A 233,290-nucleotide genomic window follows, 5' to 3' on the forward strand; every position below is an offset into this window, starting at 1 on the left:
ATACGATGAATGGTGGCTTGGTGTGATGCGTCCTGATTTGGGGCCGGTTGAACTTCCGAAGATGACGAAAGAGCAGATCGATAGTATTCTTCCTCAACCGGTCGTGGATTGGAAGATAGAGGTCAACCCAGATGACCACGCAACCCTTCGATTTGTCGTTCCAGATACGGATCTATATCTCATGAGTCCAACGGTCGTTGGAGGGAACTTTTCCATTGTGTCGAATCAGACTCGGAACGAGTGGCCATTCAGGATTTCGCCCATTTGTTGTGAGGGTCCTGCACCATGGCCTTTCCTTCGTGATGACCGTGAGCTACTTTCTTCTCTTCGCTACCTCGGGCCGTTTCTAATATCAGGTGTTTCGAAACTAGCGTTGGATTATTCCATTGAGTTTCAGAGGACATCTTTGGAACGACCATTTTCTGCTTCCCCATCGAGGACTGCCTGCTATCGCTTGGAACGAGCTTTAAACAAAGTACAACGTGATTTGGCGACTTTGGCGACTGAGAGGTTGAGGGAGTCCGACGGTACCAAAATGAGCAGGCTGCCTATTGAGTGGGTTGACGCAAATTTGCCTGCCTGCTCGAATCTCTGTGATCACCCAACCATTTGTTTGGATACTGGAGATTGTCAATGTGTCTTGTCGAGTTGCCTTCCCAGGGAACGACGTCTTGTGCCCGTTGTCTCTGATCCAGCTTCCATCTCCTTCCCTCCTTCCGGGCCGGAAGAAACGACTCTAGGTGATATGGTCAAACGCTCATCGTGGCGGAACGTCCTTCGTCCTCAGGCCGCCAGTTTTGTTGCTGCCAACGTCCCCCTCCCTCGTGTCCACGTCGCCCCTCTTCCAGAAGGAGACCGTATATGGAATGAAGAACATCACATCGATAGACTCCAGACTTCCAACTGTTGGTCTGCGGACTCACAACTCGAAAAGGCTCTCAGGGTGATGGGAGTTGAAGCAGGGGTCGATGCTGAGATGACTTATGTTCCACATTATCAGACACGGAACGATGGGATCGACCAGAGGTATCAGCACGCGCTGAACACCGTGGATGGATTCGATGCATCCAAAGTCATTATTCCTTTTACACATGATTGGGGCCCATGCATGCATTGGGAGTGGTGCGTAGAACGGACTCCTCGTTCTCGATTTATTCGTGTCCTAATGAGATTTGCTTTTTCTGGGAAAAACAACAGGTCGGTTTGGGGAATGCGAAAAAACGTTCCAGATCTCAGTCCTGTGCTCAGGTCGACGACCCCTTGGAGCGTTATGGGTGATTTAAACACTCCCTGTTATTGGCCGCAGCAGCATGTCGTGTATGATTTATCTGCAATTAATTTTGTATTTGACTAAACACTGATTTTCCACCCTACTTCCTTTTTTTTTTCAAACTCAGCATACCGCCTCGAACTTGCGGGTCTCCGAAACTCCTCGCGGAGTTTTCAGACATTGCCAATGTTCGTCCTGCGCGTGATCGTCGAGTCCTTGCGACGTTCGCCGGCACCAACTGGGGAACGGGCTACGTTAATCGTATGAGGCTGGGGTGCGGGCGCGAGGGTTGGAAATCGGGAGAGACGGAGAAAAGGCTACACCCTAATGGTCCAAAATTGAGAAGTATTTTTGGGAGCACGGGGAATTATGGTTATATGGGCATTCTTAACGATACGATCTTCTGTGCGCAGCCTGCGGGAACCACTGGTGAGCCCCCCCCCCCCCCTTCTTGCGACCATAATCCCCTCTATCGTTTATTGTTTCTGGGGATCGATATGCTAACCAGGGGCCTTAATTATTGGACAGGTTGGGCCACACGCTTAGTGGACTCCGTATACGCAGGATGCATACCAGTCCTTGTGGGCCAAAAGTCGCACTACCCTTTCTTTGACATGATCGACTGGGGGAAGATTTCTGTACGAATCGGCCCCTCTGAACTGGATCGACTAGAAGATATCCTTCTATCCCGATACACCCTAGAAGACATCGAACGCTTGCAGGTGAACATCATGCTCGTCCGTGATGCGTTCCTTTATCCGCTGGATGACGTGAGCGATGACATGGTGAAGAGGTTGATGATTGAAAATAGAGGACCACTTTGGTTCGCTCTTCAATCGACGCGGCTGAGAATGCTGACGCTGTTTCCGACGGAGGCATAGGTAGCTTGCATGGGATATTTATCGATCGAGCTCTGCTCGAAGCCTGTTCTGTGGATCGGAGGGGGGACGTTCCTCACGAAAATGACACGATAGTGATATCCTTGTGCTAAATCTTAGTTGAACTGGGTGATGTGCTCATTGATTGGTTAATTGGTGGTTGAGACATGGAGCCTGTATATATATTCGATAGAGATGTGCACTATATCATACACACCGGGGCCAAGGGGCCAAGAGATATCAGAGTTTATTCTTCTGGAGGAAATTGTCCCCAAGGCATCCACCCGCGTCAATGGTCAGGGCCATGAATGCTACCGACATTGCATGGAGACGGCCTGACACCGCTATCAGCCGCGATCGATGGCCCCTGGATTGGAGCCACCCTACGATGTCACCAAGGACCTTGCGTAACTGCAACGGCGAAGGGTTTTTTGTTCCTGGTTTTGCTACTTGCATTATGGAGGAAAATCTCTTGGACGAACTTCGGAAACGGGACAGTTAACTTACACCAGTCAGAATGCGTACGACGCGACCGTAAAGTCGTTAAACTAGAAAACAGTGAAGTGCGACGGAAACAAAAGAAAATATTAACAACAAGGAAACCTATGAAATACATATATACACATCCCAGACCGGCAATGTCGACCAGGGGGGCAAAGCTCAGGCGGTACCAGGGCGGGCGTCGCGCCGACCTCGAGCCCTGGACCGTCGACCAAGAGCGCCCAATTGCCAAGCACGGCCTAGGCAATTGGGTCAAAACGGGTAGTTCCGCGAGAACTAGGACAGTTCCTTAGAACATCCACACAGCCTACGAACCGTAGACTCGGTGTCCCAAAAAAGAAAAAAAAAAGACTCGCAGAGCCATGGAGGTAAAGACCTCGCTACTTGATTTGAGAACCCCCCTGACGAGGGCGCAGCCCGAACAGATATCCGCGTCCCACACCCTTCCGAGCCCCGCTAACACCGGAAGACGACCAAATGACCGAGCCCCTGAGAAGGAAAACCCCTGTCATCTCCATGAAAGGTGCCCCGTTTATTATCAACACTGATAACACGACAAAAGCCCCCCTCGCCTTCACGTCCACCAGTGATGAACAAGAGAGCGGGAACGAGACGGAATCAAACGACTCCGACATACCCCAGCCAAGCCCCCTCCATAAAAAGGGTCGCACCAAAGGGGACAGGAAAATACTCTTGATCAACGAGAATGAGTCCAGGAAACATGCAAGGTCCCCCACAGCTGCAAAGATCCAAGGCCCCGCGAAGGCCCCCCCTCGCCTTATCCCGCTAAAAATAGCAGAAACCGCCTCCTCGGCGACCCTATTTCCCCCTGCTCCCCCCCTAGACATCTTTAACCCGGGCCTAAGTGGCCAAGTGACTACCCTAAGGAACATCCATCCTACGGAATACCCCCCAACCCGAAGCCCGGTAACAGATGGCGACCTGTCCCCAATTATCACTGATGACCCGGCCTATGCACCTATAAACGCCGAAAAACCCAATGACGGCAAAAGGGACCTTGACTGGATGCCTCTTGGGGCCTCCCTAGAGAACTTCTATGCCCACGGCCTCTGCCCTTCCCGCCTCCTCAAAGGGGCTAACCCCCATCGGGCCCTAGCCTGGCTGAAAAAACCAAATGCCATTCTAGCCATGCCCCTAGACGCTGCCCACAGCGAAGAGAATGCAAGCGACTTCCAAACTAATATGGAAGACTTCCTTGAAAGAGCCTTCCCCACCCAAGTCGGAGAAGTAAGTGTCATCCCCCCAATCCCCATCGACATAAAATGCGGCGGTAGTGTCAGGGACAGCTCCAAAAGCGGCGAGGTCCCGGCGTGCGGGACTTGGTGGGACGGATAGCGGCTATGCGTAGCGGTGATCCCATCGCGGGGTGAGCGTCCCCGACCACTTAGTCTGAAGTGGAAATGTGAGTCATCATTAAAAGGGAAGGCTACACTACTTGCCTGAAGTGGAAATGTGAGAAGAAGGCTACTTCTTCAGTTCCCACTCCAGCTGTTATTATATACATGCGGGAATGATCACGTGGGGTGCGCCATGTCACCCTTGCACACAGCCACGGCTCTCCGGGTGCTTCCGCAGAAGATCCCAAGAGGGCCCGCTGTGGGTGCAAGGCGAGTGCGGCAGTGGTGGCGGCGGTATAGGGATGTAAGATACAGGAGGGGGGATGGGCATGTGCGCCGGTGATACATCGAGCAGCAGGAAAGGTGGTCCATGTAAGAGAAAGAGAGAAAGAAAGAAAAGAGGAAAGGAGAACAGGGGAAAGGAAGAGGGAGAGGAGGGAGAGGCGGTGCGGAGCGGGAAGCGGAGCGGGGATCGGGCAGGGCGTGTCAGGGCATGCCCTGACAGGTAGCATCCAGTATGCCCAGCCATGGGGCTATCTAATCGACGGTCTCAACCCCCAATACCGCGACCTTCTAGTGCGCAAACACCTCTGGATATGCCCAACCTTTGGGTTCATCGCGATCGACACCATATTCAGACCTTCATCATTCACTGCCTCAATCATTGGAATGGGGAAAAGACTCAAAGACACGAACAATATCAAAGAAGCGATCCAACAAACAATTAAAGATCCGCTTAGAAGATTTGTGCCATTTCTAATTGGTTCAAGCCTAATGTCAGAGACCAGACTCGAGACGAGGAGATGTCTCCGTAACGGAGGGCTTTGGCCTCAGCGACTTCTGCCAAGAGCGCTGTGCCTAGTGACACGTCCGTGCCCTAACTTACTGACTGGCAATTAGAACCTAGGGGGGTAACTCTAGTTGATTTTTCTACTGGGGCGTAACCTATGTACAAGTGGGATATATATATGGTTACAGCGGAGACGGTTCCGCAATTGGCGGAGCTGAACGGAGCGGAGCTAACGGGGTTTAACCATTAGCCGACTGAATATTACCGACGAGTCGGTTTGCGGGGTTAGCGGAAAGGCAGGCGATAACCCAGAAACGGAAAGGAGGGATAAGCCCGAAGGTGGACTCTGCAGGGCAGGCGAGTGTATTGCCCAGCGGAGGCGGGGGTGCGCTAGCGGACGTCGGAGCTGTCTGGAAGTCTTCGGGGCTCCGTACTTAGGGAGGCATAGGTAATAAATTGAAATGAGGGGGTGGTGACCATCGAGGGGTACCGAGAGGATTGCGGAATAACGGGGGCTCCGAGGTTAGTGAGGGAGGAGCGGAGTTGGAACGGAGGGATCGGAAGGACCGGAAGTCGATGGCCGGGAATGGATATGACACCTAACTACTGAGCAAATCGACGACATCGCAGATAGCATCAGAATCATTCCACGAGGATATGGCTCAAATGGGAAAGAACCCGAGGGTGATCCTGAAGAAAAAAGAAACCCAACCTCCAACAAATCCGTGACCATGTGGGAGCTCCACATAGACCCCCGTTCAGGGCCCTCAAGGAGGCCCATGAAACCCTGCACAACAAGTGGATCCAGATCTTCAGTCACACTACATTCACGAGCGACAAAACCCAGGCAGGACACTCCTTCTCCAGACCAAGGTCCTGCCACACCTGTAAAGCCATGGACCACTTCTTCCACATGTGCCCCATTCATTCCCACCTGGCCTGGAAGCAACGCTATCCGAAACAACAGGGTGACCCTGAGGACGGTGATCCCTTTCCAAGCTCAAGCAGGGGCGTGAACCGACCTTTCCTCCCCTCATACCCATCCTACCATCGTGGAAGGGGTCGAGGACAACCTTGCCAATATGGCCCACGCTTCCTGAAATACGATCCACCTAAGCTCAACTTTGACTAGGCACGGCGCCTAAACCCCACCCCAATCAAGGAGAGCCAGGTAACCAAAAAGTGAATGGAGAGCCCCTGCAGTAAAATACAATAAAATGAATAAATAAACATTTTTCATGAAAGCGCAGCCACATATGCCCCACTGTAAAAAGCTACACCCCCTGCCCTCGTCTGTATAATCGCCAAACTGTGATGGGTAGAACAACACAAACCCGTGAAGAGAAGCAAGGCTACAAAAGCCTTGCAACCTGATTAGGTCTAAAAACGACCAGAAACAAACAAACAATCACCATCAAACAATGAAATCCAACAGGTTGGCAACCTGCACTGCGAAAAACACTGTAGGAACGCCAAAACCCAACCCCACCAACCGCTATAGTCACCACACCCACCCGCTGTACATATACTCGATAGTTACACCATGACCCAACTTGAAATCCCACTAGCATGCCCAAATTTACTGGACCATTAGGTGACAGGAAAGCGTGCTAGCCGCCCCCCCCCCCCCAACTGATCCCTGATTGGCCGGCAACCAAAGGGGATGACCTAAAAACCGCCAATGAACACTCTAAATGCATCAAAAGAAGAAACAAAAAGGATACCCAACATCCTGGTCACAGCTCTACTGGTAAATGGCCTCTGTCCCCAGAGGATGGACAGCTTACCCCATTTTATGGACTCCCAATGATGGGGACAGTTGATCGGAAAATGGACTCGTGAAACCAACCACTCCGCTTGAGAGGTGGTAATGGACCCCCACCGAACACACCTAACCTAAGAATCGGATCCCTTAACATAAAAGGGGCAAACAGTCCCTCAACAAAACACAAGTGGTCAGAAATCCTAAGGAAAACGAAACAAGAGAAATATGGCATCTTATGCCTCTCGGAAACCCACACAGACCAACTACAACAGTCCTACCTGGACAGCACATTTGGCGCTGAATGGAACATCTCCCACTCCTATAACCCAGACCACACCCACTCTGGGGGAGTTGCGATTGTAATAAACAAAAACATAATTAGAAAAAACTACACACCACGATGCATCATACCCGGCCAGGCCCTCCTCATGGAGACAGAATGGCCAACAAACAATACATTGAGAATCCTGACAGTATACGCTCCCGGTATAGGCTCAAGCAATAACAACACCCAATTCTGGACAGACCTAAAAGAAAAATTAAACGGCACCCCAATCGACATCATGCTCGGTGACCTAAACATGGTTGAAGAGGCCTCTGACAGACTCCCCCCCCACGCAGACCCCGAAACAGCTGTAACAGCCCTTTGAAACCTCACTACCTGCAAAGGCCTCTCAGATGGATGGAGAACAACACACCCGGCCCCTGAAAAAAACTTCACCTACGGACACGCAACAGGCACGTCCCTATCTAGGATAGACAGAATATACGCCTCAGACGAAATAAGAGACAAAGCTCTTACCTGGGAAATACTGAACCCGGACCTCGCGACGGCCGACCACCAGCTGGTATCAGTTGTACTACACGACAACCAGGCCCCAAAAATTGGCAGAGGCCGATGGGCAATCCCCCTATACCTTACCAATGACCAAAACTTCCTACAGGAAGTCGAAGCCATCGGCAATGAAGCCCTCAACGAGATAGTGAGAAACAACAACGCACAAAGCACCTTCCAGGACTTCGTATCAGCGGTAAGACTCCTTGCCAGAAAAATAGCTAAAATAAAATCCAGGAAACTCAACTCTGAACTAAGACGCCTCACTCAGAGATGCGACAAAGCAATGAAAAGACTAGCCACCGCTGACGAGACTCTAGCAAACATCATGCAGATCCAAATTCAGAATCTGACCAAAAGAATAAATGATATTGAGAAATCCAAACAGGCAAAAACTAAAGGCCGCTCCGGAGCCAACAAGAAACTGCTAAGCAAAACCACCAATAAGTATTGGTGCAGCTGGGGAAAAGAAAAGAAACCCCGCAACACCATATCCGAACTAAGAAAACCGGGTTCCAATCCCCCATCCTACACCTCAGTAACCGAGGAGATGTCAGCTATAGCAGCCAAACACTACAACAGTGTCCAATACCGCGACCCCCAGATGAGCGAGAATCCCACACAACGATCTTTCTCAATAAAATCTGCAACCAAATCCCACCTGAAACTTCTGCAGACCTAGCCTCCTGTTAGAACGGGGCTGATACAGATGACTCCGGAGTGGAATTGGAGACTTAGCGTGGAGGGACCTTGGCCTCAGCGACTCAAGCGGAGCGCTGTGCCATTGCTGTTTGTCCATTTGGTCCTTAATTTCACAGTAGGTGAGCAGGAAGTCTCTAGGGGGCATTTCAGGTCAATTTCGGACTGAACCAAAACGAGTATGTACAAGTGCCGATATATATATAATGGAGGGGGCAAGAGCACAAGGAAAACAAAGGGAAACCGAATCGGAATGAAGATGTCCGAACGGGAACAAAGGGAAGAAGGAGCGGAGCGGTACCGAAGGTCATAAGGCAGGACCTGTGATACGTCCGAAAGGAGGTAGGGAGGGCAAGGCCCAGAGGGGCAGGAGGATGAGGAGAAGTGGGGATGATGACTAACTGGCTAGAATGGGAAGAAGCAGTAGTCCAAATAGGGATGAGGGGTAAACGTGAGAGATACATTACAAGCGGCGAAAGTGCCGAAGGCGATCCGCGAAGCTCGGGGGTTGCAGAGCTTATGGAGGTTATGGAGGCAGGGTTGAAAGTCCGAGGGATATTGGCAATGGTGTTTACGTAGTATGAGGTCACCAATGCAATGGACTAAGACCGAGGTGGAGTCAAAGTCCGAGGTAGGGACTATGATGGAGGCTTGGAGCAAAGGTACGAGCGGTGTCCGAGTACGAAGTACGGGACAGCGGTGGAAGGTCGTAACTTGGCGGAAGGGTGGTGGAGGAGTACCAGAGGGAGGAGAGAGGGGAAAGGTAAGGGGGAAGGAGTGGCGGAAAGGAGGGTTGTCAGGTCCGAAGGTGAGTATTGGAGCGGATGGGGAAAGCGTAGGAGGATGACGGGAGGGTGGAGGTGTTGTGAAGGGGGAGCGGAGTAGGAGGAGGAGGAGTAGTAGGAGGGTGGCGAGAGGGGCGGTGTTCGGTCCGAGGTGAGTATCGGAGCGGACGGAGATAGGGTCGGAGAGGTAAGGAGGAGTAGAGGTGGCGTGGGGGGGTAAGAAGGAGGTGTGTTGCCAGGACCGAAGGTGAGTATCGGAACGGCAGCGGTAGGTTATGACTCCAGAGGTGAAGAGGGTGGAGGTCCGGAAGTCGGGTCGGGGTCGGGTATGCATGGATATGACACCTCCTCCCTGAACCAAGGTGATATTGCCAAAGCCCTGAACCAATCACCAAACAGGAAGGCCCCAGGCCTCAACGGCATCCCCACAGAACTATATAAGAAATTAGACATAAGATGGCAAAAAAGAAAAGAAAAGAACCAAGGCCTACACATCGTCGGCCTCCTAACCCTCCTTGCAAATGATATTGAGAAGAGTGGAACCACGTGCGCCCAAATATCTGAAGGCTGGCTCTGTCCCCTGTATATAAAAAAAGACAAAAGGGAAATTGAAAACTACAGACCAGTGACCATACTCAATGCAGAGTACAAAATCATAACAACGGCCCTAATGAACAAACTCTCCCCCATCGCCCCCCTCCTAGTCCACAAGTGCCAAGCTGCCTTCATCAAAGGCCAAAGTATCTTCAACCAAATCAACCTCGTAAACCGCATGACAGACCTATGCAAGCTTATAGGACAAGACAGTGCCATTATCACCCTCGATCAAGAGAAGGCATATGACCGCATCCACCATGACTACCTCTGGGAAGTCATGAAAAGGATGAACATACCTAATGCCTACATATCGATGGTCAAAAGCCTATACGCAAATGCCAGAACCAGAGTCATCTTAAACGGTGTAATAAGCCAAGACTTCTCCATAACAAGAGGGGTCCGCCAAGGTGACCCCCTATCATGCTTACTATTCAACATCGCCATAGAACCCTTGTCTATCGCGCTAAGAGAATCCCAAGCCCTTTGCGGTCTTGAAATCAAAACCCCATCTTTCTCCCAGAGAGTAATCGTATCCCTGTTCGCCGACGACACAGCTGTCTTCCTCTCCAAGGACGACGACTTGACTGACCTCTTCTCAATCCTCGACAGCTGGTGCACAGCATCTGGAGCGAAGTTCAACCATGAAAAGACAGTTGTCCTCCCAGTGGGAACACCTGAACACAGAGAAAGAACTTACAATGAGAGAAGCATAAACCCCCACTCAAATGAAAAACTAGATGACTCAGTCACAATCCTGAAAGACGGACAAACCATGAGATACCTAGGGGCCCAATGTGGTAACAGACCCAACCACAAAGACCCCTGGCCCACCATTATGACTAATATAGAAAAATCCCTCACCCAATGGAACAAGTCCTACCCCTCCATAGAAGGTCGCCACCTGATCATCCAGATGACTATCGGGGGAATGACGCAGTTTCACTCCCGCACCCAAGGCATGCCCAGAGAATACAAAAACCGCCTCAACAGGAGAATTCGCAAATTTATATGGAACTCAGACAGCCCCCCCCCCCAATTAGCATGGACCGACTAAACAGCCCAAGAATCCAAGGCAGGAAGAACGTCTTAAACATCCAAGACAGGAACAAAGCAATCCGACTCACCAAACTTCAAAGGATCCTCGACAGATCCCCAAACAGACCCCCAGCCTCCGACGCTGCGGAAGCTATTTGTCAGGGACTCGTCCGGGGTCGAGGGGGTCCGGGTATAGCGTCCGGGACCGAGAGCCTGGCGGGGGGCGGATCGGGCGTGCGTACTGACAGGCCCGATGTGGGACAGCGGTCCCTGGCCACTTAGACTGAAGTGGAAAGTTGTTATTATTATTAAAGGAGAAATATTGTACTACTTACCTGAAGTGGAAAGTTGAGAAGAAGGCTACTTCTTCAGTTCCCACTTCAGGTTCGTTTATATACATGCGGCTTGGATCACATGACGGGTGCCACGTCACCCTCGCACACAGCCGTAACCACCCAGGTGTCTCCGTGGGAGATCCCGAGGGTATCCGGTGCAGGCGCGCATGCTGGGCACAGCGGGAAGTCGCCCGAGGTGCCCGGGCCGGGTACATGGTGGGCGCGCTGCAGATGGGTCAGTTGTACATTGATACAGAGAAAGTCGTCCGTGTAGAATAAAGAGAGAATAAAGGAGAAGTAAGATAAGGAGAAACTGAGGAGGGGAGGATGAGGGGGAAGAAGGGAAAGGGGGAGGAGGTAAGGAGGGGTGGACCGGCGGGGTACCGGGTCAGGTTGGGCCAGGTGGAGCCGGGTCAGGTGGGTGTGCCCTGACATCACCCCCCCCTTAAGCCGCTTCGCCTCGAAGCAGCCAGGTGGTTCTCCCTTTCTCTCCCTGGGGCTTGGGGGTGTGTCCTGTGAAATTCTTCGATTCGGTCGGGGGCATGGGTTAGGTGGTCCCGCTGGAGCCATTGGTTTTCAGAGTTCGGCCAGCCAGTGAACTTTACCAGATACCAGAGTTTCCGGCGTAGCCACTTAGAGTTCAGTATCTTCTCGACCTCATACTCTTCCTCTCCTTCTACCAGTTCCGGGCCTGGGCGTGGGTCAGCGGGTCTTTCTGCGATACCGTCCGGGAGGTGTGGCCTGACGTTCGTCACGGACACAACTGGGTGGATTCCCTTCTGTCGGGCGGTGAGCTGGAGCTTAACGGCGGCCGGGGAGATGACTTGGGTGATCTTAAAGGGGCCAAGCCACTTGTGGTCCAGTTTCTTAGTCGGACGGTCGGTCGTGTAGTTGTAGGCATTGAGCCAGACTTGGTCACCCTCTCGATACTTAGGGGCCGGGTCACGGTCCCGGTCGTAATATCGTGCCATCTCGTCCGCTGCGTGCTCTAGGGCTGCCTTTGCCTCCTCTTGCATTTTCATCATCCTTGACGAGAATGCATCGGCGGCTTCCACCTCGGATGTGTGCGTGGGTTCTGTCCCCATCCTGGGGTGTTGGCCGGTGTCGAGTTCAAAGGGGGTTCGGTGAGTGGAGGAGTGAACGCGGTTGTTGTAGGAGAATTCTGCTAGCGGGAGCCAGTCCGCCCAGTCGTCTTGGCGGTGGTTGACGAACACCCGGAGGTAGGCCTCGATCTCTTGGTTGACCCGCTCCGTCTGTCCATCCGTCTGGGGGTGGTAGGGCGTTGAAGGGGTCAGCTTGACACCTAGGAGGTCTGCCAGCTCCTTCGAGAAGCGGGAGACAAAGGCGCTCCCTCTATCGCTGAGGATCTCTTCCGGGAGCCCATGGTGTCTCCAGACATGCTCCAAGAAGAGTCGTGCGATACCCTCCGAGTCCACAGTCGTCACGGTGGGGACTGCGTGGATGCGTTTGGACAGCCGGTCTACTACGACCAGGATGGCATTATATCCTCTGGACTCTGGGAGCTCCCCTATCATGTCCACTGAGATGACCTGCCAACGATGGGTGGGGATCTTATTCGGGGTAAGTTTCCCAACCTTTCGTGAGGGGAAGGGTTTGACGCGATTGCAGGTGTCGCATCCGCGTACATATCGTCCGACATACTCAGCCATCCGGGGCCACCAGTAGTCACGGGAGACGAGTTCCAGGGTTTTCCATCGCCCTGGGTGCCCCGTCGCCTGTGAGTTGTGGTGTAGCCGTACCAGATCATGGCGGAGCTGGGGATCTTTTGGGACATACACCCTTCCCCGGTACAGGATCAGGTCACCCTGCTTCTCCCATTCGTCCGACCTTAACGTCCCTTCACCCAGTTCTCGCATGGCCTTCACTACCTTCTCATCATGGTCCCTTGCCTCACGTATCCTTCCCAGAATACCCGCCTCTTCACCTTCTACCGAAACTGCCTCTGTCGCGCGGGCTTCAAACCAGGCGGGTTGGAGAAGAGTTAGCCCCTCGTTGTCGTCTCTCCCCTTCGGGTGGTCAGCACGACGGGAGAGTGCGTCCGGCTTCCCCATGAGCTTCCCAGGACGGTGGACGAGGGTGAAGTGGAAGCAGGAGAGGAAGAGGGTCCATCTGGCTTGGCGTCGATTCAGCCTTTGGGCCGTCCGGAAATAGCTCAGGTTGCGGTGATCGGTGTAGATCTCAACCCTCTCTTCAACGCCTTCTAGGAAGTGCCGCCACTCTTCAAGGGCTCGGACGATCGCCAGCATTTCCTTGTCGTACACTTCGTAGTTGCGTTCTACGTCCGTGAAGCTTTTGGACATGAACGCTACCGGGTGAAACTCCCCATCCGACTGGAGCTGGGAGAGGACTGCACCGGTTGCGAAGTTCGAAGCGTCGCATTCGAGCTTGAAGCGGCCGGAGTCTGAAGGGAAGGAGAGGACGGGTGCAGTAGTGACGGCTTCTTTAAGGGCTAGGAAGGCACCGTCCTCATCCGGGCCCCAATTCCAGGCTTGGGTTTTCCGGGTCAGCTTGTGGAGGGGGCGTGCTTTCTCTGAGAAGTCCTTGATGAACCGGCGATAGAAGTTCACGAACCCTAGGAAGGACTGCACCTCCTTCACTTTGGTTGGGGCCGGCCAGTCAAGAACTCCACGGACTTTCACAGGATCCATCGCCACGTTGCCCTCCGAGATGACGAGGCCCAAGTACTCAATCCGTGTCCGCTCAAATTTACATTTTTCGGGCTTCAGGAAGAGCTTCCTCCTTCGCAGCGTCTCCAGGACCTCCCGTACTACCCTCCGGTGTTCCTCTAGGGTCGCGGTGAAGATGAGGATGTCGTCCATGTAGCAAATGACGACTTCCCGGTCGATGAAATCCCGAAGGATGTCGTTCATCATGGTCTGGAAGGTCGCGGGGGAGTTGCACAGGCCGAAAAACATCACCATGGGTTCAAATAACCCCCGGTTGGTCGCGAACGCTGCCTTCCACTCGTCCCCATCTTTGATCCGGACGTTGTTGAACCCCCAATGTAGGTCCAGGGCCGAAAAGTACTTGGCGTTGCGAAGGCGGGCGAGAACGTCTGAGATGAGGGGGAGCAGGTACGAGTTCTTGACCGTGATTTCGTTCAGTTTCCGATAGTCTTGGACTAAGCGCAACGACCCATCCTTCTTCTTGACGAAGAAGACTGGCGCCCCCATCGGGGATTTGGACGGGCGTATACGCCCGTTCTGCAGGTTTTCCCATAAGAACTCGTCCAGTTCTTTCTGCTTGGGTCGCTGTAGGCGGGATAATCGCCCACGCACAGACTCGGCTCGGATATCCGATTCTACGATTAGGAAACGACCTTCATTCACGCGACAACTCGGTACAAGTTTGGTATCTAAAAATAGTCCTAATTCCTACGATCCCGTCGATACCAAGAACGTCCCAATCGGTGGAGATTTGACGGAGTTCCGTGTTGGAGAAGTTAGGCACAGCAGGTCACGGGCATGTGCGGGTGTGGGAATCTCAAGCGGCAACCCAGAATTCCAGCCTCACTCGTTCCCACGGCGTCTAATAAATTGGTAAAAATGCTTATCAGCTGTGTGAGAGTTATCTCCGGCTTCATTTCCAATTTCGGCTCTTAATTCCATAAATCCGCTGAGAAATCGCTTATTTCCTTATATTTTCATATTTTGCCATCATTTCAGATATTGATTGATATTCTTTTATTGTTACTGTTACCCTTTTTTTATTATTTCGCCTAATAAGGTATGCAGGTGCCATATGGTACCAATATTTCCCATCTATTATTCTAAAAATAATTGTTCCTTATATCCTGTACATACCGGATTCTGGAATAGAAGTTCTCCCCTCCCCCAAAATTCTCTAAGGTGCTAGGACGCGCTAGAGAGGGTGTGAGTGTGTGGAATTCCAACAGTAGGAATAAGGGCAGTGATCTAGCTCACAACGAGTGAGTAGTGGACACTGAGCCCGGACCTTGCGGAATCCCGGAGAACTCACCACGCGGAGTTAAGGATCGAGTCAAGTGAAGTTTAGAGAGAAAGTAGAGAGTTTAGGAGAGTTTGGCCCCACGAGCTTAGTCGGCGTAGAGAGCCGCTAGCCCTCTTTCATCGCGAGAGAGGGAAGGTCTTTCCTCTGGGTAGCTTCGCGTCTGGCACCAGGTCTATGGCGTGGTCCCAGGGCTTCCAGGGGGGTAGCTGGTCAAAGGCTTCCTTAGAGAACACGTCCCGGAAGTCCTGGTAGTGCTCTGGTACCAACATCTCGAAGGGCACGGGCTCTGCCCCCGGGTCGTGGGCCTCCTGGGCCATCCGCTGGGATGGCGTCGTGGTTGCTCTCAGGTCATGTCCCCACCCCGGGGGGAGGATCGCAGCATAGATCCCGTCCCCGGGCTCTACCGTGAGGTCTTGGTCGTCTCCCACTCGCGACCCCCTGCAGGAGGATGGGCAGCGGGACATGACGACCTTCTGTCGTGCCCAGTCCACCTCTGGGTTGTGATGCAGCAACCACGAGTGCCCTATGATGAGGGATTGGCGTCCCAGGTTTGCAACTGCAAAGCGGGCCCGTTCTGTATGTCGTCCGAACGTCAGGAGGGCTTCTAGTTCTTCCGTTATGGCCCCATTCTCGTTCGGGGTGCCATCGACATTGCGGACAGGTATGGGCTGTGGGAGCGGGGTGGTCTCGAGCCTGTGCTTCCGGACGAACTCAGGGCTCACGAAGTTCCCGGTGGCCCCTGAATCCAGGAGGGCTGACACTGATACGGGGGCGAGAGAGGTCAGGGCGGTCAACGTCACCGTGAGGTTGAGTGACCTGGGGGATTGTTTGGAAAGGACGTAAATGGCGGGTGGAGACACCGCTACTTCGGGTGTTAGCTCTGGGTGTCTCTCACTTCTGTGGGTAGAGGATGCGCTTTTCCTCTTTTTCTTTGCGATAACTCGATGGAATTTCTGCAGTGGCTTTGACTCGCGCACGTTGCGGTATTTACACGGGTTATCTTCTACAGGCGGCCGGGGCGCATCCCTCACCGGTCGCCTTCCTGAAAATCCTCTTCCTGGGGGTCTGGCCCCGTCTCTCCCTCTTCTGCCTCTGGTCCCTCACCCAATTGCCTCTTCAGCCCTTCCATCAACGCTCGTAGGTCCTCTGGATGCAGGCGTCGGACTCGGTGGACCTTAGGGTGCGGGCACTCTCGTGTGACATGGCCTGGGGCGTTGCAATTGTAGCACAACCCCTTCCGTCTTTGGTCAGTCCTTGATCGGTCGTGGTCCATTGGCTGTGGACCTGTTCCTGGCGTGGGACGGGTTGCGGGCGTTGGGGGTGCGGGTGCGGGCGTAGGTCGCGAGGTGGTGGGTGTGGGCCGCGCGTAGGGGGGGGTGGTGGCTAGAGGGGGTCTGGTTGGTGGGAGTGGGGGTCTAGGTGGGGGTGCTCGTGGCTGGGTGGCCTGGAAACGTCGCCACTGGTTGTCGAGGAGGGTGGCCTCGCGTTTCCATTCAGCCCAGGTGGTGGGCATGGGGCGGAGACGGTAAATGCTCTCGCGGAGCCAGGTGTTGATCGCTTGCTCAAAGCGGTCGACCAGCCCTACGTCACCCAGTCTTGAGGCAGGCCCTGATATCTCGAACTCCTGGATGACCTTGTCCACGGAGTCGCTCCCCTGTCGGATGGCCGCCAGCTTCTGCTGGGCGGTGGCTTCCCGATTTGGGTCCTGGAACATGTCGTCGAGTTCCGTGTTGAACTCGTCCATGGTGAGTGCCAGGGACCCTGCCGTCAACAGCGAGATCGTGCGTTGCATTGCCCATGCTCCTGCCGGCCCTCCCTTCATGTAGGACAACACGAAGAGAATCTGGGAGAGGGCGGTGGGGAACTCGGACGCGCGGACGTGGAAGTAGATTCCACATTCGGCTTTGAAACGGTCCAGGTCCTCACTGGCTCCCGAGAAGGGCGTGGGGGGGCGACCTTAGGTGGCTTGGGTCTGGGGGCAGGTGTGGGAGCGGGTGCGGGGATAGGCGCGGGTGCAGGCGCAGGAGCAGGTGGGGGGTGGTTAAGGACTTGGTTTTCCACAATAGCCTGCAGTTCCTGGAACCGGGCTAGGAGGTCATCGTACTGTTCTTCCGTCACCATGGCAGGAGAGGCAGGGGAGGCGGGGGAGATGAAGTTGAAGCCTTCTTCTGCTGTCAGGGACTCGTCCGGGGTCGAGGGGGTCCGGGTATAGCGTCCGGGACCGAGAGCCTGGCGGGGGGCGGATCGGGCGTGCGTACTGACAGGCCCGATGTGGGACAGCGGTCCCTGGCCACTTAGACTGAAGTGGAAAGTTGTTATTATTATTAAAGGAGAAATATTGTACTACTTACCTGAAGTGGAAAGTTGAGAAGAAGGCTACTTCTTCGGTTCCCACTTCAGGTTCGTTTATATACATGCGGCTTGGATCACATGACGGGTGCCACGTCACCCTCGCACACAGCCGTAACCACCCGGGTGTCTCCGTGGGAGATCCCGAGGGTATCCGGTGCAGGCGCGCGTGCTGGGCACAGCGGGAAGTCGCCCAAGGTGCCCAGGCCGGGTACATGGTGGGCGCACTGCAGATGGGTCAGTTGTACATTGATACAGAGAAAGTCGTCCGTGTAGAATAAAGAGAGAATAAAGGAGAAGTAAGATAAGGAGAAACTGAGGAGGGGAGGATGAGGGGGAAGAAGGGAAAGGGGGAGGAGGTAAGGAGGGGTGGACCGGCGGGGTACCGGGTCAGGTTGGGCCAGGTGGAGCCGGGTCAGGCGGGTGTGCCCTGACACTATTCTAATGGCCACCCTCCCCATAAAACTGCAACCCAGCGACCCCAGATACCCCTACATCCTCGATGTATTCACACAACAGCCCTTCCTCAAAACACGCATCCACCACAGGAAGATCCCGGCCGAACTGCGTGACACTCTGAACACAGGTGCTAAATATAATCTGAGACTGGACCATCCCACTATCGACCTTGAAACCAAACTTAACCTCCCGGCCTGGAAGAAAACATAACCATAAGCGACCGCTCAATAATAGCATCCTGCCTAAGAAAAACTCACAACTGCTCCAGAGTTGGGGACCTCCTGCTTCAAACGGACACCCAAGAAAACCACACCCACGACCCCAGAAAGAGGCGATGCCCATGTCTTCCTTGCTCGACCTACAGACAGAATGGCTGCAGAAACCCAGAAGCATGCTACCAAACCACAACAAAAATAATCATGAGCCTTACCCCCCACTATAACCCTCATAGCGACACGCACATCATTCCCCCACCAACCAACACCTCCCAAAAACTCGCAAGACTGCATGCCATCGGCGACCCAAAGAACATCAGAATCTTCGACCCGACACCACGTCACTGCCGGCCACTCCACCATTACTTCAGAATCTTCGGGAAAACCCCCCAACTCCCTGACCCCCTGGTTCCCCAAAGCCATCCCCCCCTGAACATTGTTGCCTACACGGACAGGTCATGCTCACAAAATGGCAACACCAACGCTACGGCAGGATTCGGCATCTGGTTCGACCCCGAAAACCCGCTAAACACCAGTAAGAAAGTCCACCCCCTCCACCCACAAACGAACAACATCGCCGAGATGTTGGCGATCCACCATGCTGCCACATCCACCATGGCCAACTATAACCTTCACATCAAATCCGACTCGAGGTGGTGCATCGACACACTCTGCCTGAACCTAAACTCCCTCAAAGACCTAGACTACATACACGCCAAACACCAATACGTCACTAAACTGACAGTAAGCGCCCTGAGAAACAGAACTCACCCAACATCCTTCGAATGGCTCAAGGGCCATGCAGGCATCCAAGGAAACAAAGAAGCGGATTCCCTCGCTGCCCACGGCGCTCAAGCAGCCCCGGACCCAGGCCCCCCCGTAACCCCACATACCCAGCGGTGCCCACCTAGTCTCCCTAACACAATCCACTGCATCAAAGCTGATTCGCAGAACAAAGCTAGCAAAAATGTCCGAACACAGAGACCGAGCGGCCAGGAATATCACCCTTATACAATCGACCCTCGAAAGCATGGGGAATGGCACCCCCACGCAAGACAGAATCTGGAAAAGCCTAAATGGCAACTGCAGGGACACATCCCTGGAGATCAGAAACTTCCTATGGAAACTCACCCACAAATGCCTCAAGATAGGCAACTACTGGAAGAGAATCCCGAGATTTGAACACCGTGGGGAATGCGATCATTGCCAACAGACAGAATCAATAGACCACATACTCTTTGAGTGCCCACTGAATCACGGCGAGAGAATATGGGCTATGGCCAAGGCGATATGTGATCGAAGAATGATTGCCTGGCCTCCTAACCTCAACGTCGCGCATGTGATGGCTGCCCCGATCACAAAGATAAAGACAATGACCAGCCGATCAATGAAAGGGGCGATGAGACTATTCAGAATCATAATACTCGAGTGCGCGTGGCAAGTTTGGAAAGCCAGATGCCGCAGAGTGATGAACCCCGATCGGCCACATACCACACTGAGAGAAGTCACCAACGCACTCAAAGCCGGCCTTAACGAAAAACTCCAGCAGGATGTAGCGTCAACGTGCCAAAAGAGATATGGCTGCAAAGCGCTTCCGACGAAACTCGTGCTACACACATGGAGTGGTAACCTGCAGGATGAAGAGATGCTCCCGGACAACTGGCTGAATAGCAGTGGGGTTTTAGTGGGTATACCGGACCCCCCGTGACCAGGGCCAGGAGTCCCACACTCACATGCGTAATAGCATTTCCTCACAGTGGCAACTCCGGACCAAACCTATCCTCTCCCCAACGGGTTTCTCAAATTCCCGACACAAGCCCCAAATACAGTGACGTATCGCGAAAGCTACTGGGGTTCCACCAAAAAAAAAAAAGAATGCGTACGATGGGCGTACGACTGTAGCTGACTAGGTAACTACATCGATCGGTTCAAATCGCGATCTGAGCCCAAAGCTAGGCAAGAACCACTCAGGCTCTGGGAGATCGCTATTGGGGTGGGCTCCTGAATGGCCGGGCGCAGATTCAGTCAGTCATGCATGGGTCCGGTCGTATATTTGTCTCGCACTAAACATGTACAAACAATGTATATAGAATAACGTGGGAATTTGGGGAAAGGGATTTGAACTCCTTTCTTCCCCATCGTTGAAGAATAATAGCTTAATCCTTTGACGAACTGAGGAACTAGGAGAAGGGGCTGGCACCTAAACCAACCCCTTACACAGACGCGGAAGCAGAGGCTTACGCATGGGCAGGATACTAGCCTCTGCATATCAGAATAGAGCGGGAGGTCTGAGTCTTAGGTCGCTTCCTGGAACTCGTAATAGCAGGATAAACTACACTCGGTTTAATCTTTTGGTCTCAGATGAGCTGCGGACATTTCTTAGAACCGATTTTTTGGGCTTTACCTCGGAGCTTCTGACTGCCCATATGCCGAAACCCGAACTGGCCCAGGGTCCGAAAACATGAAAACACATGTTTATTTGAGACAAAACACTCCCAACTCAGGACTACTTGATACCAGTGGCACCTATTGTTGGGGAACGACCAACGCCCTTGTCCAGTGGTTAATGTAAGCCTGAGCGCTTCTGTTGTTGTTTTTGTTGCGCTGATCGATGAGCTCAACCAAGCTAGGTAGGCGACAGGATACGGACCCGAATCATCTCAAGGAAAGTGCAATATTACAACGATACAGTGTCCAATTTCTAGTTACAATGTGGTGCCCGGTTTATTCTCCTGTCTCACTCCCCTAAGAACAGACTGTTGCCCTTTGTGTCACTTGTTGCTGTTATTGTTGCTTTGTGAGTGGCGTCGCTAAGGGAGCCTGTTTGCCCATTTGCTCTGTGCCAGATATCCAGTATATAAGTATGTAGGGCTGAGCGCGATATCTAATGACAATGTGATATCGCGCTCAGATTGTGTTCAGAATGTCGGGCTGCGATGCTGCGATTTATAACAGACTCGATCGATCCTCCAACATGCTTCCTCGCCTCTTCTTTCATTTTACCATTAGCCAATGTCCTACACCGCCGAGGTTGGTTGATGGTTTTGGAGCGTTTCGCTATATAGTTAAATTGATATCACCCTCCAATTCACACACCATGGCTCCGGGATTAGCCGTGGCGGCCAAGGGTGAAGCGCATTGGATTTACTATTTCTGGGATGACAGTGTCGTTCCAGACCAGCGATATTGGTGACCCAGGGCCCTATCCAGCCTTCGTCGATGCTCGTGGTCCAGCGGGCGTCGGTGATGTCCAAAATGTTGCCAAAGCCATCGCGGAGGCGAAACGGATCGTGGTTGTCTGTGGTGTGTGATGACTTAGCCTCCCTTTGCGGATCCTCGGCTAAACCTAACACCATTAGGTGCAGGAGTCTCCGTAGCTGCTGGAATTCCCGACTTTCGATCCTCCGAAGGTTTGTTTCGTACTCTGAAGGCGGGTAATCCCAAGGAGCTTTTGACCTCGGGGAAAGACTTGTTTGACGCCAGCGTCTTTAATGTATGGCCATTTCAATCATGCTCCAGCACCTGGAATGTTAATCGTCCATGTTTAGACCCCACAAACTACCTCTCTTTTCTACAAGATGATCGCTGAATTGTCGAGTATGTCGTCTACCGCCCACCCTACCGCCTTTCACGAATTCGTCAAGTTACTTGACGATCGGGGACAGTTACTGCGCCTATATACACAGAATATTGATAATATTGAAGAAAAAGTCGGTCTGTCTTGTGGCGTTCCCCACTGGGAGACACAGAAACGTAGTCACTCTTCGCCCACCAAAACACCCAAGAAACAACCACCTCCCGCAACCTCTCCTTTCGTATCGCCGACACCTTCTGTTCAATCTGAAAATCTTTCAGACTCTGGGACCGCAACTAATGAGTCTCCGACACCTACTCCAACCCCCGCCCCCGCCGAGCCCCAGTGTGTTATTCCACCCCGATGCATACCCCTTCACGGTACCTTAAAGTATCTCACATGCCGCCGGTGCTCCCACCATATGCCATTACAAGAGCACGTTGGCATACTTCGTCAAGGTGCCTCCATAGCGTGTCCTCAATGCGCTGCACTTAACTCAGTTCGGCGCATGGTTGGGAAGCGCGACCGCGGCGTTGGCACTATGCGTCCATCTGTCGTTTTGTATGGGGAAGTTCATCAGGATGGAGAAGGCGTAGGTGAATGTGTGCGGAGGGACCTGCTGGGCTTAGGCGATGTTATGGCCACCTCTTTCCACAAACAAGGGTCTGAAGAGGCGCAAAAGCCAATGAAGAGTTCAACTCCTAGAGCCAAAAGTTCTGCGAAACCTGACTTACTGATTGTTGCGGGCTCGAGTTTGAAAGTTCCAGGCACAAGGCGGATTGTTCGTGAATTTGCAAAGGCCGTCCAGGCGAATCGCTCTTCTTCAAGGCAATCTGATAAGTTCTCTGCGCACTCTCCCAGAAACTCCCCCTCTTCGCGATCTTCGCATCCGCGCACTGTAAGAGCTGGGAACAAGGATCCTGACCAGCACCCTGCCACAATTTACCTCAACCTTGACTTCCCCCTTCCTTCTCGGGAATGGGATGGCGTATTCGACGTATGGTTGCAAGGCGACGTTCAGTCTGTTATTCCACACTTTGTGGAAGCATTGCATCAGAAGGACGCGGAGAAAGTAACGGGTTCGTCTCGAAAACGCAGGAAGGCCCCAGACATTGGGACCCCAACGAAGAAACGGCGACCGGATGTGAAGGACATCACCCATACCCCTCAGAAGTTCCCATCATTGAAGGCCAAGAAGGCGCCTGACACAGTGAAACAAGAAATACAGAGATTTCCTCGTAAAAAGCATCCTCCCTCTCCCATTCGGGTGAAATCGACGTCTCCAAGCCCGTCTCGACGGCTGCTTTCTCCCACATCGAAGCGACTACGCTCATATTCAGCATCTAAGATGAACCGTAGGGAACATTCGTCAGATCCTATTTCTGATGTTCCTTCCATCAGAAGGCATCATCACTGGCAACCCCAAAAACAACCTCAAGGGTTGATCTACTCTCCCCATCCCCGTCCTCCGTTGCTGCCGAATATCAGGCATAAACTTATACCCGAAGTGGTTGTTTCTCGGCCGCCAGTTTGGCGCCCATGGCTGAGCCCTCCACATTCGAGTCGGAGAGAACACTCCCCGGTTGAATCCATGCTATCTTCTATCACAACACTTTCACCTCGCGAGACGATCACGCCTCCTATATCGCCGGCGCCACTCACGCCGCCATCGTCTGTTGGCCCCCCATCACGGCCACATTATTCAAACGATGTGCTAGATGAAATTGAAGCACTTGCTTCCCCTTCCCCTACTGAACCGATCATACCCGATCCTCCAAGTTCGATGCCGCATCCCCTTAGCTGATTGCGCCAGAACACTGGAAACACCTTTCACGATCGCATCCAGTCCTGCCCGAGCCACCTGTCCACAAGTGGTCAATGCGAAGACAACCCGACTATGGCATTCAAGCTGCTTTTTGTGTCTCGGTTTGCAACATCAGGACTTCACAATTGATAGCAGCACTTTGAACTTTTACAAACATTTCTTCCCACCTAACTTATTTGCTCTCTTATCTCATTTTTAGTATAATTTTTCTCTGTATTTGCGGACCGGATTGCGAAATTTAGACTCGCCGATATCCCCAGTCATGCGGATCCGGCCATTAAGATCGATACTTCAGTAAGGAAAGCTATGGCCCAGTGCGCTTCATTGGAATACGGTGTAATTCTAGTGTAGGGCTTCGGTGGAGATACAGACTTCCGGATTGTGTTTTCTTCAATCCTTTTTTCCCTGAAAAAATGGTGTGGGTTGCAGGGTCTCAGAGTAGGTGAAATATAGAAAATAACATACTGTGATGAGTTTGGTTAGCCCATAGCCGGTCCCCAGTATCCCGAGGGACCAGATGGCGAGGTACGTGTCTGAATGAAGCGGAGCGTTGAATTGACAATCTATAGCTATCGGAAGACTCAGAAACTGACTGAAGTAGAGGCCACCACGAGCTCCACGTAGCCATATTGGCTTTGGAGACGTCTATGGATCAAAAGGTAATGAGTGTGATGTGCCTTGAAGGTGGGAATCTTGGGTGCAGATGATGAAACAGACTTGGTAGGCGCGCTGGTGCTGTGGAACTCGGTTAGGAACTAGAAGGAAGTCGGAATGAGCGACATTTGGGGTGCATGAAAGCAACAGTGGACACACTATCAAAAATGCCCATCGTCGCTACACTGGGTGGTTGAAAGGCCACTTTCCGGGTTCGGCGTTAGGGCTAACTCCGTTCACACCCGAGCCGGCGCTTCAGGATGGCTGAACGCGTTCGAGTTGAGTTCTCTATTGATGAATCTGATCAACCTATTGATCGGTGGTATAGGGAGTCGTAATACATCGCCCCATCATTTACGGAAATTCTGCATATCCGCTCACAACTGCTGAGCGGAATCCCAGCATCCCATCGGACCACACTCACCGCTGGACTGTCGCTGTTAGAAGTCCAGTGACCACGAATGAGAAAAGTGACATTGTCGGAGGCGCCGATGACTTGGGCTATTTCATCAAGCGGGTGACCTTCAGGCTGCATGAAACCTACCCACAGCCAAACCGAAGTGAGTAAGCTGTGCCACTGCGTCTGAATGTTTCCAAATCACCCCGGTACAGACATAGACAAGTCACCGTTTGAGGTTACGGAGACAGGGTTGAGTCCTTTGAACCTTACTGGCGTCAAGGCTTGACGACAGATGACAGGTGGGGAGAATTTGACATCAGTATACGAATACTGTTTATCTCCGAATCGGGCGAGAAGACCCTCACTTTGCAACATCACCTCAAGCTTCATCCATGGGTAGTGCCAGATCTTGCTGCCCATCCAGGACAGGACCCGGCCCTCATTATCCCACCAGTGACTCAACCACCACCTGAACCTGTCCATTCCTGGCAGTATGACGAGATTGTGTTTACAGATCCCCTTAAGCCTTTCCTCGACATACTGATGGCTCATCCACCGACGCAGTGGCCCAAGATGAAAAGGCGTGCCATACCCCCGAATCCAGCACATCCAGACTCACTTGCGCCACCTGCTCAGAGAGGAGCACCAGAATTTACTCAAGTCATCGAAAGAGATGAAGCTGAACGATTGGATGCAGCAAAAAGAAAACTAGTGGAAGAAGCTGAGAGATTACGAGCGGCCTTGATTGAGAAAGAGAAGGAACTGGCACGGCTTCGCAAAGAGGTGGAGGCGTAGGCATCCCCAGCGCCGTGAATTATGTTAGTGCATGTCTTCAAATCCTTGGGATCGTTTAGCTATAGCTTTTACATCATGAATACATGAACGTTAACATAAATCAGCAAGCAAGCTTGGTCGTAACGATTACTATAGCCACGCCGCCCAACCAACGTACATGCTCCCCTGGATAGCATGGGAAATAAGCATAACTTTGATTTAGGACTCTGGGTGGGGCTTACCAAGTTCAATGGGCTTGTGGCCTCCTTAATCAACCGTTCAACTTGGTTCGGAGTTGAAATAGCTGAGCTACGTGCTGTGTTTTCCGTTCTGAATGTATGCGTGCCACTAAGCCTTTCCTGAATCGGGCCAAGGGCACGCTGAACCAGTTCTGAAAGTTTAGGGACATGAGGATTGGGGTCGCCCCTTCGTCGACGAAGACGTTCCTGGCATCCGACAGCGTCAGTAAACATGGGATCAGGATGATTCATCGAGATGCTGACCTCACGCTTCCGCTCTGTCTCCCACTCAGAGATCGGATCATGAGTGAATGCTTCAAGAACGCTCATTAATGAGTCTTTGTTATCTCTGAGAAGTTGCATTGTTACTTCGCATGCCCTCCGGTACGCCCCTGCGTTCAGTAGAGCGGTCAAGTCTCCATTTGAAACTTTTAATGCGTAACTGACCTTCAACACCAGTGACCCCCAAACCGTCAACCAAGTTTTGCGTTAGCCGGAAAGGCACAACTTCCGGTATATCGAGATATTGCCCCTGTATTCAATATGAATGTTAGCTCCGACCGAGGAAGCTTTCAGACACACCTTATCAAAAATGCAATTAAAGTCAACATGAACTGTATCTCCGGTGACTGAATCAAACAGAATATTTTCGCCATGGCGGTCTCCCAACCTGGACGCAATGTGGTCAGCGGCCAATCGTCAATCAGCAGCCCCGCTCACCCCAGAATGAACCCAACCATGGACATCACTCCAAGAGTTCTACCATAATTTAGGCGACAGGCCAACCACGTCGAGGGTTCAGGAAATGTAGCAATGAACCACTCATGAAAGACGGGGGGAAATCTATTTGGCAATCCCATCACTGGAGGAAATGAAACTGCGACCTATTTGCTCACTGGGGCAGAATCTCCTCAACAAGAAACTTCATGCGTCCAGGTTTGTCCATGACTGATTTGTCCGTGCCTGATCTGTCCCTTTTCAGCTTTTCATATTCCTCCCATATCCATTTCGGCTATTTTCCTCAATCAGCTAGAGATTCACTTAATAGCATGAATATCACTCGCCATAAGCTGGATGCCACGAGCTTCATAGAGTTCTTTAAGGATATGGCGGAAACCCTTGGTATTGTTTACCCATTCGATCAATCCGCATTCCTCATTGAGAGGAATCACACCATACGTCCTGATGTCTGATAGAGCAGGTAAATAGCAGGCCTACACTTATTCTCCTAAAACTTACGTAGCTGCCTCTTTCTGGACTCGGAATTAATCTTCAACATCTTGTTGATCATTGAGTTGAAATCCATCAAGCGAGCGTCCTTCCTCATATCGTCTTTCGGTTTCCCCAGGAGATTGTAACGAATACCATCACTTCCCATGACTGTAAACTTCTTTGGCCGGATTAATGAGGACATTAACGTCACTTCATCGTTGAATTCTAAAACGGCGATGAGTATTGATGACGTCGGAGGCAGAATTTGAGTGCATACGATGGAAAGCCGGAAGATTGAGAGGGAAAGGTTTATGGATATCTTTAGATTGCCCTGCGGATGGGACGGTCACCGTCAAGGAATTTTGGAGAGGTATAATCAAGGAACATGGTGTCATTTTGGGAAGCAGAGGAGCAAACGTTTTCAAATCCACCACCATCTCTTCGCCTTGTCTGCAATTCTTCGCGTCTTTGTCGCACATGGTCAAGAACTCCTGAGTCATCAGCAGCCACTCGTTAACCAAGATCGAAGTTTGATCGTTGCGTGCACTGCGAGACTAATCAAACCGTCAAGGGTGATGACCATCAGTGTCAATGGCCGCAAACCTTAACCCGGTCAATGATAGCTCTTCCTCGCTGCCTTCGCTCTTGCCTCTGAGAGTGGACGACAACAGTGAAAAGCCAAAGGGCCTGTTGAGGATAGGTACAAAGTACGTGCGACACCAAGGATGCGAGAATAGAGTATACGACCGTATTTGGATGGCCTATCCGTGAGATTATCTGTGGGAATGCAGTGAACCACTGCGTCGACGCTCAGCTCGACTGGGAAAGGCATCCATCCAGGCTCTAAATACCTGATAGGGAGGCAAACTACCAATGGCATCCTCAACTGACTTATTTAATTTTGATTGGGACTCGTGAAGAATTGATTCATCCTTTCCCATGCTGCAAATCATTCCATCATTGGTAGAACAAAGTTGAGATGAAGTGGCAGCGCACGGTTTTATCCTTGCATTCACAATCTCGACTAGTTCCGAATCAGCCCCACTGTCAAGCCATATCGTCAAGAGCCTCGGCATAGCCTGGTAGACGAATTTAGACCCAAACTTCAATGCTTTTATGTAATATTTGCAGGCCTGATGACGAGCCCTGCTTCCTCTGAATCGGAATCCGTGAATGCCGCGCTACATAACATCCCAAGGCAACACCCACCGGATTCTTGGGTCACTGGATACTCTAAAAAGTTCGTCCTGGTAGGCCCCCAAATAAAAGTAAGGACTCTCCCATCTTCAGGATGGATAATCAAAATTCGTCAAAAACAGCGCATTCTTGTGAGGACTTACTCGGAAACTACTTCGGCAGCTTCAGTATATTTGCTCAGGAGATCATTTGAATCCGAGCGTCGGGTCTCATGCGTCCAGCGTGCACGAAGGAGAAGTGCCTGATCCCATGTAGAAGCGCAATACACCGCCAGAATATCAAAAGACTCACCTTAGCCTTCAACATTTGTTCTTCCGCGTCCAACCTGTCCTCGGAAAGATCCATTTTAGTGTCAACTTGGGAATCTCTGAGAGCACTGTTCAGCTCATGCAAAGCCCTGAGAGCGTCTCCCTCGGTGTAGATGAGTTTACAACTCTGAATGAAGCTGTATGGAGTGCCCAATTGACGTGCCTGGAGAATTGAAGTGTATGCAGTTTGGAAGTGGCCAGCTTTGCGAGCGATCTTGGAACTTGCAAGCCATGCTTGGCCAAGGTCGGATTTGAACGAATCAGTCAGGTCGGGTCTAGCTGCAGATTTAACTAGGCTTAGATTGATACAGAAATACGTCTCACCTAAGCCCTAAGGCAATACGTCGCATGCTTAGAATCGGCTCCCGAGTTTTAAATGTTGGCAGTGTTTGCTCCAACCTGCTCCTGAGAGAAGATTTTGTGCGCTGCAGGGAAGCTAACGTCCCTTGATCCCCTAATCGGCGTCGAGAAATGGTGGTTTGCGTGTTGTGGATCATCTCCAACTCGTGCACGACATGAAGATTTATAACAGCGTCATACGTGCGACGATATGAATACTTCCCCGAGGAAGTGATCGAAGCACCCAAGACGCACCTTGCCTGTTGGAATGCGTCCATGATCTGACGCTCGTCGTGGCCGCGGAGGGACAACAGCAGTCGTGCAATAACCAACTCGGGTAGATCGCTTTTTGTGCGCTGAACAATTTCATTTACAGTATCCCAGTCACCAGTCATCCAAGCACTTTCGGCATGATAACCAGCAAGCTTCTGTTCCCACTCAGGGGATCTGGTAAGTATCCCTCTTATATGAGTCCTTAGGGTGTCTAGAAACTCATCAGTCGAGAATACGGAGATACAGCTCCTGATAACCGATACGAACCGTAATGTCCGAGATTACGCAAACATTTCAACAGTCCGATGTGGAGATCAACATCGTCTGGGGATTGCTGGAGCCGTACCTCCCAACAACTTTGCGCGGATGTCCATCTGCCAGTACTTTCGTGCTCTCGAATCTCATGTTCGAGGGAGGGAGATAGAATTTTTGTGGAAACACCCTCCATGCCGTCAGGTTCATCGAGGTGCGCGTAGATCAGATGTAATCGCTCCAAGTAAGATTGGAGTTGATCATTTTTCGTCCCCACTGCGGAACGGGATTGTATGACTTGTTCTATGGTCATAAGAGCTCTGGCATATGATTTGCAGTTGAGAGCCGCTGTTGCCAAGAGCTCTTGGTCGAGACTGCTAATCATCGACTCTACAGCCATCACTTGCATCTCAAGATCGCTACTACCGGAATTTCGTGAGCGCCTCTCTTTCTCGGTGATATGTCGCCGTGCAACACGAATCCACGTGCACATATGGTCCAGAAGATGGAAAACAGTCTGCCGCAAGTAAGTCATTGTCTTCAGTGGGAGATTGTGTGGCGGCGTTACCTGAGCACTCAGCACTCGATGATCAACCACTGAACCATCTTGATGAGTAGCTTGATCCTCTAGAACCGTGACGATTTCAGACCGGATCGCCAGTTTGTCGTCATCGTTTCCTGACATGAGAATATTCAGAACAAGGTGCGGGATGAGAAACCGCGCCACTTGGACATCTTGACTGCGAATGGCTAAACGACAGCTGTTGAAAATTGTCCCAGCGTCCTTTCCTGATGTCTTTCCCACCATGTCGGTCACCCAGATTTGCAGCCACTCGCGGTAGGACATTGTGGTCCGATATATGGGGTAGACAACTCTGGGGAATTCGGAAGCTTCGTGGGAGAATTTCCCTTCAAGCAAGGGCGTAATGGTATCAAGCAAATGGACGGGAAGGGTCTTCCACCGTGCACGCGTTTTAACTTGGACTGACTTCTCGTTTTTAATGAGAGCAGATGTGAATTCACAAAATTTGAGAAGCTCCTGGATTGCAAAAGCCAAGTGACTCTGGTATCGGAGGTCACTTGTTGAACGGAAGGCGTCCACGAGAAGGTGCTGTATGAGATAGAGGGCGAAGGTTTTGGCCTCCTCCCCCTCATCAAAGTTGTTGAGAACGATCATTGGTGGAGATTCCGTTGGTGTTTCGAAACGGAAAGGGTCCAGTGCACCAAGCAAACCAATACATTCAAATGCCACCAGACGCAACTCGTCAAATACATCACCATCCCTAGAGGCGAGGTTGAAAAGAACCTTGATGATGGTCGATATTGCTGAATCAAAATGATCCCCAGATGCAAGATGACGGATGAGCATATCGTTATCAGTGAGGTATTGTTTAAGCTCGACGAGAGATAGGCTCGAGATAGTGATGTTCTCACTTAGGCAGCGCTCCAAGAAATTATCCAGCTTGGAAGTAGCATCGCGACCGCTTGTCATTTGCTCTAGACGAGTGGCACAGTCCCTCAATTCTGCGATGTCAGAGAGTGAAACAACGTTGTTGAGGTGGGATTTGACATTTTCTGCATTCTCGACAAGGAGGTATTCGAGAGTTTCGCGTGCGATCCTCTTGCAGAGAGGAGAAAAATGATCCCAGTTCGTGACAAATGATGCTGCCGTTGGTCCAATATACGGACCAATATCACGAAGGGCAAGCTGAGTCATGAAAAATTTCCAGGTGGACAAACAAGCCTCAGTGAGCCCAGGAATGAGCAGATTTGTGTGTATTGCTGCCATGATCTCAAGAAGGTGTTAGGAATGATGCAGTTTCAACGACCATCCCACGTACTTGCGGGGCAATCGCGGTGACTGGGCTGCCGATCATTCCGATCAGCGTCCCAAGACTGCGAATGACCATGGCCTTATAGGCAGGAGTCTTTTTGCCTTGCATTTCTTGAAGGACTTCATTGATGTACGTCATAATTGCAAGTAGGTGTGGCTGCAGGAAGTCTCTAAGAGCATGTGGATCCGTAGATTGAGCGGTAATCCGCGGATCCGACAAGGCCCTCTGCACCTTTCTGAGAGCTTCGGAAGCCTGGTGCAATCGGGGGAGTGTGAGTGGTATTGAATGGCCGAGCCGCTGTAACTAACCAATGCATCATTATTTGACTCATTGCTACCCAACAAAATCACCAGCTCTGCTAATAGTTCCGCGATGCTGCTGCTGACCAACGATCGGGGGTCTACAGAGTCAGCTCGAGCCCCCGCTGCCTCCTTGACTACGCTAGTCATGAAAAGAAGCGCCTGGTCCGTACTAGCAGGATCAGGGAGCAAGAACACGGCCTTCAATATCACGGATGTCTTATCTATTAGGAGTGCTGCAGCGGGACGACCAACGTGCTGGGATAGTGCTCTAATTTCATCCTTGGAACATGTTGCCACGAGTGAGGGCAATGAGTAGGAGAGCGTGAAAGCAAGAAGCTCGGAAGGCTCCCGAGCAAGAAACCTCCCCAGCTCCCTCAGAAGTGCAGGCTTGGTGCAAATGTTCGCGGTTACATATTTGATTATGTCGGGAAAGAAAGGAGACAAGAAAGTGTAGGAAGACTTATTCTGTGCTTGGGCCAAGTCACGGAGCTGATCCTTTCGTCAGAACCGAAAGGGTCACTGTAATCAATGATAACGAACCTCAATGTAAGCCAACCCCCTCAGGAGACTGTTTCTTTGATCCCAGTGACCGATTAAGAGCAGAATGACTCGACCAAGCATGCTATTCTCAGAAACACTGATAGCCATCTCTCGTGAGGAAAGCTGATCACCTGGCAACTACAAGCTCACCGCCCAATTTTCCCCAGAGTTGTGGTAGTAGTCTCTACGATCCGTGGGTCTTTCGCTTGCATTAAAGTCGTCATTAGGTCTATGAGCGCCCCGGTGGGATCAGGCCCCCCTGAAGTCCCAGAACAAGCCTCTACATAAGCAGCACAGGCCCGACTGTTTCATGGATTTGACTTAGACATATCCTCAAGCACAGGCGGCACGCTTACCCAGCTTCCATCCTTACTGCCCGGTCGGAGTGTTCCATCCCACGCCTAACAAGTTCAGATATTCGTGAAAAAGGCACATCCGATAATACGCCGTAACGGATGCCAAAGATCAGGATTTTATAGGCTCTCCTCCTGATGTCATGAGTAATTTCTTCTGATGGACCGTCGACAAGGCGTGTGGTGGCTAAGAAAAAAGCGCAAAGTAGCTTCGGGACCCGGAATCTGTGGTAGGCGGTGTGGGGAGAGACATAGTTGCAGTCCTCGTCCATAGTGCAGTCGATCGATGTTGGGTAAGAAGCGAACATTTCTGCCACACGTTCCATCGACTGGGCCAATTCACTACGTGCCTGGACGGAGGTATTCTGTAGAGGCCTTGACTCAAGATCCAATTTAGTGCTCGGGGGTCGATCAAAGGGGGAAAGCTTGTTCCCACCTCGAGAGAACGTCATAAACTTCATTAAGCAGCCAACGTGTACGATTAGGGGTGTCTAGATCGCTATCGGGATATGGCTTTATAGGCAACAGATCCCGCAACTCCGCTTCCAAATCAGCGACCCATACTTGTGACTCTTGGCGCTTTCGCTTCCCCAAGTTTGGTGCAAACGATGGAAGGCCTTGCTGCTCCAACAGACCAGACAACCGATTTACCAGCTGCTCGTATTGAGAAGTTCGAGGAAGAATACGTTCTTCCAATATCGCCCTGACAGAAAGCAAGCTCGAAGTTGCCTGGGCAGACTTGGAGACGTACTCTAGAAGAAGTGCCTGGAGAAGGTTGTTCAGAGCAAGACTGTCATATCACAGCTGGAACGTACTCGCAGAGAGTCGCCACACGATTCTTTCCATTCTTCATCTCTCAGTATTTCAGCCACTCGCGATACATAGATAGCAGGGACTGGTGGCAGATCAGAATCTGCAAGCGATCGCAAGAGCAATTCGTCCACTGGAGACGAGTTCTCCGAAGGTCCAATCTGAGCCCGTGCCCATATTGAACGGTGAATGATATGAGAGAATGGCTCGCAAGGACTGAAGAGCTCTGCTCTGATCACAGAAATACTCTCAAAGAGTCTACATAAAGTGATCCATGTTTGAGGTGCGGCATGAGATCCTACGTCCAACAATCCATTATGACATATCGTGCAAAGCCGAACCCAAGCAGACTCAGAAATATAGCGGAACAAGTCGATGGATGACGGCAAACATCGTATAGGCATCGAATACGTCATACAGACAATTTTTATCACGGCGGTAGATAAATCTTCGGCTTCCGCTTGTGAACCAATGGTTAGGGATACGGGAGGATTCTGGGCAGCGAAGGCTTCAGATGGTCCAAGAGCACATCTACGAGGATACTCACACCATCCCCTGAGACATCTGCCGTGTCTCCGGTCACCACTGGAGGCTCAGGTTCAACCTTGAAAGGGAACGTCTTGTTTGTTATATCAGAGACGGCTGGAAGTGGTAATAAGTAGATAAACATCTGATCTATGCAAATAGTAATGCTACTTTTATGGATCGTGATTAACTGTAAAATAGCTTGTCGGAACGTAAGCCATGGTGGAGGGACACGCCCAGCCCTATCATCGAATTGCATATCGGTTCCAAGAGTGCAAAGGATTGTGACAGCACAGCCTAACGCTCTGTTGCCAAGATATGCAGGGGATATGCCATTCGTGGGGACTTCGTGTTTACGATTCCAGACGTTCATAATTCCAATGAAGACGAGAAGGTCAAAAATCCATCTCGCTCCATTGCTTGATTCTGTGTCAAAGATCCCTTGGAGACGAACAAGTCCCCTCTCGAGGACGTCAAGAAGAATTTCTGAGAACTCGCTCAACTCCTTATCCCATATATCAGTTACCGGGAAGCGCCCAAGGAATTGAGGGATCATGAGTTTCATCAAATTCACAAATTTTGATGTATCTTCTCCTGGCCGCACAAGGACAGGCGGATCCGATTGGAACCTTTCGGTAGCCAGGTAGCGACGGAGAAAGACGTGCAAGTCATCCATAGATTGGCTTAGGACACCCTCCATTTTATGCTACCGACAAAGGGTGCCTTAGCACGTCCAATGACAGAAAGAGCAAGGCACCTGATTTTAAGGCCCAACTCAAATACACGTCAACAAAACCGAACATCCATATCAACGCCATGGATGTGCGTGATTCATTGTTAAGAGCCATGGATGGGGTGAAGAGGCTATCTCGTATCGCATTGTATAATTATTGACGCGTACTGTAGCTGTTTAGTTCGGAAACATGCACTCAATATCAAGCTCTGTCAACAATCGAGCGGCTCATGGCTCAGGAGTGCATTTCCAGTAAGCCATGCGCCGAGGGCTTCTGGAGAATCCAGGACCTTCCGGAGTGTAACGGTATGTTCTATGCCACTAACGCCGAAACTCTTTCCGACGATGGCCATACAGTTGCAGTCCGGTTATCTTTGCATCTCGTATACACAATGCCCATTCTTCGTCAAGCTCTGCAGTCGTACACTGGGTCGTGTCCGTGTTAAACGGAGCTTTCATTCTATTTAATTTCTGAAATGATTTCTTCGTTAGCTCTAGAAGAAGCCATCAGTGGTCTCTGCCAAATTCTTACAATTCTTCAGGGTGTGGCGCTCAACCATCCGTCAAGTAAGAAATATTTACAAAGAAGAATATACATTGGAGTAAATCGGCTTCAACTCTTGCACCAAACCTGGCTGACTAGCTTGTAGACTGTGATTGAGCTATTATCTGTTGCTCGCCATATATCTCTACACCACGATGCGGAAGTTCAGCCGAACGCATCAGGAAGTGCCTCCACTTCGTCGATGTCTGCCGCTCAGGAGAAGGGGAATCATACTAATCGCCAACCCTTACGATTTCCGCATTTTGCTTCGTCAATCTTGGATACTTTGCTATGCATCTTGGTCGATTCTCCACCTGCTCTGCGGTGCTTCGAAGAGTGCAATGGCCTGGAGTCTGTCGTTAAAACGCTCAAACGTGCTGGAACTGACCGTGAACTCAGGTAAGATGTTTCGCTTCATTGCATTGATATCAATTTCACAGCTTCCAAGAGTCAAATGCCTAGAATTTTTATATTTCTATCTACTTCCCGAAAACGGTCACTCTCAGCAATTGCCACAAGAAGTGGGCCCTTCCATTCCAACTCCCTCATCCCCATCGAAAAGATGTGCCCCGGCCGACATTCCCTTGCCCCCTTCGCCAGCGAAGCCCTCGTCCCATATCACTTTCGATCGCAGTTTCCCGTCAACACCGTCAACTCCATCCACGAGGGTTACAAGACTAGACACTCCTTCTACTAACAAATCTTCTGTACGCCTTGAATCGACGAAACAAAGTCACCCAAACCTTGCGATTCTCCGCCGAGACCTGGATTTTGTCCCGCTTAGTCCTAAGAAGAGGCAAATTTCTGCACTAGGCATCGGGACTCCAAAATCTGCTGGCCTGAGCAGGCTACGACCATCTCCTGAACCAAGCGACGCCGAAAGGAGCCCCACAAAGTCATCCTTTTCCCAGGTTCGTAAAAGCAGCCCGCTTGCACGGAACGAGACAATGTTCTCATCGCCGAAGATAACCAATAACTTGGATGATGGGATACCCCACAGCGCTACCACTCCTCCCCCCTCATCGCCGACCAAGAGTAAAGGGCCTCCCATCAGACACACTGAAGCGTCAAAAGGAAGCTTAATACGCTCCACCGAAGAGAAGAAACTGCTTCTATCAACGTGGCTAGGAAATGTAGACGCCCTGGTAGAAGGGGTCCAACGCGCAGGGGTATGGGGTTTAGATTAATATTCCCTACTTTCTAGCACTACATTATCCCACCAACAACCCTGTCCACTCTGATTCCCTAATGAAACGTGTCAATGTCCATTGTTCCATTGCTACTAAAGATACATGATTGTGGTGGGATATGCATGTGCAAGCAGGTAACACACGTCGAAGTACTATACCCCTCCAAAAGCGATGTACTTCACTTCCTGGTATTCTTCGATCCCATGCGGCCCGCCTTCTCGGCCCAATCCGGATTCCTACGAACGGATTGTCAGCTCGCACACTACACACTCCAGACTGGACCTACTTTCACGCCGCCAAACGGAATGACGGCACTTGAGATGAGACCGGTATTCGTCCCAATCATTCCACATTCGAGAGCCTCCGCCACTCTCCAAACCCTACCGACATCCCTCGAGTATAAGTACCCAGCGAGCCCATACGGCGTCTCATTCGCAAGCTTAATAACCTCCTCTTCGGTATTGAACTTGATGATACCCGCAAGCGGTCCAAACGTCTCCTCACGAGCCAGCAACGCATCGTTAGGCACGTCCGCGAGCAGAGTCGGAGCAAAGAAATTGCCCTCGAGACGTTTCCCCCCCACGAGGACCTGGGCTCCTTTGGCGACAGCATCCTCAACGTGGTCTTCGACCTTTTGTACAGCTCTTTCGTGGATAAGCGGCCCATGTGTCCTGCATGACGATGGTGTTTATTACGATCACCAGAACAGTCATCAATGAAGTGGTGGAACCCACGTGGCCTTGTCCAAACCATTTCCAACCTGTGTAAATACCCATTAGTTGTCATAAACGTATCAGAATGGGGCGATATGGAATTCGAACTTTGAACTTGTCGACTTTCTCTGCAAGTTTGCTTGCAAACTCATCGTATACCCCAGATTGGACGTAAAGTCTATTGGCGCAGACACAGGTTTGGCCCGATTGTCTGAACTTCGACGCCAAGGCACCCTCCACAGCCGCATCCACATCACCGTCGTCGAAAACGATAAATGGCGCGTTTCCACCGGCTTCAATTGAAACTCTGTATTTAACGCAAGCGATTAACGCTTCACTGGATGTGGGGGACCCGAATATATAGCACCCACTTCTTCAACGTGGAAGCAGCTTGAGCGGCAATAAGTTTTCCAATACGTGTTGAGCCAGTGAATGAGACCTTCTTGACGATAGGGTTTTCGCACATCTCCTTTCCAACTTCTTGGATATTCTTCTCTGTTGTGACAACATTAATCACGCCCTCAGGGATCCCAGCACGATTCGCGAGCTGATTGGGAAAGAAATATGAATCAACTCCGCTGAAAATCAGGTCCGATAGACCTACTTCTGCCAGGGCTATTGCCGAGAATGGCGTTTCGGCTGGGGGCTAAGCGAACAGAAATCTTCATCAGGAATCTGGTCAGGACTCCGTCCAAGTGTCATGCACCTTTATGACAACGGTGCATCCGGCCGCGAGAGCAGGGCCAATTTTGCGAGTAATCATAGCCGAGGCTACAATTTGGATGTATCATGATCATCAGCGACAGCCAAAGAACGGACAAGGCATCCAACTTACGGAAATTCCATGGTGTTAGGATAGAACTGAAATCAAAAGTTAGCTCGGCTTGTTCTCAAGCATATTCCGGCAATGTTCACCAAACACCTGATTTGAAAAAAAATCGAACGAGTCCATTTCATTTCCGGGAGATTCTCTCAGGCTCCATATGTACTCACCGACTGGTTGCCTTATGGTCACATTCCTCCAAGCTGGAAAAGGGGAAGGTATCACCTCTTTGGGAAGAAAACCCATTAATGCCTGGACGTGGTTATTGTCAAGGATTATATTTACCCCCATATGAACGAACACCCTCCTCAGCTAGAATACCTTGAGTTCCAAGGCAAAATGATCACATCAACGATCTTTCACATACCAAACCACTTGAAAAAGGAGCAAGATGAGTGTCAGAAAGCCGTACAAGGAAGAATAACTTGTGCCTCTATGAATGACGCGCTATAAGCGTTTTCTGCCTGTTAATACATAAGGTTGGTCCAACAAGGGGGTTGACAAACTCGTACCTTCGACTCGGCCAAAGTCTTCCCATTCTCCATCGTCTGTGCCGCCGTCATTAAATTGAATAACCCACAGACTTGCACGGCCTACCATTATTCGACTTAGGTCATCATGGTGCGTCATCATCAACGCGTAAAGCTGTTTCAAAACATCATGTCGATACTGTAGGAAGCTCTCTTATCAATAGGACTGAAACTCATTACAACAATTAATAACTCTTCACCTTGGCGGTCGTTCGGCTCCAACTCTTGAAAGCGGCCTGGGCAGCCTCGATTGCTTCCTTCGTCTCAGCAACTCCCATCTCAGGTACAGTTCCCAAACTCTGGCGAGTCGCAGGATCTTGGAATGGATTTTGTTAAATCTCATTGGAAATGCCGGGGTCTGGAATAAGAGAGAACTTACTGTGTACATCGACCACACGTCCATCTTTGGCATCAACCCATTTCCCACCAATCAATCCTTTATTTCGAACCAACGACGAGTCAACAAGACCCCACTGTCAGTTCAAGATATGTACCACCGACATTAAGCATTTAAAGTTAAATCATGTGAATATTTCTGATGTCACCGATTCCGTGAAGCTCAATGCTCACATCGCCAGCTTTGGAACTTGCAAATCGGACAACTTCATGAGGTGTTATCGAAGAGATAATTCTCATGGAAGTTCCCTTCCCTTGAAGCATTGCGCTGCGCGTGCGCAATGCGAGGATTGTCGCCATCAATTTGTTCGATAAATCGAATTTACTTTTGGGGAGGGCAAAGAACTTGATCATGTGCAAATTTTCTCACGTCGACGCGGATGGTACGACCCGACAAGAGCATTCGTTGGGGCAGTACATACTTGTGTTGAGTAAGATTGTAGCAGTTAAGAATCATCACAAGGCCCAGGCCCCTCTGGAAATCGAAAAACCGGTAGCCCACATCGTACACTCCAAGACCCAAGCGGTCGGTTTTAACACGGACAAAAACAATAGATAGTTAATGTCTGAAACGAAGCTAATGTAAGGGCAGTATCATAAATGCGGAGTTTAGATCTATGGTGAGTTCATGCAAGGTAGTAACGGTATGCGAGGATAGCGCCAAAGAGAGCAAGTGGGAAGAGGTAGAAAACTGGGCTGTGGCGTGTGGTGCCAGTTAGTTGATTGACAAATCTTTATGCGAATCGGGCTTACCTTCCACCCGAAGTGTCGCCTCCCTCCCCACGGTGAATGTAGGAGGACTTTATCTGGAAAGCGGAGTATGAGACAGAGACAAAGGGAGGACATAGAGTGGGAAAATCACTCACTGAGGGGCCGTCGAAGTCACCAATATACAGAGTCTTCAACAAGTCGCGGGCCTCATCCGAGTGTCCAACATCCTCAAACGCCTCTGTGGCGTCCTTGCCTATGGATATACCACATTTATGAGGAACGGAGAAGAAAACGACCACATGGAACTCACCAGCTTCGGAGAGGATGACCTCGTCACCGCCAGGATGCTGTGACGTACAAAACATGAGAACGCTTGTCAAAGAGCGCCAGTCCGCAGAGGCAACACACCTCGTCCAAAAACTTGGTGGCATCATATACTAATGGAACGCCGTTGAGCACAACATACACTGGGCTGTGAACTGGGCTGCTACAAACCTTTGCCACTGATGAGGACGTAGAGACTGTCACGCTGGCTGTTTTGCTTGAGAGTCTCGAGGTTGATGGTCTTGATGGGTGCCTCGGCCATTGTTAGCGATATTGCGGAAGAGGTGAAAGCAAGAGGGAAAGTTGGGTGAAGGTGAAGGCTGTTTATGCTTTGGGGAATTACTTTTGTTGGGTTGGATTAAGCCACCCTGGGAAAATTACCCTTATTTTCATCCGACAGTGTTCAATTTGGGATGTGTTCCGGTATGAGACACAGAGCACGTCTACCCTCTCGTCGTATGTTGCCACATAGGGTATCTACGGACTGCGGATCTCCCCGTTATTGTCTATGGAAGGGTGCAACGTCTCTCGCGTTTGGCTTCTCTTGGGAGTCAACGATTCCGGGCTTGGGCTGCCGGATCGGTGACGGACAACCTTGATGGAGGACCCGCACTGCATTAATGATCCGGCCTTTGGACACGATGGGGCCTATAACTTTTTTCCCATCAATTTGACTTGTGCAGGAGCACGACTCAACAGGGTGATCGGTAACTCAGCCCACAAACAGTGCAAAGCGTGAATCAGTACTATGAATGTGTGATTGGCATCTATGCACACATTTTCACCTGCTTTGCATTAGCTAAGTTTACAGCCGGCTCATACATCTTCTGTTTCGAGAGCGGACCTTCGTCAGTGCATGGGCAGGCCACTGGTCCTTCGTACGTCCTACTCATGTCCGCCAGGTGATGATACTTCTCGTTCTTCAAACGACCCCATCTATTTTAGCTGAATAATGGCTTGATCATCATGCAATCACCTCCGAAACATTCAATGATATGCCGCGCGCCAACCGTGGTTTTGCATTGATACACCAATTCATTTGTACGTGTATGCGGGTGCATCTTCGCGACTCCATTCCTAACAGTAAGACTGGATCAAAGGAGCACGTTTATTGTCAAAGTCATTACTATCAGCATGAATGATACATGATATCATCCATCTGTCAGTAAACCGTCCAACTCCCGAGTGCAGGAGAGAGATAGGCACACGCCTGGCTTCAGCCTGAAGTTGTGATGTGCCACTGACCCTGCATAGCATCCATTCTGATGTCGAGCGCCGTCGCAGCTGAGGGGACAGCGGCCCAAGCAATGTTCCAAATCCCCGCCTCCAAACCTAATCGTGATGGGTGCGGGCGGAGCATAATTTGCCGTTAACAAGTAGGCGGATGCCACGGCGATATCTCTAGTAAGAGGACAGAGAAAGATCCATGATGACTTGGCCCTTCACACCTCGCCCGAGCAGTCTCCTAAATGATGTCCAGTATTATACCTCGTCTATGGTTTATTTCCAGTCAAATCCAAATCCAACGCGTTGGAACATACTTATCACGCGTGTTATATTTCTTTGGCCAAAGCGAACTCCTGTTCGACATTTCCGTGCTTTGGCTTTTAGGACGGAGACGAGGTCCCAGATGGAGCGAAGACTGTAACTTCGAGTGTATCTTCCGTCCCGAATGGAAAAGCAGTTGTCCTTCTTGACACGGGGACTGCGTATGTGTACGCACCATCAGATTTGGTGATGGCTATGTATGGAAATGTGCAAGGTGCCACGTACGACAGCAGTGCTGGTTCGTCAGCTATTACTCCCTGTCTGCCATTCCAGAGCTGAAATGTCATGGCATGATCTGTGGGTCATTGGGTCGTACCTTGTGATCAACAGGTTTACTTCGGATTCTGGATTGGGTTGGTTTCCTTCTTTCCTGCATTGGATATTTTCGACCCGTAGTGGTCGTCCGATCGATTTGCATCCCTGGACCTTGTTGTTCCCGTACTCGGCAACAAGAACAGGTGTATTGGATCATTTGTTCCACAGAGCTTGGGTGATAGTGGACAGTATGATATTGTTACTGGCGATGTCTTCCTCCGAAATGTCTATGCGGTGTGAGTAAAATCTCTTCGAACAAATAACAGCTGTCCGACCAGCTCATACATTGGTGGCTCGGTTTTGGTGATTACACGGATTCGTCGAAGCTCACAATGGGGGATCCATACGTGAAGGTGAACAGTCTGCCATTGTGTTATTCCTAATGTTGAATTGTCCCCATTACTGCAGCGTTTGCCAACCGCCAACATCTCCCAGGCCATCCTTGAGTTTCAAAATCAGCGAGGTGGCTCATCGACACTCAAGGTACCCTCTAATCCCGGCACGGGATCTAGCTCTCCGACACCTTCTCCTACATCCACCATCCCCCGGATGACCTTTCCCGCAAAGTGAATCATATCGAATCGTACGGACCAGCTCTATTAGCCGTGCTAGCCGTTAATGCTGTCATTATGGTTGTGGTTGTCATCGTCGGCATTATGTACCTTCGACGGAGCTGTGGGAGAGACCGGGCGACAGGGGATACTCCGGAGATGGGCCGCAGCCGAAATCTGGTCTCCTCCAGAATCCCTTTTCATCTATGGGCTTCCGTGGTCTTTCAAGCGAACGAAGAAACGGGGTCGCAATGGACCAGCCAATAATACGATCTCGACAATGGGGCTCCCGCCCAATGGAAACAACACCGAGGAATTCCGTTCGAATAATCCTGGGATTTCCGATTGTCCGGTTTCGTTGCAAAATTCCGATGCAGCGTATAGAGGCGCTCCTCTGTCGAAACGTATCGCATGTCCACCGTGAGTTCCGGCTTGAGGAATCCCAGCATCAGTGCGAACTTCCTGCCTCCTGCCTCGCTCATGACGCCTGGTATGGATACAGAGACTCCAATGCCAGGAGGAGATGATCACCAGGTTCAGCAACTGAGGGGTAAGGAAGACCACGCTTCCTGGCGTTGCCCCTTCACAAGTAAACGATACATGCCTGTAACTTATAGCTTTCTTCTGTGGATCGCCAGCATGGTCGACGCAGTAAATTCGGTATCTTTTTCCAGCCGGTGTAGAAGCGATCTTACTCACTAGGATGCCGTACGTTAGCTCATCCCTTCCTGTCCGTATTGAATTCTATAACCTGCCTATCTCCGCCTCAACGAACAAGTTCGCACCTGCGTTACGCTGCCCTCGCCGACCTCGAACATCATAATGCAGAGCATTCGAAAAGGCCGTCCAAGACTGGATCAAGTCTAAAGTGGCGAACAGAGGAGTGTGATGAGTGAGCACGAAACTCTGAATTTGTCGCGCGTTTAGTCATCTTGGTTCCTCTGTTCGCCACTCAGCGGTCTGCACCCTTTGAGTTTAGGATGGACGATCCTGACCTGTCTCTCGCCCCGACAGCTGAGAAATGCATAATAATATTGTCTCCTTTACGATGTGCACCGCGCCCGCCCCGTGCCCATAGTTGTTACTTCGCGAACGTGGTAACACCGTTTGGCACACAGGAGGTGCATGAGGGAGCACGGTCGCACGTACAGAAGAAGTATGAGAACCATTGCACACAAGCCACTTGTAGGTTTCCGTGCTGTACGTATTCTATAAATAATTTGTTGCTTGACGCGGATTCCAATCGCCACGAAACACGGAAGCTTGAACATCGACTGGATCTTCACCTTGCCACGGGACCACGCGAGACTTGTTAGCCAGAATTCGGCGGATGGAAACTCCGATGACACGCTGACCATGCTCGGGTGGGCGCAATGTTGCTACGTGCCAGTGGCCGGTGGAAATGGGGGCTCGAGAGCTGGGAAACACGACGCACAGGAACAAGCAAGTTCATAATGAAGACGATGGAGCATGTGCCCGAACATATTGAACGAAACTTGTAAAGTGACGGAGAATCGCGAGTTGACCCTCTGTTGGGGTCGTGGAGGTAGATTGATCGATGGTTTCACAATGCTGTCTGCGTCGGCGCGTAGCAGCATATCTTGAGGTGCGTACCAAGCGAAAAAGCTAAACCCTTTTTTATACGAGTTGACCACTCACTACGAAGGGAACGATGATGTTGAGGACGTTCGGAGACCTTACGAGCTTAGGCACTATGGAAGCCAATGTCGCAGACGAAGAAAAAAGTATTCTTTTATTGAAGTACAAGCGTGGATGTAGTGTTATGTGAGTGAATGAGTGAAAGAAAGGATCCTCCAGGAATCGCCGGCAATCTCCTCCCAATCTCGATGATGACACAACCTCGGATCATATACGCTAGGGTATGGCGCTGCCTGGCACCGAGCGGGAGGAGGCCATTCCGAATGGGACATCAGCTTGAAGCATCGGTGTCCCTAGCGTATTTTGGTTTGCCCCTGCAAAAGCAACACCACAGCGTTATACCTTCAGTCAATCAGCTAGCCTGGAGCCACTGCTTACAAAGGTGAGTTGATCACCGCACGATCAACCGTTGCCTAGTGGAACAGTTAGCATGGCCAATGTCGCGGTCCGACCTTGCTAGTGAAAACTTACCTCCTGCGCCTCTCATCCCAGGCGCGCCTCCTAATTCCCTGGCAAATCAAGCATACCCTGGCATGGAAGTACTGCCACTATATTATTGGTCAGTAAACGACATATGGAAGATGAAAGTGAAAGATTACTCACGCGGTATTCATTGATCATGCCCACCGGCATGTTTGGGAATAGTGCCTCGATGGGCGCTTCGACAACGGTTTTTAGAGCCCAATCGGGCTCTAAAACGTGTTCATGGCCGCCACATAGGGCAAGCCATGCAGGATAATGGAACCCAGGTGGAGGCACCTGGGGTTCATTATCCGGTGTGTGGGCATCCTGGCTGTGGAACCGATGAGTCATGAGATTGGATGCAGAGGCGAAGTCCTCAAATACCTGGATGCCCGTGGGCCATGTTGCCCTCCTGGCGACATTCTATTGATTAGATATGAATGGCATCCGATTCGAATATCGCAACATATCGTCAGTTCCTTGAGGCGGGCATACTATGGTTGTAATAAATGATAAACTCTCACAGTGTGTTTTATCGAGGGGCGGACGGTAGTAGTGATGTTTAACGTTGGGTTTGATGCCTTTGGCTGGCGAAGGGGAGTACGCGTGTTCAGAACAAGGCGAACTGGGGAATGGTTGATCAGATCCTACGAACGTATGGCACAACGGAAGTGAGATCAGGTGTGCTCACAAAAAACGAAGTTCCAATCGCCTCGTCAGCTGAAGTGTTTCCTAGATGCCCTAGCAGTTGGGAATGAAGAGAGTTGGGAAGGGAGAAGGGGGTGTTGGGCACAACGGATGCAGATCCTTGAACTGTTGAATAACTTTTTATATGGATTTGCAGGCAATAAATTGCCATAGAAATGACGACGCCTCCCTGATGGTCCCTATTTCTTTCTAGAACTAGCCCGTATCCGTCCGCAAAACTCGCATATCTTCGTCTCGAACTACCTGAGTCTCAGATCGAATCTTCCCCCTGGGTCAAGCGGAAGCGCCAGTGTATATTTTCGTCGAATTGTTCCTTCAGAGCAAGAAGTGGGATACATGCCCGTGCCTCAAATTGTGGTGAGTACATAATTACACAGGACATAGGGCAGTGATCAATTTTTCCACGCAATGACAGGAAGACCAAATCAATCAAGAAAATGCTTCCGCCTCAATATTTGATCTCTGGCCAAAGTCCGTCCCAGATCAGCTGGTCCGACAGGACTACAGGGTTCAGCAACTGAGGGCTGAGTCGGAAAACTACGCCTACGCGCGTAGCCCCCCTGCAACAAGTGTGCGGTGTGTGCCCGTAGTTTCTCCATGAGCATTCGCCCTTTTTCGCTCAAGTTGGGCCCGACACTCGCCTTCGTCGACTCGTTATGCTGCGCCTCAATCGAATGAGAATGAGTCCTCGATTTTTATTTCGTCCCTCCGTTGGAGTCGTTTGAAACTAGAGACGCGGCCGTGCTTAGAGTTGGATCCAAGGGAGCGGGACAGGGCCAGAGCTGCGGTATAAACGTTGAGCCTGGGAGATCGGGAATTTGTTCTATTATGTATTGGGGGAAAACGGCTAATTGGTTTCCTCTGCGGATCACCAACACGCCTCAACACACGTTCCACTTACATAAATTTGGTGCCTTAAAATAATTCCTCCAACTGATTTAGAAGCGATCGTGCTCATTCATCTGGATGTCGCTGACGCTGGTGTCATTGACACCTACTCTCAAAGGACACCTTCAGCTCGTTGGCCCATATGTATCTGCGTTGGATCCTATACTCGCTCACGCTTGGATCAAGTCTGGAACGGCGGGCCATAGGCAGTCAGGAGGCAGGTCAATTCTTATTGCCGGTGTCCCGTAGAGCGCAACCGGGAGGATTTGGGGAGTTGAGGCAAAGGTCACCACTGGGAAAAGTCCCTGAACGTGCATGGTCTGTGCACAGCCCTTCCCCTTTGGGTACGCAATTTTGATCCGTCCTGCACTCCGGATGATGGGCCGCAGCCGAAATCTGGTCTCCTCCAGAATCCCTTTTCATCTATGGGTTTCCGCGGTCTTTCAAGGGCAGGCGAGCGAACGAAGAAACGGGGTCGCAATGGACCAGCCAACAATACGATCTCGACGATGGAGCTCGCGCCTAATGGAGACAACACTGAAGAATTCCGTTCAAGTAATCTTGGGTTTTCGTATCGTCCCGTTTCGCTGCAAAATTCCGATGCAGCGTACAGAGGTGCTCCTCTGTCAGAAACGTATCGCATGTCCATTGTGGGTTCCGGCTTGAGGAATCCCAGCATCAGCGCGAACCTCCTGCCTCCGCCCACGACGCCTGGTATGGATACAGAGACTCCAATGCCAGGGGGAGGCGAGGACGGGTTGTGCGGCAACCCAGCACGATACAAGCATTCTACGTTTTCTTTCAGAACGGAGGCATACAGAGATTCAGCGGTGCTTTAGTTGATTTGACCATTTGGCACTTCCGAGTCATGTTAGGGCCGCCAGTTTCTATTGTCATATTTTGGGTGGTGTGTTTGTGTTTATGTTTCTGTGTACAGTATGACATCCAGCACAAGTTTAATCAATGCTTTGCCTCTGATAGAGGGTTCTCGAACCCTAAGACAGACTTTTATTTGTTGTGGTATGCATTGCGTTTCTTGGAAATATAGGCGCACGCTGTGGCCAGCTCACGTTTGAGTCTTGCTGCGTCCATAATATCCTTCTCTTTCCGTTTTGGATTACTCGCTGCCAAAGTCAGTACTGTGCGCGCGCATTCATAGCGCTTGACCATTATTTGGGCCTTACGACTTCTCAGTTCACGGGCGCGGTTTTTTTTTGACGCTTCCCCAAACAGCTGTCTCCTCCAGGATCAACCGGCTTGGACAGTTTCGTCTCGGGCTGTTTGTGTCTTCAAATCATCTACACACTGGTCGAGCAGAAGCACAGTGTGTATTTTTTCTTGAAGGTGTGCAGTAGAATTCGCGTTCAGTTTCCAGTACGTGGCCAGGATATCGATCATTCTCCAAAACCGATCTAAACAAGAAAATGCTGTCGCCTCACAGCCTCTTGTTGGCTGATTCAGACCTTGCGAGGCTTCTGTTGAAGCCCGTCCCAGATCCAGCTAGTTTGACGGGTTCACCGGACTCAGCAACTGAGGAGCGAGAAAGACCACGCTTCTGCGCGTAGTCCCGACAAGTGAACGATACTGTGCATCAGCATGGTCGACGTAGTTAAGTTCGGTATTTTTAAAATAGTCATTCCACCTGATGCAGAAGCGATCTCACTCACTCGGATGTCGATGTGGTGGGCGGCACTGAACTCCCTCGGTACCCAGGCAGGACCCACTACATAGATAGGTCAGCTCATCCCTTCCTATCCCCATTGGATTCTATACCTGCCTATCTCCGCCTCAACGAACAAGCTAGCGACCTCGAACATCATAATGCAGAGCATTCGAAAAGGCCGTTCAAGATTGGATTAAGTCTAGAGTGGCGAAGTGCATAATTGTTATTGCGGCCATCCCGAGGAATCTGACTAGGAAATTTTGAGGGTGATGAGTGAACAGGAGGCGAATGCTTACTCCTAGTACTACGAAACTCTGAATTCGTCGCGCATTGAGTTATCTTGGTTCCTCTGTTCGCCACCCAGCGGTCTGCACCCTTCAAGTTTAGGATGGACAATCCTGACCTGTCTCTCGCCCCCGCGGCTGAGAAATGCATAATCATGTTGTCCCCTTTACGATGTGCACTGCGCCGGCTCCGCGCACATAGTTGTTACGTCGCAGATGTGGTAACGCCATCGTTTGGCACACAGGAGGTGCATGAGGGAGTATGATCGCACGTACAAATCATTTGTTGCTTGTGGGATGGATACGCGGATTTCGATCGCTGCAAAACACGCAAGCTTGAACATCGACCGGATCTTCACCCTGCCACGGGACCACGAGAGACATATTAGCCAGAATTCGGCGCCTGGACAGTGGAGCATCGGGTTGCGAAGCATTGAATGGAAAACTGCCTTGGAAACTCGCTGACCATGGAATAAGTTGCTCGGGTGGGCGCAATGTTGCTACGTGCCGGTGGCCGGCGGAAATGGGGGGTCGAGAGCTGGGAAACACGACACACAGGAACAGGCAAGTTCATAATGAAGACGATGGAACATTGTGCCCGAACGGAACTTGTGAAGTGACGGAGAATCGCGAGTTGGCCCTCTGTTGGAGTTGTGGAGGTAGATTGATCGATGGTTACGGTGGTTTCAATGTCGGACAATGCTGTCTGCGTCGGCGCGTAGCAGCATATCTTGAGGACACTTGAGCTACGTACCAGCTAAACCCTTTTTCACACGAGTTGACCACTCACTACGAAGGGAACGATGATGTTGAGGACGTTCAGAAACCTTACGAGCTTGGGCACTATGGAAGCCAATGTCGCAGACGAAGAAAAAAGTATTCCATTGAAGTACAAACGTGGATGTAGTGTTATGCGAGTGAATGTGGATTTTGAGTGAAAAAAAGGATCCTCCAGGAAAAGGTCTCAGAATCGCCGGCAATCTCCTCCCAATCTCGATGATGATACAACCTCGGATCGAATACGCTGGGGTATGGCGCTGCCTTGTGGCACCGAGCGGGAGGAGGCCATTCCGAATGGGGCACCAGCTTGAAGCGTCGGCGTCCCTGTTGTGTTTTGGTTTACTCCTGCAAAAGCAACACGACAACGTTATGCTTTCAGTCAATCAGCTAGCCTGGAGAATTCCACTACTTACAAAGGCGAGTTGATCACCGCACGATCAACCGTTGCCTAGTGGAACAGTTAGCCTGGCCAATGTCGCGCTCCGACCTTGCTAGTGAAGACTTACCTCCTGCGCCTCTCAACCCGGGCGCGCCTCCTGATTTCCTGGCAAATCAGGCAAACCCTGGCATGGAAGTACTGCCACTATATTATTGGTCAGTCGACGTATGGAAGATGAAAGTGAAATATTACTCACGCGGTACTCGTTGATCATGCCGACCGGCATGTTTGGGAAGAGCGCCTCGATGGGCGCTTCGACAACAGTTTTTAGAGCCCAATCGGGCTCTAAAACGTGTTCATGGCCGCCACACAGGGCAAGCCATGCGGGATAATGAAACCCAGGTGGAGGCACCTGGGGTTCATCATCCGTTGTGTGGGCATCCTGGCTGTGGAACCAATGAGTCATGAGATTGGATGCAGAAGCGAAGTCCTCAAATACCTGGATGCCCGGGCGCCATGTTGCCCTCCTGGCGACATTCTGTTGATCGATCTGATTCGAATATTGCGACATATCGTCAGTTCCTTGAGACGAGTATACTATGGTTGTATTGAAAGATCAACACTCACAGTGTGTTTAGTGTCCAGGAACGGATGGTAGTAGCGATGTTGAGCGTCGAGTGTGATGGCCTTTGGCTGGCGAAGGGGAGTATGCGTGTTCAGACTGGGGAATGGTCGATCAGATCCTACGAACGTATGGCACAACGGAAGTGAGATCAGGCTTGCTCACAAAAACGAGATCCCAATCGCCTCGTCAGCTGAAGTGTTTCCTAGATGCCCTAGTAGTTAGGAATGAAGAGAGTTGGGGAGGGAGAAGGGGGTGTTGGGTACAACGGATGCAGATCCTTGAACTGGTGAACAACTTTTTATATGGATTTGCAGGCAATAAATTGCTATAGGTCCTTACATAAATGACGACGCCTCCCTGATGAGCCCTATTCTAGAACTAGCTTGTATCCATCCGCAAAACTCGCATATCTTCGTCTCGAACTACCTGAGTCTCAGATCGAATCTTCTCTGGTCAAGCGGAAGCGCCAGTGTATATTTCCGTCGAATTTTTCCTTCAGAGTAAGAAGCGGGATATGTACATACCCGTGCCTCAAATATAGTACATAAGAGATTACACAGGACATAGGGCAATGATCAATTTTTCCACGCAATGACAGGAAGACCAAATCAATCAGGAAGATGCTTCCACCTCAATATTCGATCTCTGGTCAAAGTCCGTCCAAGATCAGCTGGTCCAACAGGACTACAGCAACTGAGGACTGAGTCGGGAAACTACGCCCCTGCGTGTTGCCCCTGTAACAAGTGTGCCATGTGCGCCCGTAGTTTCTCCATGAACATTCGCCCTTTTCCGTTTAAGTTGGACCTGATACTCGCCTTCGCCGACTCGTTATGTTGCGCCTCAATCGAATGAGTCCTCTCGATTTTTATTTCGTCCCTCCATTGGAGTCGTTTGAAGCTAGAGACGCGACCGCACTTAGAGGTGGATCCAAGGGAGTGGGACTAGGCCAGAGCTGTGGTATGAACGTGTCCACCCGTTGAGCCTGGAAGATCGGAAATTCGTTCCATCACAGGGGAGATACGGCTAATTAAGTCGTATTGCTTTCCTCCGCGGAATCACCAACACGCCTCAACACACGTTCCACTTACATAAATCTGGTGCCTTAAAATAATTCCTCCAACTGATTTAGAAGCGATCGTACTCATTCATCTGAAGCTGGTGTCATTGACATCTACTCTCAAAAGGACACCTTCAGCCCGTTGGCCCATATCTGCGTTGGAACCTATACTCGCTCAAGCTTGGATCAAGTCTGGAACGGCGGACCATAGACAGTCAGGAGGTAGGATTCTTATTGCCACTGTCCCGAAGAGCGGAACCGGGATGATTTCGGGAGTTGAGGCAAAGGTCACCATTGGAAAAAGTCCCTGAACGTGCATTCGGTCATCGTGATCATCGTGTGCCTAGTGGTCCGTACACAGCTCTTCCCCCTTTGAGTACGCAATTTTGATCCGTCCTTCGTTTTGATGGCTTTGACACCCTTTACGGCAGTCACTGGGCAGTCTGTCACGTCGTATAAGTGGTAACACCATCATTTGACCCACAGGAAATGCGTGAGGCATGGTGGAAAGATGGGACCGAGAACTGGGAAATGCGACGCACAGCAACCCATAGTGAAGATTGTGTTTGGACAAAGTTGTGAGTCACCTGCCGTGTTCGTCATATGTAATGAATTGCCATCGGCCCGGCAATAAACTTTGACATGATCTAGATGTAGCACCTGTATCAATGTGCAGATCATTACTTTGATCAACAATATTGGCTAGATGGCAGTACGTATGTGTAAATTCTTCGCTGCAGGGGTCAAGTGAAGGGATTATTTTGGAGTCAGACAATTTGCCGAATCAAGAGAGGCTCCAGGTAGTCATTGACGGTTGAATACTCAAGCGTAAGTCAACGAGTCTTCCGCGCTATTCGTGTAGCTATCAGATGCAAATCAGGGACAAGTATGGGTGGCAATGGAGTACTGTGTCTCTAGTAACCGTAGCCTGTAGTTTCATTTAGGATGTCTGAAGTTGAGCTCGGGATAAACTTTGGGTATGATGACATGGACGACGTCCGGCGTGCAACAGATTCTCCATCTCGGCTTTCCACTTGGCCACAGCAAACTTTGACGTATACCGTAGCGCGCTCAATGTCTGTCAGACTCCCGCTCAATGGGGACTCCAGGAAGTGCATGAAGTCTTGCAGTCCAAAACAATCAGGAGCACACGGAATGTCCCAGGTGGATTGGAGAAGGAAGAGAGGAGGGAAAGCGTGAACTCTTCTAAATGCGGAGCACTTGGAAAACTGCGCTGGGGACATCGGAGAAAATCAAACCACTCCCACGTTCTAGCTATTGGTTTGAATGTGTTGGGACACAGATTAGGAGCATTGTAAAATTGGAAGCGCTTTCTGCATCATCCACATGTAGTAGTCCTTGGGCGTCAACCAGTATTACCGTTCAATCGCTCTCTGATTGAATTCAGAGTGTTCGCCAGATAACCCCTTGAACGACCCGCCAATGGCCGGCCCTTCCAAACAATTCGTTCGATGGTTGTGTGAACGGGAGTCCCATACGACCTAAGCGATTCGTAGAGGGAGTGAAAGGACATTTGATTCCATGGTATAAGCTGCGGGCGGTAGGGTGGCGCCAACTCCAGGCGTCGAGGGAAAACTGCGCCAAAGCGACGCGTTTTTGGATGTAATCCAGTACAAGCCCATGGGGAAAGTCTGAGTAATCATGCTGTACGAGACAAAATACAGGACAATCTCGTGGGTGTCGAAACGTCCAAAGACCCGTTAAATAGAAAAATCTGACTTGGGTCCTCACGACTTCTTTATTTGCCACCACGTCACCGATTTTTGACGCTTCGATTGCCGAACAAGCTCCTTGATCCCAAATGCATGAAGGCCCTCGTTCCAACTGTTCCCGCCGAGGTTCTGCCTAAGGGGTTTCTCCTGAGATGGCTCATCACCGATCTGGATGGGAAGATGCACGACCTGGTACCTAGTGACTGTAGCGCGTGTTTCTATTTATTATTGCACCAGGTTGTCTGAATTCGGGCTCGGGATAGATTTCGGTGGGGATAATGATGTTTGTCCCAAGACGACGTCCGACTCGCAACACAGTTTTCATCTCAACTTTCCACTTGGTCATCGCACTCCTCGAGGTATGCTGTAGTTCGATAAGCGTCAGATTTCGACTCGATGGAGAGTTCAGGAAGCGCAAGAACTCGTATGGCCCAAAATAACTCCGCCAAATCAGAGTACGAACTATGCGGAGTGTTTCAGGCGGGCTTAAGAGTGAAGAGAGCGGAATTGGACTGAGGAGCGAGAGCTCTTCTAAATGTGGGGAGCTTTGGAAAAGTGCACCGGGGAGTTCGGAAAAATCATGCCACTCCCATGTACCGGTGATATGGAACGGCTTTGAGCGGGACGGAACACATGTGATAATAAGCGTTTTGAGGTTGGAAAATGCTTTTGTCACTCGTATCATCCACAGGAAGTCCTTGGGCGTCAACAAGTATGGTCTTTCCGCCTCTAAGACACGTAAACGAGAAGTGGTGTTTCCATCTTCGTCGAGATATTCCGTGCTTTTGAGGAGTTCAAGCAAATGAGGCAATTTGGAGTCTGACGCCTTTTTAAGACGAAGTTCTGAAAGTCGCGGAAGGCCAGGAAGGCGAGAGACGGGAGTGAAAGGCCGGCTGTCTCTGTACACAGAAGTGATTGGATCCCAGTCATAAATAATCAAGGATTCTAATGTCCGAGAAAAGTGCCGGAGAGCACAGCGCAACCCGTGTGAATAACCCCCAACCGTCCACGTAAAATGCTTCACGGAAGATGAAGGAACGATGACAGTTTCAAAGTTGTCATTGAACTGAGCGAGTTCGGCAAAGGCATCATCATGCCAGCCAAAACTCTCCAAACTTGTCAGGTGCGAACATGATGCTAAAATTTCGTTTAACAGCGTAGCCCTCTGATTAAACCGAGCAAGCTGATCAGGAACCCTGCCTATGAGAGATGGTCGGTCCTTCAAATGACGTGTTCGGGAGTCGAGAATAATGGTTCGAACGAGGTTCCCATGAGACTTGAGGGATTCGCGTAGTAAATATACGGACGCTTCGGTGCAGATAAATATTGTTATTTCACGATAGAGACCACGCATCCCAGGGTCGACCCAATTACGGGAGACGAGAACGAGGGATGCGAAAGTGGCACGTTCCTGTATGTACCTCGTCACAAATTTCGGGGAAGAAGATGAGTAGCCATCATCACCAGGATATAAGTGACGCGGGATAAGGTATTGGACAACTTCGTATATGATATCTGGAGGAAGAGTGTTCCAAGACCTAGATGCACGCCTTGGATCCTCACGGGCGCGATGTTCCGGTGGCAGTTCCTGGACCAGAAGTGTCCCCACTAACGCTGACTTGCAAGCCAGAAGAAAGGAGATGCATGCAAACAACAGGTTTTGGATTGGGACGACAACGAAGCTAATGATTAGAAATTGGTCACATGATCGCGCAATACCTTCTGTCGGTACTACGTTTAAACGCTGACCCGGATAATTATGTACATGTTACGTGCCCCTAATTGGAATGGCGCTTCTTGCGTATTGGCATGAACACGCTTGGGAGGGGAAAGGGAGCGATCAACTTAGTTTCCTTTTTTGTATTCGACAAATTCAGTTTGCATTGTCGAATCCTGAAACTGGTTCTTTTTGTTGATCTGGAAATTGGGTTCAGAGTTGAAGGGAATGTCTAATATATCATTCAGCGCGACAGTAAGGATAGATATTAAAATTCAGGCACCAAGAAGTTACGAAATAATGTTAGTTCTACTACTTTTAGCACTCACATTAGCCCCAAAAGCGTTGAGCCAGGCGTTGAACAGGATGCGAGTTTTAGTTATATTTGCATCCGGAGAGTGACGACTTGTGGGAGTCGCCCCCCTTAGGGTTTCGTAAGTACCTGTACAAGATGAGGGGGGGAAACGCCAAGTCGACGAGGGATTCGCATAAGTGGGGGGAATCACTGACAGACGGAGCCAGAGCGGAAGATATAGGATCTGACGACCAAGGTCATTAAGCTTCCGATGCTATATGTTGGAGGACGCTGTCGAGTATCAATGATGAACTCGTTAGTTGTTAGCTCACTAGTTTCTTATTGCTTAGTACTCTCATTTCTGGCTGTCTTTGACTGCACTGCTCAACTCGAATCTTCGACTTCGTCTTCCAAGGGCCTACTAGGGTGGCTCTGTAACATCAATATACATATGGACGATATTCGTTGAGCAACGAATGACTTGAAGTCTGTCTGTCACGCTGCTATCAACGAACCAGATTCATCTTACACAAAGACTTTCCAGTTTGAAAGTCCTAACTGCTTCACTCTTTTATCGTATTCTATTGGAATGTTTCATACTGCGGGTGGTGCGTACGCGTTGGACTTCTTTCGTTTCGGATAGAGCTCCAAGTCATCAATGGATGTAAGCAGGGGGAGATTATTCTCCGTTGCACTGAACTGAGATAAAGCTGAGAGTCCCTCGTGCTTAAGATCTTTTAATGGGATGCCGTGATGTGCGACGCGTCTTGATGGCGACCTGAATGGCGCTTGGCGATACCTACACCGCGTCTCATAAGCCCGTCTTTCCCAAACGATGCCAAACTTCTGCGAATCCAGGTACCATATTTCTATATTTCTCATGAATACTTGGGCGAGTATTCCTAGACCTATCCGTCTCGTAACGTGTCTCTGTCGCATATACAGTTGCAGCTGTGAAGTGCTAGGTACGGAAGGTCACTTGGAATCAGAGGTGACTCTGGTTGTTTCTGTCAAACATCAGCGTGGTTTGTGTCCTTAGTATTCGCAAACGAGGCCGAAGGCCTCATTGGTACTAATATGTGTTCTTTGGTGTTCTCTCTCAGGATTCCGACTTGAGATGAAGCAATGTTAGTATGTCTTGCTTCAAAACTGGGCGATTTTTTTTTTCAGATTTCGGTCTTATGTCAGCGTGGTATCCAGCGCACAAAAAGATGGGGAAGCGCTCACGAAGCATTGCGTCTAGTGATGACGATGTTACAGCATTTCGAACGTCGCTATGTACAACTATCACAATTCCCGATTCAATACTCTGTGAATTGGAAGACAGTCAAGGAGAGAAATTATGGGCATGCATTTGGGGCACTAAACGACTTTGCTGATATCGATGACCACCGGAGCTCTGAGCTTGCCCTGGAGCAGAAATCGGGTTCCATCCTTGCTGGCCCGAGGAAGGTAAAATGGAAGAGATGTCCCCCAATCCCAGAACACATGATCACCATACCAGGGTCTGGAGGGATGTTTGCCTTCAAAGACTAGGCTGAATATATTTTCAAAGACTGGGCTGTACTTGGGGTGGACACTGAGTTCGAATTCTCCATCAAACGAGACCTGTGCACACAAGTTACCGAGGCCGCCAGTGATAATTAATGGGGCCTCCCCTAGCACTGGGGAAAAGAGCGCAGCGAGCTTTTCACTTGTGAGGTCTGCGTTTGGCGAGAGGTTATAAAAGGGGCACTTCAGCCAGGATTCATCCGCGCTATGGCTGGGATCTGGCTTGGAACTTTGTACATGAGTCGCAAGCTCTTCTGGAATCGAATGAACGACATGGTCACCAAGTACAGGCGTAGGAACGAGATATGGGAGAGGAGGTACATGGCCAGAATTGAAAATCCAAAAGTTGAAATCTTGCACGCGATATTGAGCAATCACCTCATATGTGTCCATTGACCAGACGAAAGCGCAGTTCATGTCGAAAGCACCTGCATATCGGTCTCCAGGAGAGAATCCAGCTGTGTGACGTGGAGGAGAGGATAAATAGTAATGAGGATCGGAAGGAGATGGAGGATCGGAAAGAGACGGAAAATCGAAAGGAGATGGAGAATTGGAAGGAGACGGAGGATTGAAAGGAGATGGAGAATCGGAAGGAGACAGAGGATCAGAAGGAGATAGAGGATCGGAAAGAGACGAAGAATCGGAAGGAGATGGAGAATTGGAAGGAGACAGAGGACCGGAAGGAGATGGAGGATCAGAAGGAGACGGAGGAGACGGAGGATCGGAAGGAGATGGAGGATCAGAAGGAGACAGAGGATCAGAAGGAGACAGAGGATCAGAAGGAGACAGAGGATTGGAGGGAGGTGGATCGGAAGGAGCAGGAGGAGATGCAAGAAGCTGGGTGGATGGCTCTCCTGAAAAACATAAGAGTGCCACGTTTCCGTACCAATTCTCATCTTGATTTCGAGGGACTCGCATGATACAACATCCGTTGCTTGACAATGCAGTTATAGCAGGGTGATGACTTGTAGGAAGAGCCCCAAGTGGCACAAAATGCGTGCCATGACTCAGAAAGGAGATATTTCCATCAGTGTCCTCGGTGGCAATCTGAACATTACCACCACCGATAAATTCTATCCAAACTGGGGGCTTGGGGGGATTGCATTGGAAGCGAGAGATTGTACGTTGATGGTCAATGTCCGCAACTTCAATAATTCCGCTTCCAAAACCAAGGGCGACATGAGAACCATCTTGAGATATCGCCGCACAGGTCACAACCCCGTTGCGAACATCGGGTTCAGCGAACTCGGCTTCATGATTAGTCAGCTTTGCTTCCATGGCCTCTTTAGCCTTACATGCATCCTCGCTCAATGGAATGAAGCCACCGGAGAACTCGCCAGATACGCTGAAGATTCGAACAGGATCGGAGAGATTCCCATACACTTGATGGAGACGTGATGACGATGGGGTGAATGGAAGGAAAGATCGATAAAGATCCCAAGGATCAGGATTAACACCAAGCCACTCAATAGATCCGTAAGCTTCGTTCAGCAGCTTGATTGATTTATGATTCTATAAAGCATCAAGTGATGTTATATCACTCAAATATATGAAATATAATCGAGGTTGAACTCACGGCGAATCCACCCAAATCACCCCATCTTTTCCAGACCCTCTCGTGTCCATCCCACTCACCCTTCGAAGCGATCAAGAACGAGAATAAATTTTCCATCAGGAGTTGTTCAAACTCTCTTTGCAATTCATTAGACTCTTCAGAAAAGAGTAGTGCAGGATTCAAGTGGGAAAACAACCGCTCGAATGAATACACGACGTAGTCAGGTTGCCCTTGCATCGAAAAATTATCCCACTTCTTTTTATCTCCCAAAGGGAATTCAGTGGGCAACCCAATTTCGTTCCTTTGAATGGCATTATTCACAAATCGAAGGAGTGGTAATCCGGGGAGGTATCCTTTCGGATCATCGATAAAGAAAGCCTTGTCTTCGTCATCACCGATGGGCGCTCCAGTGATAAATTCCTTCGCTGTTGCATGATAAAATTTGACCGTTGCATTGTTTGAAGGGACATCAATTATCGAGCTGATGGGATTCAGTATCGCATGGATTTTACCCTCGGCAATTCCTAAAAGATGTGACATGCTGTGAATACCGAGCGGTACTCGTGCAGCAACGACCATTCCAACTACTTGGCGATAATTATTCTCTATATATGGATCCACTCTCGAGAGATGGGGCCTGAAGGCTCGTCGCAGAATTCGCAAGTACTCCTTGCTGAGGTCCATAGATGTATATGGGAGTTTGAGAAAGTATTCAAACTCAGATTCAAGATCGGAGCCACTTCGAGTCCGAAACTGAACTTCGCGTATTCGGATCGAGGCCATAACAGGCAAACCACGGCAGGCTGAAGCAAATGCATCGAGATCGTCCGTTGATGGTTCCCACTGAGATTCTCTCATGCAATCCTTGAGCCCATCCTCTACCATCTGTCGGATTGTGTCGAATGTCTCGTCTGAGTCAACCTCATCCACATTATCACACGGGATGAGACAGCCCCGATCTCCCCAAACGGAAATAACTTGACGTTCAGGACGACAACTGACCAGTATGGAAAAAGCTGAAGGCAGCTCGTCGAGAAGACGTATGAGGCCCATCAGAGACATGAGTGCCTCTGAGCCTCCACATTCGTCCAAACCATCCAAGACGATGGTGAAGCGTCCCTTGCTTGCAGAAAATATGCCCTTGCGACTATTCATCGGTTCGAGGATCAAAGTCTGCATTTGTTTCTCCAGAGGGAGGCTTGTAACTAGCTCCGAATCTGGCTGCCGAAGGCGTTTGATGAGCGAGACCTTGAAGTCATTATTAAATATCGCAAGTTGACGCGCGAGGGTAGAAGGAAACTTCTCCAGAGAATCGAGGCCCGTTCCCTTTTGGTTTTTGTCCCAAAAGAAAGAGGCTGCAAGCATGCCTTCCTTTTTGAGCGTAGATGCGACGCTCATAGATATCGCCGTCTTCCCAGTGCCAGGGGACCCACGTAGCCAGACAAATCGGTTCTCGGCTGCTTTCAGATGATTGAGAAGAGATTTTTGTATGTTGACGCGTGTGCTTGGAAGGCACTCCGACTTGCTCTTCACGTAGGTGTGCTCAGCTGGGACCCACGGAAGTCGCTCAAGCTTCGCTAAAAGATGTAGCACTGATAAAAGAGCCCTGTGGAAGGAGCAAAATAACATACATTCCACCGATGCTTCAATGGTGCGAAGAAGCGTTAAAATAGTTGCCTGCGTCTATGGTATACGCACATCAGTCAGTTAAACCGAGCACTCAGGGACCTAATGGAAACGAACCGAAAACGAGTTAAGGGCTTCATTTATACACATCTTCACACCACTTATCCTGTTGGCGATTTCGGCTGCTAAGAACACTTTTGTTGCAAGATTCCGGGTTTTGAGCAACTCGATCTCATTTATCTGCCCCTTAAGGGCCCTGTCAATGGAGATCTTGAACCGGGTGAGAAGCGATGGGGGGTTAGGTGGACGTACGATTGAAACCCATTAATAAACTGAATCACTTCTGGGGGAATTTGGTCCGTCGACAGCTCGAGCGGCTGCAAAATGGTGGTATAAGCCTTTCGAATGTGATCACCCAATCCTTCGAGTTCATCGTCGTTTCCGCCAACAGTCTGCATGAATCATGGGGCGAAAATTACATACCATCGTCGATCACTGGGAAGATAAACTAACCTCGTAAACCTGGAGCCACGTCAGAAGTAAATTCGGGATTGCATCAAGATTCGCAATCGGGGCGAATTTAAGAGCGTCGGCTGCATTTTGTAGAACCAGCCTTGTAGCGCCGATGATTACTTTTTTTCGATCACTCCCTGAGTTGGCCGATGGCATGGTCGTGGGTTCCGATACGAAAGGTATGATGACATCCTCACGCTCCAATTGTGCATAGATGTTCAGCCGATTGTCAGGCGTGGCATGCGTCCCAGACGATTCACGAGGATTATTAACATGGGCGGTAGGGGTGCGGGGAGATGGAGGTGGCACCGCATCATCCCCGGATGGCTGAAGGAATGGAGTAGTTGGCCTGGATGGCCCAAGAGGTTCAGCAGTGCTAGGCTTGCTGCGGACAGGATTCAATTTTTGGAGGATCCTCATTAGAAATGCTGGTTTCTTGCGATCACTGCGATCACCAGAAGGAACAATCTGAGCAGCCACTTCGGGCTCAGGATAAGAACCTGCCGGCACTCCGAGCTGATCGCGGCGGTAGTTGTCGTGATCAGGCGATATTTGGGCATCAGTGACACGGACCTGCGGAACATGGGACTCCGAATGGGCCTGTGGGTGAGGTGGCTGCGGAGACGGGCCACGAGCAGGACGGATTCCTTTGTTGCGTCGGGAGAACATATTTAACGTGATATTTGTAGAAATTGCGCTGGCGTGATAACAGGAAAGGCTGCCTACGTGGAAGGGTGAACAGAGGACAATCGCCGTATGCACATGATGTATATGAAATTGCTCCTAGAAGGAAGTTGGACACCGAGGCTTCAATCAATTAGTTGCACAGAACCCAATAAAGCAAGTACTGTCAAGCTTACTTTGTTTGGGAATAGCAATGTTGCAACGTCCGAAACCTGTTCACTTGACATCCGTAGCTTGCGCTCTTCAAAAATCCCCGGAGGAAAAGGCGCAGTTGAGCGGAAAACGCGAAGTGTTGTTTTTATCTCCGGAGGTTAATGCATAGTATCAGGGGATGAGGGTGTAATGGTTACCTGTACCTTGGCTGAGACATCTTAGAGGCAGCCCAAAGTCGAGGTTAAATAGCACCTACCTACATGAACCCGCTCCCGTTGCCCAGTAAATTAGTGTGGTTGGCCTCTGGTGGCATCGTCGAGGCGAGCGGAAGTAAAATAGCTATGACATACAAGCCATGTGCTTGAGCGGACATGTGCACCCACCAGGCGCGCCTGCATCCTGATACCCAATTCTCAATGCGCTTCTTTCGGACTGAGTACAGAAAAATACCGCAGGGAAGCAAACTCATCCGATAGCTGAGGTGCCGAGATACCCAGATTCGAAGCACCTGCAAGAATCTTGTTCTTACATGCCAGGGTAATTGATAACCAGGGTCGGGAGAAAAGCATTCTCGTAAACGATTGAGGTTCTAGGTGAGGAGCAAACAAAAGTGTCACGGTCAGGGCCCTTCTACCCGGAGGCAATGGTTGCAAGACCGCAGAAACGTATGGTTCCTGAGCGAGGTGCACGCATAATCATCTTGATTGATAGTTGCGTCTCAAGGTATTGTCGTGTCGGCGAAGTTACAGTAATGTTGTGGTCAATTTAAGCTTGCGTGGGAGAGTACGACGTTCTAATGTAGATAAAATATAAAAACGCCTCAGAAAAGACATAACTTGCTTTGGTCGCCCTACACACCATTCCAATCGCGAAGCCATGGAAATGATTCCCTATGGCCCTAAAAACGTTGCAAAGTGGGGCCCGCAGCTTGGAATCCGTTGGTCGCATGTCCTCAACGTTAACAGCCAGCATCACGGAATGGCTGTCGACGGAGTTCAGAAACCAGTAGTCACCTAACACCTATTGTTCAAGCTGAAGCTGTGGGTGAGGTGGCGCACATATTAGAGCTGGGGTATTATCAGTGGTTCAAATATGAAGAGCGGCACCTTCTCATTCTCCGACCGTGCCGAAATCAATGGTAACGCTACCGGTCGCGATTGCGTTGACCTTGCAGAACCACATAGGCTCAATTCCTACCCCGCTAGGGATGCGTCCCGGTATGCAGCGGCTCGCCACGCTATTGTCGGAGTTGGTCGAAGTGCTGTTGGACTGTTGTTGGGCCCAGTGACTGCGAGGGTACTTCTCTCAGTTCTCTGCATTCTGTCGCACGTAAGAATCCTCCCGAGGCGATAACTGGGTGTTTGTTCATCATTGTCATGAGCTAGCACGCCACTCATGTCCAAGTCCCTGCCAAGAGAGTGTTCATTCATTGGAGTCGATGGGTGGCGTAAGCAATGACCACAGATTCTACCCGATCCCGAGAGCGCCAACGTTCTTTCTGCCTTGTCGAGCTTCCACTTTCGGACATCATGTGTCGCTGCACCGTACCATGCCAGTGCCATGAGAGCCTCTCATTCCGCTTGGTAAGAATATTTCTCGATTTTCAGCAAGCAATTATCAGGCTCAAACCTGGGCTGGGTTGACTAATGTTTGACGCCCTTTGTTCATGCTGATCCGGGATGTTCGGTGGCCAGAACCTTCTTAATGTCATTAGGGGGGCCAGAATGACGGCCAGGCATGTCTCAGTAACCTCTGATGGGCCCCTAATATAACGAGTGATTGTTTGCTTGCAGCCCGCTCGCCACAACTAGAATTACGGGATGAGATGATGACGAATCGGGATAAGAGATTAACAGGGGGTCAGAGAGGTCTGTCTGTGAGTAATAATTGCTTTTTCTCGGGTCTTGAAATCTGACTACGCTGTAGGACAACCCTGTTGTGCCAAAGAGCTTCAAACCATGAGTGTCTGGCCCTGCTAAACAAGCCGGATCCGACGACCTGAATCTTCCTCTTCCTCTTCATCGTTATCCCTGAGTGCGCTATGGACATATTCGTCAATGGTACGAGCTTGAATAGGTAAAGCCTCAAGTCCGTTCAAGGAAAACAGTGGGTTGCCATCGGCGGACGCCTTATACCGCACATACGAGGCTTCCCGATTTGAAAGCCCTGACAGCTTCACAGTTTTATTATCTTTCAATGGGATGTATCGCACGGTGGGTGGCACGCCACGCGGAGCCGGTTGGACTTCCTTCCGATGAAGCTCGAAGTCATCAATGGATTTAAATAATTAAGGGAACATTATCCTTCAGTGCACTGGACTGAGATAAAGCTGAGAGTGCCTCGTATTTGAGATCTTATAGGATTGACACAAGGGATGCCGTGAAATGAACTGATTTGCGACGCGTCTTGATGGTGGCACTTTGGTGACACCTGTACTGAGCCTTGTAAGCCCGTTGCTCCTGAACGATGTCATGTTTCGATCATTACACGTATTATGCCTCTATTATGACTCAAGGATGAACGGATGAACGATGCGAAATTTGGACGCTGAACCCAGTTATTCCCGCTACTCCGTAGCGGGTCCTACGTTTTTTTCTCCACAACTCAATTGTCCTATGCACAGGGTCCTGTATGACCCTGCCCAATGCATAAATGTTCACGCCTTCTCTCCATTCTCCAAACCCATTGATGAATCCTATCAGATCCTATCTCTACCCAGCCTTGTGGGCCAAAGTGTAACTCCCTGGATGCTTCGTCAAAGGCAGCAATAATATTTCGCCAGTGTTTAACACACTTTCGACAGGGTTGGTGTGGGCGAGATTCAACGTACAGCTGTAACACATTTAGTCTTTTACTTTTGAGTGCTTGCGCCGCAGAGCATTGTATTCGCGGTCATAGGGCTCTGAAAGCACCGCATCCTGTTTGATCTGCGGAGTTAAGTGGAGTACCCCTTGGTTAGTGCTATTGTAGGGGACTAGATGGGAGCTCTGGGTATTGTGGTTCTCTTTTCTTCCTTTCCATATTATTATCTTCACCAATACCCCTCCACTTACAGTCCCGAGAGGGGCACAGTGGGTCGGGCACGCCACAATCTTGGTGCATTTTTAACCGTGATTCAAATGTCTTTATGGTCACTAGCCCATGAAACAGTTGAGTCTATTTCGTTCGCCGGTGAGTGCATATGGTGCCTCTTTGTGGCATGCAAAGTCATCTTCCGACCTGCCCCTTATACTTGAGTGTCTCATCCTTTACAGTCCATCAGAACGACGCCTCAGGCACCAGCGCCATCCATTGTATCCTGTTCACGAACCATTAATACGGCACATGTACAGCCAAATCCCTTCAGCTGCAGATTGAATTAGTACGGAGCATGTGCATGATGCAGGTAACGCTGTTTGCTATCCCAAAATTACATGGGCATTATCGCACCATACGCCAGTTTCCAAATCCTCTCCAGTGGGTCGCAATTGAGCGTGTCCACAGTTCGCGGTGCGATTGTGGAGCGAGAAATGTGAAAAAAAAAAAGCTTGAGGAATGAGAAACTCAGGCGGGGTCTCAACGTTGGTGGTGAACAAGCAAGAGAGTAGCAGGATCTGCCGCTTCAGGCGGCGTTCCCCAGTTATAGTTTCTAATAGCACCGTGAGAGCTGTATGACCAGGCCATCCTCTTGTCCCTACTGGCTTAACTGTTGTGAAAATACTGCAGTGAGGTTGCGGGCGCAGACTTAGGGCGGGAGCATTCACAGGAAGACCACGCGCTCAACCACTGGCCATACTTTGGTCATCGCCTGTCCATTCGTGTGCTGCACACTGAACGTCAGATAGGCACGAGGATTCGGTTCCAACATCAGGCTGCAGTGCTGTGAACAAGCTATAAAGTTTTGAAGTTTCGATTTAGCGAGGCACTCAAGACATCTCCTCCGCAGTAAGCTTTCGTGTTGGCGCTCCGTGAGCCCCGGTCGGAGGGGTTGCAGTCATCAGCCCCCGGGCTACAAAAGCGCCCACATTCAGTTCAATCAGCTCGTTCACGTGCCCCACGGACATTTCCTCTCTGATCCGCCCAGGGCGCTTGACTCCTCGTGTAGGCTTAACAGGCGTGCATAAGGTGTCGCTTCATGGCCTCAAAGCTCACCTTTGATGACATATTTCAAGACGATGTCGTGTCAGCCATACCAACAATAGCCCAGACACAGCCGACACACCGCGTTGCCACACCTTTGACAAATCTTCTGTCTTCACGCAACCTGTTTTCTCGCCCCCGGGATTCATCTTATATTTTCCCTACTACATTATTGGGGGCCGTCGTGGTCCTCGCTATTTATTGGGCTGTATCTTTCACAATTTCAATACGTCAAAAGCTTCGAAGGGAGGCGAATGAGCTGTAAGTATTTCCCCCCTTCTTTAAGGTCGGTCCCGTCCTCACTTTTCCTGCCGTCTAGGGCTCAGAGGCGTCGTCATGGGATTCCTGATGGCGATAAACGACCGTTTGCTGAGGCTTATTCTGACGCTGTGGCCAGGAGGCGAAAACCACTCGCGCGTCCCAGGTCACGTACCGAGTTATCCGTGTTGAACGCGCCGCGTATGTCAAGGCCCAATGTGATATACAGCGCTTATGAGGATGATTCCATTGATCTGAGGTATCCTGGCTCAGAGTTTGACGGTATGTCCCCGGCTCATTTTTCTATTATGACTCACTGACGCATCGCGGTCAGCAATGCAAACTCAGGCTCACATCGCACCTTCAAAACCATCTCTCAGGAAGGAACCGTCAAACCCAAAACTTGTTGGGGCTTTCCCTTCCGAGACCTCGATGTATGTGTGCCTCATTGTTGACATGTCAACGTGCACAACGTACCCCTTGTTTCACTTTCAGATCGGATTCGATATCCCGGGGTGTGGCGAGTCGTGGACTTGCGTCTGATGTTCGTTTCAGAATACAGCAGCCGTCCAGTTTGAATGGCAGAGCGTCCAGTAAGCTGATCGACACATCCAACACAGTGAAGACGGCAGGACGCAAACGTCTTTTCATGGACCCTCGTGATGCCTCCGAGCACAATAACGTTGCCATTGCTGAGCCTTCCGCTGATGATTACTCACTTCCGAAGCGAGCACGAAAGAACGCGTGGTTCACCGAAGAGAATGCTGAAGTGCAGCATTCTAGGAATGAGAAGCGCCTCGCCTCTGCTGCGGACGATGAGATGTTGGAGCAGACCCGTGTCAAGGCTGGGGGGAAGCGTGTGAAGCCGGCTGACGATGAAGCTCAACCGAACAGTTTCCTTGCCGTTACCGTGCAAAAGGCCAATACAAAGCAGAAGAGTGGTCCAAACGTAACGTTTGCCCCTATGCCCAATCTGGCCCGCAAAAGTCGGATCGGTCGCAGACTGAACAGTGTCAACCTTCCCAAGCCGAAAGGGATTCAGGACGAGAATGTTTCTGGTCAGCAACCACCGTCTCCCGCCCTCCCCGTGGCCGGGTACAAGCGGGAGCGTGAGCGCCTCGAGTCGGATTCAGGATCAGAGACTGGACGAACTAGCGATGCTCCGCCTGCTCGCAAGCGTGGTCGGGAACGTGCTGAGAAGCCACAGCTATCGAAGTTGAGGGAGTCGATATCCTTGGATGAAAATGAAACGAAGAATGACCAGTCTGTGCCGGATGAGAATGTGGTAGTGGATCCTTTGTGTGGCGGGAGGCGACCTGGAGAAGAATGGGAGTCCGGTGGGCTGAAGTTCAAAGTTGGTGTTGACGGGCGCCGTTTGCGGAAGGAGGCCGTGGTTGAGAAGCGGCCCAAATACCAAATGGTGCGTCTTTAAGCTGGTGTCGCGTACTGTTTCTCACTTTCCAATGTAGCCCTTGGATTCCCAACATCGCGACAAGGCGGAAACCATTAATGTATGGGTGGATAATTGGTTCACTGAGGAAGAGTATCTCGAAGCTAAGGCGAAAGGCATCTTTGCTTGGCAGCAGGAAGAAAAGAAGGCTGTCGAAGCCGAGTCAGCTGCATCATCAGCTTCCTCGACGCGTCGTCCCTTGGTAAGTTTCTTAGGGTTTCCATCACAGAAGGCGGCTGATAAGGTGGTGAAGAGCGGCCGATCGTCATCAACATTCTGGGATGCGCCCGATAGCACGACGCCGCCGAAAGTCATGCCTCTCACCGATCTGGATTTCAATCCTTTCTTCAATAACCGCCAGCGGACCGTGAGCCGTCTTGCACCGGCCCCTCAGAGGCCCCGGACCTCTGTGGGGTCTGCGGGCACTATTCCTCAACGAGCGCCTTCGACGCGTTGGCAAAAGCAAGCTAACGAGCAGGAAGCGCTCAGACAGCTGCGTGAGGCTCGTAAGGACGCCGAGGAAAGGAAGCGCGCTAGTGAAACTCCAGCTGCCTCTGTTGCTACGCCTGCCCCCGCTCCCGCCGTTGTTCTTACTGCCCCGGCTTCAATGCCTCCGCCTTCTACCTTTATTCCCACTCCTTCGCCTTTTGCGCCTGTCTCTCCTGCTGCTCCCGCGCCTACCCCTACTACCGCTTCGACGCCGCTTGTCCCGGCTAAGCCTGCCACTGCCTCTCCTTTCCTTCCGACACCCCTTGTGTCGAATCCCGCGGAAAAGCTTGCGGCGGGAGAGAAAGCGAAAGAAGAACCGAAGAAAGCAGATGAACTGAAGGACGGCAATGGCAAGAAGCCTGAGGCCTCCTTCCCGGCCTTCAAGTTGCCTACTACCCCTGCATTCCTTCCTCCCAGCACTACAGCGTCATCAACAGGCACCAAGCCCCTATTTGGATTTACTCCGAGGTCAGAGTTTACAAATGAAACGAAGGAAAGTAATCAGCCTGTTGTTAATAACACCCAAACGACGCCGACTTCCGTACCCCAGACTGGTATGTTTGGTTTGGCTCATGTTTCTGGCGTTCAATTGATATTACGATTTCTTGTGATAGGTTTTAAGTTTGGTGTGACTCCAGTCGCATCATCTGCAGTGCTTTCGAGCTCGTCATTATTCTCAGCACCAAAAGTCACTGAGCCATCTAAGGAAACATTACCCAATCCCTTCAAATTTGCTGCGCCTACCAACCCTCCCGACACTCCCAAACCTGCATTCTCTGTCCCATCAAGCACAGCACCAGCAACTTTCACATCTGCTGCCAACGAATCATCCAAACCATCTCCCTTCCCATCATCCTCTTCCGCCACCGATTCTGGTGCCAAGAGTTTATTCGATCGCCTGGGACCCGCCAAAAGTACGGCGGCTTCCGCATTCACCCCGCCGGTGCTACCCCAACGTCCAAACATTTTTGGATCGCTTCCTAACTCTCCTGCACCTAACTCCTTCGCAGCGGTGACGACGAACCAGACGCCCAGTGGTGATCAGACCAAGGACGAAGCTAAACCTTCCACGGGCTTTTCGTTTAAAGGCGCAGCGGCTACTGCCGCCGCCAATAATGCGCCGGGTGACAACAAGCCTGTTCCGCCGGCACCGTTCCACCGCAACGACGCCAACCCATTTGGCACTCCTGTGGTCGTCCCGTTTGGTGGCGGCTCAGCTAATGGAACTAACGCGAATAAGACATGGACGCAACCTGATTTGTCGCAAGGCCAGTCACGGACCAAGGACAGCACTGGTGGCACACCATCTCAATCGTTCAAGTTTGGTGTTGGTGATACTGGTACCCAACCGACGGGCTCGACTGGGCCATCGAATCCATTCCAATCTGGACCTGGCGAGCTCAGTTCAACACCATTTAAATTTGGGCAAACAAGTACTCAACCAGCAACGACACTTGCTCAGCCGAGTGCGTTCTCCTTGGGCACGACTGGCGCGACTTCTGTTTTTGGCGTTCCTTCAGATGCCGCAAATCCGTTCAGCCAACAACCCCCGCCGTCGCCATCTCAGTCCGAAAATCCCGCATCGCCTGGCTGGACGTCTCCCATGCCCCCCCGTTTCGTACCGGGCGTGGCCTCACCTCGCCCGCCCGGTGCTGTCCTTCCACCCATTAACAGATCACGCTCTCGCAGCAGCCGCCCACCACAGCGTACGGGCGGCCGCTAAATAGATCATCGTTTTTCTTTGATCGTTTTGTCATTGTGTTTTCTGATAGTTCAGTGTTAATCCTTTTTCTTGTGTCATTGTACTAGTGGTGTGGCCTCTGACGCAGGCGCCGTGGAAATTTCTCATTTTGTTTGTTCACTCGCATTCACACTCAATTTTGAACGGACCAATCAATACACGAAGCCAAGACTCTTGGTTTTTCTTTCATCAACGTTACATCACACTTGAGAATTGGACACTAGAATTCACACTGCAATTGCTTTTTAGAACTACATGGTGTCAAAGCGATAACAAACATTGCATTAGCGAAATGAGCCTAAGACAGTGCAACCAGTGCAAATAGGTTCAGGAGACACACAAACACCCTCAAAAACGTCCCAGGTACCAAAAGGCTAAACTAAACAGATAAATTTTACCCATTCAGTCGGTGGGCCATTGCATCATCATCCTCATCCGCGTCGATTGCAGCGCAAAGTACAACGGCCCTCTATCATCGAGCATCCTCTTCTGAGCATACTCAGGGCTAACATCATCCAAAGGATATACAAACGCATCTCGTACAAGCATTATGTTTGCTTGCAACCGCTCGATGTCTTCAAGCGTGTACCGCGACAACAGGAAGTTCTCGAGATCGGGAAGGTCGGAGGATTCGACGGTCACCGAAATCTTGCTCCAGTCGATCAGATCGAAGAATGGATAATGTGAGGATCGTCCAATGAGGACGGGTATACAACCCGCATATATCGAATCTACGAGACGAGGGGACCAACCTGAACGCAAATGCCAATAGGCATGAGTCCCATATTCAAGAGTTGACAAAAAAAGAAGAAAAATCGTTACCATTGGTACCAGCGGGCTGTGGACAGAAGATCGTATCGTTCAGCAGGCTGATATAGTCGTAGTCCCCAGTGCCACGGTATATAGCCTTCAGCAAAGGACCATTGGGATGTAGTTTCTCCTTTGGCTCGCCAGAGGACCACCCATGGCGAGTGCATTCCACTCTCTGCCTACTGAGGACACCCGTGCCCCATGAGGAGCCAGAAAAGGTAGCAAGGACGCGTCTGTCACGGGCGGGGCGAACATCTGAGATATTCGGATAAGCCTCAAGGAGTCGCTTAGACAAACAGGTCCGAGGTGGGATCCTAATTACGTTTCAAAACAAACCCTGTCAGCATGCCTTTCGAGCACAGAAACAACGGTAAGAAACACACACTATGTCTTGATGGGGCCTGTAACATGGTGAGTTTAGGTCGGCCATCACGCTCCACGCTGTCGTGGACCTGATAATTGGAGACAACCTTGGTCCATGTTTCCGTCGGATGTCCCAAATATCCCTTAAATCAAAGAATCACTTCTATCAGCACACACCCTCCGTCGACAAACGACCCAGCCCAAAAACACGTACCATTCAAAGGTCAAGCACACACCCCAATCAAACGTGAACGGAATGATAACCTTGGATGCATCGAAGCCCTGGACCGTCTTCCAAGTGTGCTCGTACGTTCCCTCGATGCGATTTCCGCTCTAGATGTAACGTTAACTGGTATATCCTAACACCCAAAGAGAAAAGGAAAAGGACACTCACATCCCACCTCCCCTCATAATGCGGTATGAACACCATCTCAGTACTATTCTCCTCTCCTTTCGCCATAACCCCTTCACCCTCACCAACACCAAAATCAGGGGTCGGCGGCGGAACGCCCATCCTCTTCACACCCCTCTCCAACTGAGCATCAGCACTCAAACAGTGCTTCTCTCTCAATGCTCCAATATCATACTTCCTCCCCGCCTGATCTCTCCAACTCTTCACCCATTCTTCATCTTCGTCCGACAAAGGAGCGACGTATATTCGAGGAAAGGAGATGTTGAATCCAACGAACCGAGAAGCTTGTGCTCGAAGCACATTTCGCCATGAGGAACGCTTCACGGCCTCTACGAGTGGCGATTCAGAGTTCTTGGATTCAAAAGGCGATAGTGATGGTGGAGGGTAGGACAAAACTGGGAGGTTAGCAAAGGACCAAAAAGGGAAACGTTGGGAGGCAGGACATGTCGATAACACACATTGGCAATCTCCCGTATCTATACAGATCGTGGGATGATCGCATGCATTGGAACACGCTGGTAAGTTTGCATTAGACCAATCTGTTGGGTGCGGGCTGAGTTTGTTAGTATGAGTTGTTCTCCGTCGTAGGCTGGAGAGCGTGGCGAGATCCTGAGCGGCCTTCAGCTTGGCACGTCGAAGACGGTTACAAAGGGCTTTAGCGGGGGAAGCAAGGAATGGACGTTTGATCGAGTTTTTTTGGTACTCGATTGTATAGTCAATAGCTATACGTGTCCGCAACGCATGCGCCCAAAATGTATCAATTTACCAAATCACTGAGACCGGAAATAAAACGCTGTGAAACTTACGATTATCATGAAAGAAAGGCCACGGAGCTGGTGCGGGACAACAGCTTGGCGAGATCTTCATAGGCCAAACCTCCTCTTCTCCCCTGTTGTTCCCCTCCACACCTCTTCCTCTTCCTCCCCTTTCCTCTTTCTTCTCCGCCAGCGTAAAATTTTTCCCAACAAACGTAGGGCCCATCAAGAAGAGATTCGTCCCCGGAACGGCAAGCCGAACTGTCCCTTGCTCCGGGTTCGCCTCCAATTCCCAATCTACGAATGCAACCCCAACCCCAACACCTTTTCCCAATTCCTTCTCGCTTATCCTCTGAAGCGTCACAGGACCTGCTTTAAACCCTAACTCTGGCTTTTCCGTGCCAAGAAACACCCATTCGCCATTGTCCCAAGCTTTGATCCGAATAAGTACCCTTTCTCCCTTTCCATGACTGCCAGCACCATCACGAGGACGAACGTGATCCTTCCCTCGTTCCTCAGGAAGCGGTCGCAAGTCCTTGACAGGTTGGGAACCCGAACGAACGAAGATATCCGTGTGAAGTGTGGGAGGAGGCATGGTCGTCCCCGTCGTCCATTGATCTCTTTCCCCACTTTTAGGCGGGAAGAGAGCAGCGAATTCGCCTTGGATGTTCACATTCACATGAACCGTACACCTATCCAATTTGTTCAGATTCTCATCTGAGCTTTCTTTGATAGAAGGGGAAGCCTTTCCACACGTCGATCCTAGTTTCGCCGACAGGTAATGTTCCGTTTGCTGGAGGAAAGCTCGCACGAATCGTTCCAGACCTTCTTCGACGTTGACCTGAGGCTCATAACCCAGGATTTTTTGGGCTTTTTCGGCACTTCCCCGATAGGTGCTTGGGAATCGATCGTCGCCTGGAATGTACTGGATAGGTGATTTGGATCGTGCGAGTTTCACGAGGGTAGAAACAATTGTGGAGACGGGGGCGGAGAAACCTGAGACGAGGCTAAATGCATCGAAGTAGGTGCGTGGAGCGTGCCCGGACAGAGAAGAGGTTAGGTGTTTGATGGCGAGGAGGAATCCGTCGACGCAGTCGTCAATATGAAGTAGGTCAAACTAAAGAGGAAAAGGTATCAAAAATGGGTGACAAAGTCGGGAGGAAAAAAAAAGGACATACGTGTTGCTCGCCCCCCGAAATCTGTATAAGCTGATGTGATAACGCCTGCATGGCGATAGAAGGCAGAAACCTCTCCACATGATCATAGATACTTCCATACACAACCGACAACCTCAACGCGACAGCATGTATCGACCCGCCGCCCTTCTGCTTTTTGACTTCCTCCAAATGCGCCTGCACGGCCTTCTCAGAAGCCAACTTGCTCGCTCCATACGCATTCACAGGTTTCTTTTCCGTATCCTCCTCGAATGGTACATTCTCCCTTCCCGGAGGCATGTCTCCGTATACTGCTATCGAAGAAGCGAGTACGAACCATCTGCGTCCGTTGTCCTTTGCGTTTAAATTGGATAATGCCTCCAACGCAAGTTTCGTTCCTCGTTCATTTATGTCCCAGCAGTCAGCTTCGTTCTCGAGGCACAGCAGCACGCGGGAGACGCCACCAAGGTGAACGATGCCGACGATATCAGGCGTGAGGATGTCGGATAGGAGCGTGGTATTGCGAAAGTCACCCTTGACGACTTTGAGAAGGGAACGGGAGGAGGGCGTGAGTGAAGGGAGAAGTTCCTTTGGACGCCAAGCAGCATCGAGAAGGGTGACGGGAGTTGAAGCGGACAGAAGACGTCGAACGATGTGTTTCCCTGCACAGCACCCATGAACGATAGCGTTAGATTGGAGGGGTGAAAATGTGAGTTTGTGAAAGAACCAAATTGACCAAAGAGCAACGGGTAAGTTGACCAGACTCACCGATGTTCCCGCCTCCCCCAGTGACGAGTACATGTCCGGCGGAGACCCTGTCAGTGACCCGACCCATATCAAGTGGGGCGTGTCCATTCGAAGTAAGCGACGGAGATGCTACTGGTTCCGTCTTTTCAATTGTCGATGTTGTCGAGAGGAACTGTAGATAGTAAAAGGTTCAGGGGGACAACGTTCGTGTCAAGTGGAGTGGAAAGAACGAACAGCGAAGGATAAAAACTGGTAGGTCGCAAGGAACACGAGGGCAAACAGGGCGAAACGCCATGGATGGATGTGGCGAGTTATGGATGGGAGTGATAGTTGACTACTGTTCTGCCCAAAGGACGCCATGCTTTAGGAAGTTGAGTTGTGTGCCAGCACGCGAACAAACGAAGATCCACTCCAGACAAGGTAGGACATGTCACTAGTCCAGTCAGCTAGAATTTATATGTGTTGAACAATTTGGTTTCCCGCAGGACACGCAGATCTCGCGACTTCTAGATAAGGCACTGTGTTATTAACCAATTGGCCAAACATCACCCATTGTGTGGGTTAATGCTTGCTGAGGCACGCCGGTTTAGTAGAGGCTGGGATCCTGCCTAGCGCGCAGGTGCCTACATATCTATAATCTATATCTATATCTATATATCTATATTCCATATATATCTATAATGAACTAGGCTCGAATATATACCTGATCGGTTCCGACCAGGATCGTGCACACGGCCCAAAATGGGCTGGCAGGAAATGCGATTGTAGAGCAAACAACACCAGAATATAACAGCCAAGGATGAGCCGCGCACCAATACAAAAGTAGAATACAGGTGTTCCAGGACAACGAAGCGGGAAGGTGATATGATGGGCAGAGCCGGTAGAGTGCACAGGCGAGATGGGACAAACGAAACTGCGAACCAGAAAGTTACAGGCAAAGTATTTGGGGATGAAAACGAACTGACGAAGATCGATCAGAAGAAGAGCGAGAGCTCAAGCGGAACCACAGGGGAACACTGGTAGCCGTGCGTAAGTTACAAGCCCTGCTGCGCAAGGGAAACTTACCAGCTATCACTGAGCGCGAGCAAGCAGGTGGGAGAAGAGAGCAGAACTCCCCTTGCAGAAGCTACTTAAACCTCCGCCATGTTGGAGGCAGTTGGTCACTGTGGCAGTGCTGAACGAAATGGACCCGCTCCGAGTTGCAGGTGTCAGTCCCGCGAAATAGGATAGACGTAGGCAGGACTCCAGCCTCTGATAGACGAATAAATTTGGCCAACTCACTGCAGGTACCCCACCTGATCCACTGTCTTAGATAGGTATTCGCCCTTTGGATGCACGCACTCTCGCACCAGTGCACTGGAGTGACAACTACGCAAACGGGGGCAACCTAAAAATGGACATCTAAAAACTGGCACCGCTTGGACTTGCAAGGCCAAATCACATTGAAAACGAGGCACAGCCGCATCCCTTGGCTTTGAGAACTTTATTGTGTCGGGTTTGCTTCGGAAACCTCCGGAACCGGCCCCGACCTCGGGGTCTTTGACGAGAAGATGAAAGCGTGGTTTTTCACACTCACTGCCGTACTCGCTTCATGACAGGACTTTGCCCAGAATATTGCTGCTCACTTTCCTCACGTTTTGTAAATTTTTCATGGGGTTTTGTCGCGGGTTAGTGCATGAAATCCACACCATTATTGAGGGGGTGAATGACTGTATATGTAACAAACACACAAGTTGATTATATAAGACGAAAATGAAGGGCTGGCGAGTTTATCGCTCAGTCCCGTTGTAGGTGAACTAAGATATATTGGAAAATAACTGGTGGACGCCGCCTGGCGCGGCAAGTACCCGCTACTCATTCCGCCTTGATTTTGATCATTAATCTCAGATATCACGCCGTGTAGCTATGTACATACTTCCGAACTACATTTGATTCAAAAGAAAACACTGGGGTGCCATCTATTTCATTCGAAGGTTGATCAGAGGCAAGCACCCACATTCTTGGCTTGGACACACACCGTGAACACAGGCGTCCCGATCTGAAAGTGTGCGAAATGGAACGTAATACACATCGCTGCATTGGGCATCTGGTTGAGCAGGAAATACTATGACGCGACCCTTGAGGGCTCTTTGAGCAGTAGGAAGTGTGGATGAGGAGGTGGGTCCTGCAGTGTGTGTGAGACGTGGGGACCCATTGTCTTGCAGATGTATGATCCATGTTTTGGCACGCCGTCGAGCAATCAGTGCTTCTTCAAGTTCACGGAATTGGGAATGGGGCCGAAGTAAAGATCATTGATGTTGCTTGAGAGATCGATGACAGACGTTGCAAATGCGGATCACGAGGGATTGGGTATGGGAGGCAACACCTGCCAGACATAACATGATATGTTGCAGCAGAGGATAATCGAGAAAAGGGCGAGGAGCGTGCAAGGGATAGTCACCATGGAGTAAGTGGTAATCGTAATTGTTCAAGTCTACAGGTTGAGGAAGCATCTGGTTGAATAATTTGGACTCAGCACACACCGCACAAATGAATCTGGCGAGACGATGTGAAGATAGAAGGGAGTAAAATGTTTCACTGAGTTCGTCTTGGACATAGAAGAGAGCTTTTCCGGCCAACGAGCAGCACATTGAAGGCACCATTCTTGTGAAGGATCCATGTCAGAAGGGAGAAAAGACGGAAACTGTTCGGCGATGAAACGAAGCAAACAGTGACAAATAGATTGCATATCTGCACGCGAATCGATGGGCAAGTGAAGGTGAGCGATAAAACGACGGAGACAGCCCCAACGAACATCAGCCCGTGTGAGTTGAGTTAAAAAGTTGGCTAGATGGTTTGCGCGTTCTGACCGAATGTCAGTGGTCGACATCGAGAACGAGAAGGCTGTTCAGAGTGTGAGATACGACCAAAATCACAGTGAGAGTCGGTGACAATGTGGTCAAATACAATGGAGCGTAATTGGACACGATTGAGAATATTTGGAATGTGATGATGGACATGGTGGAAAGAGCCACTAAGTCTTGATGATTAATTTGATCCAGATGACGAAGAACGGTGAATGCATCAGGAAATGCAGTGGGGATTTGTTGAAAGCATTGAATAATGCCATGGGATACCCACTTACGGATTCATTGGCATATTGAACACCTAGTGCAGCACCAACCAAGGTTTGGTGTTGAAGGGAGAAAGATCGGGAGAGAAGGAAATCATGAAGTCGTTGGAGATGATCATCAATCGGCGGAAGCTGGTTAGATTCTTCAACACATCCAACAAATGGAGAGTTGTAACAGTGAGCATGCAGAATATGATGCATTAAGATGCATTAAATGTAATCGCGTGTCATTGGTCGTTAACAATGTGAAATATAAACCATGAAGCTATGTGTAATGAGTGATGGTGAGTGGATCGAGGTCCAACGCACCATTCAAAAATGAGTACATCCACAAATCTGCATGTATGGTTTAAAGAGTGGATCAGAAGAGATGCACAGAGACTCACTGAAATCAGAGGAAGTGGTGATGCAAGGTGGATGGTCTTATGGCGTGAGTTGCATTGTAGCGGAGTGAGCCGAAATCCTATTGTCGTATGGTCAGAATGGGAAAAAAGGACCCTAGGTTACAGAGGACCCTGTGCACAGAGTGGGGCCTAAATTTGCAGGACCCGCTACGGAGTAGCGGGAATAAATCACGTAGCAAGTTTATTGCTGGTGAACAAATGCTTAGTACATGGTGCGAGACAAGAAAACTACCAATTCCCCTCAGTCCCATTGGACACGAACTGAGGGAAAGTTAGGTTGTCCAAAAATTAGGTTATTATAGTCAGGCGCCATGAATGCGCACTGACTTTGGCACCGATGTCACCAAGAAAGGTAATAGGCGAACATCTAAGATGCCCATAATACTAAGAATTCTAACAGATTACATTAACAAACTGAGCCTCAGCCACTAGAACCAGTGCAAATAGGCTCAAGAGACACGCAAGCACCCTCGAAAAACATCCCAGATTACCAAAAAGATAAGACAAACTAGATAAACCTTCAGATACCCCATTATGTAATTCATGGCCGATCCACCACGTCGTCGGCGGGCCATTGCATCATCATCCTCATCCGGGTCGATTGCAGCGCAAAGTACAACGGGCCTCTATCATCGAGCATCCTCTTCTGAGCGTACTCAGGCCTAACATCGTCCAAAGGGTACACAAACGCATCTCGTACAAGCATCATGTTCGCTTGCAGCCGTTCGATATCCTCGAGTGTATACCGCGACAGGAGGACGTTCTCAAGATCGGGAAGGTCGGAGGATTCGACGGTCACCGAAATCTTGCTCCAATCGATCATATCGAAGAATGGATAATGTGAGGATCGTCCAATGATGACGGGTACGCAACCCGCATATATCGAATCTACGAGACGAGTTGACCAACCTAGTGAAACGTAAAATACCAATGAGCACGAGTCCCGTATTCCAAGAGTTTATATGAAATCATTACCAGTGGTACCAGCAGGCTGTGGACAGAAGATCGTATCGTTCAGCAAGTTGATATAGTCGTAACTCCCAGTGTCATGGTATATAGCCTTCAGCAGAGGACCGTTGAGATGTAGTTTCCGCTTTGACTCGCCAGAGGACCACCCATGGCGGGGGCATTCCACTCTCTGCCTACTGAGGAAACCCGTACCCCATAAGGAGCCAGAAAAGGCAACGAGGACGCGTCTGTCGCGGGCGGGTCGAACATCTGAGATATCCGGATAAGCCTCAAGGAGTCGCTTAGACAAACAGGTCCGAGGTGGGATCCTAATTATGTTTCGAAACAAACCGAGTGTCAGCATGCCTTTCGAGCACAGAATCAACGATAAGAGACGCACACTATGTCTTGATGGGGTCTGTAACATGGTGAGTTTAGATCGGCCATCACGCTCCACGCCGTCGTGGACCTGAGGATTGGAGACAACCTTGGTCCATGTTTCCGTCGGAGTTTCCAAACATTCCTTGAATCAAAGAATCATTTCCATCAGCACAACACCCTTCCTAGACAAACAACCAAAGAAATGCATTACCATTCAAAGGTCAAGCACAGACCCCAATCAAATGTGAACGGAATGATGACCTTGGATGCATCGAAGCCCCGGACCGTCTTCCAAGTGTGCTCGTACGTTCCCTGGATCCGTTTCCCGCTCTAGACGAAAGGTCATTATGAGTAAAACTGCACTATCCCAACGCCAAAGGAAGAAAAGAGAAGAGGAAAAGGACACTCACATTCCATCTTCCCTCATAATGCGGTACGAACACTATCTCAGCACCATTCTCCTCTCCTTTCACCTTCTTAACTCCTTCACCCTCACCAACACCAAAATCAGGGATCGGCGGCGGAACGCCCATCCTCTTCACACCCCTCTCCAACTGAGCATCAGCACTCAAACAATGCTTCTCTCTCAATGCTCCAATATCGTACATCCTACCCTCCTGATCTTTCCAATTCTTCACCCATTCTTCATCATCGTTCGACAAAGGAGCGACGTATATTCGAGGAAAGGAGATGTTGAATCCGACGAATCGAGAAGCTTGCGCTCGAAGGACGTTCCGCCATGAAGAACGCTTCACAGCCTCTACGAGTGGCGATTCAGCGGATTTCGATTCAGTCTTTAATTCAGAAGGCGATAGTGATGGCGGAGGGTAGGACAAAACTGGAAGATTAGCAAAGGACCAAAAGGGGAAACGTTGGGATGCAGGACATGTCGACAGCACACATTGACAATCTCCCGTATCTACGCAGATTGTAGGGTGATCGCATGCATTGGAACATGCTGGCAAGTTTGCATTAGACCAATCTATTGGGTGCGAGCTGAGTTTGTTGATGTGAGTTTTTTTGCGTTGAAGGCTGGAGAGCGTGGCGAGATCTTGAGTAACCTTCATCTTGGCACGCCGAAGACGGTTACAAAGGGCTTTAGCCGGGGAAGCTAGGAATGGACGGTCGAGAGAGGTTTTTTGGTACTCGATCGTATAGTCGATAGCTATACGCGTCCGCAACGCGTGTGTATCAGTTCATCAGATCACTGAGACAGGCAAATAAAACGCTGTGAAACTTACGATTATCATGAAAGAAAGGCCACGGAGCCGGTGCGGGACAACAGCTTGGCGAGATCTTCATAGGCCAAACCTCCTCTTCTCCCCTGTTGTTCACCTCCACACCTCTTCCCCTTCCTCCCCCTTCATCCTTCTTCTCCGCCAACGTAAAATTCTTCCCAAGAAACGTAGGGCCCTTCAAGAAGAGATTCGTCCCCGGAACGGCAAGTCGAACTGTCCCTTGCTCCGGGTTCGCCTCCAATTCCCAATCTGCGAATGCAACCCCAACCCCAACCCCAACCCCTTTTCCCAATTCTTTCTCGCTTATCCTCTGAAGCGTCACAGAGCCTGCTTTAAACCCTGACTCTGGCTTTTTCGTGCCAAGAAACACCCATTCGCCATTGTCCCAAGCTTTGATCCGAATAAGCACCCTTTCTCCCTTGCTGTGATGGTCAGCACCACCATAAGGACGAACGTGATCCTCCCCTCGTTCCTCAGGAGGCGGTCGCAAGTCCTTGACAGGTTGGGGATCCGAACGAACGATGATATCCGTGTGAAGCGTGGGAGGAGGCATGGTCGTACCCGTCGTCCATTGATCGCTTTCCCCACTTTTTGGCGGGAAGAGACCAGCGAATTCACGTTGGATGTCCACACTCACATGAACCGTACATCCATCCAATTTGTTCAGATTCTCATCTGAACTTTCTTCGATAGAAGGGGATGCCTTTCCACACGTCGATCCTATCTTTGCCGAAAGGTAATGTTCCGTTTGTTGAAGAAAAGCTCGCACGAATCGTTCCAGACCTTCTTCGACGTTGACCTGAGGCTCATAACCCAGGATTCTTTGTGCCTTTTCGGCACTTCCCCGATAGGTGTTTGGGAAACGATTGTCACCTGGGATGTACTGGATAGGCGATTTGGATCGTGCGAGTTTTACGAGTGTGGAAACGAGTGTGGAGACGGGGGCGGAGAAACCTGAGGCGAGGTTAAACGCGTTGAAGTAGGTGCGTGGAGCGTGCCCGGATAGAGATGAAGTTAGGTATTTGACAGCGAGGAGGAATCCGTCGACGCAGTCGTCAATATGAAGTAGGTCAAACTAAAGAGGAAAAGGTATCAAAAATGGGTGACAAAGTCGGAAGGGAACAAAAAAAGGACATACGTGTTGCTCGCCCCCCGAAATCTGTATAAGCTGATGTGATAATGCCTGCGTAGCGATAGAAGGCAGCAACCTCTCCACATGATCATATATACTTCCATACACATTCGACAACCTCAATGCAATAGCATGTATCGACCCGCCGCGCTTCTGCTTTTTGATTTGCTCTAGATGTGCTTCCACAGCCTTCTCAGAAGCCAACTTGCTCGCTCCATACGCATTCACAGGTTTCTTTTCCGTATCCTCCTTGAATGGTATATTTTCCTTTCCCGGAGGCATATCTCCGTATACTTCCCTCGAAGAAGCGAGTACGAACCATCTGCGTCCATTGTCCCTTGCATTCAAATTGGATAATGCCTCCAACGTAAGTTTCGTTCCTCGTTCATTGATATCCCAGCAGTCAGCTTCGTTCTCGAGGCACAGCAGCACGCGGGAAACGGCGCCAAGGTGCACGATGCCGACGATATCAGGTGTGAGGATGTCGGATAGGAGCGTTGTATTGCGGATGTCACCCTTGACGACTTTGAGAAGGGAACGGGAGGAGGATGTGAGTGAAGGGAGGAGTTCGTCTGGACGCCAAGTAGCGTCGAGAAGGGTGACAGGAGTTGAAGCGGACAGAAGACGCCGAACGATGTGTTTCCCTGCATAGCACCATGAACGACAGCATGGGGGGAGTTAAAATGTTGAATTTTATGAAAAGAAGCAAAATTAATGGAAGACTAGTCAATAGACTCACCGATGTTCCCGCCTCCGCCAGTGACCAGGACATGTCCAGCGGCGACCCTGTCGGTGACCCGACCCATATCAAATGGGGTGCGTCCATTCGATGGAGATAGTGCTGGTTCGGTCTCTTCAATTGTTGATCTTGTCGAGAGGGACTATGAAAAAAAAGAGTTTAGGCGACAAACATTCGTGTCAAGTTGGTGGGGGAAAGAACGGACAGCGAAGGATAAAAACTGGTAGGTTGCAAGGAATACGAAGGCAAGCAGCACGAAACGCCATTGAGGGATGTGGCGAATGATGGACGGGAGAGATAGTCGCCTGCTGCTGTCCTGCCAAAAGGACAACATGCTTTAGGAAGTTGGGTGACCTGAATCTGTGCCGACACGCAAACAGAGGAGGAGAGACTGAGTGCGAGAAACGGGGGGAGACAGGACTCTAGACAAAGGATGCCAGGAGTATGTAAAAGCAGCAACGTGGGAGGACCATGCTCAACTGGGGAAGAGGATTTGTATTGAACGATTTCAGTTGGTTGATTCGGCAAGTGGGGAAACGGTGAATTCGCGATTTGCGCGGATGGAGATGGGGGTTCTGTGTTTTAACCAATTAACCCAACTCATCACCCGCCAGCGTAACCTCAGCGAGCAAACAACTCGAACACGCAGGTGACCCAGCCTCTCGTTACGTCGGCTGGTTCTGACACCGCAACTCATGCAATTCAATTTGGCAGCCGTTCCTTGATCGGCCCGAAATGGGCCATGAGGCTGAGAGCAACCATCCACAAACTGGAGAGTGAACCATCGACGCAAATTATTCGTGCCATCGCTCCGAATTACACCTGAGGGGACAATCGTTGAGCTTCACGTACGTAAGCTCGCGCCTGACCCAACAATATTCCTGAGCGCAACTGACGTAATCAACGTTAATGAAATACGCGCCCTTGGCAGGAACATTGCTCTTCCCCTTAAATCCCCAAGGTTTCGCCAAAACCTGCGGGAAGTCACAATTCGACAGAAAGCGCAGCTTTGTTGATAGGGCTGGAATAACAACCTTCGGGCCGACCACGTGGTTCATCAATCAATCTTGTGGATGAATGGCTCAAGTGATATGTGAGGGACCTTAACGTCGGCAGAGGCCGGCGATTGAGTTCAGGTGGTTAAGGGACTCACGAAATCTTAGGGTAATCGAAAGTCGCTGAACCAAAGTCGAACTCGATATTACACTAGGGGTGTAAGTACAAGATCTCTGCTTTTCCTATCTACTAAGGTTCTAGCTTATATACGGTTCTCTACGCTTATGTAAGCTTATCGCTTACAGTCGCCCTCCTGCGACGTTGGCGACTCGCATCTACGAATTAGGGATTAGTCGTTAGAAGCCGTATATAATACTAAAGACAAAGGGAACAATAAAAATAAATTCAGAACCTGCACTTACGACGAAGTCTAGTCGTTCTTTGGAGCTGAAGAGCTCGCCTCAGCCGCTCCTTCGGTGGTGTCGACCGAGTGTTCCGTCTGTAGCGTTGCCATTGAGAGGTCATTCATATGGCCGATAGTGCTCGAAAGTGAAGGGGATGCCGGCGTTACAAAGTTTGGGGGGGCAACCGATGGCACATATTCCGCGTTCACAAAGAGATTGTTGGGGTCGATTGGCGCGTTGTCTGTGTTTGCGAATGGGTAGGGAGTCGGGGTTGGAGTTGGGGTTCCACCACTAGGTCCCGCGTTGTCGGTGTGTCGTTCAGTAGGCCTCGTCCCAACATTACGGTATTTGTTTCGTCCGCGAACACCGCGTCTGGTGTAAGGACCTCCGCGGTGGGGAGGCACCCGCTCTCGGCCGTGGTAGGGAGATGTGGGAGGGGGCGGTGGACGCGTGAACCTGCTAGGGGAACCGATGACCGTGCCAGAATTCAAGATGGCTTGCGCTTCTAGATAGGGAGCATGGAGCGCATGAGACTCAATTGCGTTCAGAATCACGTCCGTGAGGTTGTTAGCCTCCACCCATTCCGTCCAAAAGTTCGGTTCGGGGCCAGTAATCGTGCCACCAGACTCTATCATAGCAAGATGGCGGCATACTGCTGCATAGTCCTTTGATTCCATGCCGGGCACTATCGTGAATCTGGGTTTTACTTTTGCAGTGAATCCTCTCCTAGGCGGGATGATGGTGTGCGAGTGTGGATTGAACATCGTGGCGTGTCCGTGGTCAGGGAGGGTGGATTTGGGGGGGTTGGTCGAGCTACAAGCGAGACCTATCGATATTGCCGCAATGGATAGTCCTTTTATATGTTCAGTTACGTCTGATATTGGGGTAGTTTCCTGTCGCAATTTCGTAATGTTGCTTACCCCTAAGACATCTAAGTAATCATTCAAAGGCGCCTTTCCGCGCAGTAGGCTCCAAGGCTCCCAACTTGTGGAACCATTTGACCATTGAACGAAGAATTTCGCGTGTTTTCCTTGACCGTCATGCTTTATAACGCGTCGTAGTAATGTGTCGTCCGAGGCGCCGATTCCTATATACTCATCGACTTTTCGGTTGGGGAATAGAATATCATCGTTAGGAATGTGTGGTCGTAGCAGCTTAGAGTGAAATACGGGGTGTATACCTCGTTTTCTGAGTTCGTCGGGTAGCTCAAGCTCAAAGCTTGTGTTCGGCGAAGCTTCTCTAGATATCCGCATTGGGCCAATGTATTTCATCGATAATTTTCTCGATTTTCCCTTCCCTAAGTTCAAGTTTTCCGTTGACAAGTAAACCATGTCATTGACTTTGAACGGTGTTTGCTTACGATGTTTGTTAGCTATCACTGTTTGATTACTTCGTGCATCAATGAGAGCATCGTGCGCGTCCAGAGTCATTGCCGTGATTTTGCGCGCTACGGCCCGAACACCTGGATAAGGGGACTCTCGCGAGATGAGGATCGGGTTTGGTTGCCGTATTCCATTCAATTCGAAAGGTGTATATCCTGTGCTATCCGATGTTGACATGTTTATTGCCAGTTCTATGACCGGGAGTTTGGACGCCCAATCCTTTTGATGACCTGATATTGCTTGTCTCAACATTTGAGACAGGGTCCGGTGAGCGCGTTCCGTGGCGCCGTCCGTTTCTGGGTGGTATGCACTGGACAATCGTAGTTCCACACCTATCAGCTTGTGTAGCTCAGTCCAAAATGTCGACGTGAATAGGCTGTCTCTGTCGCTTACAATGCGTAGGGGAAGGCCGTGTAATTTGTAAATGGTATCGAAAAATACTTCGGCCATATCCCGGGCTGTATAGGTCTGCAGCGTTGGTACTAGGTGAACCATGCCGCTAAAATGATCAATGATTGTACAGATCATATCAAATGCGCCATGTCGGGTTTTCGAGAGTGGCAACGGGCCTAGGAAATCAATTCCCACAGATTCCCAAGGTTGTGATGGGATCGGTAAGGTTTTCAGGAGGCCGAATGGTGCCGTTGTACGAGATTTTGTCGTTGCGCAAACTGGGCAAGACAGACAGAATTTACGTGCATCCCGCAAAATGTTTTTCCACCAGACATGACGACGAAGGTAGATCGTCGTTTTCTCAGGACCTAAGTGAGCTAGAATGGAATGTGCATGAGAGATGACAATCTCACGTAGCGATCGCGCACCATATGATACGTTCGGTATGCAGAGTACAGTGAATTGACCATTATTCATGAATATCAGCATCTTTCCTTCCGCGTCCTTGGCGACTGAGAAATTAGGGAAATATAGTGGGTTGTCGATAATCCTCGCGAAGAACGGGTCTGAATAGTACTTATCGGTAATAAAATCCGGTAGCACAAGGCCTGGCTCGGAGTCTGATACCAATGTTATGAGTCCTGGAGGTGTCTCAGCGTACTCGGACTGCAATTCCGAATGGACTTGGTTTGAGGTAGAACCCGTTGCTTGGGTATCCTCATCTGTGGTGCTTTTTCGCATGTGGGCGGGTATTTTGATTTTGATTTTCAAAGCCTCCTGGGGTTGCTCTTCTAAGGCTTCTTGTGTGACGGGTGATGGTTCTGGTTCGTCATCCTGAGAGCCTAGGGTCGCGGGTTTCTTTCCGGTTCTCTTCTTCCTAGGTGGTTTGGGTGGACGAATACGCAACCTGCGTGGTTCGGAGACTGCAGGGCCTGTGATTAGTGTGGCTGTGTACACTCTATCCGTCGTTGTTCCAGCATCATTGTCCTCCATAGTCTCTGACACGAATTCAGAGGGGGCACGTAATGTCCCCAGTGACTCATCACTGTATATTCGTGATAGGGAATCTGAGAATGAATTTTGTTCACCGGGTAGATAGTTGATTGAAAAGTCAAAATCACTCAATGCATCCAGCCAGCGAGCTTGACGCTGCGATAAATTCCGTTGTGATTTCAGGAATTCCAACGGCTTGTGATCTGTGAACAGTCTGAACTTACAGCCTAACAATTGGTCGCGAAAGCGCTTTAGTGACTCAATAATAGCCAATAATTCTCGCTCATGGACAGGGTAATTTTGTTGCGTCGGAGTGAACTTCCCGGACCAGAAACACGCAATCTGGGCTGTTTCCAGGTTGTCCCCTTGACTTAAGACACCACCTGCTCCTGTTAATGAGGCGTCTGTAACTAGGTTGATTGCCGGAGCATTTTCTGAGTAGTCCAGAGGTTTTCTATGGTGATCACGGAAATTCTGGACAATTTCCTTAATTTGCTCGAATGCCCGTTGATGGGTCTCATCCCATTTCCAAACTTTCTTGGCACTAGTTAATGGTGTCAGTACACCCATGGGGATCCTAATTCCTTTGCAGTTGGGTGCTAGGTATCCTACCGCTCCCAAGAACCCGTGTAGGAGCGATGCGTTCGTGGGGATTTTCCAATTCTGTACGCAATTTACTTTGTTTGGGTCCATTTTGATGCCGTTCCTGTCAATCACATGACCTAAGATTTTTAGTTCGTCGGCAAAGAATTGTAATTTATCTGGTGTTGACAAGTAGAATTTCTCTTTTTCCAGTAACCGGAAAACTGTTCGGCAATGTCCGATGTGTTCACTGATTGAATTGGAATAGATTATTATGTCATCCAGATACGGGTCTACCCATTTCCCTATGTATGGGCCAAACATGTGACACATGGTCATCTGCCATGTTGCGGCAGCGTTCTTGTCTCCTTGGCACATGACCCGACTCTTCATCACACCGTCCGGAGTGATTATTAAATTCTTTACCTCGTCCGCGGGGTCAACTCTCATTTGTTCATAGGCATCTCGTCCATCTACTATAGACACAAATTTATGCCGAGCTACTCTATCTAGTATAGCTCTTATGTCTGGGAGTGGAGATGACATCGGGACCGTGTTTTCATTAATCTCGCGCTTGTCTATCACTGTGCGGATGCGGACTTCCCCGTTGGGTCCTGGTTTTTTCTTGAGTACCAGTAATGGCATTCCGTTTGTTCCGTTGTAGTAGACCCATCGGCCTGATTTCAACATGACATCGCGCTTTTTCTCCCATAATGCGCGCAGTGGTTCCGGGCACATTGCCCGTCTGAATCTGTAAATCTTGTTTTCATCCTTTAGTGGGATTCTGTGATTAATATCACGTAAAGGTGGTAGGGGTGTTTCATCGAAAGGCTTACATAGGTGGGCTGCTTCCTCTCTAAGCATCTGCCTCAGTTTCTCTAAGTCGCGGTCAATCAGCACGGAAGTCACGGATGGTATCACCACCGAGTCTTCCTTCCTAAGGGGTAGTGGATTTGCGGATCCGATCCGTAGTCGCGGTGGGTTAAGTCCAAGTAGCACGGAATGTTGGTATAGGAAAGGGGTACCTAAAATGACATCGTAGTCATGAATGTTCATCACATCAAACCGCTTTGTACAGTTAATGTCTTCGTATTTGAACGAAACCGATGCCTCCAGTTGGACGTTGACCCTTGAGCCTGTAACTGCCAGTTGAACGGGGAGGATGGTTGATAGTTTTGTCGTTGGGATTTTGAGTTGGTCTACGCATGTAGTGGAAATGAAATCAGCCAGTGAACCAGAGTCTATGAGGGTTCGGCAAATATGACCGTTAACTTGTGCTTTAATCACCATTCCCTTCGGTAGGATGCGTGTAACATCTTTGGGAGTGGCAGTTGTGCGCTCAAGACCGTCAGTTAGTTTTGCACCCTCCTTTCGGAGTTTGTCCCCTCTAGATTTAGCAGCATTAGCTTCAATATAATCCACTTTGCTCATCATCGATAAGCTTATTGCATAGATGTTTCCTGAGCAATCTCCCTCTATCAAACTTTCTAGTTCGTTTATGTTCACAGAGCGCGCGCTCACGCTCGGGGTCTCTTTAGTTACTGGGCAGTCCTTCGCTAAGTGTCCTGATTGTTTACAGTTGAAGCATAGGCCCTTGGCCCTTAGCTCATCACTTTCTTCTTTCGATAGTTTCGTTCTTGAGGATCTGCTCCTGCGCCCTCCAGACCTTTTGTCACCGTCTTTTTCTTTTTTCTCTTCACCCTGCCTAGCGGGCTTGTTATCTTTTTCGGATTTCTTGTTTTCTTTCTCAGGTGGGCGCTTGTCCTTTCCATGTTCACCTTGTCGGTTCTGGTTTCTTTTGCGATTCTCTTCATACCTGACCATTTTCTTGGCTCTTTCGGCATTCATGGCGATCGCTTTTAAATCATCTATGTTCCCAGTGTCAGGACTAAATCCATAATCTAATAATTTGATGCGATAGTATTGATCCAGTCCGTTGAACACCCGTTGCACAAATTGCCTATCCGTGATGTCGCTTATTCTGTTTCTGATGCGGTCCATTTCCCTGACATATTCCTGAACCGAGGAATCACGTTGCATCCAACGTTCGAAACGATCTCGTTGAATTTGTCGGAATTCTGGTGGGAAACATTCATCAAACAGTGCTTTGACGGCTGATTTGAGAGTCCAATCTCGCGGAGTCAGAGCGATAGTTGATACGAACCATGTTGCGGCCTTGCCACACAACATGTGTTGGAGGTGTTTGACCTCATCTCGTCTGTGTACTTTGTTTAGTTCAAAATAAGTTCTTACTCCTGCCAGCCAAACTTCGAACTTATCGTAGTTGGCTTCACCGTTATACGGGTCTGGTCCTTTGACCTTGACATGCGGGCTTCGGTGTTTATCCTTCTTCAGTAGGGCCAGGAGGAGGCTGGACTCGTTCCTTAGGCTTAGTCTGTTCAACTTGCCTAGTTTTAGAAGGTCCGAGTCGTTGGAGTGTATCGTACTAGTTCTTATTGATGGGTTCGATGACGAAGAACTTCCGTCGCTGCTGTCATCGGAAGGGTCTGACAGGGTCAATTGTTTGGCTAGGAAAGAGGAAGGGGGAACAAATGTTGAAGCTCTAGGTACTTTCAACGTCGTATAGTTTTGAACGTCCGCTTCGGTCTTGGACTTCCCTTCGGACTTGTCCCTTCTAGGTGTCATCGATTTACGTTTAAGGGCCTTGTGTTTGGCCAGTCTGTGAGACGCTAGTCCGTTGACGATAGTCTCGGAGTCAGCATGTTTCTCAAATAGTTTACGGACTTGAGTGGATAACTCATCTGAGTCCTTGTTGTCGTCGTAGTCATTGATGCCCATTGATTGTACGGGTGGTGGGGTGGGCGAACGTATCTCACGTCCTTTTCCTTTCTCTGTTGATGTGGACGCGCGAGGTGTTTGTGTTTCCGTGGCTGAGTATAGTCGAGCGCTTCCAGCGTCAGAACGGGTATCAGTCCATAGATCTGGCGTTCGCGGTTCAGGTTCGTATTTGATTACCTGTTCTCTAAAGCGAAGTATCTTGTTAAGAGCCTCATCGGGCATCGCGAGTACGTCCGATAGTGAGAGTGTTTTCGCGTTGAGTTGGGCAAAGGGATCGAAAGAGGGTGGACTCTGGGGAACGGGTGGTTCTGGTTCGCCACGGTACCTTGTATGTAGATTGGAGTCACTCACAATGGACATATTTTCTTCTCCGCTCGAGGTATCGCTAGCTTCAGTGCTGCGAGCATCTTTCGCGAGACGGAGGTCCTCCATATAGTAACGAGAGGACGTTACAGGGCTTGTACCTGTAACCGCTATTCCCGCGCTCTCCATGGGGCTGGTCCCCAGAGCAGCCGGATCTACGCGTCGTTTCTCTACGGGGCTGGTCCCCGGAGCTGCTAATACCGCGCTCTCGACAGGGTTGGTTCCTGGAGCTGCTGGGTATGCGCTCTGATTCTCTACAGGGTTGTACCCCGGAGCCGCTGGTGCTGCGCTCTCCACGGGACTAATTCCCGGAGCTGCTAGCCCCGCGCTTTTCAAAGTTGGAAAGCTACTCACCAGATATGTCTCATATCCTTCGTTCTTGTTAGCTTGTCCTACGTCTAGATCGAGTCCTTTTGTCGTAACTAGATCGTCCTGTTCACTAGGTATCTTGAGAGACAGCTCGGTATTCTCTACCGACAGGCTCCCATCGTGCACAATAGGTTGGTTAGTAACCGGTTCTGGCGCCAAAGCGTCTACTGAGGTTGATCGGCCACGTCGGCTCACCAGTGGGACGTAGCCTCGACCACTCCTCAGGTTCATCATCGCGTTGCAACTAAAGTCGTGAGAGGTGGGTAAAGCTTAAGGTGGCCGGCCTTAAGCTCGGGATTCGGAAGTGAGGGTTAGATCGGTTTAGATCGGTGTAGATCGAGAGTGTGTAGGTAGCGAAAAAATGTGAGGGACCTTAACGTCGGCAGAGGCCGGCGATTGAGTTCAGGTGGTTAAGGGACTCACGAAATCTTAGGGTAATCGAAAGTCGCTGAACCAAAGTCGAACTCGATATTACACTAGGGGTGTAAGTACAAGATCTCTGCTTTTCCTATCTACTAAGGTTCTAGCTTATATACGGTTCTCTACGCTTATGTAAGCTTATCGCTTACATGATATTTGACGGAAGCACCAAATCCATTGGCCATTCACTGACACTGCTCTGAAACCAATGTCAACTGTCCAAGCGCCAGATTTACTCGTATATGGATGCTATTCAAAGCTAGCTACTCTCTTGTCAAACGAACGTCCTACTTGGATCTTCAAGGACAATGTTGGATAGCTGGTTATATCATATATGTGAATGCGCAGTACCGTGCCTTCTAGACTCCAAGCTAGTGTAGCATTCATACTAGCTCTACTCTCGAATCAATTTCTGTCCCTTGCTTGTAGTGCATGCATTGGCATAAGCTTTGCTTGGAGCCCCAGTACCTGCCCTTTACCGGTGCCTCTGCCACTGATCACTGAAGAATGACCTCGGCACCAGAAAAGGTTTGAGTTGATCCTTACCGGCTCGACAATCTGTTTTTTTTTTCTTGGCCCAAGTCCCCTTGGACTCTGTTCAAGTTTTCCACAACACATCTATCCCATCTGGCCATTAGGTTGCGGGTCTAAAACACGTCGAAGGGATCGATGTGTGCGTCACGGAGCGGCTCACCAAGCAAGTCCTCGCCTGCGGATTACAACCCCCATTGAACGAATTCGCTCCTCAACCTCCATATAATTCAACTGCCGACATCCACAAGGACACAAACAAGACATAGATGGGAAAGAGACGTGAGGCGATATAATATGGTTCAAGTCGCTATATTCTCGCGATACACGCTCCCAGTCGGTCTGAAATACGTACGATCGACGGGGGAGTGATTATTATTCCATCTTGTGTATGTAATGTAGCTACATGTGATAAAGTGCGGCTTGGGATATACAAATGAAATGTGGCGTCGCGATATAATCCCGATACGACAATAATGAATGAATGTAGGGTTGGCCGCAAAGCTAGTACGCGGCCTCTCTCCCTGGTGGCACTTACTAATATTGGAATAATGCTAAGCGATATGTCGCTAGTATACATGAGTCAGGTATCAGGACACAAGACAAGGGAATTAACAAACTACTTCACTTCAGTTCCGTAGTTAATAGGTGAACTGGGGAAAGACATAAAAGTGAATTTTATAAGCAAGGCGCTTTGAATAACACACGAGCATGGTAGTAAGTTTACCAAGAAAGGTAATATGACGACGCAGGCTAAGTCGGGTGATATCCTACACTTACTCCCAAAGCCGCGCACCCCTTGCTAAGAGCTAAATTAACTACAAAGAGGTAGAAGTGCCCTAACACAGAAATCTTAAACGAGCGCGGTAGAGACTGTGGCAGCGCGCGGAATATTACGTAAGCAGCTCCTGCCCAATATGCGAACAAGCGCCCCAGCACGCCCAAACGCGCCAAGGCCCTCATCTTCCTTATCCCTAAGACCCCCTTCTCGCTCTTCCCAACGACCCACATCCAGTCTTTCCGTTCGCCTGGCAAAAGCAAAGCATGCACCACGTCTCGTAAACTTCTCCCAACAACTCGTCTCCGTCGTGATCGGAATTCGCTCCTCCAATAATAATAATAATAACCCTCAATTCGACGTCAAAGTCGACGAAACCCTCAAAGCGCTCGATAACACGCGTAACTATGGACCCTCTCAAGATCGTGCTGAAATAGAACGAAGAATTCATGGGTGGGTTTTTTGCGATCTCACCAATCATTTCCTCGGAATTCGTAATAAAGTTGTCAGTGTTTGCAAAGTTTGGCCCGGAAAGCTAGGACTAAATTGAAAGATACATGGGCTGATGCACTGGAGCACTGTTATGATTCTTTGTGTACTCATCTCAAGGCCAACAAAGATAGCAGTACTAGTGATGTCGTAAATGTGAGCGGGAAAATGAACACGACCCCGATCTGTCCCCCCCTCACGTCCAGTATTTCCGTCAGGAAAGTAATATACCCGAAATGCTTCAGTTCTTTGTGAGTCCTCTTCCAATCATCTTAATAGTTGTGCTGATTGAATCGATCGATGCCCATAGCTTGCTTTATCCGACCCAGTTGATGGATCCTCGGAAGACTTCGCGGAGGATTACATGGAAAGGCTGAATGCCGACGTTCCAACCTCAGATCAACGGCTTTACGAAAAAATTATGATGGAAGAGCCCTTCGAGGGACAGCACTGGGAAGGTGCATATGGTTTACCCATTGGGTGGACAGTTGAAGGGTATGAAACAATGGTGCCATCTAGTCCATCCGATTCCTCTCTTGATGATTGGGACATCGATGCGAGGCGCTTTCGGCGTGACAAGTCTAACTCGCCTTCATCCTTGACGCCTCCGCCTGCCCTCCTCCCCTTGACCGCCAACGATGGTTTCCAGCAGAAAGATGAGGAAGAAAACCAATTGGCGATGCTGGATGCGAGAGTGAAAGTGGGAGCTCTGGTTCGGAGGCAATATTGGAAGGAAGGTGCAAACCTAACAGAGGCTAGGACTTTTGACCTTGGCATTCCATCAACTCTGGGTAAGCGCAGATCCCACACCCTGTAACTCTTTAATGCCTAATTAATTTCACTAGGTCCTGCCATCAATCGCATGGCCGATAAACATAACTTTCACACACAAAAATACATTCTCGAAGTCCAAGCCGTACGAGAAATGCTTTTTTTGCTACAAGGCAATGCGACGATCTTCTTTGACGTCGACGTCGAAGCTTCCGAAGGGTCAATGTTCCCTCGTATGCAAGTACGTCTCCCCCCCTTTTTTTTTCTTTCCGATTTCTCACTCAACCCGAATCTTGTTTAGCTTGCTCGTTATACACCAGGCCTCAGGCACATATCTCCCTCCGCTTTCCACTCAATGCTAGACGTTTTCAAATCACGATCCCAATCATTACACCTCTTGCGAAACTTTTCCAGGGCAATCTATTCATCAAGTCGCTCTTCCGAACCTGCAAGTCGTCAAGCAAGTCGCACGCTGGAAGCCTTCAGTGCAGCCGTCGAAGATTACGTTCTGCAGTTTGACCGATGGTGTGCGAACAAGGAAGAATCCATTTGCAAATCGGCGGTCGGGATTGCTGTCGCCGTCGTCCCTGTGATTGCCAGTCTCCTTAATCTTGAGCGAGAGACCCGGTTGCAATTGGGGGACACTGTGGATTGTCTAACGAAGATCATCAACGATCTCCACGCTCAACGTCCATCGTCTTCCAGTACTCCATCAAGCCCAAGCCCATTCGACTTCTCTTCCATACACCCTACCCTTCTCACCAAGCTGATCCTGGACTCTTTGCTCCTCGCATCCCGTCGCAAATGGGCGGACGGCGATGAAAAGTGCTCAACACAACTGATGGAGATATTCGTTCGAACCGCCGAACCCCTTTGGAGAAGCGTCGGTGTATGGCTTAAGAGGGGTGCGGATATCAAGGATTATTATGTTGTTGTTGTTTCGGACCATGTGAACATTGATGCTTCGAACCGTAAGGATTTCCCTATCCATCGACAAGACGTGCCTATAGCAACAGCCGCCTTCTGGTCGGAAGGGTATACACTGTGCGGCTCCGCGTCTGTTGGAGTTGCTGGTTCGTTCATCAAAGACGAGACAGTAGTGCCATTGTTCCTCGCCAACATTGCCTCGGAGCTCGTAGCGGCCGGGAAATCCGTAGGTCTTTTGAGGTCCCTGAACGTTTCCGAATTCTTTTCAGATGAGAACACAGGGTATGAATGGCTTCGAAACTGGCCTACTTTGAAGGATATCATTCGATCCGACGTTTCTTCTCCATTATTAACGATACCGGGCAATTCTACATCCTTTTCTCTCCCCGACATGATCCCGAATGAGGAGGGCTTCTTAGGAGGAGGAGATGTTGATCGGTCTTCCACGTCGATCGATTCGCCTCACGATGCCGATCCTCAACTCGCTTCTGTGGACTCTTTGGCATCTCTCGTTCACGAACGCTTGCTTCCTTGGTGCCAGTTGGCACAGGCCAGATTCACTCGAGAAATTATCGATCAATGTGGTCTATGGACCCATATGCGTAGCATCGGTGACCTCTTCCTCGGTCAGAAGGGAGACGCTATGACTCTCTTTTGCGATGTTCTCTCCGAGAAGGTCTGTCTGACTAGTACTTTTTTTTATCATGGTTTGTCTTATTATACGACGGCATCGTTAAACAACGTCTTTTTTTTTTTTTTTACACTCTTACTAGATCCGTCAAGATGCCATGTGGACGGATTATCATTTCCTCAATTCTACCTTCCGTCAAGTTGCCCTTTCTACTCCTAACACATGGATCGATCCCGACTCCATACGATTTTCATACCGGGGGGCCAAACGCAAGGCAAAGTTTGAGTCGATTCGTCAGCTTGAAGGGCTTTCGGTAGAATATCAAGTGCGTTTTTACTACCGACCACAGCATTGATGGGAATCTAACAACTAGTCCGCACCCCCCATCCCCCACCATCACCACCACCAAGATGCCCTTCCCCCTAACGTACATGTTAGGTCCTGCTGAAAATGAAATCTACTCGTCTATACTCGTCATCTTGCTGCAGTTGAAGTTTGCTCGCTCTGCTGTCGAAAGGATACATATCAAAGGAGTGGATAAGATGGGTTTGACACGATCCCATCCTAATCTAATGAAGCTATTTTATTCACTTCGCGCTAGATTCGTATGGCTCATAGCGTAAGTCCTCGCTTTCCCTATAATACATACAGTGTATTCAATCAATATTTTCGGAGACAGCACGATCACGACCCATTTTATCACCAATGTACGATTTCTCGTGGGGCGCTTATTACTACGCCCGATTGGGAGGACTGACGCTAGTTGCAGGTCATCCATTCTGAACTGCTTCGGTTCAACAAGGAAATGAAGTTGGCAAGGTCGTTTGACCGGATAATCGAGATTCACAGTCACCAGTCAGTTCCGTTCCTCCAATAAATATGCTCGGGTGTTTTCTTTTTTTTTTTTGCTCGCCTTCTCAAATTAGTTCGTTCCTCCAGCCTTTCTCGCTTGCAAAGTGCGAGTTTCTTGACTGCAGAGGTAAGCAAAGCAAATGGCTTGCATTCTCCAGTCTTGGTTAGTTTCACTCATCCCAATCCCAATCCCGTTTTTCGAATTCGACAAGACCTCTTCTGTACATAAAGGGCTCATTTCAATCCTGGACCTCGCTCTTCATTTCACCGACCTTCAGAGAGCGTTTCTCGGTGAACACAGCTCTGTATCTTCTCTTTCGCGTCACACGATACGTTTCTCGAGTCGGAAGAAGAGACGCCTCAATCGTCGACAGAAGCAGCTTCGACGGGATGTCGTTTCGTTCGCAGATGATGCTGGAGTTCCGTTAACTTCGGATTCGGAGGACTCGGAAGCTGAGGAGCGCGAAGAAGCGGAGATACTACGCGAGCTGGAAGGTTTTGCGGCGGATGAGGATGAGGATGAGGACTATCATGTCGGCGGCGGCGGCGGCGGTGGGGAGGCACCAGTTGGAATGACTTCTCGAACTATGGACGATATCACGCTGCAGACCAGCATGGCTGTCTCCGTCGGCCCTGCCGAGGGAAACATAGATTTCGAGGAACGCGTGACGAAGATGGACAGGGAAATCGATGTTCTGGTCAGATATCTGTCCAGGCGAGTTGAGGAGCTCTCTAACGGTGATTTGGAAGAAGCGGAGAGCTTTGCAAAATTGGCGTTTATTCTTGATGACTGGGATTTGTAGTTTATAATTACTCCTATTTCTTACAAGAGATATCGGACCAAGTGAGATATCACCATGAATGACCTTACACCGACAGGCTGAGTTGTTCCAACATAAAGTTATCATGCTCCATTCGCATAATCCCACCACGGACTATGCCTGGGGCCCACACGATGTCCCAACAATCATTTAAAGTAGTGGGATAGCAAGCTTCACCATGCTTGCCTGCCCAATCAAAGTCCACTAGCATTGCACAAACTTTGGCTTGGTCTGTTTTGTCTTGACAAATCATAATGTTCGGTCCCTTCGAGTCACCAAATACAATGTCCTTTTGATGCAATGCTTGGATAGCATTTCTCACATCCTCGATGAGGGGGGGGGGTGGAAGTGGACGCTCAGTGTACATTGAAAGTGCATTATGCCCCTCAAGAAGATCCATTATGACCATGATGATGCCAGCACCAACTGGCCCACAATGGTGAAGGGTGGGTGCATAGTTGATCTTTGCCAGAGACTTGTGGGCATCTTGACAATAGCTATCAATGACTTGACCAAAAGCGGTGTGTTGTCTTGCTGGCAAGTAGCTATGAAGATTGCACATCTGTTGCTCAGGGAGTAGTCATATTGTAATGTTTTGCCAACTGAACCAAACTCAGTGGGGCAGGGAAAAGTTGTGTGGTAAGAAGACGAGTGGATGTCCACTCAAGGCCCTTGTAGTATTTCTTGGGCTTGCCCAGGCATCCTTCCGAGACATGGAAAATCTTCACCACTTGCCCCACCTGAGTGGCATCGGAATGTCTTCCACCAAGCCACAGGAAATCAGTTAATGGCTCTATGATGGGCCTCTCAACAAACATGACACCCAGAACCATCAAATGTGGTCCAGCCATGCTGATGATGAAGACTGGACAGCAAGAGAGCTGTGAGGCCCCAGCCCATGTGTATATTCTGCCCACAACATCAATTGATGTTGTGTTGTCTGATAACTATGTCGTGATGCTAATTTAGCATCGCAGAAGCTTCTCTATTTATTTGTGTTGAGAATGTTGATGAGCGACACTTGATCTCAGAGCTGGACTATGAGTAGGACTAAAGGTAATATACATATGAGTTACAATGATAAAGCAATAAGGGAATGTAGTAACTGACCTCAGTCTCAGCCAATATGTGTGAAGAACTGAGGGAAAAGGAAATGAATTCAAATGAACGAATATATCCATGGCCTGGCATGGATTAGTCCGAAATAATATAAAAGAGGTCTTGTGACTAAGTAGTCACATGGTGGATTCTGGGTGAGTGGCTCTCCCAGAATGTTCCCACACTAACGCAGGAATGTGGCTGTTCAGGTTAGCTCTGTTGGAGTGCCCTCATAGCACACGGTTCCTCCAACAGAGAATGTATTCAAATGTATATAAACCCTCGGGGTAGCTGTAAAAGGTGGACCAGCCTTTACTTCTACCCTGTCAATATACAGCACCTAAAAGCATATACCTAGACAGACCAGCGAGGCCTAAGGCGAATGGGGGAACGGAACATACCGTCCCCAAACAAGTAAGACACCCTTTGCTTTTTTACACTATATTTCCTTTCCATTCTTGGCACCGTGTTACTGGCACCGAAACTCCATTTGGCAATGCACACATTGTTGGCCCCTGACAACGCATGACTTCAATCAAGTTCTCATGCAAACTTGTTGAACGACACATCCTCCTGATGTCAAAACACACTAGGAGCACTTCTAATGCTCCCGCCAACATGGCCGGTCCCTCCACTGGCTGTAGGGTGGAAGATGACACCACCTCAAGTGATAGTGGTGATCTGGACCTGCAAGGGCCCAGCGATGCATCTCAGACATGTCGGATCTATCTGAGTGTAAGGACTTACAATGTGTACCCACACATTGTCTGTCCTTTCCATACTTCACATCAAGTGCGACTGCAGTCGCACTTCAGTAACATAAACAACTTGTATAATACTAAGCCACATTACATCATGTAAATACACATATATAAGATGCATGGGTAGGAGGAAAGGCTCCTCAGCCTTTACTCCCCCATTAACAATATAGCTCATTAAAGCATATTTGTGTGATGGACTGGGAGTGTGAGGCGCTTATAACCACGCACTTACACTTTTTTACGCTTGGTAAGTTAATCCAGCTAACCCTACACTTGTTCCCAATTCAATCAACGTTGCAAAGCACATTGATCTAATCTGCACCCAGACCCTCTTCCCTGATGAGTTCTCGAGGGGCAGTTGGATCATCTTCTTATTGAAAGAAGACAAAGACTGTGCAGAAATCTGTGCGAGAACTTGATCCCGTTGTAGACGTTGGTGAGGCCGATGCCACACCAATTGACCCTGATCCGATCAGGAGCCCTAACGCGCCTCCAGATGAGCTAGACTCGTCGGGAGTGGTGGCTGATACAGAAGCCCCAACCGTGATCGCTGCCAATTTGGACCCTGTGCCGATTGACACAGAGACTCAGTCAGCAGTGAGAGGCACAGGCTCTTCAGCACCTGTGCCCCTACTTCCAACCATGAGTGGTGAGCCGACAGGGACTAATAATCCCCCTGTTGACAAAGCAACAATGAAGGGAGACCTACCACTCTCTGTTGTTGCACCACGAGAAGATGTGTCATGGAGGGAATTCATCCAGACGTTTGTGAGTTTCGAAAAAGGGCTCGACAGTTGATTCAACACCATTCTGGAAAGGTTAGACATGCTCGAGGGATGTCAGGAGCTTCACCCTGAAGAAGCCCCCTGACCCATCAAACCTGATGAATTGGAAGAGACTCCGAAGGTTCCTGAAGGACCTCCGGAGCCTGCATCAACTGTGCCCAGACGAACCCTAGATCCAACTAGGGCGTCTAAACAGACGCTGCGTGACCAAGGGACTTTGCCCATGGTTACGATGACTTGGAATCTGCATGACGACAACGGCCTACCCGAGTTTGTCCATGTCCCAGGTTCAGGGGATCCTGGAATATGGATGGCCACTATATACCCCACCCAGAAAGTGAGGAATCTGCCTCGTCACCGGCATGGATACCTTCCCATTTGAAAGAGAAATGGGTGAACAAGGATTGTAACGAACCTGATCACTTTCTCAAGCCACGGAATCAACCTCCTGATGATGAGGCCAACAGGAGTGAGGGTCTACAGAAGACCATCACTGAAATGTTGGGGCAGGTGGTCATGACAGTTGTGGAACAACTGAACATGTCTTGATTAAACTCTCAAGAACCACCTGTGGTTTTTGTTAGTTCATCAGATTCTGAAAATGCAGATGTTGAGGCAGGATTGCCTTGTATATCTTGTCATGGAACCAGTTCGGCCATTGTGGTCAACCGGCAAGGTGAAATCAAGAGGAAGCAAAGACACCTCTTTGCTACTCCTGCACTGAGTGAAGCATCCAAGGAATATAGGATGCAAGTGGATGATGATGCAGCATATGTCTATATGCCGGAGGCCATGCTTGAGAACTGCAGAGTAGGTTAAAGACCCACAGGCGGTTCAGGGCGCAAGTGCCTCCTGGTGGTGGCGACAGCGATGCGGCCACCTTCTTTGGCCTCAATCAGCCTAGTAAACAACACGAATGAGAGCAGGAGCTGAGACGAGAAGTCTTGACTCCCCAGCCTACCATTTGTCGTATGCCAGGTCCTCAGGTTGAGGCCCCAATAAACCTAATTTCTCCCGTGAAAAGAGAGTTCAGCAACAATCTGAACCCTCTTCAGGCGACAAGCTCAATTGTTCTGAGGATGGCGAGTGCTGCCAACCCAAATGATGGGTTCATCGAAACTACTCTTAGGTCCTATTCTAGGGACCCTAACAGTATGACCCCTGGAGATCCAGAGGGTTTCATGGGTGATCTTGTAAGAAGGGTATCGAACCTTGTAAAGGCTCATATCCTAACACCTCTCCCAGCTGACATAAAACCAGAGTTACTGAAGAAGAACTCTGTGCCATTCCCCACCACTTTGTGGTCTGGGGAAAACAATCTCGAAAAATTTGAGAACTGGTTGGTGGAGCTTACTTCCTGGATATCAGGAAATGGGTGGAAAGGCACAAGCTATAACGAGCTTCATATAGACGCTCTAGCTCATGCCTTAGATGGTGACCCCAAACAAATCGTGCTTCATGATATGAAGCAAGGTTTTGAGGAGGGGTTGACCCCTACCTTCATTCAGCTGTTAAACAAGCTGATGTTAACATATGTGAAGAGATTGGCAGCACTAAGAAAGCACAAGTGGCAACAAAACCTTCAGTGGCTTTGTTGTCAAGAACCCAGACTGAGGTGCCTACCCAGGCACCTCCAAATAATAACCGGTATGCTTTGAATACCGGATCTTCCAGTTATCAATGTTGTCCCTCGACGGATGCAAAGGGTAACCCACTTTGCTACAAATGTGGCAAAGTCGGTTATTCATTCCAATGCCCAAATCACCCACCTAGAGCCAAACTTTTCGCTCTGGGGATTGATGAAGGTGCGGACAACAACACTGCAGCAACAGAAGCTGGGGTGGAAGAAGAAGAGCCATCTGGGGAGTCCCCAGATGACCCAGCAGCTGCTATTGACAAAGGGGATGACTGCCTTGTCAATGATCCACATGAACACCCTGATCCTCAGGATGAGTTAGAAAGTGAGCCTGAAGGTGAGGTTGCCTTTGGGCATGTGGGTCTATGAGGGATGACATTCGTGGACCCATCCAAGGACAATTACGCCCTAAAACTCGCTTCGGCTCAGAGAGTGGAGAAACTCCTGAGCGAAGAAGAAATCTATGCTGAACTGGTCGACAAACCCGTTCGTCGATTCAAGACTGAGGGCCAGTTACCCCCTTGCAAGCAGGAAACCGAAATGGTTCCTGCTAAAATTTCAAAGAAAAACCTGCCCATGTTTGATGCGAAGTTTAGACTATCGTGAGAGGCGGGTAAATACCCTATGGATCGGAGTGCAGACTTGCACTGCACTCTGACTGGTCTCGTTGAAATCAACGGGACCAGAGCATTCACCCTGTTTGAGAGTGGAGCAGAGATGGATGCACTGTCCCCTGACTTTGTCAGGGCGTGCCACATCCCTCTGCTGGAGCTACCAAACCCTTTGGTACTTCAAATGGGTACCAAAGGGAGTTGTTCCTGCATTTACTACGGAACGAATGTTGACCTGAAGATATTAGGTCAGAATAAGAAGCACTATTTCGATGTTGTAAACATCAAAAGGTACGACGCTATATTAGGCACTCTGTGGTTGAACACGAATAAGGTGATGCTTGACTTTGGCAAGCATGTCATCCACGTCCACGGAGGCCAACTCCCTTCATTTGATGTTCCAACAGAATGTTCCTTTATCTTGACTGGGCACCAGGCCTGCCGACACAATTCAAGCCTAGTTAAGAAGGCTTCACCCTCAAATAATCAGGCATTGCAAGCAGGAATCTGCTATGGTCTCCAGGAAATGGAAGGTAGCACTCCAACTCACTCCCCAAAAGCTAGGGAAGAAAGAGAAAGGGGGCTGAAAGGGGTATTGCGGTAAGAACAGGTCCATATAATCAATGGGAGGGGAGGGATTTCGGGGAAATATATAGCTCTGGAAACTCTTGCTTATCTTCTTTCTGTGGTGGATTTTCCTAAAGGTCACGATAGCCCTTTACCAATTGTGTGGCCACTCACAGCACCCAAGTACACGGACTTCAAAAGTAGTGGGAGGGGGGAAAATCTCTGGTCTGTTTCAATTGCTATGTACATATACCCATACAGCAAACATACAATCTGTGAAAAGAGTCCGAAATATATGGGTTTGGCTGCCATTGGCTTAGAATAAAATTCCAAACAACAAAGGAAATTGAAAAGAAAAACACAAACTTCCTCATACCACTCCAAACACTGCGTCAAACCTCCATCCCTTTATCCCACTCGACTCTCCTCATCCATAGCTTTCTATCGATACCGATTTTGTGAAATCTGGTGGAGATTTGACTGAGAACAGGAATTCTCAGAAACGGAATATATATCTTGATTATCTGTGCACAGGGAAACTTGGGCCAAATAATTCCAAGACTCCTCCAATGTCCTCTTTAGCATTTGTATCATTTAACTAGCCCATATTCTCCTGGAATTTCACTGAGACTAGCTCGCACGTGAGCATCCACATAGTTCATATTGTCCTGTGACTCCTGTCACGCCTGTCAGGGCACACCTGCCTGACCTGGTTCCACCCGGGCCCACCTGGGCCCACCTCACCCACTCCCCGCTACCCATCCTCCCTCCATCCTCCATCCTCCCTCTTCCCATCAGCAAAAGTCCATTATGCTCTGGAGCATCAAGAGTGGCTGGAGCATGTGGGAGACAAAACAGCAGATTGGGCACTCCTGGAGCCAATAGTGTTCTCCTGGGAGGGGGTTCAGGAGCAGCTGGGAGTGGTGAGGAGTATGTAATGTGCCAGGAACAGTGGGAGGAAAATTTTGGTCTCTAAAAAGTTGAAAAAAAAATTTAGGGAAAAATCAAAAAAAAATTCAGGAACTATAGTGCCTTTAAAGTGCTTTCAGGACATATAATTATTTGCAAAATTGAGGAAGAAATGATGGAGAAAAATGGAAAATACTTTCAGAGACCTGAGAAATAATGAGAACTGAATTGATGGGAAAGTCTGAAAATTGAATAGGAAAGTGAGGGGAAGCCTTGTAAGCATTGTTATTTTCTGCTGTTCTGATTTTTCCTGATTGTTCTTGGTCTCACTCCCAGCTGCTCCTAGACCCTCCCAGGAGCTTCCAGGAGTATTGAGGAGCAGCTGGGAATGAGACCAAGAAGAATTGGGAAAAATCAGAACAGCAGAAAATAACAATGCTACAAGGCTTCCCCTCACTTTCCTATTCAATTTTCAGACTTTCCCATCAATTCAGTTCTCATTATTTCTCGGGTCTCCGAAAGTATTTTCCATTTTTCTCCATCATTTCTTCCTCGATTTTGCAAATAATTATATATCCTGAAAGCACTTCAAAGGCACTACAGTTCCTGAATTTTTTTGATTTTTTCCCTAATTATTTTTTTCAACTTTTTAGAAGTCCCTATTTTTCAAATTTTCCTCATTTCCCTCTATATCCCCCCCTCATTCTCCCCCTCATTCTCCCCTCATTCTCCCCCTCATTTCCCCCTCATTTCCCCCTCATTTCCCCCTCATTTCCCCCTCATTTCCCCCTCATTTCCCCCCCTCATTCTCCCTCATTTCCCCCTCCCCCATATTCTGCCAGCCCGAAAGTGATTAAGTTGCCAGATTAATCATATATCAGGCCATAAATTTTGATTGTGTATTGGTGAGTCTCAGTGTCCTTGATATATAGTATAGTGTTTGATCTAAATGTTAAGCAGTGTCTTGTTGTGTTAGTCTTGTGGTAGGAGGTATTCATGGGGGATCTTCCCTCTTTTTTTCCTTTTCATTTTCAAATGCTCCAGGAGCTCCCAGAAGCTTCTCACCCCTATATACTTTGAAGCATTTAAATTGTATTTACTGGATATGTTTGTGCACAAAGCAATGCTCCAGGCCCTCCTGGGAGTGCCCTGGAGTACCTAGCCAACTCCAGAGGAAATGGGCTGTTCCTGGACTGGCCAATCTCCTCCTGATTCTCCCAGTGCTCTCGATACTCCGGAGCACTCAGGAGCATAACAATTTTTTGCTGATGGCCACTACCCTCACCTGGTGCCCCCACCCTCCTTCCTCCCTTCCTTCCTCCCTCCTCTCTCCTTCTTTCTTTCCCTTCTTCTTTCTTCTTTCCTTTCTTCCTTCTTCTACTACACAGATGACTTTCCTTGCATTGATGTACCATTAGCCCAGCTGCGCAACACACCTGGACCCGGTGTCAGGGTTCAGCACCCTGCCTTAGGGTGCCCCGGACTCCCCACCTACTTTACCCCCTTTTATTCTTTGACTGTTGCCTTGTTGTTGCCTTTGTGTGTTGTGTACACGCGTGCGCTGAAGGAGCGGAGCTGGATCACCTTATGTAACCAGTTTCCTACGTCCAATAACGATATTAGAGTTTGTGCTGATTTGCGTACTGACCGTGTTTTGGTTGCCAAATATATGATTGTTCACTGTCTAAACAACAATAAACACCCCCCAACGATCTCACCTGATGTATAGATCGTCTACGGATAAAATTCTATATTGACTTTACTATGATTTCTAGTCAATATTACACCTATATTTACCACTTTTCAGTAGGATGTGATTTTCCTGATAATTTACTGAAGGAAAACTGCTAATAAAATAATTCCGCAATAAATGTTACTCAATACAGGAGTGACCAAACTGCTCTTTCTATCGCTTAGAGTGCGTGCTAGTTATCTAGCAGGTTCAGGATCGCTCACTTTTCTCCTGTGGTGTGATAACCAAGTATTGCTGAGAGATTATTCAATTAAGAAGTCCCTCCACCAAATTCTCACTAATTCTCACTATGACACTTTTGTTCAGCTGTGTCTAACTGACCCTAACTCACGCTTAGAGTGACGTGTTAGTTTTATATTAGCTAACAACTAATATTTGCTTTTATCTTTTGGAGCAAACGAACCAACCACTGGTGAGGAGAATTAAACTTTTATTTCTACCTGAGGTTTGAGAGGGGGCAGAAGCGGTGGCCTTTTATGCTTTTCAGAGGCCTCTCTACTCCCACGCCTCGCACTAGTTACATGTGCTACATTTGTATTATAGATAGTTCTAGAATGATATAGGGGGTTGGGCTGTGTAAGCTTAATAATGGACTTAGGACATGACTCAGCAATAAGTAATTCATTTCTTTGTCTTTTGGGCCGATCTCAGCGGGATCTTGTAGCGCTGAAGCTATGCTCTACACCGCCTTAATTACGAACGGTTATCTTTAGAAATGACTCGGCTATAAAGGAACTTTCTAGACTGTTCTCTAATTGACCCCTTTTTGTGAAGCCACATCATTACTAATGTTCTAGAGCCTTCCCAATTAATTAACTGATCCGCGGACTTCTGAATCACTTCATGCTTATGATCCGAGATCCAGATCATCAATCATTCCTTTGTTCCGATTTATTTGGGCTTAAAATCAAAAAGTTTTGATGAATCATGGGAAAATATACAAGATCCGTTTTTTTAGCATTTTCTCCTCTTCTGATGCGATCAAAAACTGTCCGCCCGCGCCGGGGAATACTCTATCATATGGTATTCGGTCCGCCAGACTTCCGGGCGCCAATATATTTCCCTTGAGTCACATTACCTTTTGTAAGAATTAGCAAATAAATATATATGAATTATAAGGTGTTTCACCGTTTGAGCGATATCTCCGTCAGTTTTGAAGCTTTTAGAATGAAACAAAACCGTGGATAAAGTTAAGAAACAGTCCTTCCAGATGGTAAAAAGATTACAGTCAAAAGTTTACTGGTTCCCGAGATATTTACATTTCTTTCCCAATGTTCCTTCTTATTCTGCCGTCTATGTGCTATTTTCTTGTTGTAGGGATATATTCTTTGAATATTACACCTATGTCAAGTTCTAGGCATGATTGTAGTAGATTAAATCTCATACTACATGGGTGTAGATATTTTATAATGATCTTCTAATGTCTGTCCAGTCTCATAAAGATCATGAGATCTGTTAAACGTCTGAACTTGTCACCTGTTCGTTGACTATTCTGATAGATCATTGTTTTATTCTTTGAATATTATTTCTCCTACAGCGCACGGGATAGCGTGGGAACTTTCTGAGCGAGCAGCTTGCCCAGAATGTTCCCATGGGTCACAGCCACAGTTCTGGGCGAGCAACTCGCCAGAACGTTCCCACGCTTACTGGGCACTGCCACCTGGATGTTCCCTCCGGGTCACACTACACAACTCTAGGAGCTGTATAGTTGTGGGCATGTGACCCATTCCTTTATATAGCAACCATGCGGGGAGATGAGACCTTTACCCTTCTTCTCATCTCATGCCCTGCATAGGCAAGTGTATATATTATCTTTCCTTTTACTATACATCTCATGCCCTGCATAGTGTGAGGACAGGTTAGATGGGGGCTGAGGTCAGGGAGCCTCCGAGTCCGAGGCCGGGCCCTGACACCTGGACACACTGGGCAATGCCCTACACACCAGATGCTCCTGGGATCTCTTATGGAGATACCCAGGCAGATATGGCTGTGCATGTAGATGACATGTGTGAGGCCCCGGCCCATGTCTATATTCCGCCCACAACATCAGTTGATGTTGTGTTGTGTAATAATTATGTCGCGACGCTAATTTAGCGTCGCAGAAGCTTCTCTATTTATTTGTGCCGAGAATGTATAAGATTGTATATAAACCCTCGGGGTAGCTGTAAAAGGCGGATTAGCCTTTACTTCTACCCCATCAATATACAGCCAAATCAAGCGTATACTTAGACGGACTACTGAGGCCTGAGGCGAACGGGGGAACAGAACGTTACTGTCCCCAAACTAGTAAGATAACCTTTCACTTTTTTACGCTCTTATTCTCTTTCCATTCTCGGCACCGCATTACCGGTGCCGAAACCCCATTTGGCAACACGCGCGTCATCGGCCCCTGACAACGTGCGACTTCGATCAAGTTCTCACGCGAACTTGTTGAACGACTCGACACCTCTTCTGGATGTCGTGGAGATACAACACCAGGAGCACATCCAACGCTCCCGCCAACACGGCCGGCCCCTCCACTAGCTGTAGGGCGGAAGATGACACCACCTCAAGTGATGGTGGCAATCTGGGCCTGCAAGGGCCCAGGGATGCGTCTCAGACACGTCCCACCTATATGAGAGACGTTGACGAAGTCACAACGTCTGAAGCCCTTGCAGTGGAGACTCTCGCGGCATTCGTCCCAATGCACGCGTCGCGTCCTCCATCCCCAACCCACTCCCTCACGTCTGAAACGGCACGAGTACTAAGAAATCGCGTCGACCAAGTCGACGACGACATTGCCGACTTGAGAGGCGATGTCCGTAACATGAATACCCAAATCTCTGGGAATAGCGATAACATCGCTCGTCTAGATCGTAACATCATTAAGGTGGAGGAAAGACTTAATGAGAAACTAAACGAAATTCTCCTTGTGCTCTCTCAACGCGACGAGCCAAAGCCACCCGCAGCAACGGTGGATAACCCATCTGCAAACCCTCCAGTGAACCCAACAATGGGTGGAGACCCCATCGTCGTCTCTGACCAGACGAAAAAAACCGCTGTTGAGGCGCAAGCGCCCCAAGAGGTCCCTGTAGTCCCCGTTAACCAAACGGGTCAACCAATCACTAAACCCGCTGTGGAGGCGCAAGCGCCCCAGGAGGTCCCTGTAGTCCCCGTTAATCCAATGGGTCAACCAATCAGTGGGGTCCCCATACCTGGAGGGATCCCCACTGTCTCTGCCGTCGTCACAGAGGCGACAAGTTCACGCACGTCCGTCGAGGTACAAGAATCTGACGGACGTTTTGTTCCCATCTTTAGTGGAACTAAGCCACCTACCCCGTCGATGGCGCCAGTAACCACTGACGCCAAGGGAAAGGGTAGGGAGATCGACCCAGGACAACTGGCTGGATCATCGACTACAGGGGAGAGTGGAACTTCTCCATTCCATCTCAGACCAGGCTTCGTGCCCACGCCGTTCATTCTGTCGTCCCAACCCACGAACGGTGGGGTGAAAATACCACGCATTGACGCTACTCAAACGCGTAATTTCCCTCCCGACCACGGGAGAAAGAAAGCAGTGCCGATGAAGGCCACTGTGGAGACGATACAAGAGGAAGACGGTGACGTGGAAGCCACCAGTGTTCCGTACGATTATTACGCACGGAAAAAACACCCGATCTACATCCAGGATCGTGTAGATGACATTGGCAGACAGCCTGCCAAGGTCAGACCTATCTTCGCTAAGCGTAGTCTCAGCGAATCTACTTTTGACTTTAACGCCCGTCTGGATGCAGACGCAGCATTCGTATACAATGTGGGTCGTTGTCAGGGACTCGTCCGGGGTCGAGGGGGTCCGGGTATAGCGTCCGGGACCGAGAGCCTGGCGGGGGGCAGATCGGGCGTGCGTACTGACAGGCCCGATGTGGGACAGTGGTCCCTGGCCACTTAGACTGAAGTGGAAAGTTGTTATTATTATTAAAGGAGAAATATTGTACTACTTACCTGAAGTGGAAAGTTGAGAAGAAGGCTACTTCTTCGGTTCCCACTTCAGGTTCGTTTATATACATGCGGCTTGGATCACATGACGGATGCCACGTCACCCTCGCACACAGCCGTAACCACCTGGGTGTCTCCGTGGGAGATCCCGAGGGTATCCGGTGCAGGCGCGCGTGCTGGGCACAGCGGGAAGTCGCCCGAGGTGCCCGGGCCGGGTACATGGTGGGCGCGCTGCAGATGGGTCAGTTGTACATTGATACAGAGAAAGTCGTCCATGCAGAATAAAGAGAGAATAAAGGAGAAGTAAGATAAGGAGAAACTGAGGAGGGGAGGATGAGGGGGAAGAAGGGAAAGGGGGAGGAGGTAAGGAAGGGTGGACCGGTGGGGTACCGGGTCAGGTTGGGCCAGGTGGAGCCGGGTCAGGCGGGTGTGCCCTGACAGTCGTGGGGCAAACGGTGAAGACCCTGAAAGACTGTCCCACGGCACAGCACTCAGACGAGTGCTGGATAACTACCACCGATTCTCACAACCGCCTGCGGCTCCAGAAGGGGGCAAGAGGCGTGTAGACCAAGTTAGGTCTAACTCGGGAAGAAGGCCCCACCGTCCGAGTGGCGATGGTGATGACGAGGATGGTGGCGAGGGTGGCTCGTCCTGGCCCAACCCACCATTTCTTGACCCATTTGGCACCGAAGCAAAATGGGAGCCTTCATCCAATTTTCCAAACCGCTCGTCTGTACGACCCGGTTTGTTTGACTCAACCATGCGTTCATACGCAGCACCTGCGGCACAATGTGAGGCCCCGGCCCATGTCTATATTCCGCCCACAACATCAGTTGATGTTGTGTTGTGTAATAATTATGTCGCGACGCTAATTTAGCGTCGCAGAAGCTTCTCTATTTATTTGTGCCGAGAATGTATAAGATTGTATATAAACCCTCGGGGTAGCTGTAAAAGGCAGATTAGCCTTTACTTCTACCCCGTCAATATACAGCCAAATCAAGCGTATACTTAGACGGATTACTGAGGCCTGAGGCGAACGGGGGAACGGAACATTACCGTCCCCAAACTAGTAAGACAACCTTTCACTTTTTTACGCTATTATTCTCTTTCCATTCTCGGCACCGCGTTACCGGCGCCGAAACCCCATTTGGCAACGCGCGCGTCGTCGGCCCCTGACAACGCGCGACTTCGATCAAGTTCTCACGCGAACTTGTTGAACAACTCGACACCTCTTCTGGATGTCGTGGAGATACAACACCAGGAGCACGTCCAACGCTCCCGCCAACACGGCCGGCCCCTCCACTAGCCGTAGGGCGGAAGACGACACCACCTCAAGTGATGGTGGCGATCTGGGCCTGCAAGGGCCCAGGGACGCGTCTCAGACGCGTCCCACCTATATGAGAGACGTTGACGAAGTCACAACGTCTGAAGCCCTCGCAGCGGAGACTCTCGCGGCATTCGTCCCAATGCACGCGTCGCGTCCTCCATCCCCAACCCACTCCCTCACGTCTGAAACGGCGCGAGTACTAAGAAATCGCGTCGACCAAGTCGACGACAACATCGCCGACTTGAGAGGCGATGTCCGTAACATGAATACCCAGATCTCTGGGAATAGCGACAACATCGCTCGTCTAGATCGTAACATCATTAAGGTGGAGGAAAGACTTAATGAGAAACTTAACGAAATTCTCCTCGCGCTCTCTCGACGCGACGAGCCAAAGCCACCCGCAGCAACGGTGGATAACCCATCTGCAAACCCTCCAGTGAACCCAACAACGGGTGGAAACCCCATCGTCGTCTCTGACCAGACGAAAAAAACCGCTGTTGAGGCGCAAGCGCCCCAAGAGGTCCCTGTAGTCCCCGTTAATCAAACGGGTCAACAAATCACTAAACCCGCTGTGGAGGCGCAAGCGCCCCAGGAGGTCCCTGTAGTTCCCGTTAATCCAACGGGTCAACCAATCAGTGGGGTCCCCATACCTGGAGGGATCCCCACTGTCTCTGCCGTCGTCACAGAGGCGACAAGTTCACGCGCGTCTGTCGAGGTACAGGAATCTGACGGACGTTTTGTTCCTATCTTTAGTGGAACTAAGCCACCTACCCCGTCGATGGCGCCAGTAACCACTGACGCCAAAGGAAAGGGTAGGGAGATCGACCCAGGACAACTGGCTGGATCATCGATTACAGGGGAGAGTGGAACTTCTCCATTCCATTTCAGGCCAGGCTTTGTGCCCGCGCCGTTCATTCTGTCGTCCCAACCCACGAACAGTGGGGTGAAGATACCAAGCGTTGACGCTACTCAAACGCGTAATTTCCCTCCCGACCACGGGAGAAAGAAAGCAGTGCCGATGAAGGCCACTGTGGAGACGATACAAGAGGAAGACGGTGACGCGGAAGCCACCAGTGTTCCGTACGATTACTACGCACGAAAAAAACGCCCGATCTACGTCCAGGATCGTGTAGATGACATTGGCGGACAGCCCGCCAAGGTCAGACCTATCTTCGCTAAGCGTAGTCTCAGCGAATCTACTTTTGACTTTAACGCCCGTCTGGATGCAGACGCAGCATTCGTATACAACGTGGGTCGTGGGGCAAACGGTGAAGACCCCGAAAGACTGTCCCACGGCACAGCACTCAGACGAGTGCTGGATAACTACCACCGATTCTCACAACCGCCTGCGGCTCCAGAAGGGGGCAAGAGGCGTGTAGACCAAGTTAGGTCTAACTCGGGGAGAAGGCCCCGCCGTCCGAGTGGCGATGGTGATGACGAGGATGGTGGCGAGGGTGGCTCGTCCTGGCCCAACCCACCATTTCCTGACCTATTTGGCACCGAAGCAAAACGGGAGCCTTCATCCAACTTTCCAAACCGCTCGTCTGTACGACCCGGTTTGTTTGACTCAACCATGCGTTCATACGCAGCACCGGCAGCACGAGTAGTGCCTGATCCATCTGAGTTCATGACTCAGCTTCTTGAATCTGCACGCCGAAGTGTGGAGGTCCGAATCCTGCAGCCACTGCCTGCAGATGTACGCCCAGAACTGCTCAAGAAGATGCAGGGACTGACTCCGACCATCAAATGGTCTGGAGAGAATAACTCGAAGATATTCCACAACTGGCTGCACTCCTGGCTAGCCTATATGTCGTCGTGTGGGTGGAAGGGTGAAGCTTACAACGAGTTTCACGTCCACACTTTGACAACCGCCGTTGAAGGCGAGGCACAAGACCTCCTGATGCACTATATACGCATTGGAGTGCAGAACAGGGTAACCCCCCCATTCTGGGATCTACTAGAGATCCTTATCTGCACCTTCATCAAGAAGTCTGCAGCAGTAGCATCCACGAAAGCGTTCAAAACGCTTTCATACGATTCCGCGAAGGGAATCAAACACTTCTATAACCAGCTGTATCGTGCAGCTGGGGAGATGATCACGCCTCCTGACCAGGCAACGTTCAATGAACGTTTCCTGAACGCCATCCCTGGCGAAATGCGTCGGGAGATGGTTATGCGCCACGACATTTCCGTGGACTACACAACGAAAGACGAGTTGTGGACCGCCGTGCTCCGCTTGGACCACGCGTACGATTCAATTAAGGCGATCTCTGCGTATCGTAACGACTTGCAAGCGCCAGCCGCGTCAAAAACGACGCAAAAACAAGCCAACGCCGCAGCAGCACCCAAAAAAGCTGCTGATTCTTCGTCCGCCAAGAAAGTGTACAAAAACACATTCGGGGGAAACACGTCAGCTCTGAAGAGCGGACAACGCCCAACCTTCCGTGCGAGCTATTCGCCGGCTCCAAAAACAGAGAAATCGACGTCGTCTACAGCGACGAAATCGACGCCATCCTTGGATAAGGATGGGAAACCGCGTTGTTTTAAATGCGGGAAAATAGGCTATCAACGTGATTGCCCAAATCACGACAAGCCCAAACCGCGCATGTACAACATAGCGGTCGAGTCTGACGAACGAGACCTACAGGACTCGGAGCCTGTAGAAGAACCGGAAGGTGTTGAAGATCCTGCAGAGGTGCAGGACTATATGGCCGACGATGAGGCGTTCGACGATAAACTCGTGGACGACCCATACGATCCCAACCTCCTCGCTGAGGCGGAGGAGGAGTACGTAGAAGTGGACGCCGACATGTTCGTCGGTGCTATGACGTTCGTGGATCCCACGGACGAAAACTTCTCCATTAAATTAGCGTCTGCTCGGCAAGCAGACAAACTGCCATCTGATGAGCAGATAGTAGCTGAGCTTGTCGACGACGCGGTAAAGACCTACAAAAGGGACGGTGTTATACCGGTCCCAAAATCTTCATCGGGGAAACCGTCAACGCAAAGTGTGACGAGTTCTTCAGTGCCTAACAAGCTTCTGAAGAAAATCCCGCCAATATTCGACGCGAAGTTTAGAATCTCACGAGAGGCGGGTAAATACCCTGAAAACCGCAGCGCCGACTTAAGGCGGACGCTCACCGGCGAGGTTAACATCGCCGGGGTAAATGCCTTTGTCCTATTTGATAGTGGCGCTGAAACAGACGCCCTATCTCCAGATTTTGTCCGAGCAGTTCACATTCCACTGCTCGAGTTGCCAAACCCCTTGGTTCTCCAGATGGGGACCAAAAACAGTCGTTCGTGCATAATGTACAGCACGAATACTCCCGTAACCATTCACGGGGTTACGTCTACTCACTATTTTGACGTCGTCAACATTGACCGCTACGACGCCATTCTCGGAGCTCCGTGGCTGAATGCCAACGGAGCGTGCCTCAATTTCGAAACTCACACCGTCCACATAAAGACGGGCGACATCAAAACGTTTGATGTCCTGACGGAACGGGGTAAAACCTCAGTGGGGGCTGCTGCACGCGGTCGCCCCAAACTTCCCCGTGCACCGAGATCCGAACTGTCATCTAAACAGACGGCATGACGCAGTACGGCGAAGGCTGGAAACCCTTCGCCACGCATCCTTGCCATCTCCGCTCAAAAAGACGCAGATACCTCCCAGTGGCCCAATCACTGGCCAAGCCCGAGGTCGAAAGATCTCAGGCTTCCCGACTGTTCCCATTTGGAAGGTCTGCCAATGACAGACCCTGAATTCGTGCCACTCAGGAATTGGTGGCGTGAACGTTTCAAAGACGTCATGGCGCCAGCCCCTGAAGTACTACCTCCGTTCAGGGAGGTTAACCACCGGATCAACTTGATTGATCCGAATAAAAAATATATAGAAAGAAGGGCTACGTGCCCTCAAGCTCTCGAACTGCAGCTTCGAGAAAAGATCGCTCGTTATGAGCGAGCCCAATGGTGGGAACGCAACGGCGGCTCCACTTCTTTGTCTTGCAAAGAAGGACAGTTCTTTACGGACTGTAATCGATGCGAGAAATCGCAACGCGAACTCCATTCTCGACGTCACGCCCATGCCTGACATGCGTTTCATCATGGATAGTATGGCTCGGGTAACTTATCGATCAAAGATCGATATGACAGACGCGTACGAACAGATTCGTATCGAACTGGACTGCGTACAATACACGGGGATGAGTACCCCGTACGGTACTTTCATATCGAACATGCTGCAACAAGGGGACTGTAACGGCCCTTCCACGTTCCAGCGCGTTTTGACTTGGATCCTAAGGGACCAAATCGGTCGAGCCGTCCACATATGGTTCGATGACATCTTCACTGGAACTACGTCAGTGAAGCAACACAACGAGAAATTCTTGTGGATATATACTCGTCTAAGGGACGAGAAGCTCTATGTAAGCCCAAGAAAATTTGAGCCATTCGCCCCTGTACTCGACATACTGGGGTGTAAAGTGGACTCAAACGGAATCCACGCAGATTCCGACAAACTAGAGAAAATAAGGAACTGGCGAACGCCAGAGAACCACACCGAGGTTCTGCGATTCCTAGGGCTCATTGAGTACCTAGCGAAATTCCTACCCAACGTCAGTGCATACACTGGACCGTTGCAATCCATATGCACCAGCCATATGCCGTTCCGCTGGAGCGCCCTACACGAAAAATGTTTCGCGCAGATCAAAATAATCGCGTGCAAGACGCCGATTCTAAAGCCCATAATCTGGGATATACCGGATTCAGAAGACCAAAACAAGTACCGTGTCTGGGTGATCACCGACGCCTGCCCCGCTGGCGTCGGGGCCGTGCTCGCACAGGGTGCAGAATGGCAAACCTCTAACCCTGCTGCGTTTATGTCGAAGAAGTTCACCCCGACTCAACGGGCGTATTTCGCCTATGAGCTAGAAGCTCTAGGCGTTCTGGAAGCGCTCACCAAATGGCTGGACGAGCTGACTGGTGGGCGGAAATTCACTGTGGTCACTGACCACAAGGCGCTTACTTACTTCAAAGAGAAGAATCACACTGCGCCGCGTCACATTCGTTGGCAGAATTTCTTTCACGGTTTCAATTGTGACATCGTGTATGTACAAGGCCACACAAACAAAGTGGCTGACGCCCTGTCGCGATACTATGAGTCCTCGTCAGACGAGGATGTCCACTACGACGATTACGTATCCGCAGACATACGAATTGATAAAGAGGGCGACGATCTGCCCTTGGCGCGTGCTGAGGAAGCATGGGAATTACTACACCTGCACAGGTTGAGACTGCAGTGCATACGGCTGGGCGCGTCCCACTCTATCGGAGACGCTCAAGAGCCACGAGATCTCGAGGCATCCGTGCTCGATCCCCCTGACGATCGTCAAGGGAGGAGGGAGCTTTCCCTCGAAGATGTACTGCCGCCATTGGCAGAGCTACGTCCTCATGTAGAGGACAAAGCTTTCATCGCAAGTGTGAAAGACGGTTACTCCAAACACAATGCTTGGAGAGGGATCCTGGCAAAACCTGGGGATTTCCCTAGGTTCTCGATCGTCGATGGCCTAATTTTCCGTCTGAATGATTCAGGCGAGCCACGACTTGTCCTCCCTGAATCTATTCATAAAGGGGAGAGGATAACGGGCATCGCGATCGAGCACGCACACCGCATCCTTGGTCACCTCGGCGCCAAGAAGACGCTCGAGTACATACGCAAACACTACTGGTGGTCTTCGATGTCAAAAGACATCGAGAAATTCTGCACGTCCTGCGGGACGTGCCAGACGACCAAGAAAAGCAAACTCAGATATCCGGGACTGCTTCACCAGCTCCCGGTCCCTGAGAAACCTTGGGAGTCAATCGCCATGGATTTCGTCGGACCATTCCCGACGAGCCTGAGTTATAACTACCTCTGGGTAGTTCTGTGCCGACTAACGTGCCAGGTTCACCTAGTGCCTGTGACGACCCAGGTCAAGACTATTGAACTGGCGCATCTGTTCCTGCAACATGTCGTGCGCTTGCACGGCATGCCAACATCCATCGTGTCAGACCGTGACACGAAGTTTACGTCTCAATTTTGGACTGAGTTACACCGACTCATGGGTGTTAAACTCAAGTTAACTACCGCATTCCATCCTCAAGGGGATGGCCAAGCAGAACGAGCGATCCAGACGGTGGTCCAGATCCTTCGGTCATTCGTCCGACCCGATCAGCGAGATTGGGCCGTGCATATACCTATGGTAGAATTCGCATTGAACTCAAGTGCGAACAAATCAACGGGATTCGCCCCGTTTGAGTTGGTATACGGATACCTCCCACAAATGACCGTGTCTCTGCCGTCATCCGAATTGCCGGGGGTGAAATCCTTTGCCCAGTGGGCCCTGGACAACATCCAGGCCGCTCACGACGCTATTATTAAGAGTCGTGTAGAACAGGCTATCCAGGCGAACTGACATCGGCGCCCTGATTCCCCAAAACTGAAGAAAGGGGACTACGCATATCTTTCAACGAAAGATCTGAACCTCCCCAAGGGGAGGGCGCATAAGTTGTTGCCAACTTATATTGGCCCCTACGAAATACTGGAGGTATTTGAGGACTCATCAAACTACGTCCTCAGGCTTCCCCCAGTGTTGACGCAAAGAAATATCTTTGCGAAGTTCCACGTCTCACGGCTCGCACCTCATGAGCCGAATGATTCTGTGCTGTTCCCTGGGCGCGCCGTAGAAGTGTTTTACGACTTTGGCGACGACCCAGAACGGGAATACCAGGTTAAGGAAATCGTCGACCATCGATGGGACGACGATAAGTCTTTATGGTTCCGTGTCCGATGGGGACTTGGTGACCTTACTTGGGAACCCTTGGCCAACGTAAACGATCTAATTGCGTTGGATGACTACCTAACAGTACAAGGGGTAGAGAACGTCGAGGAACTGAACCGTCAACGACGGGATCAGACGCCGGACAATAGATCCAGCGGACCATCACGACCACGGCGTGAACGTCGCCTACCGGTCCGATACCAGCGGATATCAATGCCTTATCACGGCCAACTATGGCGTTGAAGCCATGAGTTGCCTAAACTGGCAAGTCCGGGAATATCCGAATAATATCGGATAAATGCGACGAAAGCGGGATCAATTCCTGCTTCCTACCATCAAATTTGAAATCGCTCAAATGAACGCGACTGAATCCCCCTCGCTGATTCCTCCCTCGACCTTTCCCCCATCAAGGAGGCCCTCGTAGACTCCAGTCCAAACTCCCCACCTGTAAGTCCCATCACGGATGCTGCCATGTCGTCAATGGACGACAACTCCACAGTCGCTCAGACTGTCACCCCTGGAACGCCCAGCACGGGCGTTTTAACCCCAAAACAGGACCATTTGGTCCTGCCCACTCGCGTAAGCGCGAGTGAGAAATACCCCCACCTGCCGCGTTCCACGCAGACAGGGCTCGATCAACTCGAAATGATTACAGAAGTCGTGTGGGCCCGTATCGAGAAGAAACTCGAGAAACGCAAAGAGACTACGTTCGAAGACGAACGTAGGAGTGATGAGCTCGATGAGCTCAGGAACAAGTATGAGATGCTGCAGAACGAGGCCGACGACCTGCGTTCTGAAAACGACCGTCTTCATCGACGGGTCGAATCCCTCCGAAAGGCCAACGATGAACTCAACGAGGACGTCTTTAGAGTCGCGCGCACGGCGAGGGGACGCCCTGCGTCTCCCAAACCTGCCCCGATCACATCTTCTGCTCCCTCGTCGTCACGGCCCACTGTTCCCCAAACCATCGTTATCCCCGGGGTTGGCCCGGTGGATCCTGCGTCGGCCAAGTCTGCGCCGTCGAAGAAAACCACCTCTTCCAAGAGATGGGCCCCCACGTCCGACGATGACGAGATGGAAGGCGAATGGGTCGTCGACCCTGATGCCCCGTTCGAAGAATTCGTCGCGAACCGTCCACCCGGCTACCATTACTACGAGTACTACGATGCCAAACTCACTGAAGTGCATGGCGAACCCCTACCCCCACCGACATATTGTCGATCGGTGGCCCTTCCTACCCGCTTCTACGACATCGACCATGTCGATAGAATCGAATTCCCAGACGCGGCTGCGCTCGTCCGCGACAAAGAACCTAAGTGGTTCGAGTTGGTTCGTAACTACATACACACCGAAGAGGGTGTGAGGTTCTATGCTACAATGTACCATCTTGCCTGGTCGTTCAAGACGGGCAAGCCCTCGCAAGAGGACGTCGACACCTGTACCGATTGGTACAGGGTGGCTACGAACAACCGCGCCTCACGAATGCGTATGTCGTGCGACGACATTGAGACGGAGGCGAAAAGACTTCCCGACCAGTACCCCCCGGCTCGTATTGCATGGATGTACATCCTCGCGTGTCGATGGATAAAACCAATGACTGACGACGCTCGTGAGCGTCGTAAAATTCAACGCCAGGAACGAGCACTTATGTACTCGAACCCTCCCCCAACGTCGTACTCAAACCCGCCTATGATGTACGCGAGCCCACACCCTGTGGCGTATTCAAACGCCCCACCTCCGCCGCAATACCCCCCTCCGACGTATGCACACTCGTCGGTGTACGAATCCGCCCACGCACCACCAGTGCGAGGGCGTGCGCCCTCTTCTCATGGACGTGGCCATCCCGCGCACCATGTCCATTATTCGCACCGTCGTCAAGACGAGGATTCGTCCATGAACGACGCTGATGTCGAGACTCGTCACTACGACGACAACTATCTGAGTGACGATGTCGCCGTCGATGCGGCTAGGTCCACGACGACTCGTAGGACCACGTCGAATCGCCCATCCGGCTCTGGCCCGTCCAGGTCAGCGCCGCGTAAACGAATGAGGAACTGACCCCCCCTCATCCATACCTTCGTCAACGACAAGGCCGTCGTTGATCAATAATCTCTTACCTTCGTCAACGACAATGCTGTCGTTGATTGTCTATTCTGTACCCTTCGTCCTTCGTCAACGCAATCGTCGTTGATTATTCATTTTCTCGTCGGCGACAACTCTGCCGTCGACGACCTACACTATCAACATCGTCACGGTGGACGATGGTATTTAATAAACTCACAACGACGAGAAAGTCGTTCCATCGTCGACAACACTGTCGTCAAGATCTGGGTGCATATGTTCCAGGAGAAACTCTAAGTGGGCTTCGCCTACAAAATACTATTATAGCCTCCTGCAATGAGTGTGCCCCCGTTTGCATACATTCTTCGTATGTAGAACGTAAAAAAAAATTGAATTGATTTCTTTAAAAATGCTTGCTTTCCCCTGGTGTATATATGCTAGTACCCTGTCTGCGATCTAGTATCGCAAGGGAGGAGGATGTGAGGCCCCGGCCCATGTCTATATTCCGCCCACAACATCAGTTGATGTTGTGTTGTGTAATAATTATGTCGCGACGCTAATTTAGCGTCGCGGAAGCTTCTCTATTTATTTGTGCCGAGAATGTATAAGATTGTATATAAACCCTCGGGGTAGCTGTAAAAGGCAGATTAGCCTTTACTTCTACCCCGTCAATATACAGCCAAATCAAGCGTATACTTAGACGGATTACTGAGGCCTGAGGCGAACGGGGGAACGGAACATTACCGTCCCCAAACTAGTAAGACAACCTTTCACTCGCTGACTCAAGCACTTCAACCTCAAGCAGCGGAACAAATTATATTACATGCTTGTTGACAGGGATTACATATTATTCGACTTTATAAACCCTTTGTTGGCAGACCAATCCATATCTTCACCCCCATGTGCACTGTCCTAAGGAAGCGTGTCCGTAAGAGACAGGAATCCGAGACCAAAAAATGCCTCAATAGCATACCTCCGTTACCTCCTTGGCAGGCTGCGTGATGTGCTCCTCCTGGATTGAGGAAAGGGAGGATGAGCGTCTACTACTGATCTTGCTACTGACCTCAGCATTCCTCCTCTGGCTGGCTGTAGCAGAATGGCTTGGCTCTTGCGAGCCCTTTTCAACTCGACGGGGGCGCTCTTTAACCTGGCGCACCATGAAATCCGCCTTACGATTGTCAAGGATAAATTGGAGGATCAAACGTTGAAATGCCTCGCTAACATATTGTGGTGCATTTCGCGTTTCAGAGTCCTCCAGCCAATATCTGTCAATGACAAGAATCTCGGCGAGCCTGACAAGCAAAGGCCGCAGTGGTTTGTAGTAGAGGGTGTGGATGTCGGTCCCAGTGCCCTCGTCCGGCTCTCCGGGCCCGCTGGCCAGGTCACGAATCAGTCTATCCCAACGATCTCCTGTTAAAAGCGACCAGGTGGAGTGAGCAATGAATTCATCTGGCTCCCCTTTGGGTTGCACAGTCACCGTCCAGTAAAGGAGTAACCACCAGATAGACTCCGTGTCGTGATCAAGTTCATGCCTCCATTCACGATTGTTACAATCACCCGGGTGGTTGATGAGCATTCTAGGTGGTGTGGATGGGAATTTAGCAACACGGTCCGGGTGGGCCAAAGTATAGGGTTCAGGACTATGAGGTACTGCAGCGAGAATCGAGGGAATGTGAAGTGGCACTGGTTTCCTCAGTTGAAGGGCACAGGCCATGAAGACAGGGGTGCCCTGATAATGCAAATGAAATAGGTTACAAAGAGAAGATAAGACACAACTGACCGTTCGTTCAGTTCGCTTGTGCTCAAGACTCTGTTTTCTTGTAAGATGTTCACCATGGTTGAAATCAATGAGCAGTGCCGATGTTTCGCAGGGATCACAGCTAGGTTCAGTCTTGCATCAGTGACCACCCCATTGCCCCATACTGCAACATACCTCTCATTGAGGAGATACTTAATGAAGCAAAGGGATGAGCCTGTGGCAGTGACTGTAACCGCCTGGCTTGCTCCACCAAAGTTGGCATGTGGAGTACTACAGGCAATTGTCGTCGGGGGTGACTTATCATCAATATAAAGAACACTCCCTTTGCTAATGTCGCGATGTAGGATTTGGGATTCGAAACGTAAATTCCGCAACACTGCAGACATGTGAATATATGGAAGAAAGCCAATAAGACCAAAATACCTTCCATGACATCATATGCGGTCTCCAACATCTGCCGCAGAGTAGGGATGCTCATGAAAGGTTTCCCAAATTGCCGCAGTCCCGTGAAATACTTTCTTCTGGTGTCACCAAGGGGCAGAGGAAGGTCAAATACATGATGGTACACCATTTCAACCACGCCAGGCATTTTCCCTATGATGGAGAGGATCGTGTGTTCATCGAATCTGGTCCCAACTCGGTCTTTAAGCACCGTTAAGAGTTTTCCCTGAACCAAGACTTCAGAGTCTGGGCTTGAGAGGACATGCGTGTGGGTCTGAAAGGGATTGCTGGCATAGATGGGAGTGAAGTTGGGGCACGTTATTGTCTCCCCTGGCTTATCCCCAGGGAGGCACACAGTATATGGAACAAAATTGTCCACTGCAGGGCACTTCGTATACCTTGCATCCGCAAAATGATCTGGCTTGTAAAGACGATAGATATGTTAGAATTCTTGGTATTATGGTGTTCGCTATGACCAACTCACGTTTGGTGATGTTGAGTCGTGTGGCGTTTAGATTTACACCTATTGCCTTTCTTGGTGGCGTCCGTGCCAAAGTCAGTGCGCATTCATAGCGCCTGACTATAAAACCCCAATTTTTGGACAACCCAACCTTCCCTCAGTTCACGTACAACTGGACTGAGGTATGTTGGTTATATCATGTTTTAAATCATGTACTAAACATTAGTCCACCAGCGATAAACTCGCTAGGTGATTACTTTTTAATCTATTCTAGTTCACGTACAACGGGACTGAGCGATAAACTCGCTAGTCCAACATTTCGTCTTATAAGATAATGCTGTACATCAGATGGGGAAGAAGTTTGTCGTCCCACTCGAGTTCGAAACTGCGTATGCCATAACCCCCAATTCCAAAAAGAAACAAGACATTCTTTTTGGAGGCGAGTAATCCTTGCATGATGGCATGATGTCACCTGATGTCCGAGTCACAAAAGTATAAAAATCTTTTCCAGGCTTATCTTCACACGATATGTGATTCAACCGCGGTTCCAAGGCTGCGAGGCTCGTCACGCACAAGATGACTCGTTCGATAGTTGTTCATCTACACTTACGAGCGGGCTAAAGTCTGAGTATTCTAATCCCTCTTGATCGGCTCGAGAGGAGTCCAACGATAACTTCGTTGAGCGACGTACCAGAAAAGCCACTCCATCTTCCCCCGTCTAGTTGAAAGACAGCCCAGAGATACTCTGCGAGTTTTTCCCTTCAGAGTGGAGGGAATGGGATAGTGGTAGAGTGTTGAAAATCGTCGCAGGGATCGAACCGTCCTTTCTACCCTTTTTTTTCCATTGTGGTCATCACGACCTGGAAAAAAGGGGGCGGTCACTTTGGTGCAATTCGCAGCGCAGTGGAAAGATGCTCGTGTCATCCGATGCGAGCTTACCACCGAACTCGATTCAGATTACTCTGGGACCGCGGTTGACAACTTCATCGATCACACACGAGATATGTGTTGTTCGTCATAATTTTTCCAACCCCCCTTTGGGGAATCTGAGTCTGTCTATGATGGGAGTATTCTCTGACCTCCGATCTCCTTTGATCTCTTTGTGCAGAGCAATACCCTTAACTCCGTCGGATCCAGTGCGTAGATGTCATGCCGGTGACTCAGTGGCTTCCGATGTGTAGAGTTTACACACTATTCTATTATATCCGGCTTATGTGCATGATAGTCGGACACCTGTACGTTAATCACTTCAATCCTTTATTCTGGTTTTATTGGTGGAACAAACATTTCATGTGTCGGCCTCTCTCCAGATACTCTCATAAACTCCCAATCTAGGTTTCAGCCAATTCGTCACTGCATATCTGCGAATGTTCTCACCATAAAGCCCAAGAACCGCAGAACGTTGACAACAACAAACTGGGTAATTCATCCATGAATGTCCGACAGATCCATAACCAAAGGCACCAGAAAGGGCGAACCCAACATATCCCTGTTCCAGAATCCGACATGCCTCGCGAGCCTTCCCAACTCATTCCCTGCAAAGGCTGAGGGGTGTGTTACACCAATCACGGTTGAAGTGGGTTGTGCACCATCTTATTGACCATGGTCTCAACCTCCGCCCATGCTTTTTGACATTCGAGGGCATAAAGCAGGGGCGATCGTGAAACCCGATCCGCCTACCACCTGATGTGTCCAGTAGAAAAATGTCAGTAATGACCAGCGATGACGTCTCAGGGAAGCCGGGTAGGTTACTTCTAATGACCACGTTACATCAGTTTTCCAGCGAATGGATGGGATCGGTGAGGACAGAGATGAAATCCAGAAGATAGACGCAGCACAGAGTTGAATCGTCGAAGCCAGGAGGCCAAAATGTTCAGCAAAACCCGTTCGAGCAGTTCCTTTATCGAGAGTGCGTATGATAAACCAAGTTTCTTCCTCTCCTGTTTTCTCGTGTCCTTGTCTTTGCTTGAAAATCCCCCAGAGCCTTTTTGTATAGCACCTCGTGTCCAGAATTAAGCGACTCGACAAACATGAGAAATGCACCGACTTCGAAGGATGTGCCTCCTATGAATGCCCACGCTGCTGCTAGGACTTGATGCTTAGGACCTGCATGAAGCAGAGGAACAGACAGAAAAAGCCTTTTATAATCTATTTCGGTGCCATGTGAGAGTACAACATATATAGACACGCTGTTCGCCGCCACGCAAACCACACGGCAACCCAAAATGAGATATCCTAAGCCATGCGAGGTTTCAAATGTGAACGTAGATGACGTGTCTTTAAAGCTGCATTTCTCCGCGAATCCTTTCACTAGTTGTGGCCTTCTCAGCATCAGTGGTAGGCTTTGCTGTGTATAGATGTTTCCTTGAAGCATGGCCACCTTGAGTCCCAGCCTCGTGTCTCCAACGTGGGTAGGTGCATATTCAGTACGGAGAAGCGGTATGGTTAGACCAAGGGAGGGCGGCATATTCGTCGCACCGTCTTTCGAAATCCCCGGGGAAGATAAGACGACCATGGTAAGTGCTAGGGCCGTCAGGAACCACATATTGTAAGTGCCCTTCGATGCATAATAACGTTCCAGGTCCGCTTTTGCGGTGCGCCGAATTCCCATTCACCCAGAATCGCGGAGTAGCCATTGTGAACGCGTTATGATGACCGGACATGGCGCACTGTGACCCCGAAGACATCCAGCAATGCTCAGTGATAGGACTTCCGGAAACCCGAGTTTTCTATTGAGTTGATTTTCGGGATGCTCGGATGTGTGTGGGAGCAATACCGGCCTTCAGCCTGAGCTCTGTTGAATCCAGGTGTTAACACTACGTTTTGGTTCTATATACTAATCAGGGACACCAGCTGATGATATCTCTGGTTAATACTTACCTTATATTACTTATCTGGCTCAATTGTACCCCGATAGGCAGTTGCCCATCGAGTTCTAGCCAGGCAGGATTCTAGCCTCTACGATGTATACATATAGCAAATTCGAGTAAATTTTATTAGTTGGACATGAACTTCATGTATTAGCTTCTCTCCATATGCTCTCCCAAAGCTGGCACAAACTCCCGATCTGTATTTCAGCGAATTCGTCATCAGGCATATGCAAATATTTCTCTGAATCTTACCATGAAAGCCCAGGAGCCCCAGAACGTTGACAGAATAGATTGGTAATTCATCCACGAATTCCCAACAGACCCGTAGCCAAAGGCTCCGCAAAGGGTGAACCCAACAGATCCTAGAAGGTTCCAAAATCCGACGTGCCTAAGTGAGAGTTCGTTACACAAATACCTATTGATCGAACTTAAGGTAGGCCACGCACCATCCTAATGATGATGGATTCGGTTTCCACCATGCCTTTTGACACTCGAGGGAAAAAAGCACAGATGCGATCGTGAAACCCGTCCCACCTATCACTTGAGGCGTCCAGTAGAAAACATCAGTAATAGCTACTGATGACGTCCCAGGGAAGCCGGGTATCACTCCAGGTAGGCCTGTTCTAACGACCATATCACATCAGACTTCCGGGGAATAAATTAGATCAGTAAGGACAAACAGAGTTGAGATCCAGAAGATGGATGCGGAACATAGTTGAATGGTCGAGCCCAGGAAACCAATATCGCGAAATGGTGCAAGCCCACTTTTTCAATTGTGCCTACGTTGAGTAAAAATTCGAGCGGTACCATCTAGAGAGTACATACAATAAACGAAGTTTCCCCCTCTCTTGTTTTCTCGTGCCTCCATCTTCGTTCAAAATGCTCCTAAGTGCTTTCTTGTACAGCTCTTCATGTCCAGAGTTAAGCGACTCGATGAACATGAGAAATGCGCCGACTTCGAAGAATGTGCCTCCCACGAACCCCCATGCCGCTGCTTGGACTCCTTGGCTGGAACTTTCGTAGAGTAAAGGGATAAACAGTAAAAACCCGTTTATGATCTATATTGATGATACCGCCAGGCAAGAGGGGGTACGATATAAGTGAGTGAATGTGGATACAATGCGCAGCGAGTGCTCACCCATGCTGCAGACCCACACACAAACCACACTGCAACCCAAAATGAGATATCCCAAGCCAGACGGGGTTTCAACAGGGAATGTGGATGACATGTCCTTAGCCGTAATTCTCCGCGTATCTTAAATTCACTAGTGGTGGCTTTCTCGGCATCAGTGGACGGCTTATCGAGATGAACCTTGGCGAGTTTTACTGTATATAAATGTTTCCTTGAAGCACGAGAGTGCCACTGAGTCCCTTGAGCCGTGGTGTGATCATCTTCAAGGTAGGTAGGGTGCATGAGCTTGAACGGTGCATGCTTAATACGGAGATGTGTGGTTGGTTTTGTAAGTCCAAGTGAAGCGTCGGCGCTTGGAGAGGGCGTTGAGTCGTCCACCGGGGATGTTGAGCTGGCCATCATCCGTGAAGCCCCCAGGTACCCGATGTGACGACGCTTATGTACCTTTATGTAAGCAGCACCACGTTGGCCATTAATTAAGATCGTTGTATTAGTTCCCTTTCTCGTGTTCTCGGCCATTGGAACAGCGGAGAATATTGTTACGCAGTAGACCCGAGAATCATTGCCTAGCGACGAACAGAGGAGTTGGGACTGGCCAAGGATGGAAATCTTGAACCCAGCATCTCGACCGACCGGGACGCATGATGTCGTGGAGAAGCTACATATTGGCAACTCCGCGATCCGGGAATTGGTCCGCGCCCTATACATTCGACGGTGTTCAGATGCCTGCGTAACCTCACAAGTGTGGGAATGCACCAGAGAAGGCCAGAGATGTTTTGAACTCTAAGCCTAAACGTCCCTCATGAAGAATTTGGGGCTGTGGATCCGATCAGCATATGATTTGGTTTGTCGCTGTATGTATTACACCGAGTCCGTTTAATGTACTCAGCTGCTCCATGCCCCTTGCTTCTCGGTGCATGTGTTCTTCATCAATTCCTTAATCATCTGCTTATAATAACCATTTATATACGGCTGGAACTAACTATGGCGGTTTCCGCAAGGGCTCGTAGGACAACATCCAGCTCTGATCCCCTGGTGCGAAGCGATTGAATTGTGTCAACTTTGCCGGCCAAAAAACAAACCGTCACATGAGTGATAACAAAGGAGGTTGACAAAATGGCTGATGGGATGTTGACGAGGGTGTAAAAAAAACTTGTAGGGTGCCAGAAAAGACAGGGCGGAAATGAACCATGGCCACTTCACAGCGCCATTGATCGGGATCGATGGCAGGCTTAACGATGAGAAAGTTCGAGTCCCAGACCTTCCTAACGATCCCGAGGGAGGGACAACAATGATCCCGGATGGGTTGCACGTTACTGGTGTAAACCTACCATACGATGGTGCCTCTAACTAAGTCAAGCCTCGTACCAAAGCCATTCCCTAAGTTCCATGAGAGAGGCAGGATCCCTAGCAGATGTGAAGCGATCGCCGCGTTAGTCCAGCCACCAGCTACAAAAAGCCAGATTAATGGGGGAGAGTCAACGCATGAAGATCTCGCCTCCTAGCCATCGCTCAAGTCGACGCGCGGGCTGCTTGGACAAAAAAAAAAGACACGAAGCCATCCCTCAGTGATTGGTCTTGTGGCACATGGAGGAATTTCCAGATCGGATGATGCTCCACCGGCAAGAAGAATGGGACATTGAGTATGGCTGTGGGGAGGTGGGTTGTCACCCGGGAGACGGAAAAGCATGCAGCCCACCTACTCTAGTCGGGGCTGGAATCCCGCCGAGGCCGCATGAGAAAGTGCAAAGGAATGGGCAGCAGCACGTAGGATCCTAGGAAGCAGCCTAGAAACGAATAACCTGTCATGGTAGACACACACAAAATCCCTGGAACCGAAACTCAGGCGTCGCAGCCTCACGGCAGATCGCTAAGTCACGTATAAATTTCTCACAATAGGGATGCAGATAGTTGACGATGAGGTAAACCACAATCCCTCCTGGCCAGGTTTGTGTCATGGTGTCGACGTTCCCTTGCGTGCGTGCTGGTTGTAGAAATCACCACGCAATGATTCTTTCTAGCACGAGCTTTTTGTTGACTTCTATCCCTCAGTTTTCATTTCCGAGGGTTCTATCAACTAGAGTGCGTGCTTCGCATCGCTGCTACCTGCACAGCATTCGATCCAAGCGTCATTATACGAATCTAGTTACATAACACGCTATGATACAGGAGATGAAGGGGGTTGCAAAGTGAGTGACATGCGACATACAAGATTTGTCTACTAATAGTACGTAAAGAATATAAAAGTCACTGGGTGAAACCCAGAATGGAAATTGAACACGTCAGCACAAGTGGCAGAAATAGCGTAATTTCACCAGGACGAACACTGCTGTGCAGCGCTTACGGAGTTGTCTTGCGCGGCACGTGCCCCGCACAAGTATTTCAATTTCTGCATGAATGCATGTCGGCGTCTTCTATCTCTGTTGTCACCGTACTGGAGGATCTGCAGCCGCAATGCCGTACGGCCCAGAAGCCTATCGACAGCCTCTATCAGAACGGAGTACAGACACTTGCCAACACCGCACCGCACTAGTTACAAGGGATGCATTTCGAAACTTGAGAAATGGCGCCGGCGAAACGACCGAAATTGTCGCTTTCAAATCTCGCCAAAATCAGACTCTTTCAGCGTTTCAGCCTTCCCATGAAGGGACTAATTGTTGGACACATTTTTTAAAATTCGCCATTCAGCCGCTATATTCCACTATAGAGGCTGGGGTCCTGCCTAATTCAGCCGTTCCGAGTTATCATGCACATCCACTGTTCAGTGTGACGATAACCACGCCCTATCTCCTACGTTCCCCTGGCATGACCGACTTGGTTTGAAGAGTACTCATTGATTAATCTAAGGCTTGTGTTGCATGCATTTTCACAGCAAAAGAAGTTTGACGGCTGAGCTCACAATTCAATTCAAGCCAAAACAGGTAAATGATTGGTTGACATTTGGGAGGAACGAGATGTAATTCAGAAGTCTCGACATATGTCACCATGCTGCAACACCCACCTCTGCCGCCTGGCGTCGGCCTTCCTCGCGGCGTCCTGTATCTCCAACGAATGGAGGCCCGTCGCACGCGGAGTTGATCGAACCTCAATCGGTGGAGGTCCGCAGAAGTTTAAACAGGCTCAGCCCAACAACTCCCCTGGTGTGAGACCAACACTGGTTCCTGGGTCGGCGCTTCATGGTCACCGGTCCCGAGTCCCGGAACAGCTCAATGGCAGCACATGAGTGATCATTGATGAACAAGTTTCAACATCACAGTTCATATTGGACTGTGCGGCTCAGGTGCGCTCTGAAACGTAGTAAGGTGTCTAATTGTTTTCTGTATTGGGAACATGCTGCGGTCCTGAGCCACAGTTTACCATGATGATGCCTTCTCTATCCATTCATTTTAGACTCGATAGCAGCAGTTTCTTGAATAACCTTTAGCCGCGCTTCAACAGTTTCTGCAGAGATGGACGCCTCCAACGGGCATCTACCTCCACCAGCTAGAAGGATGGCCTTTCTTGAAACGTTTTAAGTCGGCATTTTAAGCCTCCAATATTATGTTGAAGGTACAATTAGTATCACAATGACTGCTTGTTTCACTTCCCATGGCAAGGTTTGAATATTTTTGGTTCGTCGATAAATGCCGCCCGCGACGAATGTTCCCTTCAAGCCCTCAAGCACCAATGGCTGCCTCGGCCTCGAAGGTCTCTAGAAAACGCCAGGACTTGCTCGAATCAGGACTTGCATGCCTGGTGTGTCGCCAGGGGAAGACTGTGAGGCACCAGGTCTGCATGATTGCACACCCGAATCTGACCACATCCTTTATAATATTAGAAATGCGATGGCGTAAGGCCAACGTGTGGACGATGTCTTAGGCTTGGGAAGTCATGCGGGTATGCGAGAACTCCCAGTGACAGGGTTAAACAGCTAGAAGAAGCGGTAGAGAGCTTGGAGAGCAAGGTAGCCGCACTGAGATCTACCCCGACTTCGCCTATCCACGACACGGGCGGTACTGGAACCTCTGAAAGCCCACGGGCTTCTCGGCTAGCCACTCTACCTCAGCTCGAGAGTGTGCAGGAGCTCTATACCGCCAAGGCACTCCATGTCCCCGAGACCATACCAGTATTCCCTTCGTCATTTCTTTCCTCTGATGTAGCCTTCGTATCTGCAGAAGACCAGCCGTTTTCTCATTCAGAAGAGCCTTACCCAAAAGTTATTGCTCGTGTCGCGATAGAACGCGCTCTGGAGAATTGGGATATGCAGACAGAAATGCCTAACCAACTCAAAGATTATCTGTATGTGTGCCTCGTCCAGGTCGCATTTCCCCTTTGGGTCTGACTGCATTAAATGTTAAGTCTTCGTATCTTCTTGGCTCATCGTTTCCAATTCCATTCTGGTCCACTTATTGCAAGGCTGCTCCAAGGCCCCCCTTTTTTTCCTACCAATGGCGGCACCCTTCACCCCTGCCTTATGAATTCAATGTACCTTCTTGCTTGCTATGTTGGCGGGGGCTCTATGTCTTCATTTGAACCCGTCTTTGTGACTCGGACGCGCGCGGATCTGGATGCATCATTGGCTTTCGTTGATCGTCTTGTGGACTTCCTTCTCGCTTCGACTCTGCTAGGAGTCTACTTTACTCGCACTCGTCGGTATCCCGAAGCTTACACGACTTTATCTGGCGCCATTCGATTCGCTATCGCTTGTGGACTGCAACCATTGACTGCTGCTCAGCATCAAGGTAGTAGCGCAGGCTTGCTGCCTCTCCCTAGAAATGATCTCGAGATGATTGAACAAAGGCGCATCTGGTCTGCATTGAATGTGGCGGATCGCATACTCACAAGAGAATCAGGACTGCCCAGTTCATTGCCTGAGGATGTGGGTGGCCCGATTCTAAAAGGGATCGTTGTAATCTGACGCCGGCTAATTTCACCTAGGCGCTTTCTGAAGTCTATAGATCTGCATGTGGTATCAGCTTCCAGAATCTCCCCATCACTGCCTTGGGAATCTCTAACCCTGATTGGATCCGTCACTTGGCCTCGCCCAATGCGCCCCCCAATCCTGGCATATTCGACGTCAGTAGAGAAATCGATCATGTTTGTCTCAGAGCCAGGATAGAATTGCTTTTTGAAGGCATACGACTCTTCCGTGCGCGCAATAGGGGTATGTTTACACTGAAACGTCTTGTGCACTCTGACTCACCACCGATTAGGAGACGTTGAGTCTAGCTCGGGGTCCTCTAGCATTCCATTCTGGCAAACATTCAACTTCCTCGAGGCATCTCTCTTTGAATGTCAAAAAACAATGCCCTCATTGAACAGTACCTTTAGCATCGGAAATGACGAGTACAGCGAACTTGAATTTGGCCACCTGGTACCTCAAACTCAGTATCCTGATGGAGAAACGGTCTTTACCAGCAGACCCAACCCAGCCCTTTTTTCGGCGGAGGTAATGATGTATGCGGCCGTGATTATCTTGCAAAATGCTCTACTCGAATCCCCTTACGTCGTAGAGGTATCTGGAGAGGGAATCGTCACTGAGGCACGCCGAAAGGCTGTCCAAGCGGCGAAAGGGATGGCCGCTTTACTCAAACCTCTGTCCACGAGTATGGCGGTCCGGAGACAAACGGGGGCTGCCTACTCCCCTATGTCCACGGTCTACAGGGATATCTCGCTCTTGGTGGGTATTCCCCAAACATCTTAGTATTTCATCATCTTTACGCCAACCTTTCCAGCCCCATATCTTGGACGCCTCTGCCGTGATGGCGCACGAGATCGAAATATCCCCCGCCTCGGACACCAACGAAGTCGAGCTTGACAGGCTGATAGAGAATTTTGACATCTTCCAGACACTGGTGACTGCATTGCGGGATCTAGCAGCATCAGGTCCCTCCATGTCAATGGGTGAGTCGTGTAACGTCTTCTTTCTGCGGATGCTTATGCTTATGAACCCACCGACAGACAATGAAGTGCAAACGCTCATTGGGATTCTCGCTGATCGCATTCGGGCATTCTCGGATTTGTAGCCACCTGTCAGCAGGGAGCAAGTTGAGCCACATCTCGTGTAGTGTATCCTTAGGTAGGATTTCACCCTATGAAGTCTCATTGTGTGTCATCCCTGGTGAACACTACTACGAAAGCAGCATGGAGTAATGCAGTTCCGGTGACGTCACGACATGCAGTGCGAATTCCCGCTTTTGTGAATCGTGTATATTGAATTGGTTTTGACGTTTTGATGTGTACATTGGGGTGTATGGTACAACATTGAAGGTCTAGGTTTATCATACAATGCTCGTCCGTACTTCGAGTCCGTTTGGTTTCAGATAAAATGGAGGTACTTGTTCAGAACAAAAAACGCACAGCGTCCAAAATTATCAGATATCAGGATAAGTTAGAATCATTCATCACTGTGGTACTCCTTTCTTGTCAATACGGCGGTTGATACCGCCGACCAGGATTTTAATAATGTCGCGCGTTGATAGCTGCCCGTTCTTGGGTGAATATGGGGTGGTATCAACCATGTCCTATCAATTCCGTAAATGGTCAGTTCGAGGAAGAAAGATGAGCGCTCGATGAGAATACCACATACTCGAATATGATGAGTGGTAGTGAGCTCGTCATCCAATTCTTGTAGGAAGCGTGTCGCAGAGCGATCGGACCCAATCTGGACGAATTGGATTCCAACTTGCGACAGAGGGAAGTTTCGAGCATCAAGACGCCTAGCGGCGCTAACAATAACTGACTCAGGGTCATCCGCTGCAGGGGAGATCAGCAAGAGGTTTCACCCTTAGGGCTGAGTGAACACGTACTGGCAGCTCCATCTGTCAAGACAATGAAGTTCACGGGTTTGATCGCTTCTAAGTTATGACCTTCTTTCCCTTCAGAAAGAAGTCTCCGGTCCTCATCGTGAGCCCTCTCGATTTGCGCAAGGTACGAAAGCAAGAGTTTCTCGAGCTTTTGTCCGATAGGAGTGATTCCCCTTGGTTTTACCGTGTCGAAGAGTCGATGCACTTCTCTCGCACCTCGAACATTTTTCCCGACCTTCTTGGAGTTGAGGAAATGAATATCAACCCCATCGGTATCGTATCGGGATGCGATTTCGAAAAGCCCGGAAAGTGCCTCCTTCGCCATATTCCAGCGATCCTCGCTATGTGGATTCAGAGGATCCTTTGCCATCTATTCCAAGGTTAATATTTTAGGCGGAACAACCCCAGGATTACTCACTGATGTTGAATCATCGATAATGAGGATCGTGTCAAAAGTGCTTAACATCTCAAGTAAATCTTCTTCTGTGGACCTCCTCTTTGGAAATGTATTAAGTGAAGAATTTTCCCGCATGGGTGATCCGGCAGTGATAAAAGTAGATTCAGAAATAAAGCCACCGGCGCCGCCACCTGGCGGAGAAACTATGTCTGGCATCGGGAAAGAAATGGTGGGAACCAGTCCCGGACCTGAGAGTGGGTGCTCCGGAACACGCCTCGACCGGGATCGCGCAGGGTGTGTTAGAGTAGGGGGTGCTCCAGATGCCGTGGGTGCGGATGCATATACATCCCCGAGGATCGCTCCTGGTCTTGGGACTGAGTGCTCTGGAGCACGCCCAGCCGATCGCGATCGTGCCACATATGTTGGACTAAGTAACGAATCAGACGCAGTGGATGTGGACCCTGGTATGTTCCCCAGGCTTCTTGATCTTCCTAGGCTGGCCTGCGAATCACCCGCATTGACCGCTAACAGAGAGTCGGGGTTCGAAAGAATAGGTTGCTCGGCGTATGGAGGTGGGGGGAACTTCTTGTAAGCTTCTGGGTCCGGCTGTGCTACTCCGCTGTGGATGGAAAGCTGTCGTTGCCGATGGGATAAAGTTGAACTTGAATGGCCCATTCTGCTAAGGCGAGATCAGTGCGGGAAGTGGGTAATGGGGTTCGAACGGGATTTATAGTTGTCTAATTTACCTTTCGGCCCAGTAGAGGGGATAATCTTACTAAAGAGTTTGGTGGAGCTTTGCTGACTTAAAGCTCCAAGTCGCGTCTTGTTGGAGGATTCTATAGATAGCTTCGGCTGTACCATCCTAAATTGGCAATTCCGGAACAAGGTTAGACGCGCTGGAGTTGACGCGCGGCAAAGCATGCCCGGAAGTCGGAGACGGGCTATACAGCACTAATTAATATATCATATGAGCACAGTGATATTATTACACTCCAGCGCGCCATTGCAAACTTGGGAACGTGTCCTTTGCAGCTAACACTATCATCTGCTTCTCATGGCTGATGTACCCACGAACGTAGCCACGGTAGATCATGTTCGCCACTATGCACTCTGCCTCCTCGGCGAGAACGTCCGATGGCCCTACGAGGCGCAGCGCTTTATGAACAGTTGAAACAGGGAGGCGGGTCGGTTTTGAGCTCGCGCGCCACCTAGAAGCAAGGAGTCAGGAGTTCACAAACGCGAACCGAGTCAGAGAGACTATTATAGGTAGGTTTCCTCGGTGGTAACCTAGACACTCACACTTTTCTCAAAAAACTTCTCATGCAAACCTCCCTCGCTTTCTCTACACAGAGGTATACCTTTTCATCCACCAAACGCCGCTCGGCCCAAAGCAATGCGTTGTCGTACTGCTTCACATCGCCTGTTCTGATGGCGTTAATAAAGGGCGTATACAGTTGTTGCAGCTGAGGAAATTGGGAAAGGAGATAGGTCGAGGGGAATGTCCCTCGCAACAGGCGTACAGGGACGAGGTATCTCAGGATCAATCTAGGGGATCATCGTGAAAGCGGCTGCTGATTCAGATGAGCGCCACATCTTACTCTATGTTGCGCTTTGCAGCATAATGACAAAGATCCAGTGCTGCACTAAGATCGTTATGAGCCTTAACCCAAATGGTTGGTAAAGCGGCGCCTTTTGCAGCGAGGAGTTACATGAGACGCACTTGGGCATATTCTTCATTTAAGAATTTGAGCAGGCCAAATAGGTAACGGCAAGTAACCTGTGAAGGCCGCGAAACAGCTGACTTTTCAGCGTCTATATGAGCAATTAAGGATATCTACTTGCCTGGTCACTTTTTGGGTACTCGGAAAGAGACGGTAATTCTTGTACTTCCAGGGATCTGAGGATGTTTTTGCTCAGAGCTGTCTTTTGGACCTGAACGGGGGCATCATTCCAATGCGACTCAAAACCTCGAAAAACCCTGCCTTGAAATAGCATTTTAGAACATGGCCAACTGCTTGGTATGTCCCCCATTTCCTTGACTCTGGCAGCTTGTTCGCCCTTTCGAGGAAATCAACCATGAGGCATCCACAAGATCTGATCATGATGGCACCCACCGGTCTAGCAAACACGTCGTGAAAGCTTTGTTGCATATTCTCGCTGCATCTTCCAAAGCGTCGGATTTCTTGTTGTCACCGGTGGACAACTGATGTGCAAGGGATGCAAGCTGCCGGAGGTCCAATATCACTGTCCGTAACGCTGGAAGAACCCATCGCGCCTCCTTTTGGGCGTAATCAATGAATCTTCTAAGATTTCAGCATATTAGGACATGATTGACTTAAGTAGAAAGTAATTTACGATGCCAGCACAGCCTGGTTTCGATATGCTTCTTCGTACCGATCACCAAGAAAGTTGGTGATGACTAAGATGAGAGCAATAGATATCGCATCCCACGGGGACTTAATAGTTTTCTCATAGATTAACAATGCTTTTGGCTGGGGTCGTAATCGTAAACGAGAATTCACATGCAGTAGCGCAAACGCACGCTAGTATCACCAATATTATACACGAGTTTTCGGCCTTCCAAATTCTCGTCGCGGTATGTGATCATTTTCCCGAGCGTTGTTCCATCTTTGCTCGCGATCGGCAGGGCTAGCGCGGAGATGAATGTTTGCATCGCCATTGCGGCAGCGGATCAAGTATTCCCGCGCCTTGGTATAGACGACAAATCGTAATAATAGACGGTGGTGGCAACAGGCGACACAGGCCGTGAGAGAAATAGAAAGCGCTGGGCGGTGCAAAGCTGAAAGCACCTGCTTTCATTGAATTAGGTCGTGGGAAGCACTGCAACCGCACAGCCATTCAGGAAGAAAGTCAACATGATCGGCGTCGCTATCATAGTGATCAGTGATACAGCCGCGAAAGACTCTTTGTTGGACTCATCTGGCCCAACCATAGAGAAAGTCTTATCCGAGAGCATTTCATCTCGATTCGAAGTGCTCGAAAAACGCATCGTCCCTGATGATGCCGAAGCTATACGTAGCGCGATCCGTTCATTGACCGGTGGTACGATACAGTTTATCGTGACGAGTGGCGGTACAGGATTGGGCACAAGGGACCGGACTCCGGAGGCAGGAATGTATCGATACATATCCCCCAACCTGTGGTTGCCATCTGAATTGCTTCAACAGTCTCGCCCTTGATCGATCGGCATGCTCCTGGATTAATTCACCTGATGATGAAAGCCTCTCTTGAGCGTACACCTCTTGCAGCCCTGTCTCGACCAGTAGCGGGGACCATTGGAAATGCTTTGATCGTTACTCTTCCAGGCAGCCCGAAAGCGGTTAAAGAGAATCTCACTGCTTTGCTGGAGGGGGGAGTGCTTTCTCACGCTATTGATTTGATCGGCGGGGGGGTGGGAATGACGTCCATACTCGGCTTGGACTGCCTGATCGGGGCGCCGCCAGTGGAAAGGCCTCATCGACAACTCCAGGTCATACTCACCCTCATCATGACCATTCGCATGCCCATGTGCATTCTCACACTCACCCTCACCACGCGCCAACTCCGAAATCTCATGATCCATCTCTTGGTGGTAGGCAAACAATCTCACGAGTAGAACAACAACAACAGACTTTGACCCTCTGTAGCACACGCACGCCACAGACACTCTCCATATCCGATGATTGAGCTAAAAGATGCCTTGGAAATTGTAGAGAAGTACTGTCGGCCGCTTCGTGCTGTCTCCATCATGCCCGTGAGTACACCAGCATCCTGACCTTATCAACGGTCCAGAATCTCCTGCGTCACAGGTCAATCAAAACCTGCGAGGATCGGTACTTGCAGAAGACGTGTACGCATCTGTTCAGCTCCCCTCACATCCATCGACAAATGTCGACGGTTATGCGGTAAAATGTGACTACGAAAAAATACTTTTCACATCATCGGTCGCTGACGCCCCAACTAACAGCGACATATGCTCCGGGTGTTTATCACGTTTTGACGCCTCAATCCTTCCACACAAGAAAAGGTATTCCGTTGCCAGATGGATCAATATACCGCATCAACACTGGATCGCCGCTTCCGAATGGTGCTGATGCCGTAATAATGGTGGAGGACACGGAACTCGTTACAATAACTGGGCCTGCATCGCAGCGAGTGGAAGGTTCATTGTCGTCCCAGACAGAGAGTGGAGAGGAAGAGACCGTGAGATTGCTAGTTGGGACAGAACCTGGAGAAAACGTACGACAACCTGGATCAGACGTAAAGAAGGGTTCCCTCGTTCTTGAAAAGGGGACTGTCATTCAAGCCGTTGGAGGTGAGGTAGGAGCGCTGACATTCATAGGGAAGAAGCAGGTATGCAATACCCCACCATATACCTCACAGCTGCCACGAACCATATGGACAACTCATGGGCTTATTACGGTAGGTGCCTGTCTACAAAAAACCTGTGGTGGCCATCATGAGTACAGGGAATGAACTTGTGGACTTGCATAATACGAGAAACTTCCCTAGCGAAGAACATGGGAAAGATGGCTGGCAGGGGATCTTCGACACAAACCGTCCTAGCCTTCAAGCCGCGCTGGAAGGATTTGGATATCAAGTGGTGGACTTGGGTATTGTCGCGGATGAGTATGTATTTTCTAGCCCCAGTCCGGGCCAGCTGTCTTATACAGGACTTAGTGAAGAAAGCCATGTCTCAACGATTAAACGGGGGCTCCAGGAAGCTGACTTGCTGTTAACTACAGGCGGAACTTCCATGGGAACTTCTGACCTGCTCAAGCCAGTAATCGAAAGACAACTTGGCGGGATTGTACATTTTGGCAGACTGAACCTCAAACCAGGGAAACCTACGACATTCGCTACTGTCAATTCGAAGCCCCTTTTTGCTCTTCCTGGAAACCCAGCTTCTGCAATTGTAATGTTCCATATTTTTGTGCTTCCCGCTTTAAGGATGCTAGGCGGTTGGCCCATTTCCAGGTGTTTTCTTCCCAGGATTCGTGTGAAGGTAAGTCTGTATATCCTTGTGGTTTATTTCTACTCATCCTGAGCACTCTTTTTTCAGATTTCCGACGAGCTGTACGTGGACACTAGACCAGAGTTTCACCGTGTCTATGTGCGAGCGTCAGGGGACGGCCTTGTGGCTTCTTCGACTGGAGGGCAGCGCTCCAGTCGGATTGCCAGTCTGGCTGGGGCGAACGGGTTGGTCATTCTCCCAGGAAGAGCAAAGGATAGCAAGAACGATCGCTTGCACGCTGGATCTATGATCGAGGTTGTTATGATTGGGGAAATGGGGGCTGCGGAGTAAACTCATTCCATGAATCCCTCGTCTGCGTGTGTCCGTAATGTTGAATTTGAGGTATTTGGATCAAGTCTCAGAAGTGCGGTTCGGTGATCACTTGTGTTGGGTGCCGTAAGGGAAAGTGAGCCTCCGATCCACTGAAAGGCAACCCCAAGAGTACTTTTGCATAGCTACGTGCCACCAGGCCGAGAACGGGGATAGCTCAGCATCATAAGCTTGCTTTAAATTCGATACCACTCAATTTGGCCACGTCGGCTGATGAGCTTAGCCCTGTCATTGATAAGTTTGCTTCCAAAGGCACGTTTGGTGTGCACGCAGGAAAAAGACTCGTCGAAGATGACTTGCAGTTGACGCCCAACAAGTCATATATTGTAGAAATAACTGATCTACTGAGACTCCTTCCATATACATTGCAAGAACCCAAACGATGAGAGTCAGATACTGTCAGTCCGTTGAACGAATGCAGCACGGTTAAGTATGGGCACGTCACCCCTAGGCTCGGGTGCCTGAGTACCATTCCCGTTGGGGCATGTTAGGAAATATCCCACCGCCGCACTGACACCAAAGACTGATCAGTGAGTCCAGAAAGGTCATCGAACACCACCGTTAGCAGCGCCTCTGCGTGCGGTACATTTATTAGTCGGGTTGCAGGGATATGTGGGAGCCAGAGCTGTTCAATGCTCCTGCCGGGTGAAAAAGTCGTGTACGAACTTCGCATTAGGATGAAATATCAGAGACAACGTTCGAGAGCTGCGCATTCCTTTTCGAGCGCGATAAGCTCCTTCTCAAGTAGTTCTCGTTGTTTAATTAGCATCTTGGCCTTTCGTGCATCATTACGTGCTTCGATTGACACTTCCGGCTCTTTATTTTGCAAGGATTCGACCTGTTCCATATATATATGCATCAGTGGATAGTTCCATCTAGGAAGCAAGTAGATTCACCTTCATCTTGAGCGCTTTCTCCTTCCTTTCCATCAACTTGATAGACTTTTCGGCGAGGCCAAGAAGCTCAGTAACCTGGGACTCAATGTCTTCATATTGCTGCGCCGCATAAGCTTTAACGCGTTTCTCGGGGACCAGTGTAAACACCTGTAGGTCGACTCTGAATTCCGACCATTCAACGCAAATCAGTATCCTAACCCTATTGTTTTGCAAGACCCTCGATAGTCGCAAAAGCTCTTGAGTCTCTGCTTCAAAAGATTCCAAACCGTCTAAAAGCTGAGCAACTTAACTGATTAGCTTGTCGGGGCCGTACGGAAACAACCCACAATCTCGTGGCATGCTCCCGCCGCGAGGACACACGACTCCGCGGCCGTGACGTCCTGAGCGACGGAAACATTTCCGATGTTCAAATACGCCGATGGACGCGCCTGTAGTGAACTCCGTTTCTCCATTCGTGGACCTGTACTTGTTATTGACTGTTGTTTCCGATACGATCGCCGGTTGCCCCCGAAGCTGAATTGAATAACGGTATCTTCTATATGAGCTTAGGCAGGAGCCTCTACGACTTCGTAATATTAGATAGACGCCGCGCTTGTGTTTTAGCGTGACTCCTCCACACTTAGGGTTCGCTCCCTTTGGGAGTCCTTCACCGCCTTAGTACACCTCAGCGTTGCGCCTTTGCTCGTTTCAAGCTCACCCACCTCTGCCCCTTTCTCCAACTCTTTGTTCTTATCTTTCCCAATCACTTTGTATAGCTTTCCTCCATTTTTGTGTCTCTACCGTTTCGCTTCCTTGTCGCTTTCTGTACTCTCGCTACATAATTGGTCGGCGAAGAGAGGTAGTGGAAATGGCCTCAAGGCAATTGAGTCGACAACGACATCGAACGACACGTAAATATACAGAGTGCTAGTAAACGAAAAACACGCAACCATATGACAGCGCGACGATACAGCGGTACCTAAGGCCACAAGGTAGTAACACGACAAAGTGCAACACACGGATGGGAGAACTGTGCACGACTGGGGCCATTGTACTGGGGGCTCACAGTCTAGAAGAAATTCACATCCCCTTTACAGTAACCAACGTGTTTGGTCTTGTCCCGATCAGGCTCTACTCTATAATACATTTTCTCGGGACCTCCGCCATGGCCAGCCCCAACTCCTGTTTTTCCATAACTTCTGGCCCAAGATTTTCGCACCTACTCGGTCCCGATCTTTGCCCAGCTTCACTACCTGAATAACTGGAATCACCGCCTAATCAGGCTGTAGGGCATACTGCTTCTACAGATTATAGAGGCGATGAGTACACTATATACACGAGATTGTACATATGGCTGACAGGTGGCTACAAATCCGATAATGCGCGAATGTTGTCAGCGAGAATCCCAATGAGTGTTTTCACTTCATTGTCTGTTGGTAGTTGATGAGCATCTACAGGAGGATGACGTTACACGACTCACCCATTGACATTGATGGATCGGATGCTCCTAAATCCCGCAATGCGGTTACCAGAGTCTGGAAGATGTCAAGGTTCCCCATTAACCTGCCAAACTCGACTTCATTGGCATGTGGGGGGCGGGTCTTTGGATCTCATGCGCCATCACGACAGAGGCGTCCAAGACATGGGGCTGGAAGGCTTGGCGTAAAGATAATGGGTGTTGAGATCTTTGTAGAATACCCACCAAGAGCGAGAGGTCCCTGTAGACCGTAGACATAGGAAAGTAGACGGCCTCCGTTTGTCCCCGGATTGCCATGTTCGCGGACGGAGATATTACAGACTTGAGCAAGGCGGCCATCCCGTCCGCCGCCTGTACCGCCTTTCGGCGTGCCTCAGTTATTGCCTCTCCGGATATGTCTGCGACATAAGGAGACTCGAGCAAAGCATTTTGCAAGCTAATCACTGCCGCGTACATCACCACTTTCGCCGAAAAAAGCGCTGGGTTGGGTCTGCTGGTAACAATTATCTCTCCGTCGGGATTCCGAGTTCGAGGAATTGAGAGACCAAATCCAAGTGCACTGTACTCGCCAGTCCCGAGGTCAAGGGTATTAATCAATGATGACATGGTTTTTTGACATTCAAAGAGAGATGCCTCGAGAAAGTTGAATGTTTGCCAGAATGGAACCTTAGAGCATCCCACCGATTTGGGTTCAGCGTTTCCTAGAAGGCGGTGGTGAGTCAGGGTGAGCGGGTGGCTTCAGTGGAGACATACCCATATTGTGCGCACGGAAGAGTCGTATGCCTTCAAAAAGCAATTCCATCTTGGCTCTGAGACAGACATGGTCGATTTCTCTGCTGACATCGAATATGCCAGGATTGAGAAATGCGTTGGGTGCAGCTTGGTGATGGACCCATTCGGAAGTAGAGGCTTCCAAGGGGCCATTGATGGGGAAATCTTGAAAAGTGGATCTGTAGATTTCGGCAAGCCCCTATGTGCAAATGGCTAGCATCAGATTACAACGACCCCTTTTGGAATTCGGCCACTCACGTCCTCTGGCAATGAGCTGGGTAGTCCTGATTCTCTGGCGAGAATGCGATCTGCCGCGTTCAATGCGAACCAGGCGTGCCTCCGTTCAATCATCTCGAGATAGTCTCTGGGAGGAGGCAGCGAGCCTGCGCTACCTTGATGCTGAGCAGCAGTCAATGGTTGCAACCCGCAAGCGATAGCCAATCGAATGGCGCCAGATAAGGTCGTGTAGGCTTCGGGATACCTACGAGTGCGAGTAAAGTAGATTCCAAGCAGAGTCGAAGCGACAAGGAAGTCCACAAGACGATCAACGAAAGCCGGTGGAGTCTCCAGATCCGCGCGCGTCCGAGCTACAAAAAAAGATTCATAGGAAGACATAGAGCTCCCACTAACATGGCAAGCAAGAAGGTACATTGAATTCGTAAGGGAGGGGTGAAGGGCCCTGTCATGGGTAGAAGAACGTGTGCCTTCGAGCAGCCTTGCAACAAGCGGCCCAGAATGGAATTGAAAACGATGGGCCAGGAAGATGCGAAGACTTGATATTTAGTGCAGTCAGACCCAGAAGGAAAGTGCGACGTAAACGAGGCATACATACAGATAGTCTTTGAGTTGGTGTGGCATTTCTGTCCGAATGTCCCAGTTTGCTAGAGCGCGTTCTACCGCGACTCGAGCAATAACTTTTGGGTAAGCCTCTCCTGGGTGAGGAAATGGTTGCTCTTCTGCGGATGCGAAGGCAATATTGGAGAAAAGAGTTGATATAGGGAAAATGGGTATGGTCTCGGGGACGTGGAATGCCTCGGCGTTATAGAGCTCCTGCACCATCTCCAGCCGAGGCAAAATGGCCAGCCGAGGGATCCGTGAGCTTGCGTAGGCTTCAGTGCCCTTCTCATCCTGAATAGGTGGGGCTGGGTTAGATCTGAGTGCAGCTATCTCACTCTCCAAGTTCTGTATCTTTTCTTCTAGCTTTTTAACTCTGGACCTCGGGGTTCCCGCATACTCGCATGGCCTCCCAAGTCTAAGGCATCGTCCACACGTCGGCCTTACGCCATCGCATTTCTAGTGTGTGGTCAGAGTTGGGTGTGCAATCAAGAAGACCTCGTGCCTCACAGTTTTCTTCTGGCGGCACACTAGGCATGCAAGTCCTGGCTCAAGCAAGTCCTGACGTGTTCCAGGGATCTTCGGGGGCGAGGCAGCCATTGGTGCTTGAGGGGTTGAAGGGGATATTCGTGGGTCGCATTTATCGACGAGCCAACAATATACAAACATTACCATGGGAAATGGAATGAGCAGTCACATCCATGCCGTAAACATTTGGAGGCTCAATATCAACTTAGAACCGTTGTTGAGCATGAAACCTCAGGCAAAACCCTTGAACTGTGTACGTGCGGGAATTTGGAAGAAGGACAGTTAGGTGTGCTCGCGAGCAAGGAGCGGCCAGATGAGTCGGAGGGGTCAAAATAAAGGGCGGGGATCATCAACTTTGGGAACGGGATGATTGTGCCTCCAAGAAAAGCCATCCTTCGTGCCATCTCAAGATTCAAAGCGCACTTCTCTTCACTAGCGAGGTGCGGTGTCGGCGAGTGTCTGTACTCCGTTCTGGTAGAGGTTGTCGATAGGCTAGTACGGCGACAACAAAGAGAAATGCCAGGGCGATTTGATGGTCAATTCATAGAAAATCCGAATGCCATATCCAAATATCGCACCTGATCTTGCCCTATAGCGTGTGGCTGACGTTGCGGATTAGCGTTAAATTGCATTGAAACACGCGGTCTCACTGCATCCTACGGAAAGCCAAGGTAGCAAACCATTTCTTTCCCTTTGGGATTAATATAATGACCTATTATCTAGTCTAATCCGTTTATGTCATCTTCAAATTGACATGTCGGAAAATCGCGGAATCGATCAACTTGATGTTTAAAACGCCAAAATTTGGCTTTTAAACGTGAGGTTTAGCGTTCAAACGATGTGATAAATTGTTTATGGGGTTTTTTGGTATAATTGAATGCGTTTTTATACCCCTGAAACGCTCTGAATACGTTTTTAATAATTGGATAGTTGTTGCAGAAAACGCCATGAAACGTTTCCCAGGTGTTTAAACGATATACGGGATTTTCCGACTAATATTAATGCTGTGCGAGCACGTGCCATATGGATGAGCACAGTGAGAAATAGGAGTCAAGCTTCGGTATCGACGGCGGATAGTCAAATGGGGAATGATACCGGCGTCTTGATCACGTCAATACCGTGTTGGAAATAATCGCGACCAGAATTACGTGGTGATTTCCACCAGCTGCAACCAGGGGTACACGCAAGGGATCGCCGACACCTTGATATGAACCTGGCAGTTCATTCTTTGGAGAGGTCCGTGAGGCTTGCGCCATCTGCATGCTCATCATGATCATGAAATTTATGCATGACTTAGCGATCTGCTGTGAGGCTGCGACATCTATATTCCCCCAAGCTTTCGTTCCCGAGTTCCGTGTAGGGCTTTATTGGTGTTTCCCATTCGCTTCTATTTTCCAGCGTTGCACAAGCTGCTGCCCATTCCTCCCCTTCGGCGTCGGGCCGCTCCCGTCCCGGAATATCCACCTCCCTGCCTCGTTTCTGCTGCTGGGACGTCATTCAAAGCTACCCGTGCATCATTTGTGGCGTACCGCTCAATGTGCGAATCGCCTCCATATGCTGCAAGACTACCTTCTTGCGTTTGTGTCTTTTTGGCTGCTTGTCTTCGCCCGTGCCCACCTAACGCCCTCGAAACCAGGAGGCAGGGCGAGATCTTCATGCATTGGTTCTCCTCTCATCGATCCGCCTTCTTATAATTCACGGAGGGGCTAACGTGGTGATCGCTTTAGACCCACCAGGGATTCTGGCGTTCTCGTGAGACTTAGAGAAGATTCTGAACTGCTGATACAAAGCTTGACTTGGTTGCAGGCACCATTCACAAGGTCGCACTATCGTAAGGTAAGTCTGCGTTGATAGCTTGTAACGTTCCAACCATTTGTCCTATCTAGGGTCGTGTCTGAATTTTTTTGCCTGTCTGTGTGCGACTTCTGTGCGAGACTCACGTATGCCTTTCGTCCCGTTGGGGTCACCACTCCCTCTGGATTGTTAGGGAGTTCTGGGACCCGCGCTTTCTTATCCTTGAGTCTGTCATCGATTCCAATCACTATGGTGGCACACTTATCCTGCATATTCTGTGCTGTTACGTCACTGCCCGCCATTAACATTGGCTCTGTGAAGCTCATTTCCCTTCTGGCATCCCAGGGACCGGAGGATGTGACCCTCTTGTCCACACCCCTGCCCCTAACGCCCTCCAATTTTAATGCTTTCACTCATGTGACGGTTTGTCTGTTGGCTGCTTCACCCTGTTATGGTGGACCATTCCGAGTAAGGATAATGCCCGGGATTTCTGTTGTAATATCAACAATCGGTTCTGACGACGGAGTGGCGAGGAGGGATTGATTGTCGGTGGCGAAGTTTGGCGCAGAAACTTACGTGCCATAGGTACATACAATTTTAGATCTCACATGAGTCTGAGAAACTTACGTGCCATAGCCTTATATTTAAAATTTTCTTCACCAACCTCAGTTTGTATTTGTCAAGTGAGTATTTAATATATGGCCGGCTCATAGCTCATAATGTCCGTTCCCACACACAATGTGGCTTTAGCCTGGCGATGTATCCACCATCAGCAGAACCTGATCAACAAATTGCTAGTGGTAAAATAAGTTTCGCCCTTTAGGAAAAGTTCTTGACACAATTTGTCCCTGGCTGGCATCAGCTCAGCCAAGGATCTGCTTTTTTCAGCTCCACTACCTGAATAGCTGGAATTACCGCCTAATCGAGGCTGTAGGGTATACTGCTTCTACAGATTATAGAGGCGATGGGTATACTACACGAGATTGTACGTATGCATAGCTCAACTTGCTCCTTGCTGACAGGTGGCTACAAATCCGATAATGTGCGAATGCTATCAGCGAGATTCCCAATGAGCCTTTTCACTTCGTTGTCTGTCGGTAGTTCATGAGCATCCGCAGGAAGACGACGTTACACGACTGACCCATTGACATTGATGGATCGGATGCTCCTAAATCCCGCAATGCAGTCACCAGAGTCTGGAAGATGTCAAGGTTTCCCATTAACCTGTCAAACTCGACTTCGTTGGTGTGTGAAGGGGCGGGTCTTTGGACCTCACGCGCCATCATGACAGAGGCGTCCAAGATATGGGTCTAGAAAGTTCGGCGTAAAGATAATGTAATCTTGATATCTTTGTATAATACCCACCAGGAGCGAGAGGTCCCTGTAGACCGTAGACATAGGAAAGTAGACGACCTCCGCTTGTCTCCGGACTGCCACATTCGCGGATGGAGATATTATAGGCTTGAGCAAGGCAGCCATTCCGTTTGCCGCCTGCACCGCCTTTCGGCGTGCCTCGGCTATTGCCTCTCCGGAGATGTCTGCGACATAAGGGATTCGAGCAAAGCATTTTGCAAGCTGATCACCGCCGCATACATCATCACCTTTGCCGAAAAAAGGGCTGGGTTAGGTTTGCAGGTAAAAATCATCTCTTCGTCGGGATTCCGGGTTTGAGGAATTGGGTGACCAAATCCAAGTGCGCTGTGCTCGCCATTTCCGAGGTCAAAGGTATTAATCAATGATGACATAGTTTTTTGACATTCAAAGAGAGATGCATCGAGAAAGTTGAATGTTTGCCAGAATGGAACGTTAGAGTATCCCATCGAGTTGGTTTCAGCGTCTCCTAAAAGCCGGTGGTGAGTCAGAGTGAGCGAGTCGTTTCAGTGTAGACATACCCCTATTGTGTGCACGGAAGAGTCGTATGCCTTCAAAAAGCAATTCCATCTTGGCTCTGAGACAGACATGATCCATTTCTCTGCTGACGTCAAATATGCCAGGGTTGAGAAACGCATTGGTCGCAGCCTGGTGATGGATCCATTCGGAAGCAGAGGCTTCCAGGCCATTAATGGGAAAACTGATGTCGCATGCGGATCTATAGATTTCAGCAAGCGCCTACGTGCAAATGGCTAGCATCAGATTGCAACGATCCCTTTGAGATTGGGCCACTCACATCTTCAGGCAACGAGCTGGGCAATCCTGATTCTCTTGTGAGAATGCGATCTGCCGCGTTCAATGCGAACCAGGCGTGCCTCCGTTCGATTATCTCGAGATCGTCTCTGGGAGGAGGCAGCAACCCTGCGCTGCCACCTTGATGCTGAGCAGCAGTCAATGGTTGCAACCCACAAGCGATAGCGAATCGAATGGCACCGGATAAGGTCGTGTAGGCTTCGGGATACCGACGAGTGCGAGTAAAGTAGACTCCAAGCAGAGTCGATGCGACAAGAAAGTCCACAAGACGATCAACGAAAGCTAATGAAGTCTCCAGATCTGCGCGCGTCCGAGCTACAAAAAATGGCTCATATGAAGACATAGAGCCTCCACTAACATGGCAAGCAAGAAGGTACATTGAATTCGTAAGAGAGGGGTGAAGGACCCTGTCATCGGTAGGAGAGCGTGTGCCTTCGAGCAGCTTTGTAACAAGCGGCCCAGAATGGAATTGAAACGATGGGCCAGGAAGATGCGAAGACTTGATATTTAGTGCAGTCAGACCGGAAAGGAAGTGCGACCTAAATGAGCATACATACAGATAATCTTTGAGTTGGTGTGGCATTTCTGTCCGAATGTCCCAATTTGCTAGAGCGCGTTCTACCGCGACGCGAGCAATAACTGTTGGGTAAGCCTCTCCTGGGTGAGAAAATGGCAGCTCTTCTGCGGATGCGAAGGCAATATTGGGAAAAGAGTTGATATAGGGAATATGGGTATGATGTCGGGGACGTGGAATGCCTTGGCGTTATAGAGCTCCGAACCATCTCAAGCTGAGACAAAATGGCCAGCCGGGGATCCGTGAGTTTGCGTAGATTTCAGTGCCCCCCGTATCGTGAATAGGTGGGGTTGGGTTAGATCTGAGTGCAGCTATCTCACTCTCCAAGTTTTGTATCTTTTCTTCTAGCCTTTTAACCCTGGACTTCGGAGTTCCCGCATACTCGCATGGCCTCCCAAGTCTAAGGCATCGTCCACACGTCGGCTTACGCCATCGCATTTCTAGTGTTATAAAGTGTGTGGTCAGAGTTGGGTGTGCAATCAAGAAGACCTCGTGCCTCACAGTTTTCTTCTGGCGACACACTAAGCATGCGAGCCCTGATTCGAGCAAGTCCTGACGTGTTCTAGGGATCTTCGGGGGCGAGGCAGTCATTGGTGCTTGAGGGCTTGGAGGAGATATTCGTCGCGGGCTATATTTATCGACAAACGAACAATATACAAACATTACCATGGGAAATGGAAGAGCAGTCATTGTGATTATATCCATACCGTAAACATGGCTCGGATGTTGGAGGCTTAATGCCAACTTAGAATGAAATATCCTTAAACCCTGTACGTGCGGGAAGGGCAGTTAGGTGTGCTCGCGAGCAAGGAGCGGCCAGATGAGTCGGAGGGGTCAAAATAAAAGGGCGGGATCATCAACTTTGGGAACGAGATGATTGTGTCTCCAAAATGACCGCCCTTCTATTAGACCGAGAGGAGATTGATGCCCACTATCCCTGCAGGACCTATTATGACTCCCGCTACTACGGCTAGAGAATCCAATGCTGAGGGGAAGTTTTCGGGTCAAGAAGGAGTGGACAAAGACGGCATCACCATCGGTAAACTGTGACTTGAGGCAGCACGTCCCCATTACAGAAAACAAGTAGAGCCTTGCGTTTTAGAGTGCCTCCAATCTGTGGAGTTAGAACTTGTCTACCAATCACAGTTCCTCTTAGAGATGCTACCATTTAGTCTGTGCCGGAATTTGAAGGCCGAGATGCGCGCCGATCCCAGGAACCAGTATTTGATTCGCCTAACACTCGGAAGAGCTGTTTGGGCCGCACCTTGGTTGAACTGCGGACTTCCACCGATCGCGCGAAGTTCGATCGACTCCGCGTGGGTCGGGCCCGATTAGGAAAACTAGGTTGGAGATGTAGGACACCGCGAAGAAGCCCGACACCTGTCTGGCCAAAGTCTTGAAGTTGAGTTCGGCCACAACTGTCAGCAAACCAATTTTCCTTTTTTGGTTTGAATCAAATAGACTCTCAAAGGCTGTGAGCCGGCGGTGTTGGTGTCATCAACTACGTGGCTAGTATTTTGCTGTGCAGGTGCATGCGATAATGTTAGAGTAATCAATGAGTACTCATAGGAGAAACACCATGATCCATGAAATTACTGAGGCGTAAGACAACTTGGAAGGAGAAAAAATGAGTCCAATAATTATCGTTTCACGGCGAACCCAACGTTTTTGTCCCGTTTCGTAATCATGAATGTCCTTGAGCCACGAACACCCTATGCTGAGATCTCCACAACGAAATCGTTCCCTTTGTTCCCCCTTCTCTGTTCTGCTATCGTCCGCGCCGAAGATATGGGTTAAGGCGAGTGTGGAAGTCGGAGTATGCCAAGCTTAGAGCCTACGACATAACTTTGTCTCCAAAACCAAGCTTCCCGGTAGCCTTGGGGATGCCGAAAGAGTCGGATTTTGACAGCAACAATTGGGGTCGTTTTCCCCCGTGGCATTTTTCAAAGCATTAGTGCGGTGCGGTGTCGGCGAGTGTCTGTACTCCGTATTGGTGGAGGTTGTCGATAGGGTAGTACGGTGACAACAGAGAAAATGCCGGGGCGGTTGGAAGGTCAATTCGCACAGAATCATGCCATATCCAAATATTACACCTGATTTTGTATGGCAGATTAGCGCTAAATTGCATTGAAACACCGCAAAGGTGCGGTCTTACTGTATCTTACGCAAAGCCATGGTAGCAAACCATTTCTTTCCCTTCGGGAATATAATGACCGTCAAATCCGTTTAAGTCATGCTGTGCTAGCACGTGCCGTATGGATGAAATACAACGACAAGTTGCTCAGCCCTCGGAAATGAAGAAGTGAAGGAAAAAACAGGCACTCAAAGCTTCACCTTTCGTGACAGTGTGCGGGTATCGAAGCCGACAACGAATATCCATCAGTCAAATAGAGACAATGGTACCGGCGGTACTTAATCGCGTCTTGATCGCGTCAGTGCCGTGTTGGAAATAATCGCGACCAGAATTACGTATTTCCACCAGTTGCAACCGAGACACGCGCAAGGGATCGCCGACATTTTGATATGAACCTAACGGTTCATTCTTTGAAGAGGTCCGCGAGGCTTGCGTCATCGTCAACCATCTAGGATGCTCATTATGGAAAATTTATGCACGACTTAGCGATTTGCTGTAAGCTGGACATCTATATTCCCCAAGCTTTCGTTCCCAAGTTCCGTGTAGGGCTTCATCGCGTTTTTTAGTGTCTCCCATTTGTTTCTGCACTGCTCCCAGAGTTGCACAAGCCACTGCCCATTCCTGGGCGTCGGGCTGCTGCTTCCCCGTCCCCCAGAATGTATCCACCTCCCAACAACAATTGCCTCGCTGGGTTCATCTTTTGCCGTTGGAACGTCATTCAAAGCCACCCATGCATCGTCTGTGGCGCAACCGCTCAATCTGTGAATCGCCTCCATGTCTTACTTTCTCGCATTTGCATTTTGTTGGCTGTTCTGCCTGTCTCCGCTCTTGTGCCGACAACCTAATGCATTCTCTCTGGACTGTCTGATCTCTCCAATCACTGAGGTCTTTTGGCTGGATTGTACATCCCGACGTGGAAAAGGCTTCGTGATTTGTCTGTTAACTCTGGCGCCCAAATGGCCCGTACGTCGGTGGCCAGGAGGCAGGGTGAGGTCCTTTCTCCTCTCGTCGATCCGCCTTCTTCTAAGTAGAGGAGGGGCTAACGTGGTGATCGCTTCAGATCCATGACATTTCATGAAAAGGAAGGTTCTGAACAGCTGGTACAGGCTTGACTAGGTTCCAGGTACCACTCACAAGGCCGCACTATCGTAGGGTAGGGCCATGTTTGAGTTTTTTGCCTGCCTGTGTGCGACTTTGTACAAGACTCATGTTGCTTTTCGTTTCATTGGAGTTATCACTCCCTCTAGATCGTTAGGAAGTTCTGGGACTCGCGCGTTCTCATCGTTGAGTCTATCATTGATCCCAATCACTATGGTAGTGCACGTATTCTGTGCTGTTACGTCACTGCACCGAAGACGCCCTTCAAACGCATTGAGGACTTACCACTACATTAGCTCTGTGAAAAGATCGAAACCCATTTCCGCCCTGTCCCTTTGGCGTCCCAGTGACCGGAAGCCGTGACTCCTCGTCCCGCCCCCTTAATGTTTTCATTCATTATTCTGTTGGCCGCTTTGCCCTATCATTCCGAGTAAGGATAATGCCCAAGGGGCATCTTCTAACCTCAGTTTGTATTTTATCCATTTCCCATTACGCAAGTATTTAATATATGGTCGGCTCATGGCTCATGTTTGCTCCTACACACAATAAGTATGCTATTCCAGGCTTCAACCTGGCGTATGTATCCACCCTGATCAACAAATTACCAGTGGCAAAATAAGTTTCGCCTCTTGGGTGAAGTTGTACGAGGACATGCGGCGTCAGAAAAAAAACGGCGCGAATATTTGGATCGGAGCCCCAAATTCAAATTCTTCGTGAGTGACGTCGGTGTCATATGCATCGATCGACGACCACTGTAACTACTCTATACGTCACCGTGCATACAAGAGGGAATCATCTATCATCCATATCCATGATGTTGTTGTCATACCAAGGCTGGTCATCTGCCTAGTTGTTGTCTGGGAGGGGTTGTAACGTTCTGTTTATGATTGTTTGTGTGTACTGCAACACATTTCGCAGACTCGTTCAGGGGAACCACACCTCGCACAATTACGGAGAACTATGCACGACTGAGGGCTCACAGTCTAGAAGAAGTTTGCATCGCCTCTGACCAACGTGTTTGTTCAAAAAGCCCGTGTGCCATTCCCTAGGCAGGTGACCAGCCTCCCTTTAACAGAGTTCCGGAGCTGGGCCTCAGGCCCTGTTCTACAACACGTTTGCTCAGAACCTCCGCTATGGCCGGTCCCAACTCCTGTTCTTCTGTAATTTCCGGCCAAAGACTTTCGCACCTGCTCAGCCGCGATCTTCTTCAATTCTCAGCTCCACTGCCTGAACAACCGGAAATACTATAGGATATAAAGATTATAGAGGCGATGGGTATACTACGCGGGATTGTACATGTGGCTCAGCCTGCTCCTTGCTGACAGGTGACGACAAATCCGATAATGCACGAATGCCATCAGCGAGAATCCCAATGAGTGTTTGCACTTCCTTGTCTGTTGGTGGTTCATGAACATCTGCAGAAAGACGACGTTGCACGACTCACCCATTGACATTGATGGATCGGATGCCCCTAAGTCCCGCAATGCAGTCACCAGAGTCCGGAAGATGTCAACGTCCCCTATTTGCCTGTCGAGCTCGACTCCGTTGGTGTGTGAAATGGGGGACCTTTGGATCTCGTGAGCCATCACGACAGAGGCGTCCAAGACATGGGGCTGGAAAGCTCAGCGTAAAGATAATGAAATGCCAAGGTCTTTTGGGGACACCCACCAAGAGCGAGAGATCCCTGTAGACCGTGGACATAGGGGAGTAGACGGCCCCCGCTTGTCTCCGGAGCGCCATGGTCGCAGACGGAGACATTACCGACTTGAGCAAAGCGGCCATCCCTTTCGCCGCCTGCACAGCATTTCGGCGTGCCTCGGTGACAATTCCCTCTCCAGATATGTCCGCGACATAAGGGGATTCGAGCAGAGAATTTTGCAAGCTGATCACCGCCGCAAACATCATCACCTTTGCCGAAAAAAGAGCTGGTATAGGTCTGTGGGTAAAAATTGTCGCTCCGTCGAGATTTTGAGTTTGAGGAATTGGGCAGTCAAACCAGGGTTCACCGCAGTCGCCATCTCCTAGCTCAAATGTACTATCCAACGATGACATTAATTTTTGACATTCGAAGAGAGATGTTTCGAGAAAGTTGAATGTTTGCCAGAATGGAACGCTCGAGCACCCCACGAAGTTAATTTCAGCGTCTCCTAGCCAATAATGAGTCAGAGTGTACAAGACGTTTCAGTGTAAACATACCCCTATTGCGCGCACGGAAGAGTCGTATGCTTTCATAAAGCAACTCTATCCTGGCTCTGAGACAGACATGATCGAATTCTCTACTGACGTCGAATATGCCAGGATTGAGAAATGCATTGGGCGAGGCCAGGCGATGGGTCCAATCGGAGTTGGAGACACCCAAGACATCTGTGGGATCCTGAAAGCTGATGCCACATGCAGATCTATAAATTTCAGCAAGCGCCTGCGTGAAAATAACCGGCGTCAGATTATAACGATCCCTTAGAATTGGGCCACCCACATCCTCGGGCAATGAGCTGGGAAATCCTGATTCTCTTGTGAGAATGCGATCCGCCACATTCAATGCGGACCAGATGTGCCTTTGTTCAATCATCTCGAGATCATTTCTGGGGAGAGGCAGCAAGCCTGCGCTGCCTTGATGCTGGGCAGCAGTCAATGGTTGCAGTCCACAAGCGATAGCGAATCGAATGGCACCGGATAAGGTCGTGTAGGCTTCGGGATATCGACGAGTGCGAGTAAAGTAGACTCCAAGTAGAGCCGAAGCAAGAAGGAAGTCCACAAGACGATCAACGAAAGCCAATGATGCGTCCAGATCCGCGCGGGTCCGAGCCACAAAAAAGGATTCATAGGAAGACATAGAGCCCCCACCGACGTGGCAAGCAAGAAGGTACATTGAATTCATAAGGGAGGGGTGAAGAGCCCTGTCATCGGTAGAAGAACGTGTGCCTTCGAACAGCCTTGCAACAAGCGGTCCAGAATGGAATTGGAAACGATGGGCGAGGAAGATACGAAGACTTAATATTCAGTACAGTCAGACCCGGAGGGAAAGTGCGACCTGAACGGGAGTACACATACAGATAATCTTTAAGTTGGGGTGGTATTTCTGTCCGGACGTCCCAGTTCGCCAGAGCACGTTCCACCGTGACACGAGTAATAACTTTTGGGTAAGCCTCTCCTGGATGAGAGGATGGCTGCTCTTCTGCAGATGCGAAGGAAGTGTCAGAGAAAAGAGTTGATATGGGAAATATGGGTATGGTCTCGGGGACATGGAATGCCTTGGTCGTATACAGCTCCTGCACTATCTCAAGCTGTGGTAAAATGGCCAATCGAGGGATCCGTGAGCTGGAATAGGTTTCAGTGGGCCCCGCGTCGTGAATAGGAGGAGATGAGTTAGTTCTGAGTGCGGCTATCTCGCTCTCCAAGCTCTGTATCGTTTCTTCGAGCTTTTTAACCCTGGCCCTAGGAGTTCCCGCATACTGGCATGGCTTCCCAAGTCTAAGACATCGTCCACACGTCGGCCTTACGCCGTCGCATTTCTAATATGAGTGGTAAGATTTTGGGTGTGTAATCATGAAGGCGTTGTGCCTCACAGTTTTCCTCTGGCGGCACACCAGGCACGCAAGCCCTGATTCAAGCAAGTCCTGACGTTTTCTAGGAACCTTCGGGGTCGAGGCAGGCATTGGTGCTTGAGGGCTTGAAGGGAATATTCGTCGCGGGCCGCATTTATCGACAAACCAACAATATACAAAAGAAATGAAACAAGGGGTTAATTTGATTATGGTTATACTTCCAACATAATGTTAGAGTTTTCTTAGAACAGGTGCACATTGAATACCACATCGAAACCCTTAAACTGTGTACGTGCGGGAAGAAGGATAGTTAAGTGTGCTTGCGTCCAAGAAGCCGCCAGGTGAGTCGGAGAGGTCGAAATAAACGGCGGGGATCATTGACTTGAGAACGAGATGATTGTGCCTCAAAACAAGCCGTCCTTCCTTTGGACCGGGAGGATATGGATGCCCGTTATAAGCGCCCATCCCTGCGGGAACTGTTGTGACTCCCGGGACCGTGGATAAAGGATCCAATACTAAGGGGAAGTTTTCGGATCGGGAAGGAGTGGACGAGGAAGGAATCACCAGGGCAAACTGTGACTCAGGACTGCGGTGTGTCCCCATTACAGAAAACAAGTAACCACCTTAGGTTTCAAAGTGCACCTGAGGTTCCAATCCAATCCAATCTGAACTGTGATGTTAGAGCTGGTGGAGGTGCTACCATTTGGTCTTGTGCCGGGACTTGGGAACCGTGGCAATGATGCGCCGATCTCAGGAACTAGTATTCGACTTTAGTAGAGGCTAGGATCCTGCCTAAACCAGTATTCGCCTCGCACTCGGAGAAGAGTTGTTGGGCCGCACTTGGTTGAACTGCGGACCACCACCGATTGCGCGAAGCTCGATCGACTCCGCGCGCAACGGGCCCGATCAGGAAAGTGAGGTTGGGGTTTTAGGACGCCGCGAGACCCGACACTGGATGACTTATGTTTGGCTAAAGTCTTGAAGTCTAGTAACAACAAAGTTCGGGCACAACTGTCAGCCAACCAAATTTCCCGTTTTGGTTTGAATTGAATAGTATTCAACATCCCTCACAAGGGCTGTGAGCCAGCGGTGTTTAGTCGTCATCAACTTCGCGGCTAGTATTTTGCTGTGCAGATGCATGCGATAGCGAGTAATCAATGAGTACTCAAATGAAAATTGAGTCGATCATACCAGGGAATGTAGGCGACACATGGTTATCATCACGATTTATGAAATTGCAGAGAATAGTGGAAGCGCATGGCAACTCGGAATGGCTGAATGGAGAAAAATGAGTTTAATAATTATCCCTTTCATGGGGAACCCAACGCCTTTGTCCCCTTTTGGAGGTCATGAATGTTCTTGAGCCACGAACGTCCTAACTGGGGTCTCCGCTTTGCTGGCTCGGGGGAATATGGATCCATGACACATGCTATGGTTTGGTGAGGCATTGGACACACAATCGTCTTGGCTGAACACCAAAGGTGTTAAGATATGGGGCAAGGCGAACGCAGGAGCCCCCGGAATGTGGATGGCAGAATCATCTTGAAGATATTGAGCCTACAGCGTAGCTTTGTCTCCGAAATCAAGCTTCCCAACGGCCTTCAAAAAAGGCTGAACGTTCCTGATTTTTGGCAAAATTTGACAGCAATAATTGGAGTCGTTTTTCGACCGTGTCATTTCTCAAGTTTCAAACTTTGGTAACTAGTACTGTGCGGTGTCGGCAAGTGTCTACACTCCGTTCTGATAGAGGCTGTCGAAAGCTTCTGTACTTTTCGGTAACTCATATATCTATGCCATGTGGCTTGTTGTTGATTCCCCAGTACGGTGGCAACAGAGAGAGGACTTCCGGGGCGGTTTGATGATAACATTCATATGGGAAAATCCGAGTGTCATGGCGTGAATTGGATGTCTCGGATATTGGTGAGTCTGAGCGCCGGGACAAATATCTTACTAAAACAGCTAATTTTCCTTGTAGGCGTTGTGGGTTAGCGCTAAACTGCATTGAGACACCAGAAAAGATGCGGTCTCGCTTCAACTTACAGAAAGCCAGGTGACAAACCCTGCTGGAATTATTTTTGATGAATTTATTCGCCTATTTGTCTATTTGATGTAGGGACCGATTATTCGTTCGCTTCGACTATGCTGTGCAGGCACGTGCCTGGATAGAATCAAATACAATTACGACACAAACGCTGGATGAGAAATAGGACCTCGGAAATGAGTGAGGGGGGAAAGTCACGGAAAGCTTCGTCTGTGACAGCGCGCGGGTATAGGTCAAGCCGACAATGAACTCCCATCAGTCAAATTGAAAGAATGGTATAGGTATAGCGGCGCTTAATCGCGTCAATACTGTGTTGGGAATAACCACAACTTACAGTTACGCGGTGATTTCCACTGGCTGCGACACACTCGCAAGGGATCGCCGACACCTTGACACGAACCTGACAATTCATTCTTTGGAGAGGTCAGTGAGTCTTACGTCATCCTCAACCATCGACGTTCACCATGAAAAATTGACACACGAGCGATCTGCCGTGAACCTGTGGTGCCCGCATTCCGCAAGCTTTTCGCTCCTAGGGTTCTGTGCGAGGCTTTGTCAATTTTGTGGTGTCTCCGATGACAAGCTATTTGCCTCTACACTGCCTCCCAACATTACACATGCCACTGCCCATTCCTCCTCACTTTCTCATGCGGCATCGGGCTGCTTGCTTCTCCGTCTTCCGGAAGAAATCCATCTTCCAACCGTCATGCTTAATAGTTTCCTCGCCATTCTTCCTGCCAGTAGAGTGTCATTCGAAGCTACCCATGCATCATTTGCGCTGCACCGCCCAATCTGTGAATCGCTTCCATGTGCCGCAAGACCATATGCCTCTTGCTTTCTCGCGTTTGCGTCTTTTTGGCTGCTCTGCCTGTCTCCGCTCTTGTATCCGCACCCCTAACGCCCCCAATGCATTCTCCCTGGACTGCCTGATCTTGGTTTTTGACCGGGCTGCGCACCCCGACGTGTAAGGGGCTTCGTGGTTTGTCTGTCAACTCCAGTTCCAAATAGCCTGCACGTCGAATTGAGTGATGGCCAGGAGGCGGGGCGAGATCTTCTTGCGTTGGCTCTCTCCTCATTGGTCCGGCCTCTTATAACTGATGGCTGGAGTAACGTGGCGATCGCTTCAGATTTGCTGGGGATTTCGACGTCCTCACGGGACTTAGGGAATGATGGTTCTGGTACGCGGCTTGAGGCACGACCGACAAGGTCGCACCATCATATAGTAAGTCCGCACTAATAATGTGTAACCCATCATTGTCATTGGTGTCGTCGGTCCCTCTGGATTGTTAGGAAGCTCTGGGATCCCAGATTTCTCATCGCTGAGCCTGTCATCGGTCCGATCAATATCGCGTGCATATTCTGTTACTGCACTGAAGGCGCGCTCCAAACGCATCGAGGACCAATCATGGCGTTGGCTCCATGACATTTTTCTCCTGTCACTTCTGGAGCCTCTGTGAAGTTTCTTTGCTCCATTGGCCATTTGTCGGATCCGCTCGCTGCTGACATTGGCTTGCGAACTACGGAGGCTTCCTGTGACTCTCCTGTTGATGCCTCAGTCCCCAATGCCCCACATTTTTCGTGCTTTCACTCATGGCGAATTGTCTTTTTGGCCGTTTCCTGTCGTTCCTGTCCTCTCGGTTTGCTGAGAAGACGGCGAAAACACCTGCTCTGGAGGCCACGCCGATGGTTGCGTGGAATGTCAGCGTTTCCCTGCCTCTCTTTCCCATATGAACGAATGCCACTGTTCCGGTTGTGTTCAATTTTTCCCTCGGACGGGTCAGCAGAGTGCTCGCGACATCAACTCGCTGTCGCTTTTGGTCGTTGGGCTGTGGAGTCCCATGATAATCTCTTCTCATTCTGTCAGATTTTGTTGTTGGATGACGTTCCGTCGTTGGTCGTACTGTGATTCTGGATCTCGTCCGTACTTTGCTTTCAGCTTCGTCTCCGTAGGCCTAGCCGCATAGTTTGAATATATGGTATTTGAGACATGCGCCATTCATCCGTCGTCGCCACTTCCCATCGTTGTCTTCTCGCACTGTGTCTGCGTTGGGACGCGTGTGGTATCCATGTTTCATTCATCAGGGTTCGTCTTACCTTTGAATATTAATGTTTTAACATTGAATAAAGAAAAAAGAGGGGAAACAGTGGGAGAGGAAGAAGGGGGGAAAGAAAAGAATTTTTTGGCTTCCTTTTTTCTGGCCCCTTTGTAAGTTACGCCTGAGCTGCATTGCAGTGAAGTGACTGAATTTCATTCTCATTCTGAGTGTTAATACGTGGCCGGCTCATGGCTCACAATGTTGGCTCCCCCACACCATATGTTGTTTCAGGCATCACTCTAACGTATCCACTATCAGCAGCTAGAACCCGATCAATCAAAGGTAAAGTCGTTGACACGCTTGGCTAAATATGATTTGTTCCTGAACCAGGAGCTCTTGTGAAAACCGGCACGTCACGGTTAGTTCCGGCCGCAATTCGTGAGGAACAAAGAAGCCAGATACAAATCAAAGGGACTCGGTGCACTAGTGCAGGAACAACCTAAATCTCGGAACAGGTATTACATAAGTAATTTTGATTAGATCATTAGATCCACAGCCTCACATTCTTCGCGAGTCACGTCTGATATGATCGATCTCGCATCAAGCTTAGAGCTGGACTTCATTTCCTTCTAAAATTCTTCATCAAGAAGCTCTCGCTAGTCCATGTGCACGTCGCTAAGTGATTAGTACATTCCAAGCCCCCCTTTGTTCGTCGTATTGTTTTGGATGCACATGTGGGTTTGGTAAGATGGTGTTCCAGTCCCTTGGCATTTTCTGGTGCAATTCTCACACTTGTGACGTACGCGGGCATCTGAACACCGTGGAATGTATAATCTGGCGCGGACCAGTTCCCGGAGTTGGCAACGGGTAGCTTCGCACTAGCTTCTCTACGACATCGCGCGTCCCGATCGAGACGTGGGTTAAGGATATCTCCATCCTCGGCCAGTTCCTGCTCTCCTGTTTGTTGCTAGGCTGATGGTTTTCGTGTCTGCTGCATAACAACATGTATTCGCTTCTTGGCTCCGCTGTTCGAATGGCTAAGGACACCGTCCAATTCCTCCGACCTTGACAACGGAATGTCAGTTCAGTCTATTGAGTCTAGGATTCGCCGATTCAATCTCGATGGGGCACGATCGATGTTGTCTTTAGTACGTACACCTCGCTGTGTCTCACAGACCGGCGAGTGGTTCACGGCTCCCACAGCTAGCCGCGAAATGCAATGTTGGGAATTAATAATTGGCATCTGTGGTATACTATATTAATAGCATGTTGACAGCGTCCCGCCGCCGAGAAATTGAATAATCACGCGAAGCATACCCCCCGCGCGCAATGCAAACGAACCTAGCAAGTCAAATTACAACACGATGCGCTGGACTGTGTATCTCGCAGTAGTCTGTGGAAGGTTGTCTATACGGTAGCTTCCGGTCTCGCTAAAGGGCTCCAAGGGACCCTTCAACGTATCCAACTCTACAAACAGCTTAGTTGTTAACCGAATACTGTTCGCAATATCGACGAGATATGAATGCGCAGCCTCGTACTGGACCAAAGAGACGAATGAAGAATCGAGAAAGTTCTCGAGGAATAGTAATAGCTATGGGCGGTTAAAGGATGAACATTATGTCCACAGTAAAATGGCATAGAAAAATACTGACAGTCTCGAATGACGGCATCGGAGGGGTATTAGCTTCGGATGACGAGGGGTAGAATACCAAAGCGGTGGGCTGCGGCTTCAGAAAAACGACGTCATCCTGTTTCAAGTAAGTGCGTGCCCATTGCGAAAGCATCGGCAGAATGTGGACAAGGTGCTTGGGATCATTCACATGCTTCCGGAAGGCAGTTCGAAGTAGCGTAGGAGCGTAAGGATAAGCGATCATGCGCGCAAGATATGACGGTAGTAAGGTGTGCAGGGTTAAATTTGGTTCCATAGCCTCCCCTTCGTCTGGTCCGACCGCTGTAATGCGTTTGGATTGAACCTTCAGGGTTAGATCAACAACAGTTTTCAGACCACGCGCGAGTTCATCTTCTGGTATGTCGGGAAGGACTTCGAGCGAGCGTAGCACAAAAGTCTGCAGAAGCGGTGGTCATGAGGGCAATACGGAATGGCAAGAAAATTACATACCCATTCTTCGAGTTCCATCAGCCGACGGAATATCCCACCCTCTGAAGGTAGCATGTTGTTGAACACTGAACGGGAGGAAAGGAGGGTCTGTGTGACCGTCCAAAGTTTCTTGTTAATTCTGGGCAGGCTCAGAATCGCTTTGATAAAGGTGGCGGCAAATTGGTAGGGCTAGGAGAAAACTAATGAGCCACCCTAGCATGATCTATTTGCCACGCTATAATCGATACCATTTTTTCTTTGTGGGACCCTTCTACTTCGTCCCCTGTCCCCGCGTCATCTTTCTCCCAGCTTGTGAAAGCTGCTGCGGCCCCACTGTAATTTTCATCATTGAGCGCCAAAGTGAATTTATCAACGAAATCGCGATGGCGGGCCTCGGACTGTTCTTGTATCAGGGCCCAGGAAGACGGACCGTAAGCGGTAGGCATGACATGGCGTAGGTTCGTGGCCACGGCTTTTTGGGCTGATGCCTCTGGAGATGTAGGTGTGACGGTGCTATTGGAGTAAGCCCATGGAGTTTGGTCGACTTTCTGGGATTGACAGATAGCATTCGCGATTGTCGAAAAGGGGGGAACGGCGTATGGTACGGAAAAGACGGTCGAACGCCGAGCTTTCACGGCAGATTTGGACGTTTCATCAAGTGGAGGAGATACGGTGAGGAAAACCTGGGACTTAGAGGCACCAATTAATCGTAGCCGCCACTCGCCGCTGAGACCGGATATCAGCGCTGTAGCAATGCTCATCAACAGAGAATACTTGAGATCCCATATTTGCAGAACGAGTTCTGAGGTGGACGAAACTGATGCAAGAAAAACATGAGAGGCGGTGAGGGACAGAAGTGTGGTTGGGGAAGAAGCTGATGTTGAACCGAAGAGGGTAAGTGACTTCAGCCTGAATGGCGTCGAGGATTGAGTCAAGCTCCATGAATCGTGGGCTAGGCGCAGTCTATAGTGATACCATTGTCCTTGTCGGGCTAATAGCAATGAATCAGTGAGGCGGAATAGGAGGCCTTGGCGCTAGGTATCTTACATAACACTGAGAAATCCCCAGATTGTGAGAGTGTGCAGTACGCAAGTTCCTACGTGGACGACAATAAGGGGGGGGGTCACCAAACACAATATTGCGATTAAAGGAGATACCTTGGCATTAGTATCGATTGGTAACTTCTCTAAAAATGTGAGTGATCCGTCTGGACCACAGGAGTAGAGCAGCAATAGAGGTTGACCATCATGGTTATGCATTGCCTGCGCAATTATGGAGTTCTGCATAGCATCCGGCGATGTTATGAATGTGACATCGTGAAGTACCCAACGTTGCAACACCGCATAACTGTCTTCAATTTCTAGCTTGGTGGCGTATAACCGTTTGAATCCAGAGTCAACCGTCAAAATCTCATTTTCATCCGAAAAGAGTATGAATAAATTTGAAGATTGGACATAATGCATTGAGCATATGCGATGTTCTACCTAAAGTCAGATTGGCTCAATTTTCTGGAAATGCGAGTGGAAGAATAAATGATAACGCACTGTGGCGTCGATTCGTTTGGGAGCCGATAAGTTGGGAGATTTTCCAGAATGGGTTTCTTGCCACATCCATATTGTACGACCCCGCCCATCTGAATCTATGTTTGGGGAAGTTTCGACGACCGCATAAGTTGTCCTTGATAACATTCCTTGATCCTCCACCACAGTTGTGATGGAAGGGCATGCAAAAGTCGTAGAGGGACCAAGAGTAAAGGAGGCAAAGCGCCGATTGGTGGACAACTAAGAATATTCCTCATCACCTCCAAATACGATGAGAGGATTCTTGGTCCTTACATCCACTATATGAACGCCGTCGCCTTGACAGGTCAATGTCAGCCAGCCGTCTTCATTTCGTGGAACATTTGTGTAGGAGCCCAAAACGTGTGAAGAATAGCCAGCTTTTGAGGCACTAGGTAGTGCGAATGTTGAAAGGGCCAACGGTTCGCCCAAAGAGAACGATGATTTTGCTTGCATTCTCCAAGCGTCAAAAATTTTAATTCAGTTCATCATTGTCAGGTGACCCATGCATTGATGGCCAAGTGGCCAGCACACTGCTCTACGCTCGCCATCATAGACTGTTCGTCATTTGGCTAGGGACCAATAGTCGGTCATTTTAGCTTCACTGGGTACTCCGCTCCTTTTCGCGATGTGGATTCACTTTACGCTTCTGGTACTGTTAACTGGCGTTTCCGCGACAGTTGTCGATTCTCGTCAGAAGCCATCTAAACCTCCTTCTGCTGCAAGCTTTTACGTCCCAAATATCCCTAATCTTTCCAGAGACCCAAATAGTTCATTACATGTTTGGGCAGGAAACCTCAATTCTGATCCCAATGCTAAACCTGAACCCACGAATGAGGTCTCTGCACACATATTCTTCGTGTTAACAAAGGCTCGACGAATTGCCGACAGAGAGAGGTTAATAATATGGCTCAATGTAAGTTACGTTCTCTGATATGATGGTTTTGCATGTATTGAATCTTCTTTCTAGGGAGGTCCGGGTTGTTCATCATTTGATGGACTTATGATGGAGATAGGCCCATGGAGAATGAATAAGAAGGATTCACTACGGCAGAAAGAAGGCGGGTGGGAGGAATATGCTAATGTTCTATACTGTATGTGTTCATTTCCTGGACTTCAATTGCATGGCAGTGACCTCGCCTCAACTTCTCAGTGGATCAACCGCCCGGCACTGGGTTTTCCTATGCCAGCACTAACAAATACGTGCACGAGCTTGATGAAGTAGGCAACGACTGTCGGTCGGTGTCTTCAATGCTGTAATATTTCATTCCCCAGGCCGCCAATCACGTCGTTGAATTCCTTAAAAATTGGTATGAAGTGTTCCCGGAATATAAAGATATGGATGTGAGCGTGAAGGGGCCCATCACATTTATGTTATGCTAATTAATCTATCCAAGACATACCTCGCTGGCGAGAGTTTTGCTGGCCAATACATTCCATATATTGGTCAGTGGTTCCCGGCTTGATCCACCATGCTAGGCCCTGACATCCTGGGTTCTTTAGCGGACGCCATACTGAAAACTGCTCGGCTTCCGACCCGCCTTAGGGGAGCTGCTATTGGAAATGGGTGGATTGATCCATTTTCACAGTATCCAGCGTATGTCGATTTTGCTATAAAGGAAAAGCTTCTCAAAACAGGGACGAAGGTGATTATTTCTTCACCTTGATCGCATTGTATCTGTTGATGACGGGTTGAAACTTCCAGGAATACGAACATGCGCTTCAGGCCCTTGACCAGTGTAAGAAACGAATGAATAGCACTGAGCAAGCGACTCCTAACTATGGTGAATGTGAGTTAGTAATGGGAGCGACGATTCGGCATCTTGACCAGACGTGAGTACTACAAGTGGATTTCTAGCCTTGAGCATGGCAATGATTTGTCGTGCATTGACCAGTGTCAACGGAGTAACGACATGTTTAAACATATATGACATTCGACTGTCTGACACGTACCCAGCCTGCGGCATGAACTGGCCCCCAGACCTTACTTATATCAAACCTTATTTGCATCGTGATGATGTCAAAACCGCATTCCACGCGTCTGGCTCATCGGAGGGGTGGACAGAATGTCGTGGCACCGTCAGCAGTAATCTCTATATGAAGAAGTCACCACCCTCTATTCGTCTTATGCCGGGGATTCTCGAGAAGATTCCTGTTCTGCTTTTTCATGGCGACCAGGATTTGATTTGTAATTATCTCGGTGCCGAGAGATTAATCGAAGCCTTGACGTGGAATGGGGCGAGGGGATTCAGTGTGAGTGAGAGGATCAGTAAACCCTTTTTTAACTTCCGATTGAAATTCGCCTTGCAGAACACGACAAAGCCTCAGTCATGGAAGTTTAATGGCACAGAAGTAGGAGAATGGACTTCCGATAGAAACCTGACGTATGTGAAGGTAAGTATTGTTATGGTTCACCTGAAAGTGTCGAACTCTTGACGTCAATGATGGCAGGTTTATGGCGCCTCTCATATGGTTGGCTTTGATCTCCCGCATGTGGCACATGACATGATATTAAGGTTCATGGGGGTCGACTTCACATCACTACTCAAGGGCTCAGCGACGATCCCGAGCGAGGTAGGGGGTACTGTTAAACCAATCATCCAGCCTTCACTGGACAAAGGCGACGGAGACGAACATGTTAAGCTTCCATCGCAAGATGATCCGGCATTATGGCAAGGTACGTGTTGAAGGGATGAGATTCAAGGGCGTGTCACTCACTCGATCTCGATCTTGCAATATTTAGCCTACTATAATGCAGGCTCTGCCGCACTCGTCCTAGTTTTGATTGCTCTCGCACTGGGACTCTTCTTCTACTTCCGTATGAAACGGCGTAACGGTTCGAAGACCGGTGTGGCTCTCGCGCGGGATGAAGAGGAATCGATACCTCTCAGCCGTAATATCGGAGGCGAGATAGACGACTATATCCCTGTCAGCACCCAAGAGGTCAACGGCCAGGGGGTTCCGCTCAATAAGGGGAAGGCAAAGGTCGTTCATGATGATAATGTAACACCGAGGGAAGCGATATTTGATGTTGGGGATGATGACGATGAAATGGACATGGAGCTAAAGATTTAGACATATCTCTACCCAATTCTTCCTATTTCAATCTGGGCGTAATTGTATTCGCGTTATACTTGTTACTGTAGGTCGAGGAAAGGCACCGTCCCAACATTTATTCCTTGTACGGGTAGTCGAATTTCGCATCCCTTCTTCTCCACAGTTTCCTCCTACCAGATGAGTTAGTGGTCTGGATGAAAGTAGGGGAATGGCAGACTCACTTCCGCTTTGTCGGAATATGCTCCACAAAAACTTCAACACAATGTTTTGCTTTGAAATCTCGGATGAAGCGAGGATCCCTAGATCACAATTAGGGTGAGCGTCCGAAGTTTTGGTCATGAGTGGACCATTCACCAAAGTTCGCTCGCCACCCCTAAATCTTTACAACAGCGCATAAGTGCGTTGCTTTTGCAAGCCTCTGTGGCGGTGGGGATGCCATTTTTATCGAAATATTCTTGCTCGCCTCGCGCAACCGCTACTAGTCTGAGATAATCCCAATGTAAGGAGTTATTGGGAACTATTTAGGCTTATGCGAACCTTCCTAAGCACACGAGAGCATATTCGCGACTAACCACCTTTGGGCCGACGTGAGTTGGACCGCGAGGAGCTAGACCCCAACCTCCGGGTCCGAAAGCTTTATTTAATATTCGGCGATATTTAATTTCGGGAAGGTAAATGAGACCGTCTACGGAACGACGTGACCCATTCGCTCGCTGAAGTCGTGACTTCTTGAGAAACGGCTCGCACCTGGCTTCATTTCAATGTCAAGAGGATCAATTGGAGCCATCAGAATTTCAGCAGCTTCTGGCGGGAAGGGTTCCACCGAAAGTCCATGGTAGGAGGTTGACCAGTTCGTTCCATTCCCATCAGGAGCAGGCAACGAGTCTGAAAAAGCGGGAGACGCGCTTTCTCCTGTGGCGTTCGTCTCAGATGGGGGAGGGCCTACTCCATCGGTTGTTGGTGATACGTCTCCCGTTGCCTGGGTGCCATTCGCGCCATTCACTCCATTGGACACGTATTGCCTTAACGGCGTAGATATGTGGTAGCTAACGCTTGCAGGGCGAGCTCGTGCAGCTCGAACACGCACTGTCCTTGAAATGGCAGGCGTGTAGAACAAGCGCAGTGCACTTTTGACCGAGCCCCGTCCTGCCATTGCGGAGCTATTGTTCATTGTTTAGGTCGAGGGAACTGAATGGGAGCCACGGACGAACGACCTACCAAGTCATAACAGTAAGAACTTACGTTGGTTGTTGCGGCTGAGCCAATGCGTTCGGAGCGGTGCTTCTGCAAGGCCCGCCGATGCAATATCAGAGAATCTGCATGTTGACTTTCCTGGGGAAAAGACAGAGTTTTTCCTACATGCTTGGCTCGCAAAGCACAACCTAAACCTTCCATCGATTGCTTTACGGTACCCGGCTATGGCCCAGGCTCAGACTACCCTACAGGAAGCAGACGCCTTAATTCGGGGTATCCTGGACAGGCGCTGGTTGAATACCCAACTCTCAGCTAAGCTGTATCTCACGAAGCCGCAATTTGTGGGCACAATACTAGAGCATTGTACGCGGCACCGAAGTACAAAAGGTTGCTTCCTTCCCTCACTAGAGTGACAGCTAGATCTGCGTTCCCACAACCCATCCAGCCATCGCTAGTCCTTGATTCAACGTCTTTATTACAGCTCTCCTCTCCCACGAGTTACATCTGGTATGTTCGTGATCGTCTCACGAGAGGCAGGCTTTCCCTAGTCTTATCAGCACGTCTACGGCCACTCCCCCTCCCCTTCCCACAACTATGGGAAGACTTCAAGCTGCAATTTTGGACCAATTCCACCCAGGACCACCCCCACTGCACAAGCTCGGTAGCAAGAATACCAAAAACTGGAGAGACTGAGGATGCCGCCTCTAGATTCAACCGTCCTGCCTCCCGAGACGTGCCCCCAAATGTTCCCCGCGCAACGTCTCCGTCTCCACAACCAGGTCAACACTGCCACCTATCACCGCAACCCCCCGTCAATCCCCAGACAGCACGCCTCTACAGGCCCACTATCTACGGCCGACGAGCTAGTCAAATTGACGGATGCTATGCTCGAAAACCTCACGCCCAGAGCGAGGAACCATCACCAAGTTCCTAACTTGGCGGATGTCGCCAAGATCAATTGTGGCAACATCGTATCTCTGTCCTCCATTACTTCAGCCATCAATACGCTTGCCCTATAAGTAAGCCATCACCTCACCGCCGTAGAACGTTCGAATGATATGGAAAGCTGAGAAGATGCAGTCTGAGCAGTTAGCGCTCCGTGTTGATTGCAGGGTTTGTCGTGATCCGAGGATTCCTGATATGGATGTGGGGAAGTCGGGAGGAGCGAGATGCACTAGGAGCGGAATAAAGCTTGAGCACCAACCCAGCGGTGTTGGTTGGAGCCAAATGCAACCCAGTCTATTCCACAGTTTCAACTGCCAGCAATTGGGAAAGGAATGCAAACACTTCAGGAACCCGTTGCAGCCCTCTCACTAGACAGTGGGGTGAACGATGTCGAGCCGAAGATTTTCGCATGCATGATCCCTTAGGTCATCCTATTCGCGCTCCGAATCCAAGTGCGAGGCATCGGTTCATAGTTCATGATGATCGTTAGTGTTTCCGAAGTTCTTCAAGGGAATAGGACAAACCTCCAATGCTTTGTCCGTCGTGCTCGCATGTGTCGTTTCTGCTGCTTGGCATACGTTCCTATATCTTTTATTTGGGGGTAATATGCATATTAAACGTACATATAATTACAATAAGTCCCGATCCAATGCATTGAAAAGGGAAAACACTGGTAGAGGAACCAGAGAAATGATTGGAGACGCACTAAACGACTTGGCTAATATCGACGACCACTGGGGCTTTCAGCCGGCCCTGGAGCAGGAATCGAGTTCCACCCTTGCTCGCCCGAGGAAAATATATGCGGTCCCTATCCATACCATCATCATCATCACCATTGAGCATCACATCGCCGTACCAGGCTCCCTCCTCACCGGAAGAATTTCCGGATCGTGCGGTCGGAACGTAGCGGGGTGGGACGTAGCGGGGTGGGACGTAGTGGGGTGGGACATGGAGTTCCGTTTCCCCATTGAACCAAATGGACCCGCCGTGGGCACGTAATAATGGTATCCTTCCCATTGTGGAGGAATAGACCTTCACAACAGAGTATTTGCCGGTTTCTATGCAGGGTGAGAGGTCGTAAAAAGGGCGCTTCGACCAAGATTCATCCGCATCATGCCCTAAATCTGGCTCGGTACTTGGTGGACGAGTTGCACCATCTTCTGGAATCAAAGGCAGGAGGGGGTTACGAAGTACAGGCATAGGAATGTCATGCAGGTAAGGGGGTTCAAGACCAGTGTTGAAAATCCAAGTCTTGAAATTTTGCACGCGATATTGAGCAATCCACTGGTGTGAATCTGTTGACCAAATGAACGCATGGTTTGTGTCGTAAGCACCGACATATCGGCCCCCTGGAGAGAATCGAACTGTGTGACGTTGAGGGATGGATAGACCAGATGATGATGATGATAATAAATCTCTCTTATTACCCCGCGGCCTCGTGATGGATGGACCAGAGTGGGATTGGGGGGACTGAGAAGGGGAAGGAGTGGGAGGGGATGCAAGGAGCTGAACGGATGGTTTGCCCGAAAAACATATGAGGGCCATGTTCTCGTACCAAGCCTGGCCAAGGATTTGTGGGACTCGTATGATGAAAGATCCATCGTTCGACACCGCAGTTACAGCAGGGAAATAACCGCTGGGGAGAGTGCCAAGCTTCACCAAACTTGTTCCGGGACCAAGAATAGTGATGTGTCCGTCAGCATCCTCAGTGGCAATCTGGGCATTGCCACTGTGGATAAACTCGATCCAAACCAGAGGCTTGGGAGGACTGCATTGGAATCTAGAAATTATACGCTGATGGTCAATGTCGGCAACCTCAATGACCCCGCTTCCAAAGGCAAGGGCGACTTGACGACCATCTTGGGATATTGCCGCACAGGTCACGTCATATTTATCAAAAATCTTCGGCAGTTTTGCTCTCAAGAGCTCTTGACCCATACGTTCATCCTCACTCAAGCTATTGGAAAACTTGCCGGATACACTGAAGACTTGAACGGGATCTGAGAGATGGCCATAGAATTCATAGAGGGGTGATGACGACGGAGTGAATGGAAGGCTTGATCGATAATGATCCCAAGGATCGGGGATGGTGCTCAACCTCCATATAAAACTGTATGCCTCCTCTGCCAGCACCATTAATTTGTGATTCTGTAACGCGAAGAATGATGTCATATAACCGAAAAACAATTGATTTAGAACCCACATGTGCATTCAACCTCCATTCTGAGAATAAGCGTTCGGTCCGAGAACGTAGCTCTCCTGATCGGCCATCATTCCATGACAAGGATGAGAGGAAGTTTCTTGTAAGAAGTTGTTCAAATTCTCTTTGCAATTCATTAGATTCTTGTGCAAAGAGCAGCGAAGGGTCCAAGTGAGAGAACAAGCGGTCAAGCACATTTTCGACAACTCTAGGTTTCTGCTTGCTCTGAAAGAGCTCCCACTTCTTTCTATCTCCCAAAGGGAGTTCGGTGGGGATGCCAAACTTATTCTTCTGAATGACATCATTTATAAATTGAAGAAGCCGTAATCCAATGCTATACCCCTTGTCATCATGAATAAAAAATACTTCGTCTTGTTTCTCACCGATAGGATCTCCTGTAATGAACTCCTTTGCCGTCGCATGGTAGAACTTGACAGTCCGTTCGTTGTCTGAAGGAAGATCGACGATCGAGCTGATAGGTCTTAGTGTTGAGCGTACTTCATCCTCGGCAATTCCTAGGAGTTGTGATATGTCGTCAGTGCCAAGATCACTCCAGCTTGCAGCAACAAGTATCCCGACTACTTCGCGATAGTTCTTGGCCACCTGTTCACGAATACTGGAGGAATTCCGCATGTAGGCTCGTCGCATGATTCGTAAGTACTCCGACTTCAGATCCATAGGCACTTCATTAAGATTACGGAAATATGCAAACTCTGTTTTAAGAGAACAACCGTAGTACCGAATCTCGGACTGCGCTTCACGTATTCGGGTTGAAGCCATAATAGGCAATCCACGGCAACCTCTCGCAAAGACATCAAGATCTTCATCAGATGGTTTCCATCCCGAGTCCTTGATAAAATCGGAAAATCCTTCGCCCACCATGCAACGGATGGTGTGGAAAGTGTCCAGTTCAATTTGATTCACATTTTCACAGGGGATCACAAGACCCTGATCTTGCGCTTTAGTCCAAGCCGAAACGACTGTAGACTCCGGCCGACAGCTAAAGAGCACGGCAAAAGGCGAAGGCAGCTCGCGAAGTAGAAGCATGAGCTTCATTAGGGAGTCAAGCTCCTCTGGACCCCCGCACTCATCCAAGCCATCTAGGATGATAGCAAAGCGTTTGTCACCACCGGAAAACGCATCCTTGAGACCACTCATCGGCTCAATGATCAGAGCCCGCATCTGCTCCTCCAGGGGAAGCTTCAGGAACAATCCCATTTCTGGCCGCCGAAGACATTTGACGAGTGATACCTTGAAGTTCGCACTAAAGAGCGCAAGTTGGCGAGCAAGGGTAGAAGGGAACTGCCCCAAAGAATCTAAGCCTGTTCCCTTTTGGTTTTTGTCCCAAAAGAAGGAGGCTGCAAGAGTGCCTTCGGCCTTGAGTGTGGATGCGATACTCAAACTGATCGCCGTCTTTCCGGTCCCGGGTGATCCGCGAACCCAGACAAACTGATTCTTAGCATCTTTGAGGTGATTGAGAATCGATTCCCGCACGCTGTCCCGTGTGCTTGGAAGGCATTCTGACTTGCTTGTCACGTAGTTGTGCTCGGCCGCGACTTCCCCAAGTCGTTTAAGTTCAGCTAAAAGGAAGAGTTGATGAAAAACCCCAAGAATGAGTTTGGAAACGTACATCGCACCGATGCTTTGATTGTAAGAAGCAGCGTCAAAGTACCTGTCTGGGTCTGTTGTTACATACTTAGTCAGTACATAGAGCACTTGGGAGCCCTATGGGAACGGACCGAGAAGTTGTTAACAGCATCATTTATGCACGCCTTCACATCACTTATCCTCGTGCTGATTTCGGGTGCTAAGATCGTCCTCTTCACGGAACCTTGATTGGTGAGTGCGTCGATCCTTTGTTTTTGTTCTTCCAGGGCCCTGTCAGCAGGAATATTGAATCAAACGCGTAGCAAAGGAGCCAAGTGGACGTACGAGTGGAACCGCCTAATTAAAACAACTACTTCATCGGGTATAGGGTCGGTCGACAGCGCGAGTGGCTCCAAAACAGTGTCGTAGGCCTTTAGGATGTCATCGTCCAATCCTTTAAGACTTTCGTCGTTTCCACCGACGGTCTGTGCAAATCATGCCACACAAATATTGGGAGAGTGAACAAAATATCCTCATCGATCCCAGAAACGGAAAGATGATCTCACCTCGTAGACATCGAGCCACTTCAAAAGCAAGTCCGGGATTGCATCAAGATTCGGAATCGGGGCAAACTTAAGGGCGGAGGCCGCATTTTGGAGAATGAGTCTAGTAGCGCCGATGATTACAACCTTTCGATCGCTGCCTGAGCTGGCCGATCGTGTGATCGTGGGTTCTGATGAGGGTACGTTGATACCTTTGTGTTCCAATTGTGCATGAACGCTCAGGCCGTTGTCATGTGTGGCATACGAGCCAGATGTTTCACGAAGATTATCAATTTTTTCCCCACGGGCGAAGGGAAATGAAGGAAGTACTGCATCATTACCGGACGGCTGGAGTGGCGTGGCTGGCCTGGATGGTTCAACGAGATTGGGGGTACTAGGCCTGCTGCGGTTAGGACTCAATTTCCTACGGACCCTCCCGAATACACGTCCCATAAGAGATTCCGATTTCTTCGAATCTCTGTTCATAGAAGGCATGGCCTGGCCGGCCACTGTGAGCTCAGGATAAGACTCCGTCGGCAACCCGTGTCGATCGCTGTGAGTGTTGTCGTGATCTCGGGGCACCTGGGGACCAGTGATATTGATCTGGGGAACATGGGATGACTCGGACGAGGTCGAGGAGAGCGGCGGTTGTGAAGATGAGCCGGAAGCGGAATCACTTCCTTTACTACGTTGGGAGAGGATTTTGAACGGATTTTTTCTAGACATTGCGCTGGCGTAGCAAGTGATGAGGGGATGCCCGCGTGGAGGAGTGAACGGGGAATACCTCAGTCGCCACGCGCACATGATGCGTATGAAATGAATCACTTGAAGGGGCAGTACCTAGTTAAGTAGCACTATTGTAAGATTCACTCAGATTGGAAATTGCAACGTTGACTTGCCATGTTTTCTCTCTCCACAGATTTTACTATTCCGAAGTTCACCGGACAAGCGCAGAAATTCCGAGGTGGCTTGCAGGCCGCAGCTGCGTGAACCCGCACACAGCAAACTTGGCATTATCAAGAAAGGGCAATGAAGCAAGCAGTAAATATAACACAGAGGCCATTGCAGCCGAGCGAGTGGCAGCTAGGCCAAGCTAGTAGATGTCAGGGTCCCGAGAGTCTCGTGGAGTGTCGGCATGAATGCCGATCATGTGTTTCGGTTAAACCCGCCATGGCTCAAGCAGGACACACCATGGAAGCCCATAGTCAACGCAACCATATGCGTCTCGGGCCGGAGAACACCACTGTGTTGTTCCTGTTACACCGCATGCAAGGCTGGTGTTGTGAGCGAGGAGAAAGCCCCTCACAGTAACGAGCTAGATGACCCTGTGTCTCGTCACATCGCGTCATTCATCCCTCACCGACCTCTGAGATTCATATTTCGCCCGAACACGAGCTCCTAGTGACAACACGCCCGCCCCCCACCGTCCTCGGATTTTCTTTGCTCAGTTTCAGATCGAAGCATTAGCCTATCGCAGGAGTCCCTCAACCCTGTCGTGGTTAGCGCTAACCAAACAAAGTTTCCGTCCAATATTCATTACCATTCATACGTTCTGGAATCTTGAACTGCAGCTATCGAATGACTCTCGCCCCGATCGTGTTCTTCGTTTGATTGGGCACGGTTATCGCACCTACTGGCAATTTCATCGTCGATCTATTGCATTTTTGGCCACCCAAGTAATTACAGTGCAAATGGTCACTCTGCGTGCTCCTGCTGAATCTGATACGTTTTCAAATTTTGTGCTTAGTACGTCCTAGTTGTAAGGATCTGTCATCACAGAATTCCGTTCGAAGATCAGATCGCATGCGCCTCCACCAAAACACTAGAACTCCCTAATCGGTGTCCTTTTAAGCTGTATTCTTTCCACTAGAGAAGGATGCTAGAGGCTCATGAAACTTTTCAAGCGACACCAATCCTAACGTTACACTATTTCTGATATAATTACAACAAGGCCATGTAATTCCCGGTCCAATCCACCGAAAAATAAAAACAGCTGTCGAGTAATTAGAGGTGTGATTAGACATGCGCTGGACGCAATAAACGACTTGGCTAGTGTCGATGATAACTGGGGCTTTCAGCCTGCCCTGGAGCAGAAATCGAGTTCCATCCTTGAGTGGCATCATCACAGTTGCTGGCTTCTGACAATCCTCTGGACCCAAAATAGAAGGAAACACACAAGAATAGCGCTCTTTTCGTGTGATAGTTCCCATAGTGAACTATGTCCCCATCATTACCAGAGGTATCTCATGCGCAAATCGGGCAGTACGCTTTCTCGGCCAACTGTTGCACAAAGACATAGCATCAGATGTGAGCATTTCTTGTGGACCGAACTTGGATTCCTTCTGGCTGCGAGAGCTCACTGCTGCGACTTTCAGGTCAGTTCGAATAGTACTTTCCACAGTGGAGATGGTGTCTACTTGGTCATCGATTTGCACGGCTGCCATCATTGGCTGAAAGTCACATTGCTCGGTGATCAAGGGTGGGCGAGAAGAGTAAGAAGAACTTGATCATCCTCTTCACAACAAGAATTCTTTGTCGGGGAGACAGTTGCTTGAATCTCTTCAACCGAAGGCGCAGAGTGAATGTGCGGGAGGGGTGGTGCGTTTGCGAGAACGCACTAATTACAACAGAGCGTGAGAGAAGGGTCACGAAACTGGCGCGTCCGAGGCTAAGATAAGTAATGTCTCTAAACCTGAACCTTACACATAGGACTTATTGCGCCTGCTATGACCTTCGGTCCGCTAAAGGGAAAGTTAGCCTCCGGTATACAATCTAACAGGGGAGCAATAGGGTACGTTCGGAGCCACCTGGGTGGCATTGAAGGAAGGCCTATGAGCTGCGTAGCCAGGGCCGGGGCGAAAGCTAGCAACGCACTTTAGAGGACCGGTTGCCAACGCTAATCCTGATAATATTGGGATGACATGCAGTCTGGATTTGAAGTGAGAAGTGGGGGTGGAATCCGCTTGCACGCCTACATGGGTGAGTGACGATTGGAGATTGTGTCACTCGTATCGTGAACGAGCTGCGGCATGTTTACAATTCGGAAGGAAGCAGTGCTTGGTTAATGCCGCGATGGTCCCAGTGCTATTCCGACGGAAGAGTGGTTCCATAGACGTCATTTGGTGGAGCATACTCAGGGAGGCATTTGGGAGCGTGGATTTGGGATCGAGAGTGCGTTATGACGAGTACCGAAGGATTCAATTCGTGGGATGGACAATTGAAGGGACACTCGCTTTCTGAGTGAGTGCACAATGATCTGGCTGGTCGATAGAGCATGATAGCATCAAGCCATTAATATCAGCTTAGGTTTGCAGTCACATCTGAAAGTGTTCGAGAGTCAATAAAGCTGTCGCTAGCCCTGTGGGGTGAGAATAGGGGTCAGGGAGTATGGGGGGTCAAACAGAATCGGACGGTGGATAGAGTGGCCCCTGTGGCGGGGGACAGAATAAAGGTGAATGATCGTGGCAGCCTCCTATTCAGGGATATGAAACCAGCGACGTCGATTCAATCCCCTGTCAGTGAAACATCGGTTAAACCCACCAGTGTCCCAAGTCAATACCTTGTAACCTGTACTCCAGAAAGATTGGGTGGGATACGTCATTGAGGCTCAGAGCCAAAGCGACCAATATTCTAAGCTCCACGGGGGAACACCGCTTATTCTGCCCACGTGCCAGTGAGCACGCTTTCACAGCCTCCGCGCCTCGGCGCTTCCATTGCTTCTCATTCTTCTAATCCAAAGCTGGTTGTAGGCTGGTATCCTGCCTAAGCTGGTGGGCATTCTTGAGCTCAGTGATCGGGGATTCCATACTATAATGCTACATTTGTCAAGTCCAGCTAGCTGTGCTGATTATCGATCAGTGGGATCTCCACATGCTATTCAAATGAATCGAAGCTAACGTCACCATGTTGTCCTTGTTACACAATATGGAAGGCCAGTAAGTTTGTGAGTGCAGAATGCCCCTCCCAGTGATGAGTTAAATGCATGTGTCGGGTGGCACTCTCACCACATTGCGACATCGTTCCACATCGACACCGGGAGCAGACACCTTAATACCGTACGCGGCACCGAAGTACAAGATGTTGCTTCCTTCCGAGAGTGACAATTAGATCTGTGATCCCACAACCCATTCAGCCATTTCCAGTCCTTGATTCAACGTCTGTATTACAGCTCTCCTTTCCTACGAGTTACATCTGGTATGTTCGCGATTGTCTCACGAGAGGCAGGCTTTCCCTAGTCTTGTCAGCACATCTACGGCCACTCCCATTCCCGTTCTAACAAATATGCGCAGACTGCAAACTGCCAATCCCTCCCCCCACTGAAAATGCTTGGTAGCAAGAATACCAAGAAGTACTAGCGCTGGAGAGACTGAGACACCGCCTCTAGATCCAACCATCCTGCCTCCCCAGACGTGCCCCCTAAACGTTCTGCGCGAACATGACCCAACGCAACGTCTCTGTCTCTACAACCAGGTCAACACTGTTACCTATGCCTGCATCCCTCGTCAATCCCCAGACACCACACTGCCGGCCTCCAATGACCCACTACGGCCTACGAGCTAGTCAAATTGATGGAGGCTATGCTCGAAAACTTCACGCCCAGAGCGAGGAACAACCACCAAGTTCCTAACCTGGCGGATGCGGCCAAGATTAATTGTGGCAACATCGTATCTCTGTCCTCCATTACTTCAGCCATCAATACGCTTTCCCTACAAGTAAGCCATCACCTCACCGCCGTAGAACGTCGTTCGAATGATATAGAAAGCTGAGAAGATGCAGTCTGAGCAGTTAGCACTCCGTGTTGATTGGGGGGTTTGTCATGATCCGAGGATTCGTGATATGGATGTGGGGAAGTCGGGAGGAGCGAGATGCACTAGGAGTGGAATAAGGCTTGAGCACCAACCCAGTGGTGTTGGTTGGAGCCAAATGCTGTTCCACAGTTTCAACTGCCAGCAATTGGGAAAGGAATGCAAACACTTCAGGAATCCGGATCCACGTTGCAGCTCTCTCATTAGACAGTGGGGTGAACGGTGTCGAGCCGAAGATTTTCGCATGCATGATCCCTTAGGTCATCCTATTTGCGCTCCGAATCCAAGTGCGAGACGTCGGTTCATAGTTCATGATGATCGTCAGTGTTTCCGAAGTTCTTCAAGGGAATAGGACAAACCTCCAATGCTCTGTCCTGTCGTGTATACTTATATCTCGCATGTGTCGTTTCTGCTGCTTGGCACACGTTCCTACACTTTTATTTGAGGGCAATATGCCGCGCCGTTAGTATGTTTTAGTACTGAGGTTTTGTCCACAAAGACTGCGGAATTTCACCCCACCAAAACGCTAGAGCTCTTTGATCGATATCCTCTTAAGTTCTATTATTTCACAAACAGGATACTAGAAGCTTGTAAAACTTTGAAAATGAGATCAATATTAAACGTACATATAATTACAATAAGTCCCGATCCAATGCATTGAAAAGGGAAAACATTGGAATAGGAACCAGAGAAATGATTGGAGACGCACTAAACGACTTGGCTAATATCGACGACCACTGGGGCTTTCAGTTTGCCCTGGAGCAGAAATCGAGTCCCACCCTTGCTTGCCCGAGGAAAAAATATGGGGTCCGAATCTCTCCCACCTTCGAGCATCACATCGCCGTACCAGGCTTCTTTCTCGCTGAAAAAGTTTCCGGATCGTACGCTCGGGATGTAGTTGTATGGGACAATGAGTTCAATTTTCCCATTGAACCAAATGCCATTGGAGGCACGAGTTAATGGAATCCTTCCCATTGCGGAGGAATAGACTTCAATAACGCGGTCTTCGCTAGTTTTTATGCTGGGTGAGAGGTCGTAAAAAGGGCGCTTCAACCAGGATTCATCCGCATCGTGCCCTAAATCTGGCTCAGTACCTGGTGGATGGGTTGCTGGAAACAAAGGCAAGGTGGGGTTACGAAATACAGGCATAGGGATGTCATGTAGGCAAGGGGGTTCAAGACCCGTGTTGAAAATCCAGGTCTCAAAATTTTGCACGCGATATTGAGCAATCCACAAGTTGTGTGGATCTGTTGACCAGACGAACGCATAGTTTGTGTCGTAAGCGCCGACATATCGGCCCCTTGGAGAGAATTGAACTGTGTGACGTTGAGGAATGGATAGATCAGAGTGGGATTGGGGAGACTGAACAGGGGAAGGGGTGGAAGGAGATGGAAGAAGCTGAATGGATGGCTCGCCCGAAAAACGTATGAGTGCCATGTACTCGTACCAAGCCTGGTCGAGATTTTGTGGGACTCGTATGATGAAAGATCCATCATTCGACACCGCAGTTACAGCAGGGAAACAACCATTGAGGAGAGTTCCAAACTTCACCAGGGTTTTTCCAGGACCGAGAATAGTGATGTTTCCATCGGTATCCTCAGTGACAATCTGAATGTTGCCACCATGGATAAACTCGATCCAAACCGGAGGTTTGGGAGGATTGCATTGTAATCGAGAGATTATACAGTGATGGTCGATGTTGGCAATCTCAATGACCCCGTTTCCAAAGCCAAGGGCAACATGAGAACCATTTTGAGAGATTGCTGCACAGGTCACGATTCCATTGCGAACATCATGTTCAGCGAACTCGGTTTCATAATTAGTTTCCTCGCCGTATTTATCAAACTTCTTTGGCAGCTCAGCCAGTTTTGCCTTCATGACCCCTTGAGCCACACGTGCATCCTCGCTCAAAGGAATAAAGCCACCAGAAAACTCGCCGGATACACTGAGGACTCGAACAGAATCTGAGAAATGGCCATAGAATTCATAGAGGTGTGATGACGACGGAGTGAATGGAAGGCCTGATCGATAAACATGCCAAGGATCAGCGTCGGAACCCAACCTCCATATAAGATTGAGCATCTCCTGTACCAGCGCCATTGATTTGTGGTTCTGCAACGCAAAGAATGATGTCATATAATTGAAATACGTGAAACACGATTAATTTAGAACCCACATGTGCACTCAAATTCCATTCCTTCAATAAATGAAATGTCCCTAACACACCCCATCGGCCATGATTCCATGACAAGGATGAGAGGAAGTTTCTTGTAAGAAGTTGTTCAAATTCTCTTTGCAATTCATTAGATTCTTGTGAAACGAGCAGCGAAGGGTCCAAGTGAGAAAACAAGTGCTCGAGCACATTTTTGACAACTCTAGGTGTCTGCTTGCTCTGAAAGAGCTCCCACTTCCTTCTGTCTCCCAAAGGGAGTTCGGTGGGGATGCCAAACTCATTCTTCTTCATGACATCATTGACAAATCGAAGAAGTCGTAATCCAATGCTATACCCCTTGACATCATGAATAAAGAATACTTCATCTTGTTTCTCACCGATAGGATCTCCTGTAATGAACTCCTTTGCTGTTGCGTGGTAGAACTTGACAGTCTGCTCATTGTCTGAGGAAAGATCAACTATCGAGCTAATGGGTTTTAGTATTGAGTGCACTTCATCTTCGGCAATTTCTAGGAGTTGCGATATGTCGTTAGTGCCAAGATCACTCCAACTGGCGGTAACAAGTATCCCAACTACTTCGCGATAGGTCTTGGCCACATGTGGACGGACACTGGAGGAATTCGGCATGTAGGCTCGTCGCATGATTCGCAAGTACTCCGACTTCAGATCCGTAGGTACTTCGATAAGATTTCGGAAATATTCGAACTCCGATTTAAGAGTCGAACCGCAGTACCGAATCTGAACCTTCGCATCACGTATTCGGGTTGAAGCCATAATAGGCAATCCACGGCAACCTCTCGCAAAGACATCAAGATCTTCGTCAGATGGTTTCCATAGGGAGTTTTCGATAAAATTGTGAAATCCTCCGTCCACCATGCAACGGATGGTGTGGAAAGTGTCCCGTTCAATCTGATCCACATCTTCACAGGGGATCATAAGACCCTGATCCCGCACTCTGGTCCAAGACGAAAGAACTGTAAACTCCGGCCGGCAGCTAACAAGTACAGCAAAGGGCGAGGGCAGCTCGCGAAGTAGAAGCACGAGCTCCATCAGGGAGTCAAGTTCCTCGGGACCCCCGCACTCATCCAAGCCATCCAAGATGATAGAAAAGCGTTGGTTACCTTCAAACAACGCTCCCTTAAGACCATTCATCGGTTCAATGATCAGGGTCCGCATCTGCTTCTCCAGAGAAAGCTTCAGAAACAATCTCATGTCTGGCCGCCGAAGGCATTTGACGAGTGACACCTTGAAGTCCGGACTGAAGAGCGCAAGTTGGCGTGCAAGGGTACAAGGGAACAACTCCAAAGAATCGAGGCCTGTTCCCTTTTGGTTTTTGTCCCAGAAGAATGAGGCTGCGAGAGCGCTTTCCCCCTCAAGCATAGATGCAATGCTCATAATTATCGCCGTCTTCCCGGTACCGGGGGATCCACGTAGCCAGACAAATCGGTTCCTGGCATCTTTCAGATGACCAAGAATCGATTCCCGTATGTTGTCCCGTGTGCTTGGAAGGGATTCTGACTTGCTTTTCACGTAAGTGTGCTCGGCCGCGACTTCCCCAAGCCGTTTAAGTTCAGCTAAAAGGAAGGGTTGATGAAAGACCCTAAGAATGAGCTTGGAAACGTACATTGCACCGATGCTTCGATTGTACGAAGCAGCGTTAAAGTAGTTGCCTGGGTCTGTTGGCACGCAATCAGTCAGTGCGTACAGCACTTGAAAGCCTCCATAATGGAAACGAACCGAGAAGTTGTTAATGGCATCATTTATACATGCCTTCACATCGTTTATCCTCGTGGCGATTTCTTTTGCTAAGATCGTCCTCTTGACGGGACCTTGATTGTTGAGTGCATTGACCTCTTTTATTTGTGCTTCCAGGGCCCTGTCAACAGGAATATCGAATCAAACGTGTGGCAAAGGAGGCAGGTGGACGTACGAGTGGAACCCCTTGATGAAAAAAACCACTTCATCGGGTATACGGTCAGTCGACAGCGCGAGTGGCTGAAAAATGGTGTCGTAGGCTTTTCGGATGTCATCGTCCAGTCCTTTAAGACTTTCGTCGTTTCCACCGACCGTCTGTGCAAATCATGTCACAAACATTGGGAGAGTGAACAAAGTATTCTCATCGACCCCCGAAACGAAAAGATGATCTCACCTGGTAGACGTCGAGCCACTTCAAAAGCAAGTCCGGGATTGCATCAAGATTCGGAATCGGGGCAAACTTAAGGGCGGAGGCCGCATTTTGGAGAATGAGTCTAGTAGCGCCGATGATTATATCCCCCCGATCACTGGTTGAGCTGGCCGATCGTGTGATCGTGGGTTCCAATAAGGAGGGCACGTTGATACCTTCGCGTTCCAATTGTGCATGAAGGCTCAGGCCATTGTCATGTGTGGCATACGAGCCAGATGTTTCACGAAGATTATCGATATTTTCCCCACGGGCGAGGGGAAATGAAGGAAGTACTGCATCATTAGCGGACAGCTGGAGAGGCGTGGCTGGTCTGGATGGTTCAACGAGATTGGGAGCACTAGGCCTGCTGCGATTAGGGCTCAATTTCCTACGGGCCCACCCGAATACATGACCCATAAGAGATTCCGATTTCTTTGAAGCTCTTTCAATAGAAGGCACGGCCTGGCCGGTCACTTCGGGTTCAGGATAAGGCTCCGTCGGCAACCCGTGTCGATCGCTATGAGTGTTGTCATGATCTCGGGGTATCTGGGGACTAGTGATATTGATCTGGGGAACATGAGGGGACTCGGAGGGGGCGGAATGACTTCCTTTGTTACGTTGGGGGATGATTTTGAACGGATTTTTTCTAGGCATTGCACTGGGGTAGTAAGGGGGATGCCCGCGTGGAGTGAACGGGGAATAGCTCAATCGCCACGCGCACATGATGCATATGCGACATTATTTGAAGGGGCAGTACCTAGTTAAGTAGCACCACTGTATAGGTTGGAAATTGCAATGTTAGAAATTCTTACTTGCCATGTTTATCCACGTTTTTTCTCTCCACAGATTTTACTGTGCCGAAGTTCACCGGATAAGCGCAGAAACTTAGAGGCTTGAAATTGAAGGCAGGCCGCAGCTATGTGAACCCGCACACAGCAAGCTTGGCATCGTCGTTGGAAAATAGCTCTTTACGCAATGTAAATAAACGTTCCCATTGAGTACAGAACGTGAGAACGTCTATTTATGTAAAGAGCTGTTATTTTGCGCGTCCACGGAGCTCCTCCGACTGGGTACGAGTCTGGTATGCAAGGCTGATTTTGCGAGTGAGGAGAAAGCCCCTCTCAGTAACGAGCTAGATGACCCTGTGACTCACCCCATTGCGTCATTCATCCCTCATTGGCCCCTGGGATTCATATTTCGCCCGAACACGAGCTCCTAGTGACGATATGCTCGCCCTTCAACATCCTCAGATTTCTTTGCTCAGTTAACGAAGCATTTGCCAATCGCAGGAGTCCCTCAACCCCGTCATGGTTAGCGCCAATCAAACAAAATTTCTGTCCAATCGTCCTAATATTTATCACCATTCATACATTCTGGAACCATGAACTGATTGAGCATGGTTATCGCGCTTACTGGAAATCTCATCGTCGCATTTTTGGCCACTCCAAATAATTACAGTGCAATGGTCACTCTGCATGTTCCTGCCGAATCTGATACGCTTTCAGGTTTGACACTGCTCTCCAATGGAGCGGGTGCACAGCTGCCAGTGGTTTTCCCGAAGCGTCCACTTATTCAACAAACCCTCGTTCATCCTTTGGGTTAACACCTTCTGGATAATTTGCTCATCGGTATGGATTCAGCGAATGAGCTGTTGGGAGTCGATAATTCATCTTAGGGCGTACTCTTCGTTCTCAATGAATGCTCTGGGGATGCTGCCTCAAGTGCAGTATATTTCTCTTTAGGTATCCTGGGTGCTGTTCGTTCATCCACAATCTCGTCGTGCACTTCGGATGGGGGGGTTTGATTGCAGTTTTACTCGGCGACATGTTCACTCCACGCAAGTTGCGTCGACGTGACAAAACATCCCACCAGAGTCGGGGCGGCCCGGGGCACGATATGGTTGTGAGACTATGTTAGATTTGGGTTTTGGACCTTCCGATGGGCTGGAAGCGTCAATGCAATATCAGGGGCCCCGCGTGTTAACCTCCCTCAGGCTAGGTATATTCATATTTCTGTGAACAAGAGCGTGCCTAGGCCTCCATCAGGCACTTTCACACCAGTGGCGACGGCTCAGGCCTCATAAGGTTCGGACGCTTTCATCTGGTTTGAGCCAAGTCAGAAGCAAATCTAGGATTCCATGAAGGTTCGGAATCGGGACATTTAAGAGCGGAGGCTCCATTTTGGAGAATTAGTCTCGTAGCGCCGATGATCCCTTCTTTCGATCACTGCCTGAGCTGGCTGATGGCGTTGGCATGTGAACTGGATGTTCCCCGAGGATTGTCAATGCTTCCCTCAGGAGCGAGGGAAAATGAGGGTGGCGCCACATCATCAGCGGATCCAACGAGATTGGGAGTATCAGGCTTGCTGCGATCAGGCCTCAGTTTCCTACGTGCCCTCCTAGATACACAAGCCATAAGAGATCTGATTTCTTCGGACTGCTGTCACTAGAAAGCGCGGTCTGGCCGGTCACTGCGAGCGTATGTAATCATGGGGAGGATGCCCGTGTGGAAGAGTGAACGGAAGACAGCTCAATCGCTGCGCCCACATGATGCATATGAAATGCTTCTGTAGAGGGAAGCTGGATGTGGTGGGTTTACTGCACAGCACCAGTGGGTGGACAAGTCTCGTCCAATTTACTTTGTTCAAGAATTACAACGTCTGAATTAACTCCGCCTAGCGTGTTGATGTGATCTTCCCCGCTCTACAAGCTCCCACTACGCGCACAGAGGCAGGTGATATGCTCGAGTGATATGCTCAGTTTGCACCTTTTGCAATAGAAAAATCGACAGGGGTCGCCGACCACGTGTTTTCGTATGATCGTCGGTCAAACAGCCGTCCAGGCTCTCTTCCTAAGCTCGAGCTGACGCTTTGCGGGTTTTGTGGCAGTACTTCAGCTAGGCTCAGTTGAGCACGACATAAGGCTCAGAGTTCGATCTTCTCAAATGTGTCAGGAGAATATACCCCTTCTCACCAACCAGCTGCTTGAGCACTCTGCGATACGCATTCTTCGATACGCATTCTCCCGGCGATTTGTTTGCTTCTCGTTTTCCTCACTCGTTACTGATTGAGCATTCCTGGTCCCAATGGTCTGGAATCCCGTACTATGATGCTAATCATTAATGGAATCTCTTTTCGCGTCAATGACGCATCGAAACCAACGTCGCTAGGTTGTTCCTGTCATTCAACGAGGTCGGCCTCATGAACGAGCAAAAACCATTCTCTATATGGGGTGGAAGTTCGTCGCATTGCGATTGCCTCTCCTCTCAGTTCGGGACTCTGCTATGCCTTTGCGTGGGTTTCACCACCAAGCGCTCATACCCCAGGGGACTATTGCACTCCAGCCATTGCCTAGGAAGATACTAAGATGGGTGATAGGTTGTTAGCCAGACGCCCAAGGTAAGCCTAGGCCTCCAGCACCTGCGCCATCGCACACCAATTGTCGGAATGTGCACGCGTAAATGTTATTACTATCTTGGGAGCAAAATGATGAAGTTGATCTTTCTCAATGGAACGAACATAGTATATATAGTAACGCGAGATGAGTTCATATTTCCGTGCCCAAAGCAGGACTCGGGCACGAATTTCGCAGAATCCATAAACGACAAGGAAAGACCCCCCTCCGCTGAAACATCAAAACTGCGGTCTCTAAGTCAGCCGCGATCAGGACTCGATTTTCTATGGATCCTCCTGAGTATACGATCCACAAGAGATTCGGACTTCTTTGGATTACTGTCGGCCTGGCCGGTCACTATGGACTCCGGATAAGATTCCGTCAGCATTCCATGTCGATCGAGGAGGATGTTCTTGTGATTAATTTCGGAGTATCTGGGGGCTAGTGACATGATTGTGGGGAAGACGGGACTCTGAGGAGGCCGAGGGAAGCAGTGGTTGTGAAGATGAGCCATGAGTGGGATAATTTTCTCTGTGACATTGATGCTTGTTAGCGCTCATATTCGTACACCCCAGCGATTAGGCGGTAAGTGAAACGGGGAAAGCCACCAAGCGTTAGCTTAGCCCAGTTTTATAATCAGCCAGGATCTGCCAAATGCTCTACAACAAAGCAACGGCTTTCACAGCCATGACGATGAGGGCACCACAAAAATACATGTGCCTAACACCGTCTTTATGGCCGAGACCCTGTAACAACCACATGGGACTAAGAAAGGAAGTCACCGTATCACTGTGTGCCAACAGGATCTGTAAATCCTTTCCGACCCTGGCGTTCCAAGCAATCGCCACAAGATGTGCGCCACCGCAAGAACCCCACTTGAAACTCACACTACTAGCAGCAAGGAGACACCCTACAAATCATCTGTTCCCGTGCCATAGTGAGACTGAAATCTTGGTGACGCAGCGAGAAAAGTGACGCATGGCTGTGCATTAGCGCCTTTGTGCGATAGCCAGGTTTGTCCCTGGTATTGGGGCCGAATACCATCCCTTGCTAGGATCTACCCCCCGTTCAGTGACCCTTTCTTGAACCTTTCTGATGCGGAAACGCCCTTTGCGCCGACGCAAATCTAAGCTCTCCACCAAAGGCATTTTTGGCATCCCGGGCCATTCATCAGGAATGAGTTGCTCTCACATGAACTACATAATTCTCACGGCTCTCGACCATCATTTCCCAGAGCTGTGAGCTTCGAGATGCAACAATACAAACAGTCATCCTTAACCAAGATAAACGGGACAGGGGGAAGCAAAGCAAGATAGAACTAAGAAACAGTCTGCGAATTAAAATGAAATAAAAAGGAGTGGATATGACGTTGAATGTTCCCAAAAAATCCCTACCACCAAGCAGACACATCTTTATCTCTCACTACTGAATATCAATCACATCGCCTTCCTCCGAACGCTGGGAAAGGGTCGTTTCTAACCGTCTTCCACCAGCCCGCAAAGGATACGTCCGTTCTTGGGGAAGGTATGGCCCTCCAACACTACTACCCGCCGCAGCTTCTTCGTTGCCGAGGATAACACTAGTGGATGCTGATAGTGCTACAGGAACGGGCGATGCTGGGTGTGCTCCTTCACTTGGAGCAGGATTTCGTCCAGAGAGGGAGAGGGACGCTGTCCCTCTAGGATCGTACCGGGTTTCGGATGGCCGAGCCTTCATCTCGTACCAGTTCTCCCCGAGCGAGTCCGCATTCCCAAACCCGTGATATCCCCTCCGGTCGCGACGATTGTCACCGTCGTCCCCGTCCCCGTCCCCGTCATCATCGTCCTCGTCGTCCTCGTCATCATAGTGGTCCTTCCCTCCACTGTCTGCACCCTTCCGCTCTAAATCAGGCACCAGGATCTGGAGGCCAGCGTCATCAACTTGCTGACCTGGGAAGCTCCCCCTTACGGGTGGCTGGGAACTTCGAGGTTGTGTACGTCGCACTGCTGTTGGGGCAGGCGGCTTGGCTACCGGAGAAGAAACTTTTAATATTGAGGAGCATGTGGGCTGCAACGAGGGTGGGAATCAATGGGGTGAGACTAGGCGAGAGTGAGAATGCCTGTCGACAACTGTGCTCTCTATTCTGACCTACGCAATGCCGAAAGTAAGCAATGGTCGCTAAGATGAGAACGGGCATAGTAAGTTTTAGATTGACGTCAAATTGCAGCGAACTTACTGGCCGTAAAATCTGGACAAGTAGCCCAATAGATGTACATACTAAGTAGCGGCATGTAAGCTTGTATTCCCCATGAGAATATAGATTCGTACTGGAAGTGGCTAATGCAGCGTAATCATTCGAATAAATGAGTCATCGATCTGAACCTCGCGCTTGCCACTCACCAAGAAACCCAATAAAACCTATTTATTGAGCACGTCAATATATGCAGATGTAATTAGCGTCAAATGGACATGAAAGACAAAGAGACGATCTTACCATCGCGGAACAATGTCCTTTGCACTACACCCATTGAACCCATCTTGACGTAGAAACAGAACTTGATCGCGAACAAGACTATAGACACTAAAAATTACAACCACAGCGAGTGTCACTAACAGCTCCAAGCCAGTATGATGGAGTCAGACATACAGATTTCAAAGACCATAACCGGAACGAGTCGCTCCCATGACCATGTGGGCAAGCGAATGAGACACCCAGTATAAGGAGCTGGCTGAGAGTTTATGTGAAGCATGAGAGGGTAAGGTCAACGTCGCAAACATACGGTCCATACCTGTCCACGGGCCGAGCCACATGAACACCACTTGATTCAGCAATCCACCCTAGCCGATGTTGAATCATTCCGATAACGTTAGATTTTGTCTGGGGGGTATGTTTTGAAGTCTGATGCATTACACGTACCATGACGAGAACGAGAAGCGCCCATAAGAGTACTTTGTTGCAACTGTACAATGCATATGTACGCATCGTTAAAATAACTATAGCGAACGGTAGTCAACTTCCCCTCTTAAGTAGTGGGGAAGGCATGACTGTGCATACCCTGTACGACTGCAATATTGAGAGCGGAAAGAGAGGTAACGGTGCGGAACAGGGGTCCACATAGCTAATTAAGGAGGGGAACCAACGAGTTCGAGCATAACGGGGCAGGGCTTTAAGGTTGCGTATGAGCAAAATTGTACATCGATGCTGGTTCGATACAGAAATGATCAGAAACAAACCCAATACAATGATAGTACCAAGTAGAATTTAACACCCACTCTGGAGATGTAGGATGGCGCCCAGCATGGAAACCCCTCTAATCAACGCTCCCCAAAGTCAGATTCGCTCAAGCCTATGCCTGTATCAATAAGGACCACCTATTCTGGGGGAAGGCAGTCTTAGCACAACCAGTTAACACGCCGACATAGCTTACTAGCTTACTCACAAGAAAGTATAGGACAGTCCCCGTGTTCGGCTTCGATCCCCAGAAATGTCGCCGCTGTTGAAAAGCGTCAATTACACCTTCACTCCCTTCGACCCTCTTGATCATCTTACTTCGCGGTCCAGACAGATCAACCAGTCCCAGATCAAGATGGTAAGATTAGCGACTAAAGAGAACGTAAAAGAGGGGTCAGAGTCCCGTCTCGTCTTGTCACATTGCAAGTGTGAGGGCTTCATGTGATATGCACCAATAACGAGCTACGGATTGTCGTTAGCATTGTTGATCGAAACCAAGCGGAAAACATACATTCCCATTCTCAAGGTTAATCTTGTTCCTGATAGCCTCGGGATTCATAGCGGGTTGCTGGTTTTGCTATGCTGAAGGGCCGCAGCAGCGAAGTGTCGAGATGGAAAGAAGCAAGAAGACTCTGGGGTTAAAGTAGGGGGGCGTCGTAGAGAGGCAACAGTCGAAGCCTGCGGCATTCGGGTAAGTATCGCAATGTTGATCGAGACCTTGAACTGAGATTAGAAGTTCAAGACTTGTTGTGTAGACATCTGTGGATAGACCGATGCAATCAACCACGCGCCCCAACTTGTTTTGATCCAATAGCCCATGCTCCGCCATTGGGTGGAGGCTTCTTTCCGGCGTTCCCGCTGCCGAGTAAAATGAGCGTGAGAGTTCGCACCTGTGTGGGGGACACGAATATTGCCAAGCTAAGACCACCCGGCGCTTGCTGGCCGCTGCTGTGCCGCTTATCGGTTGGCTGCGACACCTGGAACATAATCGCTCTGGGCGGAGATTTAATATCACATCCTTGGACCTCCATCATAACGATAACCCTTAAATCACGACACAAAATGGGCGAGGTGGCCGAATTCATCCATATTGGAACCAGCTGCTGGCAGGGCAGCTTGCCCTCAATATGCCTGGGCTATTGTCCTTAAAATTATAATAATAATCCCTATATCACAACGCCCAACGGGACAGGAAACACCTACATAAGATGCGGGGAGCCGCAGCCGAATAATGCACCTATAGGGTCACTTTATAGCACGTATCTTGCCCCATTGCTCCAACACTACGCCATCGCAAACCCACTTATATTGCTCCTCTTTTTCTTGAGCAAAAAGCTTCTTGTAATCTGGAGCCCCTGGTCCAATGACTGGTGGCGCGTTAGCTCCGGACAGCACGGAGCCGAATGGGGAGGCCTGAGCAGCCATATCTGGCGTTGAGTCTGCGGCTGTACGAAGGGCAGTGCATAAATGGGCAGGAAACAATTGGCCTTCAGCCAATAGCTCGGACAAAAAAAATCGGAACGGATCAATATACTGACCATTTTCTGACCTGAGAAGCAGCCGAATGTGTCCATTAAGTTGAGAAAATATCATGAAAGAGAAGATAGCGGGAACGGGAGTTTAACTAAGTAACAGGGAGAACTCTTCCGCTTGACCATCCCATGGGAGGGAGCGCTCCGCGCGGAGGAGGGGGAAAGCGTGATAGAAACATACTCAAAACAAAACCCTGAAAGAAGAAATTGATCCATCCCATAACGAGCATCTGCGGCACCCATGACCATTTGCTTCTTCAGCCCTTCCACCATGCCATCCATGGTACCCGGATCAGCGAGTGGATTTGGAGGATTTTCTTCCTTCTCTTTCTTCTCCTCTTCTGACCATTCAGAGTCTTTGAGGTAAGTTCCTTCGGTGAATGCAATGTAGAGATGTGATGAAATGGTGCGATAGAGATGCGGTGGAAGAGGGGAGAACGTGGATGTGGCTCGAAGTATCTGGGAGCAAGAAATGGCCCGTCCAGTAATTGTGCGATGAGCAATCAGGAAGTAACGAGTGGGGGTGCAGTAGAAGAAAAAGGAGTAAGCATACAAGATCAGTAGAAAAAGGTGCAAGATGATACTTACTGCTCCCTAACGGCAAGTAACGACTGCTTCTTTGGTGGAGAATTGAGGGGGGTAACGTAGTGTCACAGGATTCCAACCAGAATCTGTACGAAGTCGGCCGCCGCATAGTCAGAGTCATGTAAGAGAAACCCATAGCCAAAGAGGCACAGAGCAGGCACGGGGGGAGATTCAAATCTTCAACAGGTGTATGCACCATGACGAGGGTGATTGGAAAGAGAACCTAATCACGAATTTGTGGGTCCAGGTATGGGGAAACATTTCTGAATGCTTTCCGCATCAGTCATGACGATCACAAACGCTTAGATGTACCCAGAATTATTTACCCTTGGAATGATGACATGAGAAACTTCACTGAGTCAGTAAGACATCGTGCCGAACACATGCTCTATGTTTTTTGCTCAAGCTGACGCTTCATGGGGTGGCAGTAGTACTTTGAGGACTCTTCGATTTACGTTCTTCCGCGTTCTTCCGAGTCCTTTGCTTTCTTGTTCCCATTCATCACTGGTTGAGCATTCCTGATCCCGATGATCTGGAACCCTAACTATAATGCTAATCGTCGGTGGGATCTCTACACGCACCATTGCGAACAGGTCGAAGCTGGCGTCATCGAGTCGTGCACGTAGTACTAGTTCAATGAGGTCGGTTTCGCGAGGGAGCAAAAAACCTTCTCGATGACGGGTTGGATGGCTGCGTAAGTTGGCACTGTCTCACCGCATTACGTCATCTGCATCGTAGACCAGGGTCTAACATTCTCGAGGATAATTGTCCAATTGTAGAGATTCGCTCGAAGATTACTTTAGGGGATCAGGTGGGCCTACCTTCAACAGTTTCAAGGTCCCTTAGGTGGGCGCGAGGAAGTCGATCTTGCCACACCAAACGAGGCCCTCTCTCTTCCACTTGGGTTGATTGAAACTAATATTGAACCTAATTACGAGGATTGGATTGACCGACATCGGTTTGATGGGGAAGCCAGTGTTGACTTCAGGTCCTGCCGTCCAATATCTCGAGCCCGTCGTGGTGAGCGCTGACCAGACGAAGTTCCTTTCTGATCACATCTCCCATCGTCCCAATATTTGCCACTATCCGTACGCCCTGAACCATGACCTGCGGTTTTCGAGCAGATCTCGCCTCAATCACCTCCTGTTGTGTTCTTAGTCTGGTTGGGCACGACTATCGTACTTTTTGACAATCCCCATAATCGATCCACAGCATTTTGACCGCCCAGGTGACTATAATGCAACACCACTCTCGGGTCCCGCTGAATCTGACACGTCTCTAAGCTAGGTGTAAATCACGGAAGATATCTGGGAAGGAAGGTGGCACTGTGTTTGTTAGCCAAGGATTTTTTTATTTGTTGCGTCAGTGAATGTGAAGTGGAACTCAGGAAGAGAGCAACCCACTGACTTCCTTTTGGACTCCACGGCCCTGACCAGGGAGCATTAGCTCCCATTGACGATTGATGACGAATGGCACATCTCTTCATCCGCGAAAGGATTGTGAAGAATCGAAGCATCAAGCCGCGGTCGGTCGCAGTGACTAGGACCGGTGGATAAGTGTGATAAGATAAAATGGAGACACCTCCCTCCAAATAACCCATCAAGTTGTGGGATCAAAGGAGTCCAAATAATCGATGCAACCCAAACGAACGTTATCCGCATCCCCGGCTTGAGCGGTGAGATTGCGAGCACCATCGAACGTTTGGTCGAAGAAGTGAGAGACGGGATCTTTGCTACCCACGTGTTACATCATTTCTGATATAACTACAATAAGGACGCATAAATTCCCGATTCAATGCACCGAAAAATGAAAACAGTTTCCGGGAAACTAGAGTATGGACGGCTAGCATGGAAGCTCAGGTGCAAGATAACGCCAAACGGAAACCCTAACGAAGACGATCATCGCACAATCACTTTTGACGGTGATAAGGCTACAAACTAGCCCCTCCAAGTCCTCAGCTGCGATGACGTTGAGTGCTTAGTTCGAGCAAAGACCGAATCGTTACTTTTGGCAGACGGAACTCCGTTTGAGACCTCGCCCACACAGTTGTGCAGGAAAATATCAGAGCTTTGCACCACCGTGGACACGGGACTTGACGGTTTGTTATCATCCATACACGGAGTAAAGGAGGCGGTTTGGAAGGGGATGTAGTCTCTCGTAGACGAACAAGTCTTGCGCACCTCTGACGCCCCGAACGGAGAACTACGCCAAAGCATGACGCTAACGGACGAGAAAAAATACAAAGGGGGTGCCATACCGAGAAACGAGTTCCAGAATATGAACAGAGTCTACCGAAGATTGGGTGAACGGCACCGGAGTTTAATGGGTATGCGGAACCCTCCAAAGTGGGCACCACTGGATCTTCTAGCACCAGCGCTCATAAGCTCCTCCCAGCCAATTCTAGGAGCGCCAGCCTCCCCATAGGCAAAGTCCCACTTTGCCCCGCGAAAGCTGCTGAGGGTTCCACCAAAGAGTGAACTGTGGTGTGAGTCAGGAAACAAGGAAGTTGGGACATATGTCCCTGCTTGTGCGTGGGCGAAGGCGTAACGGATAGCGTGGCGACGGCCCCGACAAGATGTCGAAGCCTCTTGATTTGAAGCGAGCCGGTAGGTACAAAAACCCCAAAAGGAGGCGATGGGGCAGGTGGAGGGTAACGATGAAGACAACAGAGAGTAGCAGCAGAGAAGCGCCAACAAAAGAGAAGAAGTGAAGTTACAAAAAACAAGGCATGAGCCGAAAAATGAAAGACACCGTAAACATCCGGGATCCAACTTGCAAAGGGTAACCAAGGCTAACTGCCTTATCCAATGCAAGACCGAATATTCAACGCCAACCAACCACCCTAACCAAAACTAATAAGAGAATTAGTTAGAAATATACGTCAGAGTCATAGAAAAAGGAAATAAACTCCAGCGTGCGCGGACGCAAGAGAGATAAAAGACTGTAGAGCAACAGCGTGCAGCGGACGCAAGAGGTGGTGGCTGAGAAGCCAAAGCGTACCGCGGACGCAGAAGAGAAAGCACGGAGGCCGAAGCGTACAGCGGACGCGTGTAAAGAGAAAGAAAATCCACCGACGTACCGATCAAGCAGCAGAAATCAGAAACATGGACACAATTGCATAACCAGACAACTAAGAAAAACTGAACATCGCGGATGAACAGTCTAAAGGCATAAAGCAATGAATATTGCGTACAGACGAGGACTTGACCTAGCAAAGGGCACGGCGGATACCCAGAAGAGCTGAGGCCGGCGCATATTTAATCTCGTGCCTCCATTAAATTTAAACACATTGGATAATGCGTGATTGAAGGATCAAAGAAGGCAATATGCGCGGCATACTCCAACGGCCTTAGGATGCAAGCTGCCTACATTTGGCAAAAAGTGAGTGACGTCGAGCGAAGCTGGCGTGCAAATATTCGGTGGCAAATGTGGATTTCCGATGACGGGAATTTCTGATCTCATGGTCATAGTGCTGGTTGCCTTGCTCGCTACTAGGAGGAAACGGTTGTTTCCGGAATTCGCTTCGTTCAAACTATTACACGATGCTTTGAGATGTTAATATGGCTACGCGGATCTTTGAACACCTTCCTCAGCAAGCTGATGCGATTCCCAGCACTTACCAGGGATTGCCACGTTCGTCGTGGGTCTATTATAACCGGTCCACAATCCAGTTCGCATGACCTCTACCCTTAACGCACCCGGATGAGTGTGTGCGCATATTTTCCCTCAGCTCCAGTTCCAACATCCCTACGGCTTCACTCGAGGCTTGCGACAGAGGCAAATTCCTTCTCGTGTGGATAGTGTTCAACAAGTCCTGTTCATCGATGTTTCGCACCAGCCTTTGCTATGACTACGATTGTGCCAGTGCTATCTATTGCACTCCCTGCCCCTGCAGTAGTCCTCCTTTCCCTTCATCGCCAATCAATCTGGCGTACGAGTGGTTTTCAAGTGCTTCGGAGTGGGATTAAAAGCGACTACCGCACGCCACTTTTCGGTACTTCGCGGCTTGTAGTCTCGAAGAGCAGCTCTGTCCGCTAGCTGGTAACCTGCCTATCTGTCTGCTAGGCTCCAGGGCGAACCTGATGATTGTCCACCATCGAGGCAACCGGCTGCTCGGATGATAACGACATCCCCAATGAATGAGACAGCGATTACTGCATTATGGACTTCTGGTCCTTTTGCTGTACTGCGAGGTGGGGCTCGAAATATCAAGGCCAATATCCGACAGCTTTACAACGGGTGAAATGGTGGAAGAAAACTAGCTACGTCCATTGTCAAAGGTGCGGTTAACATTGTATGTGAATAACAAGCATGAGAGATTAACAAACATGTGAAGCTCGACGAGGTTACGACAGAGTCAGGGAGCTAGGCCCTAATGGGCATAGATGGAAGGTGGCAAACGGAAGGAAGACCTCTTGGAACCTTGACGTCTACGTGGTCTAGATACTCACTCGGCTGGTCTCTGTGTTATATCGCTGCTTGCTTCATTGCCGTCTCTTCCAATGATAATGCCAAGCTTGCTGCGTTCACATAGCTGTGGCTCACTTTCAATTTCAAGCCACCTCTGAATTTCTGCGCTTATCCGACCAGATATCGGCTATGCCATCACCACGTTGAGTCAATACTCATCGAATCCAGGGGAAGATCACTGGACTGCCATTAACCGCCTCCTTCGCTATCTTAACGCCACCAAGGACTACAAGTTGGTCTGTAACAGGAATTCGAAACTCGATGACGAAACAGGTTATTCCGACTCGGATTGGGCAGGAGCCCAAGGGACTTTCGTTCCGTATCTGCATCAGCAAATGGTGCTCAGGGTTTCACTTCAGATGGTTTGAAAACAATTGAGTTCACTTCTGAACTGAATTGAAACGTGACACCTTTATTAGGATGCTTTGGGAAATTGGTCAATTCGGCCAGTTTCATTGTATTAGAAGCAACAGGACCGTCAGAAGTGTCCAAAGTTGACTGCCACAATTTCTTGATGCGGTTTCGTTTTTACTATGGCCGGCGCAGCAATCAGTTGGAGCTCGAAGAAACAGACATCCATTGCGCTCTCGAGTACAGAAGGCGAGTACATGGCAATGACCCATGCTACTAAAGAGGCCCTTTGGATCCAACAGTTCCTTCGCGACATCAATTTCCCCCTCGCTCATTCCACTTCCTTACTCGTCGATAATCAAGGTGCTATCGCGCTTGCATCAAATCCCACCTTCACGCCCGCACCAAACACATTGGCGTTCGACATCATTTCATCCGCGAATACGTTGAGAACGGCGACATAACACTCGAATATATTCCGACGAACGTTCAGGTCGCCGACGTCCTCACAAAAGCTTTGGCGCATGAGAAGCACTCGAAGTTTCGAATTGCGATGGGATTGCATGAGTAGGCCCAGCGAGTGGGCGTATTACCTGCACAGCAGAGTCACTTCCCCAGCCCACAATTACGTAACTTCTGACGCTGAAAACGTGCGAATATTTTCTCTGGTCATTCATTTATTTCGGTTATATCGGTTATTTCTTCTCTCCAGTACAACACTCATGCATGTCACTGTTCGAGTGCGGCAGCGAGGCTAGGAGGAGGAGACGAATAAGACATAAGAATGATGACGAAGGGAGTTGTAAGATGAAAGCAGTGTGATGAGTAGACAAAGGAAAGCTCTTACACATCGAAGGGGCCGGGGATGCTATCTGCCTGAAAGTATTGTAAGTCTTTTGGATTAAAATTTATGCTAAATTAATGCATGCACGCTGTGCAGGTTTGGCGATGCAAGGCGAGCACTCTAGTTAGAATTCTTGGGATCGTAGTGTACGCTGAGGCCAACTCATGTTTAGTACGTTTGTTTCCTTTCTTGGAACAGTCGCTGCCAAAGTCAGTTGCGCATTCATAGCACCTGGCTATAAAGGCAGGAATTTTTGGATCTTACGACTCTTTCCTCAGTTCACGTACTACGGGTCTGAGGTGAGTCTGACTTTATCCTCTTACTGTGTCCGTCATCTTGTACTTATTCATGTATACCAGCGATATACTCGCTAGGTAATTACTCTTTATACATCTTAGTTCACGTACTATGGGACTGAGCGATATACTCGCCAGTCTCCCATTTCGTCTTATAGTCCAACCAGACACTCTCGAACCATCAGTTCGTTCGCTTTCCTTCCTGCTTCCGTTTCCTCCTTGCATTGTCTGACGCCACTGCTTTGCTTTCTAGATTCACATCATGTCTCTCACTCGTCCTCTTCTTCACTACGGGCTCAAGCCCCTCTTCGCCAGCTGGTACACATATGTTGGCGCTGAGTGGGCTGCCAAGACCCGGGTCTCGGTCGTGGGTGGCCTTTATCTTCAAGCCCGGCAGATTCGTCCTACCGTGGTCCGTTTTTTCACCTGCGTTACGGAGTCCGGCCGGTTACTTACAGCTCCATACTAGGACATTGACGTCGTTTTCAAGTCCGGTCCCGGCATCGACAGGTTCCAGATCCGCGACAACATCGCTCGCTTGGACTCGCGCTTCACCATCAATCTGGAAGGAAGGTGTGGCCTCACATACCGCGAGAAGCAGGAGGATGATGTTGTTTCAATTGACATCATCGACGATACGGTTGTGAGTACAAATCATCGTTGCTCCTCGCTTGTGATTGATATGCCACATCCGTAGGCCATGTATATGCCCGAGGGCATGTCCCTCGACGAGGTCGTTGCAAATGATGCGATCCCCTTGCCTACGGACTCGGAGGCTATCATCATGAAGCTCATCGCAGCCTCGGACCGTCTCAAATCCAGGGAGAAGAAGGCTGTCAACGACTTCGACGACGCCATGAAGCTCTTCGGGAAGATGTATCACGAGGACGGTGTGATCAGCTACAAGAGCAACATGGAGAAGCAGACCGTGAAGATAGTGTTCAACAAGTTCTATCCCACCTACAAGGCTGCCAAGGACAAGCAAAAGGAATTCTGTTGGACCGAAGAGGAATGGAAGACCTTCCTCAAGATCGACTAGGTTCGTCCCTTCCCCTTCCCCTCTTCTTTTGCTTGTCATTCATAACGCCCTTCTTAATCTACAGATCTTGAAGTTGTAGACTCGTCACTTCGGTTCGTCAAATTTCTCCTTGTCCCTCGTAGGTCGGGAACGTCATATCGGTGCGATGAATCGTGTGACGTTGTATAGAACCTTCATAACAAGCGAGTCAGATGCGTGAAGAGAGGAGACAAAGGGAGCGAGACGAACCGAAACAACGAATCACGAATCCACGAGTTGGACGCCTGGTTTATCAGTCAGGGCAGTAAGTTCGATGCCGTAGTCATCTATCGCAACTCCAAGGCTTTCTTCTGACTTCTGCCAAATCGTAAATCCCCACTCATCTTGCTCCAATGCTTGCCCGCCTGTTGGGGCTGTTACGTTTGAAATATCATTGTTGATTTGTCCGTAAAACCTTCCACATTAAGTTTAAGCTTGATATCTTGGGTAATCATCCAATCCTTTATCAATGTTCAACATTGAGGTCTTCGAACTCGAGGGGGGGGGAAGCTCCAAGACGTGACCCGTCAGCTTTGACTTGCGGTGCTGGACAAGCTCTCTGACGCTTTCGCGACGTTTTTCAAGTTGACTATCTGTATGACTTCTTAAGCTTAAGATCGGGCTGAGTGTGGCATTTTATTGCTCAAGTACTTCACCGCAGAGCTGGCACGGAGCGTCGTCGCTCATCAACGTAGAAAGTTGTTGTGAAATCCAAAGTGCATCGTCTCATCATTCCGCGCTTGATGCGACTAGTAGCGTATAGTATCTGCTTACAGCACGATTCGAGAGATACGACAAGTGCAAGAGCTAGAGTTGCGAAGAGGCATCGAGTATCGTACAAATTTATATAGTCTAGAGAGATGGATCGTCGATTGAGGTGGGTAAACATTGTTCGACGTTGGAAAAGAGGAGCAAACAGAGTAACATGATGGTTCAACCGCTTTCGATCTAATGATCTACTTATGGGGGAAAAGAAGGTGGGTATATAGGCGTCAAACAAGCAAGAAGAAAAACTTGCTTACCGTATTAGATGGTGAAGGTGCAGCGCAGCCCGCAGTGGTCGCTCCAGGGCGTATGGGCATCGATGAGACCAGGCTGGAGGACTTCGATCTCGGTGGGCTGCAAGCCCAGCATGACGACCTTGTCCAATCTGCCTGGCTTGAGTCCGCCCTCGAGCTCGGCGCCGACACCCCATGTAGCTCCTCCATCAGACCCCGTCGTGTTCCCGTGCAGCGCGACCCAGGCATCGACCAGCTCGTGTTCGTCGACGAGGACGTGATCGTCGGGGTAGATTGCGTTGAAGTCGCCTGCGATGATGCCGCCGCTGCATCCGGGCTCGCGCAGGGCGCCAGCCAGTACCACCATCTGAAATATACGCCTGAGCTGCGAGTCGAGGGAGTCGAGGTGGACGTTGAAGAGACGTAGGACCTGGCCAGGCGCAGCTGGGGTGGCGATATTCACGCAGAGCGCATCCCTGTTGTACCTGCTCGGCAGCTCCGTGCGGAAGACGCTGTCGAGCACGATCTTGGAATCTCCCTCGCCCTTCTCCTCCTTGGCGAGCAACGGAGAGCCGAAACGCTTGTTGGAGAGCAACGTCATGGTTGCGAATGGTACACCCTTGAAAGACGTGTCGTCCTCGGCGTCAGTGATTAGGAAGCTCGAGCGTACTCTGGGGTCGCTGAGGAGAGACTTCCGGACGCTAGACGCGACTTCTTGGAGAAGAAGGATGTCGGGAAACTTGGGTCCTTTGAGGATGTGGTCGAGGATGAGCTCGGAGCGTGCGACGGGCTTTAGCTGGGAGGCCTGGATATTCCAGGAAGTAAGGGAAAGCGTCTGCTTGCCAGCAGCGTGAGGAGAAGAAGAAGGCCTCTGGGTGATTGGGTCATGCGGGTTGCGCAAAGGTATGGCTGCCCAGCGATGGCTGGCATGGTCGAAGGCAGAGAGAGCACGGCTGACTCTGGGTCTGTGGAGGAACATCGACGATTGGGGTGCGTTGGGATTGAGTGGGCTGTTGGGAAAGGGAGAGGCCTGCAACGGGGGTTTATATCTGTCGCGATCCGGCACGGGGGCAATATCACTGCGTTTAGAGCAAAATTATCCTATTCCCGTGCCAAATAATGCAGAAGCTGTGTTATTCTGAACTATCCCCAAGCCTCGGAGCAGGTGCGCGTTGACTTACGAGATCTGCGCGCTACTCCGTAGCGGGTCCTGCGTTTTTTGCTCCCCAACTCAATTGTCCTATGCACAGGGTCCTGTATGACCCCAAACCCAAGGTCCATTATCTGCCCCATACAGTTCTATTCCCTCGGGTCCTCACTCCCTCCCAACCTAGGGTCCACTCCTTATGTAACGTCATCGTTCTCGCCGTTGACTTCTTCTCTCAAGCTCACTGACCAATCATATCTCCTGCATGTTCACTCCCGATACAAGTGAGTTGTGGATACATTCCCAGCTACTTCACTTCTCACTGATGTACCGGCCCTATTCTTTCCTTTCTTCCGCTTTCCATCTCTCCTCTCGCGCGATCTCCAACTATGCATGCCTACACGGATCACTCTGCATGATACGACATATTGTGAATGCTGACTGCTACGGATCTGCTCTCCTGGGTTGTGTGCAAGAACGTGAACATTTACCCACTATCGATGTCCATCTCCTTCAACTCCACCACCGCGGCCCTGAGAGCCTTCACGACATACAACTCCTTCTGCATCGCTTTCAGCAACATATCCTGATCCCTTGTCCATTCTACGGCATCTGGACAGAATGAATCGGAACGACTCACTAGCCCTTTGTCATTTTCACCGTGTACCCGGCATGTCCTCCGCACAACGTCTAAATCGTGATCAATTACGTGCTCTGTTGTTCGATCACATTGTTGCCGATTCTCCTTGTGACTTCGGTCTTGAAGCTCACGCTCGGCTTCCTGTCCAACCACGCTGTCGTGCACTTGCCTTTTCTGCTGCACAACTCAATGTCCATCGCTCCCAGTTTCTCTCTGCTGTTGCATCCGCGGATCTCCGCAGTGCATGTCTTCGTCGTTTTGTTGCACAGTTTGCTTTGCCCGTTGAATCTGATGCAGATCTACGGACTATTTGTCACAGCATTCTTCACCTTGCATCGCAATGTGCTCCCTCTTCTAATGTTGACGCTTACCAACAATGGCGCCTCCAGTGCGCAGCATGTTGGCCTGAAACACTCACGTTGGCTACGAATTCTGAATCAGTACTACCTAACTTCCTCCCAACAACTCTCCACTTTGGTTTGCGCTGTCTGTGCCGCTGCAAAACCTTCGCATGAGTTCGTGCCAAATTCTATGCAGTTGAGCGCTTATGACACCGACTTGCTGGTCAGTGTATACCCCAACCATGGCCCGAACCCGTTTGCGAATACACCATCCCTGCACCACATTATGATCTGTCCTGAGGGTGTCGTTTCCGACTGCGATGGTCACTTTAGACTCCGAGTCTGTCTTGCTTGTCACCGTGCATTGAGGCGACACCGGTTACCTCCCACTGCAATGGCAAATGATCTGTACTTGGGTCCTTTCCTCATTATGTGGCTCTGTGGTTGACTGTGGGGTTAGAGAGCGTCCCGACCGGCGTCGGAACAAATGACGTCGATCAGGGTTGGGTGGTGTTTTGATGCCGTGGCCAGGCTCGAGTACGTTGGACAAGGGATTGTGTCATTTCTTCGTATGTTTCACTGGATGTTTCGGTTCTCAACTCGGCGCTGGCCGATGCAATACTCGCTCTGTAAAGCAATCAATATGATGGTTCACGGAAACAAAGAGATCGAGCGGTCACAACGCGCTTGTGAAAGGCAATTGAAAGATCGAGTATACTACAGTGTGAGATGCTATATTACTACATACTAACTCCCATGGCCTTCGATTGATGAAGACCACAATGGATCACTGTGCCCAATACGCGCGAGATTCATTTTTGCCTGGGTGCGACGGAGGCGATTGAGCATTAACTGGAGTACGAAGTGCCGCACGCTGCAGTGTAAATTACGTGGTTGTTAAATCAGAGTAGGCGGTATGTTTACAGGGTAACAGTGAATCTCGGGCTTCATCTCAGCCAATACCAATGTTGAGAGAGGCATGCATGCGGGGTAAGAGTAGCGGGTTCTGCCGCTTCAGGCGGCGTTCCCCAGTTATTGTTGATGAGCGACTTATGATCTCGGAGCTGGACTAGAAGCGTGAAGCTCAGTCTCAGCCAATATGCGTGAAGAACTGAATTGTATTACCTAGAAGCGTGAAGCTAAAGGTAATATACATATTGTAAGTTACAATAGTAAAGGGAATAGTAATAAAGGAATGTTATAACTAACCTCAGTCTCAGCCAATATGCGTGAAGAACTGAGGGAAAAGGAAATGAATTCAAATGAATGAATATATCCGTGGCCTGGCATGGGTTAGTCCAAAATAGGTAAAAGAAGGTGTTGTGACTAAGTAGTCACATGGTGGATTCTGGGCGAGTTGCTCTCCCAGAATATTCCCACGCTAACGCAGGAACGTGGCTGTTCAGGTTAACTCCGCTGGAGTACCCTCATAGCACACGGTTCCTCCAACAGTTATCACAGCTAAGTATGCCCAGAATAGGGATGGGGGCGCAAGGAGGCCAAAACCCAGACTCCTTCCCAGTCGCTCACATGATTTCTCCAAGGTTTAGCCACAACTTGGTACAATTTGCAACACGTGATGTTCCCACGCTAAGTTGTAATGAGGTTGCGGAATACTGTACCCGCACAACCAATTACTGGCTGAGGTTCCGAGTGTGACACAAAATAGTCAACCGGCTTCTCCTTGTGATGTGTGACAAGCAACCAGAAGAGGTGGCAAGGTTGGTGTGACACCAGCCACAGTGGCACTGGAAATGTCCAACTGGCAAATTTTTGTGTTGATACATTTTACACCAAAAAAACTACTTCCTTGCAGATGGCTTTTGTTTTCATTGAATTTAATCCGATTTCACACAGCCACTTAGGTGCCAAAAAAAAATTGGTGTGACAAGGATCATTCGGCCGGAATGTCGGTGTGATGTGTGACAACAGCCCACTTACAGCCGGACCAGAAGGTGCATGTGATGTGTGACCGGTAATTGGTCTGGGTACAGTATAATAACTGGTGGATGCCGCCTGGCACAGCAAGTACCTGCTACTCATTCCACTTAGCAGGCAGACTGTTGAGGTGTTCTTCATGGAGTGTTACATCCATGTACAGAGGGTTGTTGTGTATTAGCCATTCCAGTGCCAGCCGTACTTTTTCCTGTCTCACTATTAATGGCCACGCATTCTTTAATAGCCACTCTTTGGTGGGGGTGTGTAGGGAATGGATGTGTGGTAATGTGTGCTGTGCACGCTTTCTTTATTCATTGTTTATTACTCTTTATTTCTCGATGTAAACAATGTATATAAATTGCAGGGAAGGGTGAAACAGGTTTTCACTCTTCTCCTCCCCTGTTGAAATAAAGCTCTATACTGCCTAATTTCTGACAGCTTGAGGATAGCAGGAGTCACAACTAAGGTCAGAACCTCAACTGACCCTTCAGGGTGACATGACCAACAAATACAACACAAAGGGGAGTAATGACCTCTTTGAGTGCAGGTGGTAAAAATGGAGACAGAGCTTCCGGTTTAGCAGGGAACACAATCACATGACCTTTCAAAGCCCACTGAGCAGTGGGATTGATAGAAGTATTAGGAGGATTGATGGAATGTTTGTGGGACAAGGAATCATTGTGTAAATGGACAATCCAACTTTTGGCACGTCTTCTCACAATCAGCACCTCCTCAATGAAATCTGCAAGCTGTGATGATGTTGGGCCAAAGTATAAATTGTTAGCCAGTGCAGTTTTTGGAATGTGACCATGTTTGAGACTGTGATGACATTTATAACAGACCTGAAGCATAACGCTGGAGGGAGACATTGACACCACACCCTCTGGACACAACAGCATATGTTGTAAGAGTGGGGTGGTATAAGTGAAATTGACTTGTGTGTGAGTGAATGCGACAAGAATAGTGTGGCGACGGCCCTGACAGGATGTTGAAGCCTCTTGATTTGAAGTTAATCTCGTTCCTCCATTAAATTTAAATTAATGAGTTGGGAGGACCCTGGGTTATGTAGAATTGGCAATAATAGGGGACCTTGTCATCAAATGCATTCAATCAGGGTTGAAAAATTTACAAGACCCACTACAGATTAGCGGGAATTTTTAGTATTTACGCATGTGGTCATTGCACCCAAACCAACCCATGGAGACTAAGGGAGCACATCCAAGGTTGTGAAGTCAATATCCAGGTGTGCATGAAGTTTGACAGTTTATATATTACTTGGTTACTAGTCACTTGTTTGTGCCCAGTGGCATAATGTCAGGGGACAACTCCCGGGTCCCCATGACCCTCCCCTATGGCCCACAGCCTCAAGTCTAGCCGGCCCTGTCCGGGGCACAATCCTACTACTGTGGGTCAGAGATGAGAAGGAAGTTAACTTCTCATCTTCCCACAGTGGCCACAATAGATCGAAAACTTCTGGAGATATCCGGAAGTCACATGAGACCCGAGACCCGGGGCCCGGGGCATCTGGCCACATGGAGCATCCGGCACAGGGCACGTGCAGGAAGTGCAACAGCCAGGTGTGGGTGCAGGCACAGGTGTGAGTGTGGGTGTGGATGCGGGTGTGGGCTAGGTCAGGGTGTATGCCCTGACACATAAGTGGTACAGTGTTAGCTGAGACTATGCAGTTTTTTTGAGTGGCGGATGTTCAATTCTCACTGTCATATCCATCCACAGCCATCACCCTCCACTACCTCCAGTCCTTCCAGATTACCTCCACTCCTTTGTCACTAACCTCGGAGCCTCGGGATTCTGTAACCATGTCAGGGATGGGTCCGGGATCGGGGGCCCAGATGTGATGCCTGGTGCTGGAGCCCTTGCGGGGTGTGGAGCAGGCATGCATACTGATGGGCCTGATGCAGACGATGGTCCCTGGCCACTTAGACTGAAGTGGGAATGGTGAGAAGAAGGTTACTTCTTGTCAGGGATGTGTCCAGGGTGGAGGGGGCCCAGATGTAACGCCTGGCAGAAGGACCCTCTCAGGGAGCAAAGTGGGCATGCATGCTGATGGGCCGATGTGGGACTGCAGTCCCTGGCCACTTAGACTGAAGTGGAGAATGTGAGAAGAAGGTTACTTCTTCAGTTCCCACTTCAGGTACATTTATGTACATGCGGCTTGGGTCACATGACAGGTGCCACGTCATCCTCGGAGAGAGCTGCAGCCATCTGGGTGTCCCTGCAGGGGATCCCAAGAGCGTCCGCTGCAGGCACATGTGCTAGGCAGAGCGGGAAGCCATCTGGGGTGTCTGAGCTGGGTGGGTTAACAGTACAATGATACAAAGGAAAGTGGTCTGTGTAAATAGAAAGAATAAACAGAAAGGGAGAATGAAATAAAAGAGAAAGAGGAAAGAGAGAAAAGGGGGGAAAGAGAAGAAGGAGAAGAGGGGGGGAGGAGGAGGGAGAAGGATGGGTAATGGGGGAGTGGGTGAGGTGGGCCTGGGTGGAGCTGGGTCAGGCAGGTGTGCCCTGACACTTCTTCGGTTCCCACTCCAGGTACATTTATGTACATGCAACTTGGGTCACATGAGGTTTCCATGTCACCCTGCATACAGCTGCAGTCACCTGGGTGTCCCCATGGGGGATCCTGAGGGTGTGTGCTGCACGTGCACATGCTGGGTTGCACTGTGAAGCTGTCCAGGTCATCTGGGGCTGGGTGTGTCATGTGCACATTGCGGGTGGGTTAATGATACATAGAATGGAGAAAGGTCGTCCATGTAGATAGAAATAGAATAGAGAATAAAAGGAAAGAAGGATGAGTGTCAGGGCACACCCGCCTGACCTGGCCCCACTTCACCTGGTACCCTGCCACCCAGTCCTCTCCTACCTCCTCCCCCCTTCCTCTTTCTTTCTCTCCCCATTTCACTTCCTCTTCATTTATTTCACTTTCTCTTTATTTTCTCTTTATTCTACACGGACAACCTTTCTCTGTATCAATGTACCATTGACCCACCTGCAGTGTGCTTATGACATGCCCGGCCTGGGCACTTCGGGTGACTCCCTGCTATGTCCAACTCGCATGTTCACAGCAGATGCCCTCAGGATCCCCCACAGGGACACCCAGGTGACTACGGCTGTATGCGAGGATGACGTGGCACCCATCATGTGACCCAAGCCGCATGTATATAAACATACCTGAAGTGGGAACCGAAGAAGTAGCCTTCTTCTCACCCTTTTCCACTTCAGTCTAAGTGGCCAGGGACTGCCTCCTGAGCTGGGCCTGCCAGTATGCATGCCCGCTGTAAGGGGGCAAGGGATCTACCACCCTAACAAGAAAGAGAGGGGGCCACAGAGTTGGGAGTGCTCAGGGGAGGTTCGGATGATGAGGAGGGGGGGGAGAAATGGTCTGGGTGCGATGTGATAAAAATAAAAAAAAACTCACTGATAATCAAACTAAAGGGAACTCTGTCCCTGCACTATATCCTGAGCCTCTTTGGCTTCGTATTCACCACTCTGGGCACTGGTAATGTCTGCTAAAACTTCATGTTCGTTGGGGAGCACCTCTCTCTGTTTGGGGGAGTCCTTCTTGTAAATACAGGAAAGAGGGTAACTATAAATATGAAAAAAGTATGTGTGGAAATCCGAATGATCCGACGGGTTTAGGATGGCAACAGATCCACAAGGAACAAGTAAGAAAAAAGTAATATCAAAGAAATATTAACATTGTTAAGGAAATAAAGAACCATGGCGATCGAAACAACCGCTGAACCAAGTGCGTCACTCGTAACATCGTTCGACTCGTGTTGACAAGGGCTTTCCAACAATACCAAATTCGTCCGGATCGGTGGAGAATTGATGAAGATACAGAGGAAGCGGCGGAATATGCGGGTGACAGTTGCCCAATTTGGAAACTGATGGTTGTGTGTGGTCAGGAATGGTTTGAAAAAATCGGAAAAAATACGGGAAACGTGGAAGGGGTATCTGGAACAGTGGTAAATGTGTTTTTGGAGTGGGGTACTTGACGTGGGTGGTAGAATCACGATAATCGGCTTGTTTGCATGGTACCAGCTGTGCCCGCCTACACCACACCACACCCCACAAGGCTTCTAGTGTCGGGCATCTCACCTGGGCATTCTCTACCCCAGACGCATCCCTGACAATGAGGAATGGAGGACAGTGATGGAGGGTGGGGAAATAGAGATAGGTGGGATACCAGGTAAGGGCGGGTGGAGCTGGGTCGGGTGGGTGTGCCCTGACAAACCACCTCTGACTCCCCTGATGGTCACCACCCCTCAATTCAATATATTACCTACGTGTCAGGGCACACCTGCCTGACCCAGGTCCACCCAGCCACACCTCACCCATTGCCCCGCTACCCATCCTTCTCCTTCCTCCTTCCTCCCTCTTTCTTCTCTTCTCTTTATTTCACTCATCATTCTCTTCCTGTTTATTCCTTCTATTTACATGGTGTCAGGGTTCAGCACCCTGCCTTAGGGTGCCCCAGACTCCCCACCTACTTCACTCCCTTTGTTCTTTGATTGTTGCCTTGTGTCAGGGACTCGTCTGGGGTCAAGGAGGCCCAGGTGTAGCGTCCGGGGCTGAGAGCCTGGTGGGGGGCAGATCGGGTGTTGTAATGGGTCTATCACCTAGACTCGAGACAGAGAAGAGGGGGAGGGTGGTAGTGTGTGTGGGTGTGGTTCGTGGGGCTGGGTTTTGGTCTGTGGGTGCTAATGAGTCTGCAAAAACCTCAAACAAACACTCACCTACGTCTCTCTTGGACATCAAGGCTGAGTATTATGATGAGAGGGGTCTTAGACGTTATCAACTAACTCAGAGGGGGTGTTAGGGTCGTGGATGGCATCTTTGCCACTTGGATGTAACTTCTGCTTATCCCTTCACAGGTCTATGCAGTACTAACTTGTTATGTACAAGCTGTTATCTAGTTTATATATGTTTTAAATGGAATGAATGGCATGGGGGAATGTAAACGGGCCGTTAGGCAACCATAAATGATGAATATCCAATTGGGAACAAAGAAACAATAAAAGAAAAATGAATGAATGGGGAATATGTGATAACGGGTCCGAAATGGAAATTGTGAAGGTTAACTCCGCAACACTTCGCCACAGCGCCCGCCTATCCTCCCGTCAGCAACCTCCTCGTCTCCATCTTTCCAACGAGCCCCTATTCGTCCCATTTGGTGCAGTAGTTCTTGAGATGTGGCCATTGACAGGTGCTGTCAAGACCACATGAGACTCTACTCCATGCTGAACCATCCGGGCATGGGATTGCCATTCGGGGAAATGCTCTGGGGTGAAGAAGGAAGGTAGAGCATTACTATCGGGTGGAAAAACGGCTGGGTTGTGTGTGTGGGTATGGAGATCTGGAGAGGGGGTGAAATTGGCGGCGTGGTTGGGCATGGGGGTTTTGCTTGGGGTTGTCGGGAATGATGGGGAAAATAGGGAAAAATAAGGAATGAGCTTATGGAGTGTTGGATAGTGATAGAATGATCATCAGGAGTGTCAAAGGGTATGTGGTGTATGTTGGTGGCCAAATTCCGAAGAATCCGAGTTTTGCGGTACATGGAGTTGTCCCCACAACAGTGTGCATACTGACAGGCCCGATGCAGGACAATGGTCCCTGGCCACTTAGACTGAAGTGGAAAGGTGAGAAGAAGGCTACTTCTTCGTTTCCCACTTCAGGTATCTTTATGTACATGCAGCTTGGGTCACATGACAGATGCCACATCACCCTTGCACACAGCTGTAACCACCTGGGTGTCTCTGTGGGAGATCCTGAGGGCATCCGGTGCGAGCACGCATGCTGGGCACAGTGGGAAGTTGCCTGGGGTGCCCAGACCAGGTGTGTTGTGGGCATGCTGCAAATGGGTCAATGGTACATTGGTATAAAGAAAGGTCGCCCGTGTGAAATAAAGAGAGAATAAAGAGGAAGTAAAATAGGAAGAAAGTGAGGAAACAGGGATGAGGAGAGAGAAAGGAAAAGAGGGAAGAGGTGAGGAAGGTGTCAGGGCACACCCACCTGACCCCACTCCACCCAGTCTGGCCCCACCCAATCCCACTACCCTCACCCAGTGCCCCTGCCCTTCTTCCTCCCTTCTCTCCTCCCTCCTCCCTCCTTTTCTCTTCTTCTTTCTTCTTTCCTTTCTTCTACTACACGGACAACTTTCCTTGCATCGATGTACCATTAACCTGGCTGTGCAACACGCCCGAACCTGGACACACCAGGTGATGCCCTACACACCGGATGCTCCTGGGATCTCTTATGGAGATACCTGGGTGGATACAGCTGTGTGTGTAGATGATGTGGCGCCCCCCATGTGACCTTCAACTGCATGTACATAAGCACAGCCTAAGTGGGAACTGGGAAGTAACCTTCTTCTCACACTTCCCACTTTAGGCAAGTAGCTTACATTCCCCCTGTTAATAATAGTGACACACTTCCCACTTTAGTCTAAGTGGCCAGGGACACCCTTTTATGCTGGGCCCATAGTACGTGCACCCATGCTACACCCTACTGGGCCCGCTGTAGGAGAAATAACGGTCACACTATGGAAACCCATTATGGAAATATGCCAGATAAATCACAAAACCCCATACAACAAGTAGATATGACAAAATAGAAGAACCTGAATTTTAACGAATTTTTACGAATTATTACGACTGCATATGATAAATTGGAAGAAAGAAAATTAGCAAAAATACTTCAAGCTTAGCATCAACAAGACGGAATTTTTGGGGGAATTTATAGCAAATATTAAACAAGGAATTAGGACAATCAAGGAAGATTTGACTATAAAAACAACCAGAGAACCTCCATGGAAACTACTTTCCCACGTCCACACACGCAGCCAAGGATGGAAGTACCACGGAACAAGGATTCCTTAGGAACTAATGCAAAATTCAAAGTCGTGTTTATAATAGGAAATGTAGATGTTTCCCAAACGAACCCAATGAAAGTGATTACAGGGAAAACTACCCATAAACGACGGAGATATGACCAAAGCTCTCAGAAAACGAGGACAACGTTTAAAAGGCAAGCGTGAAGAACAAGCAGTAATGACCGAGACAAGATTGATAGCCCATTAGAAAGGAAGGGATTTAATCTCAATCTACCCAAATTTTTATAATAAAAGGATCATGTATCAATGAGATATCCAATAATGGGAAGAGCGACATCAAAAGTCTGAGCTCAGGGAAAAGGTGATGTTCATGAAGAATCCATATTTAAAACATACAACGAAATTTACACGGAAATTATGATAAATAGGAAACTATAGTTATGCAAAGTTTCAGCCCAAATGGTCCAGCCATTGTGAAGTTATACCAATGATGGGAATATAGAAATCCACATCATGTTTAAAGACACATGAGGGTGGCAATGCGAAGGGAACCGGCCATCGGAACCGAGATCTGCACTTCGGCAGATTGCGAAGACCAATTTCCATCCAAATAAGGAAGACCCAGGTCAAAACAAAGCATGGAAAGTACAAAACAACCTTAGATCATGAGGGAAAAATCTGAAATAAATCACGGAAGCCCATATGAAGGATATAAACACCCAAGCATATCATAAATCCTGAACAATTAAACAGAAACGGCGCCCACATACGAACGACTATGGGAATGATGCATGTGATTACCGAATGTGCGTGCAAGCTTTTGCTAACTCGACGAATACCAAGAAACAGAACACAACTTTAGTACCATTGGAAAGGTGGGAATAAATGAAAATTTATGATACCGAGAACGTGAAAAACCATCCAGAAATGAATGAGATACAAGGACATGAAGTTAGAAACCTGAAAATGCGCGGGAAGACAGCTTCAAGAGGTCCAGAGCCCAAATAAAATACATAAAAATATGATATCTTCGAGGACGACCTACTATAACAATGAACAATACATATGGAGGACTAGGATGTGATAATACAAAGGGGAGATGGATGAAATCCATGAAAACCACTAAACTATGACAGACCATGGTGGGAATTTGAGGGAACAATATACCAATGAAGTGGAGAGCTATAATACATTCGTTTGAACAATTCTTGACTACTAGCAACTTTTTCTTTCGGTTCTAAACCTGAATAATTCACTCATTTATCATTTCAAGTCTCATTTCAACTAAATGTTACTGGATAAAAATAGAATAAATCAGCTGAAGGTCTCAGCACAGCCATATGCATAGTAATGCAAAGTTTGAATTCAGAATGACTGCATCATAGTGAACTTAATGGTAAATATGAGGAATTTGAAATAGAAAACTGTGACAAATGCAGCACAGTCAAGTTCTAATTAACTATTAAAATAGCTTAGGTGAGGAAGGACAATAAGGATTCTAGGTGCAGTCTGACTGCAGTAGAGCTGCAGTTCAGCGCAGCAGAGTGCAGTAGAACTATAGTGTGAAATTTTCATTTTTTATTCAATTTGAGGAAAATACACTGTAAATAAATCCTGTAAATATGAGGTAGAGCATGAAAAAGGAAGGTGACCCAAGGAGTATAAAAGGGAGACCCTTTCTGCGACCTTTCGCCCCCCTCAGAGAAGTAAGAAAATAGAGTATTATTTTTCTCAAGCATTTCTGGTTGTCACTCCAGCATGAAAAAGTGATATACAGTTAAGATTGCCACTGTAGTAAAAGGCAGCAATTAGGGAGAGAAATATTAAGTAAATATTTCAACAGGAGAGCTGGTTAACACTCCAGAATTCAAAGTGTAAACACAAAACAGTTATTTTGCTACTGTTAAAACAAGCAATAAAATAAGACAAAAATAAAACAAACTCAAGGGACACTTCAGATGCAATCTAAATCCATTAACTGAGTAGAATCTTTGAAACTTCACCAAGTAAAGGATTTAATTCAAGTTAAAATCAAAATTAAACAACTCTACACAGAATTACACCCTGACAAATTGAGAAATTACAATAGAGGAACAGCTCCACAGGGCTCGGTTTATCTGTAAGTCAATTCTCAGAAACTTTTAGACTAACCCATAAAATAGAATTAGCCAAAACACTCGGATTGGTACTATAATTACAACAAATATTACTAGTACACTTCCCCATCCTAACTAAAGAACCAGGGAACAGCTTGGTGGTGGTCTCGTTTGAACCTCCCAACTGACCTTCCTTCGTTCTCTCCTTCACCGCAGTGCCGGGCGACACATCCGGGTGCTCTCAACCCCGGGTCGGTCCCTGACAGAAGGGTGGACAGCAAGGTACCGGGTCAGGTGGGGCTGGGTGGAGCTGGGTCAGGCAGGTGTGCCCTGACACCTTGTTGTTGCCTTTGTGTGTTGTTGTACATGTGCACACAGGATAGCGTGGGAACTTTCTGAGCGAGCAGCTTGCCCAGAATGTTCCCATGCTTACTGGGCACTGCCACCTGGATGTTCCCTCCGGGTCACACTACACAACTCTAGGAGCTGTATAGTTGTGGGCATGTGACCCATTCCTTTATATAGCAACCATGCAGGGAGATGAGACCTTTACCCTTCTTCTCATCTCATGCCCTGCATAGTGTGAGGACAGGTCAGATGTGTCAGGGACTGGTCCAGGGTTGAGAGCGTCCAGGTATATCGCCCGGTGCTGAGGGCCCGGTGGGGTATGAAGCGGGCGTGTATGGCAATGGGTCCGGCGCAGGCAAATGTCCCTGAAGTGGGAATGGTGAGAAGAAGACTGCTTCTCTGGTTCCCACCCCAGGTATGTTTATATACATGGCACTTGGGTCACATGGGAGTTGCCACGTCGTCCCCATGCACAGCCCCAGCCACCTGGGTATCTTTGTGGGGGATCCTGAAGGGATCCGCTGCAGGCACACATGCTGGGTGCACCCATGTCAGGGATGCTGAAGGAGGGAAAAGCCGGTAGTACCCCGACACCGCTATATCATGGCCTACAGACATTACCTAGCGCCTGACACACAGTACCCCAGTCCCCCAAAGCTCGATGAACCTCCCCTATCATTGTTGTATTTTTTTGATAATTTTTCAGACCAGGTTACGGCCCACCCGGACATGTTACTGGGCCGCCTTCACAGTATTTTCACCATAACTCCCCCAGTACTTCTCCGATTCGGATGCAATTGGTATTGCTGGAAAGCTACCATCAAGACGAGTAGAACGAGTCCAAGATCGGAAGATTTGGTGCAGCCGTTGTGGAGATCGTCGGAGTTTATCGATTGTGTGGCCATTCCTATGTTTTCTGTTGTTTCCTTTGTTCTATGTTGTTCTGTCCGTTTCTATCCATCCCTAACACCGTCGGATTGCTCGGACATTAGCTCAGTATAACTTGGGTTTATATACAAAATGTATCTAGTATGATAAAAAGATTCTCCCCTCTGCTCCGCTAAGTACTGGGTCCATGTCAGGATCCGGGCCCCAGCTGGGAGTGGCCGGAGGGCGAGGCCGGGTGTGGAAGCTGGGGTACTCTCCCCAGGTGCTAACTCCTTGAAGTCGCTGAGGGGACTGGCCTCAGCCTTCACAGGGAATGAGCTGAGAAGAAGGGTAAGCTTCTCAGCCCCCTGTGAGGCCGACACAAAAGGACCCTAGGAACTATACAGTTCCCGCTTGCTGCCGACTTTCCATAACGGGTGTGACCCATGGGAAAGTTCTGGGCGAGCTGCTCACCCAGAATGTTCCCACGGTTGTGGCTGTACATTTCTGGGCGAGTCGCTTGCCCAGAACGTTCCCACGGGTTCGCGCGCGCGCGTCATTATGTGAAACAGTGGGGGGAAGGATAAGGGGAATGGGGAAATGTGGAGAGCGGGTGGTTAGGAGAAGGGTGAGGGTGTCTGAGGGTGAGTGGGGTCAAGGGCTGTGCCCTGACAGTCCATGTGCCTGGGGTGGTGTCTGAGTGCTTGTAGTCTTGGGGACAGTGCTTTGCAGGCAGTACTGCTAGCTTGTCTTCCAGGGAGGTCCACCTAGTGTGTTGAGATTTTTAGGCTGAGTTAGTCAGGACCAGGGTCACAGTGAGTCCCAAACCCTAGGTGCCCTTTCCACCCCCCTTCTTCTTTCCCTTTGGTGAGGGAGCAGCTGGAAGAGTGGCAACACGACCCTTGACTGTGGTCTTGCCTTTCCTTTTCCCACTTGCAACGCGTCTGGGGTGGAGGGGGCCCAGATGTAACACCCAGCAGAGGGACCCTCTCAGGGAGCGAAGTGGGCATGTGTGCTGATGGGCCTGATCTGGGACTGTAGTCCCTGGCCACTTAGACTGAAGTGGAAAATGTGAGAAGAAGGTTACTTCTTCAGTTCCCACTTCAGGTACATTTATGTACATGCGGCTTGGGTCACATGACGGGTGCCATGTCATCCACGGAGAGAGCCACAGCCATCTGGGTGTCCCCACAGGGGATCCCGAGGGCGTCCGCTGCAGGCATGCATAGCAGGAAGTCATCTGGGGTGTCTGAGCCGGACGGGTTAACAGTACAATGATACAAGGGAAGGTGGTCCGTGTAAATAGAAAGAATAAACAGAAAGGGAGAATGAAATAAAGGAGAAAGAGGAAAGAGAGAAAAGGGAAGAAAGAGAAGGAGGGGAAGAGGGAGGAAGGAGGAGGGAGAAGGATGGGTAGCGGGGGAGTGGGTGAGGTGGGCCTGGGTGGGCCTGGGTGGAGCCGGGTCAGGCGGGTGTGCCCTGACAACCCAGGGGTCATCTGGAGCATCTGGGGCTGGGTGCATCATGTGTGGGTCGTAGGCAGGTCAATAGTACATTGATTGAAGGAAAGTTGTCCATGTAAATAGAAATAGAAAGAATAGAGAATGATACAGAGGGGGGAATAGAAAGAGGGGGAAGTAGAGGGAGGAGGAAATTGGAAGGGGGAGAAGGGGGCAGTGGGTGGAGTGGAGCCAGGTGGAGCTGGGTGGAGCTGGGTGAGGCAGGTGTGCCCTGACAAGATGGGGGTTGAGGTCAGGGAGCCTCTGAGTCCGAGGCCAGGCCCTGACACATGGACCACTTTCCCTTGCATCAATGTACTATTGACCTGTCCAGCCCAGACACCCCAGACAGCTCCCTGCTGTGTCCAGCACATGCACCTGCAGCGGATGTGTGAGGTCTGTGGGGCTCGCTCAGGTCACCAGGCTGTAAGTGTCACAAAGGTGTGGGTATTACAGGGTGATAAGTGATAGGTTTCAACCCATTGCCTGTCATGTTGTAACAGGGAATTTATCCCAACATCACACAGGCTCACAGGGGGGACAGTAGTCTCCTGGCCTCACTGACTGTCACTAAAAGAAGGTCCTAGAGTACGGTGTAGTAGGTGTTGTGGCTGTATAGTTGTGGCTGTGCAGTCACAGGACTACCCCAACTACACTTGCCAATGTATGTACATGAAAGAATGAAAGAGCACTGTTTTGTAGTGCAAGGGTTTATCCCTGCAACAACGTGACACTAATCTACAATGGGACTACATGTAATGGGGGCCCAGGGCTTGTGCCCTGACAGGATGCCCTTGGGATCCCCTGTGGGGACACCTGGATGGCTGCGGCTGTCTCCGAGGATGACGTGGCACCTGTCATGTGACTCAAGCCGCATGTACATAAATGTACCTGAAGTGGGAACCGAAGAAGTAACCTTCCTCTCACCTTTTCCACTTCAGGTAAGTAGTGTAGTCTCCCTTTTAATAACAATTCACCTTTTCCACTTCAGTCTAAGTGGCCAGGGACTGCTGTCCCGCATTGGGCCCGCCAGCACACATGCCTGCTTCACACCCCAAGAGGGTGTTAGGTACGGGTCAGCAAATGGGGATGACTGGCAGGGACAAGGCTCTGGGGTTGGGCTTCAGCCTCAGCGACTCCAAGAGAGCGCTGTGCCCACCTACTGTCTCATTGCCCACATTTCAAAGTGGCTTGGGGCTGCCTTGTTAGGGGGACAAACCATGTCGATATTCAGACTAAAGTTATAAGAATGTAATATACATATATATATAGTAAGAAACTGAATGGGTCAGGTGACAAATGAAACAAAAGGAAACAGAATAAGGGTCGGCATCTGGGTCAGAATGCATGGTCATGACAGAGGGTCCCTCTGCCAGGTGCTACATCTGGGCCCCCTCCACCCCAGATGCATCCAGAAGAAGGTTTCAACCTCATCTCCCCCACCTCCCCCATCTCCCCTGCCTCCAGCCATGGTGTCAGAAGAGCAGTATGATGAGCTGCTGGCCCGCTTCCAAGAGCTCCAAGTAGGGCTCCTAGTGGATCGGATGATCTGCAGATATCCGCAACCGCATCCGGAAATTCACGGATCTCTACTGTGGCTTTTGAGAGGATAATATCCACGGTTTCTAGTCTGCAGATAGGCGGATTATCCATGGATTAAATATATCCCACTTTTCTAGATACCCCTCTTATGTTTCCATATTTTCTCCCAATTTTTTCAAGTCCTATCTAACCACCCAGGCCTGTTATTTCCAAATTTGGCATCTGACACCCATCTTTTGTGCCATTTTCCCCATATCTCTGTCAGTTCTCCACCAATATGGACATATTTGGTATTGTTAGAAAGCTCTCATCAGGGCCATTCTAACAAAATATAATTTTGGAAATATTATCTATAATCCGCGGTTGATCCGCATATCCGCAGATTTCTAACTGCCGGATATGGTTTTTGTTTCAAACCTCTAAAAATCCACAGATTCTGATCCGGATCCGGACCGATCCGATCTGCTAGGAGCCCTAGCTCCAAGCCATTGTGGAGAGCCAGGCCCGCAACCATCCCCCACCTGCACCAGCACCAGCACCCACCCCCATGCACCTGCACCCGCTGTCAGGGTGTGGGAAACTTTACCATGGTTCGCCATTGGCAACCGTTAGGGTTGGCTGCCTCGGTGTAACAGCCCATTAAGGGCAGGGATGACAATCATGGCGAAGCAGGGTTTTGGCTTCAACGACTCATCCGTGAGCGTTGCACCTTGTACTTGATGTGGCCCCGATATTTCAGAGTGCAGAGGGTGCGACTGAGTCAGACAGGAAGCACAGGGGGTAACCCTAGTTGATTTTTGAACTAAAGTACGAGGTAGTGTACAACTGGTATTTAAGTATAACGGAATGAATAGGAATAAGTTGCCAGATCTCACGGAGATTGTGGGTGGCTTTAAGAAGGATAAAAACAAACAAAGAACATGGGAACAGGATGGCCATCAAGAAACAAGAGTAATAGGGAATGACTTGTAGGCCCATCCTGATCAAAGGACTTAGCTTTGCTGTCACATCCCAAGATGCCCCCTAAAGCTCATGTGATAGACCTCTCTGCCTGGAGCATTGAAGACCTCCAGTATGACTCTGGCGATGAACAGGAGCTCATGCTCCAGAAATGCCAGGAACAACACAGACGGTGCCAGGTTGAGGCTGATCATGTGGAGGAATTGCGATGTGCAGAAGAGGCTCACTGCAAGGCAGAGCAACTAGTGGCAGCTCGTCTCGCTGCTGAAGAAGAGGAGAAAAAGAAGAGGAAAATGACTGAGTCGGTGACGGGGAAGGTGAGTAGTCTTGGTCGACTGATCGGGAATGCAGGGTGCTACTGATCTGTCAGGGCACACCCCACCTGACCCAGCGCTGCTGAAGGGTTGCTTACTATTTTGGGGACGGTAACATTCCGTTCCCCCGTTCGCCTCAGGCCTCAGTTAGTCCATCTAAATATAAGCTTAAATGTGCTGTATATTCAATGGGGTAGAGGTAAAAGGCTACTGGGCCTTTACAACTACTCCAAGGTATATATATGTAATTTACATATCTCAGCACAAATAAATAAAGAAAGAACAGCATCACTATAATGGGAATTATAGCGATGCAACATAATATAAATATCACTATAATCGGAATTATAGTGAAGTAAGGTTAATCCCTTACAGCTGCCCTACTCCGCTCCCCCGCTACCACTCCCTGTTCCTCCTCTCCCTTTTTCTTCTTTGTCTCTATTTCTATTCCATGGTCGACTTCCCTTTTCTCTATGTATCATCACACACCTAATACCGCTCCCCTGATCGCTGCACCCACCACGTGCATCCCCGCCTACAGAGCGGCACACCTTCTAATAGCACCTGGGGTGGGAACAGAAGAAGCAGCCTTCTTCTCAACTTCCCACTTCAGACAAGCGGTTGGGGATGCTCCCCCATGACGGGATCGCCACTATGCACAGCTGACATCTGTCCCATCGGGTCCCTCATGCCGGGACTTCGCCGCTTTCGGAGCTGTCCCTGACATGATCATCCTGATCATCTCGATTGCAGCATCCCACGGCCAGTAACTGACCATCTACAGCAGGAGACGAACCCCCACCTTGTGATCGTTGCATCCAGTGTAAGGTTGCCTGCATCTTGGGTATGGGCAATCACGGTGTTTGCACCAAGTGCCAGAGGCTGAAGCAGAAATGTCGATGCAGGGACTGGACGTCACCCATGGTGAAGTGCCCATGAGTGAAGGGGCCTAAGGGGGGCATGGAGGTGCTGGAAGTGGAAGACGACAAATCAGATGAGGAGGGAGAGTGTTCCACTGAGGATCACCTTGCGCGGATCCACAAGGCGATCCTGGCTGTTGTAAGTGGGCTAGGGATCTAACCCAGCAGGCAAACAGGAAAGGATGGGGACCGGATTGGTATCCAACAGGTCAGGGAAAAGGGGTAATATGGTAATGGTAATAATGATATGGTCCGGTGTGTTATGGTGTGTGGTGTACTCCAATCAATCTCTCACCTCACCTCTCTGGGTGACACTAAGGCGAGGACTGATATAGAGGTCTTCTTAGTTGTCTTCTATGTCATACTACTCCCTACTAGCTTGGGAGGGGCAAACTCGGTGGTTTCTAATCCAAAGGAAAAGGTAGATACATCCTCATGTACAGGTATATATGAGAAATGATCAAAAAAATAAAAATGAAGGAAAATATTAATCAAGAAAACAATAAAGCAATAAATGATTTCCAGCCAAAAAATATCCAACTCTATCCATCACCAATCAACTCCCGCTAATCATGGATCCTAATACTCCTAAATGGCGCGTTTCCAATGGTACCAATATCGTCCAAATCGGTGCAGTGGTTGCTGAGATAAGTGAAATCCAGTCTGAGTGTGGCCACGCTGCTGGGTGGGTGTGGGAATTTGGTGTGTGGGGACTGGGAATGTGTCTGGAGAAATGGGAAAAAATCATGGAAGGGTAGGAATAGTATATGAGGACGTGTATGATGTGTTTTGTGAAGTGGGGATGTGCTGGGATGGGGAAATCGCGATATTCGGTTTGTTTGTGCAGTACCGGCTGTGCCCACCTACACCGTGAACAAGACTCTGACAGGCCTGACCACTATAGCAGGCTGCCTGCTTGAATACGTCACCAATACTGAGGAACGACACCTAATGGACATGCGGTTGAGGAGGGAACATGCAGAGGCTGAGGAGTGGGGTGTGAGATTGGGTGGAGAGAGAGTTGGGCAGGCTGAGACTAGTACCTCTGACTCCTATTCCACTCTGTTGTTAGACTCTGCCTTTACTGATTGATAATCCCATCCTCTGCCATCAAACGTGTTGTGGTCCCGGCTTCGCCGGATATCATGCATGGAAATTGGCGATGAGATCCGAGGCATGTTCCAGTTCCATAGCGGGGAGCCACTTGGTCTCCTCATCAGTGCCTTCATACCCAAGCCAACGTACCAGGTACAGTAGCTTGCAGCTGCACCATCGGTCAGTCTTGGAATCTAGGATCTCAGTGATCTCATACTCGAGTTCGCCATCAATCTCAACTGGCAGCGGCGGAGGCTGTTCCCAGTTAGGGATGGTATTAGGTGTCGTGGGCTTGAGTTGGGAGACATGAAAGACTGGGTGCACAGCCATCATGGTGTTGGGGAGGTGGAGGGTGCGTGAATGAGAGCCTGGCTGTGCAATGATCTCAAATGGCCCAAGGTTCTTCTCGGTGAGTTTTGCCGATGGCCTAGTAGTGCGGAAATACTTGGCCTTGACGAATGCTGAGCTGCCGATGTCGAATGGTGATGTGGGGAGCTGTTGAGCATCTGCAGGGCCTTGGTAGCGCTGCTGGGTGTGGGTCATCTCTTCATGGAGGAACTGGTGGAGGGAGTCGAGATCGACTGAGTACTTGTAAGATGTTAAGATGGTTGTGAGTATTGCCTCACACTCCCAGTCCATCAGAGATACGCTATAATAGGCTGTATAATCGACAGGGGAGTAAAGGCTGTAAAGCCTTAACTTGCCTGCATGCAAGGTTTATATACATGGGGGAAGAGCACATGCAGCCTATGTGGCTTGCAGGGTCTCCAAGTATGTACAATAATGTAGCGCTGTTGCGTGAAGTTACAAACTGATTATAATACTATGTTACAAGTGATAACAAGAGTTAAGGGAAAGTAAAAGAGTTAGGAGGGGGCGCATATGCAGCCTCCCTTCCTTACACTCTCCTCCCTTGCGATATTAATATCGCAACAGGAAGGTGTGTACCAAAATGTAGAGATGGTCCAAGAGATTTCAAGAAATTCAAGAGAAACATAGAAAAATTCGAGGCGATTAGGCCTCGAGGCAACCAGTAGCAGCATTACTGTAAGTTAAAGGTGAAAGGCGGTTAGGCCTTTCAACGTTGGTCATCACCAATGAAGTTAGAAAAAAGGGGGTTCAAGGGAAAGTAAAGCAAAGCGGCCAGGCTTTACGGTGAAAGTGGTCAGGCTTTCGGGTCGAGCAGTTAGGCTCTTGGGTAAGAATTAACACAAAGTGATCAGGCTTTTGCGACGAAAGCGGTCAGGCTTTCATTGTGAAGTAAGGTGGTAGGGAAGAAGAAACTTCTAATAATGCCACATGTAGTTAAACCCTTTGTACCGATTATTTCATTGGCAAAGGAGAATATAAGTGGAGGCGGTCAGGCCTCTTGACAGTGAAAAAAGAAAAGGAAAATTTAATGGGGTGGTTAGGCCTTCATAATTTTGATCATTAACGATGATGAAGTCGATGCTAATGTTATAGGACAAAGGCGGTTAGGCCTTTTTTTGTTTGCCCTTTCGGGCCATGCTGCTAGGTCCGGGCATATTAGCCTGTGGATTCATCAAAGGCCCGGCTCCATCATCCTCAGCTGCTGCCATATGCTGGTGCTGAGCTGCAGGGAAGTGCCTTGTTGTCAAGGTTGCAGGTGGAATGGCTTCAGTCTGTTCCACGAAACTCAACTCTCCACTCATTGATGTATCCTCAGAGTCAAGGGGAGGAACAGCACTCACCTCTGGAGGAGGTGGCGGAAATCCTTGGACAGGGTGGGATGTAGGTGGTGGTGGTGCAAATTCGCCCACTTGTAGCCTGGATAGGTCATATTCACCGCTTTTCTCACCTTAGCCTCTTCAGATGGGTGGTGTTTCCAAAATGAGGTCAGGATGTATTTCATTCCTGCCGCTTTGATAATGCCAGGCATTTGAACCGTTCATCCAGTTCAGATATGGATGGTTTACATCCGGGCATGAACTTCATCTCATAGAATTGAGCATGTCAAGCACGCACTTCTGGTGGGGCATTATCAATGCTGCTCACAGCGTGTTTGTCGATCCAGTTAAGGTCGATAAGAAATTTGAACCCATCGGGGTGTTCAGGAATGTGGGTCCATCGCCATTGGTGAATATCATTTTGGCCTCACATAACCCATAGTTGACTGCAGATAACGACTCCGTCCTGGAAATTGTTAATGGAGAATGACCCTGGAATAGGGACGTTTCACCACATCCCAGTGGAAGGCTGATGACTCTGGTCTGGCAATTGGAACCATGAGTACTCCGAGGGGATAAGGTCACGATTATCGTCGTGTTGGGTGGGCCCTTGAGGTCCCAGGAGAATAGGAGCAGCAAGAGGGCCATAATGGCCATCTATTAGTTTCGAAAAAGGCACCTGCATCCCCTTAGGGGGCACCAGTTGAGCCACATGGTTGTGTACCGATACGTTAGATGATGTCAGAGGGGCTCCTTGGGCCCTCTTTGGGGGTCCCAGTACTGTGGCATCCCATGCGACTGGCGCCTTAAAGGGGACTTTTCGAAGCCAGGCATTGTAGGTGGGATAATCACCCACGCACAGACTCGGCTCGGATACCCAATTCTACGATTAGGAAATGACTTTCATTCACGCGACGACTCGGTACAAATTTGGTATTTAAAAATAGTGCTAATTCGTACGATTCTGACGGTACCAAGAACATCCCAAACGGTGGAGAATTGACGGAGTTCTGTGTTGGAGAAGTTAGGAACAGCAGGTCACGAGTATGTGCGGGCGTGGGAATCTCAAGCGGCAACCCAGAATTCCAGCCTCATTCGTTCCCACGGCGTCTAATAAATTGGTAAAAATGTTTATCGGCTGTGTGAAAGTTATCTCCGGCTACATCTCCAATTTAGGCTTTTAATTCCACAAATCCGTTGAGAAATCGCTTATTTTCTTTTATTTTCATATTTTGCTATCATTTCAGTTATTGATTGATATTCTTTTATTGATACTGTTACCCTTTTTATTATTTCGCCTAATAAGGTACCCAGGTGCCATATGGCACCAATATTTCCCATCTATTATTTCTAAAAATAATTATTTCTTATAATCCCGTACATACCGGATTTTTGAAAAGAAGTTCTCCCCTCCCTGTCAGAAACTGTGTTCAAAGTGATTGTGGGAAGCGGTGTAGGAGAAATAATGGCCACGCTATGGAAACCCATTATGGAAATATGTCAGATAAATCACAAAACCTCATACGACAAGTAGATATGAGAAAATAGAAGGACCTGAATTTTAACGAATTATTATGGCTACACACGATAAATCGAAAGAAAGAAAAATAGCAAAAATACTTCAAGCTTACCATCAAGGAGACGGAATTCTCGGGGGAATTTATAGCAAATATTAAACCAAGAATTAGGACAATCGACCTAGATTTGACTATAAAAACAATCAGAGAACCTCCACAGAAACTACTTTCCCACGTCCGCACACATAGCCAAGGATGGAAGTACCACGGAACAAGGATTCCTCAGGAACTAATGCAAAATTCAAAGTCGTGTTTATAATAGGAAATATAGATGTCCACTAAACGGACCCAATGAGAGTAATTACAGGGGAAACTACTCATAAACAACGGAGATATGACTAAAACTCCTGCAAAAACGGGGACAATGCCTAAAAGGGAAGCGCGAAGATTAACCAGTAACGACCGAGACAAGCTTGATAGCCCATTAGAAAGGAAGGGATCCAATCTTAATCCTCCCAAATTTTCATAATAAAAGGATCATGCATTAATGAGATATCCAATAACGGGAATAGTGACATCAAAAGTCCGAGCTTAGGGAAAAGACGATGTTTGCGTAGGATCCATAATTAAAACATACAACGAAATTTACACGGAAATTATTAAAAATGGGGAACTATAGTTATGCAAATTTTCAGCCCAAACAGTCCAGCCGTTGTGAAGTTATACCCATGACGGGAATATAGAAATCCGCATCATGTGTAATGACACGTGAGGGTGGCGATGCGCAGGGAACCGGCTGTCGGAACTGAGATCCGCACTTCGGCAGATCGCGAAGACCAATTTCCATCCAAATAAGGAAGAGCCCGGTCAAAACAAAGCACGGAAAGTGCAAAACAACCTTAGATCATGAGGGAAAAATCTGAAATAAATCACAGAAGCCCATATGAAAGAAATAAACACCCACGCATATCATAAATCCCGAACAATTAAATGGAAACGGCGCCCGCATACAAACGACTATGGGAATGACGCACGTGATTACCGAATGTGCGTGCGAACTTTTGCTAACTCAATGAATACCAGGAAATAGGACACAACCTTGGTACCATTGGAAAGGTGGGAATAAATGAAAATTTATGATACCAAGAACGTGAGAAAACATCCAGAAATGAATGAGATATAGGGACATGAAGTTAGAAACCTGAAAACGCGCGGGAAAACAGCTTCAAGAGGTCCAGAGTCCTAAATAAAATACATAAAAATATGATATCTTCAAGGACGACCTACTATAACAACCAACAATACATATGGAGGATTAGGATGTGATAATACAAAAGGGAATCAGGGAATATGAATGAAATTCACGAAAACCACTAAACTACGATGGACCATGGTGGGAATTTTAGGGAACGATATTCTAATGAGGTGGAGAGCTATAACACATTCGTTTGAGTAATTCTTGACTACTAGCAACTTTTTCTTTCAGTTTTAAACCTGAATAATTCACTCATTTACCATTTCAGTCTCATTTTAACTAAATGTCACTAAATAAAAATGGAATAAATCAGCTGAAGGTCTCAGCACAGCCGTACGCATAGTAATGCGAAGTTTGAATTCAGAATCATCGAGTCATAGCAAATTTAATGGTATATATAGGGAATTTGAGATAGGTAACTGCAGCAAATGCAGCGCAGCCAAGTTCCAATTAACCATTAAAATAGCTTAGGTGAGGGAGGACAATAAGAATTCTAGGCGCAGTCTGACTGCAGTAGAACCGCAGTTCAGCGCAGCAAAAGCGCAGTAGAACTATAGCATGAAAATTTCATTTTTATTCAGTTTGAGAAAAATACACTGTAAATAAATCCTGTAAATAGAAGGTAGAGCGTGAAAAAGGAAGGCGACCCAAGGAGTATAAAAGGGAGACCCTTTCTGTGACTTTTCCCCCCCCCTTAGAGAAGTAAGAAAATAGAGTATTATTTTTCTCAAGCATTTCTGGTTGTCACTCCAGTGCGAAAAAGTGATATACAGTTAAGATTGCCACTGTAGTAAAAGGCAGCAATTAAGGAGAGAAATATTAAGTAGATATTTCAACAGGAGAGCTGGTTAACACTCCAGATTTCAAAGTGTAAACACAAAACAGTTATCTTGCTACTGTTAAAACAAGCAATAAAGTAAGACAAAAATAAAATAAATCCAAGGGACACTCCAGACACAATCCAAATTCATTAACTGAATAGAATCTTTGACTTCACCAAGTAGAAGATTAAATCCAAATTAAACAACGCTACACAGAATTACACCTAGACAAATTAATAAATTCCAATAAAGAAACAGCTCTGCAGGGCTCGGTTTATCTGTAAGTCAATTCCCAGGAACTTTAAAACTAACCCATAAAAATAGAATTAGCCAAAACACTCGGATTGGTACTATATTTACAATAAATAACAATAGTACACTTCCCCATCTTAACTAAAGAACCAGGGAACAGCTTGGTGGTGGTCTCGTTTGAACCTCCCAACTGACCTTCCTTCGTTCTCTCCTTCACCGCTCACTGCCCATGTCGTCAGATTCTAATACCCAGCGCTGTCTCCGCCCCAGACCCAAACCAAAGTTAACAACCTCAACTGCACCTGACAGTACGGATGATTTTTTCCTCATACAGCGAAATGCTGCCTTGCTGCCACCCACCTCCAGTGCGGAGCCATCTGCTGTGCCTGTGGCCCCCCTGATGTCATATCCATCCCCGGCCATTGACTTCCGGTCCCTCCGATCCCTCCGTTCCAACTCCACTCCTCCCTCACTAACCTCGGAGCCCCCGTATTCCGCAATCCTCTCGGCGCCCCTCGATGGTCACCACCCCCTCATTTCAATTTATTACCTACACCTCCCTAAGTACGGAGCCCCGAAGACTTCCGGACAGCTCCGACGTCCGCTAGCGCACCCCCGCCTCCGCTGGGCAATACACTCGCCTGCCCTGCAGAGCCCACCTTCGGGCCTATCCCTCCTTTCCGTTTCTGGGTTATCGCCTGCCTTTCCGCTAACCCCGTGAACCGACTCGTCAGTAATATTCAGTCAGCTAATGTTTAAACCCCGTTAGCTCCGCTCCGTTCGGCTCCGTTCGGCTCCGCCAATTGCGGAACCGTCTCCGCTGTAACCATATATATATCCCACTTGTACATAGGTTACTCCCCAGTAGAAAAATCAACTAGAGTTACCCCCCTAGGTTCTAATTGCCAGTCAGTAAGTTAGGGCACGGACGTGTCACTAGGCACAGCGCTCTTGGCAGAAGTCGCTGAGGCCGAAGCCCTCCGTTACGGAGACATTCCTTCGTCTCGAATCTGGTCTCTGACACCTGAGACCTAAACGTGCTGCTGCACACAACTCGAAGAAGAAGATTGCACCCCGACGATCCAACATCCCTTCCCCTTCCACTCCCTCTTCTAAAATTGTGCTGAAAATCCCTCATCATCCACACACCCACGCTGAGCTGAACACGGCACCAGCTTCCCTTTCCTTGACCACTGCTGGTGAATCCAGTTTCTGTGAGCCACCATTGAATCCTGAAGCTGGTGAGCAGGTCAGTGGCAACCATGATGCTGCAGGTGACTCCACTTGCCTTGACCCACAACCCAAGAGCACCGAGGCCGAGCCGGATGCAGCACCAGCTCCCACTTCCCTTGACGAGCGTAATCTCCATAAATCACAGCCAAACCCTGAATCCAGTGAGCAGGTCAGCAGCGGGCCCAACACTACGGGTGGGCCCAGTTGCCATAGTCCGCTACTCAACAATTTCGAGGCCAGCAATCAGGCAACTCACCCTGTTGGCAGCACTGGCAGCCTCCCTAGCAGCACAATTGCCGATAATACTCCCCTTGTTGGCCAAACTGTTGATGGCGAGGCTGGCAGGTTTGGTGATGATTCCAGAGAACTGAATTTGATTGGGGACCCCTCTGGGGTGAATGTGAATTACCCGGAGCTTAAGGATGTTGCAGCAGCCAAGATGGATCTGATCAATTCCTTTGATGATCCTGAGGCAGATGTGTCTCCCCTAGTGGCTGGATGTTACTCAAAGGTGGAAATTAAGGAGCTAGACGCTATTTATCAATCCTTCCTGACTTCCATCAATGACTGGGCTGAGAGTCAACATCACACCATCACCTCCGCACTCAATCATATCAGCCTTGCTTTTGCTACCCATGAACGCCGTGCTTCGGGGAACCCATGGAACGCATACCTCGAACTCAACCCCAATCCGGATTCCAGCATGCGTTATGACCAGTACATTCAGAACATTGCTCGGCCCAACTATAACAAGCTTACTCAGGATCATGGTGGAAAGGGCAGCCAGGGCTGGCAGGCTAAGGCGCAAGAATTGAGATGATGCCAAGGACCAGGGGGGGATGATAAAGCGGATTGTCAAGAGCTGGAAGCAGGATTCTGTTGCAGCACGTTTCGCTGGCATTCACATGGCCATGATGATTCTTCCATCCCATAAGGCTGCTTCCGACATGGGCACCTTCGAGTCCAATTCACCACATCTGCACCAATTTATCACTAGTAAGCTCGGCAAGGAGACTACATTTATCCCTGAGCTACACAGTATAATTTCAGGTGTTGATGCACCGGCTACAGAAGCCATGGGATGGGACAAATTAAGGTCCAAATGTCGGGAATATTTGTGCCAGATTGTGGAGCATGTCATATCCATCCATGGCCATCGACTTCCACCGCTTCCGATCCCTCTGGACTATCTCCACTCCTTCTTCACTAACCTCAGAGCCCCCATATTCCGCAATCACCTCCGCATCCCTTGATGGTCACCACCCCCTCTTTTCAATATATTACCTATGCCTCCCTAAGTACAGAGTGTCAGAGACCAGGTTCGAGACAAAGGAAAGTCTCCATGGCGGAGGGCTTCAGCCTCAGCGACTTATGCCAAGAGCGCTGTGCCTAGTGACACGTCCGTGCCCTAACTTACTAACTGGCAATTAGAACTGAAGGGGGATAACTCTAGTCGATTTTATTACTGAAGTGTAACCTATGTACAAGTTGGATATATATATGGTTACAGTGCAGATGGGTCCGCAAATGGCGGAGCCAAACGGAGCGGAGCTAACAGGGTTAAACATTAGCCAACTGAATATTACCGATGAGTCGGGTCGTGGGGTTAGCAGAAAGGCAGGTGATAACCCAGAAATGGAAAGGAGGGATAGGCCCGAAGGTGGACTCTGCAGGGCAGGCGAGTGTATTGCCCAGCGGAGGCAGGAGTGCGCTAGCAGACGTCAGAGCTGTCCGGAAGTCTTTGGGGCTCCGTACTTAGGGAGGCATAGGTAATAAATTGAAAGGAGGGGGTGGTGACCATTGAGGGGTACCGAGAGGATTGCGGAATATGGGAGCTCTGAGGTTAGTGAGGAAGGAGCGGAGGTAGACCAGAGGGATCGGAGGGACCGGAAGTCGATGGCCGGGGATGGATATGACAGTATCCCCTTCTTAGGCCTGAACCCTTGAAGGCCCAGAATTAGTAAGGTGAGGGGAGCTGTACTTACAGAAAAGAAATAATGGGAAAATGAAAACGGAAGTGAGGAGTGGAGGGAAAAGGAGAAATGGGAGAGGAGTCAGGGTCCCTAAGGAGCTTTGGGTCCAGGCTTTGCTGGGTACCGAGAGTGGAACGCTTCGACAAGGTCGGAGGCATGATCAAGTTCGCCGGCAAGGAGCCATTGTGTCTCCTCGTCGGTCCCTTCATAGCCTAGCCACTTGACCAGGTAGAGCAACTTGTTGCATCTACGTCGGTTGATCTTGGAGTCGAGTATCTCCTCGATCTCGAACTCCATCTCGCCTTCGATTTCTACGGGAGGCAGAGGTGGCTGGTGGCGGTTCGGAATGATGTTCGGGACGGAGGGTTCGATCTGTGAGACATGGAATACCGGGTGAATGGCTCGCATGTTTTCTGGCAGGCGGAGAGTGAGGGAGTGAGTTCCAACACGGGCGATGATCTCGAATGGGCCGAGGTTTTTCTCAGAGAGCTTTTTGGAAGGTCGGGTGGAGTGGAAGTACTTGGCCTTTATGTAGACCGAGGTTCCTACTTCGAAAGCTGGGGCAGGACTCCGACGGGAGTCTGCCAGGCCCTGATAATGGATCTGAGCGAGATGCATTTCCTCGCAAAGGAAGTGATGGAGGGAGTCGAGATCAACGGAGTACTCTTGGGTGCATACTGATGTCAGGTCTCGCTCCGGGTGAATGGTGATGTTCGGATGGTAGCCTTTGTTGGCGAAGAATGGGGAGACGCCTGTGGTGGCATTCGGAGCATTGTTGTATGCGAACTCTGCGAGAGGCAGGAGTTCGGACCAATTGTCCTGCTGGTAGTTACTGTAGATGTGCAGGTACTGCTCGAGCATCTGGTTCATCCGTTCGGTCTGACCATCTCCTTCTGGATGATAACCGGAGGTGAAGTGGAGACAGATGTCGAGGGCCTTACCAAGTGAACGGAAAATGAGAGACAAACTCTGGACCCCTGTCGGAGGTGACGTGGGATGGAACTCCGTGCTTGGAGAACACATGGAGGAGGAAGAGCTTAGCCAGTTCCGGAGAGGTGATGGTATCGTGGGTAGGGATGAAAATGCACTGTTTGGACAGGCGGTCCACAACGACCAAGATGGAAGTGAATCCGGAAGAGGAGGGTAGCTGTTTGATGAAATCCATGGAGATGGAGTTCCAAGGACGTTCGGGGATGAGTAGTTGTTTGAGTAAGCCGTAAGGCTTATGATGGGGGACTTTGGCATGGGCACAAGAAGTGCAGGAGGATACGTAACTCTTAACGAAGTTACGGATGCCCAGCCAGGTATACTCATGATGTACTAGATCCAGAGTCCGGTTTTGCCCAAAGTGTCCGGAAAGTTGGTGGTTGTGTTTGTCTCGCAAAACACAGAGACAGAGATCGTTAGAATCCGGCACGTAAATGCGATTGTCCAGCCTTAAGAGGCCTTCGGCATCAATGGACCAGCGGGAATTGGGGGGGTTGGGGGAAGCGAGATGAGAAGAGATTGTGGTGTCGGAGGAGAGGGAGGTTAGGATGTCTCGATGGAGAGCCTCTGTGTCGACGAGTATGGCTGCTCAGATTACTGTGGCGGCTAGGAACGAAGCTCATAAGGACACAGTGAGCTGCTCCGAAGTGAAGACCGGTCAGAAGTTCTGCGGATTGATGCGAGCGTAGTCCATATCCCCTTCTTTGGGATAGACGTCCCAGCGTCTAGTCAATGCATCTGGTTTAACTCCGAGTCTTCCAGGACGGAATCGGACAGTCATGTGGAATTGGGAGAGGAACTCCGACCAGTGGGCTTGCCGCTGGGTCAAGAGTTTGGTGGTGGAGAAATACTCGAGGTTCTTGTGGTCGGTGACAATGTCGATTGGGGTTCCTGAACCTTCGAGGTAATGATGCCATGATCGGAACGCATCATGAATGGCAAGCAGTTCCTTGTCATGGGTGTCGTAATTGAGCTCCAGCGCCAAGAGTGTTCTAGAGCAGAAAGCAACAGGGCGAATCTCTCCGTCATTACAGCGAATGGAAAGGATTCCGGAGATCACGTAATCGGAGGTGTCGGTTTCTACAATGAGGGGGGCATCGGGTAGCCAATGTGTGAGGATAGGAGCGGAAGTGAAGGCTTCTTTCAAGGTGTTGAAAGCAGAGCGACAATCGTCAGAGAATAGCCAGGGGGCTCCTTTACGCGTGAGGCATGTCAAGGGGACCACAATGTCGGAGTATTGGTGGATGAAACACCGATAGAAGTTAGCGAAGCCAAGGAAGGATTGAACATCCTTGACTTTATGGGGCTCGGGCCAATCTTGGATGGCTTTGACCTTCTCGATGGACATGGTGAGTCCAGAAGGAGAGAGGCAGTAACCGAGATATTCCGTAGTGTCCGTATGAAACTTGCATTTCTTCGGATTGGCGTATAGGCCATGTTTGCGGAGTCTCCTAAGAACTTCTCGGACATGCTCCTGATGTGAAGCCATGTCTTCCGAGTAGGTAAGGATGTCGTCTAGATAGACTACCACAGAAACGTCCAAGAGGTCGGCAAAGATCGTGTTGACGAATTGCTGGAAAGCCGCAGGTGCATTTGTGAGACCGAATGGCATGACAAGCCACTCATAGGAACCATAGCACGTGCAGAAGGAGGTCATCCATTCGTCGCCTGCTGCAATGCGAACCAGGTGGTAAGCATGCCGGAGGTCGAGTCTGGTGTAGACCATGGCATGGCTAGGTGCGTCAAGGAGGTCGGAGATGCAGGGAAGTGGGTAGCGATCCTTTTTGGTGATCTTGTTCAGCCCTCGGAAGTCGACGCAAAGACGGAGGGATCTGTCCTTCTTGCAGATGAAGAGGACCGGTGCCGCGTGAGCGGAAGTAGCGGGGCGAATGAACCTGGAGGCCAGGTGTTCATCTAAGAACGCCCGGAGGGCCTCGAGTTCCGAAGTAGAGAGAGAGTACATGGTACCCAAGGGTGGGGAAGTGCCTTCCTCAAGGTCGATCTTTAGGTCATGCTCATGGTGCGGTGCCAGCGTCGAGGCTTTGCTCTTACTGAACACATCCGCAAACTTGTGATACTCCTTCAGAACGGCCGAGAGGTCGACGGCATCAGTGTGGGATGAGGCAGCCCTCAAGCGGCTTTCCTCGGAAGGGATGGTTAGGCTGAAGGATACCAATCCTTCAAGTCGGCAAGCCTTCATGAATGCGGAACGGCTGACGAACTCGATAGATGGTAATGGAGGAGTGGCAGCCTGTGACTGAGGTGCTGGCGAAACATCAGATGGTTGGATGTCGGACAATGGCAGCGGTGCCAGAGACGATGGGGGAGAGCTCGGAGTAACTGTCTTGGTAGGTTCGGAAGTTCGGAACGTAATACTGCTTGAGACCCAGTCAATCAACGGATTGTAGCAGGTAAGCCAGTTGTGTCCTAGGACTAGGGAACATGATCCATCCAGCGATGTGACAAAGAAAGTTGTGGGGGTGATGTTTCCGGAAGCGAAGCAGAGGGGAATATCAACGGCACGGGTTATGATTGAGTTGGTGCTCCCGTCGAATAGGTGTAGTTGTAGGGGTTTAATCTGGTATGTCTTCAAGGCCAACTTTTTTTACGAATGTGTCGTCAATGAAGCAGTCCGAAGACCCAGAATCTATGAGTGCGGGTACATTCTCATATGAGCGGAAAAGTTTATTTTGTGTCCTAACATTGGACGGAGGAGGAACAGGAGGAGAGAAAGAAGAGAAGCGGAGAGAGGTGGATCGATCTACGGAAGTAGTTGGAGGGGGCGGAGGAGAGAGTGGTACATCAGCAACACTATCTACAATGGGTAGAACATTAACCGAAGGGTCAACATTGAGAGGAAAAAATAGACCATTTGAAAGAGAAAAGGAAACAGGAATGTGGAGGGGGGGTGGGTCGGAAATGGAAGATGCGTTTAAACGCACTTCTTTGAGCACACAGAAGGAAGGATCGCAACCCCCGGTCCATGCGGAGTCCACGGGGGTGTGGACTAATTTTTTGCTTCTGCAGAAGCGGATCCTTGCTCCTCGGTCTGGGCCGAACAGGCCTTAGACGCACAAGAAGAAGACTTGGGACAGTCCTTGACCATGTGGCCAGACTGACCACAGAACATACAAAGTTTCTCGTCGAGACGACGCTTACGCTCTTGTGGTGTGAGCTTGCCGTTGTCTTTGAGTTTAGATGAGAGGTCCAGTTTAGCGGAGCTGGCCTTGGACTTTTTATTGTCCTTCGGAGGCCTACTACCGGAAGCTGAGTTGAAAGAGGAGGAGGAAGGGAAGGGGTCGGAACGAGAAGCGGCAGTGGACTTGTCGAAAACGTTAGAGGAAGAGGGTTTCACGTGACGTGTAACTTCCGATTTACGCTCCCAATAGCGTGCATCGAGAGTTTGGGACAAGGTGCGAAGTTCAGAAAGAGTAGAGGGTTTACCTACTCTGGCAATATCGTCCTTAATATGTTCCGGCAATCCGTTATAGAAGAAACGACGAAGCACAGCTTCTCCGTAACCGTGAAGTTGAGAGGCGTGTTGGTTGAACTCGACAACATATTTATTGATGTGGTGCCCATCCTTCATGTCCAGGGTCATCAGTTGAACCTCGGCATCACCCACAGGATTGTGAGGGCCGAAGTTAGTTTGAAGTTCATTAACGAACTCTTGATAGTCATTCATCCATCATGGACAAAGCATAGAATTCTGGTCGAATAACAGATCCGGCTTGAACCAATCAAGGGCCATTCCCTTGAGGTAGGACTGCGCAAATATAACTTTAGCATGGTCGCTAGCAAAAGCGAGGGGATGGTCCTGGAAATTGAGCTCGCATTGGACCAAGAATACTCGGAGTTCTCAGGGATCCTTTCCGTCGAACTGTTTGGGTTCATGGACCTTGGTCCGGAGAGCAGAAGATGGTCGTCATCGTCGTCATCCTGATGAGCCAGACTGGCAATGGCTTGGGCCAATTGCGCAATAGCCACATTGGAGGTGGGTTCGGCATCGTCGGTGGTTGGGACAGTGGGGATGGGAGGATCAGCAGGAGGAGGATTGACGAAGTTGGGGACCTCGGAACCGAGTCCAAAGAAGTGGACGGGGTCTATGGGTTGTTCCGTGGTGTCTCCAAAGTCGGAATCTGCAACTGGTGATCGATTCCTAATGGGGCGCATGATCGGAGTCGATGGGAGAGGGGTTTCAAGGTTAGAAAAGCTTCGAAACTCAACTGGGTTTCTCGCCAATCGACTAGGACCAGGCTGAGAGGGTTCTGGGGAAGGTGAGGCAGAGTTGGGAACTAATGTGCGTAGTTGTGAACGAGTGCGAAGGACTTTTGGTGCCATACAAGACATGTACTAGTCAGGGAGTAATAAAATACTGTCAGAGACCAGGTTCGAGACGAAGGAAAGTCTCCATGGCAGAGGGCTTCGGCCTCAGCGACTTATGCCAAGAGCGCTGTGCCTAGTGACACATCCGTGCCCTAACTTACTAACTGGCAATTAGAACTGAAGGGGGATAACTCTAGTCGATTTTATTACTGAAGTGTAACCTATGTACAAGTTGGATATATATATGGTTACAGCGCAGATGGGTCCGCAAATGGCGGAGCTGAACAGAGCGGAGCTAACGGGGTTAAACATTAGCCAACTGAATATTACCGATGAGTCGGGTCGTGGGGTTAGCGGAAAGGCAGGCGATAACCCAGAAACGGAAAGGAGGGATAGGCCTGAAGGTGGACTCTGCAGGGCAGGCAAGTGTATTGCCCAGTGGAGGCGGGAGTGCGCTAGCGGACATCGGAGCTGTCCGGTGTAGGAGAAATAATATTCAAAGAATAAAACAATGATCTATCAGAATAGTCAACGAACAGGTGACAAGTTCAGACGTTTAACAGATCTCATGATCTTTATGAGACTGGACAGACATTAGAAGATCATTATAAAATATCTACACCCATGTAGTATGAGATTTAATCTACTACAATCATGCCTAGAACTTGACATAGGTGTAATATTCAAAGAATATATCCCTACAACAAGAAAATAGCACATAGACGGCAGAATAAGAAGGAACATTGGGAAAGAAATGTAAATATCTCGGGAACCAGTAAACTTTTGACTGTAATCTTTTTACCATCTGGAAGGACTGTTTCTTAACTTTATCCACGGTTTTGTTTCATTCTAAAAGCTTCAAAACTGACGGAGATATCGCTCAAACGGCGAAACACCTTATAATTCATATATATTTATTTGCTAATTCTTACAAAAGGTAATGTGACTCAAGGGAAATATATTGGCGCCCGGAAGTCTGGCGGACCGAATACCATATGATAGAGTATTCCCCGGCGCGGGCGGACAGTTTTTGATCGCATCAGAAGAGGAGAAAATGCTAAAAAACCGGATCTTGTATATTTTCCCATGATTCATCAAAACTTTTTGATTTTAAGCCCAAATAAATCGGAACAAAGGAATGATTGATGATCTGGATCTCGGACCATAAGCATGAAGTGATTCAGAAGTCCGCGGATCAGTTAATTAATTGGGAAGGCTCTAGAACATTAGTAATGATGTGGCTTCACAAAAAGGGGTCAATTAGAGAACAGTCTAGAAAGTTCCTTTATAGCCGAGTCATTTCTAAAGATAACCGTTCGTAATTAAGGCGGTGTAGAGCATAGCTTCAGCGCTACAAGATCCCGCTGAGATCGGCCCAAAAGACAAAGAAATGAATTACTTATTGCTGAGTCATGTCCTAAGTCCATTATTAAGCTTACACAGCCCAAGCCCCTATATCATTCTAGAACTATCTATAATACAAATGTAGCACATGTAACTAGTGCGAGGCGTGGGAGTAGAGAGGCCTCTGAAAAGCATAAAAGGCCACCGCTTCTGCCCCCTCTCAAACCTCAGGTAGAAATAAAAGTTTAATTCTCCTCACCAGTGGTTGGTTCGTTTGCTCCAAAAGATAAAAGCAAATATTAGTTGTTAGCTAATATAAAACTAACACGTCACTCTAAGCGTGAGTTAGGGTCAGTTAGACACAGCTGAACAAAAGTGTCATAGTGAGAATTAGTGAGAATTTGGTGGAGGGACTTCTTAATTGAATAATCTCTCAGCAATACTTGGTTATCACACCACAGGAGAAAAGTGAGCGATCCTGAACCTGCTAGATAACTAGCACGCACTCTAAGCGATAGAAAGAGCAGTTTGGTCACTCCTGTATTGAGTAACATTTATTGCGGAATTATTTTATTAGCAGTTTTTCCTTCAGTAAATTATCAGGAAAATCACATCCTACTGAAAAGTGGTAAATATAGGTGTAATATTGACTAGAAATCATAGTAAAGTCAATATAGAATTTTAACCGTAGACGATCTATACATCAGGTGAGATCGTTGGGGGGTGTTTATTGTTGTTTAGACAGTGAACAATCATATATTTGGCAACCAAAACACGGTCAGTACGCAAATCAGCACAAACTCTAATATCGTTATTGGACGTAGGAAACTGGTTACATAAGGTGATCCAGCTCCGCTCCTTCACCGGAAGCCTTTGGGGCTCTGTACTTAGGGAGGTGTAGGTAATAAATTGAAAGGAGGGGGTGGTGACCATTGAGGGGTACTGAGAGGATTGCGGAATATGGGAGCTCCGAGGTTAGTGAGGAAGGAGCGGAGGTAGACTGGAGGGATCGGAGGGACCAGAAGTCAATGGCTGGGGATGGATATCACACAGAGCCCCGAAGGCTTCTGGACAGCTCCGACGTCCGCTAGTGCACTCCCACCTCCACTGGGCAATACACTCACCTGCCCTGCAAGCCCCCCTTCGGGCCTATCCCTCCTTTCCATTTCTGGGTTATCACCTACCATTCCACTAACCCCGTAACCTGACTTGTCAGTAATATTCAATCGGCTAATGTTTAACCCCATTAGCTCCACTCCACTTGGCCCCACCCTCGTTGTAACTATATATACTCAACTTGTACATAGGTTACACCCCAGTAATAAAATCGACTAGAGTTTACCCCCTTTAGTTCTGGTTGCCAGTTAGTAAGTTAGGGCACGGACGTGTTACTTGGCACAGCGCTCCTGGCATAAGTCGCTGAGGCCCAAGCCCTCTGCCATGGAGACATTCCTTCATCTTGATCTGGTCTCTGACAGTATTTTATTACTCCCTGACTAGTACACATCTTGTATGGCACCAAAAGCCCCTCACACTCATTCGCAACTATGCACATTAGTTCCCAACTCTGCCTCACTGTCCCCAGAACCCTCACAGCCTGGTCCTAGTCGATTGGCGAGAAACTCAGTTGAGTTTCGTAGCTTTTCTAATCTAGAAACCCCTCTCCCGTCGACTCTGATCATGCGTCCTGTTAGGAATCGATCACCAGTTGCAGATTCCGACTTTGGAGACACCACAGAACAACCCATAGACCCCGTTCACTTCTTTGGACTCGGTTCCGAGGTCCCCGATTTCGTTGACCCTCCTCCTGCTGATCCCCCCATCCCCACTGTCCCAACTGCCAACAATGCCGAACCCATCCCCAACATGGCTATTGCACAACTAGCCCAAGCCATCACCAGCTTGGCTTGTCACACCGGATGTCCACCACCACCACCATCCTCCGCTCTCCGGACCAAGGTCCGTGAGCCCGAACAGTTCGACGGAAAAGATCCCCGAGAACTCCGAGTATTTCTGGTCCAATGCAAACTCAATTTCCAGGACCGTCCCCTCGCTTTTGCTAGCGACTGTGCCAAGGTCATCTTCGCACAGTCCTACCTCAAGGGGATGGCCCTCAATTGGTTCGAGCCGGATCTATTATTCGATCAAAATTCTACACT

The 233,290-nt window shown here is 49.4% G+C and overlaps 60 protein-coding genes across 60 annotated transcripts in view; 22 read left to right on the forward strand and 38 right to left on the reverse strand.

Annotated features, from left to right (window-relative positions):
• The window catches only part of EI90DRAFT_2908370 (uncharacterized protein), a gene marked incomplete at both ends in the record, with an annotated part of 3,558 nt that extends 1,407 nt beyond the window's left edge, over window positions 1–2,151 (forward strand). The window contains 5 exons of the mRNA XM_039054321.1: window positions 1–308; window positions 372–1,122; window positions 1,198–1,317; window positions 1,398–1,699; window positions 1,799–2,151. The exon at window positions 1–308 is cut by the window's left edge and continues 602 nt beyond it. Coding sequence (XP_038920710.1) covers window positions 1–308; window positions 372–1,122; window positions 1,198–1,317; window positions 1,398–1,699; window positions 1,799–2,151 — 1,834 coding nt within the window. The remainder of the gene's footprint in view (window positions 309–371; window positions 1,123–1,197; window positions 1,318–1,397; window positions 1,700–1,798) is intronic.
• Window positions 2,152–21,019: 18,868 nt separating this feature from the next.
• Window positions 21,020–22,546, forward strand: EI90DRAFT_2884700 (DHS-like NAD/FAD-binding domain-containing protein; the record flags this gene model as incomplete). Its single annotated transcript, XM_039053948.1, has 4 exons — window positions 21,020–21,164; window positions 21,221–21,354; window positions 21,410–22,069; window positions 22,127–22,546. Coding segments are annotated over 4 exons (1,359 nt in total), but the record flags the coding sequence as incomplete, so codon positions are not given.
• EI90DRAFT_3039343 (uncharacterized protein) lies at window positions 22,409–23,618 on the forward strand. Its single transcript, XM_039058936.1, has one exon. It carries the CDS (start codon window positions 22,784–22,786, stop codon window positions 23,237–23,239), a length of 456 nt encoding a protein of 151 aa, XP_038920712.1. The 5' UTR covers window positions 22,409–22,783; the 3' UTR covers window positions 23,240–23,618.
• Window positions 23,619–24,174: 556 nt separating this feature from the next.
• Window positions 24,175–25,218, forward strand: EI90DRAFT_3279412 (uncharacterized protein; the record flags this gene model as incomplete). Its single annotated transcript, XM_039066666.1, has 4 exons — window positions 24,175–24,192; window positions 24,243–24,474; window positions 24,527–24,563; window positions 24,614–25,218. The coding sequence occupies 4 exons, from the start codon at window positions 24,175–24,177 to the stop codon at window positions 25,107–25,109; spliced, it is 783 nt and encodes a 260-aa protein (XP_038920713.1). The 3' UTR covers window positions 25,110–25,218.
• Window positions 25,219–25,238: 20 nt separating this feature from the next.
• EI90DRAFT_2908515 (uncharacterized protein) lies at window positions 25,239–32,210 on the reverse strand (the record flags this gene model as incomplete). Its single annotated transcript, XM_039054329.1, has 24 exons — window positions 25,239–25,274; window positions 25,331–25,534; window positions 25,592–25,719; window positions 25,775–25,859; window positions 25,910–25,997; window positions 26,048–26,170; window positions 26,224–26,295; window positions 26,369–26,516; window positions 26,567–26,764; window positions 26,817–27,093; window positions 27,143–27,337; window positions 27,391–27,450; window positions 27,556–27,694; window positions 27,743–27,823; window positions 27,880–27,977; window positions 28,028–28,319; window positions 28,369–28,867; window positions 28,924–29,425; window positions 29,477–30,700; window positions 30,750–30,995; window positions 31,052–31,534; window positions 31,586–31,682; window positions 31,736–31,888; window positions 31,942–32,210. 24 exons carry the CDS (start codon window positions 32,208–32,210, stop codon window positions 25,239–25,241), a joined length of 5,697 nt encoding a protein of 1,898 aa, XP_038920714.1.
• A 1,111-nt stretch (window positions 32,211–33,321) lies between these two features.
• Window positions 33,322–34,026, forward strand: EI90DRAFT_3039350 (uncharacterized protein). The gene has a single exon (XM_039058937.1). It carries the CDS (start codon window positions 33,426–33,428, stop codon window positions 33,819–33,821), a length of 396 nt encoding a protein of 131 aa, XP_038920715.1. The 5' UTR covers window positions 33,322–33,425; the 3' UTR covers window positions 33,822–34,026.
• EI90DRAFT_3151491 (cell division control protein 14, SIN component-domain-containing protein) lies at window positions 34,027–36,153 on the forward strand. Its single transcript, XM_039065726.1, has 6 exons — window positions 34,027–34,128; window positions 34,180–34,312; window positions 34,364–34,441; window positions 34,499–34,608; window positions 34,657–34,949; window positions 34,999–36,153. Exons 1-6 carry the CDS (start codon window positions 34,090–34,092, stop codon window positions 35,735–35,737), a joined length of 1,392 nt encoding a protein of 463 aa, XP_038920716.1. The 5' UTR covers window positions 34,027–34,089; the 3' UTR covers window positions 35,738–36,153.
• EI90DRAFT_3144182 (succinate-semialdehyde dehydrogenase) lies at window positions 35,893–38,556 on the reverse strand (the record flags this gene model as incomplete). The annotated part of the gene is made up of 16 exons (XM_039065113.1): window positions 35,893–35,976; window positions 36,027–36,411; window positions 36,475–36,500; window positions 36,562–36,760; window positions 36,825–37,000; window positions 37,058–37,099; window positions 37,160–37,224; window positions 37,289–37,314; window positions 37,443–37,503; window positions 37,562–37,597; window positions 37,689–37,740; window positions 37,789–37,824; window positions 37,874–37,945; window positions 38,007–38,122; window positions 38,186–38,279; window positions 38,377–38,556. 16 exons carry the CDS (start codon window positions 38,554–38,556, stop codon window positions 35,893–35,895), a joined length of 1,650 nt encoding a protein of 549 aa, XP_038920717.1.
• A 272-nt stretch (window positions 38,557–38,828) lies between these two features.
• On the reverse strand, window positions 38,829–39,499 carry EI90DRAFT_3117922 (cytochrome b5; the record flags this gene model as incomplete). Its single annotated transcript, XM_039063040.1, has 6 exons — window positions 38,829–38,898; window positions 38,956–39,008; window positions 39,069–39,166; window positions 39,224–39,260; window positions 39,322–39,350; window positions 39,409–39,499. 6 exons carry the CDS (start codon window positions 39,497–39,499, stop codon window positions 38,829–38,831), a joined length of 378 nt encoding a protein of 125 aa, XP_038920718.1.
• A 2,033-nt stretch (window positions 39,500–41,532) lies between these two features.
• Window positions 41,533–42,506, forward strand: EI90DRAFT_3039368 (uncharacterized protein). The gene is made up of 2 exons (XM_039058938.1): window positions 41,533–42,275; window positions 42,351–42,506. The coding sequence occupies exon 1, from the start codon at window positions 41,719–41,721 to the stop codon at window positions 42,073–42,075; it is 357 nt and encodes a 118-aa protein (XP_038920719.1). The 5' UTR covers window positions 41,533–41,718; the 3' UTR covers window positions 42,076–42,275; window positions 42,351–42,506.
• A 1,075-nt stretch (window positions 42,507–43,581) lies between these two features.
• On the reverse strand, window positions 43,582–44,818 carry EI90DRAFT_3012987 (uncharacterized protein; the record flags this gene model as incomplete). The annotated part of the gene is made up of 6 exons (XM_039056617.1): window positions 43,582–43,624; window positions 43,782–43,858; window positions 43,914–44,195; window positions 44,297–44,419; window positions 44,464–44,596; window positions 44,724–44,818. 6 exons carry the CDS (start codon window positions 44,816–44,818, stop codon window positions 43,582–43,584), a joined length of 753 nt encoding a protein of 250 aa, XP_038920720.1.
• Window positions 44,819–45,891: 1,073 nt separating this feature from the next.
• EI90DRAFT_3039396 (uncharacterized protein) lies at window positions 45,892–46,351 on the forward strand. Its single transcript, XM_039058939.1, has one exon. The coding sequence runs from the start codon at window positions 46,010–46,012 to the stop codon at window positions 46,205–46,207; it is 198 nt and encodes a 65-aa protein (XP_038920721.1). The 5' UTR covers window positions 45,892–46,009; the 3' UTR covers window positions 46,208–46,351.
• A 2,182-nt stretch (window positions 46,352–48,533) lies between these two features.
• Window positions 48,534–49,132, forward strand: EI90DRAFT_3039408 (uncharacterized protein; the record flags this gene model as incomplete). Its single annotated transcript, XM_039058940.1, has 2 exons — window positions 48,534–48,678; window positions 48,755–49,132. Exon 2 carries the CDS (start codon window positions 48,866–48,868, stop codon window positions 49,130–49,132), a length of 267 nt encoding a protein of 88 aa, XP_038920722.1. The 5' UTR covers window positions 48,534–48,678; window positions 48,755–48,865.
• EI90DRAFT_3039410 (uncharacterized protein) lies at window positions 49,123–49,332 on the forward strand. The gene has a single exon (XM_039058941.1). It carries the CDS (start codon window positions 49,157–49,159, stop codon window positions 49,319–49,321), a length of 165 nt encoding a protein of 54 aa, XP_038920723.1. The 5' UTR covers window positions 49,123–49,156; the 3' UTR covers window positions 49,322–49,332.
• A 2,753-nt stretch (window positions 49,333–52,085) lies between these two features.
• Window positions 52,086–54,260, reverse strand: EI90DRAFT_3012990 (uncharacterized protein; the record flags this gene model as incomplete). Its single annotated transcript, XM_039056618.1, has 4 exons — window positions 52,086–53,507; window positions 53,936–54,048; window positions 54,117–54,192; window positions 54,234–54,260. The coding sequence occupies 4 exons, from the start codon at window positions 54,258–54,260 to the stop codon at window positions 52,086–52,088; spliced, it is 1,638 nt and encodes a 545-aa protein (XP_038920724.1).
• A 922-nt stretch (window positions 54,261–55,182) lies between these two features.
• On the reverse strand, window positions 55,183–56,648 carry EI90DRAFT_3039423 (uncharacterized protein). The gene is made up of 2 exons (XM_039058942.1): window positions 56,450–56,648; window positions 55,183–56,363 (listed from the first exon to the last, which is right to left on the reverse strand). The coding sequence occupies exons 1-2, from the start codon at window positions 56,454–56,456 to the stop codon at window positions 55,264–55,266; spliced, it is 1,107 nt and encodes a 368-aa protein (XP_038920725.1). The 5' UTR covers window positions 56,457–56,648; the 3' UTR covers window positions 55,183–55,263.
• A 1,439-nt stretch (window positions 56,649–58,087) lies between these two features.
• EI90DRAFT_2877077 (uncharacterized protein) lies at window positions 58,088–58,450 on the reverse strand (the record flags this gene model as incomplete). The annotated part of the gene is made up of 1 exon (XM_039053891.1): window positions 58,088–58,450. A coding segment is annotated over one exon (363 nt), but the record flags the coding sequence as incomplete, so codon positions are not given.
• A 39-nt stretch (window positions 58,451–58,489) lies between these two features.
• EI90DRAFT_2423106 (uncharacterized protein) lies at window positions 58,490–60,068 on the reverse strand. Its single transcript, XM_039053000.1, has 6 exons — window positions 60,007–60,068; window positions 59,147–59,953; window positions 58,946–59,085; window positions 58,751–58,889; window positions 58,639–58,690; window positions 58,490–58,579 (listed from the first exon to the last, which is right to left on the reverse strand). Exons 2-6 carry the CDS (start codon window positions 59,813–59,815, stop codon window positions 58,575–58,577), a joined length of 1,005 nt encoding a protein of 334 aa, XP_038920727.1. The 5' UTR covers window positions 59,816–59,953; window positions 60,007–60,068; the 3' UTR covers window positions 58,490–58,574.
• Window positions 60,069–64,694: 4,626 nt separating this feature from the next.
• On the forward strand, window positions 64,695–68,371 carry EI90DRAFT_3039436 (uncharacterized protein). Its single transcript, XM_039058943.1, has 4 exons — window positions 64,695–65,780; window positions 65,830–66,012; window positions 66,064–66,853; window positions 66,914–68,371. Exons 1-4 carry the CDS (start codon window positions 64,797–64,799, stop codon window positions 68,020–68,022), a joined length of 3,066 nt encoding a protein of 1,021 aa, XP_038920728.1. The 5' UTR covers window positions 64,695–64,796; the 3' UTR covers window positions 68,023–68,371.
• Window positions 68,372–68,442: 71 nt separating this feature from the next.
• EI90DRAFT_2908028 (uncharacterized protein) lies at window positions 68,443–72,369 on the reverse strand (the record flags this gene model as incomplete). Its single annotated transcript, XM_039054305.1, has 10 exons — window positions 68,443–68,792; window positions 68,863–69,164; window positions 69,234–69,356; window positions 69,428–69,546; window positions 69,608–69,685; window positions 69,722–70,347; window positions 70,432–70,767; window positions 70,873–71,497; window positions 71,559–72,196; window positions 72,303–72,369. 10 exons carry the CDS (start codon window positions 72,367–72,369, stop codon window positions 68,443–68,445), a joined length of 3,264 nt encoding a protein of 1,087 aa, XP_038920729.1.
• Window positions 72,370–74,308: 1,939 nt separating this feature from the next.
• On the reverse strand, window positions 74,309–75,821 carry EI90DRAFT_3039445 (uncharacterized protein; the record flags this gene model as incomplete). The annotated part of the gene is given in 6 exon segments (XM_039058944.1): window positions 74,309–74,509; window positions 75,154–75,164; window positions 75,402–75,597; window positions 75,608–75,729; window positions 75,758–75,761; window positions 75,780–75,821. Coding segments are annotated over 3 exon segments (328 nt in total), but the record flags the coding sequence as incomplete, so codon positions are not given.
• Window positions 75,822–76,338: 517 nt separating this feature from the next.
• EI90DRAFT_3117929 (uncharacterized protein) lies at window positions 76,339–80,569 on the reverse strand (the record flags this gene model as incomplete). The annotated part of the gene is made up of 9 exons (XM_039063041.1): window positions 76,339–76,706; window positions 76,773–77,074; window positions 77,146–77,268; window positions 77,338–77,456; window positions 77,537–78,291; window positions 78,368–79,439; window positions 79,503–80,140; window positions 80,236–80,377; window positions 80,441–80,569. The coding sequence occupies 9 exons, from the start codon at window positions 80,567–80,569 to the stop codon at window positions 76,339–76,341; spliced, it is 3,648 nt and encodes a 1,215-aa protein (XP_038920731.1).
• Window positions 80,570–80,656: 87 nt separating this feature from the next.
• On the reverse strand, window positions 80,657–81,317 carry EI90DRAFT_2421817 (uncharacterized protein). The gene is made up of 2 exons (XM_039052999.1): window positions 81,132–81,317; window positions 80,657–81,077 (listed from the first exon to the last, which is right to left on the reverse strand). Exons 1-2 carry the CDS (start codon window positions 81,170–81,172, stop codon window positions 80,744–80,746), a joined length of 375 nt encoding a protein of 124 aa, XP_038920732.1. The 5' UTR covers window positions 81,173–81,317; the 3' UTR covers window positions 80,657–80,743.
• A 9,052-nt stretch (window positions 81,318–90,369) lies between these two features.
• Window positions 90,370–94,779, forward strand: EI90DRAFT_3151502 (Spc98 family-domain-containing protein). Its single transcript, XM_039065727.1, has 12 exons — window positions 90,370–90,698; window positions 90,767–90,890; window positions 90,953–90,985; window positions 91,045–91,525; window positions 91,580–91,746; window positions 91,807–93,108; window positions 93,206–93,388; window positions 93,474–93,682; window positions 93,743–93,770; window positions 93,833–93,918; window positions 94,003–94,042; window positions 94,128–94,779. Exons 1-12 carry the CDS (start codon window positions 90,385–90,387, stop codon window positions 94,716–94,718), a joined length of 3,558 nt encoding a protein of 1,185 aa, XP_038920733.1. The 5' UTR covers window positions 90,370–90,384; the 3' UTR covers window positions 94,719–94,779.
• Window positions 94,780–94,782: 3 nt separating this feature from the next.
• EI90DRAFT_2908235 (uncharacterized protein) lies at window positions 94,783–95,298 on the reverse strand (the record flags this gene model as incomplete). Its single annotated transcript, XM_039054318.1, has 1 exon — window positions 94,783–95,298. One exon carries the CDS (start codon window positions 95,296–95,298, stop codon window positions 94,783–94,785), a length of 516 nt encoding a protein of 171 aa, XP_038920734.1.
• Window positions 95,299–96,787: 1,489 nt separating this feature from the next.
• Window positions 96,788–97,929, forward strand: EI90DRAFT_3012998 (uncharacterized protein; the record flags this gene model as incomplete). Its single annotated transcript, XM_039056619.1, has 4 exons — window positions 96,788–96,842; window positions 97,026–97,363; window positions 97,502–97,667; window positions 97,715–97,929. The coding sequence occupies 4 exons, from the start codon at window positions 96,788–96,790 to the stop codon at window positions 97,927–97,929; spliced, it is 774 nt and encodes a 257-aa protein (XP_038920735.1).
• Window positions 97,930–117,844: 19,915 nt separating this feature from the next.
• EI90DRAFT_3286468 (uncharacterized protein) lies at window positions 117,845–119,582 on the reverse strand. Its single transcript, XM_039067010.1, has 7 exons — window positions 119,449–119,582; window positions 119,220–119,390; window positions 118,971–119,172; window positions 118,818–118,917; window positions 118,101–118,766; window positions 118,011–118,049; window positions 117,845–117,949 (listed from the first exon to the last, which is right to left on the reverse strand). Exons 2-7 carry the CDS (start codon window positions 119,383–119,385, stop codon window positions 117,878–117,880), a joined length of 1,245 nt encoding a protein of 414 aa, XP_038920736.1. The 5' UTR covers window positions 119,386–119,390; window positions 119,449–119,582; the 3' UTR covers window positions 117,845–117,877.
• A 1,873-nt stretch (window positions 119,583–121,455) lies between these two features.
• On the reverse strand, window positions 121,456–122,683 carry EI90DRAFT_2423716 (uncharacterized protein). The gene is made up of 2 exons (XM_039053002.1): window positions 122,578–122,683; window positions 121,456–122,526 (listed from the first exon to the last, which is right to left on the reverse strand). The coding sequence occupies exon 2, from the start codon at window positions 122,306–122,308 to the stop codon at window positions 121,598–121,600; it is 711 nt and encodes a 236-aa protein (XP_038920737.1). The 5' UTR covers window positions 122,309–122,526; window positions 122,578–122,683; the 3' UTR covers window positions 121,456–121,597.
• On the reverse strand, window positions 122,649–124,349 carry EI90DRAFT_3039477 (uncharacterized protein). Its single transcript, XM_039058945.1, has 6 exons — window positions 123,706–124,349; window positions 123,393–123,625; window positions 123,248–123,331; window positions 123,014–123,190; window positions 122,820–122,955; window positions 122,649–122,764 (listed from the first exon to the last, which is right to left on the reverse strand). Exons 1-6 carry the CDS (start codon window positions 124,216–124,218, stop codon window positions 122,711–122,713), a joined length of 1,197 nt encoding a protein of 398 aa, XP_038920738.1. The 5' UTR covers window positions 124,219–124,349; the 3' UTR covers window positions 122,649–122,710.
• Window positions 124,350–126,905: 2,556 nt separating this feature from the next.
• Window positions 126,906–129,119, forward strand: EI90DRAFT_2423788 (uncharacterized protein). The gene is made up of 4 exons (XM_039053003.1): window positions 126,906–127,455; window positions 127,517–127,977; window positions 128,038–128,557; window positions 128,617–129,119. The coding sequence occupies exons 1-4, from the start codon at window positions 127,288–127,290 to the stop codon at window positions 128,899–128,901; spliced, it is 1,434 nt and encodes a 477-aa protein (XP_038920739.1). The 5' UTR covers window positions 126,906–127,287; the 3' UTR covers window positions 128,902–129,119.
• Window positions 129,120–130,082: 963 nt separating this feature from the next.
• On the reverse strand, window positions 130,083–130,950 carry EI90DRAFT_3144184 (uncharacterized protein; the record flags this gene model as incomplete). Its single annotated transcript, XM_039065114.1, has 4 exons — window positions 130,083–130,202; window positions 130,268–130,434; window positions 130,488–130,845; window positions 130,903–130,950. The coding sequence occupies 4 exons, from the start codon at window positions 130,948–130,950 to the stop codon at window positions 130,083–130,085; spliced, it is 693 nt and encodes a 230-aa protein (XP_038920740.1).
• An 864-nt stretch (window positions 130,951–131,814) lies between these two features.
• EI90DRAFT_2423431 (PCI-domain-containing protein) lies at window positions 131,815–133,837 on the reverse strand. Its single transcript, XM_039053001.1, has 9 exons — window positions 133,424–133,837; window positions 133,237–133,373; window positions 132,996–133,184; window positions 132,864–132,939; window positions 132,724–132,813; window positions 132,602–132,658; window positions 132,480–132,541; window positions 132,181–132,426; window positions 131,815–132,089 (listed from the first exon to the last, which is right to left on the reverse strand). Exons 1-9 carry the CDS (start codon window positions 133,559–133,561, stop codon window positions 131,867–131,869), a joined length of 1,218 nt encoding a protein of 405 aa, XP_038920741.1. The 5' UTR covers window positions 133,562–133,837; the 3' UTR covers window positions 131,815–131,866.
• EI90DRAFT_3039489 (uncharacterized protein) lies at window positions 133,684–136,253 on the forward strand. Its single transcript, XM_039058946.1, has 8 exons — window positions 133,684–134,293; window positions 134,353–134,473; window positions 134,529–134,635; window positions 134,691–134,793; window positions 134,849–135,234; window positions 135,308–135,510; window positions 135,562–135,886; window positions 135,944–136,253. Exons 1-8 carry the CDS (start codon window positions 134,114–134,116, stop codon window positions 136,184–136,186), a joined length of 1,668 nt encoding a protein of 555 aa, XP_038920742.1. The 5' UTR covers window positions 133,684–134,113; the 3' UTR covers window positions 136,187–136,253.
• A 657-nt stretch (window positions 136,254–136,910) lies between these two features.
• EI90DRAFT_3117943 (uncharacterized protein) lies at window positions 136,911–137,573 on the reverse strand (the record flags this gene model as incomplete). The annotated part of the gene is made up of 3 exons (XM_039063042.1): window positions 136,911–137,063; window positions 137,122–137,397; window positions 137,448–137,573. The coding sequence occupies 3 exons, from the start codon at window positions 137,571–137,573 to the stop codon at window positions 136,911–136,913; spliced, it is 555 nt and encodes a 184-aa protein (XP_038920743.1).
• An 892-nt stretch (window positions 137,574–138,465) lies between these two features.
• EI90DRAFT_3117944 (uncharacterized protein) lies at window positions 138,466–140,782 on the reverse strand (the record flags this gene model as incomplete). Its single annotated transcript, XM_039063043.1, has 7 exons — window positions 138,466–138,530; window positions 138,581–138,607; window positions 138,664–139,278; window positions 139,331–139,547; window positions 139,607–140,120; window positions 140,181–140,641; window positions 140,693–140,782. The coding sequence occupies 7 exons, from the start codon at window positions 140,780–140,782 to the stop codon at window positions 138,466–138,468; spliced, it is 1,989 nt and encodes a 662-aa protein (XP_038920744.1).
• A 1,718-nt stretch (window positions 140,783–142,500) lies between these two features.
• On the forward strand, window positions 142,501–143,547 carry EI90DRAFT_3039502 (uncharacterized protein). The gene is made up of 3 exons (XM_039058947.1): window positions 142,501–143,089; window positions 143,141–143,187; window positions 143,255–143,547. The coding sequence occupies exon 1, from the start codon at window positions 142,754–142,756 to the stop codon at window positions 143,045–143,047; it is 294 nt and encodes a 97-aa protein (XP_038920745.1). The 5' UTR covers window positions 142,501–142,753; the 3' UTR covers window positions 143,048–143,089; window positions 143,141–143,187; window positions 143,255–143,547.
• A 409-nt stretch (window positions 143,548–143,956) lies between these two features.
• EI90DRAFT_2424283 (uncharacterized protein) lies at window positions 143,957–145,211 on the reverse strand. The gene is made up of 3 exons (XM_039053005.1): window positions 144,672–145,211; window positions 144,397–144,613; window positions 143,957–144,344 (listed from the first exon to the last, which is right to left on the reverse strand). The coding sequence occupies exons 1-3, from the start codon at window positions 145,065–145,067 to the stop codon at window positions 144,022–144,024; spliced, it is 936 nt and encodes a 311-aa protein (XP_038920746.1). The 5' UTR covers window positions 145,068–145,211; the 3' UTR covers window positions 143,957–144,021.
• Window positions 145,212–145,361: 150 nt separating this feature from the next.
• On the reverse strand, window positions 145,362–145,889 carry EI90DRAFT_2424141 (uncharacterized protein). Its single transcript, XM_039053004.1, has 2 exons — window positions 145,764–145,889; window positions 145,362–145,702 (listed from the first exon to the last, which is right to left on the reverse strand). The coding sequence occupies exon 2, from the start codon at window positions 145,698–145,700 to the stop codon at window positions 145,452–145,454; it is 249 nt and encodes an 82-aa protein (XP_038920747.1). The 5' UTR covers window positions 145,701–145,702; window positions 145,764–145,889; the 3' UTR covers window positions 145,362–145,451.
• A 1,778-nt stretch (window positions 145,890–147,667) lies between these two features.
• Window positions 147,668–148,559, reverse strand: EI90DRAFT_3286477 (uncharacterized protein; the record flags this gene model as incomplete). Its single annotated transcript, XM_039067011.1, has 3 exons — window positions 147,668–148,155; window positions 148,180–148,485; window positions 148,531–148,559. The coding sequence occupies 3 exons, from the start codon at window positions 148,557–148,559 to the stop codon at window positions 147,879–147,881; spliced, it is 612 nt and encodes a 203-aa protein (XP_038920748.1). The 3' UTR covers window positions 147,668–147,878.
• Window positions 148,560–149,783: 1,224 nt separating this feature from the next.
• EI90DRAFT_3039513 (uncharacterized protein) lies at window positions 149,784–152,345 on the reverse strand. Its single transcript, XM_039058948.1, has 6 exons — window positions 152,061–152,345; window positions 151,546–152,006; window positions 150,971–151,484; window positions 150,691–150,913; window positions 149,939–150,641; window positions 149,784–149,888 (listed from the first exon to the last, which is right to left on the reverse strand). Exons 1-5 carry the CDS (start codon window positions 152,148–152,150, stop codon window positions 150,004–150,006), a joined length of 1,926 nt encoding a protein of 641 aa, XP_038920749.1. The 5' UTR covers window positions 152,151–152,345; the 3' UTR covers window positions 149,784–149,888; window positions 149,939–150,003.
• A 1,831-nt stretch (window positions 152,346–154,176) lies between these two features.
• On the reverse strand, window positions 154,177–155,156 carry EI90DRAFT_3013011 (uncharacterized protein; the record flags this gene model as incomplete). Its single annotated transcript, XM_039056620.1, has 4 exons — window positions 154,177–154,197; window positions 154,415–154,493; window positions 154,722–154,814; window positions 154,843–155,156. 4 exons carry the CDS (start codon window positions 155,154–155,156, stop codon window positions 154,177–154,179), a joined length of 507 nt encoding a protein of 168 aa, XP_038920750.1.
• A 2,249-nt stretch (window positions 155,157–157,405) lies between these two features.
• Window positions 157,406–160,239, reverse strand: EI90DRAFT_3039526 (uncharacterized protein). The gene is made up of 8 exons (XM_039058949.1): window positions 160,050–160,239; window positions 159,759–159,995; window positions 159,372–159,698; window positions 159,262–159,310; window positions 158,463–159,205; window positions 158,236–158,403; window positions 157,769–158,182; window positions 157,406–157,707 (listed from the first exon to the last, which is right to left on the reverse strand). The coding sequence occupies exons 1-8, from the start codon at window positions 160,227–160,229 to the stop codon at window positions 157,471–157,473; spliced, it is 2,355 nt and encodes a 784-aa protein (XP_038920751.1). The 5' UTR covers window positions 160,230–160,239; the 3' UTR covers window positions 157,406–157,470.
• Window positions 160,240–160,273: 34 nt separating this feature from the next.
• Window positions 160,274–162,991, forward strand: EI90DRAFT_3039528 (alpha/beta-hydrolase). Its single transcript, XM_039058950.1, has 11 exons — window positions 160,274–160,689; window positions 160,744–160,867; window positions 160,927–160,994; window positions 161,049–161,117; window positions 161,171–161,219; window positions 161,277–161,419; window positions 161,476–161,606; window positions 161,669–162,026; window positions 162,084–162,167; window positions 162,225–162,450; window positions 162,517–162,991. The coding sequence occupies exons 1-11, from the start codon at window positions 160,402–160,404 to the stop codon at window positions 162,846–162,848; spliced, it is 1,872 nt and encodes a 623-aa protein (XP_038920752.1). The 5' UTR covers window positions 160,274–160,401; the 3' UTR covers window positions 162,849–162,991.
• EI90DRAFT_2908587 (mitochondrial genome maintenance MGM101-domain-containing protein) lies at window positions 162,946–163,983 on the reverse strand (the record flags this gene model as incomplete). Its single annotated transcript, XM_039054338.1, has 5 exons — window positions 162,946–163,000; window positions 163,052–163,129; window positions 163,185–163,313; window positions 163,368–163,515; window positions 163,578–163,983. 5 exons carry the CDS (start codon window positions 163,981–163,983, stop codon window positions 162,946–162,948), a joined length of 816 nt encoding a protein of 271 aa, XP_038920753.1.
• Window positions 163,984–164,125: 142 nt separating this feature from the next.
• Window positions 164,126–165,267, forward strand: EI90DRAFT_2424443 (uncharacterized protein). Its single transcript, XM_039053006.1, has 2 exons — window positions 164,126–164,387; window positions 164,441–165,267. Exons 1-2 carry the CDS (start codon window positions 164,249–164,251, stop codon window positions 164,956–164,958), a joined length of 657 nt encoding a protein of 218 aa, XP_038920754.1. The 5' UTR covers window positions 164,126–164,248; the 3' UTR covers window positions 164,959–165,267.
• A 461-nt stretch (window positions 165,268–165,728) lies between these two features.
• Window positions 165,729–168,223, reverse strand: EI90DRAFT_3039536 (uncharacterized protein). The gene is made up of 4 exons (XM_039058951.1): window positions 167,173–168,223; window positions 166,421–167,117; window positions 165,943–166,384; window positions 165,729–165,836 (listed from the first exon to the last, which is right to left on the reverse strand). The coding sequence occupies exons 1-4, from the start codon at window positions 168,214–168,216 to the stop codon at window positions 165,812–165,814; spliced, it is 2,208 nt and encodes a 735-aa protein (XP_038920755.1). The 5' UTR covers window positions 168,217–168,223; the 3' UTR covers window positions 165,729–165,811.
• A 92-nt stretch (window positions 168,224–168,315) lies between these two features.
• On the reverse strand, window positions 168,316–168,801 carry EI90DRAFT_2908765 (uncharacterized protein; the record flags this gene model as incomplete). The annotated part of the gene is made up of 1 exon (XM_039054344.1): window positions 168,316–168,801. A coding segment is annotated over one exon (486 nt), but the record flags the coding sequence as incomplete, so codon positions are not given.
• EI90DRAFT_2426325 (uncharacterized protein) lies at window positions 168,721–170,672 on the reverse strand. The gene is made up of 5 exons (XM_039053008.1): window positions 170,198–170,672; window positions 169,323–170,138; window positions 169,102–169,241; window positions 168,800–169,047; window positions 168,721–168,749 (listed from the first exon to the last, which is right to left on the reverse strand). Exons 1-4 carry the CDS (start codon window positions 170,198–170,200, stop codon window positions 168,870–168,872), a joined length of 1,137 nt encoding a protein of 378 aa, XP_038920757.1. The 5' UTR covers window positions 170,201–170,672; the 3' UTR covers window positions 168,721–168,749; window positions 168,800–168,869.
• Window positions 170,673–171,516: 844 nt separating this feature from the next.
• Window positions 171,517–172,538, forward strand: EI90DRAFT_3013016 (uncharacterized protein; the record flags this gene model as incomplete). Its single annotated transcript, XM_039056621.1, has 6 exons — window positions 171,517–171,560; window positions 171,700–171,790; window positions 171,846–171,896; window positions 172,046–172,089; window positions 172,239–172,277; window positions 172,346–172,538. The coding sequence occupies 6 exons, from the start codon at window positions 171,517–171,519 to the stop codon at window positions 172,536–172,538; spliced, it is 462 nt and encodes a 153-aa protein (XP_038920758.1).
• Window positions 172,539–176,543: 4,005 nt separating this feature from the next.
• Window positions 176,544–178,037, reverse strand: EI90DRAFT_3039551 (uncharacterized protein; the record flags this gene model as incomplete). The annotated part of the gene is made up of 4 exons (XM_039058952.1): window positions 178,014–178,037; window positions 177,901–177,952; window positions 176,732–177,850; window positions 176,544–176,662 (listed from the first exon to the last, which is right to left on the reverse strand). Coding segments are annotated over exons 3-4 (983 nt in total), but the record flags the coding sequence as incomplete, so codon positions are not given.
• On the reverse strand, window positions 177,778–179,478 carry EI90DRAFT_2426370 (uncharacterized protein). Its single transcript, XM_039053009.1, has 5 exons — window positions 178,426–179,478; window positions 178,207–178,346; window positions 178,003–178,152; window positions 177,901–177,952; window positions 177,778–177,850 (listed from the first exon to the last, which is right to left on the reverse strand). Exons 1-4 carry the CDS (start codon window positions 179,161–179,163, stop codon window positions 177,934–177,936), a joined length of 1,047 nt encoding a protein of 348 aa, XP_038920760.1. The 5' UTR covers window positions 179,164–179,478; the 3' UTR covers window positions 177,778–177,850; window positions 177,901–177,933.
• A 3,775-nt stretch (window positions 179,479–183,253) lies between these two features.
• EI90DRAFT_3117953 (uncharacterized protein) lies at window positions 183,254–185,601 on the reverse strand (the record flags this gene model as incomplete). Its single annotated transcript, XM_039063044.1, has 13 exons — window positions 183,254–183,711; window positions 183,779–183,909; window positions 183,963–183,988; window positions 184,047–184,147; window positions 184,211–184,228; window positions 184,305–184,391; window positions 184,458–184,535; window positions 184,600–184,648; window positions 184,728–184,804; window positions 184,866–184,929; window positions 185,251–185,304; window positions 185,361–185,504; window positions 185,554–185,601. The coding sequence occupies 13 exons, from the start codon at window positions 185,599–185,601 to the stop codon at window positions 183,254–183,256; spliced, it is 1,335 nt and encodes a 444-aa protein (XP_038920761.1).
• A 245-nt stretch (window positions 185,602–185,846) lies between these two features.
• On the reverse strand, window positions 185,847–187,390 carry EI90DRAFT_3151519 (uncharacterized protein). Its single transcript, XM_039065728.1, has 3 exons — window positions 187,128–187,390; window positions 186,756–187,033; window positions 185,847–186,591 (listed from the first exon to the last, which is right to left on the reverse strand). The coding sequence occupies exons 1-3, from the start codon at window positions 187,356–187,358 to the stop codon at window positions 186,288–186,290; spliced, it is 813 nt and encodes a 270-aa protein (XP_038920762.1). The 5' UTR covers window positions 187,359–187,390; the 3' UTR covers window positions 185,847–186,287.
• Window positions 187,391–188,418: 1,028 nt separating this feature from the next.
• Window positions 188,419–188,974, reverse strand: EI90DRAFT_2424480 (uncharacterized protein). Its single transcript, XM_039053007.1, has 2 exons — window positions 188,567–188,974; window positions 188,419–188,484 (listed from the first exon to the last, which is right to left on the reverse strand). The coding sequence occupies exon 1, from the start codon at window positions 188,851–188,853 to the stop codon at window positions 188,602–188,604; it is 252 nt and encodes an 83-aa protein (XP_038920763.1). The 5' UTR covers window positions 188,854–188,974; the 3' UTR covers window positions 188,419–188,484; window positions 188,567–188,601.
• Window positions 188,975–189,683: 709 nt separating this feature from the next.
• EI90DRAFT_3039597 (uncharacterized protein) lies at window positions 189,684–190,398 on the reverse strand (the record flags this gene model as incomplete). Its single annotated transcript, XM_039058953.1, has 2 exons — window positions 189,684–190,011; window positions 190,239–190,398. Coding segments are annotated over 2 exons (183 nt in total), but the record flags the coding sequence as incomplete, so codon positions are not given.
• A 2,984-nt stretch (window positions 190,399–193,382) lies between these two features.
• EI90DRAFT_3117955 (uncharacterized protein) lies at window positions 193,383–194,159 on the forward strand (the record flags this gene model as incomplete). The annotated part of the gene is made up of 3 exons (XM_039063045.1): window positions 193,383–193,532; window positions 193,590–193,763; window positions 193,818–194,159. The coding sequence occupies 3 exons, from the start codon at window positions 193,383–193,385 to the stop codon at window positions 194,157–194,159; spliced, it is 666 nt and encodes a 221-aa protein (XP_038920765.1).
• A 685-nt stretch (window positions 194,160–194,844) lies between these two features.
• On the reverse strand, window positions 194,845–196,278 carry EI90DRAFT_3039611 (Endonuclease/exonuclease/phosphatase). The gene is given in 3 exon segments (XM_039058954.1): window positions 194,845–195,086; window positions 195,097–195,136; window positions 195,200–196,278. The coding sequence occupies 1 exon segment, from the start codon at window positions 196,152–196,154 to the stop codon at window positions 195,204–195,206; it is 951 nt and encodes a 316-aa protein (XP_038920766.1). The 5' UTR covers window positions 196,155–196,278; the 3' UTR covers window positions 194,845–195,086; window positions 195,097–195,136; window positions 195,200–195,203.
• Window positions 196,279–196,983: 705 nt separating this feature from the next.
• On the forward strand, window positions 196,984–197,883 carry EI90DRAFT_3039615 (uncharacterized protein; the record flags this gene model as incomplete). The annotated part of the gene is made up of 1 exon (XM_039058955.1): window positions 196,984–197,883. A coding segment is annotated over one exon (720 nt), but the record flags the coding sequence as incomplete, so codon positions are not given.
• Window positions 197,884–217,210: 19,327 nt separating this feature from the next.
• On the reverse strand, window positions 217,211–218,071 carry EI90DRAFT_3013021 (uncharacterized protein; the record flags this gene model as incomplete). Its single annotated transcript, XM_039056622.1, has 3 exons — window positions 217,211–217,378; window positions 217,448–217,523; window positions 217,752–218,071. The coding sequence occupies 3 exons, from the start codon at window positions 218,069–218,071 to the stop codon at window positions 217,211–217,213; spliced, it is 564 nt and encodes a 187-aa protein (XP_038920768.1).
• A 3,426-nt stretch (window positions 218,072–221,497) lies between these two features.
• Window positions 221,498–223,321, forward strand: EI90DRAFT_3117960 (uncharacterized protein; the record flags this gene model as incomplete). Its single annotated transcript, XM_039063046.1, has 3 exons — window positions 221,498–221,867; window positions 221,921–221,997; window positions 222,329–223,321. The coding sequence occupies 3 exons, from the start codon at window positions 221,498–221,500 to the stop codon at window positions 223,319–223,321; spliced, it is 1,440 nt and encodes a 479-aa protein (XP_038920769.1).
• Between the last annotated feature and the right edge of the window lie 9,969 nt (window positions 223,322–233,290).

Source organism: Cantharellus anzutake, assembly GCF_015039405.1.
Source record: "Cantharellus anzutake strain C23 chromosome Unknown EI90scaffold_7, whole genome shotgun sequence".
Taxonomy (NCBI): Eukaryota; Fungi; Basidiomycota; class Agaricomycetes; order Cantharellales; family Hydnaceae; genus Cantharellus; species Cantharellus anzutake.

Coding starts and splice junctions, on each gene's coding strand:
- EI90DRAFT_3039477 (XM_039058945.1), bottom strand. CDS start 124,218: ATGGCCGAGAACACGAGAAAGGGAACTAATACAACGATCTTAATTAAT. Junction 123,626..123,705: donor TGTGTGGGTCTGCAGCATGG/GTGAGCACTCGC, acceptor TCATCAATATAG/ATCATAAACGGGTTTTTACT. Junction 123,191..123,247: donor ATCTTCTGGATCTCAACTCT/GTTTGTCCTTAC, acceptor TATGGTCGTTAG/AACAGGCCTACCTGGAGTGA.
- EI90DRAFT_3151491 (XM_039065726.1), top strand. CDS start 34,090: ATGGATGTGCGTGATTCATTGTTAAGAGCCATGGATGGG. Junction 34,129..34,179: donor TGTTAAGAGCCATGGATGGG/GTGAAGAGGCTA, acceptor CGCGTACTGTAG/CTGTTTAGTTCGGAAACATG. Junction 34,609..34,656: donor AAAGAAGAATATACATTGGA/GTAAATCGGCTT, acceptor ACTAGCTTGTAG/ACTGTGATTGAGCTATTATC.
- EI90DRAFT_3039436 (XM_039058943.1), top strand. CDS start 64,797: ATGTGTGCCTCATTGTTGACATGTCAACGTGCACAACGTACCCCTTGT. Junction 66,013..66,063: donor CCTCGACGCGTCGTCCCTTG/GTAAGTTTCTTA, acceptor AAGGTGGTGAAG/AGCGGCCGATCGTCATCAAC. Junction 66,854..66,913: donor GACTTCCGTACCCCAGACTG/GTATGTTTGGTT, acceptor TTCTTGTGATAG/GTTTTAAGTTTGGTGTGACT.
- EI90DRAFT_3039396 (XM_039058939.1), top strand. CDS start 46,010: ATGTCCATTGTGGGTTCCGGCTTGAGGAATCCCAGCATCAGCGCGAAC.
- EI90DRAFT_3039489 (XM_039058946.1), top strand. CDS start 134,114: ATGATGAAAGCCTCTCTTGAGCGTACACCTCTTGCAGCCCTGTCTCGA. Junction 134,794..134,848: donor CGACGGTTATGCGGTAAAAT/GTGACTACGAAA, acceptor CCCAACTAACAG/CGACATATGCTCCGGGTGTT. Junction 135,887..135,943: donor TTCCCAGGATTCGTGTGAAG/GTAAGTCTGTAT, acceptor CTCTTTTTTCAG/ATTTCCGACGAGCTGTACGT.
- EI90DRAFT_2423716 (XM_039053002.1), bottom strand. CDS start 122,308: ATGGGAATTCGGCGCACCGCAAAAGCGGACCTGGAACGTTATTATGCA.
- EI90DRAFT_3039410 (XM_039058941.1), top strand. CDS start 49,157: ATGGCCTTTGGCTGGCGAAGGGGAGTATGCGTGTTCAGACTGGGGAAT.
- EI90DRAFT_3039536 (XM_039058951.1), bottom strand. CDS start 168,216: ATGCTTCTACTTCGCGAGCTGCCTTCGCCTTTTGCCGTGCTCTTTAGC. Junction 167,118..167,172: donor AATGGAGGTTGAATGCACAT/GTGGGTTCTAAA, acceptor TTCGCGTTACAG/AATCACAAATTAATGGTGCT. Junction 165,837..165,942: donor GCCCACGGCGGGTCCATTTG/GTTCAATGGGGA, acceptor TCTTCCGGTGAG/GAGGGAGCCTGGTACGGCGA.
- EI90DRAFT_2426370 (XM_039053009.1), bottom strand. CDS start 179,163: ATGTGCGCGTGGCGATTGAGCTATTCCCCGTTCACTCCACGCGGGCAT. Junction 178,347..178,425: donor AGTGGCTCGACGTCTACCAG/GTGAGATCATCT, acceptor TGATTTGCACAG/ACGGTCGGTGGAAACGACGA. Junction 178,153..178,206: donor TTCATCAAGGGGTTCCACTC/GTACGTCCACCT, acceptor TCCTGTTGACAG/GGCCCTGGAAGCACAAATAA.
- EI90DRAFT_3286468 (XM_039067010.1), bottom strand. CDS start 119,385: ATGCCTGGCGTGGTTGAAATGGTGTACCATCATGTATTTGACCTTCCT. Junction 119,173..119,219: donor CGCATATGATGTCATGGAAG/GTATTTTGGTCT, acceptor ACATGTCTGCAG/TGTTGCGGAATTTACGTTTC. Junction 118,767..118,817: donor ACAAGCGAACTGAACGAACG/GTCAGTTGTGTC, acceptor TTGCATTATCAG/GGCACCCCTGTCTTCATGGC.
- EI90DRAFT_2424443 (XM_039053006.1), top strand. CDS start 164,249: ATGGCCCAGGCTCAGACTACCCTACAGGAAGCAGACGCCTTAATTCGG. Junction 164,388..164,440: donor GGGCACAATACTAGAGCATT/GTACGCGGCACC, acceptor CTAGAGTGACAG/CTAGATCTGCGTTCCCACAA.
- EI90DRAFT_2423431 (XM_039053001.1), bottom strand. CDS start 133,561: ATGGCGATGCAAACATTCATCTCCGCGCTAGCCCTGCCGATCGCGAGC. Junction 133,185..133,236: donor AACCAGGCTGTGCTGGCATC/GTAAATTACTTT, acceptor CTGAAATCTTAG/AAGATTCATTGATTACGCCC. Junction 132,940..132,995: donor ACGACGTGTTTGCTAGACCG/GTGGGTGCCATC, acceptor TTTCCTCGAAAG/GGCGAACAAGCTGCCAGAGT.
- EI90DRAFT_2421817 (XM_039052999.1), bottom strand. CDS start 81,172: ATGTTCCTGCCAAGGGCGCGTATTTCATTAACGTTGATTAC. Junction 81,078..81,131: donor ATTTCATTAACGTTGATTAC/GTCAGTTGCGCT, acceptor ACGTACGTGAAG/CTCAACGATTGTCCCCTCAG.
- EI90DRAFT_2423788 (XM_039053003.1), top strand. CDS start 127,288: ATGGCAAGGTTTGAATATTTTTGGTTCGTCGATAAATGCCGCCCGCGA. Junction 127,456..127,516: donor TGTGTCGCCAGGGGAAGACT/GTGAGGCACCAG, acceptor TTATAATATTAG/AAATGCGATGGCGTAAGGCC. Junction 128,558..128,616: donor CCAGTTCATTGCCTGAGGAT/GTGGGTGGCCCG, acceptor AATTTCACCTAG/GCGCTTTCTGAAGTCTATAG.
- EI90DRAFT_3039611 (XM_039058954.1), bottom strand. CDS start 196,154: ATGTTCCTCCACAGACCCAGAGTCAGCCGTGCTCTCTCTGCCTTCGAC.
- EI90DRAFT_3151519 (XM_039065728.1), bottom strand. CDS start 187,358: ATGGTGCATACACCTGTTGAAGATTTGAATCTCCCCCCGTGCCTGCTC. Junction 187,034..187,127: donor CACCTTTTTCTACTGATCTT/GTATGCTTACTC, acceptor TCTTGCTCCCAG/ATACTTCGAGCCACATCCAC. Junction 186,592..186,755: donor CTTTCAGGGTTTTGTTTTGA/GTATGTTTCTAT, acceptor GCTGCTTCTCAG/GTCAGAAAATGGTCAGTATA.
- EI90DRAFT_2424480 (XM_039053007.1), bottom strand. CDS start 188,853: ATGGTGCTCGCAATCTCACCGCTCAAGCCGGGGATGCGGATAACGTTC.
- EI90DRAFT_3039526 (XM_039058949.1), bottom strand. CDS start 160,229: ATGCAAGCAAAATCATCGTTCTCTTTGGGCGAACCGTTGGCCCTTTCA. Junction 159,311..159,371: donor CAATCGATACTAATGCCAAG/GTATCTCCTTTA, acceptor TCGTCCACGTAG/GAACTTGCGTACTGCACACT. Junction 158,183..158,235: donor TGATGGAACTCGAAGAATGG/GTATGTAATTTT, acceptor CCGCTTCTGCAG/ACTTTTGTGCTACGCTCGCT.
- EI90DRAFT_3039528 (XM_039058950.1), top strand. CDS start 160,402: ATGTGGATTCACTTTACGCTTCTGGTACTGTTAACTGGCGTTTCCGCG. Junction 160,868..160,926: donor ATATGCTAATGTTCTATACT/GTATGTGTTCAT, acceptor TCAACTTCTCAG/TGGATCAACCGCCCGGCACT. Junction 160,995..161,048: donor ACGTGCACGAGCTTGATGAA/GTAGGCAACGAC, acceptor TTCATTCCCCAG/GCCGCCAATCACGTCGTTGA.
- EI90DRAFT_3039513 (XM_039058948.1), bottom strand. CDS start 152,150: ATGCCTGCCTCGACCCCGAAGGTTCCTAGAAAACGTCAGGACTTGCTT. Junction 152,007..152,060: donor TGTGCCGCCAGAGGAAAACT/GTGAGGCACAAC, acceptor CACTCATATTAG/AAATGCGACGGCGTAAGGCC. Junction 151,485..151,545: donor CCCCAACTTAAAGATTATCT/GTATGTGTACTC, acceptor CTGAATATTAAG/TCTTCGTATCTTCCTCGCCC.
- EI90DRAFT_3039343 (XM_039058936.1), top strand. CDS start 22,784: ATGAACCGTAGGGAACATTCGTCAGATCCTATTTCTGATGTTCCTTCC.
- EI90DRAFT_3039502 (XM_039058947.1), top strand. CDS start 142,754: ATGGTGGCACACTTATCCTGCATATTCTGTGCTGTTACGTCACTGCCC.
- EI90DRAFT_2424141 (XM_039053004.1), bottom strand. CDS start 145,700: ATGCGATGGCGTAAGCCGACGTGTGGACGATGCCTTAGACTTGGGAGG.
- EI90DRAFT_2423106 (XM_039053000.1), bottom strand. CDS start 59,815: ATGTTCTCCCGACGCAACAAAGGAATCCGTCCTGCTCGTGGCCCGTCT. Junction 59,086..59,146: donor CGTGGCTCCAGGTTTACGAG/GTTAGTTTATCT, acceptor TGATTCATGCAG/ACTGTTGGCGGAAACGACGA. Junction 58,890..58,945: donor TTTATTAATGGGTTTCAATC/GTACGTCCACCT, acceptor CTCCATTGACAG/GGCCCTTAAGGGGCAGATAA.
- EI90DRAFT_2426325 (XM_039053008.1), bottom strand. Junction 169,242..169,322: donor AGTGGCTCGATGTCTACGAG/GTGAGATCATCT, acceptor TGATTTGCACAG/ACCGTCGGTGGAAACGACGA. Junction 169,048..169,101: donor TTAATTAGGCGGTTCCACTC/GTACGTCCACTT, acceptor TCCTGCTGACAG/GGCCCTGGAAGAACAAAAAC.
- EI90DRAFT_3039350 (XM_039058937.1), top strand. CDS start 33,426: ATGCAAATAGTAATGCTACTTTTATGGATCGTGATTAACTGTAAAATA.
- EI90DRAFT_3151502 (XM_039065727.1), top strand. CDS start 90,385: ATGCGAACAAGCGCCCCAGCACGCCCAAACGCGCCAAGGCCCTCATCT. Junction 93,109..93,205: donor GCGATGTTCTCTCCGAGAAG/GTCTGTCTGACT, acceptor CACTCTTACTAG/ATCCGTCAAGATGCCATGTG. Junction 93,771..93,832: donor CGACCCATTTTATCACCAAT/GTACGATTTCTC, acceptor CGCTAGTTGCAG/GTCATCCATTCTGAACTGCT.
- EI90DRAFT_3039368 (XM_039058938.1), top strand. CDS start 41,719: ATGCTGTCATTATGGTTGTGGTTGTCATCGTCGGCATTATGTACCTTC.
- EI90DRAFT_2424283 (XM_039053005.1), bottom strand. CDS start 145,067: ATGTACCTTCTTGCTTGCCATGTTAGTGGAGGCTCTATGTCTTCATAT. Junction 144,614..144,671: donor CCAGCTCGTTGCCTGAAGAT/GTGAGTGGCCCA, acceptor ATTTGCACGTAG/GCGCTTGCTGAAATCTATAG. Junction 144,345..144,396: donor CTTCCGTGCACACAATAGGG/GTATGTCTACAC, acceptor ACCGGCTTTTAG/GAGACGCTGAAACCAACTCG.